The 288,358-nt window shown below is 35.9% G+C and overlaps 1 protein-coding gene and 1 long non-coding RNA gene across 3 annotated transcripts; one reads left to right on the forward strand and one right to left on the reverse strand.

Annotated features, from left to right (window-relative positions):
* The first annotated feature begins 20,338 nt into the window (after nucleotides 1-20,338).
* LOC147655843 (uncharacterized) lies at nucleotides 20,339-35,958 on the forward strand. The gene is made up of 3 exons (XR_015276780.1): nucleotides 20,339-20,623; nucleotides 32,764-32,993; nucleotides 35,889-35,958. It is a non-coding gene; the product is annotated as an uncharacterized LOC147655843 (long non-coding RNA).
* On the reverse strand, nucleotides 22,438-197,702 carry KCNH8 (potassium voltage-gated channel subfamily H member 8). 2 transcript variants are annotated; one of them, XM_086852005.1, is made up of 17 exons: nucleotides 166,470-166,597; nucleotides 140,912-141,145; nucleotides 126,110-126,241; nucleotides 111,257-111,384; nucleotides 108,734-108,974; nucleotides 94,652-94,809; nucleotides 89,282-89,489; nucleotides 67,951-68,148; nucleotides 63,050-63,249; nucleotides 61,011-61,260; nucleotides 56,429-56,643; nucleotides 41,960-41,998; nucleotides 39,907-40,262; nucleotides 35,900-36,006; nucleotides 34,741-34,817; nucleotides 23,618-23,995; nucleotides 22,438-23,542 (listed from the first exon to the last, which is right to left on the reverse strand). In XM_086852005.1, the coding sequence occupies exons 2-17, from the start codon at nucleotides 141,039-141,041 to the stop codon at nucleotides 23,285-23,287; spliced, it is 3,075 nt and encodes a 1,024-aa protein (XP_086708131.1). In that variant the 5' UTR covers nucleotides 141,042-141,145; nucleotides 166,470-166,597; the 3' UTR covers nucleotides 22,438-23,284. The 2 variants fall into 2 exon arrangements, with proteins under 2 accessions (XP_086708131.1, XP_086708121.1); XM_086851995.1 differs by lacking the exon at nucleotides 166,470-166,597 and adding an exon at nucleotides 197,539-197,702 and having other exon boundaries at nucleotides 22,438-23,995.
* Between the last annotated feature and the right edge of the window lie 90,656 nt (nucleotides 197,703-288,358).

The following is a 288,358-nucleotide window of genomic DNA, read 5'->3' on the forward strand; positions in this document are numbered from 1 at the left end:
TGTACCAAAAATAAAAAGAATCCAGACCTAAGATATTTTGTCAAAAAATCATGACCAAAGCAATCTGACACCGTTTGTGCTTGGGAACTGATATGTACAAACATTGATTCCACGTCACTGATCTGTTTGAGAGCTGGCTCAACATCTGTTACTGTTTGGCAGAGGGGCACAGAATATACAGATTTTTAAAGCCTTGTAAAATGCTTTCATAATTATTTAATGATTGATATTTTACTGCAGTTAATAATCTGATAAAGTTCTTCACCAGAGGTAGGAGGATTAGAGAAGTTAACAGACAAGCACATCTGCCAGTCTTTTGGAGATCCAACAAACTTTTAAATGAGATTCAGACTTGGAACTCCTTTCGAGTTTATTTTCACCCTGAAATCCAGAGAGGATAGTAATGGGCTGAAAGGAAGCACATTGTATTGCCGTGAAATGTGTCCCAGAGGAGCCTTTACAATTGTTCTATCACCAGTTTCATTAGTCAAATGTTTTCACTGGAGAAATAATGGGAAGCTGTCTGTTTTCCTAGCAAGTGAATACCACCATCTCTGACACTGCTATGCTTTAAAATATTCCATCTCACAAATGATAGTAATCATGTAGTCATAATCAGAGTGGAGAAAGACTTCTGAAAATACTGTTTAGAAATTCTGTGAACAAGAAAGACATTAAATATATATTTATATAATTCATTAAATGGCAGAAAAGTGAAATTTTCAAATGAAGAAAGATAATAGTAGCCATCTTAAATGTTCAAGTGTTCTATTCAAGATATTTTTGTTTACATTTATAGTACATTGCCTTTAAATCAGATATTCAAACTTCAGTGTAATTAGATGTTATCCTCAACAAGTTTCATAGTATTAAAATGTTCTGCAAGATGATAAGTAGATATACCCAAGCTGATGTTAAAAGAACTTGAAAAGTACATGTGAAGGTAAAAAGAAACTGTTTTTATGATTAAGTTTTAGAAAAAACTTCACTATAGTATAATGGTGTGCAATTTAAGTTGACAAATTAAGCAGTGAAAATTGGAAAAGGCCAAGATTTAGGTTGCATGTGAGCTCTCATGAATATGCATCATGGCACAATATTTGCTCTCCACAAGTTCTCTCAGTCTCTATTACTTCCAGTGTATTCTGTAGTGGTTTTGAGCTTGAATCATTGAGCAAGCAGCGCAGAGTGGGTTCTTCATGTTTAATTTCTTTCACAGAACAAATGCAGGGAAAACTGTAAAAGTCTGCACTAGAACAAGTCCTGTATAAAGAGAAATTATTGAGAACACAAACACACAACAGCCTCTGCTGATCATATGAGGTTGATCATTTTTCTAGGTTGATCAATTTTTCTAGATTGCTTATAGTACCTGTTTTAGTCTGTTTAACTATTATGTGCCTTACTCCTGCTTTAAATAATAGAAGTTTTATTCAGTTATGATACAAAGCTTTCCAGTCTGACAAAGCCACAGAAACATGGCTTCCCAATCTTGCTCTGGGAAAGCACAGAACTTGTTTCATGGTATTATCTTAAGTTAGCAAATGTGTTTTGTTTGAAACACAAACAAGGCTTTGAAAATTTTGGCACAAATTTTTATTAGATCAGAGAAGGAAAATGGGGTTGGATCCTATTAACAAATGATTAAGTAGAACCTTTTCCATTAATGATATTCCCACTATTTCAGCCCTTGAGTAAATTTGCTAGTAGAAAAGCTATTTAATCTGTCATTCCCTTCCACAATAAAATTCTTTAGTAGAAGAAAAATGAATGTTTACTAGATATTTGCAGTCCATAATGAAAGAAAATAAAATTAAATTGGAATATTTTGATTCCAAAAGCACAAACAGTTGATGCTAAAAAATAAAAATCGTCTTCCCCAAACATGGCACACATCAATTTAAGTTTAATTAAAAGTAACGACATCAATGCCATCTTGATGCTTGTCAGAATATTGAAGAGTTGATGGCAGATGCTGGCAATACAGCAGTAAATATGAATCTTTCCCTGTTGTATAATTCAATTTTTTACTAAAATCACACCACTTATAGGCTCTTCAGGTACATTCAGGCCCACAGGGTATTGTGTACAGACAGCACAGCATAAGCCAACCTGTTTTCTTAGGTGAAATCTATGCAAGTCTAAAAATAACTCTATGAACATATGTGCTAGAATATTTTGAGATAACCTTTGTTTTCTCACAACTTAATATAATAAATCAAAACCGTAGAGCCAAGCACATGCTGTTTCAGCTCCTCTTGCACATCCATACATCACTTCCCTGTGCAAGAAAGAAACCTCTGATTTCTGTATAATCTAAAATGTGTAGAAAGTACTTATGGTAGGGTTTTAAAAAGAAATAGAAGTATTTGTAAAGAACTTACCTCTTTAAGTTCCACATGCTAACAAAAAAGATGCCTGAGAGGAGAGTAACTTTCTGTTGAACTTTTTTACCACTTTAAGGGCTCTATATTTATAGGTCACCTGCTGGGTGGTTACTAACTGTTCATTATCTTGTAATTTGTGTTAAATGAGACCAAGGTCTGTTCACCACAAGTCTGCCTCAGAGAAACTTTAATAATACATGGGCCTTTCACGTTCTTGTGGGTTTTCTTCACGGTCCAGTACTTAGCGACTGGAGCTACTCTCATCATCTGAGGAGTAAAGCAAATTGGTATTGAAGCTGAAGAAACATATCTCCATTTTGGCAAGTCTAACACGTGTCTCTTCAGTGGGAAAAAGTTTGTCAGGTTATCACTCACAATTATTAAATTGGCTCAAGCATTTAAAATGTGAAAGCAAATTGCTTGTGGAAAACAAACTAAGCTTACGACTCTGAAGAAACAAACAGCTGTTGTGCTTGACAATGAAGGGCTGTGGCTGCCAAAGAGAGGCTGTTGCTGATCAGCCTGACAGAAGGACTGAAGGGAAGGAGGAAGATAAAAGGAAGCTGATACAATGTCAGCAGTACAGAGAAACTTTAAGGGGGAAAAAGGAAAGGTTGTGTAGGGAAGTGTAATACATATGAAAAGTTGACAAAGGCACCACCCATGCCTTCAAAGACCCACACCTACCTAATTAATGAGTATTAATAGCTCTTAGAACAATAACAACAAATAAGGAAGGGTACTATCAGTTTTCTGGTTTGTGTGTTTTCTATCTTAACATGATAGACCTAAGAAGCAAGGTGGAGTTCAGGTGCTTAGTTGTTTCAGCAGGGTTTTTCCCTTTTGTTTGGAACTGCTATAGGCTCTTGCAATGTTTTTTCTTATGACACCATGCCTTTGTCAATTAAAAAAATCTAAATATGCAATCTAATATTTGTCTGTAGGTGAGTGAAAGAGCAGTCATGTAATTTAGTTATACCTTTTAGATGGTTTTCCTCAAACCAGCTGAATGAGATACTACAAATCCTCTTAAATTTCTTTTTTGACTCTTAAATTTTTTTTCTACTCTTCTCAGTGTATTTTTTTTAAAAATAGGTATTTTTATATTACTGTTACAAATATGAACTGGTGTTAGAAGTATGGCTTATACAGATAAAATACATGTAGCTAAAAATGTATCAAATTCAATTTTGGATAAAATTACTGCAAACAGTCTACAATAAATTTAAATAAAGGCATGACTTTCTTTGTAAAACAATCTGCTTGTAATTTTAAAGTCTGGGTTATGATGCAAAGATTGAGACAATGATATGGAGTCTATATTAGAAGACTGGTTCAGCAGCTCATTGTGCAGGTATTTTTGGCTTGTCTTCTAGCTAAGTTCTTAATTATTTTCAATTTTTCTGCACATTTGGCCTTCAAATATTCCTAATATCTGTGGAATGTGGTCTTTCATATGGTAGCAACCTCCAGCAGCTCCTGTGTGTTGTTTTTCTCTTCCTTAGGGTAGATTCTGAAGTTAATGTGTTCTCTGCAGTGGAGTTTAATGCTAGTCTGAGTTTTGAGGACAGTGCAATGAGGTCAGAACAAAACATGCCCATTTATCCTGGTTTAATAGGTGCAAAAAAGGTAGAATTATTATTTTATGAGGCTGAATTTTTGTCTGTCTTTAGCAGCAACTGAAGAGTGTCAGGAGATCAGTCTTTTTGCCTCACCAAGAACTCTGACTGAAGGCTTCATCTTCTTCAACCAAACTAAAACCCAGCCCTGGGATAATTTTTTTACTAAGTCCTGGTCAGCGAGTAAATATTGAAGTTCATGTTATAATAAGGAATTGGGGAATGGGGGGATTCTTAGCTTTATTGCTCAGCTGTTGGAAGATGAGAACCTTGTGCAGCCCCTTGGACAGCACTGGTGCTGGTCACAGATGAGGAAGACAGGCCATCACTGTGGGGGAGTGCCAAAGTTGGCAGATTTTTTGTCTCCTATCAGAAGGTCACAACGTAGTGGGGTGATGCATTACATACAAGTGCCATATGGCACCTCTGACAATACTGCTGTAGTTAAAAATAACACCTGAACACCATAAGACTACTGTGGGTTTTAGGAACATGGCTTTTTCGATCTATCCCCTATTAGTAAATTTTCCATTGCATTTAATCTGATTACATTCATTGAAAAGAGACAAGCTATGCTTTTTAAAACATGTTTTCTATGGTAAATTGCTATAAATATTTGAATACAGAAGGCAAATAAACAAACACATCTGTTTCAAGACAGCCAGTAATCACTTTACTGTAAATGATGTCAAGTGTAAAAAGAGACAAGGTATTCCACTCAAAGTATTTAATCCCTTTCAAGATAACTTCCTTAGGTTAGGCTTAAATGCAGCATGTACAGTGTTAATGCTTTCGTTGCCTGTGAATTGTTGAGATCTGAGTATCTACTATGTGTAGTCTGCAAGTTCACAGAAATTCTTATCTAACTACTCTGACAGTCAATCATTAGAAGCTTTAAAAAAGTGTAATGTGCTCAAGTACTATAATTCAGCTGATTGCACTAACATAGCTCAAAGAGATATATTTGTACTATAAAGATTATTAAGAAAAAGGTAGTTATGTGTTACGAAGGCAGGTGTTTTCAAACCACAATCACATCCAGTAAAACATTGTCATGCAAAAGTCAGTCTTCTCTAAGTTATAGGTGTCTTTTCCTCCGCTGAAACATATGCCTCTTTTGAATGTTTGGCATTTTTTGCAGCTATAAAAACAAGTCATCAATGAACAGCCCTTTAACAATTCTATAAAAATATCTAGATGCAGCACAAATTGATTAAAAAAGTGTAATGATCCCAGACTTGGGTTGGCATACAAAGAAATAGATGAGTGGAAACAGCAGTGAGGTGGTAGGGGCTGGACCTCTACTGCTCTCCTAGGCAGTGCTTTTCACCTTTCCTGTCCTCCTTTTGTCTGCTTGCCATTTCCCTCATGACAGAGGTGACCTACAACTGCATGCATGCTGTGGTTCATGACATTGCACACAGGGCAGGTGTTAAATCATGTCCCTGCAATATGAAATCATAGAGTACAATGGAGATAATAAGGGTGCTAGGAGGAGATGGTGTCATTCTGGTTTTCTGGGTTTTTTCTTATCTCTTGTAACAGTCTGTTGATTTGTGTTTGTGTAATGTGATGACAAATAGTTTGGCAGGTGGAATGCACATGGGTGGATGGGTTTCTAGGAGAAGGATGTAAAGGGGAAAGAAAACATATACAGAGGGAAATGTAGGAAGTTATAAAAAAGAATGAATACAAAGTCTGTATTTCCCATGGAAGGAAATATGATCCTGAAGTTTTTAAGGAAATTGACTTCAAAGATTTTTCATATCATTACTACTTATTAAAGATGGGAGAGTTGTCAGAGAAAGCAGTAGCAAATTTGGCACAGAATTTGAAAGGCAACAAATGTTTTGATTCACTTCCATGACTAGCATCCTAAGCTTTATTTTGAATGCAGTATTGCACATGGCACATTTATGAATGAGTGTGATCATAATGACTTTTCTCAGAATGGGGAAGAAGATTTTTTGGCAATTTCCAAACATTTACAGGTGTTCAAGGTGGTTTGGCAGTCTGGTTTGGTGCTCCCTTCGTCCCACTCTGCATTCTAGCCTGCTGCAGTAAGCTCCACTATAGCAGAGTTCACCTTAATATGAAGGGCTTTTCTTTTCAGAACAAATGAAGGCCTCAGTCTTTTCAACTGGTATCAAACATTGCAAACAGCTTCATGGCCTGCAACCAAGCCTGCCCCTGGTTCTTGGAACCATTTTCTTGTTTGCTGTATCTAAACACTGAGTTCAGTCAGCTGATTTCTATGTCTCGGGTGTCACCATAAAAAAATCTCTTTATGTATGCAGGCCCAGGTTGTTTTCCTGGTTCTGGTTTCTCTGTACCTGAATGTCTCAGAATAATTTCATATGGCAACAAAAGGGTGAGAGAACATCACAACTCAGTTCCTAGGCTATTTTTTTAATTCACATGCTACCCTGTACATATTTTCTGGATGTTCCAAGAATCAGCTTGGTTGGAAAAGACCTTTGGGATTATCAAGTCCAACTTATGACCAAACACCACCCTGGCAATTACAACATGGCACTAAGTGCCACATCCAGTCTTTCCCTAAACACTTCCAAGCACAGTGACTCTACCACTGCCCTGGCTAGCCCATTCCAAAGCCCAATCACTCTTTCTGTGAAGAAAAACCTTGGTACTCCTTCTACTGTGCCTTTATGGTTCAGGTAGCGATTTTATGTGGTGTTTCTCTTGATAATTGGAATCAATTTTCAGGAGCAGATTAAAAATAAGTAAAATTGTCAGAGGCAATATGAAGTAATTGCTTTGTTCGTCAGAGAGCTTAAGAGAAGTGGCAGACACTCAAATGAGAATTTTCTTATCCAGGGCTTTCTATGAAAGTGAGAGATGATAAATAGGCATGTTCCTTTTGAAAACCACTCAGAAATGCTTCACACACAGTATTATTACAAACCACTATTACAAGTCATTTGCTAGTGATTCATGAGTGAGTTAAAAGTGGCTTTGGATGTGAATTATTCCTCTTGGTAACATCTACTATTCAAATAAACATTAGACAGCATTTGGGCATAAAAAATGTGGAGGAAGAAAAATGAAAACATGTGAAAGAAATATAGAAATATTACTATATAATAAAACTGCAGCAAGGGTGTGGCAAGAAGGAAGGCACTAGAGAGAGGAAAAGTCATAATGAAGATGGTTTTTTTGTTCATTTGTTGAAGCTTATGTGCCTCTCAAGGGATATGACAGAAATGTGCAACTTCTTTGAACCTCAGTATTATTCCTCTAGTACAAAAAAAAGTAAGGGTTTCTTGTGAAAAAAAGAAAAAATAAGTTCAGCTGTGTAAATAAAAGTCAGGTGGATGTGGTTGAGATTACAAATTACTCTAGTAATGCAGTGCATGATGACCTTCAGGGATTGGCAGTCTGGAGGCTGTGAAGAGGGCACAATGCTCAAAACATCAGTCAGGAGAGGAGCTGGAAACTTGTGTTAGGAAGAGTAAACTCCCATCCTAAGCTATGGTATGTGTGCAAGTTGTATTCTGCTGTGCTAGAGAGGCTGTAAAGTGCTACCTGAATTTAACACTGTTATGTCAGCCTGAAAAAGAATTGTCTGTGATGAGTTTATAAATTTATTTGACTTGGTCTTTGTTTACAAACCCCCAAAAAGTTTGAAATTACACTACAAACATGATATCACCTGTTTTCACACTGCAGGTACTCATGTAAATTTCTGCATATGCTTTTGGTCTATGTATATCAGAACTGTATACCTTGTGAAATAGGGTGCTGCCATATTATGAATTATGTGGTATTAAAAAAATCCGAATCTCTAGATATGTTTGACCCTGTTAAATACCTTTATTTTATTTCAGGGTTTCTTACCACTTTGTAGGTTTCTAACATTTCTTCCTGTTATCCATATATTGACAGAGACACATAACTTTTTTTTGTCCTTCTAGGCACATACTTTTGTATTTTAACTGTTTTTGCCTTTTTTAATTTTACCTGCTGCTTTCTCTGTGGCAGGGACTGGGTGTTACTGGCATTCAAAATGACATTCAAGAAATGTGCAAATTGCCTGGAGAGCAGTAGAAAGATGTTGCATCCATTGATTACTGTAATTCAGTAAGTCAAAGAGGTCACAGTTTTCACCCTGAGTGTCAGCAGGAACTCGGGGATGGGGAATGATACAATTTTTATATGCATCATGCAATTCTTGAGCATTTCAATGGCTTGTTCAAGCTGTCAGGGACTGGACTGTTGGTGTTGGTGGCTAGCTTGTTGCTAAGCAAATGCAGGATGTGCACTGGTACCAAGGTGGGCTGCGTGTAAGCTGGCATGTGCAGTGCTTAGCAATGTTTGGGAGGTGGGATGGGCTGTTTGGAAGGGATCTGTCCTGTGAATCCAGAGAGCTCATGCCTGCTTCTGCTTTCCTTGCCAGACTTGCTAGGTATCTCATTGGCAAGTTGCTTTTCCTGTCTGTGCTGTTGCTGCTTTGGCAGTTTATGTACCTTTATTAAAAAGGAAGCTTTTGGTGGTGTGGGTTGTCACAGACTATGCATTGTCACAGACATGCACTATGCATTTGTGTTTTGCTGTCACAAGGCACTGCTGTGAGCTGTCAAAAATCCTGGAGAATTTTCAGCTGTCAAAACTTTTTGCAATTTCCCCAGCAGAATATTTTGCTGTGGCCATTCTGTCTATTCCTGTTTTGGGATTTTTGCTTGCTTCTTGCCATTGCCCACAATTAGCAGCCCCACTGCCATTATTTTTTAACACACACATACAGACATTCACACACACACACCCATCCCAATTTTTTTACTTATTGCTTCTCATGTGGTTTTCTTTGTTCCTCTCCTCTTTGCTGTAGAAGTGCCTCCCTCCCTGGAGGTTTATTGCTGGTGCTTCTCACCAATTGCTGTGATTTTGCTTTAAAAGGATTATCACAATTCACTAAAAATCTTTTGGGTGGGAAGCAAATTAAAATGGCAGCCAAAGAATGCTCAGATGATGAAGTCCTTTACATCCTGGACACTGGAGAACTCAGACCTGGATGACAAGACTTGCTCTGTGGGCAAAGGAGCCATTGAGTCTGAGTTAATTTGATGGAAGCTGATCCAGCTGTTAACAAGCTTCCTTAAGGAAACCTAATTTGGGGGCTGTTTGTTTCCTTCTTATAAAATGGAGTGTGGAGTGAAATGAAGCTGAGGGAAGATATGTAGGAAGAATAAGAAAGTAGGAAGAAATTTCCGCTTCAGATGGGCCACTTGTTTTGATTTTGCTTTGAATTTTGTTTTATTTTTTTCTTAGGTTGGCTTGACTTTCCAGACACAGATTTTAGTCTAATCCTGAATTATTTGTAATATAAATGTATTTTAGTTATCATCAGCTGCAGAAGTACATAGAAGACCAAAAAAAAAAAACCAAACCAACATGCTTTTAGTTCACAGATAATGTAAATTCTGGGTTGGGGACTATCTCACTTTGAACAAGAACAAATTAGTTTTGAAATTCTTGCTGAACTGGAAACTTTCAAATAGTTGACTTTTAAGTAGATGTGCAGTGTTCTGCTTTCAGGCTTTCTGCACTTGCTTTTAAAATGAATGGAAAGAAATGGTTGAAACAGCAAGAAACTTGTCTTAACAGCACAGCTATATGTTTGATACAGCATTGGAGTTTTAGAAGTCCTGTTTCTCTTGCTGGAAACTGTAACTTAGTGATTTTACCTGCAGTGTACCTCAGACAATTTTAATTTTCTGTTATAATGACATTTATTAGCTATACAAGTATCTGTTTTCTCTTTGTGATGCTTAGTGCTTCCTTAGAGAGTTCAGGGACAGAGGTGAGAGGGGTGAAGTTTTTTATTGTTATTTTATGGGTCTGGCCAGGGTGGGATCTGGTTCTTTCCTTTACTATCAAATACTCTGCTGTGACAATTTGGGCTTCTCAGGGAACTGCACCTGATGACAAAAGCATGGTAAAAATAGACAAATGGAAAACTAACTGCAGGCTGGAAATTTGTGTTCTGACCCCTAAAGCACATCACTTTAGAAGTGAAAGGCAAGGAATTATCAAAGGAAAGGAAATTGTTAATAACACATAAAGTATTAGAAATTTATCTAAAAACAGTTATAGAGAATCATACGAAAAAGCTTTTTCTGGCAGCATGCTGATTGTGTATGTAGCAGAGAAAGAGCGAGAGATTGATTACATATTATAAAACCTTAATTGGCAGCCATCTGAGTGAAGTATTCTCTTTGGACCTAAGGGCTATAAAAAACATCCCTCCCTAGACAATGGGTTAATATAACTTTTCAGGTGTCCTCAGAAAGCTGCTGCTTAGAGAGTGAGCTGCTTCTGACTCCTGTAATAGATGAAAAGTGCATGCTCCTGCTTGGACCAGAAGATAATAGGAAAGTGGTATCTGTGGTTTGCAGACTGGCTCTGCTTGCAGAGAGAGCGCAGCCATCCTTGACCTTCATACACCCAGCTAGCTGAAAGCACTGGCAGAAGGAAAATGGTCTCTTCACAATAGATCAAGCAAGGATGGTAGGGACTTCTCAGTATTCTATAGTAGCTACTAATGGAAAAATAAGAGCTCAAAACAATTTTCTGAAATGTTTGGATAGAATGAGCATAACAAAGAAGTATACTTATTTATTGAGGCAGCATCAACAAAGTACACCTTAGTGAGCTACCTGAGATGTGGTCCAAAGCTGAAATTTCTGTTCAGTGAGAAATATCAGCAGCTGGTGTCTTAGCTATATCTGAAGCAAACAGGAGATTTTTTTTAAGGCTTTTTAAAATATTTTCTTATGTAGTTGAAATGGAACTATAGACTAGGGTGTATATGACATAGTTTCTGAAATTTCAAAGCTGAGTTCTCAAAGTCCTTGAGATTAGAAATTAGGTTTTAGGTTTCTTTAGTATACATGATCTAAATTTCCAGTGCCAAACCCACAGTTTGGTATCACAGAGGTGAAAACCTCTGGTGTTGTGTATAGCAGGGGCTACCCTGGAAAAGCAGACTTGGAAAGCCCAAAGACTATCAGGATAATTCTCTGGACCTGTCTTGGTTTTGTTAAACATCAGTGGCAACCTAGATATTTTTTAGAAAGCATTTCAGGCTCAGTGATTCTAAATTTTCCAGTTAAATTTGTTTCACCTGAAAATTCTGAGTGTAGCAAGTGTTTTTGACAGACCTTCATCATTTATAAGTATATAAAATACATTGCTGTATGTGTTTTTAAGTTATTAGTCTACAGGTTTTGGCTCACTAGTTTGAGAAGACATCTAATTCTGGTGGTTTTGAGAGTAGCATTTGATTGCTATTGAGTCACATCAGTGCCAATGCTAGCTCAGCCTTACACCCTAAAGAGTAAAAAGTAGAAAGTGCAAGAAAGATATCAATTTTTCTCATTATCTGAAGCAGAGACTACGTCATCTTTAATATGGAAACCATAAAGCCTGCTGCTGGATAGGGATGTTCCTTCTTTGATTAGCTGGAGAATATATAATAAAAAAACCCAATTTTTTCTTAGGGGCAACGACCAGCATGAAAGGTAAATATGCCTTGAAGGTAAAACAATGGAGTAACCAAACATATAGAGAAAAAATAGAAAACCCACAGAAATGTTTTTATGAAAACATAAGCTAACAAACTGGAATGTAAATTAAGAACCTGTGAGGAAAAATAAAATGAGGACTCAAGATTAAGAAAACAATGACCAGTGGGAAAAAGTCTTTCTGGAGTAGTTGCAGTTTGATGTACCCTAAAAAACCAGACAACTTAAGGCAGCTCCTGGGTTTCTGTTATTGCCTTCCTGTGGGTCTTTAGCTGAAAACAAGGGCATCAGAATTTTTGTCTGATTTTTCTTATTGACACTAAAAAGAGAAGACTTCAGCACTAAAAACTTAATTCCTGAGGTTCCTCATTTATTTCAGACAGCTCTTGTATCCATTCCAACTTCAGGATAATGCCACAGATTGCTTGTGAACCCCACATTTATAGGCTTTTGCAATCCCATTCCTGTGTGCTGGTGATTCTTTCCCCTCCCTTGCGGTTAGTCTGTCTTTGGTTGTTGTTTTACAGGTTTTCCTTGTTAAATGTTTTCCAGCTGGCAGTGAATCATTATGTGCTACTTTATCTGCTTTCCACCACTCTGAGGGTTTCTTTATTTATTAATAAGAACAATAGCAAACTGAAACACATGTCCTTTTCATAGTCATTATTTGCAAAGTACATTGTTCCAGGCCCCCTTGCACCTCTGTCATAAATAAAGCCTGTAACAGCCACTTAACATACATACAATGAATATTAAAACCAACATTAATTTGGCACCAATTTAAAAGAATAGATTTACACTCTGTGTGGATCAGCAGTTTTAATATTTGGCTGAATCTGAATAGGACAATAATTTCCTTTTATCTTGCAATTAAGCCATTTATTTTATACCAATGTTGCTCACATGACAGAGTTTACACAAGATAAAATAAGCTCAGGAGCTCTCCCTGTGGAGAGGAAAAATTTTATTTCTAAGTCACCACATTCTGGTTTAAACCAAACAATAGTGGGAAAGCAGAAAGTTAGAATGGATTCACATCAATATTAAGAGTTCACTCAGGAAAAGCTCAGGCTGTATGAAAGTATACCCTGGCTGAAGAAATTCAATAATGCTCTAGTTAAGAAAAAAAAAAAAAAAAAAGATTAATTTCTGCCACTGGTATTTATGACTGAAAAAAACCTTATATGTTTTTCCACCCTGCAGAACTCAGAGCTGGCAAGGGACCCTAGAAATACTAGGAACTTGTCATAAACTCTCTAGGCTAGACTTGTATGTGTCTGGAAAGTTCAGGGCTGTTATCTGTGTGAGAGAAAGAGAACTGGGAACTGTTTCTCTGTTGGAAACTTTCACTTCTCAAATATAGTTTGGAGAACAAATGCCACTAACAGTGGTAGGCAAAAAACACGTTGGAGAGACAACAGCTTGCAGATTTAATCACCAAATGGTCACTGAAGAAAAACAAGAGGAAGGTCCTGTACCTAGGTCTATTTTGGACTTCTAACCGGGGCATTGCAGAAGGTAACCTTGGACCAACAGACCACATGTAGAGAATTTAAATTAAATGGAAAATAAAAGTCTGAAACAGTATGCATATGACAATCTGAAGTTAGTTGAACCTAATTGCTTAAGGATATGAATGGAGGCTTTGCTTTTCTTCGAATCAAAGATACAAACAACAAAATGTCCAAACTCCCTGTTCCTACAAAAAGAACAATAATTTTAGAGGCAGATTCCAGTTTTAACATCTTCATCCACACAAGAATTTGTGTCTAAATCAGTCTACTCAGCATCACCTGGAAAATTAGTTCAACATTGAATTATGCAACTCTATTGCAATACAACTCTAACAATATGGAATTTAATAAAATTTTAAATTTGAAGCTTGGGTGTAAAGGACTGTAAAGGACCTAATTGTTGCTGATGTGGGGAGAGCTTGTTCCCATTCCCAAAGCTTCCAACCTTTTCCTCAACTTGTTGAGTGTCTCAGCAGACATTTTGTCATACAAAGGCTATACTGAGAGGTAGCATTGAACGTAATTTTTCCTTTTTCCCCCCCCCCGATTGTTTAAATTTTATTACAGTGTTTCCCAAGTTATAGTTTATTTCTCATATCAGATAGAGCCTGGGGTTTTCTGACTACTGCTTGCACAATGATTGGGGTAAAAGGTGTAGAAGAAGAGAAAGCACAGGATGTAAAATGCCTCTCAAGGACTCCACTGCCTGTGGTTGCAAAGTTGACTGTAGCAGCAGTGTGGCTTGCACAGCTGCGCATGCAGAGTCAGCAGATGTGCTGCATGTTGCTGGAACACACTGTCTGCCTTCCTGCCCCTGAAAATACTTGACTGAGGCAAACTTTATCCTTATGGGTAGGTATTTTTCAGATGTTATTTTTATGTCTGATGGCAGGTTAAGGAAAAGACTGCTGTGCTGCTCTTGCTAACCTGGGATTGCAGGTGCAATATAAACCTTACGCAAGGCCTTCAGTGACTTCCTTTTATTCTACCTTGCACACACAAAGAGGCTAATTAATTATCAAACTGGCTGCCATAACTCAAGCACCTGCTCTCAGAAACTTAATAAGTTCAGTTACAGAAACTGCTGTGCTATACAGCCCTCACCACAGACAGCCCTCCCATATGTCTTGTTTGTAGGTACTCTATTTTTGTGCTACAGAGCACAGTCCTGGGAATCCTTTAGCATTTATGCTTGGAAACATTCTGCTCTCCTAGGGCTCTGTTTCCTGGTGCAGCTCACACTGCTCCTCTACTGATGGGCAGTGGGGCAGGCAGGGAGTCCACCCCTGCCTGCTGCCTCCAGGCTGGCAGAGGGACCCATGCTCAGGCAGCCAGCTGTTCTTCTCCTGCCTCCCTGCAAGCCATTGTGGGACCTTAGATAAATTTTTCATGCTCCTTTTTCTCTTTGTGCAACTCCTTTTTGTGTTAGGTAGAAAGCTCTCTGAACTTTGTATTATCTCCATATACTGTGGTGAATACAACAGACCCCTGAACTCTTTTAGGTGCTCCACTTTCTACCACAATGTGAATAATTGCTAAACTCAGCTCCATATGATGCCATTTATTTTCAAATACAATTTTCTTATTGAAGCAAAGGTGACCAATGTTTCAAATAACTCTGTGCTGTGCCATGGCTCTGGTAAGGGTATTGTCAAATGTCCCTGAGGGATTTTATGATTCTCCTGTTTCATTTTTCTGTTAGTAAGTAGCTATATAGACACCAGCTTTTCATAACAGCTGGTTGCTCAAAGACTCTGTTCTTACCAACATTTGAAAGAACACTACATTTACATTTTGGTATGCATCAGGAATAGGCAGCTTATCACCTTGAATGCCCTATACCTGTTACTGCTGAGAATTCTGTCCTGAAGGAGAGTATTAAGGATTGAATTGGGTCTGGCTGAGGCAGAGTTCATTTTACCTCCCCCAGTTACCATCCTTTCCTCAAAACCCTTATGTTCCTGGGTTTCAGACCCAAAAAGTCTAGTGAGGTGACCCTCTATGCCAAACATCCTCCAAAGCTTCTCTATCTCTCCTCTCTGAATCTGGACAGGGGAGAGAAAATATAATGAAGGGCTCATGGATTGAGATAAGGTCTGAGATCACTTAGCAAATACTGTCATGGAAAAAAGAGACTAAATTTTGGGATATTATTTGAATTTCTTACTATCAAAATCAGAGCAGGATAATGAGGAGTAAAAGCAGACTGTAAAACACCTTCCTGACTCCCCTCCCTCCTTCCCAGCTGTACCTCCTCCCCCTCAGCAGTGCAGGGAGGCAGGGAAGCAGGGTTATGGTCAGTTCACCGCATGCTGTTCCTTCTGCTGCTCAGGGAGAGAAGTCTTTCCCCTGCCTCAGCATGCATTTCCTATGGGAGACAGCTCTCCATGAACTTCCCCAAAGTGAGTCCATCTCACAAATAACATTCTCCATGAACTGCTATAATGTGGGTCACTTTTCCATGGGGTGCAGTCCCTCAGGCACAGCTGGGTCCCCCCCCACAGGGTCACAAGTCCTACCAAGAAACCTGCTCCAGTGTGGGCTCCTCTGTCCTTGGCTCTGTGGGTTCCTGCCAGGAGCCTATTCCAGTGTGGGTCTCCCCCACAGCTGCAGCTGGGTCTCTGCATCCCTTTTGACCTCTGTGGGCTACAGGGGTACAGCTGGTCTTCACCACAGGCTTCAGGAGAACCTCAGCTACGGTCCTGGAGCACCTCCCCCAACCCTGATGTCTGCAGAGTTGTTCCTCTCACATACCCTTACTCTGCTTTTCTTTGGCTGCAATTACATCTATTCAAGATTTTTTTTATACCTTGTTTTTAAATCTGTTTTAATACAGAGGTATTCCCACCATTTTTGGTTGGCCCAGCCTTGGCCATTGGCAAGTCCATCCTGGAGCTGGCTGGCACTGTGTCAGCTGGACATGGAGGAAGCTTCTGGCAGCTTCTCACAGAAGCCACCCCTGTAGCCCTTGTTTCCAAAACCTGGCCATCGAAACCCAATACAAGTATAATGTTTTACAAAAGACTAAGCAGCAATTTTCTTTTTTATTAAAAAAAAAAAATAAAAAATCATGTTGTTGGAGAGGTGAGGAATAAGGATTTTTTGCCTTCTCTGTGACTGTGGTACAAGTGCCAGTAACTATTTTTACACTCTATATATACATTCATCAGAGATTCTGTGGCACAATCTGTAATGCAAACTGGTAATTCTGTATGGGAAAAAAATAAGCAGGTGATTGCCTGTCTTTGAATACATTTAAGCAGCTTGACAGTCATGAGTCAGTAACATTTAAAAATGATGTTATGAGGCAGTATAGCATTCAGAGAATGTGTGTGTCGGTGGTGCTCTTCCTGTCCATCCTGTGTCATGTACTTGCCTCCCACAATTTAATTGCAAGCAAAGGCACAGAACAGACTTTCCCTATTTACTTTTGAAAAATAATTTCAGACTACTGTGGGTGAGATGAAAAATATTTTCTATTATGTGGTTATCATTTTCCTTTCCTATAAAGAAATATAATGCAAGAAACCCATTCATTTATTTGCATACTACAGGCTTTAAAATTCTGCTTAGAAGCTATTTGCATGGTTACTGAGATAATGTTGGAATTTTTCTAGTAAGAAATATGAGCTGTGTTTCTGTGGATCACTGCTGTGTAGGGGTGGGAAAATGAAATCCAGCAGCACTAGATATATGTGTTAAATTAAAAAATCATGTAAGGAAACTCAGGAAGTAAATGATTGACAATGCTGGCCTTTGAAAAGGTGTAATTAGTCTGTAACATTACCGCCTGTTGAGGCTTGTGCTTCCAGTTTGTCTCAGGGTGCTGCTGTTTTTGTCCTGTGTCTGATTGCAGAGTCAAAAAGGAGCTGGTGCGTGGGATTTGATTGTTTGCACATAGGGAGGATAACACTGTGTGGGATTTTTTAAAATCTCCTTCTTATTGGAGGAAGTTTTGATTTTTTTTGAACACAAAGCAAAATCTTTAAAGTGCCTTGTGAAGGCAAAACTGCTCCAAATATGTGGATTTTTAGTCCCTACTATGCTAGTTATTTTGTATTGTATTAGGGTGAGCAGAAGAAGAAGATAGTTTATTTAATTCCACAAAGAAGTCAGAGATAGACTACACTAAAAATAAAGAATAGAATAGATACTCTGTAGGCCAAGACAAGGTGAATGCATACATATAACATTACCCACTGCATATGAAATGTGAAATTTAAGTGCAGATAAAGTGCATTTAGGCATTTGGAAATTTGCATTGACCGTCCTAAAAATCCTGAGCATGTGTGGATGTTAAATGTGATGGCCTATGAGCTTTTAACTAAAAAAAAATTTTCTTCTTTATATTTGCACGTTTCCTTGAGACGTCTTCTATTGCTCTTTGATTTACTTAAAACTTCTACCACGGTTTACTAAGACCCTTGGGTTCTTCTGCACAAAGGATCCTGAGGCATCAGAAGAGTTACAAAGAAAATGTTTGGCAACAGGTAAAACTGTGAGTTTATGCAGCTGTTCCTACAGCTGTCATTTATGACAGTGTTAGCTCTTGCACCACTCTACATTTTGAGAGAAATCAATGTAATAGATCAAAGGCATTTAACAAGTGGATGAGTTCAAATAGTTGTCTGAAACTGTAGCTCTTTTAGGGAGCCTATCAGAGAACTTTGAGTATCTGAAGTTGATAATACAGCATCTAGGGCAGTAAAATTTGAAAACTGAGGAAATACTTCTTAGAAGCCTTTCAGTGGAAGCATTTATTGTATGTCATGTTAATTCTGTTGATATTTTATTCTATGATTAAATACATCCTAGCCATTTACAATAGTAATGCATAATTTGTTAAATTCAGTATCACTGAAGAGAAAGGTCTTCCCTATTTTATTCTTTTTCTACCTTTCCATTTCTTAGTCATGTATAAAACCTTTGTATATATACCTTGGTCATGTATAAGACACAACAGCAAAAAATCAGTGGGTTCCAGGAGATCTGTAAGGAGAGAATAAATTCAAGTGTTAATCTCCTGGAAGTAAATTCTCAGACTTAAAACACATCATCAATGCACAAGTGGAAGGATCCATACAAAAACTTAAAATTTGAAACAATTTGAAAGAGGAAGGTACTGCTTTTCCTCTTGCACAACTTTTGTGTTTCCAGGTTCTGACTGAGTCAACTCTTAATTAACTTGCCTCTTTGAGAGATTTCCAAAGACTGGGAAATTTCAGTATCAAGGTACATAGATAAAATTTTCTTTTCATCATCCTTTTTCTCTAAATGAAAGGGTAAGATCTGTGACATTTCTTTGTGGTTTTGAAGTCAGAAATTGCTGTTTCTTGTCATTGTTGCCACTGACAATGTATGATAGGAGAAAGAGGAGACCCTGGGTACAGAATTTTATAAAATACACAGGAGATCAGTGGTTGTTTGCTCTGGGAATGATGATGTGATTTTTATGCTCATCTTGGAAGGGCTAAAACTGATTTTGCATGTGGCATCATCTAACAAACTTGCAGCTGTGAATTATATTTTACTAGTATCTACTATTTTGACAATTTGCAGGTAATGAATGAGATGAGCTTAGATTTCTTTTGATAAGAATCTTGATTTTCTACATGAAACAAAGACTCAGTACCATGTAGGCTGCTTGAATTGATGACAGCTGGGCAGATTCCTGTTACAGAGATAGGGGAGTGATCCAGAAAATCAAGCACCAGCCCTTTTCCTTTTCTTATTTCTTACTCCACTGCTGCCTAGATTACCAGATACAACCTCATTCTTTTAAGGCTGAGGTAAATTGTTAGAAGTGTTTTTCTAGAACATGGGAATGTGACTGTGCACTTTTTGTGGTAGTCCCAGCAGCAGAAAATATCTAAAGCATGCCCCATTGAGAGGCATGTGAGGACCATGTGCTTTTAAGTTAATGAGAATGTTGAGAACAATTTGTTTCATCCCGAATATTTCACTTGTGAAATACAGGATTTTTTACAAGCTACCAGGTAGGTTATTGACACAATAAAATTGCCTCACAAAGGGAAATGTATTGAAATCTCATGTGCAGTTAGCAGATAGACTAATTAGAGTAAACTATTTGTGGTAGATAACCAGCCAAAGGTCAAAGCAAGGTTATCACGAGAGCTGATTATGATTTCTGAAAAAATGATAAGTATTTGCTGTGTTTCTTAAATTGAATCTAGCAGGTACCATGGGCAGAAGACAAATACATACGTTTAATGATGTATCTAAAGAAGTAGACAAATTCCCTACTTTTGGTACTTTTATTTCTTTGTTTTCCAGTGCATCTTTTTCATGTCTTTCATTCTTCCCATTCTCAGTGAAAGCAACTACAGCTTGTGGGAATATAACAGTGAAGGAGATTTTTTTTTAGAGACCAAAAATGAAGTCCTATTGCATGGCTGAGTTCAGTAAGTATTTAGTTTATTAGTGGTAGACTTAGGATGATTCTTAATAGAAAAATTGCCAGGAAATGAAAGACATGGTTGAGTTTGATGAAGTTAGAGAGAAGACATAAGACTGAATAAAATGAGAAAAAAAGATGGGGAAATAAACAGGAAAAAAATAGTTACTGTATAGAAGAAGAAACTGAGAGTGATGTTAAGTGCATGAAAAGACAAAAATTTAGCAAATTTGGGATGTAAACTGATGTTGAATTAGATGAGAAGAACAATCCTTAACAAAAAGCAATTTTATTTTTTACTTTTGTAAAGCTTAGTGTAAAAAAGAATAAATTCAATTGTCTGAGCCGGGTGTTTGGATGTTAGGGTGTGGGATGCTTATATTGATTTTCATACTGAGAGTCTTTTGAAGGTGACATGTAAATATTACAGTGGTTTCTGCTTTAATTCCAGATATCCTAAATGGGCAATCTGTGTTTAGAATTATTATGTCCATGGTAATACTGTTTGAACACTGTTCCATTCCAAAAGTATGTGCCTTCACATTTGCCCCTGTGAAATGGCATTTCACCTTCAAAACTGAATTTTTTTGCACTGGTTGCAGGTACTTTCTAATAAAAGCTGATTGGGGAATGCTTTGCCTGGGGTTTTCATGGTGTCAGGGAGTATAAAATAGTACAACCCTTCAAGACCTACCTCTTTTCTTACTTGATTTTGGCCAGGTGTGCTGGTCTTGGCTGGGATTTTTAATTTGCATCATGCAGCTCTTCATACCAGCTCTTCACAACAGCTGGTATGGGGCTGTGGTCTGATTTTGTGCAGAAACAGGGTGATTAAAGAGTTTTTGTTACTGCTGAGCAAGGCTTACACAGAGCCAAGGCCTTTTCTATTCCTCCCCCCACCCACCAGCAAGGGGCTGGGGGTGCTCAGGAAATTGGAGGGGACACAGCCAGGACAGCTGACCCCAACTTACCCAAGGGACATTCCATACCATGTGGTGCCATGCTGGGCATATTAAAGCTGGAGGAAGAAGAAGGCAGGGAGGGACATTTGGAGTGATGGCGTTTGTCTTCCCAAGTCACAGTTCCGCATGGCTGAGTCCTGCTCTCCTGGAGATGGCTGAACACCTGCTGCCCACGGGAAGCAGTGAGTGCATTCCTTGCTTTGCTTTGCTTGCATACACAGCTTTTGCTTTCCTTGTTAAACTGTCTTTGTCTCAACCCATGAGTTTTCCAGCTTTTACTGTTCCAGTTTTGTCGCTTATTCTGACAGGGAGGAAATGAGTGAGTGGCTGCATGGGGCTGGGTGCTGGCTGGGGTTAAACCACCTGGAATGAACTCTTGCCTTGTCAGGAGTTCCTTGAGCTTTTCCCTGGAAGGCAGTACACTTACCTGTGTAATGCCCATCTCACAGAATCTCTGCAGTTTGGGTGTGTTCCTTGAAACTATGGACAATACAAGCAACACAGTGTTTGCCAGCTTTGTTTGGGATGTGTTTGACTGTTGAAGAAACAAGGAACAGACATCCTGTTGCTATTTCTTCATAATTACCACACATGCATTTTTTTTTTTTTAATTTGAGAATTAAATGTCTAATAGTAAAGCTAAGGCTGTGTATGCAAAGAATTTTTTTTTTGTTTCCACTGAACTTTTTCAGCTTTCATACAAAATTGACACAAAAACTCCAGGACAAAACATCCGGTTTTAATCTCATGATGCCAGTGCTCACACTGGAAAATAAAAAAAAAAAAAAAAGAAAAAGCCAAAATCTTAATGGATATACATAATGGTTTATATGTCATAAAATGAGAAAGCAAATGCTTCTCCCAATTTATATGTGTAATGGAAATTGTTAAATGATATTGAGAACTGGGCATGGTGTGTTTGAACATTCTCAGATTTGGCATATGGCTAAAGGTGAACCAGGACTGTTTGCAGACTTGTACTTGCTACTGTCTATTATTTTATTTTATTTTTTTAAAATTTCTGGGATAGTCTTTATTTAATCAGCACTTCTCTATTTAACCTTAAATTAAGTAAACACTGGAATAGAGGGAAAGTAAGAAACCTTGTGTATAAACAGTCACATTGAGGTGTAGACACACTGGCAAAATTCAGGCAGCCCAAAATGGGAGATGACACTTCATCCCTAATTTGTACCAGTAGGAAAATGTCTGTGGAAGGATGTAGGTTGGGCACAGAATATCAGCTGGAGTTTGTGTTCCCACACACAGCCAAATGTTAAAATTTATGCAGTCTTTGAAGTTTTAATAAAAAACAAACCAAAACAACCTCTTAAGGAAGTTAAACCTAAATCTGTGATCTGTAAAAATTTAAATTTTATAACCACCAGTTTTCATTAATCATTAAATGTAGCTTAGTTTACTTATCCATTTGAGGACATTTATTTTGGTTTGTAAGCATGTGTTTTTTTTTAGAAAGCTTGCTAAAGGATATGCAAAGATGATGCACACTGCACACATCTATATATAAAAATCAAAATTCCAGTGCAAATCTGTAGCTTTGGTTGCACTCTAGCAATATGCTTCTAGTACATTAAGCACCAGAAAAAAATTTTGGGGGACATTAAGTCAGATTCTGGATTAAATAATTTGCCAAATCTATAGTATCTCTTTTTAAAAAAATTCTGACTAAAAATCAAAGCTAGTTTTCAGAGATGAAACAAAAAGATCAGTTAATATATAAGTATTTTTATCTTATTTTTTTGATTTGGACTCACTAAAATTATATTTTTCTCCTTTAATATTCCTCAATTTGCTCATTGGTTTTCATCCCTTTTAATTTTCTTAACCAGATATAAAGCCCCTAAACAGGAATGTATTTTAAAATGTTGACTTGGTCTTACAAGTGACAGTGCAATACTAAGACACAAACCAAGAGTGCTTAATGTTATCAGTATAACAACTCACTTTTTAAGTAGTGATACCTCATTATAGGATACAGCATTCCAGCTCTTTTATTTTTTTTAAATAAAATAATACCTTAATTTATTTGTATTCCACCAGAATGAGTACATTCATTGCAAATTGCATGCAGATAAAAGGGAAGCCATTTGTAAACTACATGATATCTTAACAATAAATAGTATTTGATCTAATACATGATGGTAGTGCATTTCTTGTTAAAACTGCAAGCTTTTACCAAAATGAAACCAAACTCTTATTCTCTTTATAAATATTTCAAATAATTTTTAGGTACATGTTTCATACCAAGTATATAAAAATAGTATTTTTAGATAAAGTAAGAGGTTTCATTTACATGACAAATAACGTGCAACAACTAAGCACTCTCTAGCAGCTCTATTTGGTTGATTGTCTAGATGACATGCAGCGAATATTGTCCCTTTGCCTTCACAGAACTGACAAAAAGACCAGCAGGACCCACGATCACCTGAAGCAAACAGTGCCATAGATATTGTTTGGGAACAACAGTCAGACACTCAGGGAAAACCTTTGCTTCCATGAACAAAAGCCACCCACGACAGTTCTTTGTGCTAGACTTCCAGCTGCTCTGACCCTCAGGGTCTTTGGACTATCACAAAAGTCTGTCAAACAGACAAGTTATATCTGTATTCAAAATGTTTTTTCAACATGCTTCTAGAATCTAGAAATTTGTTTTCCTATAGTATGAACCAAAATTACCTTTTCTTACTTTCTATAAATCTGAATTTTCATGTTTGTAAGTCTCCATGATCGCCAAAACAGAGATCAGATAAAGCAGTCATGCAGTACTCTAAATTTAAAACTGGCAGCTGTGGAACATGCTTTGAGTACCACTTCACTGCTTCTCATACGTCTATGGCTTGGCAATCTTTATCTTTAACATCCCTTGTGCTTGTCACAATGTCTATTGGGAAATCTGGGGTCTGTGCAGAAGTTATCCCGACAGTTCCTTCCAGGTCCCACGATCCTGGCAGGTTCTCCAGGCTCAGTGAACTGATTGCTCCTTGGCTAAAGCTCCCTTCCTCTGATCTGCTGGGCAGCACTAGGTGTAGTGATGTCTCTGATGAAGAGCATACTGAAGGAGAAAGTGTTGCTGAAATAGACTGAAGAGGAGTCAGGGTAGTGTCTGAATGGGGAGAGGTGCATCTTAAAAATTGCAGATTGTCTTTCTGAATTACCTGATACTGGGAAGGGGAATTTTGAAGGCCTGTCGTATAATAAAGTTCACCATCCATAGAATTTTGCAGGTTGGGTTCAGTCCTTTGGGGACTGCTGCCTACAGGAGCCAGATCTGTATTCCAAATGTCACATAATGTGTTTCCACGGCAAAGCTGTGCTTTGGTGCAAGTGAAGCTCCCGGCTTGCATGTGCGAGCAAGGCTGATGTGTAGTCCAAGCCACTCGAGACTGCAGACTATCCAGTGTGGGACTTCGAGATATGCTGTGCACAGCACAGAGTCCTGGAGGCTTCTGGGATGTGAGCAGGTTTTCCAGAAGGTGCACCACATTCTTCATATCCTTACGTAATTGTGAGACTTCTTGACTTAAGGTTGTCATCTGTTACGAAAGGGAAAAATATCACAGTATTTATTCATGCACCATGCCTAAAATATGCACATACATCCCTCTTTTCTTTCTGGCAATAGCAACTTTGATCTTTGGCACAGCGTCTGTACACTAAAGAAATACACTCTGCTACTGTATGGGTAGGAAACAGTCCTTCCAGCTACTTTAATCCACCTGATTTCAAACGATTCTCTGTATATAAAAAATGGTTATATCTCAGAACTGAGATGATTTCCAGATGCAGCAAGACATCAATATTTTCTTGATCGATTGTTAAATATTTTAAACCATAAAACTTTTTTATTTAAACAATTTCATGCTCATAAGTTATGTAAAAATGAGGTCTTGTGAAATCTGGTTTAGAAATGCATGTGAAGATTACCGCTGTCTTCATAGTAAAAGAAATCCATACTCTAAGTAGCTGGATGAAAATAGTAGTTATGTGAAAATCTTGTGGATTACTACTAAAAACAAAAAAAAAAACAAAAAAAAAATGGGAAAAACTGGAAACTCTAAAACCCATTTGTTACCTTTAATTATTTAAAAAAGAGAAAAGAATGCGAAACAGTTTGCTTCCATGCACTTTTGTGTATGCTTGAAAGATACTACATATAAGAGACAGTAATCCATTCCATAGATTTCTCTGGTGCATGTGCAAAAAATTAGATTTTTTGAGACCTTTTCCCTTAAATTCTGAAACTCCTGATAGCATCCATTTGATTTCATAAAGTACATGAAGTCTTTCCTCAACACTGCTTTTTTTGGTGAAGATCAAGTTGTCAAGTTCTGAATTTGTGTTTTAAAGTTGAATGGCATTTGAACATTAATGGGGTCGTTTTTTAGGCCTTTATAAGGATGTTCTGGGCAATCAAAAGTGTAGCTCAAACATGAAAGTAACCCACTCATCATTTCAAAGGGTAGAAATTAAATGTGTCTCTGTGATAGCTATCAATCTATTTTAGGTCAAAGCACCATCATTATCATTAAAAGAGAGTTTCTTATACTGATGCTTCTCTGCTGAAAAAAAAAACGTGACTACACATTCATCTTCAAACCACATGTGAAAAAGTAAAAAAAAACCAAACTAATTCAGGGAGCCTTTCTTTGACTGCAAGTAAAGACACCACTGATTAGATGACCTACACAGATTAATTTTCATTGTTTTGTCAGGATAGTTCTGGAGAAATCTGATGGAAATACATTTCAGACTGAGTTTGATGGTGTTACTACAGGCACAACAATTTTAAAGAAATTTGGAGAAGAAAGTAGGAAGGTCCAATACAGCTCTTGTAGATCTATTAATTTTTCTCTGAGCTTATTGGTCAAACCCAACATGCTGTTTAATAGTTTTGTAATGATCACACTACCTCTGGAGAGAAAATCCTTAAAGGATTTTCTGTCCCTTGAAAGAAGGTAGCAGGATCTGTGTCTCTGCATTTCTCTTTCTTTCTGCCTTGTTGTCTAATTGAGTCACAGTAGATAGAAAATACCATGAGACCCCCTTCTGCCTGCAGACATTAAGCTTTGAATGCATGGTAACTTCAGTTAATGTGTGAAGTTAAAATATGTTGCTAAAGCATTTTGTGAAGAGGCTTCCTGTGGGGTCAGAGCAGCCAGTGGAGGTTCTTGGTACTGTCAGACTGCCAGAAAACACAGTGAGATTTCTAGACAAATCAACTTCACAAAAACTCCTGTGTTCTGTTGGATCCTAGGAGATGATATTGCAAAGCCTCCAGAAGTTTTTTTTGGAAGAATGGGGGAAGACACACAATCAAACTCATGGCTATCTAGATTCAGTGGTTATCAATCCTTTTTAGGATCATCACTGGCCCCTACACCTAGTGGATACAGCAATGATTTTCTGTACAATTTCCCAACTTGCATCGTTTTTTCAGGGCTTTCTACAGATGTGCAAATAGAAATATTGGCACTACCTTATGAGTATGGACCTTACCTAAACTATGAAGGTTGTGTGAAAATATCTGCAGTTTAAAAATGTCTTGTTTGGTTTGATCCATGTTTTTGTTTTCCATTACTAGTCACTTATGAGCTTTTTAGGAGTTTAATCATCATTTAGCATGTTTCTTTTGCCAATTCATTAAGAAAATACAGCAAAAAATCAATCCCAGCATCAGCACTAGTGACACCCCTGAATATCTGTTCATTACAACTTGCTCTAGTGCCCAGATGCTCTATTTTTGATATATCAGCTATATTTTTGATATATCACTCAAAGAGTGTTGTCCTCTCATAAACTTGGTCTTGCACCAACATAGGAATTTACCTGATTTACCTATAAAGTAGGCTTTAATGGTTTCCAGTAGTATACTAGTCAGAGTAGTTAAGCCAAACTTAATTCACCACTCCTAGTTAGTAAGATCTGTTTGGACCTATTCTGGATGTCACATACACAAAAAAAATTGTAGCTTTCAGAATTTTGCAATTACAAGATGAAACCTCCATATCTATATCACTATTAAATATCATCTGTCTCTATATTATTGTAGTTCTGTACATGCACAGCATACTACTAGTGTTCCTACCAATGCCACACTGTTTATGCTATTATTTTTATACCCTGCAGAGATCCCTGAGCAGATGCAAATAAAAAGGTGTAACGGAGGGGGAAAAAGTGTTATCAGTGCTACTAACAATTTCACAGTGTTTGAGAAAGTGCAAAAGAACAGGGATTAAAAGCCAAAAGAATTTTAAGTCTATGAAAGAGAAATTGAAAGCAGTACAGTTTCCTCCTGAGGAAAAAGGGCTAATTCCTGGCATGCTGGTAAGGCTGAACTCTTTTCAGGAGTTCACTGATTATTGCTAGGCAAAACAGCTACTGGTACAAAAGGTTCCTGCTGTGCTAGGCAGACAGCTTTAAAATTATCTCCGAGATCCCAAATATACATGAAATGCTGCCTTAACACTTCCTAGGACTTGAAAAAATACTGCAATATTTCCGGATGTAGAAACTGGGCTTTATACAGATTTAGTTTCAAGTAGCAAGAGGTGCTTCTCAAACTGGTTGAAAGCAATGTGTTGGTGCCTTTTTAGTAGACTATGTTATCAGGATAGGATACATTCAAAATAGTGGTTAAAATAAAATTTTTAGTAGATGTATTTTGTATTTTCAAATTACTTTGACAGTTTCAGAAGAAAGAGTATTTTTCTTTACTAACAATATTAAACTGTTGAGAAGCTTGAGTATTTTGTTCCATGTAGTTAGGTGGGAATGGTGTGATGTAAGATGATGATACTTATTTCTTTGTTTAAATGCCTAAACAGATTTCTTTGTTTTTCCCTTATATATTCCAATATATAATTTTTTTAAAGTCACATTTTCAACTGGAATGCCTAGCTCTCATCACTATTCCTGGATAAATCTGAAATAAGACTTTTTTTTCTCTGATTAGAAGCTGATTCAGATTTGTACATATTTTTCTCTCTCTGTGTTTACTCCCTTTTGAAATTCAAACTTCAGACTCAGATGTCTTCCTGTTATGACTCTGAATACCCAAAGAAGTGAAGATGAATACTGAGATCTTGAGAAATGGAAGCTGCATTTTAGCAAAGTGGAGGAGCTGCCTGGCTATCACTGCATATGGCAGCTTCTCTATTCCTTTGCTTGGTCTTTCATTGCTTCTTCTGTTCTGCTTTTTCATTAACTCAGAGAGATTTTCAGCTGGAATGAGTTGCCTTTGAAGGCTCAGACTGACTTACTGCTGGTATTCTGCTTCTTGCTGACTGAGTTGTTGAATGAATGAAAAGAGAATTGAGCTCAGGCAGACTCTTCACTGATCATCTATCAGCAAATCTGTGACCATTGGTACTGTGGTGACAGACGTTCCTGATTTAACGGCTTTAGAAACAAAGCTAGTTGCAGAAGGAAAAAAAAAAATCCAGTGCAGCTAATCTGAGTTCAGATTAAATCTATAGGATTTGTGCAATGATATGATGATTCATTTTCAGTGAAATAAATCCAGGAATCTGGAAGGTTGTGCAATTTGCTTTATTGTGCAGGAATAGGAAATTTGGTCGTTAGTTCCAGTGACCAGTTTGTCTGGGTAAATTAGGATGCCAAGATTATTGCTATTAAACATGTAAGGATAAATGAAAGAAATATAAAGGACTAGATTATTTAAATATATTCAAGTTAACAGGGGTCCCATGAAATTCAGTCTAGAAAAGGGGTTCCCAAACTGCAGTTGTAATGATAATTTGCTGCTCTTCATTGAGTGAGTCTGGCAGGAAGGAGAGGGGAGATAGAGGGGTACAAGAGGAAAGTTGATTAGAAGTATGGAGCACCTGTCCTACAAGGAAAGGCTAAGAGAATTGGGATTTTTCAGCCTGGAAAAGAGAAGGCTTTGAAATAACCAAATTGAAGCCTTCCAAGCCAACCTGAAGGGTGGCTACACGACAGATGGGGAGGGATCATTTACAAGAGCATGTAGTGACAGGACAGGGGGGAATGGCTTCAAACTGAAAAGACAGTAGGTTTAGTTTAAATATGAGGAAGAAATTCAGTGAGCATGTTGAGGAACTATAACTGATTGCACAGGGAAGCTGTGGGTGCCCCATCCCTCCAGGTGTTCAAGGCCAGGTTGGATGGGGCTCTGAGCAGCCTGCCTAGTGGCAAGTGTCCCTGCCCATGGCAGGGCAGCTGGAAGTAGGTGATCTTTAAGGACCCTTCCAACACAAGCCATTTCGTGATTCTATGATTGATGGATGTTGGCAAAGAATCAGGACAGTATCAGCATAAGGATGGCAATAAGAAAATCAGGTTTGGAAATTACTGCTTCAAGGAATTAAAAAACTACCAGGAATAAACTGACTGTCTATTGATTCAAAGAAAATGAAGGATTGTGGAAATCCCAGGTGGCTGGGAGAGGAGAAGATGGCAGTATGTACTAATGTAAGGAAACCTGAAGTAGTATATATGATATTGGGCAAAAATATTAAGCAGAGAATTTCTATAAGCATCTAAAGGAAAAATTAAAAGAGAATAGGCAACATTGTGTTTCTTAAGAATAAACCATGACAAAACTCTAATTATGTTCTTTAACTGAAAAGCTGTTTTATAATTTAAGAGGAAATTTTAGATATAATATACATATTGTCAGAAGACTTCTAAGATGCTACTGTCCACCTAACATTCTTCTAGAACTACAAGAAAATATGAAGTGTATATAATCACCATAATCTGGATTCTTACATGATTGGAACAGTTTATGATTGTCATCTATGTCATCTATGGACATTTTAAGATATTGTTTTTAGCACCCTATCCTGATCTGGTTTTATTTCATGTTTATTTTTAATGTCTAAATGGAATTCATGTTCACTTTTAAATATCAGTAATATGAAATTCAAGAAAGATAAATGTTAAAAATTAGATCTGAAAAGAAAATGTCAGAGGCATGAATATAACATTCTGCCTATGCAGAGTATTATAGAAAAATATCTATGGAGTTCTGAATGACACTTTGTCGGCATTAATCATACTCCCAGGATATACAAACAGCATATTTTCTTTAATTGAACTCTAGAAGGGGGTTTTCTTCACAAGGAATTACTAAGGCTGTTTGAAATTGTGTACTTTGTCAGTGACTTCAAAGACGTAACCAAAGACAATTCAAAAGAAAATTATACCAGTGAAGTGTTTTCAGCAAATGTAATGGGCAAGAAAAGTCAAAAGGCATTTGGTTTGCTGAGATCTGCTGGAATAGCATGTTTCCAGAATATATTGACTTTAGAAGGAGAACACCAATCACCTTTTTCTTATGATCTTCTAGGCAAAAAAGAAAAAGCAGTGAACTTATGAACTTGCATACCCATAGGCATTGACATTTAGATATTGGGAAAATAGATCTTATGAGTACAGGAACATTTTGAAATGCCCATTAAAGATTAAATGGACAATCGTCATAGTCTCGTATGGTAATAAAATTTTTTATTTAAATTTGAAGTCAGCTTTTGGTGTCCAGTTGATTTGTACACTACATGGCTGCCTCTTGGTTAATTCCTTTGTATCAGGTGCCTTTCCACCAAGAAAAAGTGCAAAGGACACACCACAGCATATGAGACTTGTGACATGTATGTGCACTGTGTTCTGCTTAAATATAATCAACTCTTTCTGTTACCTTCATCAGCCAATACCTATTAAACTAACATTAAAATAAGAAATATGTTAGCTGGAAAGGCTTTTCTACAGCCATTGAAGTATGAGAATAGAGTAGAGAGACAAAACAACAAGGTTGAAGTTCTTTGGAAACGTCAGTGTGGAAACTTCAAATATCAGTAAGCAAAGTGTGTTTACTCTGTATGTGTTGTTTAGAAAGCTTTTATTTCTTCATACAAATGATATTTGGTTTTATGTCCTGGCTTTAATGTGACATTTACATGGCTAAAATCCAAAACTGATAGTTTAGTTTTAATAGTTTTCATCATCTATAAATTAGTTCACTTTTTGCCACATTTTTCTTGATTGAAAGATGTTTTACAAACCAAATCACTGGGATAGCCTTGCTGCAAAGTAATTTCTCTCATGTGATAATATAGTTATGAACTTGTTAAGAAGAACATGCATTTAATTACTCTAAGTCAAGTGAGTTCATTATATGAACTCTCAAGTCTCAAATTGAACTTTAACAGTATATTCTCTATGTAAAACAGAAAGCCTGATTAGAGTCACAAAGTCACCAGCTCTTTAGTGGCCTTGATTGTGATTTGCCTATATTTTTAATATTAATTTTTTTTTTCTGTACTGAGAGGGGAATGGGATTGATTTTTGGCAGCAGGATTTGAAATGCATTTTAAAATAATATAAGTATAAAATTTATGATTTGGAAAATAAACATATTTGTTTGGGATTGTTCCTTTGTTAGATGAAAGTTAAATATCCCTGTGAATATATTTTCTCTGTTCTGCATAAGTGCCAGATGCTTAGAGTATTTTAAGTACTTGCATTGGAAAAACCTAAAATTAAAAATAGCTGAATTTCCACTAAGTGCTCCAATGTGGAGCTAAATAGAAGGCAATTATCTAGCTCAAAACTTGACCCTATTCATATTTCCTCATGTTTGTTTGTTTTTCAGTTGAATGGGAGAAATGTGAGTACTGTGTTCATTATATTGTTTTGGTACAGTAATTGTGGAATCTACTAATGTGGTAAAGCATGGAATCAGCCCCCAGATTTCTGAAGCTGAGGAAGGCTGCACTGAAGCTGGGCTGCATATGAGGATACCAGGGGACATGACAAAGCAATCTGAGTTTGTATTCAGGGACTGCATGAGATGCCCTTTTTATCTGAGCTCAAAATCATGTACCCATGTTTTTGAATGGAGAACGTGTACATAGAATTAGGGGGAAAAATATGACTAAATATTGAGTATTTTTCATATTTTAACTGGTCTGTTTTAAATAATTCTGGATTGGGTTTTCCCAACTGGATCAAAGTAAAAGTATTTCTTTGCTCTTTTCTTACAGAGGCATTCAAATGATAGAGAGCCAAAAGCCTAACAGGATACAGGCAATGGGACAGTGATAGGCAGGTGCTTTAATCTGGACATCTTGGCTATCTGTATACCTCAGAAAATCTGCTTAGTGGTTTCATATTTTTACTTTGTGGGCTTCTTAGTAGATATCTGTGATTGCATCAGGTAAATGGTGCCTCTGAAAATATGCTCAGTGTTCAGATACACTAATTTGATCAAATGGACTGGAAAGGCCAGGTCAGGTGTACAGATGTCTGCAAAGGAAGGACACAGACTTGTGAGGCAGAATACTCTTACTGAATTATTGCTCTGCCTAGTTTGGAGCAGGTCTTTGAATCAAGCTTTCCCCAGCTCAGCAAATGTACAATGCTGATAGATATTCAGTAACCTAGTCTTGAAAACATTACCTAAATAACTGTGTTTTTACCAGAAAAAGAACCAGAACCTTAGCTCTCACCTGCCATATACTGAAGTTACTGAACTATAATGTCATGCCTGCTTTATTCAGTGATTATTTATTCTAAGTGGAGGGGACAAACATGGCAGCAGATAAAACATATTATATTATATATATATATATATATATATATATATAACATAAAGATATTCCACTCTACCTTGCAATACTGAAATTGAAGGAAATTCCTGTATCAGCTTGAATCTCATTCTGGCTCAATGAGCAGTGAAGTTAGGTGAGGAAGTGGAGAAGGTGGGTAACTGGCTGAGCAGCCAAACCATGGAGGTGTACAACAGCAATTAGGAGTGTGCTCAAGTTTGTCTCACATCGACTCTGCTGACTCTGGAGAGTACTCAGAAGTCTGTGCATCCATTGCTACTAAAGTTAACCAGTCTAAGAAGTGAAACCAAGGCACTGACTTCTGTTACTCTCTTAGGTAAATGAAATAGCCTTTGGATTATGTACTGAATGCCATATACCTAAAATACTGCTAAGAGTTCAGCTGTATTCCCAAACTAGATATAGCCAATTTTGTAGATTTTTCTCTGGGGTAACTTTTTGCTTTGCTTTGCTAACAAGAGACTGTTTTGAAAGTCTGAATGGAAAGACCCATGTCTTTTACCCCCACCTCCATCAACAGCTGAAATGTTTCTAAGCTAACTAGTGAACTGTTGTAATACAATTGCCTTTCATGAAAGCAGTTATTTTTGCATTCATTGATTGATTTCTGATCTCCACTGGAAAATGTATTAATGACAGTGTTTACTGCTGCTGGCTACTTGTGACCTGTTTTCTCATATTTTCTTTTCCAGGAGGAGACTGCATGTCTTTAATAGAGAGCTTTGTTTTCCCTGCTGGTATTTTTACTGCTGCTAGTAGTCTGCTGCAGCATCAGCCATCACTGGTTCCCATCACTGGTCATCATCTAATGATGGAATGATGAAAGCACTGGATCTGTAAATATTCTATAGTTAATACAACACAAAAAAACTCCAAGCAGCAGCTACTGTGAATCAGCAAGGCTACCCAGAGGTTCATTTGGGTAAGCACCAATTCCGTACTATCACTTCAGAAATTCCAGCTGGGGCATGTTTGAGTACATGTAAAATATGCAATTAAACAGCCTTTCAGTCAGGCAGTTTTTCCAATGTAAATTTTGATCCATGGGAGGACTTGGAGGATACCCATTCGTCTCTGGGATTTGAGCCCAGAATATTACCTATGAAATCTAAATCTAGTCTTACTGCTGGTGCTAATGTGAACAAACAAGTTGCGTAACATTTTGTTCAGATAGTATTATTAGGGCAAAATTAAAATTGTATGTGGAGAGAAGTGACCTTGAACATGTGGAGGTTTTTTCTTTTTTTTGATTAACATACTGCCCTGCTCCAAGATTTATTTATTTATCACTTTTCACCAGAAAAGCAATGACAGACCCAGAACTGTTCCAGTTGAAATGTTTGTTTAATACACAAGATGCCTGCCTTGGAACATCTGTCACTGTGATATATTTTCCAATTGCTTCTTGAGGAGAGCCACATAGTGCATCCTCTACTATTTTAAAAATTACAGTCCTCAAAAGGGATGAATCAATATGATTTGTGTGTTTCAAAAGCATTACATAGGAAATATAATTTTCTATCATGATGGTGGTGTCAATGAACATATTGAAGTTTTTCTTTGAGTTCTTTGACCAAGTCCTATAAAAACCCATAGTTTTCATGACCCATAATCAATGGGTCATGACACTTTTGTCTGAACTCTGCAGTGTGACATACAAATGAGGTGATGCATCCATAGTAACAAGCTAGCCATTCATGCAGTCTTAGCTTAGGATATTCAAGTTGTCTAACCAAGTTAAGCTGACTCAGGATGAAAGAGGTTTACAAGCCAAATACTTTGTAAGTGGGAAATAACAACTAGATTGAATGTAAACAAAAAATGAAGGACAAATAAAAATGAAACTTGACATTTCGGTAACCAAAGAGCTCAGGGAAGCAGTGAAACTGTGTGGTGTGACTTATTTAAATGTTTCCTCATGTAGAAGTATAAGGAATTGTCTCCAATCTTTTCAAATTAGAAGAGAGAGTAGGCTGGGAACAGATTTTAGTCTTGCAGTACAACTGTGAAGTTAGTCTGATGCTTTAATCTTGGTAGCTAAAGTACTGCCAGGGCTGAGTAAATGAAACAGTCTAGCCACAGAACATCTCTTAAGTGTTGGATTGATAGTTGGCTACAGGTTTGAAGTTATTAAAAGGGAGGAATAGAAAGTGCCACTGAACACTGCTGGTCCTGCATTCCTCAGGTCACATTGCTTGAGCAGGAAAGAATATTCTCTTTCATCCTAAGTAGAATACAAGTCAGGTGACTTGAATAATTTTTATGTAAATTTGAATGTGAATGAATTTGCATTTCTTTCAAGGAAATTCTCTAAAATCACAACACACATCAAGACAAGAAAATCTGGGAAAAGGAACTTTGGGAAATAATGAGAGGAATGAGACAGATCGAGGCCTACCCAGAAGAGACTAAATCCTAAGAAAATCAGATACACTAACCTCACTGGTTTTAGCCCTAGCATGTGACAAACTTTTACATAGGTTTGTAAAAATATAGAAAATTGATCTGAGAATGAGTTAAAAGCCCCACACTGCCCTACATATAGGAACCTCATCCAGTTTTATAAACTCATTTATAACATATTTATCATATTCCTGAATTTACTGAGTTTTCTCCAGGCTTTCTTGAATTATTGCTAACATACTTCAAGCCCCACAAAATCTTGTTACCTCATTATTAAGCCTGCTGATCTGCTGTTTGGTCTCTTCTGCTTTGATGACAAGCACAGCAGCACCAATTTCAGCCTCTGAAAATAATTCAAATTCATGTAAATGAGAAGAGCATAATCACTTGGAAATGATAATACTATTCTTGCGCTTAACCAATGCTTTAAATTTAAACCTGTTTTTCAGTTGGCTAGAATGAAAATTAAGCCATGTGTTTAATGTTCATTGTATAATGTTTGAGAGAAGTGCAATTAATAAAGTCCATACTGCCCTCTTCACTCTGGACCTGAAAGGAATGAAAATGACAGCCCTGGTGCCATCCACATGACAGCTTGACACTTTTAAAAAATCATAAATATGACTAAACTTTAATTGTTATTTTCCCTTTTGGCTTCAAGAAAAACAGTATATGTCCTTGTTGCCCCCATGATAAATGTACTTAGCTATGTGGGGACTGAAGTTTTTATTTCTAAAAGAGGGGATGTTGGAAACAGTCCCTCTGTCTCTTTCTTTAATCTTTTTTCCCCCCATCTTGACAAGTTCCATTGCTCTGTGGTGTTACTTCATCAACCTTTTCAGGGTTTAGGCCATTTAAGGCTTCTTAAAACTCCTTGTTATTCAAGGTTTTCACTGTTTTAAAAATCTATATACTTCCATGCCCCTCCACTTCTCTAAATAGCTTTGAAAATGTTAATAGCCAGGTTTGCATATGGCTCTTAATGAATAGGGTGGGGGATTTTTTGGTTATTGGTTTTGTTTTGTTTTGTTTTGTTTTTTCCTTATTTATGGCTTGTATTTTTTTTTCAGTTTGGTATTAAAATGTTTTATGTTCAGTTTTGTCCTTGTGTTTAGTACCTTCCCTGACCAAAGGTTTGGGTGCATGAGACAGATTCTACAATTCTTCTTGTAAAGCAAAATGCATGAAAAAACATTTCCCTGGTTTTAAAACTGTTTTATCATGACTGTCTGGTAGCAGGAAAACAGCAAATGACCTGTGGGACCTTGTATTTTTTTACAATTGTGGCAGTGAAATGGTACTGAGAGTACAAATATATGTTTAATCTATTTATGCCGCTTGTGAGGATCAAAACAATAAAGGGGAACAAAAAGCAGTTATGAAAGCTGTTTTCTCTAAAAAGTGATTTTCCCAGGCAACACCTACCTCCGGTCGTGGGAGATAACCTGGATTCCTGCCTGAGCTGATCAGAGCTGAAGTCAAAGGTTTGGCTTTCTTCATTGTGGTTTCCATCCTCAATCCCATCAACAATTCTGTTGAGAAAAATTGGAGTAATGGAGCAGTTTCATAAGCATCATGTTCATAATTATGTTGTAAAAATTACTCCTAAAGGGCACATTTTTAAACAATTGTAATTTTTTCACAACATTAAGTTTAGAGAAAAGCAGAACCTATTATATTGGCATAACTTTTTGTGAGTCACTAAAAATTAAAATTACTGATAATGGAAGAAATGTGAGGTCAAGTATAATTAACTGAAGTTTCAAAATTATCATGACTTTTGCAGCATATTCCGGGTCCAATCCAAAACTATGTGGACTATGGTTTGTTTTTCATATCTACAGTAATCTGTTGCTATTCTTTCTTCTGCACAAATTAAAGAGGCTTCACTATGCTCCTGTGAAGCTAAAATCTCCCTGCACATAATCAAGCTCTTATATTAGATTTACTTAGGCAGAGCCTAGGCCTGAACATAATATATTTATGAAAACATCTCTGTAAACTTCAGTCAAAAGTGCCATTTCCATGCAAATAGTTATTCTAGCTCAGGCAGGGCAATCTTGTTTGCAAATTTCATGTAGGAAGATGTGCAGACCAGTCTGCAGTGTCACAGCAACATTAATATTGGTATTGGATCTGACTACTAGAAAAGGTATTTTTTCCAGTTATTTCTACTCATACATAGCAGTTATCTCTATTTTGCTGTGTCAAGCAAGCCAAAGAGGAAAAAAAAAAAAAAGGAAGCAACATTTTTTACAATAATCAAGTTCTGAATGCAAAGAATAGAAAACAGGTACTGGAGGAATCAATGCACAGTGTTAAAAATATATAATTATGAATATTTACTGTTCTCAGTTAAAATAAATTGTGTTATAAAGAAAAGTATTTTAAAGTCAATGAAAGAGAATCATACAACTTCCACTTGACTGATATGAAGCATGAATTTCTTGTTTTGTCCAGGAACAAGCTTCATATTCTGTCTTACAGTAGATAGATGAATTAAATACTAATCTGGAAGGGCTAAGATAGAAAGTTCTTAGCCTCTCAGTCACTGGGGATTAATTTGTGATGATGGAAATTAGACTTTTCATCTAATAAAGATATTTTCAGGAAAACTTCTTGACTGGAAATGTCTGGAGAAAGAAAGAACAGAGAACTCAGTGAAATCTGTGATGTATTTGGCTTGGAAGACCCACGTAACTCAGACCTGTGTGTGCATACCATGTGTTCTCATCCTTTTTGGCTCTTTGTGTGGGTTTAGATCTCTGTGTCATGTCTGAGTGTTCATGATGCCAGCTGGGTGTTACTAGACTTGACTCTAATCAGCTTCTGGTAGAGGAGACTCAAATGTGGTGCTTGAGTAGCCCTGGCCTATATTGCTATCTGCAGCTGAAGACCAGAATGATTACTTTGTTTGAAATTTGCTATAAAACCTGTTTAATGTCATTTGGCCTCACTGCTTCAAAAAGGCAAATTTTAAACACCAATATCACTTTTGTAGAGGCTTCTAATTATATAAAATGCTAACATTTTAACTGCCTTTAAGGCACACAGGAGAAAGCTTACTCAGATGTGACTTGGAATTTATAGATGCTACATTCTCTATAGTGTTCAAAGATTCAGACTAAAAGGAAATTATATTAGCAAAAATACCTAGTTGTGGAGTGCCAGGCTTCCATGTGGAGAATATGTAATATGCAATATGCTTATTAATGTACAAGGAACTGGCTGGGGAGCCACATAACCTAGTAAATTGAAAACAAGGGGGATAAAGGCAATTGGTAAGCCTCACCCCGCTCTGAAACAGCTATTGTACAGACCTGAATTTTCTCCCAAACACAGAAAATTCCACTCCTAGAAGCCAAAAAAGTCAGAAAAGATTAATGGGTGACCTCTTCTACCTAGTTCCTTAGGGCTAGACTGCACTGCTCTGTGAGGGTCTGAGGCAATTCAATAACACAAATGCCTCCTCCTAGGGCTGCCTTTTTTATCACTTACATTTTCTTCTTTTGGTGCTCTTCCACTTCATAGCCAACCCAAAAAGCAATCAGAAAGACCAGGGCTCTATTCTAGAAACTAAAATTCTACCTTCTGTTCTTTGCACCAAGAGCTCTTTAAACATTTGACCCAGACTCTGGGCTTGGCTGCTTTCACTGTGGGGCACAAAGAACCTGAAGTACCTGTGAAGAATTCTGGTTAGTTTCCTCTAGGAAACATCCACAGCAGAAGTTTCTTAAGAAACTGTGGTTATACACTCAGAGCAGCACTGACTGGATATTTCAACCAGAGACTTGTCTTTCTCTTGCCAGCACCAAATATAAATGAGGATTTTAATTAAGATCTTATTTTCTCCTTTATGCTTACAAGGAAACACTTAAGGCTATTTTTTAAAGTTGTATTAGCTTGTGAGTTTAAATATTCTAAAAATATAAAAATCCATCTAGGACATGAAAATGTTTTGTCAGAAAAAAAAAAAGGGTGAAAAACATACACCTTGGGCCAATTTTCCAGCCTATTAATGGGATTAGTCTTCAGTTATAAAATTACTAATGGAACCAGGAAATAATATATGTAAACATACTTTTTTCATATTTCCTTTTGCTGCCTTGGGTGCCAATGCCATTGGGTGCCTTATGCAGTCTGGCTGCATAAGTTCACAGCAATAATGAGCAAGACTACATTTCAGCAGAAATTATAAAAAGAAGCTTTTCCCTGAAATGCCAGTTATTATGTGAATGATAACGGCCTTTACTCGTAGCTGACTGAACCAAATTCATATGAGATGTAGCAAACAAATGAGAAAATATCACATAGTGCTATGGTTTAGCTGGCATAGTGGTGTTTTGTCAAAGGTTGGAGAGATCTTGGAGGTATTTTCCAACCTAAATGATTCTGTGATTTCTAAAATTCATGATTCTATGATTTCTATGATTTCTAAAAATTGTTTTGTATCCTCCTACTATTTGAAATGTGTCTGTACTCATAAGATATATGATGAGGGGGAAAGAAAATCTTGCATGTCCTTTTTATGATTGCATCTCTAGGTACCGGTGCTTTGACAGAGTTAAACAAAGCTCAAGCTGTGGCTATTTCACATTTGCAATGGCAAGTTCCTGAAACTTCCACTCTGCCTCTAATGAATGAAGGAAGTGCTTGAACATGTAAACCACTTCAATTTATAGAGGACAAATCTTGAACTGGAGGATGAACTATTGCCTCTCCTTGTATGCATGTTTGTGATTTCTCTAAAGAATTGGTCCTAAAACTATGATTGCACTGCAGCAATTTAGAAAAAAGTGACAAAACTCACCTGTAAGTAGTGTACAAATAAAAAATTGAACTATTTTAAACTGTGCACTGGTAATACCTCAATAAACTGTTATAGGATCATTCTTTATATCAAAAGACACTGAAAAACAGATTTTCTAAACACTGTATCTAGTGTCTGTATAACTTCCATTATCAGATTTCCTGTCTCTAATGCAAAAAACCCTCTAAATATTTTTCAGAATTGCTAGGCAATTGTTTTCCGTTATATTTCTCTACTCCAGTAATTTTTTTTTGCATTTTCATGGCTATGCTCTAATTCCATCTACTTGCTTTCTAAATTTTTGTGTCTCTGATGGACTTGGAATGTTTTATAGTGCTATTGTGGGAATGAATATTATAGACAAAATGATATCATAAGGCCAGACTATTTAAATAGCTATTTTTGCAGTTGCTCATTTTTTTTACTGCCCTTTTTATGGGTAAAAATACTTTAGTTTGCAATAAAATTCTTAAGTCATAAAATTCTGCATAGCGTGCAACAGTTCCTACAATAATGGGGATGAACAGAAGTATAAACTATTACAAATAACACCTACAGTGTCAATGCTATTTTTAATAGGAGTTACATGATGGAGAAGAAAATGACCATTCATAACTATTACCTTGGGCTCAGATCTGGTGGGCCACTGGTGGTCAGTGCTGACAGGTACAATTTAAGGTTTTTCTCCTTCCTCCTGGAGTAGTAATGGAGCTCTGTTTCATGTTTGGCTCTTGAGGGGTTTGAACTGCAAGCACGGATGGGGGAATGAAAGGGCACAGTTCCTGAGGCCAACTGCTTCAAGTTTCTCCCTAGGTGGCTTTTACTGCTTGCAGTCTTCTTCTGCTGAGTGCTATTTGTGCTTCGTGTATCAATTGTTGATAGGGTGCTGCCTTCTTCTTCTCCCTCCTCTTCCTCATCCTCATCTTCCACAATTGAAGGGAGTCTCTTCTTTATATTTCCATTTCCCTTGAGTTCTGTCTAAAATAACAAATAATACATACTGCTGTGAAATTCAGAGCCTGATGCTGCAGAAACACATTTTCTCTGGTGCTCATTCTGGAACAAGCCCAGACCTAACACAACTTTCATTTCTCATTAGAGAGAGCTCTTTTGGAACTTATCCATAGCCTCAGTTATGGCTATATGTGCAGATACCAGAAAAATACAAACAAATTAAAAAAGGTTGCTTGTGACAGGGTGAGCAAACTCACTGCAATATGTTTTGTTACCAATCAAGACTACATGACTAGCTTTTACAAGCCATTTGCCATATGTACGCTTGAGAAGATTAATTTTGTTTAGCTGAGGCATTACTTCTTGAATGTTATGCTAACAGAATCTTGGTGGTGCACAGAAAAGATCTGAGGCTGGTAATTCAAGTAATACCACTTTTTCACATGGAACCTTCTATAATGTATAAATGGCATTTAAACCAGCCAGCAGAAACCCAATGGTCTCTGTGCCCTTCTTGATTTTTGTAACTGAAGTCATTGCCAGGATGGTAGCCAGACTTTTCAGCTCACTCTAAGTCCCATTAATGCACCAATAGTGTGACAGTTTTGGCTTCAGAACCGAGTCATCAGAAAGAGGAGCTACATCATTTTGAAAAAAATGCAGTTTATATGATTGATGTTGAATCCATAAAAATTTAGAGGCAAAATAGACTTGGGTCCTGTAATTTGCATACAAATTAAAGTACAGTGTAGGAGATCAATGCTATTTTTTTGTGGTATCAAACCATGTTGATCACGAGTGCTGACACATGCCAACATAGACAGGATCGGACCTTAACTCAGAAATAGTTCCATTTACTCCTGTGCTACAACTTACTGAATTGGTAGTAGGTGAATGGCCTAAGGCAGTTCCAGGCCAATTTAACAAACCATATGAACTTCATGGTTTCCAAGGGTTTTTGTTGTATTTAATTTACTATTTTTTTTACAGGCTACTCCTCTTAATCAAGCTTGATTAAGGCACTATTAGCTTCAGACGGAAAACCTCAGATGACCCTGCATAGTCAGATTTCCCACATTCAGGCCAAGTCAGATTGTCTGGGTGGAAATACAGATTTGGGGAATTTATCCAAATATTCTAAGCCCCTATTAGCATCTGTCTAAATGTTTTGCAGCATAGGTTTAATTTTGCTGTGTGTTACAGCACGATTTCAGTGAATGTATGCTTTTCTCTTGGTATATGTTGACAGATTTAGTGAACTGGGGACTTTTTATCTGAGGTATTTAAGAAAAGGTAAGAATTCTAAGTTGTGACAGAAGGCATGTCTTTATAAAATAGAAAAACCTTGTTGTCAACTGTAGTAGTCACTCAAAGGCTGTCTTGATGATCAAATTGTACAGGACCTGGCACTGATACTGCCTATACTCTATAGAAAATGAGTGTTACCCATATTCAAAATTTTGGCTTGGGTAACCATTTATTTAAAATGTAGCTGCTATAGGAGGATATTCAAATTTAGCATCTGGGAAAAAAGATCATAAGCTGTTACTCATAAAATGGGCAGCGGCAGAACTATTAGCATGATGTTATTTGAATTCTCATTCTGAAAAAAATTGGTCTGTTTTCAAGAAGGAAAGGAAGGGGTTTCAAGCTTTTTCCTGGTTATATTTATGTGAATGTTTAAAGTGAAGCTTTGCATAGTTAAAATGTAATCAACATACCTGGGATAGTGTAGGCTTGTTGGATAATTTTGATATTACCTGAAAAAAAACAAACCAAAAAGGTAGGAAATATGTACATCTTCCCAGTTTGGCTTCCAACAGGATACAAACCTCAAAACCAAAACATTTATGTCAGTACAAGAAAGACACTCATGATAAAATGATCATATTAAATTAAATGGTGACATAAAACTGAACTAAGGATAATCCTTGCAAACAGATGCTGTGAGAGAAATAGAAAAGAAAAAAGAGTTGTTTCATCTTAAGTGAGTTAATGAAAAAGATAATATTTTACTTTAATAAAAAAGTAGATCAAGACTCCAAACCTGTGAATAAGTGTAGATGTGTGAAAGCATGCCTGGTAGGTTTCAGTGCTGGTTGGATGGAAATGCAGGAGCAAGTGCTCTACCTTGTCCCTGCGTAGCTTTAGCCCCTGTGACAGACTAGTCTGCATGTGAGGATGAACTGAGTATCTCCAGCATCTCTGAGGAATTTTTAAAAGCAGGGGTGGGACTGAAGCAAGTAGGAGCAAGATAGTCCTGAAGGAGAGGTGTCTGACCTATTCAAGGCCATAATATTTTCTTTTCTTGAATTACACAGAAAGTAAAACAAAAGGAGGAAGAAAAAAACATTCTTTCAAGTGTAACCATTTCTAAGACAATCCACTGGAACTGCTGAGTAATATGTGTTGTGAAAATTCTGCTGTTTATTTGGATGTCCACATCTTGACCTCTTACAGCCTGTATGTATGAATATATCCTATGAATATATAGGAAGATTTTAGTCTGCCAGGAAAAATTCTGAGATATTATTTTCAGCTTTTCTAAACCCACATATCAAGGCCAAAAGTGCTTAATGCATCAGTCAATTTATTTTTCTCCAAACATAGAAGTTAGGCATTTCTGAAAGTCATTTGAACTTGTTTGACAAAAGCCTTCAAAACTCCTAAATATTTAAATTTTCACACAGATTTGAAAGTAATAGTTGTGTGTGGGTTATTTAATTTTTTTTCTTTTTATGTTCCAGGTCTTTCAGGTTAATCTGAAAACTGTTTTGTAGTGAGGGTACTAGTAGTGGTATAATACAGAATACTTAAGTTTTCGTAAGCAAAAATCCTACTGCACAACAGCCAAGCCAGTAGCAGGTGTATCATTAAATGTAGCAATAACACTCCTACCAACAGAGCAACTGCAATAATTAGGATAGATAAGCAAAATAACTGCCATGTTCTTACTGAGTTAAAGTACTAGATTATATTAGCTGAGAATGAGATGTCAGATACTGAAATCTCACAAGTTGCATTGTAATCTATGCCAACTAAAGAATCAGTATCTTCAAGATTCAGGATGAGAGGAAACTAGAAATATGTTAAATTATTAAAGTCAGAATTAGGAAGTACTACTTTGCATTTATTTTTAAAATATTAGTTTAAAATTAAAAAAAATTAGTTTAAAATTGTGCCCAGAATTTTGGGGCATCACTTTGCTTGGTCTCTAGGCACAGGTACAATAAGAATGTTAAATAGCAGCCTTAATTAAAATTCCAAGCAAATCCCAAACATTAGCAGCCTCACAAAAAACATCTCAGAAAGTACCCATTTTCCTGCTGAAGGCTTTAGAAGCAAGTTGTCATTTGTAATTCGTAACGTGGGTGAAGATTTCCCTCACTTTTTGTTTTGATGTTGGTTGTTTTCCCTCCTGAATACATGTCAATCCTGCCTGTACATCTTGGAAACATAGACAAAGAAATCATTATATGGGTTTCAAGCTGCATGACCAGTTGCTAGCACTGTGCCCTTGTTTCTGGACCTCCCACTGCTCCCCAGCACAGGAGCCCCAGCCACCCATCGATCCCTCTCTGCTCTGTGGTACCCTGGCTTGGTCACTGCAGGGGGAAACTGCCTGCACAGCTAATGGGGTTACTGGCAGCACTTTGCTGCCTTGTGGCCTTCCCAAGAGAAGGGTAAAGGAATTTTTGAAGGCAGTTTGCTTTTTGCAAGGAGGGGAGGGAGTGTTCTCAGGAGGCCGTGTAACAGAAAAGAAGGGTAAGTACAAACATGGAGCACATGATGTGAGAAGCTTCTTTTCAGACTTCTCCTGTTTCCCCAAACTTGCTCCTTTAACCCACTTGGGACAATTTCAGTCTGAAAATACTGATATTTTAAAATAAACTATATTTTCCAAAGCACAAAATTCACAGTAAAGAGCTCCATAATTGCTTCTGTATAAATACATTGCAGCCACACTTTCTGCTTGTAACTTTGAATACCCTGTCCTACGCACACAGCAGGGGCCTGGGCTTTATGGCTTAAGGGTTGAAAGCTGGCAAAAGAAACTAATCTGTGCCCAGAGAGAATTCTCAAGGATTTCCCTACTAAACTTTTTCCAGCACCTCCTCTCTGTCTCTCCCTCCAGTCTCCAAGAGAAAAGATGAACAAGAACTTGGACAAAGCCAGTCAAAATGCAGTAAATTAAAAGTCCTCCTTATGCACATAGCTTTATCTTTGTAAAAATGTAGTATCAGTGTAAATAATTAGGAGTTGTTGCCCTAGTTTCTAGGATGCTAAGACCTTTTATTTGCAGCAACACACTAGTGCACTCTTCTATAAAGTGCTCTATTTTTTCCGTATGCAAAGAAAGTGCCAAGTACCTCATATGCCTGCCTTTTAACAGAAGTACAGCTCTTAAAGGATAAGCACTGCTGAAAGAAAAAACACAGATATTTAACTTACTATGCATTGAGAAAAAGCCAGACCGATTGACGTTAGTATGAATTATGTGAAATACTGTCAGAGTCTAATCACATTTTTTATTTCAGCCCTGGTGTCTCTCTATGTCTTGTAAAACCAGCTATTAAATTTAATTTCACAAGACAAAACAATAATAGATCATGTACCAAAAGCAGACTTATAAAATTCTTCCATTTATGGCATCACAAATCTATAATCTCCCAATTTTTTATTATCTTAATGCACAGATTTTAAAAGTTCAGTAATCCTTAACATTGTTTATTAGAAGCACAAAAAGAATATTTCTCCATCTGAAAACACTAGTGGTTTGCTGTTGAAAGCCAGTGATCTGAAAATTTTTCCTGTGTCAAGAGGTGGTAGTAATTTATAAAGTCCCTACCAGGAGCTGTGGCCAACCCAGGTAATTAGCTGTACAATAATTCAAGATAAATTCCAATGATAAAAGCCTAAAAAGAAAAATATAGAGACACAGGTAAATTGGAACCTTATTGGAGGCTAATTCATTATATGTACAGTTGCATGCTGGGGCTCAATAGAATGTTACCAGTGTTTGCTGGTCTGATTCTTTCTGGTTTCTGGTTCTTTGCCTTCACAAAAAGTAGGAATAAAAATAGAAACATAATTTCACTTAATTTCTTGTAATCTTTGGTACTAAAATACATGAATAATTATTTATATTGAGGAGTCAAAAGGATAAAATACATTTTCAGGAAAGGATTTGAAATCAAACTGGAGTATTAACATTCTTAGCATTTGGAAATGGGAAAAGCCTGTTTAGCAGCACTGGCAGTGTGGGGGGAAAAAAAAACCCCTAAGAATGCATGCCAGATGTCCTATTCTTTGCAAATTTACTGTATGGTAATGGGAAAGATACAAGTACATAACAAGAGATTATTGTACCACTGCAAAACTTAATGCCTCACATGTGCTCAGGCCTCAGTTTTCTGTAATCAGGAAATTTTTAATGAAATATCACAAGTCCTCTAAATCACAAAAGACTCAATCACTCACAAAGAGCTTGTTAGATATAATTGCTTTATACTGAGCAATTTGCCATCCCACCCCCTTTGTGTTTTTTCTTGTTTTGTTTTTCTTTTTAAGACTTTCTATTGTTCTTTGGCTTGTTCCTATATTTTCTCAAGGTTATTCTTATCTCTCGTCCTTGCTTACTGGACAGATAGAGTATTTTGTGGAGGCAGATGTTTTCATCCTTCTCTCATCCTTCTTACAATATAGAGTACATTGAGTTAGCAGCAAAAGTTGAACACCAGATCTGTCACCAGAATTTTGTCCTAGGGAGGTGGTAATTGTGAATTGCCGTGAGCTCTGCAATCTCCTGTTAAGTTGTTGTCCTGAATGTTTTGTTTCTTTGTAATTAACTTGTGAAGTTGGTGAAAATGTTCTGTAACTGGCTGCTTGTGGTTAGCTTTGGATAGGTGGTTGTTTTGGTTTTTTTTTCCAAATGAACATTTTATTCGATGCAAAATTTTCACTTGAGGTTTATATACTTATATATATTAAATCTATATTAGAGATATAAGATATTCAAATAAATAATAAATAAAAATTTTAAATATATTATTACATTATTTATATAATTATATAATATATATATATCAATAATAATATTTTGTGTTAAAAGTTTACCTTTTATATTTTTTAAAAACCTGAATGTTAACCTCACTGCATTTATTATTTTTTTAAAAAAATTATACTTTGTTTCATTAGTAATACAAGATTTATTACATTTCTTGGTAAAAAGATGCTACAGAAACAAAAAAACTAACAACTCTTGTCACTTGTGTCATGTTAGGAAGAAATAAATGGGAAACAGGGATGGTATAATTAGTAATTTTTACTTCTATATGCTTGCATCCCTCTGCCCCACCCCAAAACAAGAGAAGAAATTCAAGTCTCAACTGCTCTGAAAATGCATCTTTCATAAGAAATCTGTACCAGTAAGAATTAAAAAAAATAATAAAAAAAGAATTTAAAGAACAGTCTATCAATAAGATGAAAAGAAGACAAAAGAAGGAATTATTAAAACAGACAATAGACCTGGCACTGACTGTACTGTCTGGCAGGTTGTATTTTTGGAAAAGCTTTCAGATTACTGCAGAAAAAAGATACAGTTGAGAAAGCTTTTTAATACTCTTACAGTTTGATTACAGTCAAGTAAAGATTTATGTAATAGTAACTACAATAAAGGCTAACACCTTTCAAAGCAATAAAACTTATATGCTTAACTCCAAGCAGCTCTATTAAATATTTGTATGATTTGTCCTGGCTTGATATTCACTTAAACTCCTCAGTTTGAGGCTGTAGATACTGTGAAGGAGTTGTGTTTGTATTGTTGGCTTTATCTTTAAATGGAACTTCATACTAATATTTATGTAAATATGTATATCTAACTTCAGAGAGTCTCCTGCAAAGAAAAGAGGGGGACGATCATGTGGATTTTGAAGAATATTCTCCAGTTAATTTTATTACTGCCAATTGTCTAGTTCTACATATTCCCAATGTTAGCCAGGTGTTTTGATAGCACTCACAGGACAAATAAGTGGGATGAGTCCTAGTAGGTGACTCCCTGAAGACAGCAATATATCTGTAGAGAATTTTTAAGAAAATTGTTTGATTTCTATGAAGTAGCATGATATAGAACCAAACACGGTCATAGAAATCCAGTATCGATTTTGGACAATGATGGAACAAACACTGAACATGGTGTGATTAGCAATGGAATCTGTCTCTGAACACTTACTATCTAGGCAGTATTGGACTGTATATACAGCATATATGCATAAAATGCATGTATATATTTATTATTACAATCATGCTATTATTTACCACATCATAAAAAAAATTTTCACTGGTCTGGTAAATAATGACACGATTATAATAATATAATGTAATATATGTCTTTGGTATCAAATCTATTTTCAGCATAACTGTATTTGCACTTATGTAGGCAGGTTTTATAGCTCTAGTTTTACTGGGTGAAAGTATAGATGATTAAAAAGAACTATATGCAGATATATTATTTTTCATATCACGAAAAACTTTGCATTTGTACATAAATAGTTTTTGTTTTTACATGCTTTCATATCTTTGAGCAGAGTGGTGGGTCTTCAGAGGTCCTTTCCAAGCTCTGCTACTCTACTGCTATATGAGTAAAGAAAAAGTTGCACTAAAAGCATTACCAGCTCAATAAAATTGAGAACACACATTTGTCTCAATGTAAAATACCAGTTTGATGCACAGCTTGCACAGATTATAGACAGTTTTCTCAGAGACTCCACTACATTTAGTTTCTCACATTTCATCAAGTATCCTGAGGTTATAATGACTCTGCAAGTCATGTAGGAACTTTACCACATAACCCATTCTGACATGAACATTATATATCAAGGTAGTCTATGCCCTCAGAAATAAAGTTTTATAGAAGACATTGTGGTACTATCATTTCCTTCATTAATTAGTCCTACATTACCCAGAATAATAAAAGGACAAGTTATTGTAAAAGTGTTTCTAAATTTAGGGTCCCAAATGGATCAGTGCTATATTAGTACAAAATAAAAGGAATAATGAAAAAAAAAAATAAAAATCAATCCACTCTTCAAATTGACATAATTTTAAAATTTAGCTATATTAGGATTAATTCTATTTTCCATTTTTTACAGTGCAGAGACAAAGATAACATTAATATTGTAAAAGTTATATTACCATGTTCCCTAAGGCACATTGAGACATATTGGAAAAAAGTTATCCTCCAGCATGCCTGTCTAATTAAAATAGAAATATGGTTAGATTCCAAGGCAATACTCTGAAAGCCAGGAGTTTTTCCTGTCTAAAATTCTGTTTGACACAGTGTTTTATGCCCTCCTCGTACAACAGTCTAAAAACATCAATAAGCTGCTTTGCTAGCCTGGATTTTTTTTCAACATGTTACCCTCGGGTTAAGCTTTATAATCTGATGCAGAATGTAATAATCCCAGGAAGTGAAATGAATGGGAATGGAGAGTGTTCAAAAAGACTCAAAATCTAAAATTAGAAGTAAAATTTTGTCGCTTGTTTAAACATGTTAATTCCAGTTACAATGATTTTTTTTTTTTAATATTTGTCAAGAAAGTGATAAGGTCTACTTTTGAAAATCTTCTAATAAAAAATGTAAAGCTCATAATTCCTGTTTCTTAATCCATTCACAAAAGTAAAAGGGTCAGAATTTGGGGATGGGTCACATGTACCTAACATAGTCCCAGACTAATGTAATATAAATTGGTCCATTTCCTCTCCTCCTCTTTGTCCTTTTCCATATCTTTTGTGATTCACCCTTACAGTGAATTGTCCACTTGTTTTAGGTGAAAAATGAGAAAGATTTATAAAAGTACAAAAACAATTAAAAAAAAATTAATGGAAAAAATTACATAATTTCTCAAATAAGTTGTGTTGCGATGAATCTTCTAACTGGAAAATGACCACAAATCATAAAACCACAAAAGAAGACTAAATTTCTAGAGACAAAACCAGACAGTGTAGGTGTCTGTGATATTATTTTCAAAAATATTAGAGTAACTGAAGGCTACAGAAATGAAACAGATTATTAGTGAAAAAAGATTCTTGGGGTAAAGATACTAGGAAAGAAAATAAAAAGGCAAATCAGTCTATCTTATTTGAATTACATGTTTTCTTGCTGCATTATTTCTCAGCAGTGTACCATATTGAAGAATATATTAGAAACATGATAGTGAGGTGATTATTTTGAGGGGAACTGGGGGGAGGAGATGGCTCAGGGGCACCATGCATCAGGCTCAGCAGTAACTGCTGCTAAACAAGCTTTATGAGCTGCTAGACTACAAAAAAAGGAGTCAGACCTGGCCTACACTATAGCTCCAGGTCAGCCTTGCTCCCACAGCAAGTGAAGCAGTTAATTGTCAGGCTGAGGGTCTGGAGGAGGCACTGACTGTAACCCTGCACAGGCAGGAGGCTGTCGCAGCAGATTTCCTTGTTTGAAGCTAGTATCCAATTTAATAACCAAAGATCCACCAAAACGTGCTTACTGTCACAAATACGGGTAGGACATGTGTGAAGTAACTTGCAGAGATCTGTTGGAAAGAGCTCATTCCCAAAATACGTCTCATCCATTTAATATCAAATATGAAGTGTAAAACAGGTGAATTAACTGCTCTGATTTGGTTTGTTTTTGTGAGTGCATGACTTGTTCCATAGGAATACAGAGGTTGAGCTGTGTAAATGACATTGTGCCAGTGTCAGCAATAGAGTAATGTATTTTATGAGGAGGGGGAGAGAGAGAGAGAGGGAAGAATATAAAAAACATATTTCAGAAAGTTCTAGAAGTATAAATGAAAAATCTGAGTAGCTTGTAAAATGTGAGAGTCCTGAGTTATATTTGACAGCAACACTAATTGGAGAGTAGTCCATGCACAGAGGCAGGTAAGAGACCTACTCCAATGAACATATCAAGAATCTAAGTTAATTACATATTACCAGTTTTAAAATTAGCTTAGTTTTTGACAGTATGAGAAGAACCTTCATTCCTACACTATAATCACTGAGAGGTTGAGAAGTTTATAACTCTGCTTCATATCAAGAGGTATAAAGGAAAAATTAATATATAGTGTTTTTTGGGCAGAAGCAGTGACTTCTGTCATCAGTCACTTAGCCATCAGTCACTTAGGGCTATTACCAGAACAATTAGAACAAAAGGAACCACATGCACATGGAGTAGAGAAAAAGATCATAAACAGTTGGTTCACAGTTTGAAAATTATTTCAGTTGTTGGGTTTTGTTTTGAATAATCATAAGGGTAAAGTACCAGACTTCCATTTTTTAGGTGATTTATTCTACTGTTGTAATAATTCTTGTATAGAGACACAAAATCTGCCATTGTTTGGTCTCTTATTCTGCAAGCTTTATACTTGCTGACAATGAACACCAGTGAGTTACACCTGCAATAATGATTCATGATCCTCTGCCAGACAAGCTACTGACAGAGATGGGTGCTTAATATGCTGTAAGCATATTTCAAAATTACAAGTTTTCCTCCAAGTTATTCAGCTTTACTGTTAAAGTAGGACTGATTAACTTTTTAAGGTAAACCACTTCATTTTACACAGCTGCTGGGTGGCGTGATGAAACCATCTCCTCTATTAAAGAGTTTGTTGGAATTGTTTGGGAAATGTTCTATGAAAATTATTATTAAAAATATTTTGCAACCTGTGATTGTCCTACAGTGTGCAGGATGAACTGTGATCCAGGCTGGAGTAGAGGAATAGTGATTTAAGTATGGCAGTGTAGTAAGAGCTGATTTAGTAGTTACTTTTTTCAATGCATGACTTTTATTATAAACACATAGGTAATACCTGTGAAATAAGATTTTTTTTTTCCTTTGGAAGTTAAATAATAATTAATAAGTAATTATGTGACTGAAATTTCTATCAGGTTTCCTTATATTACAAAACTTGCCAAGATTAAAAGCAACTTTAAAAAAACCAAACCTACAATTATTGTTTTTTCCTTAATATTTATGGAGTAGCAAAAGTTATTTTCTTTTTTAAAGTGAAATACTATTTATTATGCAGATAATAAATGCATTAAAAAAATCAGAAATTTTACACTATCTTTGCTGATTCATAATAGATAATCAAATATGTAATAGAAAGTGTTACTGCTATATTGGAAAGGAACATTCATAAATTCAGATGACTTACAGTAGAAATCTCAATCTAGAAAAAGCATAAATAAAGAGACAAGAAAGTATTCATGTCAAATATGTAATCTGCTAGCTGAAAACCAAACAGTGGCAAGGCAGGATTTAATCTGAATTTTGTGCTTGCATTCAAAATATTTTTTTCTGTTCATATTCTGACTACAAGAGCAATACCAACAGAACAAAGAAAGATAAAAGTCTTCAAATAAGCAGTTAAAATTACATGAAGAAGAATCACTTATATGCTTTTAAAATAATTAAGGCTTAGCTGGAACAAACCAGAAAGCTCAGTATATTTTAGATTAGAATTTGTAGAAATTTTTCTTCACAAGCTGTGCCCTCCATTGCATGCTCCAGAGCTTAGAGCTACTTTCACCTTTACAAGCAATTGATTTGGTCAGTTGTCAGATTTTCCAATAGAAAATGAGGAGCATCCCTTGTAATTTCTTAGATACTGCTAATCACAACCTGAGCTTTATTACAGTAAAAATTCCTCACAACTCAGTCATTAATATTTAATAAATTCTAAACACCAGCCTCTCCAAAGGACAAGAATTAATCCCCAAATTGTCAGACAATGCCTTTCAGAGGGAAGATGGGGGAGATCCTTTGGTTTTATTGCTTCTTGGTTGTTAGATTACCTTTTAAAATGTATTTGTCTACTTATTTATTTTATTAGCAAGTAGCCTGGCTAAGGTGCAATAAAACTCCATGTTCCCAAATGGAGAGGGAATCTACCACATTTTCATGAAACCTTGTCATTATGTTTCATTTACACTGTGATACATTGATGGAATAAATCTTTGTGGTCCACAAACTGAGTAATTTCATTTTAGAGAACTGCCTCTTGGGGAGAGGGAAGGAAAGCTTTTGTAGGCACCAGAACACTACTTTTAAGTCCACAAAAAGAAAACTAGATTTTTTTTAGTTGCAAGACCCATCTACAAAGAACAAGTTTTGACTCTTTGGGAACATAACCTCTTCTTTTTGAAAATGACTTACACTGATAGAGCTTTAGTGAGACAAAGATTGTGCCTGCATGTGCCTTGTCTTCCTTTGGGACTTAATTATAGCTCAAGGGACAGTATAGGTGTCAAGGAGGCTTCTTGTTCACAGTGTGACTCTAACCAGCCTTTGGTTTAATTTTTGGCTGGTTTCTGTGGTTTGTTTTGTTTTTTGTTTGTTTTGCTTTTTTTGTTATTAAAAATCTGAATAATGTTGTCTACACTGTAAATTCTTCTGCGTGGACAAGAGAAATAATCAGAAACAATAACCTCTCACAAAGCCTACAAAGATATTGTCCAAACATTTACTTATTCTGAGTCCTTTATAGGATAAATCAGAGTTATGAACAGCTGCTGCAACACTCTAAATGCATCAAATAACACATTTTTCCAGGGCTGGTGGATTTCTTTCAGTTTCTTTCATATTAATGTATGTGTATAGATGCATCCACGTATGTTTTAAGACCCTTCTTCTGAGTGCTTAGTTTCATTAAATCAGATATGGGGCACTCTCACTGCCTAATACATATGTAATTTGTAATTCATAGTGAAAAATTATACAGGTAGGGTGAGGTACATGTCAAAATCTGTCACTCAGCAAACTATTTCCTTACTATGACAACATAGTCACAGACCTAAAAAAAATTGGTTGAAATGGCTGAATTGTTTTAATGTCACAACTCCGGCTACCAGAAAAATTAGTGTTTTCTAACTGTCCTTAAATATTTGAATACACTTACAAACAGTTATTGGTTTATTGATCAAAAGGGAGCAAGGAAAGCAAGGAGCAGAATATGCAAAATCAACAAAAAGCTTTTTATAAAGTTTATATCTTGCTGTGGTGAAAATGTATACATAGATGGCAAAGTAGCACTGCCAGTGTGGCTGAACACTCATTAATGGTTTTAATAAGAAATCACTTAGCAATTCCTGGCTTAAGACTTATCACAAGGAAACCTTCAAACTCTCTCTGATTTTGTGTCTGTTTCTCTAACTTTTACACATTAGAGTCTGAAATAATTGTCTGCTCCTGTACTTAAAATCTGGGCTTTTCCTCCAATATTGCTTAACAATGCTTTCAATCAGTCTATAACCAGGCACCTGCAGTTTCTACTTGTTAGAAATTTGTCTGCTGGGAAGCCTGGTTACATCTCCTGGTTTTACTGAAAAGAGACAAAACTATGGAAGCCCTTGAGCCTTTTCCACAGTTATACCTTACTTGGAGTTCAGTGCAGATGAAGCACATCATTATATATCCTCTTAGACTTGCAAATGAACCAAGAAAACAAATTTAAAATTTGCTTTTTTTTTGTGTGTGTGTGTGTATGTAATCCAGTGCAAAGTATCCAATTTTGACACTTCAGGAGAAGGACACTGCAGGTGACTTCTGATCCCTTTTTGTCCACATGCCTCTAATTCAGTTCAAATCTCTGATTCAACTTTAATCAGCACAACAAAGGTAGAAAGGGGATAATGAACCACCAGGACTAAATTCTTATTAATTCCATGCTTTTTAATGCTGGTGTAAAGTTTTAATAAATCTTCAACCTACAGTAGATTTTGTGAACTTTAGCTGAAAATGCAATATTATTTTAGGTCAAGACTGAAAGACACTTCACAAGTCACAGTGGGGAAATTCATGTTATTTCACCCTGCAGTTCATATGACCTCTAAGGTCACGTTTTCACCCTGAGCTTATGTGACCCTAAATACTGCTGGTGATTCATTTTAAGAAGTATTAAATTCACATTCAGGTACAGAATTACAGTTACTTAAAACATCCATGAAAAACAGAGAGAGAAACAGACTTATTCTAATGAATAGATCTACTGTTTAACTATGGAAAAGTTCTGTAAATCCAAAAATTCCATAAAGCTGCAGAAGTCACAGATACTCTCAAAAGTAAAATCTCCTTATGTTAGGGAGGGGGAATCCAGATACAGTGGCCTAGCTGACAAACTCTCCCATGACACCATTCCCAAGTGCTGTATTTAAAAAAAAAAAACAACAACAACAAAAAGAAGCAAGAAGTCATATTAACAAACCCACAAACCATACATCTGAAAACTTCCTTCTTATCTCTGAGAGTAGCCACCAGATAACTCCAATTATTTCTGTTTGCAAGTATTTTCCTGCTGAAGCAAATTGAGAGGTTGACCAGGCACATCTTGCTACTGACACGTATCTATTCTTATTTGTCAAACCCTGTTTTTGTGGTGGTACAATTTTTGACTGCCTTATTATGCTGTTTATCTTTATTAATTAGAAAAATTATTGGAAAATAAATGAGATACTCTACTGCAAGAGAAAGAGTAGTGGAGGGCATAGTTAAGCAGAGCATGTAGGCAAAAGTGACACTCATAATCTGTCTTGTAATCTTTTTATCTGTGTATGACACTGGATGCTACTTCATGTCAGGATATTTTTCCTTTAATTTTAAGGTAATAGATTATACCATGAAAATAGAGTATACATTCAAAAATGCTCTAAATATTTTCTTTTTTAAAGCAGAAAAGTTACTTGGATGTGTCCCACATTACTTTAAATGCCATTCTCCTCCAAGAGCCTGAGAAACACTCACCTTCAAGGCTGCTGTAGGCTTGCTCTCAGCAGAGTCTGTACATCACCCAGCTGACATTAATTGGGAAGAGTTATCCCTGAATTTATAAAACTGAATGCAGCCAAGAGGGTGATCCCCAGATTTATCACCACAAAGAAAAGCATGAAGCAACACATTGTGGGGATCCAAGTTCCATGACAAAACTGTAGTGGGGAATGCAATAATCTTCAAACTCTATATTTACACGGAGTTTTACTCCTTTTCAACTCAAACCAGGGGAAGTGTGTTATACAAAATAATCACCAGGCTCTCAGAACAGCTGTGTACTCTCAGCTGCTGTTTTCAGCAGCAGGGAGTTTGGAGACATTTCAAGAGACAAACAAATGAGATATCCTGGTTATTTTCCTCTCCTGAAGTACGCACTTATACATGGACTATTTCTGCTGCAATGGTTTAATAGGGTGTTGCTGTGGAAATACTGGCACCAAAGTACACCTAATAGGAAGCTATGTAGAAAATCAGCCCATAATCAAACTCATTGGGGTTTTGCACTGAAAAGTACTTTGGTGTACTCTTCTTTGGCATTATATTTGTCCCCTGTCTTGAGAGTATCTTAGTGAAAATTCATGTTTTTCCAATGTTACTTCTCTCTGTGTTAGGAGAAACACAAAACAAAGACAAACACCTTAACTGTTAAAACACCAACTTGAAAGTTTGGCTATAACTGTCTTTGAGCATTCACATGATAAAGTCAGAAAAAGAGAGATGTCATGAAAGATTTTCACTATTAAAATCTGAATATACATATTTTCTATATAATGTCAGTGAAAGTACTTTGGTGAGTCTGCCCTGAAGACTTTCAGGAGTGCTTTATCTGGAATTTCTTCTTGTTTTGTTTTTGTTTGGGGTTTTTGTTTCTTTTTTTTTTTTTTCAAAATAAAGTGTTAATTTAAGTGGAAAAATGCATTTTAATTGCAGTGTATGAGAAACAACTGTTTTTCATTTTCAGTGCGTGTGATGACATTCTTAACTAAAAATGATAACAAATGTATGAAATAAATGCTCATTAGGCTGGCACATGAGCTTCTAGAAAAGGTATGCCTAAAAACCTTTATTTGGACACATAGTTTATATAACTATGAATTATTTTTAGACATAAATAAAAAATATTAAAAAAATAAATAAATTTTCTCTCATGGATGATGTTTGTTATGGAAAATGAGAAGCAGATTGTTCAATGTTTGTGATCTTACCAACTGATAAAAAAATTCATGTAGGTAATATCTGAATTATCAAACAAATGGAATCAGAAGTTCCTTTAACATAATTTGCCTATTTTTTCTTTATTGTGACAAAATTATAAGGAATGACCAAGGTATGAGAAACCATTGAAAGATTATAACTGAAAGAGACCTTTAAAGATACTTACATCACTTTCATGGCCTTCTCTTAGATTGTAAGTGAGATCATGCTGGATGTCTTCAACAAACTTGTGAGCATACTCTGGATAAAGGTCGAGCACTTCAAAGAGACCTTTGAGTATAATACATTGGAGGTCACAGTATGTTAGAGCTTTAACATCTGCGTTTGTTTTAATAACTTGATCCCTAATGGAAAGGTTTGCTCCAATTAAATCTCCTTTACCTAAAAGGGAATACAAAAATAATTATCTTCAAACCATAAATTCTTTACTTATTTCTTGAATCATAAACCTGTTTAATATAATTGCTACTCCTGAACCTGAAATCCCATTGTTACTAATGCCTTGTTTAATTAATAACATGCTGAAGGATCACTACTTTTTTTTTCCTTTTTTTGCAGGTGCAAACTTAGACACAATTAATTGGAGGTACAAAAACTAATTTCCAGACAGGTAACTGGCTGATTTAAGGGAGCAATAAAGTAAATATGTATAAAATGAAGATTTAAACTAGTAACTCATAAAAGGTGCAATTATTTTTTTAAAAAGCTGTTGTCAGGCATTTATGTACAAGTCTTAAAACATGCAGGTGTTAAGGTAGCATTTTAACATTTCTGTTCAGAAGAAAAAAGATCTTAAAAATAATTCTTACGCTGTTTTTTTTTTTCATTTATGGGCAAGACTGCCTTAGAACAACAGTCTTATGAAAAGCTTCAGTTGACCATGTATTGAGGAGCAGAAAAATTTTATAAAAACTTTTTAAAAAATTTCCATAACATCTGATCTGAGGTAGAGATTCCAAAGTGGAGTCATTGAACCAGAGGTTTTGCCCAAAAGTTAAGGCTGATGGTCTTTGTTAAAGACCTGGACAGTGTGATGGAGTGCATTCTCAGCAAGTCACAGGCAACACCAAAGGACAAAGCTGCCCTCAATGAAAGGGGGACCTCAATGAAAGACAAAACAGCTGTTAGGAGTATCATAAAGTTCAACAAAACCAAATGCCAAGTCCTGTACCTGGGATGAGGACCCTCCCTACAGCAGTATGGACTGGGAACTGACCAGCTGGACAGCAGCCCTGCAGGAAAGGCCCTGGGGGTCACTGTGGACATGCTGAGCATGAGCCAACAATGTGTCCTTGCAGCAAAGAAGTTCAAGGACCACCTGTGCAGCATTAGCAAGAGTGGAACCAGCGAGTCAGGAAATTACTCTTTCCCTCTATGTTTGTCATGCTTCTTCTGGAGCACTGTGTCCAGTTTTGGGCTTCTCAGTACAAGAAAGAATATTGAAAAATTAGAATGAGTCCAAAAGAGGCTACTAAGAATCAGGGACTAAAGAATACAATTTATGAGAAAAGGCTGAAGAAATGGGGCATTGCTCTATCTTACAAAGAGAGGGCAAAGGAAGGATATTATTACTGTCTTCAAAAGCCCAGCAGAATATTGTAGAGAAAACAGCCAAACTTCTCTTCAGAGTGTACAGATATACTGGGCACAGGGTGTAACAAATGGAATTCTTATAAATCAGGAAATGAATGTCAAGCAATGGTGGAACAGCCTGTCCAAAGAGGTTGTGGAATTGTGAGCATCCTTGGAGATGTTCAAAACTTGCCTGGACATAGCCCTGAGGAATCTGAGATAAATTTTCCCTCTTCTAAGAAAGTTTAGGTTGGGTAGCTTCTGAAGGTCTGAAGGTCCCTTCAATCTTAAACTATTCTGTGATTAATAAATAATAAATTGAGACTTTTACACTGGAAAATCCACCCAGCATGTGATTCCAGCTGTATATTACACAGGAAATTTCCAGCTTGCAGGATAATTTAAATTAAGCAGTCAACTGTTCCTGAACCTTCTTAAATGGGATAGTTTTACACTGTAACTTTTTAAACTTTTTAGTACCTTGAAATTATTTTTTTCTTATTTACGTGGAGCTTGAACAACTTTCTCAAAAGTACTTATCATAAACTCAGGGTAGAGAAGGATTTTCTCTTGCTAGGAATATACATACATTAATGCTACCTTGGGGTCTCTTAAAAATCTCAGTATAAATGAGAACTGGTACGAGCTTAGGTCAATCTGGGAAAGAGAAATTTGATAGGTAACAATAACATCTGTCATTGCTCATCACAGCATGTATTGCTACTTATTATTTACTAATTTATTGGTGCATAATAAAATATAGCATAAAGCTAAGCAAGAATACACTTTTAAATTTTACAGTGAATATCAATAATTCCTTAGATTTCTTCCATTATATTAAGCAAAGGGCTGGCAGTGTTAGCTTATTGTTGGCTGTTAATGTGGACAAGAGAAAGAATATTCTTTATACTAAAACTGATCCTTAAACATCTTAATTAGAAACTTTTTAGATATATGAACAATATTAGTATCAATACTGCATAACCATTTTGGAAAAAAATGTTAGATTTTTGATTGTAGTTATAATTTTGAAGTAATTTCATACTTAAAGACACTATTGATCTGGTAGTGCTAATATATGTCTTCTTTTAAATGAAAATCATGCAGCAAAGGCTGTAGGTAGTAACCTGAAGTTTCATGCAGAATTAATGAAGTGATTGAACAATTCTACCTTTAATGTAAACATTTGTTACATAACAGAATCATTTCAGCTATTCTTAGTAGTTACGTTTTTTTTAATTGGATAACAAGCTTATATATACATGTTTCCCACAGTCACATCTGTTTTTCAATAAATTAGGGACATGCAAAGTTATAAATGTTCTCATTATGGATATTTTAAAAATAACTTATGGCTAATATTTTTAACAAATTAAAGAAATATGCTCAAACAGTACATAACTCATATTCAAACATATTTTCCCATTATTAGAGATAAAGTAATAGTCTCTAGAGGAAGAAAAGTTGTATTTAATGAGAGCATTTCACTGAGTTGTTGCTGTACTGCTTGTTATTGAGAATGGTTTGGTAAACAAAAACTAATCCACTAGAATTAGAATCAGGACAGAATTATAAAATATTCTGGGAACTGCAAGCAACTCAGCATTGTCAGGGAAAAAACTGTTGTCTTGGATTTTTACATGACATCAGTAACACAATTTCTCATAGGGCTTTACATATTTGATGCATTCACCTTCTGCTAGTGTTAATTAGGTTTAAACGATGAAGCTCCCATTCACTGTAACAAAGCATTATTTCATGTTTTTATGTGTTATGTGTTATGTGTTATGTTTATGTTTTTTGTATTATGATTTCATTAACTGCTCCCAGAAATCCATCAATCTCTTTATTACTGTTTTGATTGTCACCATTGTACAATGATGTTTTAATTAACATTTTAAGGACTGCTTGAAGATAGAATCATTAATGAGATCATAGTTCAAATGGAAGTACCTCTTGAACATTTGCTGGCTTTTAGGTTATGTTTTATTATAAGTCATATTTTTTATCTTTTATCTATGTGATCCAATGAAATCAAGAGATTCTTAAACTTCCTAAAAGCAAACAAGTGATGGAGTGATGTGGACTGTCAATCTAATAGAATTAAAGGGTTCTGAAAAAAGTAAGACCTGTATCACATTTATATTCTGAAAAAAGACCAATCAAATGTTTTCTAGTAAAATAAAGGAAATTCAATTACAGAAGACCAGAAGCTTCTATTCTCAACAGTCTAGTGTAATCCCATGAAAGAGGAAGGAAAGCAAAAAGGGAAATGTTCTTTTTAACTCAGTTTTATAAGAATATTAAAAGTTATTAGAAAGAAGAAAACATTTAAGTCTAAATAGATATTAAAATTATAATAAATAAATTCTCTACTTTTAGAGCAAAAGTTTATATTTTATTTTGCCAAAAAACTTCATAAACATTAGCTGAGACAGGCCTATTCATCCTTTAGCTGAAGATAATTTCTTTAGTAGGCCTTAGATTGAAGCAAATCCCAGAAATTTATAGGCAGAGATGGTTAAACCTCAATGAGATCAAAAACAGTAATCATGCAAACAACAAAAGTTTATTAGAACAGAATTTCTGGCCTTTCTCAGTTCTAGCATTCAGATGACTGCAGACAGCATCAGTTACCATGAAGTAGCTTGGGGGAGCAGAGCCAACAATGCCTGTTTTTCACCACATGGCTTTTCTGCAAGAGGTGTTCGTAGGCAAGTGCCAAAGAACCAGAGTAGGCTCATATTGCTGTCTTTCATTTGGGAGCATTAGTGGGAGCACTGCCCAACCACTAATTATCATGAAAGATTTAGGAACTGATGACCCATGTTCTTTGAGCTGTCAATACCATCACCTAATATAGCAGAAAGCAGCAATTTTTGTCAAAAGCTTGAAAGTACCTTTTCACATGAAAAGAAGGGAGAATAAATATAAGGAAACCAGAAGTGAAATATTGCACAGCCAGCAATATGGCAATTGAAAGCTCCTTAGGTTAAAATATAAGGAAGTTTAAACTACAAAATACAAAAAATGGGAGTGTACCTAGAATAGGTATTACAGGTTAAAATGAAACAAATTCTTTCTCATCAGACAATTAGGACACTCTAAGCCACCAGTTAGTAGAGAAGGTTCTGGGGGATTATTCTTCCTCTTAGAGTCTATGATTGTGAACGTACCAAGGATTGCCAGCACAGTGCTGTCCTTCAGGACTTCCATGGAACCTGAGCACACAAAGTAGATCGCTTGCAGGGCATCTCCCTGCCGGAGGAGGTATTCCCCAGGAGCACAGAAGGAGGTTTTGATGTGCAGAGACAGAGACCTGAGGCAACCACGACTGGCACACTCGAAAAGGGAGAGCTGCAAAATCTCCTTGTTCAAGTGCATGGTGATATCTGAACGCAGCTCGTCTGGAAAGTCTTTTAAAAGCTGTCCAAAAGAAGGAAAAAAATGATGGAAAAGAAAAAAATTGTAAAATTATTTGCTTCCACTTTTGCAGAAATGGTTTAGTGATTTAGTGGTGCTGCACATGTCACACTATTGCAAATATTTCCCTTTGATTTTTCTTATCCCCTTGATGAGATGTGGTATTTTAAGAAATTTTAACACCGATAAATTCCAGGAAAAACATGAATAAACATATGCTGTTTTACTACCAAGAAAAACCAAACAAAAAAACCTCACCAAAACAAACAAACAAACAATCCCCCCATTCCCGCCCCCCCCCCCCCCCCAAAAAAAAAAAACAACAGACCAGGAAAGAAAGATCAACAACACTATACAAATTCCCTCTAATGAACAATTTAACTTTGTCCAAGTTCTTCTCTGTGGTAGAACACAGTAGGCTGCTCAGGTATACCACTGTACACAGTGACATACACAATGAAAAGAGAGAATTCTATAAGATCCATCAATATGCAATATTACTTCTTCCGTAGTAAAACCACTGGAAGAGGAATAACTAGAAAAACCTGCCTTGAATGTGTTTTTGTTCTTGTTGTTATTTTCATTTTTAATAATGTAACTGGCCACTGAAGGAGGGGTGGGAAAGAAACAGAGACAGGGTGTACGTCCAGTGGAAGAACCTATGGAAACTAAAAAACTATGAGGTCTCACTTTTTCCTTTCAAGCTGCAAGCCCACAAATATAGGTTTGTTTGCAGTTTGAGGGGATGTTTGTCTGAACAAAGCAATCAGCCAATGCTTGACCAGGTGGGCTCAGACAAGGCGTTTTATCCATAGGAGGGAAATAATGAAAGACTGATGGTCTCTCCAGGAGCTGCAGTTGCACTACAGCAGTCACTCACTTTCAGTGTGACTAAAAGTACAGAAGGTACAAAAGCTGAAGGTGATCATTAACCACATCTAGGAAAGCTTTGACATCTAAGTAATTTTTTTTACCTTTGGAAATCTTACTAAGCTCCTTCTGTTGCTAAGATGCTGTTGAAAATCCCATTCTTTGTGCTGTGCACAGCACAAAAAGAATTTATCAGGAAAAGAATGTTCCAAACCCCAAATCTTTCTTCTTATTTCTACTTATTTCTGCTTATTATCTTCAGAGACCACTGAGTTTTATAACACAGATAACAAGAAACCTGAAGGGAGTGCTCCATTCAAATAACACTCCAGCAGGGAGAAGCCATTATTTCTCCTGCAGTACAGTAACACATAACCAGGATAAGTAATTTAAAACAAGCAAGCACAGACACCACCAGAAATCTGTCTTTTGACTTCACTCTCAAGTTGCACTTTGCAATATTTAAAAATGCAGTGATATAAATAACATAAAAATTCAGGCTAAATCACTTGTTTACAGTATTGCAATAAATAAGATGAATGAGGAAGAAAAGAGCATCATAGTCCCTACTTTAAAAAGGACCTAAAATCCCCATGTAGATATTTTATTTAGTGAAAGACAGAACTATTCATTATATTGTTTCTGCTGGCATCACCTAAAAGGTTTCTGATGAATGCTTATTCAGCATTTGAGAATCATGGACAACTGAATTTTACTACATTATTTGATGTTTTAAACCTGCTTTTTTAATTATGTACCCTCTTCCTGGGATAATGAAAGTTTATTTTTAGGCATGGTTTTCTTTGGTATGCAACTTCACACCAAACACTGCATCACAAAAGAAAATTTACCCCCCTCCTTGACTCATAGTCATAGTTCATAGTCAAAACAATCAAACACAAATCCCCCTTCATTTGGTTACCTCGTTGGAATCGATTCCATTATTGACAGACCATGTGGTTTGGAAATATTCAAGCATCCTTTGCTTTAGCTGCTGTGGCAGGTGATGGACCCGTATAAAGTCCTTCAAATCCTTGGTTCTTGTGTGATAAAGGGACCATCTGGAGTACATCCTCTGAATTATGGCAGTCACATTGCCAAACACCAAGGCGTGCATCAGAGCTAGGAAGTATAGAAATTACATACAATCTGGAGTGATTTGTTCATCAATAAAACTTAACACAGAAAATATACAACTTCTTCACAGAGAGAAACTTTCCAGGTTTAGAGATATAAGAAAGCTTTTGAATATAAGACTCCTTGAGTAATGGCATATTAATACGGTGATATTAATGTAATTATTAATTTCTGGTGTTTGAGATGCTACAAGTCACTGTCATAGGACAGGGTAGAACAACTACTTACTCTATCTTTTCAGGATATCTAACAAAAGAATCAAATCAAGTCCATTGTCTAAGAGAAAAGGAAAACAGAACATGGAATCATAGAATCATAAAATGGTTTGGGAGGAACCTTAAGGATTATCTAGTTCCAACCAGCCTGCCATGGGCAAGGATGCCTTTCATTAGACCAGGTTGGTCAAAGCCTCTTCCAACCTGACCTTGAACACTTCCAGGGATGGGGCATCCTCAACTTCCCTGAGCAACATCTTCCTGTGCCTCACCACCCTCACAGTAAAGAATTTCTCCCCATATCTAATCCAAACCTATTCTCTTTTGGTTTGAACCATTCTCACTTGTCCTGTCACTACAGGCCTTTGTAAAAAGCACAGGAAGGAGCACATGTAGGCAGGTATGCTCAGAAAATAATGAGATACTAATAATCAGTATGAAAACTAGACTCAAATGGTCAATTGGAAACTACACAACATGTAACAGATTTCAGAGAACTCATATAAATAAACACAATTACTAATGGAGACCATGTGTAGTGGAATGAGGCTGTAAATAACATTTAAAAATGTATCGTATTCTGGGGGAGAAATTTTAAAAAAAAGCCAGGAAAAAAAAATTTAAAGCAGAAATTCAGGTTAAAAGAAACATTCAAAGAGACAATCTGATTTATTACGTTGCTTGACAGGATCAAATATGGTTAAAATTGTTCTGACATCCTGGAGTTTGTCTGCAATTAGTTATTGGCTTGGGAATAAAAAGACCAGAAGGAAAATTAAAGAAATATTTACAGACAGAGGTCATCTGGGTTTGTCTGTGCAGAAATGTATTTGCTTATTTGGGTTGTAAAAATCCCAGCTAAATTGTCTGTCATGTGGTATTGGTCTGATGTATAGAATGTACACATCTACAAATTGCTTATTAAAATATTACTAAAATCTTTATTATTTCTCTAAAGGGACATCTGTCTTTATAGTGTTTGAAAGAAAGCAGAAGGACTTCTCAGAGTGACAAAGGAATTGGTTTATAAGCAAGACAAACGAGTTGTTGACCTTGTATGTCACTTTTCGCAAGTCCAGTGTGAGTGAGAAGAGACAAGGGGAAAGGAGGAGAAAAGGATACCATTTTTATCTGGTAGAAAGAGATGGAAAATTCTGTAGTTTGGAGTTAGAAAACTTCTACAGGCTGAGAAAAATACAAAGGAGCTAGTAACAATATCTATGTCTTTCATGTGAAGGGAGTGGAAAAAAACCAGATAAAGAACTGCAGTATAGAAATAGCAAAAAGAAAAGGATTATGGATGTAGTAAGAATAATAAGCCTAACTGGAAATTTATTTCTAAAAATAATCAGCTATTTCAACGAGGTGTTCATGATAGTGCAGAGAATTGCTAAGTCATTAATGTCAGAAACTAGAGCAACAAAATGTGAGGGACTGGTGTAATCCAAGACACAGGATATTATATTAGAAATATGGCAGCTAGGTCTGAAACAATTCAGGCAGACACAGATAAATAGGTTACAGAAATAGTGTAACCTCTTAAAGCATGCAGTAATCAGTTTAAAGAGGGGGAGAGGGATAAAGCATTAGGTGGTGTATGACTGCAAGTGTAAGACTCACATGTGAGGTAAGTCCCTCATCAGACTCCAAGGTTAGGAGTGGACAGTGGAGAGATCTCAGTGATGTTATTATAGGCACAAATATCATCTAGAATTTTATTATTCAGATAGAATCTGTCTTTGCCTATATACATTGGAAGGCAACTGCTTCTCATCATGACAAGCTATTCTTGGCTGTGACAGGCATTAGAATTCGCTATCAAATAATCATACACTTACCCTACTTTCTGTAAGAAACCTATTACGCCTCTGTCTAAACTCAAGTAGCACAGGTTCAAAACTTCTAGGAACTGTATTTCATAAAGTGGCCTTTATTTTAATAGATACTTTAAATCACATTTTAGTTGCTTGGGGAACAGAGGAACACCTCTGATCCCAGATAGGACTGGAGCTACTAGAGTGGGCTTTCAATCTCTTAAATACAAAAACAGACATTATTTGCTGAAGGAACATGGAGAGTACAAGACAGAACTTGTGGTATGATCATCTTCTGGAGGGCAGATCTGATTAATATTTTACAGATCCTGGGTATCCTAGGGATTCTGGTTACATTTTAATAAGTAAATTTTCTTCCCAACTTTAAGAAGACATATTGTATTGAAAAAGATTTTTTATCTTCAGAATATGACTTGTTAAAAATTTAAATTTCACATTTATGCAAAATAAAAACTAATGCAAAGAGGCCAGTAAATATTAAAAAGGTATTCCATATGCTATTTATTTGTTAAGTTTACACTGTTTTTATTCTGTCTTCAACTTTTTCAAGGTTTAAGTAAATTTACTTCATTTTCTTCAGTTTGTAGTGTCATGCATTAAAGAGATACAGAAAAACTACCGATAAACTAAAATCCCATCCATTACACCTGAAATTTCATTAACTAATGGCTTGGTCAAAAAGTCTGAAAAACTTATACCAATTTTTCTCAGAATAACACTTTCCATTAGGGAAATTTTAAAATTAAATATTAGCCAAAATGATACACTAAAACAGGTTTTAAGAAATGAAGATTTATGTTCCTAATCATGGAAATTATCACTTTATTCCTAACTAAGTTTTCTAAGGCATGCTCACCAGTCTTCACAGTATCATTCTAACCCCATCAAGTTTCCTTGATTTTCCTCAGTAGTACCTAAAATATAATTCCTCAAGAAAATACCTTCAGATCAGCCTTCACTGCTTTTTTTACCTGGACATATCTTGTTCACTGGGCTCTCACAGATATAAATCCATTCTCCTACCTGCTTGCCTATGAGCAACTTCACCTTTCAGTCGTCAGTCCCCTCTTACTCCACTCAGCTGACTAGTCCTTCACAATTTATTCAATGTACAAGCATATTACAAGAAATAAAAGTGAAATTGTTATAAATGGACTAAATAAATAAATAATAGGATAATAAATAGGATAAAAAATAGCATAATAAATAGGATACTTCTATATTCTATTATATTTATGAAAGCTCTGCCATATTAAAGTGAATTAAATATTCATCACTGCCTTACACAGATCTTTTGATTTCTTGATAGAAATGAAAACCTCTTCTTTCATTCCAACAGATTTTATGTAGCGAAAGCCCCAAAGAACAGTGACCACGGTGTATTTTAAAACTATAGTTTTATGCAACTACCAAAAGAAATTTATGACCTGCTTGTGGTTTTGTGACATTGTCAAAAGCAAAATTATATCATTCTTGGATGATTCGTTATATTATTGCCTCTCATTTTCAAGACTGAGGAAAATGAAAATAATTCACTGAACAATTCTTTTACCACTTAATGCTGCAAATATATAGTTACAGGTAATTCATCATATTCCCTGGCTTTCAAATGTCAAATTTCCAATTTATTGTTGCCCAGGAGAATCTATCCTGCAAAGCTGACACCCAGGGCTTTGCTGACTAGCCCTGGAGAAATACCTACTAGTATTTCTAGAACAACTAAGCCAGCAGAAAGAAAAAGGGAGGACAGAGTACTCTAGAAGTGACTTGCTTTAATCCTTCATGTCCAATGTGGCATCTTTGAGCTGTATTATGCACATATTGTGAAATAGCACAGCTGATTTTTTGTGGAAGATGAACATAAAGACATGAACATAAAGCTTCTGGTGCTTTCTCTAAAGGTCTTGGCTTACAAATCTCTGCTGCTTGTACTCAGGTGCCTCAGCAGAAGGAATGGGACCATGAATGAGCATGTGGCTTACTTTGACTGTACACCTAGGTAACCAGCATAAATGCTACTAAGAGCTCCAAATATGACAAAAAAATTTGCATTCTGATTCAAATCTGAATTAAATTTTTATCAATGATAATTTAAATGGGTTTTTTTATTATTTTTATGCTAAGGTTCATTTAACAGTCTCCTGGCTCTGTCCTGTCTCTCTTTCTCTCTGGTCTGGTCCTTCAGAGAAGGATACACACCAGCTCACAGACACTTTGTCCTGTGGGATGGCCTCCTCCCCTCATCAGCATTCCCAGGACTGCTGCAGGGATGGAACTGCAGCTGATGTGCACTTCAGACCTGGCTGTCTGGAAAAGAGTCTGCCACAAGTGACTGAAATCCCAGCACATGGCTGGGCCACTCCCACTGTTAATAATGTGAACTTGCATTTCAGTGGGTGACACTTGTCTTTCGTCACAAGTGTGCAAAAGGTTAGAAATATGTCTGCCTAAGAGAGTTTATCTAGTGCAAAACAAACAAAGTTGTTTCCTTCTTTTGCCATTTTAAATTAAATTTAAATCAGTTTTCTGCTGTGTTTGTTTGGGGTTTCTTTTAAGAAACTTATCAAAATTTCAGCTTTTATTTGACTTTTTCTTACTCCTTGGAGATGTTTTAAATGACACTTAATTGTACCTACCCCCAATCAGCATTGTGCAAATGGAGAAGATCTTTTCAGCATCGGTATTGGCTGAAACATTTCCAAAGCCAACACTGGTGAGGCTGCTGAGAGTGAAATACAGGGCAGCTATATAGGCACTTCTGATTGATGGGCCTCCTAGTGTATTATTCTCATAATAAGGAGATTCAATTCGTTTTCCTAGCTCATGAAGCCAACCTGAAAAAACAAAACATAAAAAGATTAATTTTTAAGTAATACTGACATTACCGTGAAAACTATACATTAGACTAAAAAAACAGTTCTAGAAACCCCACAAATCTACCTAAAAGACATTATATTCTTCACACAATTCCAAGAATAGAAAGACCATTAAGCTGTGGGAATTTATGCAGCACATTAAGTATTGTGTCTCTGGGATATTTATTTTTATGTACAATTTTTATGATAAGAATTGCATTTCTCCATTTAAACCAAGTGGTTTTGAATTGCATATTACAGGTCTAATTAGATAATTTATAAAATCCATTAAGTCACTGAAAAGAAAAAAATCTTCACCTAATAACATGGCAGCAACAATGCAACATCATTTTATTCTTTCAATTAATTAATGCTTAGAAAGCTTCTTGACATTCTAAGACTAAATCATTATAATAGTAATTACATATTCAGAGCTTTTCACATGTTTCTTTTTGCAGTAGAAAAGATTCAAAGAACTAAACATAACTTTTCAAAACACGCTTCAGTAAGTATTTTCTAAATTGTTCATTCAATTTTTCCTTTCATTTTGATAAACAAGTCTATGTGTGCCAGAGAAAGCAGAATTAGCTACTGCCTCAGATATTTGAAAAAAACAACAAAACAACTCCAAAGCAACAACGCAGGAAAAAAATATGCAGCTGGAAAACACAACCTGAATTAATTACATAAACACAATGCTTCACAAAAATCAAGACTGGGGAAAAAAGAAGGATAAAAATCTATTTGAGTTTCCAGTTTTGCCTGTTAAACAGCTTGCTTGGGAGATTGGAAATCTTTCAGGAGTATACAGGGAGAGCTGCCAAAAGAAAATAATCCTGAGAGACATAGTTTTATTTTTAGAAAAATTGTTTGGGGGTTCCCCTTTTGTAAGCTGGGACCTGACAGACTGAATCATCTCCTCTCCACTTCAGTCAGCATCCCTTTCAATGAATCCAAATATGAACTGGGGGAAATCTCATTGCATAGTATTTCTGCAAAAGCAGGAGGTAGATTTAAACTATCTGTCCCAGCACTTCCAGTTGAGTTGGGGGAAGAGTCAGTAGGAATTTAGCAGCTAGAGTAGACCTGCTGAACCATGGTTGCTCCCATGCTCAGCTCTGTGCTTTCTGGCCTGCTGTCCACCAGAGAGAAAGTTCAGCCAGAAGGGCTGGGTAATGGCAGAACAATGTCTGGCCATGACCCTGCTGATCCCTCTGGTGCAGGACAGGGAACTTGGTCAAAAGCATAAATGAAAGCAGTCTGCATTGTCATAAAATGGCAGTGCTGAGCAGGATGTTTTACCTAGCCAGCTGACAAGAAAGCATATGAAAATCTCTTTGGTTTTACCTGGATTGATAGTATTAATCAAATACAATATTTTATTTGTGGCTCCCAATTATTTAAAATGAAAATAGAGGAAAATGGGGGGGAAAAAAAAAAAAAGAAGCCTAGCTGAGTCAATACTAGACCTCTGTGCACTATTGTTTTTCTGAGATTACTCTACATTTCCCCAACAGCAGCATGGTCCTTTGTATGGCAGATTTAATTCCTATATTTCTATAGTAAGGAATGTAATCATAAACATTAAAGATAGAATAAAAACGAAAGAAAATCTCTGGCAGAGAGGAGACAAAGTTAAAAAAAAGGGTTTTTTTAAACCTGATGTTAAGTAATACAATCATAAAGTCCAAGATCAGCTCAAGATTCGTTCAGTTGAAAAACTGAAACAAATATATTATTTTTAAGAACTGTAACTGATATGCCTTTCAGGAGAAAATCTCCTGCCTCAGAGTGTTCTAAAAGCCACTGATTCACAGTGTGTAATACACAGCCTGTGTATTTCCATTTTTCTTACTTTTCATGCATTTCCAGCACTATCCAGGAAAGGTGGATGGATGACTGCATTCTTTAACTGTGAGATATATGTGTATTGGTTTCTCCTTTACAACTCACTTTATGTTCAAGGTTTTCATCCAACCCTACTGAAACATCATTGTTCCTAAAGGATTTGTACTGCTAGTAAAAGCAAGGTTCAAAAATAAGTGTCTACATTGTGTCAACCAGTAGAAGTCTCTACAATAGTTCTACACAAATTATACTACCAAAATACCAATATAACCATTTTACAATTTCTAGCAAACACCTCTGGCCAAGATACCAGTATTTGAGATGAGTTAACTGTTCAGTGTCTACTGTGGTATAACAGAAAGTCAGACAAATCATCCCCTCAGTAGGATATATGGCTTATCACTGAGCTAAAACAGCAGCAGTTAGCAATGATTAACAATTCTTAACAATTGCTAAAATAATGCCCACAATGTAAAGAAAAGCTATGAAGTAAATTTATTTAGAGATTTAGACATGGAAAAGAAAATGCATGTCTGAAAGGGAAAACCCAAAAGATATATTCCTCTGACTTGTAGATAAGACCATGTTTACAGCTTCTCATTTCTATTTTGGCTAGCAGAGATTATCCTAATCAGGAACTTCTGAAAAAATTATATAAAGTGGTGTTTCAGCAAGAGTATATAAAATGCTGCATTATCTTCCAGATCAACTATACTTCTCATATTTGTTGATAGTACTGCATTTTTTTTTTCCCAGTTTCAGGGTAGAGGCAAGATACAGTTGTGTGTAAATACTTTCGTCAGCCAATGGAAATAGTCATGAGGTAGCATCACTGGCTAATGCCTTTTCCTTTTCAGTTCCTGTAGGTAACAGCTCTCAGCAGATTCTCTGGCAAGCTTGAGTAATTAATTTCTGCCCTCAGGGAAGAAGAGAAAAATAAATATACCTTGTAGTCAGAGCGAGCTTCCTAGAATTTAGCATTATGAATCTTGCCTGGTTCAGAATTAGCATTGTCTAGGTACAGCTCTCTGCCTTTGAAAACATTTTAAAGTTCCAATTAGCATAATTAAGAGGAAGGCCTTTCAAAGGGAAAAAGAGCTCTTAAGTAATCAAGTCCCATTGGAAAAGTCAATAGGAATTGGATATCTAGCTCCATTAGGCTACTTTGAAAATTGCTGTAAGAATCTGTATTGAGTTTCATTTACTTATATCTGGGAAGTGCTCAAATGTCAGCAGAAGCCTAAAAAAGCATTTAAACCTCTGTAGATGACATAATTTTTAACTGGATGTAAACCACATTATTTCATTTACTAGACATCCAGAAAATTAGTCCTTCCCCTGACTTGGTGCTTTCTCTGCATTGAGTATGTTCAATACTCCCTATGACTTACAGCTTCATTCTATACTACTACTTAGATTTTCCTTTTGTGCCAGACACTTAACATACCAAAATACTTTTTGGTACTTCAAAAACTTAGAAATTAGATGCATTTTCCAATGCATTAATTAACTACAGCACTTGTTTTAAAAATAAGAGGAACTTTTCCTTTTCCAGTTAAAAAAAAAGGCCAGAAGTCTCTGGTTTATTCTGCACTACAGTGTCAGGGAGAATAAAGAGGTGTGGATAAGGAGTGCCTCTTAGAGCATCCCTGAAAGCAATAGCAGTGATGATGCTAAAAGAGAAAAGTGTGAGACAAAGGCTGAGCTCTCAGCTATGATTCCACATCAAATTTAGGGACTTCAAGTATTCCCAGGGGAAATGTGAAGGTAGAAAAGCCTATCTGCTTTCATATAATCACTTTTGTTTGATGTTTAAACATCATTTAAACCTCATTCAGGGCCAGACCATACTTGGCTTTTTCTAGTGAGTAGAGTAAGCAATGCTGTGCTGATAGAGAAAGAGAATGTGTAGTGAGAAATGCTGGAGTAAACTAAAAGACACTCTGGATTGTCTTTAGCTAGGATTATCATTAAGGAATATGTCTGAGGCCAAGGTTTGTTTTTCTGACTCAACTGAAAAGAAATATTAATAGAAAATATCCTGAACTGGAGGACATGCAGCCTTCTGATATAAATAGATTATAAGTTTCAACACAGAAGTCGTTATCATATGTCTACTAATGTGTGTTGCAGTGAACAGTTTAGGGTCATTAAGGAGAAGATAAAACTATACAAGAGAAATTAGATCCTTCATCACTGGAATGAATTTTTAAATTAAAATCACTGTGTAACCTGAGAGCTGTGTTGGTTCTCACTGCAGTAGTCCCTGATCACTGCTGATAGCTCCTAATTTCAGATCTAGAGCCAGGCAGCCAGGAGCTGTAGGTTTGCACAGCAAAGTACACCAGCCTTACATCACATAGCAGCACCCTGTGATCTGCAAATAAACATCTCATATTTCCATTTTAAATGGGGGAAATATATTCTAAGTTTCTCTTAGTCTCAATGAGCCAAGATTTTCAGTTTTATCCATCTCTATGTTTCTTTGTATTAACCTCCACAAATAAGCCTTAAGGCAGAACAGTTGCTAAGAGAGAGAAAGTAGGTGAATTTCCTTCTTTTTAGGTAAAAGCACCTGTGATTACAGTTTCTGTGATTTTAGATGTCCAAATCACTTCCCTCAACTGTGTGGCTTCTTCAGAATGTATCAAAGTTCATTTGAGAGGCCAGAACTAATATTGTATTTGAGATTTTTTTATAACAGCATAATGAATACATTTTAGCATATCAAACCCTAATTATCATTCATTAGACTTTAAAACATTAGCTTCACTTTTAAGAATTAATTAAGAGTGCTTCCAAAGAATTTTGCACAGGTACTCTCTAGATGTAGCTGACTGATATAATACATTCAAAATCTGAAGGTGTATAAGAAGATGAAATAATTTTACTTCTTGTGTGTATGATTACATTATTGAATAGTCATTGCCTCTGTTCTCATGGTGATTACTCAGGCTCCTCACAAGAGCTTCCAAAGCCTTTTTTATCCCTGTCTAGCCAAAATGTTTTTGACATGTGCAACCTTTCCTTGCTAAAACATTTGTAGTTTTCCCCCAGACTATTAACAGACCAAACAGCACCATTCCTACTATTTCACCCTGTGGAATATTGCTGTTACTCTTTCATTGTCACAAAGCCTGATCATTTGTTTACAGGTCTGATTTGTGGTGGAGCTTTGCCTGTCATGTTAGGGGAGGCTCCCAGGTACCAGAACAGATGGTTTTAGGATTAAAGAACCCCAGAGATGACAAGAGCAATCATACTTTCAACCACTGTTTCTGGAGGACTGTAAATGTGCCAGATCTTATTGCTCTGGGTCAATAAGTAGAACAGGAATCAGGCTTTTCTTTCATACAAATTAGAAAAAAAAAAATAGGTACTAACCTTTCTTCCTCCCCTCCAAAACAAAAAAAAAAAGAACAAGACACACTCCTGAGCCTGTGGCACAGTTGCAGGCTCTGAGAGTGTGAAAACACAGCTCCAGCACATGTGCTCAAATGGCAAAATTGCACAGTAGTAAAATACAGGACATGAATTTGTGCTCTTTGCAAAACAAAGACAATAAATAAGCTTTATCTGTGTAAGAGGAAACCAGAGGTGTGTCTATATGATATGTTAACAAGTACAGGGTACAAAGGAACAGCTCTGGCCAAGAGGCTTATATTTGAAGAAAATTAGCTGGTATTTGAGATAAGTAAGAAATAATTAGCAATGCATGAAATTTAAACGAGAATGATTTCAATATTAGTACAACATACATAACCATAATGGCTGCAGGACAATCAGGAACAATTAGCATTAATCTAGTTCCCTTCATCTTTATTCTGCTAACACACTTTCCTGCAAAGAGTGGACACCTAAAATGAGAAAGAAAACAAATATGATAGAGACAAAAACATATTTCTCAAGTTCTGAGACTTCTTAAAAATGTTAAAGTAAGTCTCAAAACAATTTATTCAAAATACCTCTAATTTTAGCTTTGTAAAATATGGTTCTTATCAGAGTATATTCTTTATTATGATGATTTCAATGTGTTTTTTCCTTAAACTAGAAAGACAACATGGGTATGAATAAGACTGGTATTGTTACAGGAGTAAAGGAACACTTACTGCAGTATTCAAATCTTGTGGAGGGAAATTTTTGACATGATGTAGGAAAGAAACAGGTTTAACTTGGACTATATGAAACAGCTTGATCTCAACAAACTATGATGAGACATCTAAAAATTTTTGATGAGGATCCACCTGTAGCAACTTTGAGGATCACTGTCATACTAGAATTCAGGTGAACACTAGGAATGGATAGATTCAATAAATATTGCATTTGATTTCCATTGAAGAGAAACTGGATAGAATTTTATTACATCTCTTCCAAATTTAGCACATGAAATGAGAGTGGTCATGAGCCAAAATCAAAGGCACAAACACACTCCTAATAAAGCTGAATTCAGATCCTTACATGTACTTTTTTTTTTTTTTTTTTTTTTTTTTTTGTACTATGGATCTAATTAAAAAATCAGGGTTTGAACATATATCAGATGAAACGGTAATCTTCTGCCAGACACTGGGAATTTTACCACTGATTTTTGAGCATCTGTGACATCATCCAGAGAAAGTTTGAACTTGGACATAATGCAACCAGAAGAGAAAAACAAAGGTAAAAATTAAGGTTCCTGTATTGCTCATGAGGCTTGGACATTCAAGATGCACAAACCTCTGTAGTCAAAGGGAGGTAGGTGACATGAATACCTTCATATCTGGTTCTTTACCTTAATCTTATCTGGTTTCCTGCCTGCCTTACCCTTCCCAGGTACAATAATCTGGAGGAAACTGTGTCTTCCCCAAGATCCTTAGGGAAAGGTTTTAACTATCTAGAGACATACGTTGAGACAGATGTTTTGAAAATAATTTCAAAAGCCATAGAGCTTTCCAAAATAAACGTGTACTCATTCTTGGATTAGAGCATTTTTAGGTACAAGCTTAACCTCTGTCAGGTGTACCAAAAGTTAATTTTAGTTGAAAGGTGAATTCTTTTTTAAATCTAACTAATACTCTTTGTAAATAAAATGTCTGCTGTATTTCTAATTGAATGTTTTCTTAGAAAGTAGCATAAAAAAATTATATTTTGCAGAGCTATAACTCATCTAACTTGACAAAGTCATAACAAGATATTGACTCATTGTTTTCATTGAAAATGAAGATTTCATAGTGAAATAAATGAACTAAGTAGTTTCAGTAGGAAGAGGAGCTCAATCAAGGAATTAAAAAACAAACAAACAAAAAATCTAATATCTAATTGCAATGTTCCTTATAACAAGAGAAACATAGATGAGCTCACAGAAGTGCTGAAAACCTGAAAATTTGGCCCCAATTATCTGATAAAATTCAACTCTAAATTCCAAATCTCACTACTTAGAATAAAAAAGTAGCATTTCTCTTTTCTCACTGCAAAATTGATGCCACCTTTGAGATTTGGGGAAAACTTCCTTGTAGGAAGTAATTTCTTGTCATCACCAAGGTGTGGTCTATTAAATAATTTACATTTTTCTTTGGGAAGCCATAAGTGCAAGGAGAGATACTTTCTAAGGGAAACTTGCAATCTACCCCAGAGAAGGCACCATAAGAATTATAATGCAATATCCAAATCTTCTGGTTGATAACTCCTGGGCACATTCATGGCTTAAAAATAGTAGAGCAAAAGGCCTGATATTAAATATTTTAAATTATTGCATTTTATTAGAAAACAATTTTGGAAAGCTATGTTTTAAAATATTTAGTTAGCAACAAGTTAGAATAGTCTGGAGTTCAACATATCTTCCACCTAATGCAAAATGCTAGATAAACACTCAAAGAAACACAGTGTACATGAATTTCCAACATTTTCACATATTTCAAGCCCTGCACATTTCTAGCCTGAATCTAACTGGCTAGATATAATTACAATCTAATTATAATTAAATTTAGTTGATACATTAAATCTTAAAATTTCTAGATGTCTATCTTTTGTCTGCAAAATAAAGTTTTGTGCTTTTACATTTTCTCCTACTGTAAGAAATCCCTGAGGAGCAGCCCAGATAAAGATTCACAGTCAGAGCCTTAGATGCTTCTTAAAGCTGGTAGATAATTCATGTGAATTAGCTATTTACATTTCTTCTCCACCATGTGGCAAAATATTTCCTTTCCAGGGAATTTACTTCATGCCTACCAGTAGAGTCTATTCTGGTGGGAGAAGAAAGAAAGGAGTGGTACTGGGGGGAGATATCCCTTTGGGAAGAGCTCCAAGACAGTCTCCAAAAGCCAGCTAATGCTCTGCAGGAACACAGGGGTTATCACCTCCAGAAGGCTCTGCATGAGTTGTCCCTCCCACCCCTATGCTGCACTGCTGCCTTCATGAGGCTGCAGATTGCATCTCTGGGACATTCTGGTATTCTGTGGATGACTAAAAAAATCAGACAGATCTGTTCCTCATATTTATGAGGAAGACTCTAATATACATCCATACCAGTCTCACATTATAATGCAATAAAGGTTCCCCTTATAGTAGAGATACATTTATTCCTAGGCAGAGAACTGTCTACATTACATATATAAGAGCTATGTATAAGGATTTTTAGAGCTGACTCAGCAGGCCTGCAAGGAATTCATTCCTCTTGATATTTTATGATAGTTCTCTAAACATTTAGACTTGTTTTTGCAAAGGGGCTCCAGTGTACATGGTCAGTGCACCTGCATTCCTGTCATAACTTCTTTCAGCCTCATTTATCAAAGAGTCAGTAAATTTAGAAAAGGAATGTTCTTGAAACTCTTCTCTGTGATAAGCTAGTACAGCTCTTCTCAACAGTAATTTGTCAGATGGCTGTGTTTGAATATGTGTGAGATTTAAATCCCTCTTGCTTTTGCAAGTCAGCAGTTTACTCTCTCTTCCCTGCACCACTGAATCACAGAATCACAGAATCAACTTGGAAAAGGTTGGAAAAGACCTTGGAGATCATCAGGTCCAAAGAAAGGACAAGATGGGGAAATTTTCAATATCAACTCTCTGCGGCAGTAGCAGACAATACATGCAAAGCATTTAATACAGCTAACTATTTTTATTCAGATTTTTATTTTTACTAGGAATAGTCTACTAACAGCTCTAATGACTTTAACATATTTGAAGAAAAACACCTTTTCATTTCTTAAGAAATTATCTTGATTTGTTCTCCCCAGTATATTTTCCTAGGGTTCTTACACTAAAAAAAATTAGCAGTGTAAGTAAATTAACTACTTTTCTTGTAATATAGTATGATGTTAATTTAATTTTTAGATTAAAGGTAAAACACAAGTCTAAATTTATAGGTTTATTTGAGAAATAAAATTGTAAGGCCATAATCAGAGTTACATAAATCATGCAAATATCATCTTTAAGGAAATGCTCACAGTGTCACTGCAGAAAGAGTTTCAGTATTTAACATTACTGCTCCTTATACAAACTGGCTGTTACTGTCCTTTTCCAGGCTATTAAATGCCTTGCAGCTAAGTTTGGAATTAGACACGTTTGTGCTGGTCGTCCACTCAGTGCGAAGAGCACGTCCATCTATGCCCTCTTTGCTTCCCTGTGCTCCATCAGCCTGTACCCATCTGTTAGAGCTTCTCTTATCTTATATTTAGACTGTAATATCCTCCTGGGCAAGAGCAGCCTTTTTATCCTGTGTTAATTCAGCAATGGAGACAAGAGGGCCTTGACCCATAAGTAGCATCCCAGGTGTTCCTGCAATAAAATTTATGGTAATGAGGGGTTTTTTTATGGTGTCAGCTAAAGAGTTAGGAATCTGTTCTGCAGCTTTATCTGTTGGAATCCAAGTCATGCCAAAAAGGTTTTGAGCTACTACAGGCAAGCTATTTGTGTCTTTTTAAAGAAATGAGCACTCTCCTCCTTAAGCAATACAGATGAATTTAAAATTAAGCCTTTATTATCAAAGTATGCCAAAATCTTCCACACAACAAAGCCTTGCAGAGTGTAAGTTTCAAAGTTGCTAGCAAAACTTTGTGTCTAAATGTGTGCGGCATGGCATAATTAATCTCACCTCTACCCTGCTAGTCTCACCTGCTCAGGTTTTACCACCAAAGAAATCCATAATAAAGTCTTCCAGTCCTTATGACAATTTCTCATTCCTAAGAATTAATATATTAAAGTTGTGACTCAGAATCTGTAAATAAATTTTTATGGAGGCAATGACAGTGGCAATAAATATCGAAAAATCTTTTAAAAGAAGTATTGTTTTTTTGTAAGGACTATATTTTTTAGAAAAGCAGTGCAATATGCTACACAGATTTTATATTTTCATTCTGTCTAACTGTGAATAGTCTGCAAGAGTAGAGCTATTTACTTCCAGACTCTGCTTTTTAAATCTGAGTAATGCAAGAAGTGGTCCCTGACAGGTGGTACTTTCCCCTCTCCTGCCATCATCCCCACTCCAGAAACTGAATCAACTTTCAGCACCTACTACCTGTTCAAATGCAGCCCCCCAACTTGGCAAAACAGGGGCAGAAGCCTTAAAGCAGGGGCGGAAACCTCAGCACAGAAACTCTTTCCTTTTGTAGGTCTAACTGCAAATGAAAGGTTAATTGCAGAATTGCAATAAAACCGTGCTGATTTCCATCTGACTGGCCTGCATAATCGCACAGGAGATGAAAATGACAGTATGGAGTTCAGTTTGGGTCAGTATAGGCTGCTGCAGCCTACATGACATCCATTTCTCCTTGTCTTCTATATTAATAACATCCATGCTTGGTTAGATAACAGCTAAGTGTGTTAACCTTTGCTACAATCCTCTCCTTACTTGTCCCATAGATTTTACAGCATTGTCTAAATACTCTCCTCTGTATTCTTATCTAAGAAGCCACTGTGCTGTACAGGAACCTGCCTCTGACAGGCAGCTGTATGATAAATGGTATTAGCACTTTATTTGTTCTTGCTTTGTCTTAGTTTTTTTTTTCCTTGATTATACAACATAAGTAACATTTTTCAATTCCTTTTTTTATTATGTGCCACTTGAATCAAGGAAATTTAGATCCAAGCATATTTGGCTTTTATATGGGGGAGATCAGCAGCAGGGGATATTTTACTCTAGATTATATTAAAAATAACAAAAATTTGCAGTGTAATAAGGGATTGATATAAAGAAAGAGTAAAAAGTAAAGAGGAAAGGCGGTGTCTTGATGGAAAAGCACGCTATGTTTTTAAAGTTGATGCAGTTCTGAAAGAATACATCTGTGTCTGCAGACATGACAGGCCTTTTTGAAGTGTGTGACATAAGGGAATCCTAAGCATTAGCATTTTTATCTCCAGCTCTCTTAACCTGACAATGAAAAACAGTTTTAAAATAATTAGGTATAATTACTTCTACAGCATGTGGCTTGTGTAAAACTTTACATGCTGCAGAATTCATTGACACACTCTCACTGCTTCACATTGGCTTCTTTGGCTGAAGGCAGTCAGTAGGTAACTTTAAGCACTGTCACCTGAAGGTACAAAAGGAACAGAAATATTTTCCAGGGTACAGGAAAATGGAAGAGAGACTGGAAAGAAAAGACTTTTGAATAATTTCCTTTTTTCTGTACAGAAACTATTTTCTATTCTGGCAGCAGAAAACCCTTCTTTTATCAAGCACCTGCACTGGTAAAGGGCAGAGAAAAAAGGATAAATAAATAGAAACTGCGAATATATGCAAAGGACATCTCTAGATTAAATATTTAAGGCATGCTTATGCTACAAAAGAAAAGAAAAGCTATTTTAGTCGTTATGGGATGTCTTTGGAAAGCAGCATGACATTCTAGCATCCTAGGATCTCTACCTACATGATGGGGCTGAGAGACATTCCAATCACCTGTTGAAGCAGCTGCTGGAAAGATTTCAAAATACACAGCAAAGGCTTTGTGGGTTTAAACTGGATTGAAAAGTTGTTTAAACAGCCAAGCCAGAGCTTTAAAACAGAAGTAGAAATTTCTAAGAAGTCCTAACAGAACTTCCTATTACACCAATGTGTAAGAGACACTAATGTTTTAGCAAACTGTACAAAGCTCTCAGGGGAGGGTAGTGTAACCCTAGAACAAGCTACCCAACCAAGGTTTTCGGGACTCGGATGGAGCAAGCTGTGTTTGACCAGATTTCCTGCATGTGATGGTCCTGGTTCATCTCTTGACTGGTATAAAGAAACCCCAGAAGCTCTTTGCAGCCAACAGTGCTACAGTCCCAAGTACAGCACTTGAGGATTAAAGATTCTGATGTAACTTCAAATTTATTGGACAGAGCTTCTATGCACAATATTTTCAGCTTGTAATAAATTATGCTCTCTGGTGTTCCCGTTACATTTGGAAAGATCCTGGCATTATTTTACCTCTTGGGAATACCCTCTCTTCTGGGGTGTTTGCTAGGCAGATTTTTCCTCTAAGTGTTGCACTGATAATTTCTATTATGGTTGCAAAAACTAATCCAGATACAGCTTTTCCACTGAGATAAAAACTGCTTTGTAGAATTAATAAATGATAACCTAGGTAATCTGTGGTTCAATGCATCAAGACACTTTGTCAAATCTCAGGGGCTTCGTCCACGCTCCAGATTTTTTACCTTTGACTTAAAAAACTGCCCAAAACTTTTTTTGCTAGTTACAAAATTTTGGAAATATATTAATAATGATGTAAAATATTCACACCCTATTTAATAAGGTACTTTCATGCCTGGTGTTTTTTCTGTTCTTCAAATCCAATAAGCTGTCTCAGTCCTGGGGTATTCTGTGATTGCCTAAGATGGTTCAATCAGAAGACAAAGTACGGTGTGTAAAGGAAAATACAGTTTAATCAAGGAACTGAGCCTGTAGGAAAGAACAGCAGGGAAGACTTACCAAGGCCCAGAGCAGCTAAAATACAAATTGATGTTAATCTAAATGCAAAGGGAATGTTTCAGTTCAGCTCAATTAATGATATTTTAGTTTCACACACCTGCAACTCAAAAATACTGTTTTGGGTTTACAAATAGAAAATAGAATCATTTCCACAAATTTAATTTCTGTGAATATTTTAAAATATAAATTTATGTTTAAAATCCTGACAAGGACTAGTATACACTGGTCTGAAATGAGGGATTTTAATAAAGAAAACCTGCTGTAGAAAGTGTATTGATATATGGTTTATATTTAGTTACATAATATGTATGTTAAAACATACAAATCAGGAAAAAAGAAGGGCCAGGGTTTCAGATAAGCCTTCCAAGACTTTAATTTGTAAGTGTAGGTCTTTACCATGTGCTGACAGGTTTCCACACATACTTCCCACGTGTTCTGGTGATTACAGTTTTGCACATGAAACTCCCTTACAGCAGTTGAATTTCTCTGTGTCCAATCTAACAGACTGACAGACACAGAAAATACTGTGTGCCTCTGCTATTATTGTACTAAAATAATGAATACCTATGTTTATCTGCAAATAGGATTTCTTCAAAAGCCAGATCAACTTTCTCTCATTTCTACCTTATTCAAAAGTCTAACCCAATTAGAGTAAAAAATTTCTTTCATTCATATTTCACACCACAAGCTTCTCCAAGTTTGGCCTGTATTTTACACCAGAATTATTTTCATCATTCAGATAAGATATCCAGCAGACTTTAAATAAAGCCTTTTTGGTTGTTTTGGAATACATAGTACATTAATTCTAATTTCTTCATGATTTTAATGATTTTGTCTATATTTGTTCTAGCAAGGCTAGATATTGTGAACCTCAAGCAAATAATGGAAAATTTACACATTGGGTGTACAATAAAAACATTACTTTCACAGAGGAGTAAAACTTTAAAGGATCAAAAAAAGCAATAAAATTGTTTAAAAGCATTCCAATGTTAGATATTCTCCTGAGATCAAAATTTTCTGTTTGAACTGCTTTAGAGTGTTTCATCACTGCGTAATACTTCAGAATTTTGGTATATCCTTGTCTTTTTCAAAGTATGTGCAATGTAATAAGTACTGTTTATAGTCATTCATAGGATGAGTACTTTAAAAACTTTCATAGCTTCAAAGTGATCATCTTGTTTTGGCTGTCTAGTTTATTCCTATTTATTATTTCTAAAAGACACTCCAGGGGCTAATTATTTCATATAGCGCTGCAAGAAACCACCCAAAATACTTCACAAGAGTGGTAACCATCAACCATATCCTTCAAAGATTAATTAGAAGTAAATTTTCAGCCCTGCTTCCACAAAAAAAACCCACAAAAAAACTAGACAGGTGAGTATACAGGTATTTCTAGTCCACACAACAATGGACCTTCAATACAGGTATCCCAGGTCAAGAGAAAAATGAAATTTATTTTACTGAATTGAAGATACCAGCACTCATGCATGACATAAGTATATTTTAAAAATTCCTTTTCTTAAAGATGCCTCTTCAAAGCCAGAAAGGACCATAGTTCCAGAGGAACTGGTCCTGTTATTACTAATGACAAAAAATGAAGAAAGCCTATAATCAAGAACACAATGAAGCAGACTGGAAGAGAAATTAAAATCAAACATTCAGGTAGAGAGATGACAGACTGAAGTGAACAGTTGATCACTGCTAGAGAAGGATGTGCTGTGCAGTGTAGTCAGCATAATGTTCTTTCTTGTTCTGCACAAGGATCCATAAATCTACACGTGTCAGTTCTAACCTGATGGATGTGTGTTTGGAGCAGTGAAACCAGACCAATATTTTACAGTAGAACACAGTTCCCTTGGCTGAGATCCTTGGAAATTTCCAAGTGAGGAGGATTCACTTAGTTCTTACAGTGCCACGGAACAAACCGAGCTGCTGTTCCCACTAAAGCAGACCAGGGCGTGCTGGGCACCTGCGCCGAACCTTGCCATCTGCCAGACAGCACGAGAGCAGGTGCCAGCTGCAGCCCTTCCCAAGACTCCAGTTGGAATTCATTAGTACCAGCTCCTCATAAGCTGAACATTTGTTGAAATCACTGTAAGCTGTTTTGATGTAGGTCCAGGCTCAAACTCCAGAAGGTAGGTCTGGAATACAGAAGTAGGTACACGTACCTGCATGCACCAAACATTTCCATTATCTGCATCCAAAACCTGATCATTCCTTAGCACTACAGTTTTACCTTGTGTTCTTTGTTAGCTGATTTTCCTGGCAGCCCCACTACCTGGAGATTTGTGATCACACAAATCTCAGGTTTCTTTTTTTTTTCTTAAACTAAGTTCCTAGTTACCAGTGTTGCTAAGAATATGTTGTGAACATGAGTCTCAGAGGGTTCAGGAGCAGACTGATAAGCACACATTTAAAAATCATCATTATTTCTCATATTTTTAAAATGTATTTTGAATGCTTAGATTTAGTAAAAAGTGCTCATGTCACATTCAAACCCAAGCTTTTAATCCTTTAGCAGAAGGAAATGTTGTACATACAAATGGGACAAAACTGGAATGATGTAAGATCACTAATACAGAAAATAATTTTTATATAAAAAAAGGAGAATAAACACCAAACTTCTATCTCAAATTTCATACCAAGTATTCTGTCATGTCTATCCATTTAAGTAATTTTGCTTTGCAAAAATACATTAATATTTACTTGCTTCTACAGCACATTCTGAGACTTAGTATAATATGAAAACACTAGGAGTCAAAAGTTATTTATTGCACTGACAAATTATGTATTGTACTGATCTAGAGTAGAAGTAATGGCACTGATTTTTCTGATAGGATTTCTGCTGTTATTTATCCAATGGTTATGCTGGGTCTAACAGCACCAGAAACTTGTTAGTTTGCTAACAAGGTGCACACATACCTAAAAATAGTCTTTCTTCTGAAAAGTTGATAGGCTGAGTTTTAACCTGAATAAATATACCAATGCCAAAAGTATCTATTGTCAAGGATATGCTTAAATCTGTACCTTTAGAATTCCCTGCAAAATTGCTCAAGACCTTGTGAAAACTAAGACCAGCTGTCTCTGGTTTCTTAGCATAAACTAGGAAAAACTTCCTGGCACTAAAACTTCCCAGGCTGTTGAAGCTCAAGAGAATTACAGGTAAATGTCTCAATGGATATTCCAGCTTGCTGCTGAGTTACAAAACTTTGACAAGAATGAAGCTAGCTGGGGACCACAAAGGACTCAGGCAGAATTTAGGGATCTACGCTCAAGATTTTAACCTAAAGTTTGCATCTAAGATGTAGGACGCCTGCATTTGGAAAACCCACTTCAGCCAACTTCTGCATCAGGCCAGAAGCACCACAGTCTTTGCATGATTAAGACACTTGGAGATTCTCTCCTATCTGCACCAGGTGGGGATCTTCCACTCACTTTGTCCATACATCTAAATTTACTGAAGAACTCAGTGGGGAAGGTAGTTTTGTGAATTCAGGCTGTTCACTTCAGTCCAGCATGGGACATATAACACCTGAGTGAAAGGCCCTGAAGGCACAGTCTTATTTTCAGCATTTCCTACTGCACCACTCAGGTGCTGAGCACCTCTTTCTGTACCTAACTCTGCCACTGACAGCTAATTGTGGGCATTCACTGGGACTCAGCATCCAAGTCCTTTCAAAGGCTCTGACTGCAAGAGTGTGATGAAGTGCATGGGGGAAGTTTTATATTTCAGAATATGTGGTTCAGTCACAATTGAGTTCTTGTTTTCCAAAGAGCTGTATATTAAAAGACTAATAGAAAATGAGTAAAAACCTGAGACGAAACTTGAAGTATTCAACTGAAATAAAGATTTAAATAGCTGAAGAACCATGCCCTTTACAGGCTTGATTTTTAAGCTTATTCCAAAGAAAACATTTATTAACTATAAAAACACTGGTTATTTTTTTTACAGTATTTTACATTGATAACAACCCCTCCATAGCCAGAATGTTGTGTTATTGCAGCACTAACAAAAAATTGCAGCTAAATTTCTGGTGGACAGGAAGGAATATTTTTTTTTGAGACAGTGTCACAAATTATACCTGACAGTTTTGATTATCTAAGGAAGCAGCATCCTGACTCTTGGCCCTCTCCTAATCTCCTCACTACACTCAAGACAGCTGGGTTTCAACAGCTCACATGGTTCTCACAGAATAAATGCCCTCAGCAACAGGAAATATTTTCAATATTATCTGTTTCCTGTAGAGACAGGTAAAAAAATAATTTCCTCATATTTAATAAGATCTTTAAGGGGATTAGCTCAGTATATATTAATACAAAACAGCAATCAAATTAATCAAATAAAGAGCCCATGTCTAAATCTGATGTCAGTTAAACTACAGAAATGGGAGCCCATGGAACTGGAGTGTTAGGATCAGTCAGGAGCCCAAACACAGTCTAGCCCCTACTCCATGTCAGCCAACAGAAAATTAATCTTATTTTTACAGGCTGGTGAAGTTCATGCCATGTCTCAGGGAGACATCTGTTTCACCAATGAAAACAAATGAGGGGAACAAGGTAAAATGCAACAGAGAGGGACCTGAAAATGCTCAAAGGGAAAAGCAGGACAAGAACTGTACCGCTGTCTCCAGTACGTGGGAATGATGTGTCCAGGAGCTGTGGTTTTAGCAGACATTAGAGTCAAAATGCTGCACATGGAACAGCTCTTTCCTAAAATGGGAGAACCTGCTGAGGTAAAGGTTTCCAGCATCTAAAAGCAGTGCCCATGCTGTGTGTCTACCAAATCATATAATCAGTTAAATCTAGCAATACTAGAGCTAAGCAAGAGATCCAGTTTTTAACATTATGTCCCAATGTCCCCATGACATGACAGGTCATCAGTAATAGACCCAGACTCTTCACCTTTCTTACTGTGCAACCACGTGGCTAAATTTGTGAATGTAACCATATTTTTAAATGATTTGCAATGGGAATGTTTCCTGAATAAGGACAAAAGTGAAATAAAGTCTTACAAGTAGGTCCAGTAAGAACAAAGCAAAAGCCATTTTCAGTTCTGGGTATTTTCATAGGAACAATGTTATCACTCCCATTGCCCCAATTCAAATGCAAATTGAGCACCACATTTGTTTAAATTGGCTAGAGAAATAGATACACAGAAGCAAATGCTGCTAGATCTGGGCTATGGTGCATATCTGATGGCACAGCAAGGTTCAAAGTATTATGCTAACAGTACTGCAGTTTTAAAATGTTTGCTTTAAGTGTTGGCAAACCTCAGTCTTGAGATCTGTGCTACAGGCTTTCTGAGGAAGCACAGAATGGAGTAAGTAAAAGCTAATAGCTTGTTTTCTCCCTCTGCCTCTCCCCCCAAAACTAGCAGCAAACATAAAAAAACAAATTAATACTATTTCCATTCCAGACATAATTTTCCTTTCTTAGAACAAACCAATTCCTATGTTTCAGCTATTTCATACATTGCAGCTTTCATACTCATGATGCTGTACTCAGTTTTCAAGGAATACCACCCGAGACATTCTAGTGAAGAATAAAATGCAGAATCTCCAAGGGAGAGGTACATTTCCTTTAATTAAAAAAAAAATGTATAGAAATTATAATTTTTGCATGGTATTTTCAATGTTTTCCATTCAAAAGCCTCTTAATGGCTGGTATAAACTTTGTGTATGATGCATAGATGGAAACTTGAGTCTCCAGTTCTGGTATTAATATATCAAAATTAGTAAGGATCATGTTCTGCTGCTTTGCCTGCAGTAAGAAATCACTTTTACATGCTCTCCAGAACAGCACCAATTTTTCAGTTGATGAGATCTTCCTTTAGGAGAACAGAATATCCTCAGTGTCTTACAGTAATACTACCTTAATTATACTCCAAGCAAGATTTCTCCTGTGTGTATTATTTGCTTATGATTTATTATGATTTCCAGACCTCATTTTACTTTGCTTAATCACTCATACTCTAAATTACACCCACCATTCTCCCCTCAAAATATCCCTAGTGTGGATGCTATGAGGTGTAGTGAACTTGTCATTTGAAGTTTTCTTAAATGACAAAGAAAGGCTGGCTACAGATAATCACCAGAATGGCAAAAGATACACAGAGGACCAAGACTTAATTTCATTGTGTTTCATCAGCAAGTAGTTTGCATGTGGAGAGCAATAGAGTTTGTACTGATTGAAAAAAATTACATAATCCAAATTTTTCTGCTCATACATGTGACACATAGCCAGAAATTAGGTAATGTTGGAGTGGTCCTTGCAAAAAAACAGCTTCATGACAGATATCTGGAATTTTCTCGGCTCCTGTCTTTATACCATTATATAATACTTTAACGTTTTGAAACCATTTCACTTAAAAAAAACCCCAAACAAAAAAATCCAAACAAATCCCCAAAGCTATAAATTATTTAACTTAGCTCTAGAATTAATACCTGTAGGAACATTACAGGAGTCATTGCAGTGTAATTTTTATTATAAATTTATAGCATCTAAATATTTTAGAGACCATCCATGAAGGTGGTAGGACAGCCTTCCAGGCAAAAATGCAAACTCACACCTTTAGGAAAGAAAATCCCTAAAAAGTTGTCTGTCTCTAAGCCCATAGAAAAGTCCTTTTTCCATGTAGAAGGTGAAAGTCTGAGAGCACACACCATTTAGTGCTTTGGCCCATTCCATGTGGAAATGCACTACCTGCAGCTGTCCAGGGAACATCCCTGATTGTCACAGGTTGAGCTAAATTAGTGGTGAGGGGCTGTTAAGGAACAGTTCCAGCCTAGGAAGCCCACTGGGAGATGATCAGTGTGTGATAACCCAGACACAACCCTCTTCACTGAGCCACAAATGGGACCTCTTGGAAACGTCTCCATGCCAATTAAAATGGGATTGGTTCTAATGAGGTTGTTGAGACATTTGGTTATTACTGCTGTTGCCCAGGACAGGACTAAACTCATGGGTGAAGGTTAATGTTTCCATAGTGATAAATGCCAAGAGCCCCAGGGTATATGTGGGGAGTTTTCTGAATGTGGCCTTGCCTCAGGGAAAAGGGAGCATGGGGAGCATTACCAACAGCCCTACCCAGGGAGCAAGGATGCAGCCCATCATCATCATTTGGTCTGCAATGAATGCTTTGAAAGCAGCTATTGTTTGTGGCCTACATAAGCTGACAAAGTGCCTTCAGAGCTACTTCCCACCAGAGAGACATTATTGTCATTATTATTATTATTATCTGGATTTGTTTCTCTGTTAGCGGTATTTGACCAATTTTTGCACAGTGGGCTTTCTTTGTATATTCTCCCCTAGAGCTACAGGCTTTTCTGTCAGAAGTTTGTCTCTATAAGGAGTTCAACAGCAGGTCACAGACTTGGTTTACAAATGAAAAGACAAACTGACAATCAACTTAGAAGAATAAGAAGACTCCACAAATCTTTAAGTAACTTGCTGAAAAACTAGAAACACACATTTCTTGGACTTTCTTCTTTTTCTCTTCCTGACCCAGCATCCTCATTTCTCTGAGGTCAAACATCTTTATGATTGTAATTTTTCCCTTAGATTTATCTTAATTAGGTGATATTTAGAGAGATAATAGCAGGGGTAAGAGAAAAGAAAGAAATTAAAGCAGATAAGGATAGGGCAATCTGCAGTTTGAATGCATCTACTGAGCCTTTGGTCACAGGTGTTTGCATTATTTCCCTCACACCAAGTATTTTTTCTCTTGGGAAACTGTCTCACTTTTAGATAAACTATGTTTATGGAAGATGTTTCATTACAGAAAAATGAAAAGCTAAAAATTTGAAGAGTTAATGTGAAGCAGTGAGATCAGAATGAAGGCTGGGGTAAAAACTAAAGATTGGAGCAAAACTAAGCATTCCATTGATAAATACTTTAGCTGCTCTGCAAAACCAAAGCCTGCAGATCCTCTAAACAATAATTCCAAAGGGAGTTTTTAACTGGAAGACATTTCAGGGCTATCTGTTTCAATGTATAGGAAGAAATAATCAGCACACTTGAGGGAATGTTTTTGTTGATGAATTTTCCTAATTTGCAAAACCAGGATGAGTTGTCTAAAATGTTCTTCTACACAGTCTCTCTAGCCATTTCCTATAGAGCTCCTGAATTTTCCAAACTTCAAATCACTCTTAAAAATCTAAAATTATTTCCAGCTGATTTTTATTTTAACCCTCCTTTTCAGATTGACCTGAAATTCAGAGAGTGCTGGTCTCTTAATTTTCTCTACAAACAGCACTAAATAATGGTATAAGGTTGAATCAAACCTGAAGTAGTGAGTGACTTATACATGCACTTTTATATATTTACGTGAATTTATGGATAAATACACGTGTGTGTATGTACATGTGGGAAGGAGGAACTTACCTATGTCCCAAGTAAGGGGGTTATTCTGTTCCATCTCCCTTTTCCCTATGACATACCAGATGCAGGCCATCCAGTGAGCAAGCAAGGCAAACATGGACATGAGAAGCGTGAGAACGATTGTGCTGTGCTGGGAGTAACGATCCAGCTTCTGGAGGAGACGCAAGAGGCGCAGAAGCCTCACGGTTTTCAGAAGGTGGACAAGGGAAACCTGGGAGAACAGGGAGAGAAAACCACTTGTCAGCACCTAAACAGCTTCTCAGCAGCTTCCTTCAATCACACAGTTCTTGTTTCAAGAGAGGAAATTCTAAAACTCTATGAAATGTTGCCCACTCTTCATTCAGCTGCATGGCTGACTATACTAAATCTTAACACAGCAGAGGACAACAAAGAAGACACTTAAAAAAACAGGGAGAAATTTTGATGTGTAAATACATAATTACAATTTCTGATATAAACCAAACAAACTTGAAATACTAGGAGATCTTTCATGTTATACTTTTTTATGCAATCTTCTTTTAGATTTAGCTTAAAAAAATTTTGTTTGTGAAAAATGGATTCTTCTTCCCAGTTCTAGAAGGGAAACACAACTGTCAAACTGTCCAAAGATCATTTCATTGCAATATGAAACCACAAAATAAGTATCTCCAAGTACACAATGATTTTCAGCTTCAGCTAACAGCAGACCTAATTTAGCTGTGTATGAGATGAAACCAGCATATAATTTAGCATGGGAGAGGCAATAAGAAATAACAGATATTTTGCAGAACAATAAAGCAGAGAAGTTAGAAAAGGCTCATATTTGCCCTTGAGATTTAACCCTGTGTTCAGAGACCTGGGTTTTTTACCGCTCTGCACTAAGTAGTAGTCCAAAAAAGCTTTCATTAAAACTTTTAATACTGCTTCTTAAATTTCTTAACTAAAATATTATTGCCTTTCAATTTCATGAGGCAAAAGCAGCACCTAATCTGCTCAGGATCCTAAGTATACATCAGTTTATGAAGTACATGGCTCTGGCCTTAGATGAGTTCCAGCATAAAGCAAGCAGTCTCTGCATGACCCCAACCCTTCCAGAGCATCCTTCAAGCTGCATCCATATCATATTGTGCACAGCCCACTCTTGTGCAGGGAATGTACTTTGCTTGTATTTCACCTGCTGGGCAGAGCTAGCAAACAATATACACATTTGGATCCAAATAGTTTTAATGTATTTATCTAAGATTAAATAACCATTATTTTCTTTAACAAACACCTTTTTTATCCCTTCCTCCGTTAATGAGACAGTAGGATTAAGGCCTGGTTGATACAGGATGCCCACATCAGCTGGGAAAGTTACATCAGACTTGAGGTGTCTAGCCACAGCACTCCCAGAGCACAGTAAAGAGCTCTCTCAAAATCAAGTCTAAAAACTCAGCTCAATCAATATCCTTTTGCTTTTGCTAATCCAGAATATCCTGAAGCTCAACCTTTCTGTTACCAAAGCTAATAATCTGAAATTTAAATTTTATAGGTGAGCATTCACCAACAGCTGGATCTGAGGTGACTGATATATTCTATAACACCAGGTGTTGTTGATTTGTTCAAAGACTTAACAACTCATTGATTATATTCCACTCTCAGGAATTAAGTATGTGGGAAACCTGTAAAGAAGAAAATAAGAAATCTACAAGCTTTTTTTTTTTTTTTGTCAATACAGTTGTGGTAGTGCATAAGTAATTCTCCCATGAGCCTCTTCAAAGGGCAGTATTTGCAGCCCCTTATTTAATGTGGTTTTTTTTTCTCAAGAACCTTTACATTTTTTTGTCATGTACATAGTAAGGAAAAAAAGAAAATCAACAAAAAATGACATTTTTTCAAAATACATTGTTAAAATAAGATCTGACATTTGAGCTCACAAACATTTACAAGGTCATATCTTGCATTTCATTTCCTCATCTTATGTCATTCTCCATCTGCAGTGCCAGAGAATTAGTTATGTCTGTGGCCTTAAGCCCAAGAATATCTGCAAATCTAGGGCAGAAGGCTGAAAAATATTTGAAATAATTGCCATGTTTATATCACTACAATCATATAACTTTAATTTATAGTTATTCTTTAACTGGCATGAATCTGTACCAACTGCCTCTGTTTCAGCAGTAACTCATTTCCCAAAGACTCCTTTTCTTTTCTCCCATCAGCTTGTTTGGAACAAACATGGTTCTGTTGCACTTTTTACGTAAATGGGTCCCTATTCATGATTGACTCTTCAAGGTGTAGCAGTAACATACATTTGTATGATGATTTGTATATAATGGTTGTATATGTGCTATGGCTGACACATTAAAGCCTTCACCTTTCCATGGGTGCCTATGTTTTCAAACATCACAATTAAATAATGATAGCTTTGGTGAAATTATTGTTTATTTTTTTTTTAATTCCTATCAACAAGAAATTGTAAAAAGACTGTTACAATTATATGTGTCCCCTGCCATTTATCAGTCTTGTCTAAATTCTGATTATTTTTGTTAAGCTGCAGCTATAAAGACAGTGAATCATATATCATAAAATTCTTTTTAATGTGGAAGCAGGTTCTATTTTAAGGTGTAAGGACTGCCCCATTTCAAAATAATTTCTTCATAAAATTGAACATAGATGTAACTAATCATGTGTTATTGCACTGAATTTTCTCATTAGTCACGCCAAACACTCTTCTGGTATCGTGCCCAGTATGTCATTGGAAGATCTGAAATGCCATCAGGCAGCTTCTTTTTCTATGTCACAAATTTAGGAAGACAAAATAAGGAGTCAGCACTCATGTTTGTGCCTGCAAAGATTTTCCTTTGCCCAGAGATATAAAATTTTCCATTTTGTTAATCATTTTAGACTAGCTGGGTTAACCTTTTTTCTGTCAAAAGGACAGGGACAAAATTTTATCTGAGACTAACAAAAACTCAATCAGCATAGTCCTGAGAAGTACTGACAAAAATTAAAGCTGCTACAAACAAGTGATGAAATTCTCTTCCTGGAACAATCATCTCCTACATAAAAAATGAATGAATGAAGAAACGGGCTGCATTTTAAAAAATGACTAGTGGAAGAGATTTTTAATAATTTTTCATCCACCTGGTTAGTTGCCTTTCCTCAAAAAATTATATTCTTTCTCTATAACCATTGATAGCTACTCAAAAAGGAGCAATTCAGTCATTATAACCAGTGCTAAATGGCCAGGTTTTTATGGCAATATTTGAAACCAAATTTCCCTGAATTAAGGGATCCTTTCTGTCAGATCAACACAAGAATGGAAGGAGCTGGGGTCTTGGCATGCTCTAGGATAAGCAGGAATGTGTCTGTGCTCTCAGGCCTCCAAAGAGTCCCTGATTTTAACGGTAGGGCAGAATCCAGGTAGGGTGTAAAGGCAGTAGAGCCAACTCATACAGTTTCACTTTTGTTTCTTTCAAAACATATTCAAAGATAGCAAGAGACTCCACAGCATTTACGTGCACTCTGTCTCCACCAATTTCCAGCTGGGGCATGACATATATGTGCCATGCATGCACAGGTATGTCTGGCACTATACCTATAGCTTGCAGAATTTAGAGCCTCCCCAATGGTTTGGCCTTTGTGAGATGCTCCCTGGTGCCCCTTCTCACCGTTCTGTTGAGGCAACATCTGAAAGTTGCTGAAGTGAAAATCTGAGAACAGACATGAGGAAATGACTTACTAAATCATCAAGCCTGCAAACAGTGTAATGTGATTAACACCTCCCCTCGTTCTTGAAACAGTTGATAAGTCACTTTTGTCTTGAGATTTATATTAACAGTTGAGAAGTGTTGTCACGAGAGGCAATATGATATAGTAAGTATAATGATATGATATAAATATGATATTTTATTCCCATCAAGGAATCATACAGTGATCTTATTAAGAGAAAAAATGTAAAAGTATGACAGGAGATGTGTATTAATAAAATTATGGCAGCATTTTTAACATTGCACCATTTTAACTGCTAAAAAATGATCATTGGATAGTACTTTCTTTCCTGCAATTAAGTATGGAAAGCTTATCTGTTCTTCCAGTGAGGCCAAAAAATGTTGTTTTCAGTTTTTTTAATTTTCTCTTTGACAGGAAAATTAAACATGGTTAATTTAATGAAAATTATTAATAGCAATTAAACCAACAGCATTATGCTGGCTGTTTGGTTTGAGTGTAAGGGATAAACCGAGATAGTAATGTATTTGAATAGGTCACCCACCATTTATAAAGAAACAGTGAACAATGTGAAACTATCAGATTTTAAAAAGCATCTACAATAGCATGAGATTGATGGTTCTTTACGTAATAATGACATGAAAAGGGAGTTCATTGAAGGAAATTGAATTAAATGATAAAATCAAACATGGTACCTTACATGGGACCCTTCCTGACTAGTCTTTTTCTATGTTTTTGGTTTGGTTTTGCTTTTTTTTCCTGAAATGTGTTTATCTTATCATCTCTGTACTTGTCTGTAACCCACTTTTAATGAAACTGAGATTGAGTGCATCTGTTTATGACAGATCCAAAATCTAGGAATTAGAATGCGGACAGCTGAAAACCTCAGTCTTTTCTGGCAAATATCCACAAAATTAAGAAACCACTTGCCAATGTCCTTTTTTTCAAGAACTTAACCTTCTGATTCAGAAGGGCAGGAGGTGTTTGCCGTCTTGGGAGGGAATTGTTTGCTTCTTTGCTTATTGCAATTTTGCTTAGTAGATCCTTACTCTACAAAATCCAAAAGTCTAGCAGAATAAAAACCTTTGTCTTAGCATAAGTAAACCAACACAAATGTAACCCATCATGATCATGACATCACCTAATTTTAGAACAAACATTTTCAAAGCTGATTATAAAGCTTTTGTCATTACATTCCTAAAAAGAAAAAGATGAGTTGAATACAAAGTCAACGACAGTTGCAAGCAATACATGATAGAACACACAAAAAATTATTAATCATTAATGCTGTAATTTTTTCACAAAAATTCCCAGAAGTAAAGAGAAAGAGGATTCCTGGCTAAACAAACCTGCTGTCCGTAACAATTATTTACTTTACTACAGTAAAAATGTATGAGTCTTGAAAAATTAAGGACTGAATTTATGCGCCATAAGAGATCAAAAGCCATAGAAAACTTTATTTGAGTAATTAGATATGAAGCTAACATAGATGCAACTGTTTACAAAACAAAGAAAATTGAATTAAAAAATTGGTACATCCAGGGGTGAAAATACACCACAAAGCTGTAAAAGACACCTAAGTATTTTTGTTAATTTAGTTTCAGTCTCCAGATCCAGAAAAACAAACCCACATCAACAAACCCCTCTTGAAAAAAGAGAACAATTCAGAAAAAGGTTAATACTTACCACAGTGACGTTGAAAGCATAAAGAAGATCAAAAGGAAGTGCAGCAATTAAGTCAATGATAAACCATGTAGTCACATAGTGGATACAAATAGATCTTGCTTCAAATATCACTTGGCCAGACTTGCTGACATATGTTGTTCGGAAATTTAAAATAATATCTGCTTGACAAAGAATGAACAGAATCAGAGACAGTGATTTCTTAATTCCTGGGCATAATACCAAGAATCCAGTGTAATGCTGATTGGTTTTCTTCTCTACCATAAATACCAGATGAATAATCTAATACAGAAACAAAAAGAAACTATAGTTGTAAGATATGCATATACATGGAGTTAAAGCTATGAATGCATTATTCTTTTCAAGGAGTAAACAGAATATCTAAAACATTTATCTCTCATTGATTTAAAAGGGGGTTTGAATTCAAAAACAACATCCACACACATTGATCTTTAAACTGTACAAATATTGGTATTTTTCTGAATGAAAAAATAAGGGTATTGTTTCTGTCCATAAAATTTATTAATACTTATTTTGAAATAAAAAAATAATTATTTTATTAAAAATATGTGATTTAAGCTCTTTTAGTGATAACAACTTAGCACAGATGACCGATGTCATCCTCAAGGATAACCATGTTTTTTATCGACTGAAAAATGCTGAACACACTTGAACAAAAGGCTTTTTGGGCTATGGTGGAGATCACAAAAGTGATATGAATTGCTTGGTGACTTGTGTATTTTCTGTGTTCCCATCTAACATTCCAGGATGCGTGTCTTTCAGTATGAGATATACTTTTGACGTGTCTTGCCAAAACACATTAGCACTTGAAGAAAAACTCAGGTCTTGACAACAGTCTCAATTATTTTCATGTTCTACAAGACAAAGACTATAATCTGTCCTCAAGCTATGCACCCTGTTTCTACTAACATTAGTGGGAGCCACTTGTGTAACTTTTACAGTCTAAGAAAAGAGTGCAGCCAACCATTAAGGCTGGTGTTTTACTGCAAGATAGCTTCAGGGGAAAAAAAGAGATTGATTTGCATTTCTCCCTAGAAGTTCTTTAGGTAGGCTACACTGAGACTGCATAAAGTACGACCTTTTCTTCAAGCCTGCTAAGCATAAATTGCAAGAAGACAAGAAACAATCTCTTTTTGCCCCACTAGGGGCAAAGAGAAGAGAGAGGTTCAGCGCACAGAGAAAATCATGTTGGATCTTTCCTTCGGGGTATCAGAAAAGATTCCTTAAGGATAAATTTTGGTCAAATCCCAAGTTCTAATGATCTGGGTCTGAAAAATAATAATTTGCCAGGTCTCACTAGCAGAAAAATTTTGTGCTGTCTTCTGCAGCTTGAAGCTAGACAGCCTGCTATGATCATTTGTCATACTGGTTAACCCATACTACAAAAATGTTATGAACTTTTCAATAATACAATTAAGATGGGAATATAGCATAATTTCATATGGTTCATAATGAGCAAGAGGGCAGGTTTAACTCCACAGGTGCTTTCTAGAGACAATTGGTTACTAGCCACATTTCCAGATCAGTAAGGCAGCACTGGTCAGATACAGAACACCTTCATGAAGATTTGTTTCAGAGATATAAGAAAGATAAAGATATTTGCATCACTAGTATTTTGAAACTTCTTGTTCTCACTTGTCTCACAAAGTGTAGTTATCAAAGTCAGAAAAAGTATTTGCTTATTTAAAAAGTATTTGCTTATTTATTTCCCATTAGCATCTGTGAAACAGCTAAAGATTTAACAGAAAAGGAGATAAATTCTTGCTTTAAGTCTAAGTACACTCACTACACCCAAGGCTTATCAATCTGCATATGCAATTCACTGTTCAAGATCGAAGAGATTAGAGGTTTTTCTACACTGCACCCTTTTCTGTGTTCCTATCAAAGCAATTTAGGACAACAGCCACAGATAACAGCTATATACAAAAAAAAAAAAAAAAGAAAATAGGAAAGGCTAAGTGCTTCTTTCTGCATCCAGTTTATTAGATAAAAATCCAGAGGTAAGTGTCATCCATCTTGCATTTCTTGACAACTTTCTGAGCAATACTTGGGTGTAAACAGTTTCTTCATCTGGGCAATTTACAGTTTATTTACAACTTATTTACAGCCTAACTGCTGTGTTAAAGTACTTACTGAGAAATATGTAAGGGAAAAAACAAAAAAGAACCCTTGAGTCAAAAAACTTCTAAGAGCACAACAAAATCTTTAACACAAGTTTAGAAATGACCATTTCTTCTGAGAGATTGTATTATTTCTAAGAATTATATATTCCATAGTTTTTTTTTTTGATTTCTGTTAAAAAAGTGGAAGATTTACTTTTTCTTTTTTATAAATATTTTCTTATCACTAATAGTATCTTCCGAAAATACTGATGAATTATTTAATGTTTTAGAAATTGTATGTAATCTTATTGTGCACTAGCTTCTACAAACTGACAATTGAAAGAAAAATCTGGAATTCAACACAAGAATCAATAATGTAAAGCTTCAAAGAGTCCAGACAACTCGAGAGCTCCAAAACTAATGACCTTCTCTGGAGCTGAGTTATTTCCAAATGCTCTGAGGTGAGTTTTAATCATTTCCTTCAACACGAAGGGCAACAATTGTAAGTTTACCTCTGTAAACCAGGCAAGAGGGATGTTTAATCTCTGAGCTGATTCTTAAATCATATATGAGGTAACTCCAATATATTTGGATAATTAGTGGGTTAAATTTTTTCCACAAAATATACATTTGAATGTACTATCTTTAAGTATGCTCTAACAAAAACTTCAGCCCGTGCAAACTTCATATTTAAAGCTGTGTTTGATATGTTTGTTTCAGGCTGGGACAAAGACTGCAATCTCTCTTCTTTAGGACATCTCATAACACAAAAACTGAGCATTAATAACAAAGATTATTACTAAAGAAAAACATCTGAATTTACTTTATTGCAATTTTTTTTATGTGAGATAGGAAAGCATCACTTTAACTGGTCTTGTGAGACACAAATATCATGTGCTCAGGAAAGCAGAATAGAGCATTTAAATAATGTCTCTGACTTGAGAAATGTCATTACAGTTACCTAAAACTAAGCAGAATAACAGAAAAAATCAAACTGCTTAACTCATTATGCCTGTCTTGAAGCACAGCACACACGTATCTAAATTACCATGTATTTCTTGATGTGGTGAGGGAAAAAAGAGTGAAATATCTTTATTCTTGTCTTCATTAGGAAAAATTTGGGTTCTTATTTTGTTACATAATTCAATTTCCGTTCAAATTAGACAAGAAAAGTCAGGATTCAAGCAAATTAAAGCTCAATATAAAGTCTAGACTGTCCTATTAACTTTAAGGAGGATCCTTAAATAATTCTTAACTACATGGCCTTTTCCACGAGACTTATACTGTGTTTAACACAGATACACATTGTGTTAACACCAGTGTGTCTTCAGCCAGTCGTGATCTCCTCCTTCCCCACTCATTTCTGTACGCACTGCTGTGTGTGAACCTTGAGCAAAGAGTGTCAGTCTTCCAAGCACTGAGTTATTTTTTTTTCTGTTGAACACAAAGGTAAACTTGACCTGAAAGCACCCAACAGGGAGAACCCAATATGTCCAATTTCAAGAGGCCTGGAACTAGGAATCACATCACCCTTGCACACTGTGTAGGAAAATGGGCTTCTGCTCCACACACCCTCTGATCACAGCTCCCTGCTGATGCAATTACTTTCTGCTTTTTGAGTCCTGCTCCTCTGAGTTCCCCTTCTCTCTACCCTGCAGACTGATCACCTTACCCTACCAGCCCAACACAACACAGACCAGAAACCCCTTTAGGCACTAAGTCCTTAAGATGCATGCAGGGATAATAAACAGTGAATCTGTGAAACCACGACTGTGATTTTTCTCCTGGTTGGATCCCATGGCTAATTAGCTCCATCTGCATGGATTCTATGTCTGCTATTTCCACTACTGATAAAGCATGGGCACATATCCTTTTAAAAAAAAATCTTGTAAGAAATGTGATATTTCCAAACTCATGCAAAGATACAATGAAAGATTATAGAAAAAGCATTTTTATATAAAAAACCCCATTTTTTTCAGCCATTAAATGAATTTAAAATTGTTATCTATAGACAGCTGCAGTTCCTAACTTATTTGTGTATTTTGCTCCCGTTAAGCTCTTACTCAGTATTCACAGCAGTAAACACCAGAACACTGGGACCATTATCAACCAAATGTCTTCCAAGTTTGTAATTATCATGGCTACATGGGTCTGTGATATTTTCATTCCAAAAACCTGTAGCCAATAACATGATATAACTGGAAAGCTGTAAGCAATTACTTTCCTAATCTGAGTGTTCTGATGGCTTTTGCTCACCTATTGGTGACTATTTTTCACAAGTTTCCAGTGTGAAATCCACATCTTAGCAATTCTTGATTCCAAAGAAAAGGCAGCTTATTTCATAGCTGGGCATGAAAGAGCTGGGAAATCTAAGCAAGTTCATAAGGTTTTGAAACTGGTGGCCTCTCTTGGAATAAAGCTCTGTATGACATGCTACATCCTTGACCATGTTGCTTCTTTCTAAATTTCTATTATGCAACACATTCACACACAGACACATTCACATAGTGAATGGTATGAAAACACCAATTGAAATTGGTGCTGAACAAAGGGGGAAAAAAAAGTTGAAAAAATGGAGGTTCTACTTAGTGCATAATGCAGATTGGTCTCCTAAATGATATAAAAGGAACAAAAGCCAAAAATTGATAGTCATCAAGCTAACCTATAAATCACTAAGATGTTTTCCAATATAATACCCCTTGTAATGTTTTAAAAGCTTAATATGTGTTTAGTGTAATCTCAATTTCTAATCCCTTTTTTTTAAAAAAAAAAATTATGTCTGGAGTCCAGGTGAGCCACTTTACCCATAAACAGGATTATTTTACCTGAAGCAGCTGTTTTTCCTGTGACATTTTTTTGCTGTCTTTAGGCTCGATTGTTTAAAAACTAAATCCCTCTGGGATTAAACATGTGACCAAGTTATAGCAGGATAGCAATTCAGGAGTAGTCAGGTGATTCAATAACTGCCCATGTCATAGTCTAAAATTTCAGAAAATGCAATGTAATATACCTCAGTTTAACTGTCTTTCACTGGGGACTAAATGAAATTGAAGAACTCTGTGCCTTTAGGGCAAGTGGCATACGTATAAGCAGTGATGTTTTATTGGACTGCAGTCACTCAAACCTATGCCTAAGAACCAGATGATTTAGGTATGTTAACCCCATTGATTTTCAGAGAAGACAGTTTTCTACAATCTCCCCCTCTTCTAGATAGTATGACAGACTCATCTCTAATTTCTTATATATTTTTTTCACTTTCCTTTATGTGACTTTACATTGGTTTTCCTTAGCTAGTAATACTTTCCCTGAAGTCCAAGCTCTTTCACCTATCTGATTGTTTTAGCAAATTTTATTTAATGATACAAAGATAATGATACTAGAATCTGGCCAGAGAGCTTTTAGGAAAGTTTTCAAGAAATATTAGTGCCATATTGTTTGAAGAACAATTTATCTGTCCCTATATAAACTCTTATTTTTTCTATTCTCCTGCTGAGATAAACATAGATGTTCCTAGTAAATTGCCTAGGAACAATTTATTCAAATGGAAGTGATTTTTCAGTTCAGCATCTTCCTTCCAGACATCTATAACCACAATTAGTTTGATGATTTTCTTTCAGAATCTGACATGATCAGGTGAGGGAGATGAAATTGGGTTTATGTAGGAAAAAAAAGTAATGTTCATCTTTTAACATTGCATAAGAACTTGAGCCAGTATGAGATCAAATAAAGCTTACAAGAAAAAAAAAAAAGCACAGCAGAGGTTAAGTACCAATAAACTAAGTACTAAAATGTAGGAATTTTATGTAATATATATGTAAAATATAATAAAATACACACTATATAAATAACATAATCAAAATTATGTCTTAATAAAAGCCTATTGCAGCTGCTGGAGGAACAGCATTTTTTTTTTTTTTTTAAAAAAAGTTATATCAAACAGTGAAGAGATATTAAGTAAGAACCAATACAAACTACAGAAAAATTGTAATGGAAAACTAGACCTGTTTGAGAAAGAAAACACTGGTGTCCATTATGAAGGAAAATTGCAGTTTTAGGAAAGAAACTTTAGTTCCTTTGTAGTAAACAGTGTCATGTCATTACAAGAGAAGCTAATAATAATCTCATAGAAAATCCACCTGTGTTCAATATATACTTCTTATCTAATTTGGGAATGAAGCAGCAAAACAAGGTTGTGTCATATCAGATGTTAAATTGCAATTCAGCATGCCCAAAAATAAGACTCAGGAAGTAGTAACATTTTAAAAACCAAACACTTAACGACATATCACTTCTGCAGGTTGATGAAAAAAATCTCCAAAATAGAAATGTGTATCTTACAAGCTCTAAAAAAATAGAGTTGTGGATTCTTTAAGGTCTTTGAAAAACAGTTGCTGTCCTTCAGGAATACATGCTTTAGCTAAATACAGTTTCTTTAATACATGAGTTAAATATGACATCTTCTATTTAAGACTCAACTAGACGGTAAACCTTTCTAATTCTTGTCAGAATCTTTGAGAACTGAAAGATCATACAAAACTACATGTAACTGAAGTCTCAGGTGTATTATGCTGATGTAAGTAATAGTAAGAAGGAAGAAGTTGGGCCAAAATATATACTGTTACAACTGAAAGAAATTGAGTATCTCAAGATATGATGTCTAGATCCTAATGGACTTGATATCTAAAATGGAATATCAAGACCCATCATTGTACTACAGGATGGTGTTTTGTTAAGTAGGAAATTTTTTTCTCTTCTACTGCCTAAACAGAAAATAAAAAATAATCTAATGGAGAAGCATTATCATGAAATAAAATTGTGGAAAAGGAATAGAATTAGCCCTTAAGCAAGTATATATTTAGAAACATGAAATATAGCTATCAAGTACACCTCTCCCTCCTATTTTCCTTTGGGTGCAACCCGAAATATTTTCTCCTGGTTACTAGTGCTTCAGAATATTGTGCAAACAATCCCATTTAGTTTTTGTGGGCAGTCATAGAGTCTGGAAAACACATTTTAGAGCCACATAACACCTCCATTGAAAGAAACTCTTTTTAGAAGTCTTGTGGCTTTAGCTGGATGACTAGAATGGTCAGGAACATGGTTAAAAACTACAAATATTTAAAATCTTTACCACAATTTACATGACATTATGTAACATGATGGACTTCTGAATAAGATTTCTATTAGCATGGAGTAACTGTAATTCAGAATCTTTTTGCTATTAAAGTCACGACTGAGCTGTTTTACCAGTCAAACTTCTCCCATGAGAAGAGTTTATTTACCATTTGACACCAAGTTGCTTATCACTGCACAGTACATGAGGAGTGGCATGGTCAGTCTCCTAGGCAGTGATATGATGTATGTTCTCAGCCCTGATCCATCCAAGTTTGTCAAATAAACAACTTTTTCAGTGATTTTAGTGGAAGAAAATCCATTTTTGGGTGTGATGGATCATGGCAGAATAGACTCCCAAAATCAATTTGTAGCTGACAGTCTGATTTGATCTTCCTTACTATTTGCTCTTACACTGGAAAGTTATGTGATATTGAAATTGGCATCCAAGTGGAAATACTGTTTTACTTGGGTAACTTATCCATTAATATATATTAAAAAAAAATAAAATCTGAAGGCATCTTTTGAATGGATGTTTTTATAATGAAAGTGACTCCCTCCAGAAAGACATGGTCAGTGATAATGCACTAACATGATATGTTCTATCAAACACCATTCTTTGGCTGCTGTAGATATGAATGACTAGCACCCCAGTGTCAAGACAGGGGGTTATCTCTTCTACCTGCTTCTTTGATTTTTAGCCTTTGGAGTCTGTCCTTTTGGAGTCTTTGACTATGAGGGTGTTAATCTGTGATTAGCTAATCTCAGTCCCATAGCAACCAGAAAAGCTCCACATATCTTGAACATTATAATAACATACTAAACAGGAAAGACTTTTTTTCTTATAAACTATGCTGTGTCTTTTGAAAACAGACTCAATCCCTGAATATATTGAATAGCCAAATTTATTGACTTTTCTACAAAGTAAGATAAAGACTTTGGAGCCTTGAAAGAAAAGCAAAGAATTTGAAATATTTCTGAAAAATGAACTGGTAGCTCTGCTTTGAAAAGAAGCTAGGATGTGTGACTGCAGAAGTTTGAAAATTTCTACATGGGCAATTTTCTTAATAAAACCTGCAGAAATATGGGAGAAAGAAGTAATTCCAAAGAGTGGAGAAACATAGTCATATAATGTAACTTTTCACTAAATTCAATCTGTGTGAAGCTGACATAGTTGTTAGGTATTTCATGAACAGATTTTACTTCACACAAATTTTTCAGAAAACAAAGCAAAGATCAAATCAGTAAAACATTCAGTGGCCAGTGGCACAACTGCTTCATTCATGTCCAATTTTTTACCAGATCCAAGGGAAAACCGGAAATATTTTTCTCAGAACTTACCCCTTGCAGTGTGACAGCAATTCACATACAAAATATCCATAAATCATACAAAAAAAAAAGGAAAAAACAACCACGTGCTAATTCATAAGAAGTGTGGTAAACTATTAAGCATCAGATAATTTCCTTGGAAATTACCTGGATAGTTAATTTGGAGACTTTAAAGTTATTAAAAAATACAAAATTGTATTATCATTGTATTACAGGATAGTAAATGAAAAATACAACTTCTGTAGCTCTAATGAAGAGGAGTTAGTAGAGGCAATACAAATAAATTTTCAGGGTGCCTCCATTACCGTAACACTTTTCTGCATCTACCTGAAGATACAGAAATAATCACTTGTGGCTTGCACTTTTCTCCTTTAGTTGATGTTTTTGTGCTTGCAAACAGCACCTTGTGTATGGACAAGCATCTCTTCTCCTTACAAGTATGCAAGGAAGGTTATTGGAAAAATTTTTAGCATTATAGTGGTCTTGCTCACGTGAATTCAATGTTTTGAGGGAGAATCATTAGGAAACATGTTACTGATTTTCAGCATAAATATTTTGCACTGTTTTCTCACATTACTTGATAATCCATAGACATGAACATTTTCTTATGACCTTCTCTTTCAAATATTAGGTGTAATCAACAATGTGATCCTGTTTGCATGGTCTGTTTATATGCATTCACACCTGACACCATTTGTTGCTTAGAAATAAATTCCCAAAGTTAATTTCAAAGCACTCACTTGGTCCTTCCCTGGATTTTAGAATATTGCAGCCTGAAACCACATTTTCAAAAATTCATAACACTGTCATTTTCTTTCAAGATGCAGAAATTTTCTTAGATGTGAGGTCCTCCAGACACAGAAATTATTTTAAATGATTTCTGTGTACTTGCAAAGATAGAAGATGATAATCATTATAATAATAAATTAGATCAAAGAAAAAATAAAAAATCCTTACATTTTTAAGCAATCTAATAACATTTATAGCATTTAATACTTCCTCATCTCTTTCCAACAAATTTCATTCAACATATATTATTTTCTGTACAATAAAATGTATCCTTTAATTACTGTGTAAGTCATGAATAATTATATGAATTTCTACAAGGTTTATACCATAGTTTTAATCTCTACATATTAAACATGTTAGACACAAGGACTTCATATGATTTAAAACAGTTTATGAAAGATTTTGAGTCATTTATATTTGTGATAGATACCATTGGCCACACAAGTCCCCTTAGTCTACAGTGCTGTGACACAAAAATCAGAGCTTTAGTGCTTTTAAACATACTGCTTTAAAAACCAGAAATTGCTGATAAAACATTTTTGATATGTTTATGATATGAAATATTATGATTTGATATGAATATGATATATTTTAAAATAATATTTAATGGGGGAGAGATATATAAATATACATACAAAGAGAGGAAATATTAGTGAAAATCAAGATCAATTTTCTCTCTTGAAAGTGTAAGCCATAGATCAAGTCTTCAGGTGCCAGTGTGTGTGTGGAGAGTGGAAAAAGGAATGGGTATGGGTTTTTTACCCCCACAGGTGGAAAAGTAGTATACTGCAGGAAAACACTTAAAATAACTCTCCAGTCTGTTTATAAAAAGTATAATTTTATAGCCATAATTAGTATCCAGTGTTTGTCTTCCACTGAAAACTAGATGATCCAGAAATATTAAATTAAGCTCTTCTCTCTGTAGTTTTTCCTGGCCACCTTAGATACAAGATACTCAGACCCTTTTGATCTTATTCAGCAAATAATGCATTACCATTACCCTGAAAGCCTGTGCATATTTTCACTGAACCACTGCATTGATCTCAACTCCTGTTGAAGGCCTCCTATTCAAATAGCCCTGTGAGCAGACAATAAAGTACTGATAATTTTTCAGATATTATTGCTTTCTTCAATCAAGATGTTCAATAAATTTTTAAAAAAATACCCAAAACAGATAAAGAAAGGCAATATCTGAAAACTGGAATGAAAGTGTTTTAGAAATAAAAATACTGCACTGGATAGTTATGGAAGAGTAAAAGTTCAGCAATTGGAAAGTTATTACTAATGAAATTTAGTCACTTTGGTGAGAGGTTCTCCTGTCTATTTTTTTTCCCCGGAAGTGAGAAAACTTTAAAAATATTATTTAAAAGTAAACAAGATCCATCCAACTGCTTCTTAGACATAGTCAGGCTCCCAGACATACCAATCCAGAAATGAAGAACTTGTCTACTGTCTATGCAAATACAGGGATATAAACTTTGAAGCAAATAGTGCAATAAAGCAGGTAATAATTCTCACCAGATAAAACACTTTTTAGGATATTTTTGATGAGTTTTTAAAAAATACATTAAGGCTAACAAGCATTTTTCTTCACCTCCTTATGGTTTTTGAATATATAAGACAATAAAAAAATTCTAAAACTCAATTAATTCTGGTTAAAACTGTCTCTAGTTAGAGGAAGCAAAATATTTCTTTACAGGGAGTGTTAGAGAAGCACAAATAACAAAGGGAAACAGATAATGAAAGTACACTCAAATACATCACACAAGTTATCACAGGGAACATCAAGTGAAAAATTTAGTTTCGTATGAGAAGACCTAATTATGTTCTCCCTACAGCCTCTTCCCTGAAGATGTCACAAAATGGGCTGTTATTATCATTTGCCTCCTGTCTGTGTTTTAGAGAACTTTAAAGGCTAAAGCAGTTAAACTTCTAGCTAGATACTTTTCTCATAAATAATTAATTCATTTCAGTGCTCTTATTTGTAAGAAGTCAGAAGAACACTTCCATATGTATTTTTATTATGCTTAAGCATAGGTTGACACATGAATCATAGAATAAGCTGAGTTAGAAGGGACCTGCTATGATCATCAGGTCCAGTTCTTGGCCATCCACAGAACCATCCCCAAGAGTCACACCATACACCTGAGAATATTGTCAGTCTTGGATAACACAGCTAAAAACAAATGTCCACATGAATATTTATGCAAACTATATTCATAAAAGGAAATTACTCCATGTTCTCAGAAATAGGAATAAAATCAAAGTAGATAGACTCTATTTCTCCAATCCATGACTACTTTTGTGATACCTCAGTCTGTGACTACAGAGCTGTAATACAACTGAAGATCCCATATCAGACAGATCTCCCCACTGTGTTTCTGAGGCAGCAGCATCATAAGAAGAATTTTTCTCAGCATTTCTCATTGGCTTTTCTCAGAGCACATAGATCATCCATCAAAGATGTGCTTGTCAGAGCCACAGCGCAACAAATGCCCTGAAACTTATGCTTAAATCTAAGTAAGCTGTCAAGCTTACTACTTTCAATATAGTTATACATGTTCTGAGACATATTAATTCAAGATTTTAATGGACAAGGAACCCTGGAGAGATGACCAGATCATAAACACACTATTTTCTTTAAATTCACTGCAGGGATTTAAATGCAATATGACAATGTCCTGAAAATACTCCATAAACCTTACCTCAGAGCTGGAGATTTAAATCAGATAATAACTCTAGAAAAAAATTATTCTTGGGAAAATTGAGCAATTATTCAAACTCTGAGAGAGGAATATTGGTATTCTGCAGTAGAGTGTTTGCAGGTACTAGTAACATGATTGGTCAAAGTCTCTTCTAGTGCTCCATGCACATTTCTTTGGATGCACTTAGCTACAGCCATAGTTTGATTTCCTGGACTACAGACCTAAAAATCTAACTGGAAAATATGAAGCAAAATTTACAGAAAACCTTCTTTGCTTTATTTTTCTTACTCAGCTATTCTATTGATCATAGAGATGTCTTTGTTTTTGACTTACTGATCTAAAGACTCCATATTTTGGGCATAGTATATAAAAAAAGGAAAACTGAGCAGTTCACCATCTGTCTTGTTTCAAATACTGCAGGACATAAATCAGTTAGATACAGATTATACTCTCTTGTGCTCATATTCAAATAAACACATTTATAACACAAACCAGTTATTTACACCATTATCAAAATATTGTAACTTTGAGTCCACTATTTTTATAAAGTCACTCAGGTACATCAAGTGGGATTATTTAATTTTGTACTCTTAATGTAACATTAATTTAAGACTGACTTGAGTCATAACCTCATTCTTTTTACACAAGACACAGGATGATCCTTGATTACTTTCATTGCAGAATGCAAGTTTGTTACTGCCAGGGCTTGAGAATCTTTGAATGTGAATTATTTGCACTAACGTGAAAGAGTCCACCACAATCTGATAGTGGCCATAAAATGGACATTTAGACCTTAAGTCTAATGTCAAAACAATGACCAATAGAGGAATCAAATATTTATTCATCATAACATCTGATTCTTCCATCAGCCATATCACCTACCAGTCTCACTGTCTACAATAAAGCTGACAGAGAAGTGGAATAAACTTTTCAAAACTTTTATAAGAGAATCTTCTCAGTTATTCTTTAGTATTTATGGTGTTTCAATTTTCTTAAGTTCTCCTAGAGAAGATTGTAATGTTGCTATTAATGTTTGAGCTAAGCTATGTTTTTTCATGAAAAAATAGGGAGGAATAAAGTGGAAAAGAAGTTTCAAACCTGAAAATTCTTTTATTGTTTTTTTTTTTTTTGTTCACTCTCTCTCTCAGAACCCATCAGAACCCTTTTCATGTTCAAGAAAGACATACCCAGCTTGGCTTATCTCTTAAAAATAATAGCTTCTTCACCTCCAAGTAGGAACAGATCTGTGCTCTTGTTTGTGACTGTGACAGCACTGAGTGGTATTACAACAGTAAAATCTTGGGGAACAATCTGTTTGGCTCTATTCAGGGATTCTTTTCGATATTCAGAAATACATTGGAAAAAAAAAAAGATACTACAAAAATTAGAAATTTTTTTTGCACAAAGCCATTATTAGATATGACCTTGTCTCCTTTTTGATTCTTAAGAGATATAAGAATTAAATGGATAATGGAAAAAGTTTAGAGAATGGATAAGATGTCAAACTCGAATCTCTCAAATTCTATCTATTTGTCAATATAACATATTGATAGTGTACATGTGTGTTACTGCAGTGTGAGTTTTAATCTTACATAGATATTTTAAAAAGTCTATTCAGCTTGTGGTCTGTGGTTCTTCTAAGTGTGAAATAAAAAAAACAACCCCATAGATTGGGAACACAACTTTAGCAATTCCAGGGCACACCCCTATACTGGGAAGGTTTTAGGCATCCCCAGGGTGAAAAAATGGGTTTCAATCTTCCTTGAAAACAAAAGTCCCTTTAGAGTAACAGCAGAACTGTCCGAATCAATTTAAAGTAAAAAAAAAAAAAAAAAAGAAAAAGAAAGAAAAAAGTGATAACAAAAAGTGATTTAAAGTCCAGATAAAATATCAAGCCATGCAGCTAAAATTGATTTTCTTTTAAGTCATGAAAGGGAGGATTATTTCCTTTTCTAAAGTATTATTTATTCTGTGAAAATCCTAAATGCCAGAAAAGAGATCCCAAACAACCCCCAAACATATCTTACCGATGATAAAGAGAATTTCCACTGCAATGTCACTGACAGTTGTGCTTCGAGTTGTAGACAGCTCATCATGGCCAATAAAGGAAACATTGTAAGGTACAGTCACAGCAACATAAAACGTTGCCAGTAAAATAAGCCAGTCCCAGCCAGCTTTAAAAGTGCTAAAATGCAGCAATATGAATTTGGATTTTTTTGCATCTGAAACTTTGTATTCAGGAAATGCTGGTTTATCTACAAAAACATTCTGAAAAAGAGAGAAAAAAAATTTAAATGAGACAAAACAATAATTTGATGACACAGAAGTATTTCTTGCAATGCAGCCCTTAAATGGTTGATATTTCTTTTAAAAAAAAATTGTTGTAATGTATGACGTGCCCATATGCAGGCAAGAACAAATGCTACTTTTTTGTCTAACCTAGACCTCACATTTATTTGTACAGATGATCCTGTTCATGGAATAACTTTTGTGAATGTTGAGGCAGGAAGAAGACTAATAAGTTACAAATTAAATGGAGTAAGAGGGGACTGCATCTGGCAAAATATTTCTTCCTCTGTTGTGTTAATTCTCACTGCAGAGCAATATTCTACCGGACAGATAGGTGAGAGCTTTGTATATACATAGTACTATAAGTAGAAACATATAGAAAGAAGTAGCTGGTATTGAAGAAAAACATCCTATACACAGAGTTGTGAGGAGGTTCTTTCAGACTATCTCTAGCCTGGTCCTATGAACTGGACAGCTCCAGTACTTGGAGTACCTCTCCTGGTTTAGTTTCATCTGCAGAAATACAGTTAATGTGAATGAAAGCACAATTAGTAGGAATAACCTTTTGATTTTCTTTAAAATTGCACTCCTGTTCTAAATCAAGCTATTAATCTACCATAACATGGCTTCAGAATTGACTACCTTTGTCACTAGACTAAGCTTTGTCTTGAGTCTCTCCTACCACTGTTTTATGCAACCAAGATTTCAGTGTTAAACTGCAGAAATTCTTAGCTTTCACCTTTCAGAGCTTTAACAAAGAACACCTACCCTCCCAAAAAGCAGCATGTGGGACACAACCTGTCTTGCACTACTCACAAACAAAATTCTTGCTCACTGTTACTGCGCTCCTGGTTAATGGTGTTCCAGTAACAAAGAGCCTCCCAAAACAATATTGTGCATTCAGCAATATAAGATTACTTCTAATCTTGAAGTTATTCACTATGAAATTAAAAAGACAAAACCTGCATAACCATTGGCTTAACTACACTTGCCTTGTCTGTCACAGCCTTTCTCTTTGTGTTTCCTTTGAAATACTGATGTCATTGCCTTCTCTATTCTTGGTTCTTATTCATGAATTTAAGCAGCTGAATTCTCACTGTTCTTAGAGTCAACCCAATTTTTAATCATGGGAAAGAAAGCATTCCTCATATTATTTCCAGTCCATAGCTCCAAAAATCTATGTACTAAAGCTAGTAATTTAGTCCCAGAATAAATATTTTAACATGATAAAATAACACCTGCACTAGCGTTTTGACAGTACAGATAAGTCATCAGAAATTATTTAAGCCATGTTCCTAAAAAATATTATCATATTAAGATACAATGAAAATATCCCTGGAAGACCTGGTCATATTTTGCAGGGAATTTTTTATTTTTATGCTTCTTCAACATAAAACATTTGTAACTTTAAAAAAATAATAATTTTTTTTAACATTTAATCTTTTTTCAACACTTAATATTTAAATTCAATGGAAGTGGCTGTATGCCCTATGACATATATATTCAAATTGTGTATTTTCATGTCCTTAATCTATACTAAGATTTTTTAATTTGTACTGCACAAAGCAGGAGAGCTATTTTTTCTCATTAACATTTCTTTAGAAGTTGTTCTATTGCTATATTGTTGGTTTGTCTATGGTTTGATTTAGTGTTAGCAACATTCACAGCATGTTTTGTTAACTTACTCATTAGTTATAGTTACTGGGGGAATACAGAATTCATTTGAAGTCAGAAACATTATTACTTCAATTAGGAAAATAAAATATAAATATCACAACATAAAGTTGGAGAAATTCATATGAAAACTTGCCTAAACAAAATGTTACTTTTCGGATCTTAACAGCATTAAGAGTTTAGAGTAAGACCTTGAGTCTTTTTTTTTTTTGGCAAATAGTAATAATTGAGATAAAATAATTGAGATGACAAGGTAAAGGGGAACCTAAAATTCTGAGAACCTGTGGAATTTAAGTTCTGAAAAATTTTATAATAAGGCTTTCATGGCATCAAATGTCTTTTTACAGTATCATTAAATGCACTATCTTGCTACATGGTAACAAACACCACAGTAGACAGAAATGTACTTCAGTGAGAAACATTCTAATCCTTGTTACTGTAAAATGTGACCAGGATATTTCTCAAGTACTCACTGACCTTTTAGAGCACTTGAATTTTTTTTTAAAGACAGTGCAAAGAGTTTGTTGTTTTTGTTTTTTTTTTTTGGAGGTGAGGGGGGTGGATGGGAAGAAAAGAATTTCACCTACATTATTAATTTTTAATTTGTTCTTCTCTCTTCTTTGCAGATGTCCAGAGATATGATAAAGGACAGCTCTACTCCGTCTACGTGCCGACTCAAAATGAGATCCTGCTCTTCCTCTTCCTTTCCATTTTTCTGCAGAACACAAGTGAGAGCCCATTAAAGATCAGGAAATACCACTTTAACCTTTGGGACCTGAACTACTGACATTTCAGATGTTGGTAGAAATGTAAATATTATGCACACCTTCTCTTTTGCTTAATCTTTTGCAGCAAAGAAACAACAGCCCCCACCCCTGCTCCTGAAGGGCAAATAAAAACCACTGTGAAGTTTTGTCAAATGCCTTCATACAATTCAAAAGCAAGTATTTGCAACATCTGATTTCACAGATAAGATCAATGTACTTTCTACTGTTTCAGAAAGTAGAGATCACTGACCAGAAGGAAGGATGTCTAGAAGAAAGCACTGAAAATATCCTTGGGATGATACTAATCTTTCTCTCACTTCCCAGGAAGAAAAAAAAATAAAAAAATCCCCAGTGGTGCACTTTTTAAAAACAGAGTCTGACTTGTACTAGGCTTCCATTATGTCAGAATATGTTAATTTGTAAGCTTGCTCATTAGTAATAAGCAATTCTTACATTCATGAGCTTAGATTTCTTTTCCCACCACATGGCCACTGGCAAAATCACTTGACATATTCCTTGGTGACATGAAACCCATTAAGAGTAAAGACTGAACATTATTTTGGAAAGGTTTGTGGTTTTTACCTCCATTCAGATGTCTGTAATTGTCAATCATGGGAACAAATTTTGTTCTTGCTTGTAAAGCAAGTAAATTCAAAGTAATTCCAGTCACTCTGATGGAATTACAGTGAATTGATTCCAGAGTAAATGAAAGCAGACTTTTTGCGATGTGTCAGGATTAAGAAAAAAGAAATTACGGGACTAAAGGAAGAAGCCGTCTGTCAAGGAGGTTTAATTAAAGTCAATTGAATGCATACAAATTAAGGGGAAAAAAAATTAAAAACCACAAAACTAATTAACAGAGCCAGAATTTAGAAGCAATCAAAATAGCTACATCTTGAAACCTGCCTAGAAAAGCAAGAAAGATTTGTATTATAGGAGATTGATGTACTTTTGGCTTAACAGCACAAAACCATACATAACAAAATGTGTAGGAGGAAAAATTTTCCAAACTTCTCACTAAAGAAGTTTTCGTGTAATTCATGCAAGAGCACTTTCTAGTTGAGATTTTTTTTAACTTGTCAGTAAAGAGAAGGGGGAAAAGAAAAGTGAAAAATAAGAAGGGAAAACCTTTGTACTGCAAAGCCAAATAGCTACTCAAAAGTCGAAGGAGGCAGATGGAGAAGCTGCATACTTTCCCATCTCCAACACATATTGGTGTCAGCTACAATGAAGAAAGAACAAAAAAGCATTATTTCAAAAAGGACACAAATAAGTTAATGTTTTTTTTAAAAAAGTTTTGTTGTTTTTTTTTTAAAATAATCTCTCAATCATCAAACCACTTAAAACTCAAACTAAATTTTAAGTTTTCTTAAATTCTGGGTAAGAACAAAGTGCTTAATTCTTTCTCTGAGGAAAAATTAATTTAAGTCAATTGAATTGGGTCTCCACTGTAGAATTTTTCAGGTATGGTAGCCTGGTTTTATCATATGACTTTGAAATTCTCTTTAAAGCTATTTACAGGCCTCTCTTTTTTTCCATTCTCAAGCTAAACTGCTATATTATATGAGGCTACTCAGTTTACTGTGTCCAAAAGTATTCAATGAAATAGACTTCAGATCTGCCATGAGACAGGCTGGGAAAACACTTTTCTTGAGCTTCTGGCCAGCAATGCTTTTGAGACGCTTTAGCCAAAGGCTTCATCCTCAAGCTGTACCATATCTGTATTTGTCTTTAGCCTGTTGAGCCCAAGGTAGTGCATCCTGACAGATGGCAGATAAAATGTGAGACCCACACTGGTGGAGTTTCCTTGAGTATTTTCAACTTTGAGTACCCAGCAATATGAGGACCTTCCAGCGTGGAAGTTTATCTCTCTACCTCTGGTCAACCTTGGAAGCCTTTTCTTTACCATGGCTAAATCACCCATGACATATGACATGACAATATATTTAAAATATATTCTTTAAATGTATCCTTCCAGTAGCTATTTGAAGAATAACATGAAGCTTTCAAGATATGGATACATGATTGCCTGGTACAAGGGTGTAATACTGCTTTCAGGTTTTTTCTTTACAGCTCCTAAAGATGTGCCTTTCTCTCATATGCTGAGCACTGAGCTGAAAGCTGTCCACAATTCCATCTCTTTCCAGAATGCCATGAGACTATGGAAAGAGTAGATATACACATATTCAGTTATTCTTTCTTCCCATATATTTACTGACACAGAGTCAGTTCACCTTTTATCCACTCTTTAAATGAGGAGAAATTCCTTGCAAGGTTTTAAATTTTATGTGCCAGCAGCCTGATAATTTTTGGCTTTACACAGGTTCCATCTCTCCTACCTAGGTTCAGCGTTTCAGTCACAAAGGATGTTGTACTCACTAACCTGCTCAGGCTGTGGGACTTGATATGGCACGTAGAATCATACCAATTGCATATTTCCACAGCAAGTGACTTCCACCACATGCTGATTACATTATTTGCAAAGGATTAATGCTACCTCTGTGTTAATACTGGGAGTCACTCAACTCCTAGAGACAGAAAAGCATGCACCAATAAGGAAAGCATTACATTAATTATGAAGAAACAATTTTCTTCCTAAGCAGAAGTGGGAAAAAAGTTTTTATGGTCGTTATTAAAAGCAAAAAAAAAAGAGTTTATTGTGAAGATGAGATGCCATCAGAGCACATGTCAGTAGCTAATGACATAAATAAGTGAATGATGTTTGTGAATTCTCTTGCATTCTGGTCTCCCAGTGCCTTCAGGAAAGGAAGCAATCCGGAGCCTTAGAAAGCTACATTGTTCACCAGGTGTGCCTCTACATGTGTGTGATTATTTTCCGTAACCTTTCTTCTTTTCTTGTCATACTCCGTTTACAGCTCACTATTCTGGAAGAGACAGCTCATTTTTTATAAACTCCCATCTGTTTCTGGTTCTTCAAAAATTTAGGTACCTGACAGACTTGATTTTTTATTTTTTTTTCCATGGCTGATCTTAGAAAAAAAAGATTCAAGAATAAAATCAAGCATAAGCAGAAAGCCACTTTAATGCAACTGGCTTAATTTTGCCCTGTGCTTAAAAAACCAAAAGGATTTTTCATCTCCCCAAATACAGTGAGAAATCTTGTTCTAGAAAAATCCCAGATTTCAGGGTCTGTTTCCTGGTGTTTCTACACACGCTTCTTGTGTAATGTGTAAAAAAATCCCCTCCCCTAGATAGCTCTTAAAAAGGATGCTTGCAATTTAGTCTTATCTCCCCTTTTTCTGAAAAGTGGTAATACATTTTTTAACTCTTACTGCTGTCCTTCTGGTTGTTTTACTTTCAAATGAATATAGGTATAATACCACAACCATCAGGCATGACAATTACAAAAGATTTTCTAAGAAAAGAAAATAATGCAACACCTCATTGCTAAGCTCAGTATGAGCCTCCTAACAGCTTAAGACTTCTTACAATCTTGTGAGGGAAGGTTGCAGTAAAAGAAAGCACAATCAGACACAAATGTTTTTGTAACTTTCGTCTTTTCCATTGTGTTTTTATAAGAACATGAAGCTTCAATCATCCACTTAAGCTTAACAGAAAGTGGAAGCATAACTCTTTTCTTGTCTCTTTGGAAAAGAAAACAAACTACTTCTTAGGTATAAATCAGAAATATAAACCCTGGCAACTTCTGACAAACTTTCATAGGTATATGGTGCCCTAGCAATGCAGAAGAACTGGAAAATCAGCTTTACTGACTGAATTGGCACCAAACATATGTCTGCTCTCCTTCAAAGCAGTTCATCAAATCCTAGAAAAATTTAGGTTGGAAAAGACCCTTAAGATCATCCACCACTAAACCATGTCCCCAAGTTCTACTCTGACACATCTTTCAAATACTTTCAGAGGTGGTGACTCAACCTCTTCCCTGGGCATCCTCTTCTGAGCTTGATAACATTTTTGGTGAAGAATTATTTCCTAAAATCAAATAGTCAGATCATAGCATTAGATACAGTCCAGAATAACTTATGGTTTATAATAATCTCATTCTCTGGGTAAAGTCTGACATGTTTATAGAGTCATAGAATCATGAAATAGTTTGGGTTGGAAGCGACCTTAAAGATTATTTAAGTTCCAACCTTCCTGCCATGTGCAGGGATACTTCCTACTAGACCTGGTAGCTCAAAGCCCTATAAAACCTAGCCTTGGAAACTTCCAGGGATGGAACATTCACCACTCCTCTGTTCCAGTTCTCAGCTGTTCCTGTGCCTCCCCACTCCCTTAGTGAAGGCTGAGTAACCCTAATATGACCCAGAAGCACTGTGCTCACTCCATAGCAGACAACCTGTGGCATGAGAGACTTTGAAATGCATTTTTTCCAAAAACCAAAATGAACTAACTTGCTCTGGCCAGAAAGTTTGCACTTTATTTACAAAAATTATCTCAGCCTTGGTAATTCTTCTTGGTTCTTCATAGCACTAATTTTTATCCCTTCAAAAGAACTGCTTTCACTTTTCTCATTCATGCATTAATTAAAACCAGTACCTACAGTTCCCTCTGGTGTGATACATACCCAACATACTCTTGTATGGAAATGTCTCCCAGTCTGATCATGGGTCATTATCATTAAAAATTTTCAATAAAGGTATGCATGGACACAAAATAGAAAATTAAGATCTAGCATTTCATTAATATGACACAGGAGGATCCAAGAGTTTTGCCTATGTTCACCTAGAATATAGAGAATGAATAAAAGCAATCTGCACCTCTCAAATTTAACCCAGAACACAATACACTGGCAGTGTGTGAATGAAATAGAGAGGGATGATGTAAAGTAGCCTGGGAGTTTAGTTATGGAAACACAGGCACAACTGAGTAACCTTGTCTAGAGGTGATAGTTCTACCAACAAGCAATGCGGCAGAGTTATCCTAAAGGCTGTGAGGCTGCAGAGCTGGATCTCTAAGCAGTAATTCTGCAGAACAGTAGCCAAGGAAGGACAGGTTCACCATTAGGGACAGGACCATGACTCTTCACTGCTTTTTTATATTGTCACAAGAATTTTAGCTCCATGCTCAAAATTATGTTCCAGCCACAACTACTTGATTGCCATGGCTATCCTGTTTGCTTGGCAGGTGGGGTTGTTAGGTTTAGGGTAAGATTGATTCAGACACATCGCCTATCCTCTTCAAAGAGTGCAAATATGACCATCTCAGGCCATGATGGGCAATAACCCTGACTGGGCAAAAGTAGGAAAAGCGTAGATGTAGACCTCTTTAAACACTTGTCAAGGAAGAGTTCTGAAGAAAAACAGTGAATTCCAGATTTACATGGACTCTGTAGTGGGTTTTGTCTGGGAAAATTCTAAATTTTTGGTTTATTTAATAGTGTAGTGTACATTTCTATAAATATATTCCAGAAAATAATGAGATTACTTTAGTTATTTTGAGAGCTAAGACAGGAGCAAGTATGAGGAATAAAAAGGTAAAATTTTTGTTCTACTAGATTTTTACTCAAAGGACTAGAAAAATTGGCAGAGTAGGAAAGAACTTTCCATTTATTCCATTGTTTACAAAATTAAAGTCAATTATGAGATGACAAGTAATGCCAACTCCCACCTAAGAAAATTTATCATAGCAATAACATAATTTTGAATGTATAAACTAGATTTCCTTTCAAGTAATAACAGCACCAACAACAGAACATGACAAATGGACTCCATTGCTAAAAGGTGTCCAGATGCAGACAGACTTGAAGAAAACCATAATCCTGCTCCATGCACATAGTAGAAGGAACACTGTGAAAATGCATGGTAACCAGGTTAATGCTCTGATTTTTAATGCTGGTTGGACCCTTCTGTGCTCAAAATACAGAATATTGTCATATATTGTCATACCTGTGTGATCTCTCCTGCTGCTCTATTCTGAAATCAGGCAGGGAAATAAACCTCTCCCATTGCCTTTCCTGTGTACATCTTTATGCTGTCACAACCACACAGCCCAATCACACAGTGATGTTTTTACCCTGGAACACCTTACACATACTGAATTGTTCCTTTTTGAACCCAGGCTCAGTGAATGTTTTGTTAAAGAATTTGTCCATCATTTATTCATCTTATAACCCTATTTTTAAAAGGTTTCCTGTAAGAAATGCAATAAAGTTTTTTGTCCTTTTAATACATGTCTTGAGAAACCCTCGTCACTTGCATCAGAAGGTAAGGGATACCACAACAGAAAGTGTGATCTTTAAACAGGTCCCCACCAATATCCCATGTGGAATAAAATAAATACAATGATGTCTACAGGAAACACAATGGTTTTAAATCATATCCAGTGTCATTGACACGAAACATGTGTCCTCAAGAAAAACAAACCACCAAGGAAATTATGGAGACAACTGGGGGAAAGCAACTCTGAACATAAAAAACCCTCTAAAAAGGAGTTAATCTAAAAAAAGATTATATGGAAAATTGGTAGTTTTTTTCTAGGCTTTAAAAATTTCTGTCAAATTTCAGTTATTATTCAGGGGACAGCACACCAGCAGTTGCCAAAAAAGAGAAAACTGATAAAAGTCTTCTTTGGTATTAATGACAGAATAAAATCACTACCATGGGCAAGAGGCTGCAGGAGTTCTGTTGGTTGTATGACACATTCTTCCTGTCAACAACAACCAACAAGTCACAAAAATGTTTGCTGTACAATGGATCCAGGCTAGCCTCTAGCTGTCTTCTTAATTCTGTTAATTGATTAATTGATTCAATAAGAAGATGTACCTAACACACATATCAGCTATACACTGTAAGCATTATTACAGAACATTTTTTAAAGGACAAAATTTTACACAGAATCAACGGTATGATTATCATAATTTTAGTATTATGCCTTCAGAGAAAATTCAGCTTTGAACAGAAAGAGAAAAGAAGCAACATTATACATTACTATTAATGTTTTTATGGATATGAAAGACCTTTAAACAGCTTATGAGATAAAAATCCTTAAACACATTTTGGTCTGCTGATCCTTACACTATGAAATAAAAAAGTGATTGAGCAAAGAGACACACAAAGCCAAAACAAGGGTTCTTTCTCCTCTTCCATTTTGGTTGTTAATGGGAGTACACCCTAAATAAAAAAATAAATAAATTTTCCTTTTTAGATGCTTTTTTCCTTTTTAGATGCTTGTGTTTGGGTTTATCTCATAAAACTCAGAACTGGGAAAAAAATTTTAAAAATACGTACCTTTCTTCAACTATTTCCAATAGGCTGAGTTTTGGCAGAAGAACTCTGAAAGTGAATTACTTTAAACTATTTTCTCATTTATTAATACTACTGCCAAAAATTATAGAAGTCTTATAATGAAGTAAAATATTCAAACTCAAAACCAGCTATTTCATAATTGTGTAAAAATAGTTTATTTGCCAGCTTTCTGTTGTTACTACTCTAGAATTGTCTCACAAATGGGAAAATTGCCATTTTTATTATGTCATCGAATTTGAGACATTTCTACTTATTCACCTGAAGTGAGTGGTCATATGTTGTTTTTACAGAATAAAATGTAATGTTGAATTTACAGCTGGGTCATCACTCACTTCCAGCTGTTTTTAAAGTGACTGTTTTTTCCTGGAATAGTTTGCATTTCCCACAGCAAATTCCCACAAGGCTCATGAGACAGTGATATGCTCATATATCACTATGAACAAAAACATAACTCTAATTATAAAGAGAATATTTGAAATATTTTTCAAGAACCCCTAGAACTTAAATAATGCCAACTATAAGTCACCAAGAAACTTCTCATTATCTTCAGCAAGTGTTAATATCTAGCTGTTTGTAAGTGTGTAATATTTAAGGACATGATATCACAGAACCCAAGGGTTTTATTTTTTCCTTTAATTCCGTAAATTTAATCATGTATTTTATTTATTGTTATTTTTTCCTCCTTTTTATATTCAGAAAAAGATCATATTTTCAAAGTTATTAATTGCAAGAAAATATTCTTTTTGAAATTTGCACAGATGATGATGTTAAACCTTGCTCACTCAAGTGAAAATAGTAATATATGTGCCTGAATAATTGCTATCTTGTAATGAAAGCATATCTTTTGAGATTTATGTATGATACAGAAGCAGATAAGTCACCCATAAGAAAGTTTTGTGGTCAATGTAATTTGCCCCGAGTTAAAACAGCAGGGGGAGGGGGAAATAGATGTTTTAAAAAATAGTTTTTAAAATTAAGAAATATATAAGTTCAAAACCCTGTGATGTGTATCTGTTTCATGTGAAAACCAAGAAATTATCTCTGATTATCCCTCAAGGAATGAGATTCTTAGACTCTGAGAGTGACTGGTCCTAAACTCAACTTGTTTTACAATTTTAATTATATAATTTAGGACAGATAAACCCACCTCTTCTACAGCTGTGCAAAACCCACTTGTAATAAATCTTACTTGCTGTGTCTTTACAGGATCTCAGAATTGCTCTAAGGAGCTACAGCATGAACATGCCCCAAAACTGCAATTACAGTTAAATTCTGCCAATGGCCCAAGGCCTCCTAAATATGTTTCTGAACACAAAATACACATGAAATATGCATTCTAGTCCTCATGGTCTCTTAATAAAATGTAAGATACCAGGTTGTGTCTAGGCCAGTAAGTCTTTAAATATAATTCTCCCTTTTCAGACTTTTTTCCAAAAGAAATATGAAAAATTGTAAATTATATAGGAAGGTTTCAAACCATCTGATTCATTAAAAAATCACCTGCCACACACACACAGCTCTGAAAAGTTCTTCAGCAACATATGTACTGAACATATTCCCTGTTTCTTCTATGCTTTCTCTTGTCTCTCTTACATGGCTGAGTTTTCAAACTTTAAAAAGAATGTCTGAAGATACTTTCCAATAATCTGCCAGCAAAATGAAAAACAAAACAAAACATGAAACCCAAACAAACAACTTCTCCCTTCTCCCCTCACCTTGATAACTTTGTTTTCTAAGGAAAATCTGGAAGCAATGGCATAAATGTATCTAGGAACTGGTGAGTATGAACTTTATAGTTGCTAATGTATATATTCTCTCAACCTGCCAGGATATCCCAGAATACAACCTGTTGCTCTGCATTTGCTCAAGAATCAGACCTTGCTTTTCTTTTTTTCTCATTTTCATTCTACACGCATCACAAAGAACACTTTTCCCTCAGCTCCAGAACATGCCCTGTGCCTCTCTGAGAGCTGCTGGAATGGAAATGCCACATGCATTTAAAAGTCAGTGCAAAAGCAAGAGCTACAAAGATTGATATGTCTCCAAAGATTCAAGGCTCAAATACAACTTATTTGCTTGGATAAGAAGGTGAAAAGGTGAGAGGGAGAGCATCTACGTGCTCACAAATGCTAAAAGGAACAGGGAGAGAAGGCCAGCTCTATTTTTGTTCCCTAAATATTTAATTGTCCACAGACTAGGAGCAAAGGAGTTTCTCTCTAATGATGGCACATGAGTTTCGGACCCTTCTTGTTTTGGTGGTGAGCAAGGAACAAACTCATCCTAGGGAGGATGTAACTGAGTCATTGCAGAATAAAGGCTTCCTCAATATGTTTTTCTTTTGGGCAGCGGGAATATTGGAGTAAAACTCTGCTTCTGTCCCACCTTCTCCATTGAAAGAACTGCATGGTGCCTGTGCATCCTGAAACAATTTTAACTGCTTTGGTTATTGTAAGACCAGGTGACTGTATGGTTGTGTTCCCCATCCCAACACACTGCCTCCCAACAGGTATAAGAGGCTTTAAAATGAAAAACTGTCTCCTGAATATTCACTGCAGTAGCTTGAGCAATCATGAAGTAGCTGAGACAGTAATTAAGCAGAACAAATCAAAGTGCACATTGCAGAATTTCTTGCAAGAGACCAGTGCTGCTCCAAATAGACATTTTCAACATAAAAAATCTGGAATGTAAAATGTTGGCACATAATATTTCTCTTCTGGCACACTGAAAAGAACAACTCCTCCCTTCAACAAATGATGCATAATCAAAATAAATCTGTCTCTTTAGAAATTCATATGGACCTAAGGATAACTAAGAAGCCAGAAAAAGCCAGACAGTTGAACCATAACATGTGTCTCAGTTTAATCTGTGGTGGCAGAAGGTATAGTCCAACATTTAATTCACATTATTTCAAGAGCGAAGGCATCTTTGCCAACAGGCAGACCAACCTAAAACATTAAATTCTGTTTAAAAAAAACCTCTTTTTTGGCTTTGTGAGGAGTCAAACACTGGAACAGTCTTCCCAGAGAAGCTGTGCAGTCTCCATCCTTCATCCTCTTGAGCACATATCTGCATGTGTTCCTGGGAAATTCATTCAATCTGACCCTGCTTTGAAAAGGGGGCATTGGACCAGATAATCTCCAGAAATTCCCACCTAAAATACTGTGTGATTCTGTGGTTACTATATATTGCACACATTTTTATAATAATTCTGGAATAAAATCTGTCCTAAAATCATTGCTTTCAAACAAAGAGTTCAAAACTTTCCCAATGAAATAAACCAAAACAAAAGAAAGTAGATTACAAATAAAGACTAAAGGAAGATTTGTGGAATGAGTCCAATTAATCAGGAGAGTTTTAGCAGTGACTACAGGAGTGGAACTCTACTTGTATGTAACCTAAATTATTCCATGTTAGCACACAGATTAGAGGTCTAAAAGTATAAAATCACAGAATAATTTAATTTCTTATTTTCCTACCTGGATTCCTGTATTCCCACTAAATTCTGGCATATGTTCTAATGCCATATGCAGAAATGAAAAAGCACTGACTCATCCATGCCACACTGGAGTCCAGATTTGGAGAATAGAATTTTCAGTTCAATCACTTTTCTTCCAATAAGACAATGGAAATTTGAACTAGTTGATCAAAAATTAGCTCATTGTAAGTTAGGATGCCAAAATAAAACTCCCATCAAACTAATTAAGAAACAGTTTATTAAAAAAACCCAAAAAATCAAACAAACCTTTTCCTGTATATTGAAAAGACCACCAATTTGCTTAACGTGCACAGTTTTATAAGAAAAGGTAGTGAGTAGCTTTCCACAACAGCAAAAGATTGCAGATATTATTAAGGAGAGGGAAAGCAGAGGGTATTTCTACAGTAAACTTACAGGTTTAACATGGAAGGACAAACATGTATTGTTGAAAGCAAATTAGCATTACTGAAGCTTTTAAGGATATTGTCAAATTGACTTAAAAACCAAACCCAAACCAAAGAAGTTTGAAAGTTGCCAACTGTCATAGCACTCCTTAAAGACTGTCAAACTTCTCAGGCACTTGTTTTTCCATTTTTCTTATATGAAAGTATTAGAACAAAGTCTGCTTCCCTCATTGGTTGATAGGGCTCTTTTCACTGGAAAGTTTTATACAGAAGTAGAAAAAAAAAACCCCTTTTAAATTTGTATTTCGAATGACACATTCAAAAGAAAAGGTCACAGACGACATCTGACATTTGGGCTGGGTAAAGGAAAATACGGTAAAAAAGTGGACTTTTGCAAGGCACATTGGCACAAAGGACCAACTGAAGTTGTGTGAATAGATGAGATAAAACAGATAAGAAAATGTCTGCAGAAAATCAAAGGCAGTATTGTGTCCTGAGATTTGCAAATGTAAATATACAATGCACAAGAAGAAAGAGGCCATAAAATCAGAAGATAAAGTTCAGGAAGGTGTCATTGTAAAAGTACAAGGAGAACAAGATTTTAGAGAAGAAACAGGTGATATCAAAAGTAGGAAAGACCCGAGGAAATAGGAGTCTGCAGAAGGCTTTTGAGGCACAACCAGTGACTGTGCTACCATAAAGTGCTGGTGGAATGTCAAGGGGGCAAACCAGAGAAAAGGAACATGAAAGAATTTTGTTAGATAAGTTTTCCAAGGAGTTTAGAAATTAACGTGAGACAGAATATAACTATTAATGACCCATACAGATTATTAAAGTCAGTTCTGTGCAGAAAACAGGAGAGAGACTGAAACAAAAACATTGATGAAGGGGCCTGGCATGGGCAGAGCAGTTTCACACTGAGGATGTTTGTATCTAGGTTTTCCTTCCATACACAGTCTAACCTCAAGAGATACATTTAAAAGGTAATAGAAAACTATGCATAATGGCAATTAACTTGTAGAAATAGCTCAGTTTCAAGTCTAAAGATTATTTGAAGTTTGAAAGGACAAATGAATCCTTGAAGAAGCAAATGTATCTCTGAACATTAAAAAAGTTTTTTCATACATTCAAACAAAACACCAGCTCAAGTCTTTTGTTAATACAAGGTGCATTGTACATTCCTGATAGTAGCTGTGGTCTAAGTAAAGAAGCACCAATAACTTCTACGAGTTAAATAGTCTGGAATTTCAGATACTGAATGACTTGCATAGATTGTGCTGGGAATTCTTTTCTGGAAATAATGAAATGATATTCACCACTGGAGGAATAGTAAATCACTCTGCATAGAAACAATTTTAATGTTGTTAAAAAAGAGCTGGTATACCACTACATTTTTTTATGTAGTCAGATAGATGTACACAAAATTAAAACACTGAATTTAAAAAAAAAAAAGAATAAATTATTAAATCCTGCTTGCTATCTCACTCTGTTTTATAAAATGTATAATTGTCAAAGCCCCACACTAACTGCTAATTTCTGCTTCCATGATGATAATAGCATAAGGTGATTGTCATGGTCTGAAAATTAGTATGAGGGGATGGAACAACCAAGTTTCAGGATGGTGCTCCAAAGAATACCAAGGAGAAAAGCTTTGGAAGAAATCTGGGTGTTGATATTCATTGCTTGTAGCAATTGAATGGGCATTTGCTGGTGTATTGAAGCCCTGAGTGTGTTCCTGTGTCAGCACACAGCAGAGTTAAATCTGCTTAGATTTATAATTTGACATGAAACCACGTCAAAAGACCATCTTAATCCATCCTAAAATAACCATGCAGCTACAAAATGTTTATCAGGTAAACAGTAGCTGTCATTTTGCAAGTAATCAGCAACATACCTATTTCAAGTCATCACTGGCATAATGTGACTTCTCACTGAGTGTATCCTGAAAATTTGCATCACTTGTAAGTAAATCGTTAGCCTTTAGAACACAGATGTTCTGACAATCTCTTTCCTACATGGTTCCACAAAATTACTTTCCTAAAACTTTTACAGAAGTAAGGTTTTCTGAGGCTTAAGGAGAAACAAGGTAAAATATTTTTCATGCTTTTATTTTTTTACTTCAAGAGGTAGCAACTGGTTGAAATTGAATGTAGCAGCAAAATGTACTTGTGTACTACTTCAAGTGGATTTGAAAAGCAGAAAAATGTACTCATGGACTACTTTTCAGTCTTCCAGCTTAGAAATTTTGAAATACATTCAGTGCAAAAGTGAAGGATAAAAAATTCCCCCCCAACTTTCTAATATTCAGGACTTGAAAATTAAGTAAAAGGTGAAATTATTTGTTCAAATATACACAAGAGGCAGACATAAGTTTTGATTTATAAATATTAATCAGCACAAGAAAGCATAAAATTTTATGGTTTAAAGTACTAAAATTTCATAAAAGAACACTGAATGACACACCTCTGTAACTAAAATATCTTTTTTGTTGAAAAACCATTTAAAACCAGAAAAAGTTGAATATTGATTGTTCTCCTACTTTAGAACCTCATGAGGAGTAAATGTGTCCTAAAGGCCATAACAATGGCCCTTTTAAGATATACAGAGATCAATGGTTATCACAGGGTGAAACATTTAAATAGACCCCAGGGCAGTAACAGGTTGGAAAATTCAACAACAATGACATTTTAAAGAATGCTGAGCGCTACTCTTGGTGTCTACAGATAAACTCTTTCTAAACAGTTCATTTCAGACCAAAAAATTACAAAATTAAACTGTTGGTTCACTACACCTTTACAAAATACAAATCTGAAACAACTTCACTGCCTTTGATACACAAGTCGATGTTCACTGCCTTCATAGCCTTCATCCCCCTACACTGACTTTTCTTTGTGTTGGAAATATTTAGCAAACTCATACTATACAGTCAAAATTATTTTATGGCACTTGTGAACCATTACCATAAGACACTTTTCCAAGTTTTTGGAACATAATCTTTGCAGTGTTTCCTTTCAGAAACAAATAAAAGAGAGAATGTATTTATTATACTATTGGATAATTTTGATGACATAATAAGTCTTAAGTTTTATAGCTTAAAGTGTAAAGTGAGATGATACAAGGAAATATATGTTTATCAATATGAAAAATAATTTTTAAAGCCATTCTAAATTCTGTTCATTGGAAAACATGAAAAATACATTAATTTACTCTCTGCCATGCTGAAATCAGATTCATAGGTGGAACTTTGGAAAAGGTCTTGCTTTTCCAAAATACACCTCTGTAAATCCAGATAGTAAATAAATTAAATCATAGTACATAAAAATAATTTTTTAGGACAAAATACTCTGTCTCCTAAATTCCATCTTTACAGAACCAGCAGCAATATGTAAATAATAAAAACCACAAACGGAGTATTTATTATTCCATGTCATATATTAATTTCTTCTTCAGAAAATTAGGAGGTCTCTGTATTGAGCAGTGTACATGCAAGAGAATGCTCATGCAGGTGCAATTCTTAAAAACATAAATGTTGGTTCTTATCAATATTTTTGCAATTCACACAAACCTTCCTTTTTGTCTTCTGCAGCAATCTTCACTTTTGTGTCTGTTATATCTTTGAAAGAGGCCAGAAATAGTACTACATCTCCTTTTTCATTCTTTATAGGAACAATATCCAGTAAGCACCAGAATGAAGACCCTGCAAGGATAAAGAATGAATTTAATTCAAACAGCTGTCTTTTAGTAGAGAGAGGGAAAAAAAAAAGGTGAACTGCTTATTTAGGAGGTCAGTAGTCAGGGAATCACAGATGTTCAGCTCACGTAAAATCACTTTGCATCATTGGTTGAAGCTCTGTAATACTGCTTTCTCCAGACACAAGACATAAATTTAAATGCAAAATTTATCTACAGAGATCATTAATAGAGTTTAATGAAGCTGCTTACTCCTCTGAAACTATGCTTTCCTTTGAACTCTCAACTGGAGTTGCTTATTTCCTGGAATAGCTTTCGCTTTGTTAACTTGACATTTGAAGTATTCATGTCTGCTATCGAATCATTCTACCTTAATCGTCTGACTTGATACTCATTAAAACCTCTTGACCTGGTATAGTCAGAGCATCATTCCACTAATTCAAAGATATTTAAACTAATAAGATATCAGACTTAGAATAGAAATAAACTTGTTGCACAAACAGTGAGAGATATAATATCACATCATCTCTAAAATTAATATCAGCTACCTTCTTTACTTTCTTTAATGTTCACCTTTTTAAGACTAAAAAGGACAAAACTGAGTTTGACAATATTTGTAATTCTTGTCAACCTTTTTCTGTCCACACCTGCTACATAATGATGCAATTTATAAGATATTCTTATTGTTTGCATCACATGCCCTGTTTGCAAGATATGCAATGACATAATTCATGAGTTTCCTATCAACACCACTTGGAAGAAGGAAGTATATAAGAAGGAAGAAATAATAGGATGAAAACATCCTTGATCCCATTCCCATCCATTCTGGGGTAACTCAGCCTAATACCAGACTTTTGTCTCTTTCAGGTTTTTGGTATCAATGCCAACTGCTTCTATTCTCCATCAGCCTACTAATATTATTTATAAGACACAGAAGTCCACTAGAGACTTTAAAATTTATTTTTTGTACATGTCTTTACACTTCCACAATCTGCTGCTTCACAATATACTATCTTTAGCATTCTTTTACAAACAAAAGTCTACTTAAATTCATGAAAATAAATGACACTAGTTCCCTGGACCACTACTGCCCCAGCTGTAAATGATCAGCTGAGTTGTGGAGGGCTCCTTAGAAACAGCAAGCAGATTAGCCACTTCCCGCTGCCTTGTCTTCTGAAGTTTCTAGTTTTCAAAAAACTGGGCACAGGAAGGTCACAATTAAGTTTTATAACTTAGATTTTCAAGTGGAAGTTCCCTGGCTACCTTTTGAACACTGTAGATGAGCATGATAGGTGAAAGAGCAGCTTTTCTTTTCAGGGACCACGACAGTTAAAGGTACAAAATTTTGCTGCAAAGGAAATTCATCTGGCCGTCTCTGTCCCAGTCAAACTTCCCAAGAGTCACACAGGCATTACTAGGTCAGCAATCTGGTAGCACTTCCACTTAAAGTATTTGAAGAAAGGACAGGGAGAAATTGGAACACAGAAGGAAAGAAAACTGGAGGACAGAAAAACCTATGGAAAGAAGCAGACTGTCTTGGTATCGGGTTTAAATATTCTCATCTTGAGGTTTGAAGACAAAGAAGGAAAAGATGCTCTTTTAAAGGAAGGTAAAAATTATGTCAAGAAGCAAGACATTTATATTGTCCCTTCTCTCACTTTGATTCTTCTTTCTTCTTTTTTTTTTTCTTCTTTACAGATTTGACTCTATTAAAGATTCTGGGAAAAACTGCTCAGTAGCATTACTGTCAGAAATGTTTTAGAGAGTTATCACCCTCCCAATCTGAAGTGGTCCATTCAAAGAGAAGAAGCATTAAGAAACTTTACTATCTAAAAATGGAAACATAAGTCTTTTCAAAATACGATCATAACTTCTAAACTAGCCAAACTCCTACTGGCAAAATTCTATCAAATTTCTACCCGGCTGCATTCTGGCAGTAGTTTCAGTGGGCAAGAAGTCTCTCTCAGCTCCTTCTTCTAAACACCACCAAGAGGGCCAATGTTAAGATGTTTCTATCTCTTCCAGAAGTGGAAGAATAGCTTACTCTTTTCAGTTGTTACATGTCTTTTCTACACACACACACACGCACATTAGCCGTTAAGGCCTGGAAGAAAGTTGCAGGCATCAGCCATTTCAAGCAAACCTAACTCAGTTACAGTAATATTGTCTGAAATGACAGCTTTGTAGGTTTAAGGGAGTTATTACAACGTGGTCAATCATTAGAGAAAAATCAATTTAATATTTAATGTTTTGATGAATTGGTTCTTTTGTATAATCAAAGTGCATTTGAATTTTTACAGGTGAACATTTGTCACTGAACACTGGTCACTGAAATTGTTCCACATCCCGTCATCATTTAGTTTCTTTCAATCATATTTTTCTTTCATTTTCTTTTCTCATTCTCTTTCTCTGTAGATATATCTGAAAATATTTTGACTAAGCAAAGCAAACAGGCATAAAATATGGTGTGTGCCACTAAAGAAAACACACATCAAATACATGCACAGGCTACTTTTCTCCTGAGATGTTCCAGGCTAATGCCCTCTGTGGTGGGCTGTAAGTCCTGCAGTACTTGTATACTGAATCTTTAGAAGTTCTAAATCTAAGCTGTTTGGTTTGATGGGGGGGGGGGGGGGGGTTGGTGTTTTTGTTTTGGGGTTTTTTCTGCTTTTTCTCTGAAAGGAGCAAAGGAATATGAAGTTTTCAGACTAGGTGAGATGATCAGTTTTAGGTCAGGGCTAGGTCAATATAAGGCTGCATTCTGTCAAGAAGAGAAGAGCTTTCTCTTCCACCATTGAGGAACATTCTCGGAGAAATGAACTGCAATGCAATCTGTTACATAGCTTTTACTGAAAGCCAGCATCACATAATTCTATAAACCAGAAGCAGAACTTTCTCCTCATCAAAAAAAGTAGTGCCCTATTTTGTTACAGTTCTTTTGAATGCACTCATCTGTGAGACAGAAATTCCTTCCTTGCTTCAGATGGTGCATACAAAGGTTTCCTGCATTGTCAAGAGTCGTCTATCAAAGAAATTTCTTTTGGAGGTTTATTTATATACAGAATCTTTTTATTGCTTCAAGCCACCACTCTTGGAGAAAGAGTCTAATCTCTCTTGCATTATGAAGTGAAGGGTCAAAATATATTTTAATATCCTCAAGGCTTATATAAGCACATCACAGGGAAGGAGAAAAGAAACCAAATGAAGCATAATCTTATCACAAGGCAATTTGGCTACAGTCCACCTTTTATATGTACAAAAAAAGAAGATTGCTTTATGGTCACTCTCTCAACCACCCTTTCTACCTTTCCTCGTTTTGACAGCTAGAAGTCTGTCCTCAGACTGAAATCAAAACAAGGGTCAACAGACCACAGCATTTAAAAGGGAGTTTTTATACAAAACCCTGCCATTAGAATGCCAGTAGTCTTGAAAACCAAACACTCTTTTCACTAGAAAATAAGGCCTGCTGAAACCATGGGACAGACTGAGACCATTAGCTCTGTTGATGAGTTGTGTGCACTCACCGTATAATAGGTAATCTGCAGTCATGCCCACTCCAGACAGAGCCCTACTAAATACTCAGAATGGAAATATCTTTGGTGAATACTTGGGTATTGTAGAGGTTTCATAACAGAGGTATGACACGGGATGATGGTCTGCAAACTTTATGTAATTCTTTAACAACATAAACTCTGCACCCATCTTGTTAAAATCTTACTTAATACTTTTATAGTCATACATATATCTAAGAGATACTTGGAATGAATGCTACTCATGCCAAGCTATGGCTTCCTTTTGTTCTTGACAGTCTGAGACTAGTTTTGTCCAGGAAGAAAAGCTTAAGGATCCTTTTTGACTTGTGTAGTTATATCCACTTCCAGACCTTCAATTCCTCTGGACTTTTCTTGCCACACTGCTCTCCAGAGGGACACTGATCCAGTTTATACTGTCCCATCCACCACTGAGGGGCTAGAAATAACACAAAAATTTCTGTGATCTATCTCCACTCCTCTGTGGTGCAAGTAAGAGGGATCAAGCACTTTTGTGAAGCTCTGAATCTGCGCATAACATATCTAATTAACCAAATGTAATGATCATAGGCTTAGAGCCCAAGTATCCCAAGAAAGAAAGAAAGTTTAAATGATTTTCATACTAGATATGAAAGTCTTTGGCAGAAAACAATAGCTCTTCAAGCAATAATTATATATATGCATAACAGGGCAGAATTAGGCTTCACAAGCCATCCTAAATCTGGAATATTTCTTTTAGTTTAAGTAGGTGACTTAGTAAACTAAACACTCTTGTAGGGAGATGCAAATCAATCCTTAAAGAAAACTATTAAAACACACCAACCTATTTCCAAGGATTTGTGTAGAAGGCAAAGATAAAAATATTTTCATGTAGATAGTTGTAATAACTTGTCAACAAGATTGATGCTAAATCCTCAGCATTACAACAGTGTGTCATTGGCAGTTACCTAATTACTAGCAAAATAAATCTGCTGCTGGATACATCAAAACACCAGGGGTATTTGAGTCTGCTCATTTCTACTTTTCCATCACAGAAAGTGTGCACTTCAAGACTGACAGACCAGGTTGTCTATGACTTTGTCTAAGGAAACCAAACTCCCTTTCATCAGTTTATCCAAAAAATCCCGGCCTCACTGATAACACATCATTTTGAAAGTTATGTGGTTTTGACAAGATGTCAACATTTTGTTGAGGAAAAAAAGTGTAAAGAAAACAATGCTTAAAAAATTGCAAATGGACTAAACAGGAAAGGAGCTGCAAGAAAACTATTGCTATAAATTCAAGTACTTTCTCTTTTGCAAATCTTTTTGTAAATTTTGACAACGATAAATTAATACAGCTAATGGAAAGTTCCGCTGCTTTAAACAAATGATCACCTCATTCTTCTCCATCATCTCTGCAAAAATTAAAGTTATGAGTTAAAAAATCAATAATTTATTTTTCTTGATTCTGCTATTTCAGGTGCCAATTTATCTGCTACACCCTAGTGAAACTCTTTGGTCAGAAAAAATTGCAAAACTAAGAACTCATGTGGGCTGTGATGAAACTGACCTATATGGGAACAGAAGATTTTGTTAACATTTTCACACGAGTGGTAAAGAAGACTCAAGAACTTGTTTCCCCTACTTCTGTGTTACAACCAGATCATGTTTGTATCCAGGAAGTAAGTCCCCTTACAAGTTTTAACAATCAATGTAAATCTATTCCAAAATGGATTTGTAACTATTAATGCATCCAAAGTGGATCCATTCCAAAACTTATTTCCATCTCAAAGCAGAATACAGTTGTGTCCTAAGGATTTGGTAGATGAAACATGATTGTAAGATACTTTAATAACAAAGCAAAAATCATATTTCAGTACGAATAAGTAGGGAACTATTAATCCTGTGGAGCTGATTTGAAACTTGTTAAAAATAACTCTCCAGTCGTAATGAGACTCCCTACAGAGTACCATGTGCACTTATTAAAATCTATTACATCTCATCAGAGATACACAAATCCATCCCTCCAAGTCTTCCAACCCTTTTCTGTGCCCAGCTTCAATCTATGCCCTGTTCTTTTTGCTGCAGGTAATTCAGTGCCTCATATGTCAAACTCATATTGCCCGGCATGTCTGACTTTTTCTGCCATCTCTGCCATGATGGGGAGATGAAAAGAGAGAAAGGATGTCCTAAGAGAAGACCCTTCTCAACACAGCAAACTCTTATCCTTGCCTCTCCTGCAAACTGCCAATTAAGCAAAGCATAATTCACAACCCCAAAGTTTCTGTTTGTCACTTTATGGACACAGACTGTTGGTGTTATGGCAGCTCCTAGATTGAGAGCATGTCTTTTCCAGCCTGTGTGGAACAGTCTCTGTATGCAACAGCTAGTACAGTCTGCAGTGACTGTTTTATACAAACTAATTTATGAGCTCCAGCGTATCTACATTTCAGCTTTGCTTATTCAGCTTCCTGGTGTCTCCTTGTATAGCTCCACTACCTTCCCTACTTAATGAAATCATTTCAAAATCCTTTAGTTACCCTGAGTTTTCCTTGAACAAAAGCAGAGAACTAAGCTGAATGCCCTTTGATGTCATGTGAGATACATTATCCTTAAGTGTACCAATGTCTTTTTGTCTGCCCTAATTTCCTTTTCTTATCTCCATCCATATTAGAAAAGAAAATGACATTTAGGGAGATAAGTACTTCCCTGATGTAATACATTCACTAGGTTGCAGTTATGACAATTAGCAAAACACACAGGTTTATCTAAAAACTCAAGTCAATGAGATGCATTCTGTTTAAATGCAAAAAGCTTCAGGGCAGACTCATAAACATCATCAGTCTGCAACTTACTTTCCCTTCCCCTGCAATGATAATTACTTTGTCACAGTTATATTAGTGCAGGGCATTCAGCATTTGTCAACTAACTCCTGGGACTAATTGAGACAATCTGTTTATATAAACAAATATACAATATCTATTGCTAAAATGAAAAAGAACCCAACCAAACCAAACAAAAGCAACAGAAAACAAAACAAAATACAGTTTCTTCAATATCTTTATACAGACTGCTTCAGAAATAGTCAGTTTAGTCCTTCCTGGTCAGTTTAGTCCTTACTTCATTGCGGTCACTCAAGCAATTTCCAAATAAGCCAAATTTTCTTTCCATTTGAAATTTATCATTAAAACTGTGTTTATAACGTATGGTTCTTATTCCTTTTGGACTTTCAGAGTCAACATGTAGATATAATCACAGCAGTAAATATGATTTCTCAGCCTACTGACTTCTGAAAAGAAGGCAAAAATTTTTTTAAAACAGGATGGTCTCATATACATTATGTATGTCTGGGATATATATATATTAATGTATATTTGTATATACATATGAATAAAAATGTATTTATTATTTTGAATTTTTATCTTGTATTTTCACATCTGAAGGATTTAAAGCACACATTCACCTAAACATAGCCATATTTTCAAATTACATTCTTTTGCTTTTAAGCTCATTATTTTATTATCTGAAAAGAGAGACTTCAAAGATGATGTGAAATTTACTGTAAGGAAAAAACCCAGCAATCTCCAAATAGACCACTATACCTATAAAGAAAAATCTCATGTTTTCAGTTTCAAAAAAACAAGTGATGATTATAAACTGAAATAACTGCTAAATATTTTTGTGACCCTCACTCTGGTGTCTCTGGCAGTGGTAGCCCCTAGAAACAGAAGACCTGGAGTGTGCAGAATGGGAGATCTCCTAGCATTGGAAGAGGTGTTGGCAGCAACCTTGTGCTTATTCATAAAGTTTTCCAAAGACCTGACATGGAGAAAAAGGGGATTCTGTTGGTTTAATTTAATTTAAATTGAAAGGAAACATTTTAGAAACTGATCCATTTATTTTATACTGCTTTTCCCACAGTTTTATCTATTAATATTATTTGTAAAATTTCAGCAAGAATTTCTGTAATTCTGTACAGGATTTCTGAGGCTGTGATTCAAGAACTTGAAGCTGTACTTCATATGCAGTCCATGGGCATCTTTCTGGAAGGAGGGGGCTAAAGCTGGGACCTGAGATGGAGTTGAGTCATGGATCTGAACTGATAATTCCATCCTGGCAGGTTTGAGGATTTTTGTACAGAAGGGTTTTGAAACACACACTGAGTAATTATGCAACATGGTAGAAGAGGATTAATCTTCCCAATTCACCACTCCAGTCCATGTGAGCACATGATGTAAATAGTCTCTGAGCCTGTCCTATGAAACAAACGATAGTAACCCCACCAGCTGGAAATCAGCAGGTTTTAACCCTCTAGTTATTGAACTGCTCCATAAAATCAATCTGCTACAAAATCAGCAAGAGGGTTCAGTAGGCAGTGCTAACATCAGCCTCCTACCACCTTCCAAAAAACTTTGGAGATAAAGCAAGAACCTATGACACTGTCAGCACAGGAGGTGGCAAATAGTCTGCATCATAGTCCAGAACGTGGATTTAAGGGTCAGGGATGAAATAAGGAAATGTCAGCAGAAGAGAGTCATATGGTCATCTGGAGAAATGATACTTTGAACTTTCTTCATCCAAAGAACAACCTAACTCATGGTGAAGCACAGGCACCCAAGTCAGCTCTTAACCAAAGTTTGATTTAAATTTCATAAAAATAAGAAGACAGCAAATTCGATGTGGCCATAAAATTGTGAGAAAAGGGTAACTAGTCTGATGTCTTATGAACATCCTTCTGCAAAATAAGTGCTGATATCCCTCAATAAAAATGGGTGTATAAAAAGTAGCACAATGAAATATTATTTAAAAACTTTTAAAAAAAAAGCATCCAGCAGTACCAACAACCATTCATACCAGGTGCAGCTGGAAGCCCAAGGTGCCTGTGTGGAAACACTAATTGCATCTGTTAGCAGTGAAGGGCATCAAGTAGTAGCAATATTACAACAGGAAAAATTCCCACAGATTTATTTACATATCAATGTGGTTCTAGAAGAACAAGTCTTTTCTCGGTGATTTATGCTTTTAATACATCATGTCTCTACTGAAAGAAGCTATTAGCCAATATCACTGTGAACGCCATCGCGTGAAGTATCAGCACTGTCACTAAGCTGCAGTCTTGTTGATTTCTCATTAAATTCTAGAAAAAGATCTCAGATGGTTTAGATCACATTGCACAAGGGATTTTGCTGCCTTTTTTTTCCCCTTCTAACTGAGATTCATCTCCTTATTTTGTCTTCTTTCAGGCTTTTGCTTCCACTTCACCCAGGCTTTTGTGGAGTTTAAGCCAGGGCACTGCAGAGGAGCACAAGCCTGCTCTGTCTTCCTCCTCTGCTGCAGAAGCTGGGACTGTCTCTAAAACATCAAAACACTTCAGAGGTACACATTACCTTTAATCAGAAGCCATGGGTCAAGCAAATGAAGGGTTGGGAGAGAAAAGGAGACAAAAATTCCCTCTTCTGTGAAACAGAGGGTAGTAAAGACATTTCTTCTGTCTATATTCTATACTGCTTTTTAAGGAAGACTTCCCAAAAACCAGTGAAACTTCCTAATAATTAATGAGTTATATGAAAGGGGGAAATGAAAAAAATTAAAAAAGGAAAGAAAGGAAAGAAAAAAGAAAAAAAAAAGAAACAAAAATAAAGAAGAAAAAAATTATTTTATAAAATTATAGATTATTTTATATGGTTCAGGTAATTACAATTAGATATTAACTTCAGATTTATATTTCAGTGTTGCTTTCTTTTTTATTTCCCCCCTCCTGTATTTTGTATTATAATTTAGTAAATGTGGTCAAGCCTACCATAAAAGCTTTCTAGTTTTCTTATTTTTAGGTGATGTTTTTAAGGCAGAGAAGCAGTGAAGCAGCAGTGAGGCCACATTGCTACAAACTTCTCTGTCAAACAACTTGTCCAGGGTCTTTCTCTACATTGCTAAGTAGAAGATTGTTACTAGAAAATGGTAGAAAGTAGTCACAAGGAAATTGAGATTGCTGTACAATTTATTTTTTTTTTTTTACATTCAGAAAATTCTTATAAATGCCCATTTTCTTACTGATGGGTTTAACTTCCAAATGCCATGGTGGATTTCAGGAGATTGTTAAAGAAGGCAGCCAGTTAATGTTAAACTGGTACCATACAACTCCCATGTTTCAGAGTGCTATAGGATATTTTTGGACAACCATTAAAAGTATGTGTTTAAATTTCTTGTTGGAAAGAACAAATATCATTTCTGAAATAAGAAAAATACTTGCTGTAGAGAAGTTTGTGGAAAATCCAATTTTCTTTCATTTTAAAATAAATTAATTTCTCCTCAATTTCTTCTTAATTAATTCTTCTACAATTTTGAAATAACATTGAACTCTTTGCCTAAAAAGAGATTTCTGTTTTCTTAACATTAGAAATGCAATAAATATAAATATAAAAAGTATAAATATAAAAAATATAAATATAAAAATAAATATAAAATATAAAAATAAAAATAAAAATAAATATAAATATAAAAATATAAATAAATATAAATTATGTTGTGTAGCCTTTGCTATTCTCTAGCCACTTTATTTAAGCACAAACACGTCAGAGGCAATGGATGATGTCTCATGGCCTGAGCCCTATTTCATTTACCTGTGACTGTCACTGCTGTTCATGTGAGAACACTGTTACAGCCAGACTTCAAACAGCCTGGTGAATCCAGTAGCTCGGTAAGAGGGTCTGACTTTCACCCTTTCTCTATTCATATTCTGCCCATCTGAAAAATACCTTAATCCCATTCCATTATCCATGGATACAGCCTTCTCAAAACACATATTCTCATGCAGTGATGAGAAGAGATAAAATACCTTGATTTAATCTTACTGACTTGTAATAAATGAAGAAATAAATACAGAATTAAACACATCATATCTTCCTGACCTTACAATTTACTTACCAAATCTTTAGGGACCAAGAAGTACAAGACATACACCTAAGACTTAACCCAGAAAGTGTTTAAATCAGTGTACACATAGAAGGTGACAAAGTATCCCTTGAGTCCTGGTTAACTGTCATAGACAAAGCAAACTCTGCTTGCACCCATGTCCTAAGGCACCTTGTAAAGACAGTCTCAGCAACACCCACTTGCTGCAGTCCTCTTACAGTGGGGATTTTTAACTATGCACAAAGGCTTGTGCAAACTGCCCTTTATCTGGGGTGCACAGAAATGATGGTCACCACAGTGAAGTCTCTCAAATGCCCATAAATTACAAGTGGCCACTGCTGAGTACATTGTGTCTCACACAACATATACATACCCAGAAAGAGGCCAATTTCCTTTCAGCGAAGGGAGGCTGTGGAACTACTGCATGGTTTAAGCACAGACCTCTTCTCAAACACTACAAACCTAGTTTTGAGACAAAGGAAATAAACCTGATGGGTTTGTAGGGGACCCAAGGTGTGACCTCCTCAGCAACTGAGGATGGAGAGCTTGGGCTGTCACTGATTATAGGGCTTATTGTAGCATTATCTTAGGCTGTAACACAAAAGGAAAAACATCTACACAGCTGCTTAACTGTACTTCAGTTTGAGTTTGAGGGAATGTGAAGATCTCATTTAACTACCTGTACTTGCTATTGAGAAATTTCAGAAGAGGTCTGACAGGGAGAAAAAGAAGGATTTATTTAAATATAGCTCCTCAGCATAGTGTCCAACTGCTTTTAGATTGTTCTAAACAAGGGATCCAGGAGTGAGAGTTTTTCTCACATCACTTGAATTCCAAAAGGCTAATTTGCATTTCCATTATCATAATTGACAACTTAATTTGTTGCAGATGTTTTAAAGAAAATGTAGATATAGTAACAAAAAAAATATTAAAAAATAAGCTCCTAAGCAATGTAATTTTAAAACTTTCTGAAGAAGGCAACAGTCATAAAATTCCTTGTCTTTTAATAGTCTCCTCTTCTGATTGTCAAGAACTTAATAACGCTCTGTCAAAAAAAAGCAAAAAGCTGACTGAGGAACCAAGATAAATACTGAAACTATGATGAAGAGTATATTTTGAGTTGAATTTTCAAAAGACATCTCTCTCTGAAGCTGCTGTATCTACTGCCATGGTTCTAATGCTCTGTTTCTTACATGGCTGAAAATGTTCAGGGTGAGGACTTGCAACCAGTTTCTCCTATTCTAAGAATACATCAAAATTCCAAAATGAGAACACACATAGAAAAAAGTTCTTATCCCCTTCCAGTGGTTTCAAAATTGGTCAGAGCACAACTGCTTAAGATCATTCTTCTCTTGCAATCCAAACCAAAATGACAAAGACAATGAAATACTGCAGTTCTTCCAACACAGACAGATAATCCACTTTACTCTGTTTCCTACCCAGTTCCTTGCACACCACTCTTGCTGCAGCATCAGCTCAAAGCAGTCTGGAATTTCCATGACATTGCATGTGGATTCCTGAGGTTGCCTCAGCTATAGCAATCATTCCTTTAACTAACAATTACTGAGCAGAGGTGGTATGTGAATTGTTTAATGGTGGTTAAATAACCATAAAAGGTCCATATTCAAGTTTAATAAATTCAGATCAAAGCCACTTGTTTAGAATAAATGGTCTAATTTAATGATGAAAACTGAATCAGCTTTGAAATAAATTTAAGTCAAACTTAAAATATTGAAAAATGTGGCATTTAAGGAATAGATGCATGTTCAGTTTTGCAATTTTGAATGTCTGCCCCAAAAAACAGGATACATATGATCTACATTTTAGACCAAATCCAGGAGAACAAACAAAGAGTAAATTATTGTATTCACGCATCCACGTTCCTCATAGTAATTTTTATCATAATGTTGTACTAACTATCAAGATTTCAAGTATTCAGGGGCACATCAGTCTACTCCTTGAGCTCAGAATTACCCCTGAGGTTTCAAAGTGCTCTTTTTGTCTCATAGTTAGGCCTACAGAACAAGGCTGTGCTAAATATCAGATTAAAGTCACGTGGGGCTTCCCCTCTGACACCCTAAAGCCCTAACAGGAGATTGAAATGTGGCCTTGTGATAAATAGGCATTGCTACCTACTTGTCTCCCACTGACTTGTGTTCCTGGCATTATACCAGCCCAAATAACAATGGTTTTCCATATTGGATATGCTGGAATCTATCCATACAATCATTTCAGGGATATTATTCCCAAAGTTCTTATGTCTTAAAGTATTTTTAAAACCTTTTTCTGGACAAAGCTGAACAAGCTTAACAGCTTCAGAAACTCAATTCTTCCTCTGAAAAAAAAGCCCCAAACCCAACCCAAATGCAAAAACATTTAGCTAAAATGATTGATTTAACAAATTTGGAGCTGGCACTTTGCAGCTCTGTTGAAAACCAAGATTATTTTTTAGGATAAATGTAGCTTTTATACAGGAAATTCTCATGTTATTTTAATATCTATTCATTTCTGTTTCCCAGTGGTACAGAAATACATGGAAATGAAAAATATAATGGGCAGTCGGGGAAATATATTCCTGCTCAGAAAATGTACTGGAGAGGCTTCACATCAGATTATACAGAGGAATGCATGTAGGAGGGATAGTGGGAATCCTTTTAGTCTCAACAATTTCTCTTTATCTGTTTATCTGTGATTCAGCTACTTCTCTGATAATTGACCTGCAATCTCCTTCTGCCTGTATTAATCATATCTATTATAGATTTGAAACACCTCTTCATAATTTAAAGAAATCACAATTTATCATTCAGGACAAAGACAATGAAATTAATGTCTTTGTTTTAGTTCTTTTACTTAAATACTTTGAAATATCTTCTTACCACGCCCAGTTATCACTACTGAATACTGGAAAAAAAACAGGTCTTATCCTTCCAGGTTAAAACAATTTTTCCACTATATTCAGACATGTTTTACAATTTGGAACTACTTTATTTGAATAACCTTCCTGAAACAATTTCAAGAAACTGTGTTAGTCTCTTCTATATGCTAAAAAACCAAACCAAAACCCCTCATATACTCCCAAGCGTCCCCAAAAACACAAGGCAAGGAAGCATTTAGCAGAGTCTTCCAGATTCACTTCATACTTTCATTCCACGAAGAGCAGCAACCATGAACACAAGCCAATTTAGGAACATTCTTCCTTTTTTTTTTTTGTTAGTGAAACTGAAGCTGCCTTCTCCTAACACTCCAAATCACTTTGTTGTCATTATGCAGTTACCACTTTTAGAAAATAACTTTTTAAAGTATATAATAACAGTAATATTATTTAAAAGGAAAAGGTTTCATTAATGAAGACAGAAGAAAAGATATCTATGAGAAAAATGTGGTCTAGATACCTATAAACTCCAGCCATGTAACAAAAGACAAAGTGAAACTCAACACCCATGGATCCATTGAGTCCATGGATCACTCAGCTCCTGTTACCGTGGCTGAAATCCTGTAGTTATCTCAAACTTAGTGTCACCTTCTTGAAGATCACATGAATGTGGCAATAGGAATATATGGAATAAGTACGCTGCAGGAGCCTGACAGAAATGAGAGTTGGGAAGTGTGCATCATGGGCTGCTGTCCTCTGTGCCTCGTGCATCTTGACTATGAGATTGTCCTTATAAATGCCTTGTCATAGGAGTCAAAGCTTTGCTAGTGAAACTTGAAATTTCCTATAGTCTATGGGGTTGCTTAATGAACAGAAGGCTTTTTTTATGTGGCAATACATACCTGAACATAATTTTTTTGAAAATCATTATTATTGTTTTTATGTATAGTAGCTGTTGAGGAAAAAAATCACTTGGCTCATTCAGACATCCAAGCATTTTACTGATGGGAGTGAAAAATTTATGTAGCTTATCATGTAGTGAATATGAATATTTTTATTGCAGCTTCAGCAATAAGTGGTAAAAATTTCAGCATAAGAAAAAGCAGAAAAAACAGTGTCATACTGAGTGCAAATAACAGTCTCACAATGTAATTTATTACTCTGAATTTCTCCTATGTTGCTCTGTAACATATTTATATAAAATCAAAACCACCAATATAAACATGGTTTCAATGTGTACCATACTTTCATTATTCAAATCTATTCTTATTGGCTTGATGATATACACACTACATTTTTACTTAGAAATGAACACTATACATTACATGCATTTATGCTAAGTTTCATTCTTTTTGACTAACAGAACAGGGAAAAAGACTTACCATTCTTCTTATAGAACATGATTTCTCCTTTGAATTCTATCTTTTCCTCCAACGATTTCTCAATTTGAAGAATCATCTGCTCATTTGTTTCAGCACCAAGTAAAAATTTACAGCTGCAGCTCTTCTGCATGACTTCAGTCCGTGCAAATCCAGCAAGCTCACAGAAGCCATCAGAGCAGTAAACAATGGGAAATCCCTTAGCCACCTGAGCATTTGCAAGGATAAAGTTACTATCTGCAGAAGAACACAAAAGTAAAATATGAATTAAAGTCTAAATTCTACACCACTTTACATAGCACTTTCCTTAGCATCATAAGAAGGTACAACTGGACAGACATTTAAAACCAAAGCCCCAAATGCCTACAAACAAGAATATAACTTCTGGTTTCAGAATATTAATCTGAAATTAAGTCATAGATCTAGTCCAAGGATCATATTCAATAGTTCTTCATGGCTTTGTACAATTTGCCTCATTATCTCCTCAAGGAATACTTTATGATAGTTGTGTCGTAGATAGATGCAACACATTAAAACAACCACCTGAACAATGACTGGTGATAAATATCAAAATTTTGGAAAAAATTCAAATGTTTTGTTATGCTGCCACTCAGACTACTCTGCAGTCTGAACAGGCACAGCTACATCACAAAAAAGTCAAAAACTCCATGGTCTCAATAAGATAATGTTGTCCTATATCAGCAAACTAATTTATACTAGATAATTTTGCAGGGGAATCCTTAAAAGCACAGTTGAGTGACACACCAGGCTACGTAAAATTAGGGACATTCTAAACTACAGGGAATTATTTGTCCTTTATAGGGGGTGTGATTGATTTTTCTGGGGGATTTTGTGTTCATATGTTTCTTTTTATTTTGTTTTCTTTGCTTTTGTTTCTGAGGAAAAAAGATTTCATCAAAAATCAGTCACCTGTCTATTGGAGCCCCAACGTACCATGTGAAACAGGCACATCAAAGATTCACCATTCCATTACACCTAATGCTCTTTATAATTTTTCAGTGTGTTTAAGCTGCAGCTATCGTGTATGACACACTCAAGAGTAGCACATTTACATGGATGTCAATCAGCCAAATGTGGTGTCCTAATCTTTGGCAAATCAAAGAGCTGAACCTATTGGCAGTCTAATAGCTCATTCCCATCCCTCTCTGAAATGTTTTTGAAGACTTTGTACCTCAGAACTTCAGTTTATGTCAACAACTCTGACCCTTTACAGTCTTTTTCAGTTATCAAGGAGACCTTTTCCAGAGAACCTATGAACTTTTCGTACAAGTTTTTTCCTGTGTTTCGTTATCTTGAAAAAAAAAAAAAAAAAATTTTATGGGCAGAATCTGTCTACATTTCACATTGAGGGAGGAAAGACTATTTTTTGCCCACTGCTTGTTAAGGAATGTTTACCTTACAGCTTGCTAGCAGGAGCTTAGGAGCAGTCTAGTCCCAAGACAGTTACCTCTCATTTTCAGACTTATGTGCAAGTGAATTCATGTGTATGTATTAAGGGGAAATACTATTAACCAACCCATAATCCCTTGATAAATATTCATAAATTTAAAGAGAAAGAAATGCATTATTTTAATGGAAAACTCAGGTTGATATACCTAATCCCCATACAGGGATATATTATTTATGACTGGGAAGGCAGGGACAGAATTCATACACTAAAGTAGAGAAAAAATAAGTCTGTTTTTCAGTCTGAAATGTCACAAGAGTTCCATATCTGTGAAATCCCAACTTCAGCTATGTTACTTTTTAATTACCCAAGGGATAAAATACTATGTTTTATACTGCTTTCAGTATTTTAAAGACAATGGAGACAAAATTAAATGATCAATTTTTTCTCAAGACTTTCCTTCAGTTACCCACATTTTGCAGAAATTTAATTAATTTATTTCAATAAATGATTGTTATGTTAAAACAGCCTTTTCCCATTTACCAAATAATGTGTTTTTAAAATGTATTCTGGTTCAGTGCAGCGCTTGACTTAGCCTGTTATTTTTATTTGCCTAACTGGGGAATAAGTATCATTACCATTCATGCACTAACATGCTGCTCCTCCTGTCAACACAAAACCAAATCCCCACACTGCCAAAAGAATTAAAATCATATGCTTGCAGTGCATAATGGAAGTGTGACAGTGCAAGACCATTCATTCCAATCAGGCAGATCATTCATACCCAATATATTTGTAGCTAGTAAATTAATTTACTTCTGTTTCTTCTTGTTGAAGATACAATTATGTGATGCAAAGACTGCTGTGGGGTTTTGTTTTTCTTTTTAATTCTAATTGTATGAAGCAGAATATGGAACACCAAAATGAAAGAAAAGGCAGAGATGATGTGCAGTAGTGAATGAATGTCATTATGAACAGGAATACACTGAAGCTTACCAAACACAATATGATTTTATGAAAAACATAAGGTGGCCAAATTCTAGTGTAATTCACGCCAAAATTTACACCAGAATAATTGTGGTTACTTTATCATTCATGGAATAAACCAGTTTACTTATAAATGCCAATCCAGTACCAGCTAGAATAACAATCAATCTTTCTTTTAATATCAGCAGGTATCTGATAAGGCTTGTACCCCTAATTTTACTGAACTTCTTGAATATCACAGCAAAGCATCAGGTAAATACAATCAGAATTGTATTTGTTGTTCTTATTGAGCTTGAATTTCAAATAAAATAATGAGAGATGCATCTAAAATCCCACACTAAGGGATGTATCTAAATAATTTGTTGAAAAATTTCTTGTCATACTAAAAGGACTAAGAAATATTATGCCCAGTTCATGTATCATCTAATTCTTCAGTAACATTTATAAAGTGATTAATATTTACCTATCACATAAAACAGATAAAAAACAACCAACCAACCAAAAAAAATCAAATTTCAAAAAATATCAAAAAATAACAAATACAATATAAAAAAATAAGAAATAAACAAGCCAAACAAACCCATACCTTAAAATATTCCGGTTAAAAGTTTGTTTAGTTCTATAATCTGTTTTTCTATTTTTATAGCTTCAAATCTTTAATCACTTGCTGTTAGTTGTGTATCCAAAACACCATAAAATATTTCAAAAAACAAAACAAAAACTATATTGAAGGTGAAATTTCTATCATTCAGTCTTTGTTGCATCACAAGTAACAAATCCAGAATTTAATTTCATGATCTTCAATGATAATTAGCTGGATTTTAAAATCTTGGGTAAGAAAAATGCCATTTTCTTTAGAATGCTTTATTAGAAACTTATGGACTGGTAGTTAACACATTTTTGAACTTGCAATAGGAAAGTTGTAGTGAGTGAAACAAGCCTATTGGTCTATGTATTTTGGTGTATGTTAGTGTGTAGGTTGCAACACTTCCATAATAATATAGAAGTTGTTGAATTTCATATTATGCTTCCAGCACATTGGCTGGAATATTAAGTTATTTTATTGAACAGGTTGGTTGATCAGGAGACAATATTAGATTACTGGTGCATGTTTCTCTTTAATTTTGTTTTTAGATAAGAAAATACATCCAAGCGAAACATTTGATCTATTGAGAAAGATGTAACCCTGAGCCTTTGGAACAACCAAGTAGAGCTGCTGAAAATGCTGTAAAAGAAAGAACAGATCTGGACTTTTGAGGAATAAATCTGGTGCAGGTAGCTCAGTTTGCCAACTGCACTCTGTGATGCAGATTGAGTTCTGGGTGGGAGCCCCAGACAAGAGACCGAGAGCTGCCAACCCTTTGGTTAACAAAGGGCATGAAGATGGGTGGTGCCAGCTGGGTGGATGGACTCTGGGAGACACAGCAGGAGCACAGGACTCAGGAGAAAGAGAGAGACTTGTGTGAGGAGAGATTGTGAGGGTATAAAATCCTTGGGTTTCCTTTGCTGAGGGCCCTCCCTGGAGTCACCAGCTCGGGCAGTTTCTGTGTTGCTGCACCAAGAATAAATGGCTTTATGGAAAGAGTCATCTGAGGCTCTGCTCTGGGAAAGCTGGGCTGGATCAGGGAGGGAAACCTGGTCTGACTGTGTGAGTGTGGGGTGTGAGGGAGTCAAGTGGGCACCTGTTGGGTCACTGGAGACACCCACAGGGAAGGGGCCTCTGTCCAAGCAGTGAAAGTCTCTGAGTTTGGAAGCGTGACAGCCACAGAGAATGCAAAGACTGGATGTTTGTTTAACCACTTGACTCTACATTTCAGCTCATAAATTAAGTAGTGTAAGTCTCTGCAAAATAAAATAAAATAAAATTGGATATTTGTATATTAGCTTTGGATAAAAATACTTGATTGTTTGTCCAAGCCTGTGAGAGTTGTGTGAAGGATGATTTAAAAGTGCTTCTGCTAAGATGGGAAAAGAGGCCTAAACACAAAATATCCAACATTCACAAACCAACATTTTCCTTTAGCAGCAAGTCAGCAGAGATGGATGAATATGAGAGACATCCCTAGCTTGTCAGCGCAATTTAAAAGCAAATTTCTTTCAATTGTGATTCTTTTACTTTAAGCTCATTTTCCATGAAGGTCAAGTTACTTTTTCACATGAAAGTTTGAAGGAAGACTATTAGGAGATTGCATGCCTGCCTTCATTTCAGAAGTAGAACATACTGGAAAGTGTAGGACATTGATCAATGGATGACTCATGTCATTTTCAGAAATCTCTGCCAGAAACACAGCATAAAGCCAGAGATAATCAAATAGGATGAACTAAAACCATGATAACTATACCTTCAATCACAGGCTTAGACAACATTGCCCTGTTTCAATGACATGATACCCAAAAAAATCATAACTGGAGCAACAGAAATTCACTTCTCATGCTTTCTGATCCAGAGAATCTTATTCAGCAAACACCCCATGATAAGTTTTAGAGTTGAGATAATTAGAGGAAAAGTCCTTATGCAATACACTTCCTCCTAATTAATGCCCACAATTTATCTGACTGTTTGTAATGATACTGTGTGACATTTATGCTCTGCACTCCCTTCATGAAGCCTACTGTTATATCTAGTAAAAAATGACAAAAGGATTTTTGCTTTAATACTGTGGCTATGTCTGCTATAAATCTCATCACTGTGCATCCCCAGCTTTTTTAACAGTTTTTTTCAAAGTCCAGAAGTTTTCATGAAGAGAACACCTGACTTCTTTTGCAACCAAGAAAAGCCAACAACCATTAATTTTTAATGTTAAATTATTTAAGAATTAAAGTGGAAGAAAATCCTACGAAAGAAAAAAATATTTAGTATTAAAAGCTGCATTAAAAAAGCAGGGTCCTCACATTGTTACTCTACAGATTATAGAACAGTTCACAATTCTTCTGGATGAAAGGATGTACTACACTTTGATTTGATTCCACAGTTTGTACACATATTTAAGGCAACTTAACAAGGGAAATCTCATTCCAGGTTCATGTAAATTACCGTGACAGAGAACATGACCACGTTAACAGTTAAAATTACTGATTAATTGAATGCTTAAAGCAGTATATGAAAACATTTAGCTTTATGTCAGCACATTAAGATGCAAGTGAATTTAATTAGAGCTCAAAAGCATTTGCCAGCTAGTGTCCTTTGAATCTGATTGAGACCAAGATGATTTCTATAATGCATACACTTCCAGACGTTAAAATTCCTCATGAAAAATCTCAGTGCAGTTGACTGTGTCACTAATGTGAGGAGAAGATTTATCTAGATCTAAGCAAGTCAGAAAAAAAGCTGATTATACTGATACTTCCTCCCACTCTTCTCTAAAAATGAATTCATATTCCAATGAATTTATAGTAGTACACTGAAAGGTAAAACTATTGCATTATAAAGTACAAGTATGGACTGATGAACAAAAGACCTATCACTGTAACTCACTTTATAATTTATGTAATTTATATAATTTATAATTGATTTAACTGGCCTACTCATTTCATTACAAGGATTCATAAAATTGAGTAGCACCTACAAATTTAGACTTAGGAATCAGTATTTGAAGTACCCAGACCTATGGACTCAGCTGAAGGGGTGAACTTCCATAGCTCCCACTTGACCTGAACCAACAGGAATAATTTACAGTAAGCAGAAAAGCTCAGAATTCAGCAGCTAAGAATTAAACCTTTCACTTTCTATTTACAATAATATTTAGTCTGACAGTGAAAATGCTTTACTGTATACAATATTTATAGCTACAAGGAGAGTTAATCTGCAATGCAGCTCAACATGGAGATATCAAAGCAAAATTTGGACATCTGGTTGCTAAATAATTTCCCAGTCGTATTGATAAACACCAGACCATAAGCCACTTAAGAGACTTGGTGTTTAACGATCTTGAACCCAGCTTTCATTGCCATTAGTGCATCAGGTCAATACTGGAATAATGACTGCAGCTTTCTGCATGACCAGTAAAATTACTTAGTCCTCTAAGAAAGCAGACCAAAAATCCAGAGTGTATCAGAGAGAAGCAAAGTGAAAAACAAAAGCAATTGTGAATCTCATGGTGAAATGGGCTTCTGGCATCTTAGTGAGGAAAAAAAAATCATTTGTTCCTCCTTTAGAAATCTTTGTGCATGTTCCTATTGCTTTTCCAATCTCAGTAACATTTGAATCTACCTAGACTCTAAAATATAAGACTGAGAAGGACTTTGTTGAAATAGTAGCACTGCTGTGCCTACCCATTTATCATCACAGAGCACCATTCAAGTAAACAATCAGTGCAATTGTAAAGGGTGAACTATGGAAAAGGAGAAAAACTCTCAGTAGAGATGACTTTTAAATTCTTCAAAATTAAGCTCCACTAGCAGAAGTAAATAGATACATCTTTTCCTCAGAAAAAAATATTAATTAGTCTAAAATATATCTTTGCTTTTGCTTTTACATTTACCTGGAATTACAAATTTGCACATGTCGGTTGAATCAAGGTTTCAACATAATATTTATTTTCCCACCCTTAAGAAATTTTGATATTAATAAAATTCTATTTTTCAGTAAAAAAATACCTACTACATTCTATTTGATGAGCTTTGTCTTATTGATTGTGCAGTGGCTGCCAATGCACAGCACAAATGTAACTAAAAAAGCTATATTGCAGCTGTCAAATATTTACATGCCAGTTGTATAGTCATTGAAGTGCAGCAAGTAAAACAGCACATGGCACTGGGGAAAAAAAAAATCAGAAAAACAAAGACATTAACAATCAAGAGACACTGTAACTCATGAGTCACCAGCATGTTGAGACAATGTGCAGTGTCATGCAGAAGTTATACACTGGGCACTTGTTTTTCTGACAGAACTGAACCCTATATCCCTCACGAGGGAGTTCAGCTGCTGTTGAGTGTATTCTGTGAGTGCCCACTGCATAGAAGGGTGCACGGGTTCACATTTCCAAGGGAAGCATGTTTTGCAATTTCTCCAATAAAATACATGGACATTTTAAGTTCATCCACCAGGCAGAAGAATCATTTGTGTAACCCAGAGATATTTGATTTGTTGTTTGGGGTTTTTTCCCAGCTGTTCCATTGATTTAAAATTCACCTGAAATTTAGGAATGGAATTGCTATAAATCCAACAAACACAAAGAGTTCTCATAAGCGCAAATCATATAGCAATTGATTTAAGAGCCTGGGACCATGACTTGCTTTCAAGTGTTCAACTGAGAAACAGGTTTGCAGAAAACACTCTTCCAGAACAGAAATATTTTCAAAGACAAGGGCCACATCATCGACAAATATTTATTAACATGATCTTGTCCATACCTTCCTTCATTAATTGTCTGAAGCAGAAATGAAATAAGAAGTTGAAAGCTGTTTTGTTTATAGCTGTATTAAGCACTATGTCTCCTACTCACAATTGGTGCTCGGTTTACAGGCATACTAAATTTTCACAATTTCATAATATTTTTTGGGTTTAGTATTTACACTTGCCTTTACTATATAGATGCCTGATGAACCTATTTATAATGCTATTACAGTGGTTAACCCTTTGAATATTTGCACTCATTGTATGCACTGCTAATGACAGTGCAATATATGAGCAGCCATGTGTTACAGATTCTGCTAAGAGAGCTAGTGGAAGTACAGTGAAAAAGATCTACCAGGCATTATTCTTGCACAACTGAGAGGAAGAACATAAGCTAGACATTTTGAAGGCAGTGTGAAATGGCTTTGAAAGATCATGTTCCTGGCTCTCTGAAATTTAATGCTCCTTTCTTATGAGACTGTGTTAATTACAGAGTGGTAGCTCAGGGGCTTGGAAAGTATCTTGATACCATCTATACTGGAAACAAGAAACTGAATTTCTTTATAATGTGATGATGTGTAGTTCAATGACTATTTACTTATTATTGGGAAAGTTTCATCTTATCACTTGAAGTGGATATGGTCTGGAATACTCAAAATATCTGGAACTTCTTGCAGTAAAGGACCAGATATATGAATATACGGCAAAATTGCCAAGATTTTGAAATGAGTAGGTTTCATGGAAATTTGATTCCCCATTGAAGTGACCATGTTAAAAAAACAATTTGTGGATTCTATATAACCTATATAAAAGAATGTTACCTGGAAGTGCATAAAGCAAATATTTTCAACACAGAAATATAAAAAGTGTAAAGAGAATGGAAAATCTTAACAGTCCTTCCACTTGCTTCTGCCATGCAAGGCCAGAAGGTATTTACTTTCCACATGCTGAGAAAAAGGAACTTTCAGCCCCCATTCCCAAGAACAAAAGAGGAAAACTCTACTTTCAGCTCTGGAATTGACCATGGAAGAAACAGACCAAGCTATGCCCTGGGGAGAGACCCCAGTGAGGCATGAATCAAACATACTAATTCTCCTCTGGTGATTGTGGGGCATTTCATACCAAGGTTTCTCACCTAAACAAGATTATGTATCCTCAGAACAAAACCAGACCCATGCTGGGTTTTAAATTGAAGGCAAAAGGGACAATGGTCATCTTTCCTCAGCACCATCTGCCTAATGCAGCACTTGAGCCCCTCAGAGGGTGATGCAGCATCCTTAGTGTGGTATATGATTTTCATTTTCACAGGTGAGATACCCAAATTATAATGCCAAAACCACTATCTGTTCAGATACCACATTTTGCTGTTATATTCTCTGAATAAGAAACTTTTTCCATTTTATACCCTGAAGTTGTTACTCAAAGAGGTTCAAAGTTGATTTTCATGTATGCTAGCCCATATACATAATTTCTGGGCTTTTCACTGTCACTTTTACAGTCCCCTATGACTCCCACGACTATTTCATGACAGCTGGTGGTGAGTTTTATGGTATTGATTTTCCCCTATAATTATTGTACTTTAATATTAAGGTGTCAGAACTTTAAGAGTAACCATTTTGAACCTTTATAGTTTATATACTCATCTCTAAATTCCTGAAATTAAAGAATAATCTTGAATTAATTTTAATGGTGAGAAACAGCAGACTCCCTTGTGCCTATTCCAGTGAAATGAGCTCTCTGTAAACAGCAAGAATTTCTGCAAGCAGTTTTCTCAGAGAGGCAACACTAATCTGGAATAATGCATTGGAAAAGAAAGTCTGTTCCAAGAAAGCTCTTCTGAAAAATTGACACAAATCACATTAAAAATGGTTCATAAAATAATGAACACTTTCCAAGAAATGCCATTTCCAGAGGGGAAAGTTGTATACAGCACTGTTTGCCATAACAAAGAATTACACAGAATATCCCAAACTCTCACTTTCTGAATAAAAGTATCCTAAGGATTTCAATATAATGATCACTGACATTGTCATGAGCAAGACCTGTAAATAAACAATATTTTGAGAGTGGACAAAGATGAGAGGAAGGTTACAGCTGAGAATGTAATTAAGTTATCATATTCAAAAGAAAATTAATAAATCTTGTAGTGGATTTCTCCATTAAGAATGATCTCATAAAAAATCCAGGGGAAAAATGCTAAAAATATGTGGAAGGATGAGTTTTGCTGTAGAATAAACAAGTAGAATAACCTTAATGAAAAAGCAGATGTGTGAAGTAGAAATGGGCTATTATTTCTTATAATAAAATTTCTATGGACCTCCTGAAGGACTGGCATAACTTACAACAGGAGTATCTGAGCTTGGACTTCCTGATTTATGCAAGATACACACATAATTTTGGAAGAAGCTGCTTGGGGAACCAGAAAGGCTTGCAATGAACACTGCCAGAAGTTGGTCTTTGGAGAAAGACCCAGATTTTGGATGAAGAAATGAATATGATCTGAAGATATAAAATATCTGTGACTTCTTCACAGTAAAGCAGTACATATATAAATACACAGTGAAATTGCCAGGGTTTTGATTACCTTAGAAGAAGAAAAAATTACTTTGGACTAAGTATTGTTTTAGTGAAAGAAATCAGGCACAGGAAGAGATTGCTATAAAAATATTCACTGAACTGAAACCCTAAGGGCTTAAACAGTGCAGATATAAGAAGAAATGCACTAAAATAATTACAGGAATGAAGACAGTCAACCAAATCTAGATCTTTTTGTGTCTGCTTGCTTTGGTCTATTTCTAGTTCTTTTTTACAGGAAATAAAGAGACTAAATATCACAGAACCACCTTTGGCATTTCAAAATCAAAAGTTTTATTTTGCCATGGACTAAAACCAATACCCCTTCCCACCTCTTTTTCCCAAAGCGCTACTCTAAACATAAAAAACCCAAACCTAACTTCAGAAGGAGACTCTTAGGAGAACAATAGGCCAATGCTCAATAATTAATGCAAGACCCATACCTCCAAAATCCTAGGAAAATGTTAGCTATGAACTGTACTGCAGTGAATCAGTATCATTAGGGAATCAGGTAATGTTTCCCAGAATTCAGTCAAAACATAAGAATTCCACTAGAGTTTTTAACTAAATTCTTCTAACTGGTCCAAAATATTTTAAAGTAAAAAACCCCAGTTTCTGGCACTATACTTGCTAGACAAAAGCAACACAACTTTTTTGTTCCACAGAAAAAAGGTATAAGATTGCTGCAGTCTAATTCCAGTATTGTTATGGGAGGTAGTTCAAAGTCTTGCTTAGTTTTTCTGGAGCCAAATCTGAAGAAAGTGGTGAAAAATATCTTGACAAATGGCAGCAGGTGCTTGTATCTGGTTGCAAAGTTTTCATGCTAGAGAGAATCATCTTTTTAATTCTGAGAGTTTAGAAATAATTTGTAAAAAAACAGATATTTATATCTTTATCTCATCAAGTAAAAGTGGCATTGAGCAGAGAAAAATACCAAAAAATACAGAAATAAGGCTCCATAAATTACACTTACTGAAAACACCAAAAGTAGAAGAAAGCTATAAATTACAACATGATTATACTGCCACATTTCCTGTGCAATCTGACGCTATAAATGTGGAAATTCATTGCTGCTCTAAATACTGTTTTGAAAGTAAAAAAATAATTCAGAGTCTAAAAATCAGTTGCAGAATTTAACCGATAGCATCATATACCCCAGAAAAAATGCTACTTGCTAAACAGGTGGGTAAACCACCAAAGCACTGTAAAACCTTTCCTTTAACCTACTCAACCTCAGTACTGGGGTCAGGAGGTTCAGCTCCACTGGAATGGTAGGTAGTGACATATTCAAGAGGTTACTCAGAATAAGGACTTATATTTATGTGGAGGGTGTGGTGACCAAAATCCTTCAGGTCTAGCATCATCCCAAAGCACAGGATGTGGGTAACATAAGCATCAATCCAGGACAGAAATCAGAACACTTCTGTACTACATTTATACAGCCAGGCTCTAAATGTTGAGTAAATGCACCTGACTGTGCCCACATCTTTCTTTCTTGCAAATAAAGGTCAAATAACATCTGTAGGTGAGATACTGTAGAACTAATTTCTTAATTTGGAATTACTCTCAGGAAAGAAAAAAGAGGTACTTTTTTTTTTGTTGTTGCTTTTTTGGGTGGTTTTCTTTTTATACTAATTGAATAAGGTGCATGAATTAAGAGCTAGAACTTGTGGATTGTACTGTGATGTAGGAAAATTATTCCATTTCAGACCACTCTACATGTGTAAATATAAGTAAGCAGGGTAATTACACAGACTGTGCAAAACAGCATAAATTATCTTTCTTAAGTTACAATAGCAACAATAAAAACTCTGGGCAAAACTTCACAAAATCTACAACTCTTAGTCAAAAATAACAAACAAAAGGTACGAAGCATGACCTTAAAATTCAAATAACCTCACACAAGCATAGAAAACATGATACAGCAGATTTGCATCAGAAACAATTACAAATGTTTTGTGGTGTCTTAGGTACCATAGTAGTAGCCTTGGCAATTTATGGCTTTGAAGCCTCTACCTGCGTTATTGAGGCAGTTTTCAGTCTCTGTAGTATTATTTTTCCTTTGTTCTCCACATACTCAAGTTCTTATATCACACTTCTCCCAGCCTTACACCTGCAAGGCTGAACAGTGATGGCCTCTCACAGTAATCACCTAACACTGGTTTAAGAATGTTAAACCTCCATTCTGCTGCCTCCTTATCTCACTCCATAAGATATTAGTTTATCAGACGGAACCAAAACACTGTGCACATGCAAGTAATCAATCCTGATTTATGTATCAATAAATGTTAACCTGTAAAAGGTGTGTGCACAAACTTAACAAGTAAAAAATACACATCTCTACTGGCTAATTCATCAATTAGCATTAATACCATCATTTAATGATAACAGCCAGTGGTGAAGAGGGGAGCGGTTAAATGAGGTTCTGATAAAAGTGAATAACAATAGAGAAAAAACAAGTAACAAATCACCTGCCTCACTGCCACTCACTGCACTAGAGAACTGCCTAGAGCTCTTCAATGAATCCTGTCTCTGCTTTCAAAGGTGGCTGCTTCTGGAGAGTTTTACTTTTCCCATTGCACTCCCTATCCCTATTTATGAGCATATACACACAAAAATTTAAAAAGTCCTCTAAGCTGATTAATGATAAACCAAAATTTAAATTAAGAGACACTATAAGAAGGGAACAGAGAGGAAATAATCAGAAATAGGGGAAAAAAAAATGATTAAAAAATGGGGGTGAATTCAAGGAATTTGTTATTGTCATAATTGGCTTGCCACTTCTAGAGGACACTGTGGGATACAGATGTCTGCACAGGTCAGATTGTTAACCTCTTGGTTTCACCTCCTCTCTCCACTTCATTAAAGGTATTCCAATGAGAAAAGTGCATAAACAGCAAGTTTTAGATATTATTAAGATATTTTTATTATCTAAGCAGTCATAAGAGGTAATTTTTTACAATAATACCTTGAAGTTTATTTTTCCCTATATGAAAATGTGTGATGGATTGGAATCCTTCAAAATTAATTGGAATATTGTCACAGAATTAAGTTTTGGCCTTGTCCCAGAGCAATGTTTCCAGCCCATGAAATAATTGACTATATTTCAAAGGGCTCTTCAGAAGCAGGAAGTGTATTAGATATTTCTCTTGAAGTACTACTAACTAGCTTTTAATTAACATTCAAATTTTCTTTTAAAAATACCTTGTCATATAATCTCTACATTGTAAGAGCATGACTTAAGAAATTATTCAGATACATGCATGTATTTTAAACTAAGACTAAAATGAAATAAAAATTTAATCAAAGTTTCAAGTAAATGAATTTTCATTATGAAAAATGATCTTATAAAAAAACAAAACAAAACCAAAGGTAATAAGGATAAGCTCTTTTTTTACCATTTCATGCACCATGGTAATTAAAATATAAAACAGCACACAGGGAAAAAAAAAATCAATTAATAAAAAGAAATAAAGAAAACCATTTCCCAAAACTTTTGTTCTTCTCAGGATATAGCCTCAATAATGCATTAATCAACAGTTTTGTAACACGCAAGAAAAGTAAATATGCTTGGAGCTCTGGAAAGTAATACATTGGTGATATTTCAGTGCAGGATTTTCAGTTTGGCTTTTTATCCCCACATTTTACTGAATGATAAAATTGGTAATGTATGAATGGCATTTAGAGGACCAAATTCCATGCTGCACACACTAAATTTTATTCTTCAGAGGTACTCCCAGCAGTTTCTTTCAGCTGTAGAGCTCATCCAGGCCCTCTGCTTTAAACAACAGTCAAACTCATTTCTCATCTACTTCCCCACCGGTTCTGGCTCCACCACCACTGCAATTCCCAGAACAATTACTATTTCTTTGGGTGGTCTGAATCCCTAGGAAAGGGGCTTTATGTTGATTATTATGGTATCCATCTCTGACTGGGTTTAGGAGATAGGAAATAACGAGAGTAGAACAGAAATAGCATTTGCCTCAAACTTGAATTAAGCAAGAATCTGAGAACCACAAATTCTTGATCTTCAATCTACAGTATTAGAAGGTTATAACACAAAGGTTAGTCACATGGACGTTTGCCTTTGCAGCATTTAACAACTTATCTTCTTCCTGAATATCTTTCTCTTCCATTTTGTCTTTCCTAGAGGAGAATGAATAGCCTCATTCAGAGTTTGAGTCCATTGATCTTATCCCAGCCCTCAAGAGATAAAATTAAACCAGATTATTCTATCAGCCATATGCCCTCAGTAGAAAAGTGAATAACCTAACAGCCTTTTATACATATTTCAGTTTCCACAAGAAGGAAACTATAAAAGTTACATTCAATGTCTTCCTTTGTAAAGAGAGACAATGTTAGGGATTTCACCTTACAAGTATATTCCTGTACCATGTTACCATATTTTCAATTAAATCCAGTGACATTCACATTTTTCAATATATTTGTTTGCAATTATTTGAATATTTAATTTCTGATTATTAGTTTCTTATCCATTTCTTACTGGCATGCCAGACATTTTCGAGTACTGCTCTTGGTATGGTGAAGTAGTGGGAGCTGATGGTAATTGACCCAGACCTATTCAGCTGTTGAAACTGATGAGTAAGTTTTCACTTTCTGTTACTCCAACCAAACGAGAAGAGACAAATGGCCCATTTATTTCATTTCACTTCCAAACCTGGTATGAGTTGTTTCTAAAAAAAACTTAGAGGAAAATTAAAATCCATATCTAGCCAAACACTTATGTTGCTACATGGACATGTAAGCAAGTTTTGTATTGATCGTGACAACCTATTTTTGTAACTGAGGTGTTTCATTTCCAAAAGGATTTTTTTCTCTGCAAAGTCACAAGTAAACAGAGACAACATTCATAACAAGGTTAATATGCAATCTATGGAACTTTCAGGAACTTGATCATTCACAGGAAGCCTGTTTCTCAGCTGTGAGGCAGATGTGCCCCACTGGTACTCCACTGCATTTGGCATCTCACCTCAGAACGCAGAATTACTAATGGCTGACTGGCACCATTAGTGATGCTTTCACCCAAACAATGTCCAGGCCAGCTTTGTTTTGAAAGGAAAATGAGGTGCATGCAAAGTTTCACTTGTGTTTCCTAGAGTTGATTTCAAATTTCAGGAATATTTGTGAAGAAAAGAAAGTCCTAAGAAGGTCTTTCACAATAGAGTTAGAGCAAGTGAGTTATTGACATTCCATAATCATTGGTTGTGAAAAAAAAAAAAAAGTTTTTTTTAATGGGATGTATAGTAATAAAATCATAGAATTATTTAAATTGGAAATGACCCTAGGCTCATCAGATATATGGATATGCAGCTCCTAGCCACTGACATTGTAACTGCAGCCTACTATGAAAAGAGCATCTTCATAATTCCTTTCCTTATGCCATGGTACTTAAATCCTCTTCTTTCTCTATCGCAGATTTCCTTACATGATCCCCTCATGATTCCCCCAGTTCCTCCCTTTCTTCTTGAGGTTCCTATCTCAAGATGAGTAAGCCAAGTCAAACTTCTCAGGTGCTGAGAGCCAAACAAATGGTTCAAAATATTTTCTATGGCTTCTGATTATTTCTTCTGCAGGCCAGTTGCACAAACAATATTTTTCAGTTCATACAGCAAGTTCCCAAGTTTACTTTCTGGGAAAAGAGAACTGACAGAGAGTAAAACAGCACACACCTTGTTTTCTTGGAATCAAGACAAAGTGTTTGCATTATTATATTAATTCTAATACTCAGAATTTTAAGATGCAACAGTATTGCATGATGAAAATTATGAAAGTGAAAATCTTTAAACAAAATTGTTTTCTTGATATAGATTTAGATCAATTCAGATTCAGTAAAGTCATTGATAAGGAGTATGTTTACTTTTGTTTGGAATTGTTAAAATACACTGGTTCTGGTCATCCAAAGGTGATAGCTTTAGGTCATTGCTGTACTGTGTTTTGCATAATATAATGATCCAGTGTATATACTTTTTCTAATTTTACTGGGCAGAAGAACCCAAATCAGATGTGACTCTCCTCTATTTTTTTTAGCAAAAAAAAACCCCGCTTTTTTGCATTGTTTCTTGGTTTTGCTTTGTTGTTTGATTATGGGGTTTAGATTTTTTTTGGTTTTTTTTAGTTGTTTTGAACTAATTCATCCTTTGGATTGTTAATCTGTTCAAAATTAAACACCATTGATCATAGTTCAAAGACACCACATCCATAACTAAAACATAGTACCTAGAATAGAAACTCTCAAGCTTGTTATTGACTGTATATGTAAATTGTGGTTACAACTGTTCATAAGATTCCTACAGGAGTTGTGAGACCAGTGGCACTGAAGTCCCCTTTATTTCCTATTATTATTATTATTTCTCCCTCATTTTTTTCTTTTTTTTTCACTTTGATTCCAAATGTATGCAAAACCTGCCTCATATCATCTTGTTTTTCTGTCAAAATATACATTAAAAAAGGTTATTCTTGTAAGTATAATATCAGCAACTCAAGGTTAAATCCTATACTTTTGCTTCCCACAGTTATTCTCCATTTAATAGATTCTGAATCTATCTGAAAATATTCAGATGAATGGATCCTGATAAAAGCTTGCTCAAGTGCAACCTCTTTGGTTTTCCATGGTGTCTCTTTGGAGTCATGAGTGTGCAGAGCAAAACCATGTTATCATAAGAAGAATAAAGCAAACTTGCAGATGACACCAAGCTGTGCAGTTGGCATACCTGAGGAGTGGGATGCCATCCAGAGAGAGCTGGACTGGCTCAAGAGGTGGGCCCTTGACAGGACCAAGAGCAAGGCGCTGCACCTGGGTGAGGACAATGCTTGGTACCAACACAGGCTGGAGCATGAACAGATTGAAAGCAGCCCTGTCCAGAAGGACTTGGGGTGCTGCTGGATGAGAGGACATGATCCAGCAAGGTGCACTTGTGGCCCAGAAAGCCAACTGTATCCTGGGCCAGCAGGGCTAGGCAGGTAATTATCCCCCTCTGCTCTGGTGAGACCCTACCTGGAGCACTGCATCCAGATCTAGGGTCCCCAGCGTAGCAAGGACATCATTCTGTTGAGGAAGGCCACCAAGATGATTAGAGGAATGGAACACTTCTCCTATAAGTAAAGGCTGAAAGAATTGGGACTGTCCAACCTGGAAAAAGAAGGATCCAAGGTGACCTAATTTTGTTCTTCCAGAACCTGCCGGGAGCCCACAGAGCGATGGAGAGAGACTTTTCACAAGGGCATGTAGTGACAGGACAAGTGGGGCTGGCTCCAATCTGAAAGAACATAGGTTTCTATTAGATATTAGCAAGAAATTCTTTACTATGGGGGTGGTGAGATACTGGAACAGGTTGCCAAGAGAAGCTGTAGATGCCTCATTCCTGGATGTGCTTCAAGACCAGGTTGGATGGGACTCTGAGAACCCGGCCTTATGAAAGATGACCCTGCCCATGGCAAGGGGGTTAAAACTAAATGAACTTTAAGGTCTCACCCAACTCAAGCCATTTAGGATCCTGTGATTCCATGGTTCTGAGTACTACTCAAATGTAATTTACTTCTTAATGTAAAGATAAGAAGCAAAGTGGGAGGGGAGAACCAAATAAAATCCCTCTCCTGATAAGTACCATAATTTCCTCTTCTTGATTCCCTAAAGAAACAGTTCATAATGAGAAGGAATTAATGCCATTTTAATCAATATATGTTTTTTCCACTTTGAAATCTTCATCTTTAGATATATATATATATATATATTTAAAATCTCATTCTCCATGTTCTCAGTTACTCTGGTACATCTCCAGGGCAACTCATTTAACAGTAATAAATTTATCTTTTTCTAGAAGAGATGGAAATCTAAAAACTTGGATTAAGTTTTAGTACTTTTGAAAACATTTCATTTAAATCCAGCACTTTTACCCTGGCAGCTGGAAAATTAGATTCTGATTTCAATAATATTCATTTGCATTTTGTACAAAATATTTTCTCTGCATACTGAAGAAGAAACAATGATTTGAGGATCACAATCTAGCAATTAACCAATTTTATTGAATTGCAATATTATTATAAAAGAGAGCCAGTGAAACAGCAGCTAAGGCAATAATCATTTTAGCCTACTGCTTTAGTGTCAATGAATAGAATTTGTTTCTAAACTTCCACGTTCTCTCTTTTATAAACTGTTTTATTCTACTTTACAACAGATGTTACATTATTTATTCTCCTGCTATTTTTAGTTTGTTGTTTCATTTTTAAAATCCTTTCTCCTTGTAAAACAAGGGTGCCAAACAGCATTCAGCTGTCAATCTGAAAATATGTGACAAACTTGAATCATGTATTGATAGGCTTTTCATCTTTATCTGTTTAAGAGATGAAATTACAATAGTCTCAAAAGGACTAATTGCTTGATAAGTTAATATTTTTAGAATATTTATAAACAATAAAAGAAAAGCAACGCCTATGACATCTCTCTAAAAGTGCAGTTCAAAAGATTTTTCATAGAAAAGACATACCAAAGAAATTAAAAGTGTTCTGCAAATTGCGTGATTTAATTTATAATATGATTTTCACACTCATTAATGCACAGAGCATTATGTAAAGTTTAGAATGGAGTTTTTGTGTCTTCTGATATCTCCCCTGCAACTGCACACTGAGTATCTAATCCCTTGATTCAATCCCTTTAAAATCCCCATTTTTTTCTCTATAAAAACTGTAACAAAATCAGTGTTTTCCCTGACACCAGATCAGAACTTAATTCAAGATTCATTCATGTCAAAGCTCTGCAATATTGCATCTATCTTCAAATCTCTAACAGCAGAAATATGAAGAGACTTCAGAGAGCAAAACCATACCTTCATTATTACTTTTAAAAGAAAAGAGAACTTTTGATGGATTCTGTTATGTCACCTGCCTCTGCATTAAACTGCTGAGCTGATCCAACTCCAGCATACAGGGCCTGCTGGAGGAAACTGTTGTTTAGTACTCATTCTTCAAGTCTGATTATTAAAGATTATTTTGCAATTTTAGCATCTGATCTTTCGCCAGAAGTTAGGTAAAACAAAACTGAATAAACATGAAATTAAAAACTAATCAAAACAAAGAAACAATTACAGTAGATTTGTGCATGAGAATCAGTGCCCAGACTGAGTTATAGAAAAGTGGGTTTCACTCTTCTCCAAAAAAACCCACTGGATTCAGATGAATTATTATATTGAGGACAGGGATAGTTCTGGGTTTTTGTCACATGGGATAGACTGATACTTCTTTCCCTATCTTGTTTATTTTACTTCTCTGATTTTTAGTATTTTCTTTTTCCTCACTTCCTAATTTTTCTCATTTATGTTTTTCTGACTAATTTCTCTAGCTCAGTACAAGCCATTTCTAGTCCCACACTCCAGTCAGAAGATTACTGAAAAAGGATGCAAAGGTGCTCCCTGCAACTGAGATGAAAGATTAAAGCAGTGAATTAGTTTTCATGCATTATTTTTGAGCTTGGAAATTAATTGCTTGTGACCTATTCATGCAGCCAGTTATAATGTGTAATGTAACAATTCCAGAGAGCAAAGGGCAGGTGACCTTCCTGACTGCCAGCTGCATAATCCACTAATATATTTCAACAGATCTGTGATATAGACACAGGACCTGTGGCAGATTTCCTTGCCAATAGTAACCTCCTTCTTGGACTTGCAAGAAGATTGTCATCTTGAAGAGATTTATCAAGACTGGGAAAAGCTGAATGAAGTTTATAGATTGCTTTAAGCTGAGACATTTTGCTCAACCACAAGATTAAAAACACAGTATGTAGAATAAATGGAGCTGGCTTAAACTGAAAATGTGTGCTTGTATTTCTTCAAGTGCACAGACAGAAATAAGTTTTAATTAAGCAATCCTTATGTCACTTGCAACAATTTATCAATTATTTAACAATATTTTCCAAGTCAAATAAAAACTTAGAATCATAGAACTGTTTAGGTTGGAAAAGTCCTCTAAAATCAAGTTCAACCATGAGCCCATTACTGCCAAGTCCACCACAAAACCAAATCCCTGTGTGCCACATCTACGTGTTTTTTTAATACCTCCAGGGATACTAACACTTCCCTGTCCAGCACATTCAAATGCTTGTCAATCCTTTTGGTGAAGACATTTTTCCTGATATCCAATCCAAGTCTCCCTTGTTGCAGTTTCAGTTCCTTTCTGGTTGCTCTGTCACTTTTTACCTGGGAAGAGAGGCTGACCCCCACCTGGCTACTCCCTCCTTTCAGTCAGGAGTAGGCACTTGTAGAGAGTGATAAGGTCCCCACTCCTTTTCTCCAGGCTAAACAAATTCTGGATCTTTCACTAGTGCCCAAGACCCTTTTCTAGCTTTACTGGCCTTCCTTGGACCCACTTTAGATATATGTAAGAATGCAACGATAATCTGAATTAAAGCAAGTGATATAAGCAGAATTATCAATAATCTGAGTCTGACATGGCTCAGTATTTCTAAATTATTAGAATTCCCATTGTGGATAAAGAGCTGTAGCTGACAAAAAGGACTTCCCTCCATTAAAACTGACATTTATTTTTTTCTGGATTTCATTCTATGAGTGAATGAAATTAGAGTTTTCCCATCAACTATGCATACACTTATTATGTATTCTACGTTGCCAGTTCAAATTCAAAAGCAATGTTTATGGAAGGGCTGCATTTATTAAGCTTGCTTTGACAGTGGTCTCCAGATACAGTGATTCAAGTTTATTACACTGCAGGAGGATAAACTTGAGTGGCAACATGAGGCACACATAGAAGAGTCACAGCAGAGTTTGTCAATTATAACTTCAGCTAGCTTGCAACAAGATCTAGACATTAAACTCACAGCCCCATGAACTGAGTACTCTGAGAGAACAAATTTCATCATAAATGCTGTAGTCTGGAAATACAGATTTTGTTCAACATGAGGTGCCTCCTCTTCCTACTAGAAAAGGAGATTTGCATGCATCTTTGTTCGTGTTGCCTTCCTTCTTTTTTACCAGTAATCAGAAATTAAGGAGACTGGACACTTATCCAGCATACAGGATTTGATCCCAAATGGGTTGAATCTGTAAACACCTTGATTATTGAAGTATGTATTCAATTTCTGTTTCTCAGTCCTTTCTACTCCACATGAAAAATAACATTCACTGAATCAGAGAGTGACTGAGCTGACCACAGCTACCAATATCCCAGGATATTACACATTTTGGGTTTGAGTCACCCCTAGCATTTCTTTCTCCAGAAATTTTGTCTAGATGCTAATAGAATGACTGAAATTTTTAAAGAGTGCACAAGAAAAAGCTGCCTTGTTAAGACTGACACCACCATAGTTTCAAATGTACTATTAATTGGAACAAAGGAAAATTTTAGCCATCTTTCTTTTAAATTTTGTCCTTCTGTGACATGGCTGCCACTGTAGTCTCCTGTTTATCCTTCATAGGTCTGACACTTAAATGCAATGGCAGGAAGCACCATAAAATCTATTGCAAGATCTAAGACAGAAACAGAAAATATTTAAAAGCCTATTAGTTTTGATATGAATTGCTTGCAATTCTTGTATTATGAAATAAGTATTATAAACAGAGACTTCAGGATTCCATGCCCTTGCCACCCACATTACAGTATGTTCTGACATATTTGTGTAGCAGAAACTTTGAAACTATTTTTTCCCCAGAGATACCTAGACAACAGATGCCAAGCCACATACATGAATGAAAAGGTAGACTGATATATATATATATTTACTGTACTTTTTAAAAAATCCATTCCTTAAACCTTGGTAAAATCTCACCTGACTAGATATACTTCAAATCTGAGCTAGACATCTGGTCTCCCTCTATAAATAGAGGGTGTTTCCTAGTCACCATTCATCTGTTTTAATGTAGATGTCACAGAGAGGTCAAATGAATCATGCCCTGAAGTTGTCTATTTCTGTCCACTAATTATAAAGGGACAGTGGCTTTGACTTAAGGTGGATATTTAGGTAAGAGGACCAGCATATTTAATACAGTACAAAAAGTCATGGAATAGCAGAGGTCAGCTGCCATTTATTATTTCACTCTACTACTCTTTTAGAAGGTAAACCATGGCCTATGAAAATCTGGATAACAAATTTTAAAAGGGCGAAATGTTTTAAAAACTGTTGACACTGAAAACCGATTTAAATTCAATCCTTTGAAAGGTTAAGCTCCATTTTGTGCCTGCTTTTGTTTACAGAGGACACCTGCACAAACATTTCAGGATTCCTCTACTCCACTATAAATGCAAAAGTGGTTCAAACATCCTCTGACTTGAAGCCACCTGTGACTTTGTCCTGGAACAAGCCTTCAATGCAGTCTATAGAGAAGCATCAACTAGCATGCATGGTCAAGCTTGTTGGTTCATAGTAATTTCCTGATATGTTTGGGAAGGAAAATACCTGTCTGGCCTGGATACCTGATTCCTCTTGTCCAGGAGACTCCACACTGGCATTGCACACAGCTTCACATTGCCAAAGAAGCACACAAATAGTCTATAAGTTAGGTTTTTTTTCTTGAGCAAGAAGCTGCAGCCTAACCTTACCCAGTACAATCCCACTCTTCTACGTGCAGTTATTCTCATGAGTCATCTTGTATGATTCATGTTTTTTATAAATAGGGGGAGAAATTCTGAATGTGCCCTTGTGTAAAACTGTTTGTAGAACAGGTCCTACATAAAATGTCTTCTTACAGGCAGTATGAGATCTGACAAGGTAATGGACTCCATTTTAGCTGTATACGGCCTTGTTTGATACGTACTGTGATTTATCTTGATCAAGTTCTCTGAAAAGAATTTAAAAGACTGACTCTAAAGAACCTAGGGCTTTGGTATATAAATTAAGGAAATTGTTCTATATAGAAAAACAAAATACATATAAGAAGGATGAGCACAAAAAGTTATGTTGATAGACCAGCTAGATATGGCAAAAAGAAGACAGGAGAACAAAGAAAATATGCCTTAAATTTCTTTAGCATCAGTATGTTCCACTAGGAACACAAGACCAGGTTTGTGCCTTGTGGCTTCCCATTGTCACCTACTGTCACCCTGAGAACTCAGTTTTTTGATCTCGTTGACACAGTTTCTAAAGACTTTCCCAGGACAGTAACTGTAAACATAGATATGTGTACATTCTCCCTGATACACATCTTTTGATAGACATCTCTCACTGCCAGTGGGGTTAGGAAGGTGTTAAACTGACTGTCCAGCCTCTGGCTGTGGTCAGAAACCTATAAATCCTGAGAGAAAAAATAAAATTCTCTCCTTTCTCCATCACACCTCGAGCTGTGTCCGTGTGACTCATTTCGTGTCCAGCAGCAACAACCTACAACATGCAATAAACTTCAGGTTGTGCTCATTGATAATATCTTGTCTTTCCCAACAGTCTAGAGAGTATATTAGCTATTGAGAACACACTTGAAACACGTCTCCTTCTGGCCTCAAATACTTGTAGCATGCAAGGCTATTTGTGAGATACACCAGCATCCTGAATTGAGACCTGTCTTCTCTAGCAGTAGATTCTCTGCACCATTGAGCCAAAGAGGAGGGAGAGCTTGGATGAATCACACACTGTAAACAGTTAGCTCAGGACTGTATGTACCATCCTCTGAAACCTCTCATTTTTCGCTAATGACTGAACATTACACCTTTCAAGGATTTTAGTGAAATAAATTATACCTTAAAATCCTAATGAACAGTAAAACTTTCAGTCTGACTAGAATATAGGCAGGTTTGTTTAGAGTGTTTTTTGCTTGTTTGGGTTTGGTTTTGTTGGATTTTTTTAAAAAAAAATTAAAATAAACTGAGAATGAAAAATCAGTGAATTAATGATTCATATACATTTTCTTAGGCATAATACTTTACATCCATGAAATTAATATAGGAAAATCTCAATGCAGTTCTGGTAGCTAATGATATCACTTTGAAAGATTGCAATGAAAAAAAAAATCTCAAATCTTACTTATTATACATTACTGTTTTTTTAATGTCATCATAAGTCTTGATTTATAGGGAGGAAATTAATTCCACACTTGCTGACAATTCTTTTTTCAATGTAAGAGTACAATAGCAATAATGATTTTAGTGAAAGACTATAAAGAATCCTCTAAAATTAAATTAAATACCAGTGTAAGTTATATTACTGCTCAAAAATGAAAAGGAAATTAAAGAAAATAAAATCTATGTAAAGCTTATTACTAGGATTTACAGGCATATCTGCATATATGTTCTGTTCCTATTTTTCTGGTTATATATTGCAAAGCGTAAGTTGATGATAAACTTAAGGAATATACATATACAAACTGAGCAGAAAGCTTCTACCTCAGCCTTCTGATTGGGGACTGCACCCTTTCACAGGTTTGTTATAGCCTGTGTTGTTTAACAATGTCACTTCTTAGATCAACTGAGTTAGAAAGACTCCAGTGTTAAAAGAAAATCACTGAGAAAGCATTTTCTGGTTTATGACTGAGCATAAGTGCAAATAGCTTTCAAAAATTAATTTCTCAACTAAAATATTTATGGAAGATCATCATCTGTTTGTGTTTGAATGCGATTCTCTTTCTGTTTACTTAGCATACAGTCTACAACAAGATGCCAGATTTTGGCTGCTGCTGGCCAGGCAAATTTTCCTCTCTTGACTCCCAAGCAAATATTAACAGGACCGGTAGTGACAGGCTACAGGTTTCAACCCCAGACAGAAAAGGTGTTTGAAGGGAGCACAAAGTGAAAGATTGCAGCTATGTGATGTTAATTTTCAGCAGGTGTTGAAAGGTTCTCATAATCATCCTTGAAACTGCTTTAGTTTACATCAAGGCCACAACGACAGCATATTCAGAATGAGAAGGTTGCACATGGCTTTTCAATTGTGATTGCTCCATCTTCAGAACCAAATCACTCCCAGTGAAACAGACAAAAAATGTGATAATTTATCTTCCTAATTATCTGCAAAAGATTCTGTAATTGAATATGTCTGATATCTTCACCTCTGTTTCTAGTTTATATTTACTTTGAATATATTCTTACATCATTGTAGTAATTTCATATGATTTCTGCTGACATAAAAGGCCAATGCATTACTTTTAGAAAAATGGCAGATCTGTACAAAACGTTGTTATCTGTTTCTCCCCACAAGCACATCATAAATAAAGACATTCTAGGAAGTAGTCTGAGGTGCTCAATAAAAAGTGTCCTGCTTTCTACAACCAGAAAAAGAGCTAATCCAAGTATCTATAGGGTCTTACCTGCCCCTGATGAACTTGATCAAGAGTAACCCAGCAGAAGTTGAATGGACCACAGCAGCAACAGAGGAGAAGAGAGCAGATACCTCAGCATCCTGATGTAACACTCTGACTCACTAATGGGTCACACCTGCCTTGAGCTCCTGCCCCACATCTGGATGCAATGCAGTGATCACCTGGCACTGCTTTCCTCTGACAGGTGTGTGATAGCTCTGCATATGCAGGCCCACATAACTTCCATGTATTGTTTCAAAATAAGGAAGATCCACTATAATTAAAACACTGAAAATTAATTGTAACAATGTAAATGAACTTGGGAAGTCAGCAGCATCCTATAAGATTCTCCAGTCTATGGCAGTTGTGATATGCATGTGGAAAACATAAATTTCACATAAAAAAATAAACATCACTAGAAAAATACAAGGAATTTTAAGGTGATTTATTTTAATAACACTTGATTTCTTTTCAGTTCTTTGCCTGGTAAGTAAACTCCAATTGTATTTGAGATGATGCTGTATTGAATGTGTTGAGTGGGAACTGGACCTTAAGCTTCAGTGGGACAATACTATATGCTATCATTTTAAATTAAGACATTTACAGTGAACTTGACTATGAAAGAAGGCTGCATGTAGCTTTCCTTAAACAATTACCTTGGTTCTGAACTCAGGTAGTAGCCACAAGACCTAAAAGCTCAAAAAAGCAGTGGCACGTCTGTGGCACCACAGAGCAACCCTTAAAGACATGGGGACTTGATCTTAAAAAGAAAAATGTCAAAAAAAATTATAATGAAAGAGTAACTTAGTAAAAACACTAATGCATTCAAATGGATATGTTCAGACATTTTACTTCTTACCCTTATGTTTCAAGAAAATTCAGATTTAAATGAGTGAAATATTTTTTTTCAAAATTATATTTTCCTTCAGGACACTACATGATAATCAGGAAAATAGTAAGTGCACATAAAGGGACAAATCAAAAATAAAATAATCCTCAGTGGAGTCATGGTATAATTCTTGTAAGAGCAGATGTAGATAAGATTCTGTAAGCAAGTACCTCCAGACCTGTGTTCCATTTCCTTGGCAGAAAATGGTCTGGAAACAAGAGCAGCAGCATTAAAATCTTATGCTGAAAACTGAACATGGAACCTGTCAGGTGCTAAGAACTCAGAATTATCCTGCAGAATTTTCCGCTCTATGGCACATGAGGTACAAAGGAGGGGTGGTAGTGTGCTCACTTCATATAAATACAATGCAGAATTCTTGACAGCAAATGTTATAACACTTACATGAAATACTGAGTGCAAAAGAACATTGAAGAGGATTTCTACTTAATTTTTAAAGGTTTCTAATAATGTTTCAGAATTATTTTTAGAGACCGTTTTGATGAACACAGCCAAACTGGCCAACCAAGACGAGCGTCCACTGTTCCATTCTGATAATTATGGACAAATATTTTTTGTGATGAAAAACATAAGTGATTTCATCTTTTTATAATATTGTCTATTTTTTCTTTCAGTTCCTTAAACTACAAGTTTCACAGAGGAATGCCAGTCCCCTTTAAATATGCTTGGATTGTATTTACCGCAATGGATCTTTCCCATTTTCTTGTACTGCACTACTGAAATATATGGTTGGTATTTCTGTCCTGGAGACTCATTTGAAAATAGAGCTGTGTCAGAGCTTCCTGAGTCTCCTATTTCAGAATACCAATGCAATTTTATTTCTCTCAAGAGTTGGGAAAAACTCTAACAGTAATATACTTTTAGAAATACCTCTCTAGTGACAAATTATCACCTAATAAGTATAGTTACTTACAAGCACATAAATACTTCATTGAAATGCAATGTAATTTCATATTTATGAATTGACTTGTCTGCATAGCTGTCATTAATGTTAAAATAATTGTATGTAATGTTCTTCACCTATGACAAACCCTTACTTGCTACTAAGGACACATGAGCATGAAAATTCATTGTACTTACAATACTTAGAAAAAATTAAATCATTTGGAGAGGAGTTTGATTTAGGGATGGAAGGTGAAAATTCCAAGCTCTAATTCAAAGTATCCTAATTAAATATAATTCTTTTTTAAAGAAGAATTAGACAAATCTTAACTACCTAGAAACAGAAAGTAATTTAGCAAATGTATAAATCACAGTTTATACCAAGAGTCACAGGTAGTATTGCAGCTTAGTGATTCCAACTCAATATTTTATCAAAACCACTCTTTGTATCACTGTAAGACACATTAATATTTCATATGTATAGACAGAAGGAATTTTTTCATCTACTCTAAACAAAAAAAAAAAATTGCTTCTAATATTTGTAATCTGACATTGACTTTCATACTTATATTTTCATTTTCACCCTCTTGACAAAAAGACAGGCCCATTCCTATACTGAGTTTGCATAAAATCTCCTTATTCCTCTTAAGGGGAGTGATTCTCTCTATCTCTGTGGTTCCCAGATTGGTATTGTCCAACGTGACACAGAGGCTCATTTCTCTCACATACATGTACAGTCACAAGTCAATACTCAGCAGCTACACCACAGCCCCTTACCTTATACTTTGTAACATGATCATCATCATCAAAAGCCAAAGTGGAAAGAAGAAAAAAGTCTTTTAGCTGTGCAATTTAGTAGTATGCTTATTTCATTTGCAGATTATTTTACTTAAAACAATTACAAAAGATACCTTAAACTTTGTCTATTTAATCTGGCACACACTATAAAGAAGTTGCTCATAACAGAGGAAGAAATGTGGGGGTTTGACAGACACCAGAAGATTAAACTGAATGTTTTCCTTATTGAATTTTTGCTTATGAGAGAGGTATGGATTCAGAAGAAATCTCGTTTTATATCTTCAAGGAAAGAACCTCCAAGACATGACTTGAGATTTCTGTTGCAAATCTTTTGCCCAAACCCAGACCAAATTCTATTGCATATGATTGAAAAATCCATTACTAATAAGTGAAGCACAGTGAAAGCTTTGCCTGGAATGAACAAATTAATGAAAGATCTAATTAGGCAGCAATTTCCTGCAGATTTCTTCCCTCATGAGCTGGAACATTTTTCTGACTGGAACAGGACTGGAACATTCAGTTAGCATGATCCAATCCTGTTCTCCATGTTTATTAAACACATACATCAGGATTGTGCTCAGACATTTATCTCCCATATATATTCCTCAAATACACAGAGGAATAAACACAAAATGCTTTTAGCAAGTTGCCTATTCAATCAGCTGGACTGGTGGAGTATTGCTCTTGGTTCACAGCCTAACCCTCTCTGTGATAAGCAATGTTTGCTACAGGCTGAATCATCAGTCACAAGAGTTTTCAGAAGTAGTGTAATCTTGGACAGTCAAGCTAGTCACTTTTCTTTTAAGCCTCCAAATAAGGTTCCAAATAGGTTTGCTATCCTAACAGAAAGACATTAGGGAAATGATTGACACTTAAAATTTGATGTAGATCTGTTACTGTAGGGCTTTCTGTCTTTCTACTCAAACCTCCCCAAGAATATTTGCATTCACTTAATCACAGTTATCATAGCAGTTCAGAGTTTTCAAGCCTTTATGTAAAATGCATATTTTCCTGATAAACAGCTAAAATTGATCAGTCTGTCAACACCTAGACTTTCTTGGAAAATGTCATTGGATCAAAGCCCCCACTTCTTCATATTTCATTGGAAAGTACTTTACTACACGTGTCATTAAATTACAAGGAGGTGAGAGGCAGAAACTGTTGTTTTCTAAATATTTCTCCTCCTTACAAAGGGGAAAATCTTCCATCATCTGTAATCCATGTAATATTTTCTTTCTTTTGTGTGATGCAATCCATCCAAGTCATTCATGATTTTTTCAAAGAAAAAGCACCTTCTCAAAGTCAAACCCAAGATATTTTTATACAATGTGAAAATATTTCAAGGGATTTTTCCTCTTAGATATACTAAATCTTTCGAGACATTAGTTAATAAGAAAGGTATAATTGTTAATTTCTCAAAGGGCTCACTAGAATTCAAAGATACTTTTAAAAATGGGTATATGAAGTGGGAACAGGATAGCCTCTCATAAATACATGTTTTAGAGACTGGCAGCAGAACTTACATCTGCAAGACTCTTCATTCTCTGTATGGTTATTGTTTTGTCTCTTGTCTGTACAGCATTTTGTTATGTTAATTTAAGTAGTCAATGCAAAAAAAAAAAAAAAGCAAAAAAGACCTGGCGTAAGAGCTGTAATGGAGTGATCATTAATGCTTGCATAACTGGAAATGCAATGCTTGAGTCTACAGAACTTCTGAAAGGACCTCTATAAACAAAACCCAGCTCAGCCTTGACTGTTGCTCTCTTTGGAGCACAAGATCTCCTAGTGACAGACACCATCACAAATACGTATCTCACACTATGATGTAAGTTTCATCAAAAGGACGTATAGCATGTCTATTCACTATCTCTCATATCTCATCTGCTAGGAAAGACTATCCCTAAGAGCAAATATTATTAATCAATTTTACTTCTTTCTCTTCACCTGTTCTAATCACATTGTAGGAGATGTAGTAACTCTAATCTATCTGTTCAGTGTTCCTTGCAACAGTACAACATATTTCTCATATTAAACTATGTAATGTTCTTGTGCCTCAGAAGCAGCTCTGCAGGAATTGGCTGATGATATTGTTGGTTGAAGGAAGGAGTGTACAGATTTATATCTATATATTTATATATATATATATATAAAATTCACATATATATAATATATACACATATTTAGATATATATATGTATATATCTTTAATCTTGAATGCTTTAGGAAGATGACAAATATGTGAACTTAACAATTTCTGCTAAATAAAACCTACTAAAATCTTTTGAACGCAATTCTGTTATCTATTAAAACTTCCTAAAATTCAGCTAAAATGTAAACCTTGTAGTTTTTTTAAAAAAATCTCAAAATAGCACCTTAAAAAGTCTTTAAATCCAGTGTCCTATCTGAAAATCTCAAGGCACCATAGTGGTATTACTTCAGGCACCTCATGATGTTGTTTTGTGCATTTACCAAGGCAGTTTCCAGTATCTCTTTCATCTCCTTGCCAGCATATGACCATTTCAGCTTCTGCTCATTTCCTCTACTTATACCAGGAGGACATGGTTTAACATTTGAAAATTGAAGAGAAGCAGAGACTGATGTCACTGCCAACAAGAAATTAAATGAAATCTGAACAGGCTAAATCCTGCTGATAACAGCAGACAGATTTCCCATTTTCTTCAATGGAACTATGAATATCTGTGCTTTGTGTAGTACTTGCATTCATTATATTTGTAACCATAGCTGCATACGCTGTAAACTTAAGAATATGTGTAGAGTTGTTTACTTAGAAGCACAAAATCTTGTTTGCATGAACATCTTACATGCCAGTTTGCAGATTTAAGCATTTTACTCACAGAGAATTTTAAAATAAATTTTATTCTAATACTGTGTAAACAAGTTCTACTGAAAAATAATTAAGTTGTTCCAAAATAAAGCTGACATGAAAGATTAATGAAAAGCCAGTAATTCCTAATGTATTTTTCCATTGTTCCTCCTTCATCTTTTGCATCTACATCATTGCTGACTGACTGCTGTTCAGCATAGTAGATATGCCAGTCCTTATTCTTACCTTTTTTAAGTCAGTAATTTTAGGACAGGTATGGAAGAACCTGTGCCTTAAATTTAGATTGTGTACTTCTCTGATAAAAATCTGTTTGGGATGAAATGGAGAAGGAGCTAAAGGAGGTAATAGAGGCAGTGGAAGAAAATATAGTTTCAGCATCACAATGTCTACATTATGCAAAATAATTCTTTTCCCTTTTTAAAATAGCATTTTAGTCAGCTGAAAATGACATAACTAGTTTTGTTTTGCCCAACAGAATAATTTTCAGCAATACTATTTTAATGCTGAACATGTCTTCAAGTTACAAAAACAAGCAAAAAAGGGTGCTAAGGTTTTTAAATACCTTGTAGACTCTAAATAGGAAGAGTTCAGATGACTGTACCATTCTAGAGACAGATTCTTCTCTGTGATGAAACATTCAAACATTTGAAGGGAAAATGAGTAATTCCCTTATTTATCCTTTTTAAATACATGTGTAACCAATATGTCTTTCATTTCACATTTTCAGCTTTCTTTAAAGAAAGCTCTTACAAGTTCAGCTCAGTGTGCTAGGACTACTCTACGCAGAAACTGTTTCTTAACTACACTCTTCAGTTATTAGTGATCATAACAACAGGTCACAGATTCATAACCTTCCTGCTCAAAACTGAAAAAGACAGAATGAGATATTTTATGTACTTTCCTGTGACTTACAAGCGTGATATGGAAAATTAATATCAAGTTCATAGATTAATGTTTACCCATACATCACTCCTGGGACCACAACACTTCAGTTTTAGGCAACATATTATAGTGAGAAAATTAATACTGCATTCCATCTATTTTATGATCATTTTACATAGATCTTGTCAGATAATCAGGATGATTATTTTAATTTATACTGAATATGCAAAAGATCTGGCAACAACTACATTTGAAGTGTTCTGTGTTGTAATTAGAGCAGGGTGAAAACCAAAACAAATTTACTTTAATTATTTCCTCAAACTTAAAATTATGTGGGCCATATTCTGCATTTTCCCTTCTAAACCAAATGACTACACCAAATAGGTCAGAGAACACAGTGTTCCTTCCAGTATATAAAACCTGGTTTCCATCCCCTCTTGTCTTTGGGATTTAGGGAAGGAAATAGAGGATAGGAAAGAAAGATGAGTCAACCCTTTTCTTTTTTTTTTTTCCCCTCAGCTACAGTTGGTGATGTATGATAGAGAATGGAGCTCTCAAGGCTTCAGTTGCTCCTTACTATTTTTCTCTAACTACCTGCCTGCCTCTGCTGAGGAAGAGCAGCACCAGAGAAACAGCTGCTTTTCTTCCTCCAGGATTCTACTGAGAATAATGGAAGAGACTACAATGGGTAGAAACCGAGCCCCATATAGATAATTTACTACCATTGCCCATCCTCATAATTTCCATCTTAGGGTATATCTGCCCTGAAAATGGCTCCACGGAAATTAAAGGAGTTCTTAGTGGCATAAGGTAGAAAACAGAGTTATTATAAGATGATCAGTACTGAGTTTCTGCCTTCCTCTTTGAATCTGTCTTCACCTGGTGAAACCATGATCTCTTGTCTCAGTTGCCATATATTTCTCCTGAGTGTTCCTCACCAATTCTGTACAAAGTAGGCAGAAATTAGATTAATCTATGTTGACTGATTCTGCACAAAAACATATCAAGAACACTAATAATATCCATTACACTAGCTGCACTGTGAAGATACTAATCACCCCCGAGAGAATACAAACGTTGTAAATCAACATGGCTGTTTGTGAAATAATCATTAGACCATGGCTGAAGGGAATGATTACATACTCTGGCCCTGTTGTTATTATTAGTAAAACTGGAATTAATTTAAAACCATTCTCCAGCAGAGTCAGCTTGCTGGGATTGTACATGAAGTGCAGACTTGACCTAAAGAGGAGGTTTTGTCCTTTTCTACAGAAATGCCATGCATGCCTCAAGCTGAACTTGCAACCAGCAGTGCACTGAGATAGCCCCTTTCACCACATATTGACAGTTCTGTGAAGAGGCTTTAAAGAGCTAGCTTGAGTGCTAAGGTAAATGACTAATGCAGTGGATAGTATATGGCTCAAAATCACAACTGTATGGAAAGGGAATGAAAGAGAAAAAAACCAAACAAAAATAATTTAGAGTAAACTTTGTTCCAAATAGAGAAAATTTCATATATTCAGACAAAAATCACAGCAAAGAAAAGAAAATCATATTAATCTTTATCAGCATTTAGAACCTACTTAAAAATACAAATTTACTACCATTATTTTTACTTATATTTTTTAAAGTCTGTTTGCACAGACTTTTCACCTCCTATTATATTATACCAAATCATAATATTTGTGACAGATTACTGTCTATTAAATATGTGTTTTAAAGCAGATTTATAATATTATTGTCTAATCCAAGTTATAAATTCATAAGTACACATGTTCATTTTCCAAACAAATCTTTGTACCTATATCTAAATGAAACAAATAATCGTGCATCATGGACTAATACCAATCCAAATATTTCTTCCTGTTGAAGGAGTCTTTTGTCATTTAGGACTCTTTAGTTTTATATCTATTTAACAAATCTGAAGCAGAAAACAACCATTGTGTTATTGATTTATCTCCACTTCGACAGACTTTCTTAAACTTTATATAATTACTTGCATTTATTATGATCTGTCTACCATCTATGTAGCTCTCATAGAAATGCTAAAACATCATGCTGGGCTGCTGTGTTGACGGCAGGTTGCCTCCAATTTCCACCTGTTATACTGTATTAAAATAGATAAGAGAGTATTAAATACAGCGGCAACACTACTTAGTGTAATTGCTGTGGGGATGTTATTCCATCATTACCGAGACACACCGCAGCGCAGAAGATAACCCTAGGATGCAGCATATGCCAGGAAACTGATTCTGACATGTTCTGTAACTGAAACCAAGCCCAAGAAAAAATAAACTACAAACAAGTATGTAAGTTAAGTAACAAGTTCCCCCTGAGCCACGTTTTCATAGATTTGAGCTACCACCACTGGTTGAATTTGGTGGTTGGTTTCATCCCAGAGAATGTGACTGAAAAGGGAAAAATTGTTCAAAATATTGTGAAAGCATTTAAGATAGCTACAGCTCTTAAAGATTTTTCACAAAAGCTCAAAAATTCTTTTTTTTTTTGTTTCATTTTTAAACTTTATTAGGCTCCCCAAATTAAAAAATCTATTATTCACACAGGCTAATTTCTAGTGTTTCATATAAATTCCTTTGTATGAAATGAAGTTATTAAAAGTACATATGTACTTATACATACATACACAATAAATATCTAATCATCAAATTGTGATTGTGGTCAAGGCGATACAAACCCTGACTTACTGAGAAACACCCAAATTTTTTGAGTTAAATAATACAGAAAAGTTAAAAAAAGAAAAATCAGGGCGATATTAGGAGGACCATCTATGTTGTGAGGTAAAAAATAGAGAGTGAATGGCCAAAAAAGTAATATATATAATTTTCTTGATGAAATAAAAGGATATGTTACCTTTATTATGAATGTAAAAAAGCTGAGTAGACATAATCTAGTAAACCAAAATCTTGAGTCACAATCAGAAGAAAAAAAGCACATCACTTAATGTAATGACCTTCCTTTTCCACTCAAGCAGAAATTAAAGAAAAAAGAAATAAAGAGAAAAGAAAAAATAAAGACACTAGATTTGAACACACATTTCCTCCCAAGTTTTTGCTTCAGTCCTTTCCTTAATCAGGGTTTTGGTAAGCAATTTAAGCAAAAGAATGTGATTTATCGTCCCTGTTCCCCTTGAGATCTGATGTATGTACAGAAACCTATTCTTAATCTCCCTACAGACAGAAGACTGGAAGATACTTGATGTGATAAAGCATAAAGAACAAAAAGAAAAACAGCTTTGAGAGAGAAGTCAGTGTGATAACAAGGCCACTTATCAAAGGAACCAAATCGCTGAGCAGAATTTGACACCAGCCATTGGGACACAGAACACAGGCAAAGGATTTGTCCTCTGACAATATAATCAGAGCCTCACTTTTTGTTTTGTTTTTTCTAAAAATGCAGGATTTCACTGTGCTTTTCATTGTAATCAATTCCAGATGAGTGTTCCCCACCCCCTGCTCCCTCATTTTGCACACAAAACACTGGTAGAAAAATACTGTTATATTCAAGAGCCACATGTACCTCTGCAACTTTTGGAAACACTTAGAAGGGTAATTTCACTTTTTGCTGGTTCTTGTTACTCCTTTCAGCATTTAAAAACTATTAATAAGCATAATATCTTTGTAGGCTTTTTATTTTTTTCACTATAATTAAACTAAATGGATAATCTGACTGTACAGGAATATAGAAGGTGCCTAATGATACTTCACTTTTCAAAAGCACATCTGACCTACCATTTCTAAATCACACACAAGAAAGGAATGATCCTGTAGTAATAAACAATTGGAGCATTTGGGGCCATGCATGTAATTAAAGTATGTCATGATCATAGTTTCTCTCAGTATTATACCTGAAGTTAGACATGACATCATTTGTTGGTAACTACAATTGATTAAATAAAAGTGTCATAAATTCCTACTTAATGACACATGTAATTCAAGATATTTAAATGTTTCTTTTTCTCTACTAAAATTAGTTATCTACATGTCATTTAATGGGGCTGAAAGACTCTAAGACATAATCATATGTGATATTTAGGAAAACCTAACTTACAACTCTCTTTATAATAAACTGCCCACATATTTTCTCCATCTGCATCTAGTTTGAAATTGTGTATTTTTCCAAAGCAAAAATGAAAACATGAAGATTAGCTATTAAAATTATCAAAGGGTTTCAGGAGGAAAGTGCTACAGCCTACAGAATTTCAGAAGTGAATGGAACATATCGTCACTGGAAGAGATAGCAGGGAAAGGAATGGTTTTCAGCAAGAAATTCTACATATTTTATATGCTTAAGAAATTAAAGTAGTTAATTACAAAGAAGTGCTCAGGATTCAAATTCACACACACACAAAGAAGAAAATTATGTTCTGTGATAAATGAATAACAGTAGGAAAAAAATGAATTCACGTTTTTAACCAGTAGTTGTGCAGAATTCTTTAGATGATTATTTTTCACTTTGATAGGGTTATCCTCTGATGGCAATACACTCAAAAAAGTTTTCATAGACTATTGCACAGAACACCATTATTTAACATCATGATTTTTGGAAGTGGGGTATATATATATATATCAGCTTTTTTCCTTAGTTAGTTTATTAATAGTGTAGTAATATTCTCATCTAGCACTGCAATAGATGAAAAGAAAATTATAGTCTGTATTTACAACTAACAGTGTCTGCAAATACTTTTTTTTCCACGTGTTAACCATTTCCTTTGTCTCATTATATCAGTGTGTAGCTGTTACAATTTGGGAATAAATGTTACAAATTTTTGTTGCATATATTTATCAATGTTTCAAAAGGTTGCCTTAGAAGTTATGCTTGCTCATTCTTTTCACAGCCATACAATATTTATGAAATGTCTGTATAATGATAGATTATTTATACTCTGATATTTATGGCACATCCTGATCTGAAAGTCTGTATGAAATTGTTCAAGAAGCAGCACAAACTGTAGCACATAACATGAAAAACTATTATTAAAAATGTATGGCAAACAAGACTCATAATATTGTTTTTTTAAAAAAGGTATTTTCTCCTATCATCTTGCAAATAAAAATCTGCTTTAAGGTTCACCATTCATCATTTATTATAGATATATTTTTGGCTGCACATAGGCATAGAAGTTTTTTAAATATTTCAATCTGAACAGTAAGCTATTGCTGAGCTGTAATGTCCTGTAGATATTTTCCTTCCCCCAAGGGTTTAAAGGTTAAGATTTAAATAAATGTGAACTTCTGGAATTTATCCCCACAAAATAATTATTTACTTTACAATTCAGAGGATATTTTTCTTGCTAAGATTACATAAGGCCTTGTTTTTATATATTTCAATATATTAATATATTAAGACAAAGAATATATTAATATATATTCTTTGAGTATATTAAGACAAAGCGCCACCACTCCCGTGATTTATACACAAAGAGGTAAAGAGTGGTCCAGGAAAAACTCTTATAGCACAAAAATGGAGAAGAGACTAAGCCCTGGCCCATGACAAGTTGGGTGGCAGCAGGGTTGAGTATACTTTTTAGTTAGCACAATTAAGTTTTTCCTAAACAAGAGTAGTGGATGTGATAACTGAACAACAGCTGGAGTGACATCCAGCTGTGCAGCTGGAAAGGATGAGGGCCATAGAGGAGGTCATTTGTGATCATGTTCTTCACTCCCCATGTATACCCAGTCTCTATGGGAGAGCAAAAAAGTCATTATGAGAATGTAAAAATACATTGAACAATATGAAATAGACGTAAAAAACCCCTAAAAAGTAACAAACCCCAAACAAACCAAAACAAGAGATTTTCAGAAGTCAAGGAATGGAAGAAAATGGAAATTCCAGGAACTGACATTCTAATAGGTCCATGATAGTAGAATTTCTTTACAATGGGTCTCTGAAAGAGTAACATTCATGCTTTTTTGGCTTAAGATTCAACAGTCTTTAGAAAATAGAAGGTCTGGTCTTCCAGCTATTAATTTCCCTGATCTGCCCCACCTATGTGTCACTCTGACTCCTAGAAAATCGGCGTGGAGCATTCACACATAGAAAGGAAGAAAATGTAAGTACTGCAACTTTAAAATGATCATGAAGTACCTAGAAGAAAAAAGGAAATAAATAAAAGAAGGATAATTTGTTTCTTATTGTGATGTTTTCAAAAAAATTACATTGCATTAAGAAAGGATGGACAACTCCAGCTGAACAAAATGTACAAGGAAACAAGAAAAAGGTATTTGAGGCACAGAATAATAAGGAGTTATAGCAATGTTATATATTAACTTTGAAAATACTGTGGAAATAAACCCATTTCTGTTTCAATAATTTTGGGAATGATATATGGATAATATGAAACTACACAGATACCATAACAAAACAAAAACTGGCATCACAATTGAGAAATGAAATATTTTGGTTAAACTGGAGTTAAACAATATTATAACGTCAGCATTGCTCTCTGGGTGACATATCACAGCAGCAGCTGGAACTTTGCACAATCTTACTGTTCTGACAAACGGGGTGGGACATTGATGGAATTGGCCACTCACCCCAAAGGAGATTTAGTCTGGACCAGAGTAAAAATAATTTTCTTTTTTAAGTTTAATTGGTATAATATTTTTTGAAAAAAAATTCTTTCAGAGCAGTAACCAAAACATAAAATAATAACAGTGTTAATGGATTTTGAATGGAAATTAATAATTTCTTAATAATTAAGGAATGATAGTCAATATTTGTAGATCATTGCACATTGTCAAGATGTTTTAAAAGCATTAAATATTCTTCAAAGCTCCCTCACAAGTTAGGTGTACATGATGTCTTATTTCAAGGATGGAAGAAAATTGATTTAGGGAATTTTGTTATTTACTCAGCCTTGTAACTGCCTCAAGAGCCAGAATGTAGGCATAAGTTAAATAATCCAAAATTATATCTTTCTACTCAACCCTAAGACTATCTTAATTTCCCCTCAGATTTGCCCTCATACTACACTCAGTCTTCCTACCTGGAAAGAATTTAATTTCCTATGTTTCTGTCCAATAGGCACCCATGGACTTACTCCTGAAGGTACAAGATAGAAAGCATGACCATGGGACATCCAGAGATAGTGTCCCTTTACTGAGGGACAGACTACCAATGAAACATGTGGATCATTACCTTCAAAAAACTGCAGAAATGCACATTACTGTGGTCTCACTGCATCTGGCATGTTGCTACAGGACATCATGCACAATGTCAGTGGTGCTTCCTGCCATTCCAGACCAGGAATGAACCAGGTCTCGATGCCCACTCCACCTGTCTTGCAGATTGCATGGAATTAGCAGGTCACTTTGGCTGGTGCAATGCATCCAGCAAACATGAAACACACCACAGATACCATATAGGGATCACACATACAGGTTTGAACTAAATTAAAGGACATATAGGACATCTATTCTTACAATCATAGAATGATTACGGTTCAAAAGCACCTTAAAGTTCCAACCCACTGTTATGAGTTGTTCAGAGCACACCTCATTTTTAAGTCAAATTCATTAACAAGAGGCAAGGATTAGTTTGAATTAAAGTAATAATAATGTTACAAAGCACAGACTTCAAATAGTTCCTGTGAACTTACTGCCTGTGTATTTTCCCATTATGCCTTGAAACACCTTGCACAGCTGCAAGCAGAATCAAGAGAGATGAGGATAACATTCCCATGGAAAATATTATATCTGTGAAAGATCTGATCTGTCGAGTGACATTTTCAGCCCTCTTTCCTTTTTGAAGTCTGGGCTTGCAAGTTCCTGAGGAACAGTGGAGAGCATAGAGTGGCAAGCAGCCAGCATTTCCAGCCTGAGAGGGCTTACTCTGAAAAGGCTTATGGTTTGGTGGGGGCACAGAGTTCCTTCTGTTTACTGGGAAAGAGGTTTTTCCTGATTATTACTGTGTGAAGCATTGTTATAGGACTGCTCTGCTCCACAGTAATCTCCCAAAGGCCTACAGGATTATGAACTAACATGAGGTAAGTAGCAAACAACAACCCAGTCGCTCCTGACCCACCTGTGTTTTCTTGTAACCTACAGTGGGCAGCTTTTAACGTTCATCTGTTTCTACACCCACCCTATTTACCTCTGCATTTCAAGCCAGGGGTAATACAGGGGTTTTAGTTTGAAATTTAGCTTCATTAAAGTCAGAATTAAGTTCAGACTTAGAGTAAAATCAGAGCAACCCTGTGAAATACCATTCCCAGCTTTAATTTGGCACACAGCTTCCAATACATTGCAGATGTAACCGACTATTGATGAGAAATATAAACAATAGATTTAAATTCAAATATCAGTACTAACTTGGTTTGTCAGAAAGAAATTTTATCTCTGAACTGGTTTTGAATTCCGTCACTGCAGCAATTAGAACGTGCTGTACTACATAGACACAAATATATTTTAAATTTATTTAAATAATCAATACTCTTCAATGACTGAACTTTGTAACTGTGACCTGTATTTAAACACAGGGAGAAAAGACCACTAGTGGTCTCTTTTTGCTTGTCAAATTTCAGGTATTTGTTCTTCTGTATTCTAATCAGTGGAGAGAAGGACACTTTTCAGATGGTGAAAACACCATCTGGACCAGCCTATCCCTTTCCTATGTCAGGCAGTCCATTTAGTAAGTGTGTTCCTAATAAAGACACTGAAACATTTGGTCTTCCAGAAGTTTCAAATTTTAGTTTAAAACTTATTTAATTCCTTGGACTTATCTGAAAAATTATATTTCTAAGAATGAAGCCACTTATAAAAAATAATGCACTGCAAGTTATATATAACATGCTGACTCATCAGACCTGGATGATTATGTATAGTATAATTTTGTATCTGTATTTTGAGATCTGTCAGGGGGACTTGTTCCTTATTACCCCATTTCTGCACATGGACATATGAATGCAGGCCAAGGCAACCAAGCTCTCCTATTTTTCATTGTTAATGATAAAGCTCTGGCATCTTAAAATCATTGCTTCTGAAGGAATATTTAAATGTATTTACGTTCTGCTAATTTTTGTGTTATAAATGCATAACTTCATAACTCTTCCTAACAGTGGATGAAACTATTTTGAAATACTTAATGGCATAAAATGTTATAAATCAATGTTTCCATTTATATGGAAACTACTTTGACATAATTTTTGCCATTGCATAGAACAACAGAGAATATAGTAAGTACATGATGTTCAGACATTGCATGCCAGATAGTGTTGTTATTTTAGGAAGAAATTGTTTTCATGGGGAAAACCACAAAAGGCTGCAAGAAAGTTTAGGAGTTTCTTGCAATGTATGATTCATTGGTCATTATTTTAGTATCTTAAAAAACTCAAACAAGCAGCAACTAGACTTTGATTCTAATAACAAAACCAGCTAAGTTCATACTCCTCAAGTATATTTTTAGGCAAAAGCAAAACTGTATTCAGCAATATTAAAGATATTAAGTAACTGAATATACGCTGAAATAATGGTTTGATTATCAGAAAATACATTATGTACATATTAAGACTGCTACCGATATCACACATATCTAAAAAAATATTCTTCATACTCAGATGAGTTACATTTTTGGCTATAAATTCGGGTCTTTTCTCAAGTGTCAGAACTATCTCCAGCTGCTTCATTTTGTGCACTACTATACAATTTAGCTGAAGCAGTGTAAAAATGAATGTTGTTAGAAAACTCATTTAAGTGTCATTTATTTCTAAATAGTTTCAAGGAAATAAATTATTCCACTTAAGAAGTAATTTCTATTGATGAAATTAGCTCAAGTTCATCTGCAAGGAAAAAAAATGCAAGACAAAAAACTAGGTGGTTCTGCTTTTGACTACTCTTTCTTCATCAGTTCTCTTAAGAGGTGTGATTCTCAGGGTGTTATGCAAGATCCTTCCATAAAAGCAGAAAAAGACAACTCAAAGATAATTGGTTTCACTATTTCCAGATGTGAGAGATTTGAGAGGAGCTATTACAAGACTCTTATAAGTTTTATGCAGTTATGAAGGGGAGTTATACAGTCTATTTTAGACCTCTAATTAGAGTGCATCCAAGAAGCAGTAAAGATTAGGAATGCAAGATTCCCTCTGCAGACAAAAGAAAGAAAAGCACTTTCCTCTACTCCGTTCTGCAAATAACTTGAACCAGTTAAGGAAAGAAAAGTTGTGCCACATTCACCATACCTTCCAGAGGTATTCAGTGCTAAAAAACCCTCCTGTCTAAAATAGCAAGAAGGACAAATAGCATATATGACTATCTTCTGAGCATTTCAACTGATTTATTTCCTCCCTCACAGCAATAGGCTCAGAATTAATGTATCACATTTATTTTACATTACTAAAGCCAAGAAAGCCTTAAATTGGAAAGTTTCAATACAGAATCAGTTAGGTATCTATTTCAGTGTTATAAAGGTGAATATTTGAACTGTTAGGATTGCCAATGCTTGTTGAATCTCTCAAGAAAGTTTTAATGTTCTTCTACTTCTTGTAATAAAGCAAATAGGACTTAAGTGACTGTGTTTCCCATACACAGATTCCTTTCTCCCCATCTTCTCTCTTCTCAACACTAAATCCCCTGCCTATTTTCAGCAATATTTATCAGGGAAGAAGAGATACAATAAGCTTTATAAAACAGCCAGGAGAGAAATTACTCATGCCCCATTTTCACAAAATTTCAGTGTCAGCTTGACTGTATTGGATTATAGAGTATTCATACATCATCTCAAAGGCAAGGGTAAACGGGGATTCTTTGGCACACAGAAAAATTTTTTACACCTTCCATACATTTGCAAGAGCTGAAGAGATTTTTTTATCTGGTACTTTAGCAAATAATAAATGTTAGAATTTCAGCACTTTGTGAAATTAGGAAACAAAAATTAATAATTAAAAAAAAAAAAAAGAGAAAATGATTATCCAAAGAAATTTGCTAGATGCCCATTTGAATTGGTACTGTGTGTTTAACACTATGTGTTAAAGCTGACCAGTCCAGGGCTAGGGTCTAAAGGGTTTCATTTCTCATCACTGATTTTTTATTTCTGTTATAGGGAAGAACTTGAGCTTATGCTCTTGTTCTCACAAAACATTATGGAACCAATGTATTATTTATGGAAATAAAAACTCCCAGTACTTTTACAGTTAGTCTGGTGAACAAGGAAGCAACTGAACGTCCCCACACTTTAAGGACAGCTCTCTCATACATGGCAAAATAAATTTTTCCAACTGATCTGAGCTGGGTCAAGAACTGTCTTGGGAGAAAGTCAGGTTGGGTCACTGGTATCCAGCTGGAATGGAAGGAACAGGAAAAGGCACTACATTGAAGAAACAGATAAGTGCATTTGGTTGAAGTTCCAGGAGGTTCTGGTCTTGATGATTTGGAAAGCAGGAAAACACACCATGACACCTTAGAGTATTCATAGTAGTTCTATTTTTATTTTCAGTAGATTGAAAACAAATTCAGCTGTTCCTCAGAAAATGTAGCTAATACCAGTAAAAGCTACTCTGTTTTTGATGTTTCCCAAAGTGTTGTAGATAAAATAGTGGAATCCTGAATTCTGAAATAAAAATATTTCAAAGTGATAAAATACATAAATTTATTATTGCCACATTTTCACCAATGTAAGTTTGTTTGGGTTCCTCCTTTAGTCTTTTTTTTAAAACATTTATGAAATTTGCTTTCTTATTTCGGTCTGAAAGCTATGTGAAAGCTGTGTCATTAGAACAACTTTTTGGAAAGTAGAGTATATTTTTAGAGGAACATTTTTTCCTCCTGGACATTTAAAACCACATTTATATGAAAAGTTTTTTTCTTGCTGACAGAGCATTAATGTTCTGAAAGATATGCATTGGAAGTAAAGATAGAATTGCTCTTTATAGACATGCTGTTTCATCATAGTGTAGGTTGTTACAAATCCCGTGTCGTGAAAAATCCTCTTCATTTCTTCAAAGTCTGTGATTGAGACCATTACGAGATTAGAAAAAGTGAGATATTTTCTCTTTCTAATGCCAGATGACTTCCTGTGGCCTGGACTAATCTAGTTCCATGCTTTGTTCCTTCCTGTTTGTCATCAGTATAGTTTAAGCCAAGTTTAACACTCCCAGCTAGTCTGGTCTTGTCAGGATATCATTTTATAAGAGTAATTTTGGAAACACAAAGTAAGGATGGAAATGTGCTTCTCATGTGCAACAATCCATTCATATAAAGGATTAAAGAAGGAAGGATTAGGGGTATGAAACATGTCCATTTCATGGTATGAACAGAATAGATAAGGTGAAAGTCTTCTATCCGTAACTCTCATAGTAATTTGTACATATGAAAATAAGTTACAGCCTTCACTTTTCTTACTTCTCTATTTTTTCTTCTGCTGTAGCTGTTATATTCTCTAGCACTATATTTTAACAAGAGAGCTACCTAGGTGCTACAAGAGACCTTGAAATTATTTTCATCATGACATATCTTGAGTAACAAAATGTAAAAATGATTTCTAAAGCTTAAAACCTGATAAAATTTCAGTATTGATACAAAATTTCAGATAATTGAAAACTGCAGAAAATTTTTTTGCATCAGAATTATGTTTTGGTTTGTTTTCTGCAATAGCATCACATGTTTGATTTTAAGTGCAAGTATAAATTCATGTAGGAACTACTGAGAATTTAACAAGTGCACAAGCATATCCCTTAGTGTGGAGCAGCAGTGCTACCATAAAGAAATCAAATTTCTCTAGAAAATTTGATTTATTTCTGGGAATATTTTACTTTCTTGATAATACAGAGCACAGCTCTTGACTCTTGTCTCATAATCTCAGCACACAGGTCTGTGAGCATCAGAAAGTGCCATAATTCAGACCCTTTCCTGTCAGGTGTCCACACTGTTTATGTACATGCCAGCTCTGATACTTGATTTGTTATTCAAGGACTTATCTGGAAAAAAGGTTCCCAGAACAAGAGTATTGATGGTTCCCTGCAGCAGAACAACAAGCCCTGCAGTTGGACTGAGCCTGGCTGGAAGACATATCCAAATTTTCATTACCAGCCCCAGAGATATTCCATGTCATTTGGCCCAAGATAACATTGTATTATGTGCCAAAGAAAACACTGGCCTATCAAAAAGGAAGGATTCAGGGTTTTTTTCACAGCCAAACTATTAGAACACTCACTGCATTATTTTACAGCCAAGCCTGGAAAACCTATCAGGAAGCACCTGCTTTCAAAAGCAAACTATTCTGTTATTACATTTAGTTTATTGTGCCATTCACAGACTCTCCCTGGAAGCCATGAATTAGCCATGATAGATGAACACCAAAATATTCAAGTGCTGTGTAAAAAACTACAATACGCTAAGCATTAAAACAGATGAAATAAAATCACTGTTCTCAGCTCAGCAATATGTCAAAATTTAATAGCTAGAAAAACAGCTACTATCAGACTAAGAAACACCATTGCAAGCATTCTTTCTCATTAACTTCACTTCAGAAAAATAGTTCATTGAATAAATGGTTATGTACATCTTAATTAAACACAATCAATTTTATAGACTTCTGAGAATCAAAAAGGTTAGAAGCCAGTGCCTTCATTCTATAAATGTAAGAAAAGTTCCTCCTTCTTCATTCTTGTTTCTCTTAGAAAGTCATACCAGCATAAAACAGAATATGTGAAGGTGGCAGAAGACGTCTCATAACCTTTAATAGAGCACCTGGAAGCATTGTTTTCAATGACAGTTCATGCAAACTGACATATCAACCATATCAGAGTGGGGAAAATCCTAATAATACTCTTCCAATTAATTCTAACCTCTTATCTTTTCTTGTAATTATTTCTCTCAGCTCCTAAAACTCAGCTTGTTAAATCCCTCCATCACTGTGTGGGTCACACAGTAGTTCTACTGTTGGGCTTTCTGGCCTTTGCCTTCCTTTCAGTGAGAGAACATTGCCTATACTGAATTCATAAAAGGGAAACTTGTTTCAAGATGAAGAATAAAGCTAAACTGCAAAATAATTACTACAATCCCAGATTATTTATTTTAATTATTAATTTAGAAGACTTATTTCCCTGAACTTAGTCTGCTGCTTCCCTGGAAGAGACACTCCTCATGCTTGTCACTTGTGAGTCTGCCAGTTGAACTATTTACCTGTACTTCACATCTGACTTATTGATGTATAGAGCAGCTGTTTTTATTTCCACCTCTTTCTTTGAGTGATCATACCTATTTATATAAAGTTATTGCTTCAGTAATTTGATATATTACAGGTGAGATTCGTACGATATTAGGTTGTGATTATTTATGTTTAAAAAGCATATCCCAAAAAAACTCAGCAGAAATTAGCAACATTACAATTATTCATCACAAAAGACACAAACAGAAGGTCTGCAGCTCCCCTGACAGTTCAAGCAATCATTCCCAGGAGACACACGTCAGCAGAAAAATTAATAAATGAACTATTTATCGTATCTGAAGCATGATTTCCTCTGTAATTAAACCAGGTTATCACCTGCAAATATGTTTCTCTATTTATAAACATATTTGAAATACGAAGTGTTGAAATGTCCAGACAGATAACTGCTTTTCTGAAGATACTGTTGGTGTCAAAAGGAAGAACATTTTTGATACATAATTGTCTTATTTAATCAGGACAAAAGCAGGGGGGAAAAACTGCAATTCAGATATCTCCAACTGGATGTAGGCAGCAAAATCTCTGCATTTCTCCAAGAGTTACTGCTCCCACTATCTAATTTCATGATTAGCACTGAGTTGTAATTGGAACCAAAATCCCAAATCCCCATCTGGATCCTGCTCACAGCAGTATGAACACAGCTCAACACCTGCCTGCTTTATTTATATAAGAATTGTGACTGATGTGTTTAAATGTCTGCAGTAATTTCCACCTGTCCATCCTGACTGTTGTTGATCACTGCCTCTGCTGCAGGGATCGATCAGCAGTGTGGGGGAGCATTTGGTTCATTCCAAAGCAATACCTGCTGCTCACTCAGCAATCCCATCAGTCAATCCATCTCTGCTTCTTCACAGCTGCTCCCTCCTCTTTTCTTTCTTGGCCAAACATCACTTGTACACTTTACCACCCAGGACTATCCCTTACCCCTAAAAATCAATCACCAGTCCAGTTCATTCTGTAAGTAAACTTAAAAAAAATTAATCAATTTTGTGTTTAAGGTTGATTATAATCTGTGTTTTTTTAAATGTTCTTAATACATCTTAAAGGATAAAGAACTACAGGTATAAAAATAAGTTAATTAATAATTAACTGTAATTTCTAATGAATTTGAAAAGAAAGAGGAGGAAATGGCAAGCTTTTACAGAGAATTGAAAATAGTTGGATGCAAACCTCCACCTGATCAGAAGAAAATCTGGAAGTATGCCTTAACCATCACAAGCTTTGGCATACCTGTAAGCGTGTAAAGGATGAATCCTGTGGTCTCACACTGCACTGCAGTGAGTTCATGTGACTGATGTGGGTAGCCCATCCCTTTCCTTAGGGAAAGTACTCAGTGTAGGACAAGGGAAGAGCATCACCTGCCGAATTCCAGGCAGGAAGCTGTTTGCAACAGATCCATGGACCGTTCCTTGCTCTAACCACTCTGGCACAAGCTCTGCAAGGCAGTGTCAGCAGAGTCACTCTCCTGGTAAACACTAAATAATACATCAACTAAAAAAACCCAAACAAACCAACAGCTCTGGGTAAATATTCCTGTAAAAATACAGAGGTAGTAAAGACAGTCAGGATTTCTGAAACATCCTGGTTTATGTTTCCAGTGCAGAAGCAACTCTTGAGCATGACTAAGAAGATAACTTAGTCATAGTTCTGCTTCTGAGAGGGCCATTAAAACCATGCTTTAAAAATCCCAGACACTAATTTACAGTAAGACCTTTCAAAGGTCCCCAAAATATAGTGCATAATCACACTATTCTCTCACTCTTTTCCTCCCAAGCTTTCACCCAACTATTACAGCACTGAAGCAGACACAACTTACAGCTATATATATATTCCTGTGTAAATCAGTGATCCTGTTAATTTTCCATAATCTTGGCAAATGTGTAGCTCAAGACCTTTCATTAATATTTATTAACTATTCTTTTCTACATTGAACATTTAATTATTTAAATCCCTAACATATAATTCTATAACTACAGGTTTTATCAGGTGCATTCTTCTTCCCACTTCTTCGGGAAGAAAAAAAAAGTAAAATGTTAAGTCCAAATTCCAAATCTCAAGAGCTTTCAAAGTAATAAAGAAATAATCTAGTTTAATAAATGCAGTTAATGTCTTATCATTTCACAAACATAATCCATATATTAAAAAGAAATATGTGGATTAAAATATTGTGTACTTTTTAATTCAATCATTAAAAAAAATCACCAGAAAAGAAGAGAAAACAGCTTGTCACTGATACACTGTGATTGTTATTGACTTTTAAAGGTTTTTACTCTTCAGAGTCCTTTTCATCTTCCACAAAGAAGGTTGCTTTTTATGCAAAAATATTTTCCTCTAAAACAATTTGCTTTCCCTATTTTTTTTCATATCACTTTAAATTCCTAAACATAATTGTGAGAAATTCCTAACTAAAGTGTGAGAAAAGGCAGTCTCTATACAAAAACACACTCATCACTTGTCCAGGAGTTATCTGTCATTTAGGGAGAAAAAAAGAATCAAGTTATTTATCTGAGGACAATTTTCTCATTGTAAACATCAAATAAATGACGAAAGGACCAGCTCAGAGTTCTCTTGCATAGCTTTGGAATAAGATGCATAGTCACATATCATAACTAGCTATTGAGTGAGATGGAAGGCAAAAAAGAAAAGGCCATCAAAAAAAAAGTTGTAAGAGTGAATTTCAGGTATATTCTGGTCAGACGAATCCTTCTGTATTTCTATAGGTTTAAAAAAGAGAAAAAAGCAAAATAATCCTAGACTCCTAGTTATCAGAAGTGAGGCCTGAGGAGAAGGTAAATTGTGTACTGGCACACTTGAAGCTGTTTTCTATTCAAAAGATCAACAGGGAAGACAACAAATTTCTCCATAACACAATTGTCTTCAGCTGTCCCTGAAATGATTGACAGCCAGCATTAAGCTTTAAGGATGCTCAGACGATATTTAATGTCAAGTTCAATGTTGAATGCACTAGTATTTTAAGAACAACACCTGTTCTAAAGTCTTTGAATACTACTATCAGTCCCAGAAAACAGAAGGAGGCAGAAGCTCTTGGCAAGATAAAGTCCAAAAGAAGGCTTTTTTTTTAACTGTTAAGCAAGTCTCTCTCCTCTCTGAGATTTGAGAATGTTTTGTTTGCTTCTTTATCTTGCTGTGCCTCCCCTTCCCCCACCCACTTTCCTTTGCCACCTTTTTTTTTTCCTTATTTATTTATTTTTAGATTGAGTGGGTAAGAAACATTACTCTGTGAGCAGGTTGTTCCTTACCTGCTTTTTTCTTGTAGTCACTTTAACACAAGGTAAGATGAGCTTGCTTGTGATAAAGCAAAACTGCTGTAGCAACTGCCTTTATTAACCTTTTCCATGCTACAGCATATGCAATGCCTGCACCTTGTTTTTCTTTCAAAAATTCATCTCCTCAGAATAGTAGTAAGAGCAGTGAATGCTCTGTAAACCCATATCTTGCCTGATTTATTTTAATATGTTCATGTACATCTATTTGCTTACACTTCCATGTGTGCTAGAAGCAGTGCTTTTGTTGTATTTCTATTCTTTATTGCCCTGAGAAATACTCTGAGCATCTTTTCTTTATATCCAAAATGACTGGCAATGTGTATGGAATTGGTACCTGCCCAAATAAAATAAAAAAATGAAAAAATAGAAGTTGAATGTACAAATGTAATGATAACAATAAGAGAAATCTGTTTTCAGGATAAACCTATTTGATCATAGAAATACATAAGTAGTATATGTTTGAGGAAGGAAAAAAGAGGACATTTGCAGAAACTCTGTAGTGGGAATTCAGATAATGATCTAAGGTTTAGAAACACTAAAAAATTTCTTGTGCTCACACAAAATACCTGTTCATTCATACATATGTAACTTCAAATAACCAGATTTGTTTTGATCACTGCACTCTCTGTCAGGTTTCTACCCAAAAGCAATACAGAAGATAATATTCTTTTGTTACTCAGGAAAGAAAACATACCTTATTTAATGACTATTTTCACTCCTAAATCTCAAATGCTTGCCTTGAATTAAAATACAGGGTTTATTTCTGAAGTAATGATGTGTGCTATTAGTCCAACTTTATATTTATAATACTAATCTAAGATTAGTGTGATTACTGAATTATACAGTCTCAGAATGGAAAAACTGCAGAATTATCATCCTGTCTTATTTCTGTCTAGCAAAAAATAAGAGAACATCACTCAATAATTTGAATACATCAGTATTTTCTCTATCAATAACATGGACTCTGAATAAAACATACAGTAATGACCATTTTTCATGATTTTAAAGTGATTGCACATTAAAATTAATGTCTAAATACTTTTTTTTTCCTTGAATCAGATTCTTAGGACCAGAATTCAAAAATCAAGAAACATGGTCTTAAGATGCCTTGAAACCCTTCCAATTCTATCTTTCAGATCAAATTTCAGCTCAAGGTAGAATCAGAAGTTACTATAGCTGCTGAAAGCAAAGATAAGCAGATAAACTGACCTTAAATTATGAAATTCTACACTCCCAAAACTTGTGCCAAAAGAAGAGGAAAAGATTTTCCAGTTAGCTGCCTCATCTAACCACTTGGTTGCTTCCATCAAAGAGCAACAACACAACAGAGGTTCCAATATCCAATCCCTGGTTTATATTAAAAATCATATTTGCCTTTTTTAGTAATGGAGCTACAACAAGGTGCAGTGCTGGTCACGTCTTACAGAGAAAAGCAGAGAGAGGCAAGGTCTGCTTTTTTGGGGCTCTGAGTTGAGAACTGGCAATATTCTTTCCAGTGTTTACTGTATATTTTTCCAGTGACAAATTATTAATTCACAACACTATGTTATTTACTTGTTCAAGGAAATGAGTAAAAACACTAAACAATTCTGCATTAACACAGGAACAACAATAGAAGTATCTCTGGAAATTTCCCTCGAGCCAACTCACTTCATCTCTATGACAAAGAACTAGACCAGCTTCCCTGATCTTATTCCTTCAGAGAGACAGTTTGACAGACCACCAGATTTTCCACTGTTGCTGCTTTGAAGTCTCTTTGACTTTGATCAGTCCTTATCACCGTTTGAGTCACCCTTCCTTGGCCACAGGATTTCACAGAGTCACAGAATCAACTCAGTTGGAAAAGACCTCTGAGATCATTGAGTCCAACCTCCCACCATGTTTACCCCAAGTGCCATGTCCTGTCTTTCCTTACACACCTCCAGGGACAATGAAGAATTTCTTTCTAATGTCCAACCTAAACCTCTCCCAGGACAGCTTGAGGCTGTGTCCTCTCGTCCTGTCACTGGTTGCTTGGGAGAAGTGACCAATCCCCACCTGGCTACACCCTCCTTTCAGGTAGCTGTAGAGAAGGATAAGGTCTCCCCTGAGCCTCCTTTTCTTCAGGCTAAACAACCCCAGCTCTCTCATAGGAAATTCTCTCCAGACTGTTCACCAGCTTCATTGTCCTGCTCTGTGCCGACTCCAACACCTCAATGTCCTTCGTGAATTGAGGGGCCCAGAACTGGACACTGTACTCAAGGTGCAGCCTCACCAGTGCCCTGTATGGGACTATGATCATTGCCCTGGTCCTGCTGGCCCCACGATTCCTGACACAGGCCAGGATGCCAGTGGCCTTCTTGGCCACCTGGGAATACACTGGTTCATGGTCAGCCAGCTGTCACCCAGAACCCCAAGGTACCTTTCTGCTGGACAGCTTTCCAGCCACTCTGCTCCCAGTCTGTAATTGGGGCATATTTTATCTTTGTGAAGTGGACCATTCTGATCCTGGAGTCTGATCAGCTGGAAGCTTGGTTGTTGATTCCCTATGTCTGACCCTACTGCAATTCCTTGAGCCTGTTTGAGGGAGAACCCCCAGGCAGCCAAGAGGCTGCTTTTGAAGTTTCTGTGATACTATTAAGCAGCACATTGACTGGTGTGGAGAGGATAGGATTCACCTTGAATGAGAGAGAATTTGACAACAAAGTTGCAGAAAGTGTTAGTTCATTGGCTCAACTTAGCAGACATCACCAGTTTGTTTATGAGACAGAAAAGCAAGTGCTGGGGGTAGCTGGGAAATAGTGGAGGAGGAATCTGACCCTGCAATCTGGAAAGATCACAGTATACAAAGGCTTTTAGCTCCGTACCAGCTGACAATGATGCACAAGACACAACCTGGTTCTACCCACAGTGCCAGCAGAAGCACGCTGACATCACACTTGGTATGCTTAAATCTGTATGTTCTCATCAGGTACCTTTCAATCACAGCTTAAGGGTAACTAAAACAATCAGAAAACTGATTCCATTTTATCAGGGAGGGAAAAAAACCAAAACAGTTATGAAAATTGCTGCTTAGGTGCTAAGATCCTTTTGTTGGTACTTGAGCACGATTTTAATTGGAAAATATATTTGAATGTCGAAGTAGTTCAGTAAATAGAGAATTAACAAATTATCACCATTGGCACAAGGCAAGAAGGAATTTACTCAGCTGAGCTTCAGGTTAGATGGATAGTGCAAAATTGTCAATAAGAATGTGAAGTGCACACTTAATCTGGAATCTGATCACATATGACAGGAGATAATTATAGAACTTCAGCTGTCATAACCATAGTATAAAAATACACAAAATTGTTCTTTTTTAAATAGGAATTAATAAGGCTTTTTGCTCAGTTTCTGTTAACTTTGTTTCCTGAGAAAGTCTCACAAATTTTCAGAAACAAGCACCTTGGTGTTATTCTATTTAAATAAATAAATAGTACATGCAGAATATTTATGTGTATATATATATATAAAGAAAAGAACATGATTTCCTACCATGCAACTATTTCTGAATGACTTACCTAATCTAAATAGGGTTAAGAAGCAACAATATGCAAACTTTCCATTCAAAAGCTTGAAGTGAAATAACTCACATCAGACATTCAGTTTCATAATATTTGGTGGTTGGGTTAATTATAGGTTTATATTTGAAATATTTTCACACTTGAAAATGCAATTTTGTCTCAAAAATCTAAGAAGCAAAACAAAACTAAACCAACCAAAACCCCTAAACCACAAAGCACTCATTTGAAAATTCTTATGTTTGTTTTCCATATAGGTAATAAACACATTGTTAGCAGAGAGGGTAAAAAGTCTTTGGATAACTTTGTGCTTACATTTTGGATGGTAGGGAAAACATTGTTAGAAACCATTAACTTAAATTACGATGTAAGGAACACAAAATATATTTTTGAGTTGGAAGAAGGTGTCGGTATAGCAACATGTAGGCAGAGCCAAGAGCTCTGCTGTGGAAATCCAGAGGAACAAACCTCTAATGCTGCGCTTCCACATGTGCAACACAGGTAGTGGGAAATTTGCAGGAGACCTCTGCAATCTCCTGGACAGCTAATAGTAACCCCAAAATTAATCTAATTTCTTTCTTTAGCACATATTATAGGTTTTATATGTAAGGAATACTTATGTGTAACATACTGCAAAAAAAAAACCCATCTACTGGGAGAATTCTGAGCAGCTGAAGACCCTGCCAAGAACTTGTTTTGTACATTTTTTGAGATATGCAGTATTTCATAGTGTAGTTTACAACTGCTAATTATACATAAATCACTGCAATGGAATAGTTTAAAAAGTTCTGACTATGAAATTGTGAAAATTCCGTGCAAAGCAAAGCATATTTTCTGATATTATCTGGAATCCCTTCTTGCACTTTTGCCCGGAATTAGAATTATCCCTCTTCTGGATTAAAGATGCATTGGTGGATTAGTCTATCACTGATGACAACATAATATATCCTTCCCAGAGGCTTAAACTGAAAAGAGGTCTGTTAACTACAGACTATATTAAAACAACAGGAAAAAAAAAATAAAAAAAGAAAAAAAAGGACATTGGATACGAGACAGTATTTTAACATTTAAATATCATCATGGGGGAGGTCAAAGTTTGTGAAACATAACCTCAGGTTCAGTGCCATGTATCAGTCCTACTCTTTCCACAGACTGTATCACCTGTAAAACTAGTAAGACATGGGACTGATTCCTGCAAGGATTAGCCATGGGTACTATTTCTATCTTTAGCCACCTGAACAAGCTCAGGAATACCAGCCACACAGGCAATTTAAATGAAAAATAAATTCGTTTAAATTTTTCTACATGATGGTCAGATATGTATATACAATTTGAAAAACTGTACTTCTTTATTTGATTTTTTTTTTGGCTTGATAAAGTATTAATTTTATATTTAAATTTAACATTTCCAAAGCAACAAAGCAGATGAGCTGCTTCTGAGCTGGAATACTTTCTCTTTCTGAAACTTTGTTTCAATGAGATGAAGTTGATTCATCGCTTTTCTCTAACACTCTAAAGGAAATGTAACACTATTCTGTATATTAAGAGACATGCCTGCAGTTTTCCATAGAATAGTATCATCCTGCAAAGTTTTTCTAGATGTAAGACCACGTAGTTCATAAAACATCTTTCCGTGTGAATGTCCTGGAATATTTCACATGCCAATAATTGTACAATGACAACTTCTTCAATACACCTGTTCAATATTTAACCCGAATTCTGGAAAAAATAATTAAAAATAAATAATTCACTGACTATAATAAATAGATAATGTGCTGTATTTTCTGGTGAACTTAAACATGTAATTACATTCTTTTTCAATTATATCCCAGGAAAATGTAGATTTGTTAGCACTAAATTTCAATGTAAGATGGTGGGGTCTGTTTTTTGTTTAAGAAAAGGGCTGTCCTTCACTTCATGAAGGTCAGTAAAATCATTGGCTTAAAAGGGTAGCTCAGTTTGGGTATGAAATCCAGCTAAGAAATAAGCTTTCAACCACACTTGCCTGTTGGTGTCACTGAGAAGATGGGGATTAGACATTTTTCTGGTGTTTTATTTAATAAGAGACCTGAATATCATCACTAATGTTGCTTGCTAAACTGAATCTTCGAAGAACAGTATAGAATACATGAAGAGTTTGTGCATACATGTCACAGGTTGTGTGCTGCTTTGAAAGGAAATCATTGTGAAGGGGGAGGGTCCTGGGCACAAAGAAGGGAAGAACTGCTCTTCTGGCAAATGGCAGTATCAGCAACAAAACTCTAATAACAGCTGCATGCTTCAATATGAACTAAATAATACCCATACACTTTGTAGAAATGAAAAGTTGGAGGATGGGGGGAAAGGACTTTGAGTTCTGCAGTCAAAGGAATTTAAAGGTACACCTAAGTAGTCTTATGAGAGATTGCTTTATAGTGAAGTATCAGTTACACACAACCCTGGATCATAATTATCTGTGTATCCTCAGACTAGCAGAGCAGTTATAATGCAGTTCTGTGCTTCTCTGCAATTGATCTCTGTAACTGTATCATTTTCCTGACATTTTACAACTTACTGATTCAGTAATCACAATTCAGTTTTCTTAATCTCACAGTAATTGAACCATAGAGGAAATGCCAATACTCAATCAAGAAGATATCAAACCAATTAGACAGCAATGTTTTCAGTCAAGAAACAGCTAACAGCAACTCAAATCGGAGTTTTTTATCCTCCACTATCAATGTCTAGATTTCTTAAAAGGGAATTAAAGGGAAGGCAGTCCATTTTGGCCCAAATCTTCTACCTTTCCATGCTCCTTTTATTTGCTTCAGTATGCTCGAGCCCCATTGAAGAGGAAACAAAAGTCAAGATAGAGGCGGGTGCTCCCCCACGCCGGAGGGGCAGCACGCCAGCCGTGCCGGGGAGGGCAGCGCCGGGCCGGGGGAGCTGCCCTGCGGGGCCGGCCGGGAGGAGCGGAGCCGGGACCTGCCCGTGGTCCTGCAGCCGGGACCTGTCCGTGGTCCTGCAGCCGGGACCTGCCCGTGGTCCTGCAGCCGGGACCTGTCCGTGGTCCTGCAGCCGGGACCTGTCCGTGGTCCTGCAGCCGGGACCTGGCCGTGGTCCTGCAGCCGGGACCCGTCCGTGGTCCTGCAGCCGGGACCCGTCCGTGGTCCCGCAGCCGGGACCTGGCCGTGGTCCCGCAGCCGGGACCTGGCCGTGGTCCTGCAGCCGAGCCGCCACCGCCGCCGCCGAGGGGCTCTCGGTCCCTTCCTGCCCGCCTGCCTCCACCAACGCCCTGCAGCAGCTGCGGTCGTGCTGAGCCCGATTTACAGAAATCCAGCTTTTAGGGAGATTTCGTAGCCCCCCAAGGCTGGGGGTACTTAAGAAAACAAATTTCCCCAAACCTCCTGCCAAAGCCCTGCCCAGGCGCTGAGCGTGCCTCTCCCCGGCGGTCTGCCGGCTGCCCGGGGCGCGGGGGAAGCCCCAGCCCAGCGCAGAACTTTCCTGCAGGGAGCCGGGCTCCAGCGCCCTCGGAGCCTCCGCTCAGGGCATCGAAGACGGAGGGGACCTGGCGCCCTCCTAGCCTGCAAAGCTATGGAGAAGCCAGGCAGGGGAAGGGGAGAGGCTGGGAGCTCCCTCGCCTCCCCCTCCTCATTGCCGGCTTCTGGTACCAGGGAAGCCCCGGGAGGCGGAGGGGAGGGAAGAGGAAGCTCCCCCTGTCCGCGCAATGCCCCCCGTGCATCCCCTTCTCCGGGAGCCCGGAGCCCCGGCCCGGACTCACGTGTGCCGTCAAACCGGGTGGCGATGGTGTCGAGGAAGGTGTTCTGGGGTGCCAGTAATCCCTTCATAACCGGCATTTTTCCAGCGCGGTGCGAGGTTCCCCATCAAAGTTTGTCTACGAGGGTGGTTCGAGAAGAAAGTGCAGAGGGCGCCCGGGGGAAGGTAGGGAGGGAGGAGGCGGAGGGATAGGGAGGAGAAGGAGGATGGGGATGCCGCCGCGCCGCCTCCGGCGCCGGGAGCCCCCCGCTCGTCAGCCCCGGCCCGCAGCGCTCCCGCCCCGGTGCGGAGCCGCGGCCGGCAGCGCCCGCTGCCCCTCCTCGCACCCCTCCAAAGGCAAGGGGGAGGGGGCGCCTGTGGAGAGCCGCCGTGAGGGAGGAGAGCGGGGAGCTGGGCAAGAAGAGCCACCTTTATCCACCTGTAGCGGAGCCGGGCGGGGCGGGGCAGCGCAGGGACCGGCGGCCCCCGGGGGCTGCGGAGCCTCCTCCGCCCCCGGCAGGCTCAGACACATTTCGGCTCTAGCACCTGAGGAGGGTCCCGGGCACCTCAGCTCACAGGGACCCTCCTTTATGAGTAACAATATCGCAGGGGCTCTTTGCTGAAAGGAGAAACACCCCTGATGGATGGCAAATCCCTCTGGAGGTGTTCATTGGAGAGTGAGACCGGGACATGGATAGCGCTCCACCAGTTGTGTGGCCTCAGGCTATTTATATGTTGATTCTATTTCCTTTATTTAAGGAGTAGACATTTTTCCTGTAATTATTTATACATCCTATAACATTCTTTCAGCATTCTTCCCCAAAAAATTCCTGAATTTTCTTTTTTTTCCTGAAAGGCAATGAGAGAATTAATACATATCCTAGCCCAGAAGGTCTAATGTGTAAATTCAAATAAATAAATATGTAACAATAGTAATAAAGAAGTGATATTCCACATTCAGATGAGTAACCTGTTCAGACTGGTACCATGGCTCTTTAAATGTTGCCAGATAACTCTCCATAGTACAGTCATTTCACTTACTGTAGCAGCAATAGCAAAACTTCCCCATGTTCTTTCAAGATTAAGAGACCCTAGAGAAAAGAAGTGGGAGTACACTCCCTAATCTACAAAGTCACTGTGCAGAGGAAGCCTGTTGGGTTCTTGCTATTTTACAGTACTGCTATTTGTATTTTTTGCTATTCCTGTTTATTTAGGATTCTCTCTTTCTCCAGATGGTTAGAAGAATTTGATTTCCACTTTTAAGCACAAGCAGCACTGAGAGGTTACAAAAAGAGATGAAAGGGTCTTTGTTTACATCAGATAAAGAAATGTAAAATACCCCCAGAAACTCAGAAAATGCTGATACATAGGGTTTCTAGCACAATATAAAACCTGCCCATGGTAACCTCACCTTGGCTCTGAAGAATGAAGCAGTATTTTTCTGAGATCATGAATCTGTCCAGTTGCCCTTGTACTAGAAGCCTTTTTACAAACTCGTTGATATAGAGATGCCAAACTAGTTTTCAGAAGTAGCACATGAACAGAGAGACTGCCTGTACAGTACTTTGAAAATCTCCAAGATCTCAAAGTACTATCAGTTTCTTGCTACCTGATAATCTTTAAATTCCTGTCAGCCTTGTCCTTAAAGTATATAAGCAAGAGCCTCGTTCTTAAAATATACAATTTTTAATACTGAATGCCAGCAATTTTTAATTTTCGTAATTATTCTCATATCTTCCAGTCCAACATAAGTAGAGTCACAAAATTAATTCCTATTGATAGTTTTCTATTTAGTCTCTCTGGGTAGTTGGGTTTGATGGTATATGTATTCACTAGTGAAATAAAGAAAATCCTATTTCTATACCTCAAAAGCATGATGAGGTTTTCACTTCTGACAAAGTGTTCAGCACCAGAGGTTGTTAAGATAAATCCAAACCTTTGAAACCTGACAAAAGACTTGCCTATGTTGTAGCCTTTGTGCTGCAATTGTGTTTCAGTTTGCATTTTTTTGTTCCATGGCCTGCCCGAACACCGTGTAAGTAGGGATACAGTGAAGGAGAAAGGTATGTGTTCTTAGTCCTACTACAGGCAGTCAGGAGAAGTAAAGCCATATATACATTTAATGATATAAATGTATTTCTCAATTTTGGTCATCACAGAAGGGAAAAGAGACAATTTTCCAGGGGAGGCAAGTTGTTGTCTATGTCTGCAAGCCCATAAATGGCCACACCAAGTCTGAGCTGTAATCATAGTGTTCTGAGGGCTGTATGACATAACAGCTTCAGTAAGTTTAGAGCTTTGTTAAGAGCTCAGGGAAATGTCTTAATCATGAGACAAAAAATGTTTTAATAAAGCCTTAGGACTTGGACAAAGAATGCCAAACAATTATGCAAACACACACCTCAGAAAGGATGGATAAGTGCCAGAGGAGTCACATGGCACATTCCATGCTGACAAGGGTGAACGCAAATTAGTTATTTAAATTCACCACTAGCCAGGGGGATGTGATAGCAACAGCAGTGGAAGCTCTACCAACAAGGAAATTCTGCACAAGAAGGAAGAATGCCAGGAGGATACCAGACTCTTTCTGAGGAGAACATGCTGAAAGCCTCTTCATTTCTGAGATCTTCAGGAAAGAGGGAGTTTGCTGTTCTTCACAAGTACCCACAATCATGCCATACTCTTATGAATAGGTTGTAGAAATGGCTACATATTATGAACAAGTAGTAACAATTAAGCTCTTAAAAATTATATTTGTGTTCTATGTATCACAAAGTAACCTCCCAAATGCCTCTGAAGAAGCACCAATGAAAAATATTACAAAAATAATGTATGTAAAAAGCCTCAAACTACAAAAGATGAGAAATTGAAGTTCAGTATCCTATTTTGCACTTGTATTTAGCATATTCTAGAGACTTTTACTCATAAGAGTAATCTTCCTTAATAGAAACTGGTACTTCAGAGAGTTAACTGCAAAACACAGAAGCTTAAAGTTGCTCAAAGCAGACAAATTTAACAGGCTGTAATTCCAGTGAGCAAAGAAGAAATAGTTAAGAAGAACAGATGAGAACTGACCATATGTAAAAGGGAGGTAAAAGGAGCAGCTGAAACTTTGCAGCCAAGTCCTGGGAAATTATTTTTAGGCTTTAAATGAAAAGCAAACTAAGGACTCTGAAGAGTCACAGATTTTTATTTTTTTTTTAATGTTTAAGGAAAATTAAAATATAGACCCAGGTGATTTTTATCTTTCAATTAAAGATATACAGCTTTTTTTATTAATACTTTCAGTTTTGCTGTATTAATTTCTAATTTCTAATATCTGGGATATCTGGACATAGTACCTAATAAAATACTTATTTTTTTCTGGCAAGGACAGGTAAGCAAGAGTTGGACTCTAACTGATTTTTGTATATAAATCTATATACAGTTTAAGTAAATAGCCCACTCCACACATTCCTGTCTTTTTCGCTGCAGAACATTTTGCTGAATTCAAAAGCATAAATATATGTAAAAATATATAGATAAGTACCAAAGCTGAGAAATTAAGGACTAACAGTGCTGCTGTTGCTCTTCAGGATGCCATAGCATCCAGAGATTACAAATGAAGTTTACAGTTTAGACCAGAAGAACTATCTAAGAAAATAAGGTTTGTCACTTCAATTTACTCAACAGTATATAAATAAAATCTCAGCCATACATTTCTCCCTACTTATCCACAGCTACTTGGGCACTCAACATAGGAAATTACATTGTGAGGCATGGCGTAATCTATTTTGTTGCTTTTTACCCAGAAATGTGGGCACTTGCAGTTTTGCACAGAATATATGCAAGGAGCAGCATGTTGTAGCATTTTTGCTCATAACTTTTCTTAGTTTAGAATTTAAGCAACAGAACTCTTCTCAAATTTTATTATTAATATTCTACAATATCATTAACTACCTGATGAAGCAAGGAGTTGCTTCCCTGGCATAGCCATTTGAACTCAACTCACCTGCTACAATTATGCAAATGAAAGCAGCTAGTGAAAATCAAATTAACAAGGACTGCCTGCAGCTTACTTTTGTGCTTGAAATTGCCACCCACTTATTTGTTTGTTAACCTTAGCATCTTCTAGTGGCAAAAAAGAAATTATGAAAAAGCCTGAAAATACTAGGAAATGGCAAAGAATGGCAACCTGCCGTTCATCTGCCACGAACAGGCTAATTTAGTCTGAAGTAGTGTGTGTTAAGAATATTATCCTGATAAATGATTGTTGTGCTTCAAGAAGCGCTGGCCCCTGTCTTTTGCTGTGCATAAACAAAGAACAGAACTTTTCAGGAGTAGAGCTGCATAATTAAAACTCTGAAAAACAAGGGACAGTTTGGGTTGAAGTTTAAATGCAGAGCCAGCACCTCTGGCTCAGGAGGAGACCAAATTCCTATAAACTGGAAGAAGTTGCAAGCAAAGAGAAGAATCCATACATGATGGTACCTTGAATGAAGTTAAAGATTCAAACCTCACTTTTCCTCTGCTCCTGGCCGATACCAATGAAACATTTTGGCAAAAGCCTCATTTCTTTTTAGTACTGGTGTTAAAGGATGCAAACCTAATGTTCAGAGACATGCCATTCACTAATGCATAGTGGTAGATGCACAAGGTTCTAATTATATTGATATCACCATCATATTAGGCTGCCATTTATGCTTTTGTTTCCTTTTGAAATATACAGGTAATAATAGATAAGGTTTAATTTAATTATACATATTTCTCAAATAAATAGATTAATGATTTATATAATATTGATTCGTGTTTCCTATGGTTAGAAAGCTCTTCATGCATTCACAGACCCAGGTTTCATGTGTCCATTGGATTTAAAAAGAGAGAAGATGCTATCTCTTGTTCTCTACAAAGCACAAAATGAAATAAGACCTAAAGGTAACTCTGTTGTCAAACAAAAAAAAAAAAAAAAACAAAAGTTTCAATTGTGAATAGACTATCAGATATCAAAATTAATAAGATTATAAAATTTCTGTTTTCCACTTTCCTATCTATAAAAGTAGATCATAATTTTCACCTCCAATGGTTGTGTGGATGTGGTTAATGTTCACATAACAAAATTTCACACAGACCTCTGATAAAGCTAGAAAGAAATTAGCAGTTGTTATTGAAGAGATTGGATAGCATTCAGAAAGTTATTGAACTACATTTTAAACAACAAAGAATTAAGAAGACACTCAATTGCTCTAGCATTAATTGAGCACCATCATGTGGGGAAAAAATAATCACTGTTTACTGGAAAAAGATAATGCATAAAAGAGAACTGTACCTCCATGAACAGAATAAGCATGCAAAGCTGAATAAAAAATATCTGTTTTGACTGGAGTGTGGTTTTCGTCAGAAAACAAAACCAAAACCCACAGCAAACTACCCTCAAAAGTAGTACTACTAATATTAAATATAAAGTAAAATAAAATAGCTACACTACAATTCTGGTGACAAACCTTATAGTTAACTAAATAGGAATAAAATTTTCTTCTTAAAATTGTTGCAGTAAAATAAAGATGAAAAGAAAGCTGAATTCAGAAGAGACTGAGACATTGTAATGGCTTATTTTGTATTTCCTGGGTATGAAAGACATCGTAAGTCTTTTACCCTCACTGTGGCATTAGAGGCAATTCTGATGTTAAAGGATGTTGTAGATTATTCTACATCTCAAAAAAAGTGGCCAATTCAATTCACCTGTTAATGAAGAGTGTTAATTTTGTTCCAAATTCTATAGAAAATGAACTCACTTAGTGAATATCAAAATATCTGTTGAGAATTTTCTTTATAGTAATATCAGACTTTCACTTATTTATGACTTGAAGTTTAAAATAATTTCATTATAAAATGTAATCCATTCCAATTTATCTGCTTTAATTCAAAGAGTACAATACCAGAATTATTTACAAGGCAAGATTATTCTCAGAGAAAACAAAGAAGAATTCAGTCCAAAAATTTAAGAGGTGATACTGATTGTATAAGAGACATAGAAGGATGCTTTGAATACAGAATAATCACAAGCACAGCTCTAGATATGGGATTTTATCTAAAGCCTTAAACATCATCTTCCTACATGCAGATGTAAAAAGTGATTCCTCCCACAGATCCCTCCAAGTTAATTAGAAATTGTGCTACCATACTTCCACACAGGTATCCCCTGAACACTGGGAAATAGCTATTTAGATTTCGTGATCACATTCTAAATACCATTACTGAAAAGCATCTCCAACGACAGAACAAATTCCTTCATAAGTACACCTATTTTAAAATCCTTAAACCAGATCAGTCTAAAAGATTTTCTTCTGTTCCTTACCCCAAATTTTTGAGCACAATTTATATTGTGCTTAAGCTTCTTCTACATCACCAAAATAACTCGCATGACTCAGCCATATTTTTCCTGACTTGCACCAGAGCAACAAAGAGGAGGATGAGACACGTCAGCTGATTTTACTTTATTAATATTTCTGACTTGCAAAGCACCACAGATAATTCTTAAAGAATTAAGCAGTACAGATATGCTGGTCCCTAGCAGTGTTGTGGTGCTGATGTGAATTAAGATTTTGGTAACCATGCATGAAGTGACAAGAGAGCAGGAAGTGACAGCAGCATTGTTTATTATAAACCACTGCAAGTTATGAAAGACTACCAAGACACAGAAAACTCAAAAGGAAACAGGATAGTACTTCACTAGATGTCATCTTCAGTTTTTTCAGTGCAATTGTCTTGACAGAGGATTCATTAATAAAAAGCCTGGGTGACATTACTGGGTCTTATTCCTTCTTTTCTCTTAGATTTTACTGCATTTTAAAAAGTGAAATTCTCATATTAAAATATAAGATTAATATCTAAAACAAGTTAAAAGCATAGGAAAATTCCAACCTCGTAATGTACAAGTGTTTCTAATAATTTCATATCATAAAGACAGAGAAATTAGTGCTGTGATGTATGTAATTTTAATAGACCTTTATAATATATAAATTAGACCTGACATCTAATTTATCTACCAAAAACATCCTCCTACAGAGACATAGGTGAAAATTCTCTGACATTTTGGGATTTTGATGGTAAATTTGAATACTACTCATTAATATGTCTTGTTTGGGTGTTAACAGTAACAGCATATTTTCTCTAAGGTGCAATTGGCAGGCTTTGCAGAAGTCAACAGCAATAACTCGAAGTCAGATATTAAGTTTTGCTTTAGAAAACTCTCAGCAGGGAAAACTGATGTTCTCTCCATTACATAAGTATAATCAACATATTTTGTAGTACCTTTCATAATACCTAAGCAATAATTGGAGGATGTGAACTTAATTCTTTTAACATTGTTTTACACAGAAATGATTCAGGATTAGTACTTATGGCAGGTCAAATGTACCTTCTACTTCAATACACATAGTGAGTGACCTTAATTAACGTGTAATTTAAAGGTATCTCAAGGTCTTTAATCTTTGTCATAGAAGATTGAAAATACAATGATCAAAGACATAAAAATCTTTATTTGATGTATCATTAAAATGTCAAAATCAGTAGCTTAAGAAAATTCCCAAATGGTTAGAGAAAAATATGTTTAGCTCTAAAATATATTACTATAGTTCCAAAATACCTGTCTATAAAATGTAAATACTCTTTAAAAAACCCAAGATGATTTATTAGTATAAGTACGGACTCAGCAAGATCAAGCTCGTTGCCAAGAGTTAGTTGAAGCAATAATAAATTGTCAGACCACTGAATGTAATAATACCTTTTCCTAATTGGAGAAGAAGTGAAGGGGAAAAAAAAAAAAAAAAGAAGTACTGATTTAAAAAATACTTAAAGTGAGTTGGACATTTTTTCAAGAATCCGTGCATCAACTTGACTAGGTAAAATTGGTAAAGTTACTGCAACCTTTCAGAAATATAAGAAAGGTGCCATTTCCCACAGATTTTAGATAAAACTTTTGTTAACTACAGTTCAGGTTGCATGACTTTTCTGTTATACCAGTGATAACTAAATTTTCTTCTCACTTAAGTCAATTGCATGATTGTTTAAAAATAAATTGAAAACCCCTAAAACACAAGAAATTCTCCACAACCTTTTGTTTTGCAGTAAATCCTATTTCTACATAATAAGTTCTGCAGAAGACAAGTTAAACTGCAAGTAATTAAGGAACAAGAGTCTAACTTGATCCATCAAGGCTGTAACAGATCAGCCTTAATACTGATTGATTTGCTTTTTAATCTTCTTCAACTCATCAACTTCTTTTCCATCTTAATAAGAGTTTCATTAGTTGTTCTTCTCATGAGGCCATTTAAACAGAAGAACCAGTAGATACTTCAGTAGTCAGAAGTAACGCTTCTCTTTCTAGAAGATACTCCAAATCTTCACAAATAAATTAAACAAACTATCTTGTTTTCACCCTTATTAGAAAAACATTTATCTTACTCCTTCATTTTGGAGAGATTTTCACAAATGTGTCTTCCCTGAATGTATACTTTGAGTTAGACATTTGCAAAGAGAAACACTGCAAAGGGTCAGAGAAAGAAGACTGCAGGAAAGAAGTTTCACTGTTCAGAGAAAAAGAGTCTCAATGACTAAGTTGAAGAATTGGCAAAGAAATCCTACAGAGGTAAACAGATAAGGAAACATCTAATAGGTGGAAGTTACCATGTTTGGCACAGGACTGAGCTTTAGACTAAATCTGTTGTACAACACACGTGACAACAGGCAAAACAGGGTTTAAGTAGGAGGAGATGAAATCAAGAGAGAAGAATGGGCATCACACCAGGTCTAAGAATGAACAGCAAGATTCAAACAATGTTTAATGGTGCAGAGCTCAGGAAAAAAGAAAGAAATTAAAAAGAAAAAGACAGCATTTTTGTCTGTAACTGAAACAGTTGTGAGAACGTGGACATCAGGGTTAAGGGGTGTTTCATGCTGCAATCACATCCATCTAATTTTTGTGAGCTCTTCTTCTAGCAAAGCCTCAACAGGGCAGAAACAGGTTATTTTTGGACTTTGTCTGAAGAAATGAATCTTGAACTCCAGACAGCTCCAAAATTCTCTGCTACTTAGTCTGCTTAACACTTTGAACCTGTAGAATTTCCATTTTTATTTAGATTTTGTTTTGTCCCAATTTTTTTCAATATTTCAAAGAATTTGGGATTTCATGTGTGTCAATCCTCTATTAGCTAACTTTCTATATAAAATATATTTCCATATACTTTATTATGTTTCGTCTATCAGCAGTGCTCTGATCCCACAATGGATCCAAGCAAGTAAAGCCTGAGGTATGCAGAGCCCTCTGCACAGGAAAATTAGTATGGCATAATAGGTAGGTGTAAGGATTAGGCTGAGGATCATATTACAGGATTAGGGCAAATATACATGCAATGGATTTTGTAGGAAATGACCAGCCTTGCAGTAGAGTCCTATTTATAGCATAATCTACTCCCTAGTCAGGTTGAATTAATATCTTTATCCTTTTTGCATAGGCTAGTTGGTATATTCTTGGTACAATTTTCAAGACTAATCTTTTATCTGGGATGGCATTTGCTGTTACAGTGCAGTTTAAAGCTCAGTAAGGAATTTGTGTCAGCACTTTTTGTCCCATGAAGAGTTGAAATTAAAACATTTAAATAGATAATGTAGTCATTGTCTGAAAAAATGTTCACGGTTTCTTCCAAGCTCATAATAACTGAACAATATAAAATCCATGGGCACTTTATGAGTATTTTTTTGAGATTTCTCAGCCATGGAAAAGGTTTCCCAGGTGTTTTTCTGAAGCATATTTATTTTCCAAGAAATAACATCTTATTCTGCTGCTTGGACTAAAAATCTCCTCAGTTTAAGGTTTAAACAAAATTAATTTGTTCAATACTAAGGAAGAGAAACCTGTGATCACTTTCATGTATTTGATCTAGTGTCAAACAGCAGAAGTGGTAATTATTCCATCTGGTGATTTATTTGGATCAAGTAATGTGGAATGAAATTCAGGATGAGCTAAACATTAAGTTTGGAATTAAAGATTTGGACAGAATTCATTTTCCCCCCTTTAGCACCATTTTTCTAGCTAAGTTGTTCTACAAGGTTATCTGCAGGAAGCAAATGAAAACCTCTCAAAAGTAAACATCACAACTTCACTCAAGTGAACTAAGAAATATATGAACATTATAAACTGGCCCTTATGTATATCTCCACTATCTGATCATCTGTCAGAAGATGAACATGGAAAATTAAGGGCTGGGTATTTCCAACCTCTCTCATCCAATTTGTTTGAAGCTATATATACACAGGTAAACATGTAGATGCAGTTTATGTTGTTATCTCATTGGTATTAGCTTAGAGTTTTCCTAAATAAATTTAATATTGCTAAAATATACTTTCCAAATAAACTTCTAGGCTCCTGCAATGTAAACAGCTGGGTTTTTTGTCACTAGAAATTTAGGTCAGATATTTGCTAGGGTTAGGAAACAGTTATTATCTATGCTCTGCAAATTGTTGGAATGATAAATGTACAGCTGGAACATTCTAGGGTTTACAGCCCTGGGCAGAGAATAATCACTCACAGTAGTTTTAGTTCATTATATTCTTTTAGCAGTTGAGAGAAGCATTTTACTATTTTCTCCCTAATTGTCAAACTGTATAGTTTTTGTTTATATTTTATGATAAAGTATGCACAAAATGAACACTTGAGTAACTTTTAAGGAACTGAAATGTGATTGTAACTATTGCAGAAACCAGGGTTTAAAAGGATTGTTTCAGTTGTAAGACAAAAAGAATTATTATAAAAAGTATTAAATGAACAGTCCATGAAAATACCTCCTGAAAAATCCTAGGATTGTAGTGATATGACTAATAGAACGTATGGTAAAGAAGAAAAACAAGCATTTGGCAATAGTAGGTTATTAGACAAGTAAAAGGAAAGTCCTATTGACTTATTCTATAATTTTCATTTAGAAATAATTTTTTCTTGTACAGAACTGAGAAAAGTAGAATGCAAAGTCCAAATCATCACCTAATAACTGCCAACCTGCCTTTGGAATTAATTCTGTCCTCTTTGACAAGACACGCAAAGTTTATGAATTTATACTGTGGTTCTCAGATTTATTGTAAAAACTTTTGACTAATCCTGTTGTTCTCCATAAAGATTTAATTTCAAAACTCTGAATGTGTCTTCCAAATTTGGAATATTTGCATATTTGAGTAAACTTCCACACTCTGGAATGAATATTCTAGATTTGTCATTGCTGCTAAATATTGATGTCCTTATCTTTAAAAGCTCATCTCATTCAATTTCACATAGTAATAAGCTTATTCTAACACCTCTGATATTTGGGGCTCTTATCCTACCTAAAAAAGCACAAAACGCAAGATTGAATTTGGATTTTCATATTCTTTAAACCAAAACATGGACAACCATTGCTTATCACATTACGTATTACCACATTTTCTTAGTCTGAAGAAGACATTAAATAATTGCAATTTACTTTTTGTATATCTTTGGAGTATTTGTACCTTTACTAAAGAATTTTGTGACTAATAGATGAGAATTACAAGAATTACAGTAGAGCATGTTCTCATATCGCAGCTGAGATCACAAAACTATATTGACTAAAATAAAGGGCAAGGATCAGCTTCAGCCTGTTCAAACTTCAATTAAGGTCAGGTAAAACACTGAGTTCAAGGCACTAACAACTGAAGATCAATTTTTTAGTCGTTTGTCGGTGCTTAAAGAGGAAAGTGGGAAAGGTTTAGGATATTTTTTTACAAAAATGTTTTCTTTGTGTAATTTCACCTCCTTTGCTTTTTTTCTATAAGTTCCAACGGAGGCATGAGAAGTTGTTCTCATTTTCTTCTCTGCTGTGCACGAAGTGAATTATTTATAGCCATCAGGGCTCCCAGTCTCCTCAGCCTTAATATCTCCCTATAGTCATTCCCTCACCTTTGCTAATCAAGCCTGTTTTGATAAATATGAGCAAGGCTCCAAGAACCACCATCTCAGGCAACGCTGGACAAGTCAGCACACAGCAGGGATGAGTGATTAGGGGCAGGAGCCTCTTCAGCCATCCAGCAGCAGCTGCTGAAGGAGGATGCAGTCAGACCCTAAACACTTTGGAAGTCTGGCCTTTGCATCATATGTGATCTGGGCCCTTATCCCCCAGTGTAGTTACATCAGTGAAAGAGCAGCCTTACCACAAGTAACATGTTTTATTCTCATTTTACTGAGAATAAAAGAAGCATGTGAAAGATTCTGGAAAGAACTAACTTTAAAAAATATGCTTGAAATATAAATTTGGACCAACTGCTTCCTCAGGTGAAAATACAAGCTAACAACCTGCTGATTAATAACTGGTTCCATCCTTCAGGTGGGTTTTGGTTATAGAAATGTGGTAGAAGAGGTTGGAAATTATTTTCCAACACAGCTAGATGTGTCTTCATTTCAGTAGTTTAATTGGGCAATATGTTACTTTGAATATTAGTACTAGCATAAATTTGTTCAAATTAATATTTTTACTAACTACAAGTTGAATTACAGGAAAGGGGCTTGTATGATGTTTTGGCCCATTTCAATTCAGTAATATACACAAGCATTACAAATATTTTGAATACTACTTGTCCTTAAGTACTTGCTTTTTTTTTCTAAACTTATATTTCTGAGAAAGAGCTTGGAACCAATGCTCTAGTACTGTAATCATAAGCTTAATGTTCTCCAGAGCTAATCCAGCAAAACACTTAAAACATATACTAATATAGGACCGGTAATATGCTTAACATTAAGCTCTAGTTAGTTGGATACCTTTAGCCCTTGCTGCAGTGTATTTTGTAAGATAAGCATACTCAAGTATTAAACTCTCAACATGCATTTTTCCAGGACTGTGGTCAATGTTTGCCTCCAGCCACAGCATGACCTGATTACTTATATGTTTTAAAGCTCCTGAATAGACAAAAAGCCTAGGTCTCTGCTGGTGTAATTATACTGATGGCGCTGGAGATACAAAACATCTTCTAGTCCTTGGCTTTAAACATTATACAACATATATATTTATGAGTTCCCACTGGATCTATTGCTGTCACTGCAGGTGTCATGGACACAGATCAGATGAACATCTTTAAAAAAAAACCTAAAAAATGAAATAATACTACCCAGACTTGATTAGTTAATTCACTTGACTGTATTTGATGTTGCTTTAAAAAGTAAGTTTTAGATGTGCACAGAAGTACTTTTAGCAAATAAAGATATTTTTTAGAAGTTTTATTTAGATGTTGTTAAGCCAACAATCTCTTTCCTTAAAAACCTAAAGAAAGTGTTTCAATAACTGCTATGTAACAATTGAAATTAGCAAGAGAGATGGATAGATATAGACTAGATAAAAGACAATATTTCCAGCTATGATCTAAACATAAAATTGACACTAAAATTGGGGGTTTTTTCTCCCTTATGTGCTTTGCACGTGTTGTGTCACAGCAACTCATTCTATATTTCCTTCATTGTTATTCTCCCTTCTTGTACATCCTACACATACTGAAATTGCCATGTCCCATTTCTAGCTATATTTGCCTATTTTGTAATTAGATTATGGGTGGTAAATTAGTGAGAACTAAAGATAAACAGGAAGATGTTATTTTATTCAAGGAGTACTGCTCCCATTCACCAAACACTGTGTAACATTAGCAACACTTCATCTGCAATACAGAACAGCATGTAACTCAGTGTTATTGTTTATTATTGAATGTGCAAGTGATATATTTCACAAAGACAGTGAAATTCAGTAATGAAGCAGGCTGTAGAGACAGCAATACCCAAGGTGCATTGGCCCAAGACCTATCATGTTACTGTAACATTTTCCTTTCAGAAATATAAATATTGAGATGAAAGAGTGTGCTATAAAAATTCTTTCATAAACCTGTCTCTCTGCAGCTCCACATTCAGGTGGTTACATAAGTACATGAATGATGTTAAGCAAATGAGTTATTATAATGAGTTTAAATACACAATTCCTATCAAACCAATGTTTAAACACCTTTTATGTCTTTGTACATTTTCATGGAACATTTAACAAGGCTTAAATCTTTTACTACTTATTAAAACAGAGCTGCTCTCTTATGCAAAATCTAAATGATCAGCTTAAAGAGAAAAGATTATACAATAAATATTTTTTTTTTATGTTGAGCACCCATGTGATTTTGAATATTACAAAAGCTGCTTATTTGCATCACCAGGGCCAGATACACAAAAACATTTAAGCACTGAGTATTCTTCTTTTTCAGCATGATACAATTATATTAGAAAGAGAATGAGCAGCTGTTAGGTAATTCTGTCCTGGCTCAAATCCACTCAAATAAATAAATACATACTAAAATAAAAGAGGTACCTCACCCAGTTCAGGACATTGAGTCTCAAATGTTTCCTACTCTTGGTAGTTCCCATTCAAACTTGAGTGAGCACAAAGAATACTCTCAGGGATACCTTAGCGATCTATACTTCTACTGAAAGTGTATTTCTATACACAAAAACCTCAGAGGGGGACTGGGAGGAAGGAAAAGGAAGTTAGGAGCGTTTTTAGAGGCTGCTAAAGCAGTTCTGACAGCCTTTATTGAGTCAGAAAACAGAATAGCTAGTCCAAGTCACAGGTATTCTGCTGAAGCATATTAAGACCTCACAAAACCAGCTCCAGTTACTGATTGATTTCCCTGTCCTACAATCCCCAATTTCCTTCTGCATTATCACTTAGAGCCATCACTAACTCTTTTCCTCTCAAAACTTTGTTTTAGATTTTTTCTATTAAACACATCTGAGTTACATTTTTCTCACTAGCTTCTACCTAAGCACATAATCTGACACTTTGTGATATTGAGTGAGATGACTTAAGGATAGTGTATCAATACTAGCAATTAATTTCCTTCCTTTTATTGCTTTGAACAGCCGTTCAATCTAATTTTCAGGATTAATTATTTTCACTTCCCACTGGTACTGCAGACAGAACACAATGAACATCCGAGAAAGCTGAAACCAATCCAGCTTCTCAGAAAAGCCTTTAATAATTTGATTTTGCTCATCTCTCCTGAGTTAAAAAGGTCTGCTTCGAGTCTTGCAAAGCAAATTCCAAATTCAATTTCAACCAGGACTTTCACTGCATGGAACTAGCAAGACTTCAGTATACAGTACTCACATCAGAACTCGTACACATATCTGTTTAAGACAAAAAAAGTCTTGGTGATACTGCACACGAGTACAAATAAATTCTGAGAACTTTCTAGACTGAGTGACAACACATGCTAGGAAGTCTACAGCTCACTCTAAACTTAAAGTAGGATGCCACCTACTGCTAAATAGCCTGAATTAAAAATAAGAGAAACCCATTTTCTAATGGCATAAAGTAACCTGGAAGCAATCATGACTAATGTTTCATATTTCTGATGCACAAGTCCAGTTTTCAGAGAAGAGCTTCATAACCAGCTTATCATGTAAAAATTGGTGCTGTACTGCTGGAGGAGCAGAGTTCTTTACAGTTAATTGAAAGAGCACATGCATTCAAAAGGTAAGTTTATACTTAGGGAAAGCAGCATTATTTTGTGACATAAATTTATTTTTTGCCTGCCAAATTTGCTCTCCAGTTCACTGAAACAAGCAGAGGACATCTTTGGATCAAAATATCTGGATTGTTTGCTCAGTGGGAAACTCAGTGATACTTGTTTTGATATCTAAGAGTTTGTTACAGTTTGGGGGGAAAAAAAGGATGTAAGAAATAAAAATAATCTATTTACTCAGCCTAAGCAGTTTACTTTAAGCCTCAAACTTGACTAGCAATGTATCTAGAAATGTATATAAGTATTTCCAGTGTTCCTACCTGCAGAGTATTCTGTGTCTTTGCCTTCTCTCATATAATCTAAGAAAAAAATTCCATTACTACTGCAACCAACAAACAAACAAAAAAAAAAAGCAGCCTAAAGCAAACAAAACCAGCTTAAGAAGCTCCTGCCTTGATTCTCCTAACTTTTTCCTGAAAGAGTTTCAGCCTCCTTACTTTTGGCAGTAGAAGTAGTAGCTGCTCAATGAATCAAATCAGCATATTCTTCTAGATTCAGCGTAACCCTCAAGAATTAAATTTCTTTTCTAGCCTGTTTTTCCTCTGATTCAGGTTATATTGTAGCCCTGCCAAAATCTGTGTCAGCACAATGTGTGGAACGAGGTTCCCTAGCGTGAGGTCTGGTGACAGGAATTTCTGAAGCTACCTCTGCTGCCAGAGTGCACAGTGAAGTTTCTTAAAGTTGTCCTCTGCTCACAAATTGAAATAAAACAGACATTTCTATCTTATTTTAACTACATGTGACCTCTTCAACTCAGGAAAGACCCGCAGTAATTGGACAAATGATTTGTATTTTTCACACAAGAGAGAAGTATTGAACAGGGATCACAAAAAGCACAGACACCCTCCACTTCCATTTGTGGTTCTGCATGCAACTCCTCAGTGCAGCATTTGTATTTTCCAGAGATGATGGCTTATAAAGGAAAAATATACTAATTTAGATGATGGAGAATGAAATTAAGGGTTTTTCTAGGGTGTTCAGACCATTTTGGGTTTCCTGCATGCCGTAAGACCAACCAGCAGGAAAGTACTTTGCCACTAATTTTAAACCTCAACTAGTTTAAAACCAGGTTTGTGCTACCTCTGTAACAGAATCGGACAACTAATTTTATTTGATTAAAACACCACAGCCAAAAAACAATGGATCTTGAAATAATGGCTTTAATACATCTAAAAGTTCTATCACTCACTGCACAAACTAAGTTATTATGAGATACAACAGGGTGAAGTTTTATTAACATACCATATATTAACATAACCAGTTGTTTTGTGTGATTAATCAAGACCTTAAAAAAAGAATTCAAAGCCTCTTTTGGGGGAAGAAAGGCACATATTACAGCCTGGCTGTAATACTGAGTACTTCCTAGCCATCCAACAACATGGTTCAGAAAATCCATATAACGTCTTATCTCCTACACTCTATATAATCAGTTTATTAAACATATGTCATAATCTTCCATCTATTACATACATTAATCACCAGGAAATCACACAAGCTTCAAAAGCATGCAGCCAATTGTGTGAAGATTAAGCTGTGTCTAAGCATACCACAACTTGTAAATGCAACAACAAACACAGAGCCTTTCACTTTGAAATTACTAGCTCTCTAAGGAGCCAAGGCATCACCATGATTAGTCTAGCATCTAATCATCTACCACACCAAACCCCCAATCCCCAAGGTCATTTAGAGAACTTTTTGTTTCAGGTGTGTAATTGCAATAATTAAGCTTCATATTTCTGGATCTTTACAGAATTATTTTAGCCTACAGTGGTTTCCTTCAGAGATAAACAGGGAACACTTGCATAATTCCATCTCTTACTCAGACCCAGACTGCTCATTTTTGTGTGAAATGGGGCTGGCCACGTGTGTTTCCTCAAAATCTACCCAAAAATGTGACTTCTGATGATGCTATCAAGAAAACACCACTATAAGAACATGCATAAAGGGACAAGAAGTGACCTACAGGAAAACACTGTGTGAAACTGTTCAGTGAAACAGCTTTAACACTCTGATGTGTGACAGAAAGAGTTGGCCCAAAAGGCACATTCTGTGAGTATGAGAGTACAAAAACTCAGCACAGGCCTCCTGTGCTTCACTCACTTTTATGGGTAGTTATCTGTATCGGTTTTGCACAGCCTGGTTTTTGGGAGTGGGGAGGCTACAGGGCAGCTCCTGTGAGAAGCTGCTAGAAGCTTCTTCCATGGACAGCAGTGGCAATTGCTGGTGGCTCCAAAGGTGGCCAGGCTGCTGGCCAAGGCTGGGCCAATTAGAAATGGTGGCAATGCCTCTGTGATAAAAGATTTGAGAAGAAATCAAAATAAAAGTTGTGGTACAGTTTCAGCTGTGGCTAGAGAAGAGCAGAGAGAAAACAACTCTGCAGACACCAAGGTCAGTGGAGAAGGAGGGGCAGGAGGTGCTACAGGGGTGAGGGCCAAAGGTATTTTTAAGAGCTTGCTTCAGTTCTCACTATCTTGCTCTGATTTTGCTAGTAATTAATCCATTTCATATCTCTAAGTTGAGCCTGTTCTGCCCATGTTGGTACTTGATGAGCGGTCTCTCCTGGTTCTTATGTCAACTCATGAACACTTTGTTAAATTTTCTCGGTGTCCAGCTGCAGAGGGGAGTGGATGAGTGACTTTCCTGGGTGCCTGGCATTTGGCCAGGGTCAAACCACAACTTATGTCTACCCAAGGACCTTTTTGAGATTGCAAGTGGAAGAATTCTGAATATTGACCATCAGATTGAAGACTGAGAGAAGAAATCTAGTAAAAAGCTTAATCTCACTATCCTAATTAATAGAATTAACAGCAATTATGACAATCAATTGATGAATTTACTTCCAATGGACATTACAAAATGAGCAAAGCCTCTGGAATGTGATTTTCTGAGGGAAAACCCCAAAGATTTCATACTTTTCCTTATTACCTCAAAACCAATTTTGTCCCTTAAAAACTATTTTGTTTCAAAACTGAAAATTTTAGATTTATTTAGTGTTAGATGTTTTTCCTTGTCAAAATTAGGTGTTTTGAACACTGAAATACTCCATAACAAAATTTTCTAAGGCTTAAAAGAAGATTTTCAACTTTCAAATTTCAATTTGTTGCTCTTCAGAGACAGAATATTTCACTAGTATTTATACTTTAAATCCTTCATTCATAACCTCTTTTGAAGGAGAACTCAGAGGATTTTTTTTTTTTTAATGGCTATTTAGTAATTCCTTCCCTGGCTTATTTTCTTTCACATCTACCTACCTTACCTTTTACTTAGCATGGCCTTTCATATATTCTACAAACAAAAAGAATGAGCCCAAACCAAAACTATTTCTTCAAAAATGAAGAAATTCATATTTGAACTTAACCTCTGGAAACAACATTCGAGCACTTTAAGAAATACTTTGACCCATTTCGGGCATAAGGTTAACGCTCTTCAAAGGTACAGCAATGTTGATTTTTAAGTCAAAGGAACAGGTGGTTTAATTGGTTTTATTGAATAATTCTGTGTATCATTTGCTCAAGCCTTATTTATTAATCGAGAACTGACAAACAGGCTCCTCAGCAGTGAACTAGTGAGCTTAACACATATTCAGGTGTCCCACTCAGAAATCTCGGGTTACAAACTGCACCCCAAAACTATTAGATTCCTGCTGCACACACCTAAAATATCGTCTCAGATAATTTGCTGCAATACTTCTGGTTAACGCAGGGTCGATGGGGTCCAGGAGTAAAAAGAGCAACCACACAGGGATTCTTATTATAACACTTCTGTGGGTGCTCTCCGGCAGTTCCCCGCCCTCGGGGGTGGCCCCGGGGAAGGCTCTATCCCGGGTTCCCCATGGACGGCTCTATCCCGGGTTCCCCATGGACGGCTCTATCCCGGGTTCCCAGGGACGGCTCTATCCCGGGTTCCCCGTGGATGGCTCTATCCCGGTTCCCCGTGGATGGCTCTATCCCGGGTTCCCCACGGACCGCTCTATCCCGGGTTCCCCGTGGATGGCTCTATCCCGGGTTCCCCGTGGATGGCTCTATCCCGGTTCCCCGTGGATGGCTCTATCCCGGGTTCCCCGTGGATGGCTCTATCCCGGGTTCCCCACGGACGGCTCTATCCCGGTTCCCCGTGGACGGCTCTATCCCGGGTTCCCCGTGGATGGCTCTATCCCGGTTCCCCGTGGATGGCTCTATCCCGGGTTCCCCACGGACGGCTCTATCCCGGGTTCCCCGTGGACGGCTCCATCCCGGGCTCCCCGTGGACGGCTCTATCCCGGGCTCCCCGTGGATGGCTCTATCCCGGGTTCCCCGTGGATGGCTCTATCCCGGTTCCCCGTGGACGGCTCTATCCCGGGTTCCCCGTGGACGGCTCCATCCCGGGTTCCCACGGACGGCTCTATCCCGGGTTCCCCGTGGACGGCTCTATCCCGGGTTCCCCGTGGATGGCTCTATCCCGGTTCCCCGTGGACGGCTCTATCCCGGGTTCCCCGTGGATGGCTCTATCCCGGTTCCCCGTGGATGGCTCTATCCCGGGTTCCCCGTGGACGGCTCTATCCCGGGTTCCCAGGGACGGCTCTGTCCCGGGTTCCCCGTGGACGGCTCTATCCCGGGTTCCCCGTGGATGGCTCTATCCCGGTTCCTCGTGGATGGCTCTATCCCGGTTCCCCGTGGATGGCTCCATCCCGGGTTCCCCACGGACGGCTCTATCCCGGGTTCCCCGTGGATGGCTCTATCCCGGGTTCCCCGTGGATGGCTCTATCCCGGGCTCCCCGTGGATGGCTCTATCCCGGGTTCCCCGTGGATGGCTCTATCCCGGGTTCCCCGTGGATGGCTCTGTCCCGGGTTCCCCGTGGACGGCTCTATCCCGGGTTCCCCGTGGATGGCTCTATCCCGGGTTCCCAGGGACGGCTCTGTCCCGGGTTCCCCGTGGACGGCTCTATCCCGGGTTCCCCGTGGAAGCCTCTATCCCGGTTCCCCGTGGATGGCTCCATCCCGGGTTCCCCGTGGATGGCTCTATCCCGGTTCCCCGTGGATGGCTCCCGCGGCCGGGACTGGCGTGGCACGGCCGCCCCCTCGTGTCCCCTCGCCCGCACTGCGCCCGGGACCCCGCGCCTGGGAGCTCCAAACCCGGGAGCTCGTTTGGGACAGGACAAGGGAGGCAGACGGAAATTCAGCGCAGTCTGACCATTTAAACGTCATTACTACTAAATAAAAATAAGCAGACATAAACTGATCTTTTTTTTTTTTTTTTTATTTTGAAGTGGCTTAGAAACTTATAGAAAAATAAAGCAGCTTATAGTGTGAACGATAACGTGTCAGATAACTGTGTTCATCCGTGTGAGTATCAGAAACTGGAGCCTTGAACTCTCAGGAACAAGCTTAATTTTAAGATTAGCAGTGAAGCCCCTAGAATATCTAAATTTCACCCTCAAAACAACACCCAATTAACAGAGTTCCCTCTGTCAGCCTCCCACAGGCAGTATGGGAGGCATTTGCCATATACACTGCATTAACCTTTATTTACGAATTCTACTTCTATTTTGTTACCTAAAAATTACCTAAAATACTCCCTTACAAGTCTTTCTCCTCTGCAACCCACATTTTTTTCCTGTCTTACAATATTTCCTGTACTGTGCAAGCACAGAGGCACACATTTTCAACTCCACTAATGGCCTTGGCCTTGACTGCTCCAATTCCAGCTTCTCCAGCATTTCCAAATTTTAATTCTGCATTTAGTCGCTATTGTAAAACACTTTCCAAATTGACAACAAAACTATTTGCTTGAAGGCTGACCCCTCTAATCATTATGACAAAGGGAGGTCCAACAGTAAAGCCCAGAACACTTAAATTGGTATGTTTGTGCAGTTGGAAATAACAGATTTTATTTATCCCTTAGTATCTGACAACTTCAGAATGAAGCAAAAATATCATCAGAAAGCAGCAGGATCCCATTTATGTTATCTATAATCTCCTGTGTGTTCTCTTTTTTGCTTCTCGTAATTACTTGTGCCTTGTTCTGTATTAGACTGCTTTCCTTGGAACGTGAATGTTACTCTCCTAAGTACTTATTAAATACTTAGACATTCAAATTAGAATTTTTTTGTGTGCATAGAAAAACAGCAGATGATAATGAAAACAAAAGGTAACAGGTTATGGACTTGTGGTGAACTCAAATTTGTGGCCCATGTTTTCTATTTAGATTAATGAGTGCCATAAAGAATTATATAAACTTTATAACTTGTGTGGGGGTTTTTTTGGCAGACTGATCAATTAAGGTTTTTATAAGTCTTGAGTCCTGATACTTCATTCATTGTGGACTTTTGTCTCCTATAACATTAATTATCAATCTTTCAGTGTAGAGACTCTATTATTGGAAAAGATTACCTCAGGATGTGTACATACCAATCCTACCAATTAAGGAAAGGTACTGCAAACAGCGTTTACATGTTTGGGGCACAAAGTAGCTTTTGCAATCTCAGCCCTACTAGTGGAGTGGTTACTATGGCTACTTCAGGATTGATTTTAAGCATGAGTCCAACCTTATGCTTGAGTTCATACTTATCTGATACAAGTTTTGTGGTCATAAGCCCAGACTGTGGGGAGGAACAAACCCTGTTTCCATGGCACCCATTAGCACAGGTCCAAGCAGGCATTTGTCTGTTGTGAGGAGCGGTGCACAGGAACAGTGGTTCTTTCTCACTCCACGTCTCCCATGCCATCTCCAAAAGTGTCAATACATGATTGAGGTAGGGAAACAGGCCCAGAAACAACACAATGTTGAGGTAGTAGTGGCAAACTTGCTCTGCCTTCTCAATAGAAGCATGTGCCATCAGGTCTTTGCAAAATGTCACTCCACATTACCTATGCCACCAAGACCTGGCCCCCTGTGGCTGCAGGTCCCAGAGCAAGCCATACTTCTGCCATTCTTGTGCCTGTGCTTTGGCAAGTGGTCATAATGATTTACCCAAATGGAGTTGCTCAACATGTGCCTGAAAAGTGGGGGAACTGCCAAGGACAGATTTCTGGAATGTGTACAATATAAAACTAAAATGAGGTGGTAAAGTATTGAACATATACTTAAATCCAAGAAAGTATTATTAAATATATACAGAAGAAATGCTTGCCCTGAGAGAAGTGGTTAATTAAACCCAATAAGAATTAGTGGGGGTAGAAGCAAGAAGAAAAGCTACACTTGTGCTGGAGCACATTTAAAACTGTAAAATGAGGCTTTGTAGGTCTAAAGAATAAACAGAAAACTCTGCTGTTGTTCACTTCTGTTAAAAGCTTATCAGCCTTTCCTTCTAAAGACATGCAGCACAGCTTTGGCACACCTAAAATACCATACATATGTGTGGGAAAAGTCTATGTGCATTTTTCATTCTAGGGAGATAAAGACATGCTAGTAGTGGCATGTGGCCTGATAGGAATCATATTGTTCATGACTGGAAGGTGTTCAGAAACAGGTGCAGTGTGAAAATAAATATATTGTTTCATCATTTCACAGCTAAGGTAAAAAGGTAAATTTCACTGCTGTTTTGGAAATAGTGGATTTTTTTAAACTTCAGCAGCCATGCATGTGGTGGGGTTTTTAGCTCCATCCTGACTCTGTCAAGTGTAGAGTTTGATTCAAATGAGAGAAATCCAAACCAAAGCTTGCTACCTGTAATCTCCTTGATTAAGCCATGCCAGTACACTGTATCACCTTCTTCTCCCCAACAGCTACCTGAAGGAATTTGGAAGAACTACCTCGAAAACAAGTAATTTTTTGTCACAAGCCAGAAGTAAAAGCACCAGAGGAATCAATATAAATTGCACCACAAACAAAGAGTTTTCAATCCAGATCCAGCAGCTCCTGCAGACTTTCTGCACACATGCAGAAAGACATCCTTGTGCTGCATTATAACATCCAAGTCAAGCATTTATCACTGTAGCCTGGTAAACTGACAAAAGCTGTCCTCACCTTTATTTGCCTTCATGATGTTAAAATATTAAAAGCTGCTGTCTGCCTGCCTCCATAATGCTCCCTGCACACTCCCAGGCAGATCTGCAGCTGATGGAAGTGAATCCAGCTCCACCAAGGTAAGTGGAGCCATTGTGGCCAGGGGAGCCACACTGGCCAACTCCACTGGGAAGCCATCCCCACTGTTACAGAGTGGCCACAAACAAGAAACTTGTGCAAACACATTCTCAGGCCTCTCGTGGACTCAAAAGACTTTAGTTCCCAAAGGTCAATCAGATAATGACAGTGGTGGTTTTGCTTTGCCTGAAAAGAAGTTTTCTGAAAAACAGATTTTTGTTACTTCATACCTTCTCAAAATTGAGTTTTACTTAATCCTTAAGATCTTTCTAAAGGCCTGACATAACCACAATATGTAGAGTGAAAAAGCATAAAATACTGTAAACACAAAGAAAAGATCATTAACAAGCATAATTTCTGAGCAAAATTCCATCTAGGAGCACACTGAGCTTTTAAGTAGTATTTAGTATTACTTAACACATTTTTAAACATCTCAACACAAACTGTAAATGCAGTCTGAATGTTTTCCATGGAGAAGAGACCTGCTACTGCATGATAGTCAATTTAAGTGTCTGTCTGTGGCTTTTTTTCTTTCATTAAGTGGCAATTCAGCTCTTCATCTTTTCCGATTTTCTTTACTCACTTTCAGGCAATTACTGCTGGGGGCTCTGATGTTAATGAGTTATACACAGCATATTTAGAAATGAAATACGCTTTTAGAGTATGAAGTTAAGTTAATGGAAGCATCAACCTGAATAGATGCAAAAGCCAGACATCTTTGATATCAGTGCTTGATTGATTTTATAAGTCAGGTGTTCACATGAATAAGTAACCCTTACTTAGCTCAAGGAGCATTTTGACAAGAAATTTGCACTGATGAGCTATAAAGGCAGCCTTTTTGTAAGACTCTACTTTGCATTGTCCCTCATATTTTTGATCTTCTTTGGTTTCTCTCTTTAGTAATCTAAATCCTTATCAACATTGCAGATCTTTATATTATCATAAATCTCTGTATTATCATAAAAGCTGTCATACAGCTACATATGAAAATCTCTACATATTAAGAAATATGAAATGAAAAGCATGGTCCTACTTCTGCAAGTAATGCACTTTTTCTATGAAGGGTCCTTTATTTAATTCTCTCAATTTTTGGAGTGGAAGGCGGCTTATCAATGTCAAACAAGTTTTTTTCCCATGGAGTTCAAAACAGCTGACATTTAAAGTCATCTAATTTTTAAATACTCTTCTATCCGTTGTTTATTCATGTTGAGTAAAATCTATAGAAAATTTCAATAATAAAATCCAAGAGATATTTTAAGCACCTTAACACTTAAGAGCACAGAAACTTAATCCGTTTTACCAACCACAGAAGTTGTCAGACTTTTAACCACAAAGACCAAGTTAACCAGATTTTGTAACTTATTCCCTTGGTTTTGAGCTTCATTTTCTTTTACTTAAACTAAATCCCTAATCTAAAATGCAATTGATTAATTGATTAATTGATTAATTGACTAATGATACTGACTTGACCTACTAGGAATAGTTGCTTTGCTCCTAGTGAATATCCATGCATCACAGGAAAGTGATACTTAGATCTGCTTCAAATGTACAGCCATGGAGACCAAATGAAAACAGGGAAACCCCCAAAATTGCATTTTATTATTAAATCCTTCCTTCTATTTCAAGCAGAAGGAATTCTAGTCTTCACTGAAAACATTTAGGAAGTCCTCCTTCTCTGCAGCACCCCACCACCTCTTCACCCAAGGCTCTTTAGAAGAAACAATATCATCTGAAAAACTCACATGATCATATCTATGCTCCAGAATTATTAGCCAAAACTAACAAATTTGAGGAAAGAGAAAACAAACCAACAAGATACATTAATTTGTTAATCACAAAGTTATACAAATAACAAAAGAACTTACCCATTAAAATTGTAGGCTTTCTACGCCTTAGTAGCTTTAATCTAACAAAATCACAACAAACAATACAGAAAAGCAGAGACCAGAAAAGTTACCTAGATCATTAGCCACCCTGGGCCAAGAGCACATTAATTCAATTAATATCCTTTTACAGAAGCACTTTAACATGTTGAAGTATTCAATGTGTTTCCAGGCGATGAATGGCACTGTTTCACTAGGGTTATGTTAGACCAGAGTCACCTGAGGAAATGATGAGACCTCTGCTAATTTCCAGGTGGCTCACATTGATAGAATCCTGGTTTGAAAATCTGTTAATCTATCACAATGTGAGTTGCAAAGACGATCTTCTATGCAGCCATCAGGTGTCACCCTGTGTAATCAAACACTAAAAATGAAAATTAAATCTCTGCCTCTTAGGTTTCAGTTTATAATTGTTCTTTAAACAAACAAACAAATAAATAAATAACTGATTTGAGCCTAGCTTTTGTGAAGGACAAATTACAGTTTTTATATAATAGCATGAACACTTGAATGTTTATGGTATACACATGAAGACCTGACTTATGGTAATGGTGACTTACACAGCCAAGACTGGCTCATTGTCAGAGGCAGTGAAGAGGGGCTGAATTTCTAGATTATGGCTTTGTCTTTATTTACCCTAATTTACTTATGTGGTATAGTAAATCGGGTTTCAGAGCACTACAAAGTAGAGCAGAAGCACCACAGCCACAGTATGAAGTCCAAAACTAGAATATGCTTTTCATATTCATATTTGTACTAAACACTGTGGAAGTATGTCTTCCAGGCAGATATCATTCCTAGGCTAGGTATCTCCAACCTACACTGCTCCACTGTTATGCTAAATATGATTTTTTTTCTCACAACCAAAATTTACATTGATTTATGTACTCTGGACAATTTAACCCTAACTTTGGTTATGTGTATACTGTGAAGTAATCCAGCTCCTCACAGACCCCAGTCTGTCACCACACAACTACAGCTGTAAAACATGTATAGATCCTGGGTAAGGCAAAGTGAAAAAAACAATATTTGATCTAATTCAATGGGAGAGCATCCAATAATTTGCAGATAAACAGCTAGGATTTCTGCAGCTGTGTCATAAAGACCAGAAAATGGCTTCAAGTGCTCATGCCATTTCAATTCCATCTCATGAAACAAAGAAAGGTTTGTCTCCAAGATGCAAATTAAAAATACTTCAATACTTCATATTAATTTGCTGATAATCTTATCTAGTTATTGAGGTATAATGCTCAGTTCCAAGGTGTTTCATTTGTTGGTTTTGCATCAACCAACCTGAAGGTTTCAGATAAGCAGCATTCACACATTGGCTCTGCTATGGAAACCATTACACCCAGCAGTCCAGCTCTTATGGGTTTTCATCAGTTCTGGACCAAACAGCACAGATAGTGGCAGATCCTATCAACTCCTCACCTGTCAACAACCCCATTGCATCTCTGTCTTTCTGCAACTTCAGATTAACAATTTGGAGGACCTTACTTGGCAGGAAAAAAAAAGGATAAATGGCAAATTTTCAGAGTGCAGGCACAGGGACATGTGAATTCAAATATATCCTCTGATGAGGAAAGTCTATGCAGTATCTGCTATGCAACCCCAACATGAGGGAACAAAAGGGCAGCTGAGCATTACAAAGAGAGATTGTTCTCCATCTGCACTGCCTAGCAGCAGCAGCACCTGATGTAGTCTCTAGAGCAGCAACATTGCCACAATTCCGAACTGCAAACGAGGGTGAGATGCTGGCACATCTGAGTCTAGTGGAGCTCTGACTTCAGCAAGACCAGAATTCAGCCCAGGTTCTTGTTGCCTCGAGAGACAGGAAAGTGTGCTCACAGATATGAAGTAGGGACATTTATACTACCACAAGCTGTAGTTCGTATTTTTATTTTGAAGGCAGAGTCTTATGGAGACCTATTGGATGCTCATGCATTATTAATTTTCTTCAGCTATAAAAATATAAAATGGAGCATACACTAACATGTTGTTTATTGCTTATGCCAGTATGAGGCTCAGAAACTCGGATCTCCTGCCAGACACTTACAAGCAGAACTGTTCCACTTCATGCTGATGACACTGCTCCATCAAACAGCACTAATCAAATTGCCCAGGGCCTTCCAAACAAACTGTTAAACTGCATTATCAAAAAATAGTCCAATAATACTGCCCATCTTAGTCTTATACTGAAACTGTGGCTTGGAAAGCCTCCAAATATGTTACAAAAATATAATAGGTTCTGCAGATTTGCTTCTGAAATTCCAGCCATTTTACATCACTGTCCTTAAATGAATGGCAGCTGATAGCTATCACAATATTTAGAGGTTTATAAAGAAAAATGTTCCACTTTAAAGGTAGCAATGTGTTTGCATCAAATTTTAACATGCTTAATGACAAAGATTCCTGTTTATCTGGAAAAGTTGCTAATACCGGTCTGCTGGTTTCTCTAAACATTTCACAGTAATTAAAAACATTATTTCATTCCAAAGAAAAAATGCATTCTAGTTTTCTCAGTTCTGTACCACAGAAAAACTAGATTTTGTACTATCAGGAGGTCACCTTCATACCATTAATTTCTGGGCTTGTTTGATTTTCTTTCAAGCAAGCACTTCAGTGAACACCATTGAAATAGTAAAGCTGCCCTTTTTTCAGTGATGAAAAAAGGGAGGGTCCTTCTTTTAGTTAGTTGAGCATCTTCCTCTTGGTAGTTGTAAGTCTTGCCCATGTCTTCTGCTTTTTCTTAAAGCTTTAGCAGTGTTTTCAAGATGAAGGAGGAGCAGCTGGTAGGACCAAGTCATCAGAAGCAGGCTGCTTTCAGACTGGTGAAAGGCTCTGGAAACATCATGAGTTTTATGTTCTAGAAACTGGGAGATGTTGAATGTTGTCCACGTTGTCTTGTCAAGGATCACCAATCCCCTTGGAAAACAGCAGAAGGTTAAGAGCCTTTCTGTAATACAAATTTCCCCCTTGGGTTGAGTGGCAAGCCCTTGTGCGCATGATATTCTTCTTTCCCACAATCTGTGTATCCAGTTAGCTGGCAGATCTTCTGAGCTATACAGCTGACCAAGTCTTTACTGGCAAATTGTGTCATATATCAGGAATGGATCTGTGAAACAAAACTAGAGCTCCTGAGCATCTGATGTGGACACTCTTGGTGATTTTTCCAATATGCATTGGGGAATGCAGCTTTCACTTCAGTTTCATCTCAAAGTTTGAACCATTTCAAAGTGCAAACATCATGGTAATGGGGATTACTGGATGATTCCACTGCAAAAGGATGATCCTGATCTCAAGAAAAATGCCTTTGAAAGCTTCTTCATGCTTTAGCCTCCCAGATTCTACAAGCTCTTAAGAGACAAACTGATGTCTCAAAAATTGAACAAAAAACCAGTTTCTTTCAGATTCATCAATGCCAGAAGACTCCCCAGGCCTGAACTTACTTGTCTCTATCTAACACACAGTTGAGGGGCTCTTTTGAGTGTGGTCAGTAAAGTAAATAAATATAGCAATATTTAGATGGTAGAGTTGGCTTATATGATGTAAAATGCTAGAAAGAGCATCTGTAATTTTTGCCATTTTATTTTCACCTATATTCCTAGATGAATTTGATGAATACAACAGAAGAAGCAGCAGCAGAGAGGCCTAGATAGGTCCTAGCACACTGTGAGCACTGTGAGTGTGCTTCTGCAGGTAGTTTTGCCAATGTCCCTTGATGCCTGTTTGCAGAGCTTCTGTTCTTCTAGGGATGGACACCTCTGTGCAGAGGCTGCCACCTAAGCTATTGTGGTATCACAGTGTGGGCACGTGAGAAGGGCTGGGAATCATGTCCTGACAGCAGATACTGATGTATAGACTATCAGTTTTAACACAGAAAAATAAGACCTTTGTTTATTTATTTATTTATTTGTTTGTTTATTTCTACTTGCAGGAAATAATTGTAATTATTAAAAAGAACCCCACAAAACAACAAACAAAGCCAAGGATAGCAGAATAATAAACCACTGAAGTTATTTGCCTTCTGAGTCATGGGCACCTGGGCTAGCTTGGAAACTCCACTAACATATCTCTAGTACCTCAGATATTTTTAATGAAGTACATGCAATAATTATCTTTGTTACACTTGCAGGTAGATTCTTAAAAATTATCTATGCCTTTAGAGAGCCTTTTATCTGAAAATAAGAACAAGCTGAATAACTAAGAGGTTAAATAGAAAACTTGGCACTTCTTTCATTACCAGTGTATCAGCAGCTCAGCAGAGTCATTGGGAAATGGAGAAGAAAAAAAATTGTTAATTGCAGTATATTTGAAAACATATCTCACGTAGAATTAATTAATTCCCCAGGTCACATCTAGATTTGTTTTGAGTATTCTAAAAATGTCATGTGTTTTCTATTTACAGGCCAGTATGATCAGATTCCCACAGAATGCAATGAGGTTTCATTAGTTTTAAGAGTCCAGCAAGGAGATTCTCTTTCTATCATTAGATGTGAAATACTAAATCATACAATACAATGTCCTTTCCTATAGTGACAATTAATTCCCCCTTTTAAGGAAATATGGCCAAAAGATGTTGAAAATGAAATTATTTTCTCATTCCACAGACATAGGTAAAGGCTAATTAAGAATGTCCTACATTACAATTCTATGAAGCTCCTCTGTTTCCTACATGCATACAGTGTCTTACAGACTAGATGCAAAGACCTGCCACTGCACTTACACATCTCTCTGATCAACTCATTCCATCAATATGCACAGAATTACAATACTGTTACAAAGGTAAGTATTTATAGTGAAATTATCTTTTCATTCTGGTTATTATTTTTTATCATTCCTCAATCTTGCTTAACAAAAAACCTCATATGTTCTCTTTAACAGCTGTACCACTCTAGGATGTGATTTAGCTGATACTAAAAAAAGACATATAATCAGAAAAAAATGCACTAAGAAAATCTAAGATACAAATTTGTTTGCTATTTATACTTTAAATACTTATAGAATGAATATAGCATGCAATACTTATAGCATGTATATATAGATATATAGCATATATTTGATATACAGATACCTATGTATATCAAGATATACTTGTAAACAGTTAAGAAGCAGAAGGAAAATTGAATTTGCATTTTTTATGATTGTAAGTCTGTGATTAATAGAGTAAATACTAACTACTCTTAACAGAGAAAATAACAATCTATAACAGGCAGTATTTCAGAACAGTCAAATAAAAATAATCCAGACAAGCCCCGTGTATTCATAGGGACAATTCTTTTACGAAAACATCACAGGAAAAGGTTGTAATTAATGCAAAAATAAAGCAGACAATCTATTAACATAATCTGAATAAAATCCTTCCACTGTTAAATGCAGACACTAAGTGCTAGTATAATACTTTATTAATTAACAAAGTATTTATCCACTGGGAAATGAGGATAAAAGACCGTACACTTTGTCAGACTGCAGAAAAATGTGTTAGCTCTTCATAAGAAATGCATAAAACTCAAACAAAAGAATGATTATTTCTTTAAACCAATTACATTTAATCTCAGAAGAAAGAATGAATAAATCTGCTCCTTCATGTTACTGTGATACACCACCAAAATTATGGAGATCAGAGTTCTTATAAATTTCAAGGCTAGTATCCAGCTCTTCTCTTGAACTGCTAAAATTATTAGTATAACACATGGAATTTTAAGTTACATGATTTATTTATGAGGAGGAATAGTTTTATAAATGCAGTACTTTAAATGTAGCTAGTTTTTAGGTAAATGAAAAATATGGTGTTTTCTAAATGAACAGTCTGTCACACGGCATAATCATTCTGGACAGTCACCTTTATACAGTATATTCTTACTCTTGTCATGTGCTCTATAATTCTTACTTTTCCTTCACTTAAATTTTTCAACTGTTGTTTTTAGATAATCATACTTATCAACTAATTATAAACAATTTCTTACCCATTTCCTGTTAAAAACAGTCAAACCACCAAGACCATTACATGAAAAACAGGCTTTCCAAATTAAAAAGAATTTACAGATCAAAACAAACACAAAGGAACATTCTACTCAGAAGAGAAAATATTTTGCATTAAGCAAGGGAAATTAGAATAGTAAGGACAGAAGAGTATTGTGCAATGGAAGACAATGCTCATTGAAACCTGGTAAGTATATGGAATAAACTGGTTTAAAATTACCAGCAGATAACTAAAAAAATTCTAACTTGATGACTTACCAATGCAATTAATTTTCAAAAATTAAAAGTTTTGACTCCCATAAGGCATAACTCATCCATTATATTTTCTGCTACTGATTCTGAACTTGATCATTAAGATGCTTTCTAGTTAGTTTAAATATCAGTTTTCATCCTTTAATTCATGGGAGAACTTTGGAGACTCACAAATACAGAATTCTCCAAAAAGCTCAATCACTTCCTATACACCTTTGTCCAAGGTCTTATATTATCCTAGGAATAAGGAATGGAGAACACCAAAATCTATTCCTATGCAAATAACCACCACATCATTTCAATCTTCCAGAAGATTTTATTCACACTACGTTCTTTTGCATTTATACATATCACATTCTTTTAGTAAGAAATTCAAGTCAATTAGCACCAGATTATCCTTTGAATTTTTTTTTTAAAAAAGGGTGGTAAAATTAATAATAAAAAAAAATTTCTCTTTTATTGTAGAAACTGGCAAGTGGTTATTTGAAGAGCATATTAAGCTTTCCTGTTAGGAGTTCTAGTTACAATCCTTTGTTCTTCCAGGCTTTTTGTGGACTTGAGACTCAGATAGACTGCTTCTTCCTTATTGAAATGAAACATCATAGGTTTTTGTTGCAAAATGCAAAGTCTGCTCACAGAACATAAGTTCATCATCAATTTATGAACTTTGAAGTGTTCAGAAAGTCTTGATGTGGAGACCATTCCATCCTGAGTATGTGTTGTGAGAAAATTTCATTTGTCCCTTCAAGGCAGTTCTTTCTACCTGGTGGGGTGCTACGAATACCACTTACTGTGGCAAGATGCAAAGCATTCCTAATCAATAAGAGAGAACTAATTTATTCACTGTTCATGGGTATGCATTGACTTCAGATTATTATCACTTCCCCTTTATTGGATAACATTCTAGAAACAAAAGGACGAAAATTAACCACATTCAGATAAGAGAGATGAAACTTTTATTGCAATGAATAATTTTTTTTTTTACATCAACATTCTAGTAAACCAAAGCTTACATTTATAAGGGCTCAGTGTAAAACTAAAATATTAAGCAGCAAATAATTCAAGTTTCTAAAACGGAATAAATTTCTATGAAATTCAAGATTGTCTGAAATTTCCTCTCACATGTATTCATAAAGAATGCACATATTCAAAATGATCTAATAGATAACTTGATTTTTTTCTGCTTTTTGTTCGTCCCTTATTATTACCATTAATCCATCTCACAGAATAAGAAACTTTCTCAGAGTTGCAGAATGTCTTGCTCAGAACCAGGATTAAAAGTCAGAAGTTCCTTCCTGATATCTGCACTTCACATACAAATCATTCTGTAGCAGAATCAATAAATTAAAAAATACATTCTTAGAGGCTCAGATCCTTATAGAATGACTTTCTTTACCTGAAGCCTTAATATAGAATGAAAAGTTCTGCCTATCAGTGCTTGTTTCGTGTGGCACAGTCAGAGGCATGTGCTACTGTCTTTCTCCTAATGTCTTTGCATTTTCAATATCCTTCTGATACACTCTTGTTACATATTTAATGTTGTTACAGGTGCAAAATTGTAATTTCAATCTTGAATGCTGTTGCACATGTGCCTGAAAAACACTGAAGGCCAAAACTCTATGCTGCTAACACAGATTGTGGGTCAACAACATTTTCCTTTGCTTGCTAATGCTTTATTGTCTCTTAGTATACATTGAAATAATAATGGTAATTTATGCAGATATTTTGTATGCATAGCAAATAATGAGAAACACCTGCAGAAATTTCCCTCCTTCTCTGAGTTCAGCAACTAATTATATTTTTAAATAATGGCTACCATTGAACACAATTATCCAAATCACTTTAAGTAATGGAATCTTTTAAAGGTGTTTTTGAAAATTTTCACACAGTTTTTAAACAGTCTTTTTATATAGCAGATAGGAGACAAAGAACGTGGTAAGCAGCTTAGTAACCCAAAAAAATGTTTTGGCAGCTATAAATCACACTGTGCTTTTTCTTCTGCAGCTAATACTTTGCTGATTTAAATTAAGGCTAGGATTTCCCCAATACTTTCCCATCCTGATTAACATTCGTGGGTGCTATAAAGAAAAAGAACTACAGGGAAAAGTAAAATACCACCCCAGTTAAGGCTGCTGACTCAGCAAAACTCACCTTTTCAAAGTTGAGATTTGAAAGCATAAGCGGGGATGGAAAATGGCAATCTTATGAATAAGGAATGAGAGTCTAATTTAAGGAAAAGAGTAGACCCAAGGTCTCTGAAGACTGAAGTAACATCCACTCATTTGAGAGATACTCGTATCTTAGTAGCCTGCACTTTGAGCATTCCTTCCAAACCCCTAACTAAATAGGACAGAGATGCTGTTTTCCTGCTATACTCTCCTTTGCAAGTAAATAAGTGAAAAAGTGTCAAAGAAAATCACATGAAAACTACAGCAATCAGTTCATCACATGGACTTAATTCTTTATATCTGCTTGTAAAGGAGAGAAATGGATCAGTTTTATTTCAGTATCTCTCCTGTTTCTATTTCCAAACTTTCCTGAATGATACAATAAAGTACAAAACTGTTTTAAGTACATATGAAAATAAAACATATAAATACCCCAAAGCAATAAATGAAATCAAAATATTACCTGAAATCTCTATAGCATTTTCTGTCTTATATTCCAATGTTTAACTAAAAGTTTCCTGCATTTCCCTGTGCCTGGATAAGTATGTAGCTGTAATTGTCATGCCATTCATACCAGACCCACTACCAGGCATCTCAGAGTGAGTTAAAACCAATTTTTGCAAACCAAAGATGACATATCAATATTAGCTCAAAGTCAGGATGCTCAGCTATGGAAAAATTAACCCACAGATGAAGGCGAAGGTGGTCCAAAGATGATAGTGAGAGCCCTGTGCAATCAAATCTGCAAATTCACTATTCCTATGGCATAGAGTAAGTTCCTATGGAAAAGTCCACCCTACAGCCATAAGTCCTTATCTAATCCACCGTAAAAACACAAGAGCAGCACAGTTTTCTAGGGTACTACTGCTCCTTTTGGGGATCTGTGACCTGGGTCTACTTTGCTCGAGGCTTGGTAGCCAGTCCCTGTCTGTACAGGTCACACCTGGCTGGCTGGTCACACCAGTCTTTTGACTCCAGAATTGATGGATTTATGTTTTGTTGCAAATTCAGCTTACCTTTCAACAACATTGCATTGCACATGAAAAGTCTCACCTGAGAAAACACACAGATTCCTGGCATCTAACATAGAAAAGTTAAGGAAAACACAGAAACATCCTAAATTTGAATTATATCAGACAAGTGCTGAATTTTAGAACTCGCTGGGGTCACTCCAGCTTGGTCACTTGGACAAGATTATGCCTACACAAGGCATGGCTGCATCAGATATGCTATTTATCTTTTGCATCTTCTGTTGCTAGTGGAAACAGACATCTTCTGTTGCTCCTTGAAGTGGACAGAGATGACAAAAATTACCATTACAGCCTCAAAGAAGCCTATTTATCTCTAGTACTACAGGTGCATAGCACAGTGAAATGGGGCAATTAGAGTTAAAAAGGAGGGAAATTAGGATTCAGTTATATGCATGATACTTCTATGTGAGATGAGCTGTTATTCTAACTCATCTCCCTGAAGCCAGGCATCCACATCCTATAAATGTGGGAACTGATACTTAGAGCTCACCTTCTGAAAAGAAGCCAAGAATTAACTTCTAATTTTGAGTTAATCAGAACAAGGATAAAGCAGTTTGAAAAAGCATTGACACACCTTCTTACATGTTTTATAAACACAGTAGAAATTATTCCTCAAGCCTTGGTGCCAATATCTTCTGCCTGTACACAGCCCTTGATGTGACTTTCAGAAACATGTCTTTTTCACTATTATTTTCTTATTTCGTACAACCAATGTATTTTTACAGACATTACATAGATTCAGTAATGGCATTATATTACAAATGTCAAAAGCATTTGAGTTACTGATTTTAATATTATGTCCATTACTTCAGTTTTGAAATTCACATTAAATAATCTTATTTTTTCCCTGAAAATTTCTAACACTTTGGAAAATTATCAAAAATATTCTCGCATATGCCACAATAGAATCCCCCCTTTACAAACTGTTCATTTTGACAGCTGTGCTGGATTTTTACAAAATCTTTACAAAACATTTTAAGACGCTAGAATAAATCAGTAGACAAATAGTTTCCATCCTAATTCTAAAAATTTCGTTATGTCTTGTTGCAATTCTGAAATTAAGTGTATTTTTTGTTAACAGCTGCAAGAATGTCTTGTACCAAGATAAATTTGGAACGTAAGGAGTAGCATATCCTGGTTGTCTTGATGTAGGTCAAATACTGAGAATTGTATCCAGGAAAAATGTCACTTGTCATCTGTCCTCAGCATTTTGTATGTGCATTTGCTAAACTAGTGGATCAAGCTATGCTTTCTGAAAGAGAGATAACACAGGGATTTTGAAACACATCTCTGCAAGAGTGTCGTTTCAAGATGGTCTTGATTTCCAAAATAAAGCTGGAGAATGCTAGCATTCAAAGCCCAAATAGATCTGCTGAGGATTAAAAAGCATATCGTTAGGACACGTAGATACAGACAATAAACTAATAAATTATTTTCTGCTTTCTTTGTGATGTTCTGTGTGGTACTTAACTGGAAAGGGAAAAATCAACCTAATGTTACAGAAGCAGACAGCACAAGAATTAAATAACACCAATTTAGGGAAAAGTAAATAACTTTTTCTTGAAATATCACAGTGGGTGTTCAAGAGAGAAGGAAAGTGCTGTGGGAATGGAATTCTCACATCCATGCAGATTATTTTAGCAGGGGTTACTTTACATTTTCAAATTCCAAAAGGAGACCCAGCCTTTACTATCTTGCAGGATCAAACCAAATATCAAGATTACAAAGACTGATCTTAAGTATAACTACAAGATACATGATCTATTACAGTCTCGTTTGACCAAGTTATTTACTCTAACTTGTACTTTATTGAGATGAAATGCTAAGATTTTCTATTATGGTGAGGACTGAATAAACAATACATAATATTACTATAAACTTCCAGGTGAGTATTCTCCCAGTTAAAATGCCTTACTGAAAAAAAATAAACAAAAAAAGAAAAAGTGCATCCCTTTGAAAAGTGTTGTAAAAAAGACCTTGCATTCCCACCTGCATTTGCCATAGGCTAGGGTAATGGTGAGTGTTGTAGGGACCATTTCTCCTCCCTTCTGTAAGCAAATATCTTGTGTTTGGCACGTGGAAGAAGCAAAATATATATAAATATATATATATTTATTTTTTTTAAATGCTGCCACTTTCCAGCCACATTTTGCAAACTGTGGTAGCTTCCATCGTCCATGAGAGGGAACTCTTGTTTAACAGTTGAAGATTCATATCCCCGCTTCATTCAGCGCAATTTCCCTCTGCTTATCTGAACCCTGCCAAATGGGACGTTCAGAACGCAAAAGGACAATCCCGATCCTCATTAGAATGCTATTTTTGAAAGCTAAACTGTTTTAACTTTTAACAAGAAGGGTACTAAAGATGGTGCTGCTAATGGGATTTGCTGTGCTATGCAGATGGAAACAAGTGACAGGCGCCTGATACCAGAAACCAGAGGCATGATAGCAAAAGACATCACAACAAGAACACATTTGCTACATTCAGTGCTTTCTAGAGAAAAAGAAAACTTTTCCTAGGGATGTATTAATTTAAAAAAGTGTCATTGTAAAACAAAAAGAATAGCTCAGTATTCATCAGATTCCTGCTTGACAAGTAAAAATAATGATCCATAACTGGTACAATGTAAACATATGCTATGAAGTACTCATTTTTACAATCTCCCAGGCCATTTCAACTGGCAAAATCCAGACTACTGCACCAGAAGATACATGGAGTGGACTCTTGGAGATTACACCATCTCCTCCTGTTCTGCTTAACTCCTACAGTGGCAGAACTACAAAACAAATTAGAAAATATATGCTTCTTTAGGGTTTGGTGTTTTTGTGGTAGTTTTTTTTTTTAAATTTTTTGGAGCAAAGGAGAAGACAAATATATTCATTCATCTTGACAGTCTCCTGATTTATCAGAGCATTGACATCCATTCTCTTTGTACAATTTGGCAAATGATCAATAGAATTATTCTTTGTGCAAGCAGTCTCAGATTGACTGCAGCAGCAGGTACAAAAGGCATCATACCAGATTAGGCTTTGGGATGAATCGAAAGTGTAAAGGGACTTCAGTTTTATAGACTAGGTTGAAAAGCAGTAAGTGGATTGATAATGTGGCTGAAATTTATGGAAGCAAAGCCTTTTTTGTGAAATTCATACTGGTATTTTTGTTGTTGTTTTTGTGAAATAAATTTTACAGAGACATTTAAAATATTTACTTATTTTCTAATAAAGATTTGAGAACTGCTAAGCCAAAAAGAGCAAACACTATTATAGACTCTGCAATTTCCTACCTTCCTAACTTTGTATAACTGAGTAGCCCATCTGAATTTAATGGGGGTAGCTTGAATTATTTTGCCTGTAAAGTTAAGAAAAGCTTTTCAGGTTTAAGTAGGATTTTTTTTTTGTTAATTTTGGTTATGTAGCTATTTTTCTGGTGTGTAAAATGATTGTGAAATAAACAGAATACCTCCAGAATTATTTAAATATATGTTGATTTAAAGTGTTACACATTTCCTGGCCTTAATTTTGCCCTTTGTTTGAAACTAATAGTCATCAAAATTGTAGTGGTTTAACCGCTGTCTTTAAACAAGAAAACATTCCACATTTGATTAACAGAGAAACCTGCTCATCAAGATTTTTCTTTAATATTCTATTTTTTATTCCTTCATTAAAAAAATACTATGAAATGAGATGTCTTTTAAGTAAAAAAACTATTACAGTTAAGCCCATTCTCAAATTAATTAAATAGCAATGTCCTCCAAACATTTTGTTCAAAAATGCAAAATCCCTCAACTTAAAATGCTCTGAATTAACATTTATTTTTTCTATTAAAAAGACTCAGCTTCTCTCTGCGCTTCAAAACTGACATATTGTGCAATAAACAGCAATCAGCCTAAAGATGCTATATTAAACAAACCAAGTTTTGTTTTGCTAAACTAAGCAAAATTAGTTGAATGCCCTAAGTAATAGTTGCTGGTATTTTTTTGTAAATTATTTCTCCACTTGTTTTTGTGTCTATGCATAAATTAAAAATCTGCTGAAATTTATTATTCATCTGAGATGTAATTAATATGCAAAAATATGCAAATTAAGATGCAATTAGGCTTCAATTCTCTAGTGGAATTTTCCATTATAATTTAATACAAAGTAATAGAGTAATTGGTGTCACGTGTAATTACGGTTACTCACGTGTACTTGCAGACGTGAAAATGGTGTGGTATATGTTAGTTATCCTATGCAAATGCACCGTACTGGCTCTTAACACTTGGGGACTAGGTAAACAAAGATTGTCTTAAAAAAGAAGTGAGCAATAGTGACCCTTCTTACTTGTCATGTACTGTCATTTTCAAGAACATGAATAATTGTAATTAATTTTTTGTTGTGTTTATTCCTTAGAATTTATAAATAGGTGGCATGATGCAATACTAGGCTTTCTGGTTTTAATGTCTTCTCTAGGAAATCATGTTTACCAAAACAAAAAATGGTCATCAGAAAGACAAGGAGCTGGAGGATTAGAAATATGCATAACATCAACTTGTCAAGTTCTAAACACAAAATATATTTTCTATCATGATGTGATATATATTCAGTTTCATTGTTTGAATATTTTCATTCAATTGAATGTTTCAATTGTTCTATAATTCACTACATCTTACTGTATAGCTTTGCTCTACAACCTAAAATGCAAAATCAGATTCATACACTTTGTCTGGAGGGAGACCCCCAAACACTCATGGATATAAGCACATGTACTGGGTGAGCAAATCACACTGAATTCAAGTTTTCTGAAGTGTTAACAGCTGCAGGATTAGCCTCTGAGTTTATATGAACTTTCAATATAAGTAGCTACCTGTGGTACTGCAAAATAAGTCACAAGATTTTTTAAGTCTCTTTCCTGTCATGAAGCATAGTTCTTGCTTTGTGCTTACAGAATTTTGGATTTAGCAATAAATAGTTCAAATCACCAAAGTAGTCAAAATTTCATAATTTGGCTGATAACTACAAATCCAGTTGGATCAAAGGGACAGATTGCCATGCACTCGAATTCACAAAATTAATAAAGAAAAAAGGATGGGAAAAACCCCCAAGAAAACCAGAAAAATGCTTTGCAAATTTTATTGTAACAAAAGATGAAAACTGAATAAACATAATTTTGTTCTTAGCTCTGACTCCGAACTCATCATTCCTGCACAGCAGCATACACCTCTCATTTTTAACACCCTAACAGCAACACACATAAACCAGTAGTATGTGTGAAAAAGAATGATTCCATTCCAGGCTGGTTATTTTTGGGGGTCTTTTGGCTGGTTTTTTTTAGAGTTCTAAGGTATATTGTACAACCATGCTTTTGCTTTAACGCTATCACATTCTCAAAACCTTTTCTTTTTCCCCATGCAGGCTGGAACTTGTTACAAGTTTAATGCGTATGGATCAATGTCTAGGTAGGTGGGGTGAAGAGAGGGAAATTGGAATGATTTAATGTAATGAGTATAGAGCTTCAGTGTGCCAAACTAGTCTCCTTCTCTTTCTCTTCATTTGCTTCTACTGCCGCTGGCTAATTATTTAAAGGAAAAGCCATCTATGTGAGAAAATAAAATCTACCATTAGTCTCTCGTGCTGCGCCCTTCCCTAGCCCCACCCATTCATCCATATGTAGCTTTTCCATTCACTCCCATAATACCACCAATTACTATGCAGTCAGGACCATTCATATTCATATTCACATCTCACTGTGGACATTTAAGCTACACTCTGAGCAACACTCATACCTTAAACTACACCTATTATACAGCTGTTGTACAATTACTGTAAATGAAGTATACAATATGGGGCTCAGCTTGTATAATAATTTGTAATCAGTGATAGGGGAAGAGGGTTTTGTGTACTTCTGCCCTGCGTACCTTTTGGTCTCCTTCTTTCCATCATTCTTCTCTCCCTTTCTCCCCTTGGGCTTGGTTCAATAAAGGCTTATTCTGAGAGACACAATAAAGAGATTCTCAACTAGGGTAAAATAACCTAGGCCTCCTGCAACTGCACCAGTTTATGCCAGCTGAGACAGTCAGCCTGTCTGTCTCAGCACATAGCACTTACCTCTTTTGTATCATTCTTCCCTGAAACGGACTTAAGTTTGATTTATATCAGGGACCAGAAAAAAATGCATAACCTATGTGTAATGAGATGATCAGAAGAAAGGCTAAAGAGAAACACTACAGGAAGCATTGCTAACCAAATTAATGGCCTTTGGTTATTTTTATAACCAAATTTATTATATTTATATATAATAACCTATGTGGTTATTTTTAATTGTTTATAGTGTATTAGTTGCTCCAACAGGCAAAAGATTACAGCTTTGATGGATCCAGTGGTGAATCCCAGGTTGATAACAGAGTGAAGGATATTCAATAGAATATGATTTATGTAGGCTAGCTATTTCACTGGTGGGCTAAAGTTTCCACAATCTTCTCATCTTTGTGATTTTGTCACTTGAAGTGGGGATGGACTTATCACTAATAGCTTCAAAGCCATATCTTGAAACAATATCTTGAAACAAAAATATCTGTCCCACTGCTACCCAGTGTATGGTCAACATGAACTGTATTTTACATAAAACATAAAACAAGAATTATTATGGATGGTTTAACATAATTTTTTCAGATTTTTTCCTGTTTCTAAATATGTTTATAAAAATACAGTCATACAAACAAAATGTTTATAAAAATACTCTCATACAAACAGAATTTAACAGTTGTGGAGTCTTTATTTGCCTAGAAATGTTCTTCAATAACATGGAAGTCCATTTCAGTATTGGTAAATATTTTAAAGTCATAAAAACGATTAAAGATTTTCTAATTTTTTTCTATATATTCTATATTCTATTACATAGAATATAGCCCTCATACTCTATCCTATACTTTGAAAAATACATATGTGTGCTTCTTCTTCATTACATCATCTTGTCCTCCTTCTATATTTTTCCGATCTACAAATTCCATGTGATTTGTACTTGTGTCTGTCTTCTCAAGACTGTACGGGGACTAGTCACATATATTCTCCTCAGTAATTTTTTGCAAGACCATAGCCCTACAATAAGTAGTCTTAGCAATGTTTTAGAAGTCCTGCCATCTAATGTGCTGTGTTCCCAAATAGAATTGCAATGCTAATAAAATTTAATAGCATTTTAATAGACATTACTGTTCCAATTACAGCAGGCTTTCTTATTTTCTCCCTTAAAGCAGAAGGCCACAGTCAATATCATTGATGCCACCCCATTGGATAACCTTTAACTGAGGTCTTGTTGTGGGTTTTCAGCTGAATAATTGCTGGTACTTATGCTTCTTGACCAAGTGGATTTCCTGATGAGAGGTGTGGTATGTCTTTCCTCCTTGTATGCCATGTTACAAGGAAGGTACATGTCACTGCTCTTCCCTCAACATTTTGTTTATAGACAGCATTTTCTCCCCTCCTTTCTCTCTCAAGACTCCTGCTGTCCTCTCTCCTTGGTGGAAACAACTGTTTTCCATCAGAGACTATTAAAAAGGTCAGTCTTTCCATTTGTTCCTATCTCTCAAGATATTTATTGTAGTTCCTTGGGAAGGTAGTTTTTACCACAAAATTAAGGACCAAACAGTGGTTATTTGTTTGTTGCTGCTGTGGTACTTCTTCACTGATTCACATAGTGACTTTCATTCCTACATTTGTGCAGCAATACCAAGACTTTACACTTTTATCACAAACTTGCATGTTTCTGCAGTGAGGTAGGTTAGTTCAAACAGTTGTCAGCAAGACAGAAAACATTGTCTTTTATGGGAAACAAGTACACATACCTTTCAAGTGGTTAATGGTTCAGAGTTGTTGCATTTGCCAGGTATATCAAAAGATATAGCATGAAAAGAGAAAAAACCTCATTCTCAGATAGCCTTGAGGAAGGCAGATGTTCCAAACACAAGATGCACCCACGACATCTGCTACAGTTCAGCTGTCTCAGAACATGAGAATTAGAACCTCACATTCAGGTAGACACCTGACTGCTTCTTTTTACGTCTGTAGTAAGGTCCTCTAGCCCAGGTTTGAGACACAGCTTTGCAGAAGACTTTCTCATTCTGTAGTTTAAGAAAGGGCTTCAGAAAAATAAAATATCACTTTTGGTTAAGATAATCTTTCTCCAAACAACAACTGAAACATTAATATATAGTTTGTATTAGGAACTTCTGATAACCTTCCAAAGACCTTCAGTAAAACAGTAAGAAAAATGTCCTTAACTGGAGAGGTATTTTGGACCCTAAGTTCTCATCAAGTGACTTATCCACTCCAAATTTATCTTTCATCTCTCTGTGTAGGTGCAGAGAAGGAATTGGTTTCAGCTGTTTGTTGATGGAAAGAAATGTGGACTGCATCACAGCATGCAGACAAGTTATAGTCTGATGAGGAGTGGTCTTGATAAGAGCACCATTTAAAAAAGCCTAGCTCTTCCCTCTCATCCTTCTGGTCCCTGGCTTAATGTTCTCACACCCTTTATACTCTTCAGCTGTACACCCAGTAGAAAGGGAATGTGATGAACTGACAAGGATTAAAAATAACCTGTTAAAACCAATTTGTTTTAACCTGACTGTGTTAGTCATACCACTGCTAAAAAGAATTTCTCAATTTGCATTCCTGTTTCCCCAGGCTCTTCCCCTTTCTACTGTGTCCTCTAAAGTAACATAGGTAGTAGACTTAATTCATTGTCATTTCCAAGGAATCCTGATCGTGATCCAGATCACAATTGCTTCTTTCATCTTTCCTCAACAGCACTACATTTTTCTGCTCTTTATGTCTCTGACAAATATCAGGTGCCAAAATGGGTTATTTGAAATACTCCATTTTTACTTTAATGATCTCCTACTCTTTCCTTCTGTTTAGGAAGCACTGTCTGTCTTCTTAGTAAAATCCCTCCCTTCATCTTTCCCAGCTTTTGCAATACTCTACAACAGTAGAGTTGTAATCTCAGCTTCCAATGACAGTAATGGCCTCACTGACTTGCTTTATATTACCTTATTTTTTATCATGGGTTTCCCTGGTTTGGCCTCCCATGAAATGTCCACAGCTCAGAACTAGAATTAGGGAAGACTCTAGTCTGTAAGAGGTTAAAATTTCCTGGAAGTTCCTGTGCATTTTTAGTATGGGAAGTGCTGAGAGAAAGAGAGAGTGACAAAGAAGGAAGAGACCTCAATTACCAACAGAGCAGCCAGCGACCCACATTTGCAATGCTGAAATAGGATAAGAGGCTGAACTTCAAGTGCAGCTTCAATCAATATTTAGTTACTAATATACAGTGGAACAAGGTTCAACAAGAAACACAACAAATATCTACTAGCTGAGTGCAGCTGCCCCACGGAGAGAAGCCCAAGCCGTGTCTGGTGTCAATCTGTGGGGGATTTAATATTGATTGACTGGGTGACCTTCTGCTCTGGTTTGTAACTCTCCATGACAGAGAAGCACTGTAGAGCAACACCTCTTCTTAGAAGAGAAGTCCATCCTTGCCAAAACTGAAGCTTGCATTTCAAGTGCAGGAGGGACATTAAGAATTTTAAAAGCAAACAAAAAAAAGAGACAAAGAGCTCCCAAAAGCTCTCTCAATTAGTTGGGAAATCTCTAGTCTGTTTTACATAACACCTTTCTTTTCCTCTCCACCAATAACTAAATAGTGTTTAACTTCTATCTGAAGCCATTTTATTTATTTATTCTGCTGAAAATCTGTATTTTACTACATGCTCAAGACTATTTCCTCCTCCCCAACTGCTGATCACCACTACTATTCTAAGAAAGATGCCATATAACAATTAATTGCTTTGCTTTGTATTATAGCTCATCAACTTGTTGGGAGCTAGGAAAAATGAAATAATGGGGGTCAGTTCTGGAAAATGAGTTTATTTTCATGCCAGCTGCAGAAAATGAGCAAGGCTGGCTTCATGCCAGTTAAAGGGACACTGTAAGAGGTTTCTTTTTGTTTGCCTGGAAAACAAATGCCGATCTAAAGAGTTATACATGCTAATACACACATGCATGTTACATACGTGCAGTTTAAAAAAATCATTGTTGCACAAAATAGGCTAAATTTCACATCTTACTATATTTTGCCTTAACTTTCCTCCGTTGTATTTTTAACTTACAACCAAAACTCCTTTTTTTGTGCATTTATCGTTTTGAAAATGGTTTATTAATTTAACATAAATACCAGCCAACAGTGATTTTGCAGATACATGACCTGGAAACAAAATATTACTGAACTACTTTAGAGTTTGCTTAGAGTTTTTAGCCTTTTAAAAGCAAGTCTGATCACCTGCTTCATCTATTTGTAAAACATTAAATGATTAAAAGTTTTATATAAATGGAAGGAACCACATAGATATTTTCAAGCACTCAGCACCTGTGTACTGATATTTTGACTAATGTGTCTTAAATCCCCAAGAAAGCTGAGCTCTATAGACTTAGCAGATTACTTAATGGCAGCATTTGTTAAGGCACTGCCATAAGTCAGTTTTGGAAGTAACTGATGACTAGGCTCATCACTGAGCAGAGAGAGGATACAGCTTCTTTCTAACAACAGCACATTGCTGAAAATAATTTCTTCACTGGGACACAAATCCCTGTGTGGCACTTAACTTGAACACCCCACATGGCAGTACCCTTAACTTCCGTATTTCTGTCATGTATGAAATGTCTGTTTCTTGTTATAAATTCCAGAAATTTGAATCTAGAAAAGAAATTATGAAAAGAGAAGAAAAACCTTTTTAATATTGGAATGTGTGAGCCTTAATAGCAAAGAAAAAAAAAAGGAGAGTGTAACTGATAAATAAATGAAACAAGGTGTAAAGAAGTATTAATGTTTTCATTATTTCATACCATTTCTACTCTGTTGCAACTGATTTCCATAGTAATATAGTTAGCTCAAAATCTGTCTTTGCATATAAGGTCTCCATAGAAAAAGCAAATGTGAAAATGGCAATATTTTCAACACTTCTTTCTTTAATAAAACTAACATTTTCAAATCTGCTTTTATTAAAACACAATAAATACCATCAATTTTTGACATGAAATCTCATTACACGCTGTAAATATTTATCACTTTGCAGAAAGAAGATTATACATTAGTTCTATTCATTCAATTCAAATCTGAGTAAGAATGAATTCATGTTTTATATTTCTTCCTCTATTTAAAAAGGCCCAGTTGCTGTAAGAAAATGAAAGAAATTCTCCTTGTTGCTGCTAACAGATAGGCAGAGAGAAATATCTCAGAGGTAAGTGCTCTGACACACTGTTCCTTGACCCTGCAATTACTCCCTGCCAATGCCATTTATGATTCTCACAAACTCCCATTGATTTCAAAGAAGTCAGTCCATGAAGACCTCTGTAAAATGAAGATACTAACCTTTCTCTTTCTGGAATTTAGCTTCAAACATGGAGGAAAAAAGAAAATCTGATTATTTTATTCTCCTTTTACCTTTATAATGGAATCACTGTTATATTAACCAGCAGAGCTCAGAACATGGATATGCCTCTGTTCACAAAGCTCAAAATTGAAATAGCAGTGGTGTAACAGCAGGACAAGGTGAATAGATGAAATAAATTTTGGAAGCCTATGTTATGCCTGTCTGTACTAACCAACAGGAGGACTCTTTATTATTCTTTTCATTAAATCTAACCCCAAGTATTTGAAATCAATGTTTTAGCTTCAAATGTCTAGCTTGCATAAGTAGCATGTTTTCTGAGAGAAACATTCTTGCAGATCTGTTGCTCTTTGCGTTTATGGTTTTACTTAGATAACAATATAAACCATATCCTGTTGCACAGCCTTTGAAGAATTCTTCAGGTATCATAATTTAGTTGCATATGTTCCACAAGTCTCACTTAAATCCTTTGAAGAATGTTTTTGCTAACCTACATACATTTAAGAACAAAAAACAGTGGGCTTCCTCTCTTTTTGGGGGGCACAGTCTTTGCAGAATAAAATAATTTCATCACATGCAAAGAGAATTTGACACATTTCTTCAAGAATTTGAAATTCTACAACAGACATTCAATCACTCTTGATAACAAACAAGAAAACAAATAAATAAAATTGAGGAGCTTTCAACCACAATTAATTCTGACGCCAGGTTTAAGTATAAATTTTCCTGTACAAGCTGGGAGATGTGGCTGAAGAGCATTCCCACAGAAAGGCATCTGGGAGTCCTGGTCAGCAGTGAGCCCTGTCAGCCCAGCAGCAAAGCCCAGCCTGGGCTGCATCAGACACAGCATCCCCAGTCAGTCAGAGGTGACCATCCCACTGCACTCAGCATTGGTGTGGCCTCACCACAGACACTGCCTGCTGTCCTGGGCCACACAGTTTCAGTAGGATGTGGAGGTCCGTGAATGTGTCCAGAGGAGGGCAACAAAGCTGGTGATAAGCCCTGAGGAATGCCCTGTAGAGTGGCTGAGAACACTGTGTCTAGTTTGGAGACATTAAGGCTCTTGGTACTCTGCTGAGGAGGGGAAGTGGAGAGAGGTGCTTTTCTCTTGTGTCCAGTTATAGGATGCATGGGAATGGCTCAAAGGTGCAACATGAGAGGTTCAGACTAAACATTAGGAAATATTTCTTTACAGAGGGAATGGTCAGATTCTGGAACAGGCTTACTAGAGAGGTAGTTGACAGCTGCAATGCTTAAGAGGTATTTGAACAAAGGCCTTAAATGCATTAACTTGGTCAGCCATGAATGGGTCAGGCTGTTGGACTAGGTTGCCATTGTAGACGCCTTCCAAATAAAATATTCTATTTTATTCTACTAAAATATCTATAATTGCAAGGCAAATGTGAAAAAAAAAATATTTCTGAATGCGTGGTTGAACATAAAACACTACTAAGTATAATATTTTTATTTGTAGCCATGTGAGAATCAAAATGAACTATGAATTAATTCAGTCAGAAGGATCCCAAAATATTTTAGCCCATGATTCACAGACTCACAGAATTGTTAGGTTTGGAAGAGACCTCTGGTGATCATCTAGTCAAACCTCTCTGCCACCTAGAGCAGGCAACACAGGAATGTATCTGGGTGGGTTTTGTGTCTCCAGAGAGGAAGAGTTCATGATCTCCCTGGGCAACCTGTTCAAGTATTTTGCTAACCTTAATGTAAAGAAGTTCAACATGTTGAGGTGGAATTTCTTGTGGTTTGTTTCATGGCCTTGTTGCTCCCTGGCCTGCCTCTGGGCACCACTGGAAAGAATGTACCAGCTCTTTCCAGCTTCTTGGCACCTGCCTTAGGGATATTTATATGCATTAATGGCATCCCTTATCAGTCTTCTCTTCTCTTGATTAACAGGCCCAGATCCCACAGTATCTGATAAGAGAGATGCTCCAGATCCCTAATCATATTTGTGGCATGCCATTCAATCCTTTCCTTGGCTTTCTTGTACTGAGGAGCCCAGAATTGCATGCAGAGCCAGATCTGGCCTCACTGGGGCTGAGTAGAGGGGGAGGATGACCTCCCTTGACCTGCTGGCCACACTCTTCCCAATGAAGCCCAGGATACCACTGGTCCTTCTGGCTGCAAGAGAACAGTCAGCACATGGCCAGCTTGTCATTCACCAAGACTCCCAGGTCCTTCTCCACACAGCTGCTCTCAGCTGTGTGGTGAAGTAGGTCAAGTAGCAATCTGTGCTGGTACTTGGGGTTATTGCTCCCCTGGGGCAGGCCCCTGCACTTCCCTTGTTGAACTTCATCAGGTTCCTCTCCAGCCAACCCTACCAGCCTGTCAGGGTCCTGGTGAATGGCCACACAGCCTTCAGGTGTATCAGCCACCCCCCCAGGTTTGTATCATCAGCAAAATTGCTGAGGGTCCAGGTCATTGCTAAACAATTTAAATAAGACTGAACCCAGTATTGATTCCTGGGGAATGCCACTGACTACAGGCCTCAAACTGGTGTCTACTCCACTGATCATGATCCTCTGTGCTCAACCAGTGCTTGAGCCACCTCACTGTCTATTCATCTAATCCACATTTCCCAAACTTACCCATGAAGTATGTTATAGAAGACAGTGTCAAAAGCCTTGGTGAAGTAAAAGTAGACAACCTCTGCTGCTCTGCCCTTATCAATCCACGCTGTCACACCATCATGGAAGGCCATCAGATTGGCCAAGTGTGATTGCACCTTATTGAATCCATGCTGACTATCCTGATGAACTTTTCTACATACTTGGTGATGACCTCCAAGATGATCTGTTCCATCTCTTTTCAAGGGATGAAAGGGAGGTGAGGCTGACAAGCCAGAAGTTTCCCCAGTCTTCCCTCTTGCCCTTTTTGAAGACAGGAGTAACATTGTTTTTCCTCCATTCATTGGCCACTTCTCCCATTGTCTATCATTTTTCAGACATGATGGAGAGTGGTTTAGCAACTCTATTTGCCAGCTACCTCAGCACTGATGAGTGCATCCCCTCAGGCCCATGGGTTTATGGTATTAAGTCTCTAACCCAGCCCAACTACGGGGAAGTCTTCCTTTCTTCAGCCTTCTGCTACCTCCAAGGTCTGGGACTCCAAGGGTCAACCTCAGCAGTAAAGACTGAGACAATAAAGGCATTCAACAAATCCACCTTCACTGTGTCTTCCATTATCAGGGCACCCATCTGATTCAACTGTGGCCCCACATTTTCCCTAATCTTTTTGCTACTGATGTTCTTGTAGATGCTTTTCTTGCTGCCTTTGATATCCCTTGCCAGACTCAATTCCAAGCGAGCCTTTGGCCTTCCTCATCAGAGGAGATGATCCAAAGAAATGAAGTGCTTTTTTATAGAGATAAAGGATTATTTTTCACTCATGATTTTCAGTTGTCTGTCTGGCTATTTAGTCTATTTGTCCATATCTGTCTCTGATTTTAAGGTCTTCTTTATTCTGTTGCCAAAAGTTGCTCTTTGGAAGAAATTCAAATAACAGAATTATTCCTGTCTTTTAAGAAAAAGTTGAAATGAGCAAAGGAAGAAAAAAAGATAATTTAAAACCTAATGCAGTGAGTATTGTGATATTCCCAAGCTCCGCTTTTGGGCTAATAAAAAATGAAAAATATTAATCATAGTTTTACCTCCATTTTCCTTTTTCTTAACAAACTCAGTGTCAATTACATAAAGCATGACACTACGTTCCTAGACCCAAAACAGCTGAAGATATTTTCCAAATCAGGTGGAAAATTTTAAAATTATACATGACCAGTCTTAATACAAAGTTTTTCTTCACTGAAGGTATCCTAAATAATTTTTCTCTTGCAGTTATAGTTGTCAAAAATGTAAAATCTTGCTATTTCTATGACTTCTGTTGTCATCAATAAGATATTGAACATTATGGATGAAATGCAGACTTTTGCAATTCCCCTCTCAAACAATAGGAAGACTGAAAGAATCTTTGAAAGATTCTGAATATATGTAAATTCAAAATTCATTTTTCTCTTCTGATGTGTGTTCCAAAGTTAGAAGGTAATTCAACTGAATAATTGAACTTTGTTCAATAAATGAATATTGTTTGTGGATTTGTTTTTTTTTTTAATCCAGTGCCCAGTGTTTCACTATATTTAAAAATTATACTCAACTTATGCAGATAATCAAATTTCCCATTCCTATATGAGTGTTTCTTAGAGATGGTGATTTTTTTCATGGAATGATGACTTTATTAAGACTTATGTAAGTCTTAGCAGTGCAAAAATAAATGAATCTAATTAAAAATAGTAATTATAATTTTAAAAATTTACCCAGAAATTAGAATATTAGTAGTTTACAATATAAGTTTGATTTTTTAAAAAAATCAATGAATAGTTATCTGTGGATTGATGAGTTTGGATTCCATCTGAACAAGTCTGTCCATCCTTATTTCTTTCAGTCTTAGAGGAAATTCACCTTCATTATTCATATACCTAAACAACTATGCTAACAAGTACTTCTAATTGCCATATGGAACCAGAGCTCTGCAAGAGATATTTATATGAAACAGAAACTCTAGAAAAGGATATTCTCTTCTTTATTAATCTGATGCCAACATTTTGCTAATTAAACCACCACATGTCTCATGTCACTTCCTACGTAGGTCACTGGAAGAGGAGATACATTTGGGCAACCTTAAGGATGAATCCCAGGGGAGCATCCCACAAAAGCATGGTATTTAAGCTTGCAAGTTTATTAAACAAATCACAGAATATATTGCAGTCTAAATCACAGACATGGCATGACACAATTAGAAGATTTATTGATTCTTTGGGCTAGAGATCTCACAGCTTGCACTGGGGGCTCTACACCCACCAGAACCAACAGATTTGCTTCATCACAAGTAATATTTCTAAACTAGTGCAAGGAAGTTTATAAAGTTGAAACTGCCTGACTTCAACTTTGCTTGTTTTCAACTTTGCTGCTATTTTAGCCCAACTATAAACTGAACACATTTTGTATTAGTCCCATGTCTCACCACCCCAAATTATTGGCACCCAGCCTGCAATAGCAGAATCACTGTATGAAGCAAAGGCAAAAAAAATTAATAAGCAATATTTTCTATGGTATAACTACCATCTGCCTTTATTAGAAGTTCTCTTTATGTAGTTCTTTACTTACTGAGTAATGGTGATCAGAATAGCGGTTAGAACCTCTACTCAAATAGAAGATGGTATAAACAATTGGCTATATCATCTACATTGTATTTCCAATAAAAGATGGATGAATATGACTGAATTATGTTTCCCAGAACTCAGTTCAGGTGTGAAATGGTTCTTTCCAATCATGCCTTGGAGTTCACTCCTTTACAGCAAAGCACGAAGACATTTCTTTTGAAAGTCTACATCTTTTTCTCCTTTGTGGCATGTAAAAGGTCCAATTTTTCTATCAACAGAAACTCTGTTCAGCATTCTATGAAGTTCAATGAAAGGTCACAACGATGATTAAGGGACTAGAACACCTCACAAATAAGGAAGACTGAGAGAACTAGAACCATTAAGCCTTGTAAAGAGAAGAGTCATAGGGCATCTTAAAAATATGTGTAAATACCTGAAGAGGACACACACAAGACAAATCTACTCTTTTCAGTGTCAGCACTAGCGGCTCCATAAACATAAGGAAGCGCTTTTTTGCTGTGAGGGTGACTGAACTCTGCAACAAGTTTTACAGAGATGTTGTGCAGCTTCCTTCCTAGAAGATTTTAAAAAATCCATCTAGACATGTTCCTGGGTAACTGGCTCTATGTGACCCACTTTGAGCAGGGTCTTAGACAATGACCTTCAGAGGTGCCTGCCAATTTCAACCATTCTGTGATTCTGTGAGTGCATGCAAAAATCTGTAGTGGAACAAATTATGTTCCTTAGGTTCTTTGGATCAAGAAATCCCTGTCAGTTCTTCACAAGCAAACAAGTAACATTGTCATCAACATTTTAGCTGAACCACTAACGTAAAAGGCTTGCACTAAATCTGCATATTGGTGCAGGCTTACCCACCATGATCTCAATAATACCAATCAGTGGCCCATGAATCACTCTTTAACTCTTAACTAAGAGATTAGTCCCTGTCATGGCTATAATTTAACTGAAAGGAATCAATCTTTCCCACCTTTCTTCTCTAATGCAAAGAATGAAAATCATCATAGAATCATAGACTCACAGAATCATAGAATCATAGACTCATAGAATCACAGAATCATCACAGAACCATAGAATGATAGAATGGCTTGGGTTGGAAGGCACCTTAAAGATCGCCCAGGTCCAACCCCACTGCCATGGGCAGGAAATCTTCCACTTGACCAGATTGCTCCAAGACCCATTCAATGATGGCCTTTTCATAATCATTTAGGTACTCTACATTGATAAGCTAGGTGAACTAAGGACACTTAAATGATAAAAGATTTTGTCTTTAAGCTGGTGCCTGTCAAATATTTTTGTGATGGCAACTGATATCAGATATGACTAGAGTCCTTGGGCTAAGGTCTCATTCTCTTTCCACTGAGAAGTGCACTATGTAAAAAAGGTCACTGACAAAGAAAAATCAAAAATGCCAAGGGCAACAAGAAAAGAACTAAGTTAAAAACATCCTTACTTTTACATTCTACAGGTGTTTAAAATTGAGACCCTAGAATCTGTGGTAGTTCTAGGCAATTTGGAATGCAGGACTACCTCATTCATTCACATCAGCTTTTGACCTCAGTATCCACATCCAGAATACTAGGATACTAATAAAAGGTATATCATCTTAATTTTAACCATAAGAGACTCTTTTGATTTCATTAGGGAGGAAGGGATGCTGCTCTGGATGGAACAAGTACTTGTGAATGCGCTTAACTTTAAGCATGCAAGTAATTCTATTACTTTCATTGGCTTTCAAAATTAAGAACAGGCTTGAGTGCTTTACTAAAATGGAATTCAACATAGAATTTCTGATGGTTGCCTGAAGTCATCATAATGGAAATTATTATGACTTCATATGACTTATAAGAGGGTGAAGAAAAATAGAAGGTTTATCAGTTTTATCATACATTAAGTTGATGTTTACTTTGCATAAACTGTTTTCTGAAATAATTACGCCAGTGTTCTCCAGTGTTATTTTTTTCTTTCTTTCCTTTTTTAGAAATATCACATATCTGCAGTAGATCATATGTTGTCATTACGTCAGAAAAAAAAATCTGCATATGTGTTTAGAAGGAAAGCCTTAACAGATTATTGATTTTTTTTATAATAATAGGGTTTTTACATTACATTTCTTTTTTTGTCAGTCCCAATCTTCTGAAAATGTGAAGTGGCCATCTCAAAACTCATTCAAGCCTTTCCCTTTTTTAAAGAGCTTAATCTATGCAACAAATATCTTGCTTTCTCCTGGGAAGCTTTTCCTTTTAATATGTCAAATTACATGTGAAGGGCTAATTTCCATCTGGAGACATCAGTGAGGATCTTTCTTCTCCACAACCTTGGGAGGGAAGCATTTTCCTCCTGAATAAATTTTTTTTTTCTTTTTTTTTCTTTTTTTTTTTTAATCTGGGGCATCTCTAGAGCTGTAGGGAAGTGTCTGATCCAGAGTGCAAAAGCACTTCAATTCAGTTTAGGTTCCAATTTAGAGAAAATCTGCAAAAGTGTTTTGTTTATGTTCTCTAAATACTGGACAATTCCATCAGGGTGTTTCTGAGTTTTCAGTACACAGTTTTATGTGGGAAAATTACCAACTTTTTTTTTTAATGGCATATAGAATATAAATGGTTAAACAATTTTTGTCCCAAAATACTAGTTAAATCATGTCAGAAGTCATATCTTCTCTACCCTCAAATATTTAAGACATGATATATCATCCCAAGTCAGAGAAAAGATTATGGTTCATCAGGAACAGAAACTAGATTTTAGTGTAATTTTCTAATTTTAGTTCAATTCTATAATCTGAATTTGTAAAAAAAAAAAAAAAGAAATTTGCTTCCTTTTAGCCCCTATGTCTACTTGATTAGATCATGTTATAAAGGTGTCTTAACAACTAATTTTACTTTCTGAATTGACAGCTAAGATACATTGCCTTCTAGAAGTCATCTATTTAATATTTTAAAATCAACACATCTTTTGCCCCATTTGTAGTACAGCCCACTCAGCCTCACCATTTCCTCCTCTCATATCTCTGTATATTGCTGGGGCAATAGCCCCCAGCTTGGCTCCCTGCTCAGCAATAAAACTAAGCCAAATTAATTCACAACAAACAATCTTTCTAGAGTCGCAGCAATATTCAGAAACAAACATAACACATGACATCTCTCGCAGTTTATGTACTGGTCATAATGTTAATTCTGGACTGCTTTGAAGGTGCACCTAAATATGCAACTTGAAACTTGTAGTTTTTGACAACTAAACTATACTTGTACAAATTTTAAAGTGACTGAGGAGGGGGGGGAGCCCAAGAATTTCTATTCTTGTAGGTTGTTTTCACTCTCAGTAGAATGTTCCAGTTTGAATTTTTTATTTTGGTCCAAATGTAAATTTCCTATTAATGTTCTACAATGTATGCTTTTCAATTTTCAGCTACTACCCTTGGTATTTCTAATAAATACGTGAGAAAAGTTATAAGGTAACTTCTTTTAGCTATTTTCAGTACTGGATTCACATTCTTATACAAAAAATTATAAAAATAAATAGTTTTTTTATTATATATATTGGTAACATGTAGCCAGAAATTTTGAGGTTATTTTAGAACAGTCATATTTTATGGCATTATTTTATTTTTTCATATTAAAGTATTTACGAAATATCTTAGATGAGAAAATAAACAATCATAGGTTTTTCTGTAACACAATTTCCATCTTATAGCTTCTAAAAGTAGCTAATCAAACAATGACCTTATTTTTTAATAGAGGGGGCAATTGAAAATCATTGAACAGCCCTACCCCTTAATGATTTTTTTCTCAGACATAATTATAATAATTAGCATTATAAAGTGCTAATTATCTTTGGACACGAAGGACTTACACACCAGAGACAGAGGTCCACATTAAGTAAAGAGGATTTTGCTTTCTTCTGTCACCATTTTTTCTGCCTTTTGTAAAGAGGTAGGGGACACTCAGCCCATCAGACTTCCTTTCTGAATGTTCACATTTTATTATTGCTGGATGATTGACCCCAGTACAGGAACAGGTATGTTCTTAAAAGCCATGTGGACTGATCCTGTACTCCACACGTCAGTCTGTAAATTTGAGATTATCTTCTGCTTTTATTGGATTCATATTGTCCAGTAGTATTGCAAAGACCTTGGATTATTGTTAAGGATTGCTTGAGCCCTAGTCAGTCCTGAAGGGATTGGATTAATTTTGTTGGCAGGGAGTATAATTTGCTCCTAAATTCTCTCTTATTGACACTGCAGAAGGAAGGTTTCAGTCCCCTCAAGAAATACCAGAGTGACGTTTTTAAGGACTGTAATGTACACCGCATATGTTTGAAAATCAGGAATGGGAACATCATAAGCATTGATTGGAAGTATTTTTCTTGACTTCCTCTACTGATCCTTACACCTGTCCCTGGCTAAGTAATCCTTCTCCTATCCCTCACACTGAATATCATTCCTTGAAGCAGGAATCATTTGCCTCACCAAAATTTTTACTCTTGTTTGCTCTTACAGGCTGTGAATATTGTTTTATATGGCTCTTCTCCTGCATGTTCACAGAGCTTTTGCACCAAGCACTGCTATTTCATTCAGGTGTTACGCTCAGTCTTTCATCTGTCTTCCACAGACTTCTTTCCAGTGTCTCAAAAACAGATTTTCATCTCCCTCATTCTCTCTCAGAAGATGAGTCTCACAGGTATCACACCAAAAGATGATGTCCACATATGTATATTTCCTACTGTCATTTTGCTGTTTCGCTCAATCACCACAGCTGTATATAAAAGGTTATTCCTGTGTGTGTATCTGAGCTGTCTTCACTGATGACCTTCTACGTTAAATATATATAGAATATCTTCTCCTTTAACATAAGATTATGAGTTCCAAAGAAATTGGCATCTGCTTATGGCATGCATGGCATGGATAGATTGTTCTGGGTATTCAAGTTAACAAATAATAGAATGACTGCAAGAGCTTGCCCTTGAGAAATATATTCTCTTTCTTCTAGAGAATACCTACTAGCCACCTCTTATAATATTATTTGGGCTATCAGCAAGGACTCAACCTTCCTCTAGCTAGGATAGTATGAAAATGTCTCTAAACACCAGCTGAAACCATTTCCAACAGTATTCCTCAGCTAATTTCCACTAAATTCCTCCAGAAAAGATTACTTATTTTTCTGATTGCGATGTTTTTCCCTGGGTCTGAGCCAATAAATCCAAATTTTTTTTTGGAATGTTGAAAGTCCTATCTGAGCTCAGAAGAGGATGTCTTTCTCTGGGGCTCTGGCTTTTCTTTCATCTCATTTTTTTTAATCACAAATCACTGGTCAACTGTGATCACTTTTGAAGATAGAACTAATGATGAGTATAATTACCTGTGAAACTGATGTAAAAAAATATTCTCATATTCTCCTGCAACAGGACTGGCAGAATAGTTTTGCATGCTGTCATAGAACTACTTTGGTTGTAGTGCCTTTGAAGTTTATCTTCCAATCAGCTGCACAGATCATTTAAAATCATAGATACTATTATAGCTTTTGATTGAATGACTATGTAAGTATTTTTGGTATATGTATGTATGTATGTATCTCTATCTATCTATCTATCTATCTATCTATCTATCTATCCATCTATCTATATTTCCTTGACTCTTCTGTGTGAGAAACTGCTTTGGGGAAAATAAATGGAACAGTGAATGGAATATAGCCAAATAGGATTTGTTAAAAAAGGTCTATAAAATCTCTGCTTAAAATGTATTACAGTATGCTCAGATTCTGTTTAGCATTTGCATCCACTTTTAAGTTTCTTACTCTGAATGTCTGGCTAGCAAAGGAACTTCATTTCAGTTATTACAAACTTGGAGTACTGATTGTGTGTTGGATCAAGACAATATCACTCATTAGAACAAAAAAGGCATCTTCTAATAACTAAGACTCCCTTTCTTCATATTTGTGTCAAATTTAAATATTTTTTTCCTATTTGGAAGGTTTTTCCTTTAAATAAAAATATAAAAATACAAACTTAGGGATAAGAAGGAATTAAAGTAATATGATATGAATAGAATGCATCACACTAAGCATCTCAAACTATATACACTCACAGGAGTAATGAAAATCAAATATAACATCATCATCTACTTCCCATATGAACAATCAAGGGAGTCAAAATCTAGCTAAACCAGCAAGAGTAAATAGTTTAGTGATGAAAAATTGATATAAAAAGTTCACTGAAAATATAAATATCCTCTGGGCTGTCAAAAGCAATTGGTTCAGCTCAACCTGGTAAATCTACTTTTAATGATAATGGAAACAACTTTTCCTTTTTATTACACTTTACATAAATTTATGAGCTTTATCACTTCAAACCAAAAAGAATATATTTTTCTCTGTATCAGGTTTTAAAGTTATCGTATGTCTTGGAAGCCTACCTAGAAATACAAGAATATAATCCTGCTTGTAAGCCACATTTTAGGATGGAAATAGAATTCTTGTATCATACAACTGCCACTAATTAAAAGGAAAGGGATGAACATAAAAAAGACTGCAGCAATTTAACTCTTTTTCAGTTTTCTTAAATAGCTAAAAAAACCTCATTTATCACAATTAGTGGTCATGGAAAAAACCAGCAGTTTAGAACTGAGATTTTTTTCCTTAATAATGCCTTTTATACTAAACTATATATTTACAGATGACCTCTGAAAAATTGAATGGGACCATGTCTGTTCAATCTATAAACAATCAGATTTTCAAGGCCCCTCCAGTAGATGCAGAAAGATGATTTGTGGTTATTAAATTCCAAATATCAGATAATTTTTTTTCCCCAAGAAAACTACTTAAGTCAATAATATGTATACAAAAAGTGGGGACTTATAAATCAATAGCCATATATAATACTACTAGGAACATTACTAAAGATATTTGGTTTCAGTAAAACACAATGTAAAATGTTGGTCAATGTTATACACCAATAACAAGTCAATACTACTTAATAACCAAGTGTACTACTTAATTCAAGTCAGGTCACATATTTTTGTTATTATTTATCTTTTAACAGTGACATATTGTGAGGACTTGAATTAAAAGATAATCTCTCCATGAGATTATTAATTACCATTGCATCATGTCCTGCCCTGCTTTTCTTTTTGTCTTGCATTTTACCAGAGAAGTTTTACGGGCTGATGTTAAAAAAGTTACTGTTTTGTTCTTCATGATGTTTCTACTCACAAAGTAAGATTACTCTGGTTTACTTATCCTCTGAAAGAATGAGAGTATGCTTTCCTATTACATTTCTGTCGCTGCTTCTAGAAATTACAGGCGCATCACACATGCATTATATTTCATAAAGTCTTAGTTTGTGAGAAACAGCTTCATGGTTTTTGCTTCTGAATAGTTTCCAGACATTAATTCAAATCCAAGTGTCCTTAATCAGAAACCTACCTTGCCTTACTGTGCAAAATCTGTGATCACCATTCATCTCTCAGTTTCATAATTAAACAGCCAGTAGGTTTTCCACTGCTTGTTTTCACTGTATCCAGAAATCTCCTTTGAAATAAGAAAACCCTTATTTTCAGTTACATATTTGCATAATTTCTCTGAATAGACTTTTGGCTTTCCTTTATATCCAGAAAATTTACAATTAATTCCAACTCTTGCGATAGGAACATCTTTCCCTTGCTTGCCTATCACAAAAATCCTTGCTCTGTTTCTAGATCTCTGAAATTAATCATTATTGCCCAAAGTATATTGTATTTCTAGCTTTTAATTTATATGACCTATGAATTTTTTCAGCTTCAAAATTGCTTTTTAAAAAATCTCTACTGAGATAACCTTACAAAGTTGCAGTTCTGACACAAACTGTAAGGACAGATATATGTGCAGAGAGGACAAAAAGTATGGCCATGGTCACACTTAACATAGTGAAGCTGGTAAATTTTTGTTCCAGGTAAATATATGAGAAAGAATCCTCATTCAGGAAGGAATGGGAAGAAGATTTCTCCCTGCCTTCACTCTCTGAAGCTTATCTAAAGCTTGTGCCTGAGTGCAGGCTTGCATCAACACAGTTTGACTCACAGCCAGGGTGCTCAGTTGCATGTTCAGATTCAGTCGCCTCAGTCAGTTGTTCAGGAAAACGTGCATTTATGAAATAACAAGGTGCTTGTTGTTGTAGGGAACTTAAGAGCTTGATGCTTTGAATTATTTACTCATAGCTCTGTAGAAGGAAAAAAAAATTAAAATACCATGTGGAAGGACTTTCCAAAACCACAGTCCAGGGGCAATGACTGCCTTCAAGAAACACTCAAGAACCTTGGCATTAGGATAGATTGAAGTGTCTTTCTAAATGTATTACCATTAGGCAATAATTCACTTTCCACATACTGTAATGTAGAGATTGCAGTGGGGTGCTTCAAAGTTTGTCTATAAGCAAATTTTAAATATTATACTCAAGATTAACTGGAAATTAAGAAAAAAGGGAAAATAAGGTCTTGAAGCAACTACAGTCTTCTCAAGTAGTAGTCTGATAATAAATAAACACACATATGTTGTCTGTGCAGAGTCCTTATATTTAGAAAATACAAAATATTATACATAAAATTTGCAAGTATCAGTACTGTAACCAACACAAGACACAAATTCAGAATTTGTAGGACTTTTACTGCTGCAAATCAATACTATGCCCTTACTAATTTTCTGTAACTTCTTTACAGTGGGATTACAAAAGTTGCTCTAAAAATATCAAGGACAAGCCATTTTGATAGTTCCTTTTTCAGTATTTGTGGAAGAGTGGAGGAGTTGGTGACTGGAAATTAATGTTTCTATTTTTTCTGGAATTGGTATTATTTGACCTCAGCTGTTTTTCTCATGGACTGAAAATAAATTTTCCTATTATAGATCTCATATGTACAAAGGCAGCCTGAATAGTTATTTCAACACAGCATGGCAAAATACCTCAAACGCCTATAGAACTTCAGCATTATATTTACCAATTAAGGATTTAGCAAGCAAAAGCCAAGTAGGAAGTGCCACATACAATTATTCTACATAGCACAGAAACCATTATGCAATATGGCCAGCCTAGAATTGCTCGTGGGATTTTTGAGAGAGAAGGTTGTTTTCTAAATACAGATAAAAATGTGCTACACTTAGCCAATAACTCATGACAGAGAGGTAACATATGCTATCATAATGCAGTGGGAGCTGCATGACACAAAGAAAATATGAGCAATACCACCTTCTAGAGTTACAGCCTCTTATTGCCATTATAAAACATCTTTATTGGAAGAGCAAATGCAATATTTTGGTAGAAAGAGGAGATGAAGTACTAGGACAAGTGAAATTTTTCATGGAGAACATTCAAATTTACAGCTCTATATGTCTCCTGCTGTGCTCAGGGTCCACCAGAAGACAGATGTCTAAGGGTCTCCTGTTTGATATAAAAGGCAATGACAGAGTGACATTTTTGACCTCTAAACAAGAAGGAGTTTTAAATTAAAAAAACACTTCAGTGCACAACAAGCACAGAAATTCCTGTTCCTTTCTCATCTCTCCCTTTCTTTGAAAGATATTTTTATGAGTGTTTCATCAGGAAGTATAATTCTACTGTCTATCATATTTCATTCCAAATAATATAAACTGCAAAAATAGACTGTAGGGCCCAAACTCCCACTGATTTTAAAAGGGGGGGACTAGGCCCAAGCTGTTATTCTTTTTGTTTGTTTAGCAGGAAACTGAAAATTCATGCCTGGAAATGTTCTTTTGATATAACATATGCATTCACTTTTAAGCTCTTTGGTTATTATCTGACTCAAGACAACTGTAGTCCTGGTCCCAACTCCACTAAAGCCCATGATAAAAATCAAAGTTATAATGTGAACCTGAGTACACCATGAGAATTCATTGGTATTCAAGATCAGACTCAGGGGAAAAAACTGAAATATTCTGTATTTTCACTTTTAATCAGCACACCTGAAAGAATACTAGCTGAAATATTTTCAAGGCCATCAATGGGTAGAGTTTACTTTGGTAATTCCTACCTTTATTTCCTATACATATGTCCCTGCACAATTTTGAATGAAGGCTACGTTGAACAAGTATTTTTTTGTTCTTTGCATTTTGGACTCTGAGACAAATTCAAATGACAGAACACACAGATTGCCTGAGAGTGAGTGTGGTGAGACAGGTTTAACAAAAAATAATTTTTGCTCCTAGAAAGAAGTTTTTTACATTCTTTAGGCTTTTTCATAATCTATTGCCTAGTGTGCCCACTCAGGCTATGGGAGTCAAAGGCAGACCTAGTGTCAACATTTACACAGGCACTAAAGAGCCCTTCTGAAAACAGAGAGGTTTATGAAATATTAAAAGAACTAATAAAATGCTTATGATTTTAACAACTAGCTATATGAAAGAAATTATTTTAAAAAATGAGATTCAAAAACCACTTTGAGCTGTGATCTGGAGTTATTTTCAAAGAAACTCCAGCACTGAATTTCTCATCTCTGTATTTAAATTATTAAAAGAAGTAGTATGAAAAAATCTTTTTTGGCAGCAATTATCAGCCCTTAATTTTGTTTAAAAACAATTAAGGCATGCCACTACACCATCAGCAACTGGTACCTTCGCAACTTCCATATAAAATAGTGGACTACAAAATATTAATTTTTGCAAATTTATAAAGACATTTTACATCAAGATTTCTGAACTAAGTCAGAAAAAACCAAAAGCTTTGTTGAAAAAAAGCCCTATATTAAGTAGTGCAGAAACACCTGCAGCTTGACACATGTAATTTAAAGCAACTTATGTGAGGATTTATGTAGGTCATTGCTAGTTATGTAGGTGTGTGTGGGAGATACTGGTCTTGATGCAAATGATAAAAACATCTCACAGTTTCATGCACATGTTGGTCATCCAATATGTAGAACAGCAAAAAAGGTCTACAGAAGCAGAGTTAAAAGTGCCTGAGAAAACGTGCAAAAACCCCAGGTGCTACACATTTAGATTCCTGTGCCATCAGCTCAGATTTCTATGATCTCTCTAAGTGTGGGTAAGTTGTAGGTGTGCGTAGGCTGCAGTCTTCGTAAATCATGGGTAAGGCTCCAAGGCTCTTCACAAACTCGGTGTGAACCAGGATTCAGCACTCTGAGATGTATAATCTCAGAAAGTAAATACTGAATCCTCTACAAAACTCTTGTTACCACATACGAACAGTAGGAGAAATGCATGTTCTACCGCAGATGTGAGATAGTGCCCACAGCGTGCAGTCAACAGAGACACCGTATATAGAATGCAATGTGGGATGAGTGGTAGGGCAGAGAAGCGTCAACTCTGACATTCCAGATAAGGTGCTGTGCCATCTTCCCCTTTACCACTAAACAAACTCAAATCACATTTCGTACTATCCTCTCTATCTGCGAGGTGAAGCTAAAGCTAAAAGATCCTTTTTTAGAAACATCTCAAACTACAGGTTAAACATAGGCACCTTCTTCTCACAGCCATGCTCTATCTTGCATAATGAGAATTTTTAGGTTTGTACCCTTTCACCAGCTGACATTGCAGTAGATTTCTTTTTGTCCAGTTGTGATATTCTCACATTCAGGACTTCCTTCCGCCCGCAGAATTGTGCTCTTAAGTTCCCAGATAGATCAGATGGAATTACAGATGTTTATCACAGGGATAAGAGCTGAAAGATTGTTAAATGTACATTTTGCTTCTTTAATAAACATTGTTACTACTGTTACATGCTATGAGCCAAACACTGTAGACATTATTCACTTTTTAGCTCATCTTTCTGGAAAATAATGAAGAAAAGAGTTAATAGTTCTACTGAAATGAGAATAAATAGCTTTTTACTAAATACTAATTTCAGGACATGATATTGTTTTATGTAGGTATGTATGAAAAAATATTTTATTTGTATTTTTATGTGTGATTTATAAAAAACCATACTTAATACACTGGATTCAATTTTGCTGAATTAAAAACATCTCTATGTAACCTGTATGAAAGTGTTAACTATACTAAATCCAAAAGTCCTTACATCCTATTCCCGATTTAGAAACACTCTGTATGCCAGTCAATAGATTCAAAACAAATATAGTATCTTATACTAAGCCACAGATGAGGGGACTTTTTTTTCTGATGGGAAAGAGAAGCACAAGGAAAACAGTACATTTATGGTCTGTAAAAAATAATATTTCTTTTCTCCTCAACCCTTACAACTATAAAATAATAAACTTGAAGGCCTTTTGTTTTTAACAAGTGGGAAGGGAAAAAACTTAATAAATAGAGTGGTTAGAGAACTTTCTCATAGGACTCATCATAATGGCATGATGGTTATCAACAGAAAATGTCAGATGGGATCTTTAAATGGCAATTGGTTCATGAACACAGATGTCAGCAAAGAAATAACAGATCAGTTCTTAAAAGTTGCTGGACTGATGTTATTAATGGCCTTAAACTGCAGTGATTTCATTGTCAGAGTTCCAAGGTAGTGATACCTAGTACCTAAGTGCTCTGCAGCAATAAGATTGCAGTAGCTCAGACTAATGAGAAAAAGTACTGAGCAAGAGAAAAGGTACAATGATACCTCATGCATGAAGCATTCCAGTAAGTAAACTTAGGAACCATGATGGGATTTATTGCTCTTCCAGGTTCAGCCTGGATAACCAAGGATGTATCTCCAGGTTACTGCATCACAAAAGAGAGGTTATCCATGCAGAAACACTGTCAAGAATGATATTAAAATGGGTATCAGTACAAAGATGGTCAAACTTTTACTGGATAAACCAGACCATGTTTCTCTGCAGCATGTTGTCAATGATGCCAAGACTACACCACTTTCAGTGTTGAGTTTCACAGTCTGTGCACAATTCCAGTTCCAAAGTTAGTTTGTTCATGTGTGTCCAGCTAGAATTCAGCACCCCACACAGTAGACACATAATAAACCAACTTTGCAAATTTGCAAATTTTCTGCTAGAGATAGGAACTGTAAGATCCAAGTCAGTTGCTCCAAATTTTAGCTGTTTTTAAAACATCTTTAAGCATTTCTTTCAGAAAATTTTCTTAATATTTACAATAGTTGTCACTAATTTGTATTTACAATTTCCACATCTAGAGGAAAGTAGCCTAGTTCTCCAATACATTATTTTTCCCAAGATGTCTGAATATTAGTTTATTCTGGCTAATGCTGGTAGCTAAATCAGAACAGATATGAACAGACTATACTGTATGACAGTAGAATATCTGTCATCCTGTCAAGTATATGTTGTTCATATATTTACTAATAATAAACAAAATTAACAACATCCCAAACAGAAACACTCAAAAGTAATATTTGTCAGTACTCTCAATTCTCATATCAGAGAAAAAATTATTCTAGTATTTGGATTTATTCCATGTGTTTGTGTTTTCAAAACAAGATTGAAAATAAAACAAAGAAACATTTGAAAGGTTCCCACTGGTTCCTGGTTTGGTCACTCAGTGTGAGACAGATTTCAGTCTTCCACGCACATTGCAAGAACAGTTTTAATCACCATTGTTCCTGCTTCTAATATCCCAAAAGATTGTGTACAATTGAGATGAAATTGGTGTACCCCAAACCTCCTCTCCTTTAGCTAACTATATCAAATGGCCTAATTTGATATAAAAAGTGTCATCAAAGCAGCCCTGCCATCTTCATACAGTTTCTGTAATTTTTGGCTTCTCAGAAATTTGGTAAACCAAATCCTTAAACAAGGATTAGTATTAGATAAAGGGAAAAAATACTCCTGTTTTTAACAGAACCAACACTGTGAAGTAATATCTCTCACACTTTACAAATGATAGCTCTTATCAGAAAAAAACCTTGGCTCTAAATATCCTGACAAATATTGATAAGGCAGTGCTAGGACCTAAAATAAATATTTGTACTGCTATTGTGGAAAGAATAGAAAATGTGGGTGTCTAATAGAAAAATAGAAGGGAAAAATTTTCCAGACCCAGATAACTCATGGAGTCTGTGCTCCAAAGGTAATGTTTTCTCATATACTTTCCACCACCAGAGATCCTGTGCCATGTTTCATCCTCATGCAAACGTTACTTGGTCTGTATGAAGCCAATGAGACGGGTATTCTTGGAAGTGAGCATGATCTTTTGTTCTCAAATAAGTCTCTCAGTTCATATATAAAGGATTTAATAAACTACCTCTTTATTAACAATTCAAGAAAACAGCTGTCATTTTCTTTTACTATTCAAGCAAGTAACAATTTAAATGTATATTAAGAAGGAAAGGATTAATTTTCACCGAAGGTGCAAGTGGTTTTGCTTAAATGTTTATGGTGTCTCAAGGCTTTAATACGCTTCTGTGTTTTCTGTACAGTGATAAGATGAAGAAAAAAGAGACTTTAAGCACTGTTTTGAGTCTATTTGCTTTTATATTGCTGTAAGGAAAAAATAAAGTAAATTGTGACATTTGATAAACCTAATCTTCTTCGGTTTTTGTTCTTGACAAATTTTGTTAGAGTATCACAAGTTTTTCAATAGCAGACTCATACTTTTTAATAAATATGACATTGATGAAAATGGAGGGTTAATGCAAAGATCACTGGGCTCATCCCTTTTTAAATCAAAATTTACTGACAGTTCTACTGAAATAGATAAGATGATCCTTTTTAACTGGGGCTAATTCAGTAGGAAAAATTATAATGAAACAGTTAAACACCAAATAAAAGGGTCAGGTTCTTGCAAGATTAAGCACAAACTGATTTTTGTTTTACTTCTCCACAATGGAAATGTACAGCAATATTTAGAATCAGGTGCCATAAAAACTGTGGGCCAAATTCACTCCACATGTATTCCATTGACTTAATAAGACTGTATCAAGGATAAATTTGGCCCAAAGGTTTTTTTAATATCATCTGAACCACCAACTGACAATAATACAGTGCCACTTAGTGGCAAGGAAAAAGTTTTCTGTATGTGAGATATGAAAAGAGACATTCAGACATACAATACCTGGTGCTATTTGTATTTGAAATTTTGATACAATCTTATCTGATAGCTTCCAGTTACATTAAGCTCATTATTGCCACAATATTATATGCATCTTTTCATACAAAAATGTCTGCAAAGAGGGAATGAAAGTGAGCCCTTGTAATTAATGTAGCATTAAGAACACTCCCTTCACATTATATCTTCAAATTATAGCCATTTTCTAAAAAGGTTAGAATGCCTGTAAAAAGCATAAATATCTAAAAGCTATTTGTATTTCTTATGCTTCAGTAATGTATGTGTCATCTTCCTGAAAAATTATCCCTCAAAAGGTCTTGAGTATTTCTTTTGTTTAAGTACCTATAGAATTACAGTTTTGGGGAGCGACAACTGTACTTAATATCATTTTAAATGGCAGTATGTAACTCATTATTCAATGCAATACTATTCTATTTCTAAGAAAGAATGAGATAAAGATATTTCACTAGAAATAATGAAAAATAAGTCCAAAAGGCTCCACAATATATCATGGGGTCCATCAACGTGTTGCAAAGAGAATGATCTTTATATGTCTGCAGGAAGAACCAACGCAAAGTAATGAATATTTTGATAATTTCATAAAATCATAGAATGGTTTGGATTGGAAGGGACCTTAAAGATCACCAAGTTCCAACCCTCTTGTCATGGACACAGGGACATCTTCCACTAGATCAGGTTGCTGAAAGCCACATCCTGCCTGGGCTTCCTGTGATGCTGCATTCACAACTTGTTCCATTGCCTCAACATCATCACAGTAAATTGTTTCTTCCTAATATCTAACATAACCCTACCCTGGAATGGAATGTGTTTGCATTCCCCTTATCACTTCGTGCTGTTACAAGAATTCCACCTCCAGTTCTTCTGCAAGTCCCCCTTAGGTACTGCTCTAAGGTCCTCGTGGATCCTTTTCATCTCTGTGCCTGGGATAGCCCTGACTCACATGCATTTTAATTTAAAATTTTATTGGCAATAATAATAATTCTTCCTACTTTACTTGCTTTTTTTATGTAATTTATTTATTGAAAATAAATTTCTTGATGTTTATTTCTTCTGCAGTTTATTTTAATTGGTAAATAAGTGAAAAAGCAAGTAAAATTTCCAAATGTTGAGGCACCAGTGAATGGTTTTGTTATGTTGTGTGCTTTGATCTATGGGGGACAAGAACTTTTCTGCACTCAATAATAATTGCTTATTTTCAATTAATAGTCTGAGCTATGTAAACTTTAATATTTAGCTTAAAGTACTGTCTACTTAAAATGGTCTTACAATTGTCTTTCTCTGTTCAATTGTCGTGTCTGAATCCAAAGTGAATGACCCACTCATTTGTTCTTAGAGCTAAACTATTCCTGTTTATAGGCTAATCATAAAGGATTGAGTAAATCTCCTTCATCTCCAATACTCATGTGAGACTCAGTTTTATTCGGTCCTGTGCCAATCTGACAAAAAGATTAATTTTATAGATATTTTATCTTTAAAAAAAGAATCATGATAATATACTAGGCATTCAATCAGAGACAGGGAAGTGATACTAATTGATTTTTTTATTTGTCAGGACATAAAACATGGAATCCTGGCCATTACTAAGACACAAAATTCTTTTAGAATTCTTTTCACTCTCAAAATTCTTGAGGATTTAGATCTTCTTAAATGTGTTCTATAAACACTGGACTTGAGCAATTTTCCAGTGTCAAAAGGTCTTCTGGTCTTGCTTTATGTTATGAGGCAGACTGACTGATTTAAATAGATTTGGAATTACTTATCTCTATGCAATACATCCATATCACCTTAAGATAAGTGCTTTTCAATTTAAGAACCTGTTTTCTATGATCTACATGTAACAACACTCCGAAAAAAATATAAATATGCTTTAAAAGAAGGTATTAATCTGAGTAAATTTATGTACATCTGTGCCGTTTGAAACATCTTTTATCTCTTAATCCCAGTTTATCACACTGTTTCTCTTTCTTTCAAATGTATAGGATATAAGAAAAGTACATGAGAACTGCATGAAAACAGTCCAAAGTGGTTTGAGAAGTACACACACAAATGTTCCCTTGGATCTTGAGTTGGTATAACCCAGATCTCCAAACTCCACATCCCCATTAAACTGAACAATTTCCAACTTTCCAACCTTCAATCAATTTCAACCTCACAGACTATACAACTCCAAGAACTGAAATTTTGCCCTCCATACCTCCTCAGCACACTGGAGAATTCTGAAAAGTGTTTCAAAACAATGTCTGTTATTCAATTCCTTAATTGATATCTTTGAATGACAGTTTCCAGCCGGAAAAGATTATTAGACTTAAAAACAGCTCAGAAATCTTTCACAACATGAGCTGTTGATAAAATAACCTGTTCTACAGCTATACACTCAAAATACAGACTAAAATTAGAAAGAGAGTGTGTACTCTCTAAAAAATGTATTTGCAACAGCCATCTCAGGGGGAAAAAAAGACGAAAAGGCGTACAAGTGATAGTGGGATGAGAGAAAAGACTCAGAACTGGTTTAACTCAGCTGCAAGTAAAGCTATTGATCATGGTGTAAAAAAAAAGCAGAGTCAACATAAGTGTTTGAAAAGTCCTGCCCTAGTGCCTAAATGTATCATTAATCTTTCAGTCCTTGAGACAGTGAACATCTAATACAGATAATCAGCGATGTTCTGCCACACCTCAGTCAGAAGACCAGACTCACACAAACTCTTTAATTTGAAGGGTCTCTTTATCTAGAGAAAGTGTCTGGTAAATTAGATAGAAAAAAATGTAAGACTTTTAGCTCTTCTTTCAATAAACAGAACATGTAATTTCAGCAGCATAATTACAGAGAAGCTGAACAGGTGTCATGATACCAGGACAGGTCATCTGAAACATCTTTAAATACTATCCAAAGCAAAGCAGAGAGAAGATCAAGGCTTAGCTTCCAAGTTACAATTATAAACACAAAATGAGTTCTTCTTAATTTAGGAGATACCGGGTCTGCATACAGCATTAGCCATTTTCCAGTACATTTCCATTAGTAATGTCTTTGCTGATTAGTTTTTTTCTAAATTAGCATGTTTATCCATTAGCATATCAATATTGCTGCCAACCATCCTCTTAATTTTTAGTTTTCTTGTTGCAACAAAAAAATTGCCAATAAAAGCAAGCTTTACTTGAAGCTTTAATTAAGTCTAGTACAATTCTTTTCTCTTTCTTTTTTAAGCTTGTTTAATAATACTGTGTAATATTTATTCAGATTATAGATTTGTTTTGCTCAATAACACCACTTGTTTGATTAATCAAAAACTTTGTATTTTTGTTAGGCTGCAACAAAAGCTATAGTATTCTGCATAGTTTGGAGACATTCTAATGAAAGCCTGCCTTAAAAATCAGAAAATCAACAACATCATAGTCAAAATAATTTTGCATAATTTCTGAAACTCCTATTAAGGAAAGGTAGAGACTCTTACACATGACCATCTTACTCTGATCTCTTTTATAAAATCATACCATATTGCTCCCACATTAAGGTGTTTACGATCAATGTCTTGCAGGTAAGAGAAAGGCCAACCCCAATTCTTTCAAAAGTTTCTTTTTGTTCATATTCATCTCTTTTTTATCATCCATATTTTTTTCGTTGTTTTGATATGTTCTATTACATTAGTTTGAAGTCAGTCACAGCAGAATAGTAAGACTTTGTTTAACAGAAGTGTACAGAGAGCTGGCTTGAGCATATAGCAATGCCAGCTTCTACTGTCGACACTGTTATTCAGGACAGATACTCTTGTCTGACATAATTAAATCTTGACAGTAATTATTTCTGCTGATTCCTGGTAGACTGCTGTTAAAGATATGCTTATCCACTTTCAAACACACTATCTTATTAAACTAAATACATGCTAGTAATTACAAAGCTGTACTTTTTAAATTTGGGCCTTTCTGAAAGTCTTTTTAAAATAAGATGATAGAGCTTTCCCTAAAAGGATCCCCTGTGTTTTAAAACCAAGAGATCTCAAATAGTGCTTGATATTCCAATACCTGATATGAGAGAGAGACAGAGAGAGAGAAAGAGAGAGAGGCAGGGGGAGAGAGAGAGAGAGAGAGGGGGAGAGAGGGAGAGAGACAGGGAGAGAGGGAGACAAGGCATGTTTGCATGTACACAGAGCAGGTTATTAAGAAATTCTTGGTTTATAACTCAGCAGGTCAATTTGTATTAAAATTCTATGGAAATGTTAATTCTCACTGTTAGTTGTCACCTTCTTCAAATAAGAAGTTCTCCTGAGCCATCATGTTAATATATTTCAAATAAAACAAGTATTTCCTATTTATTTCCCTGTTTGACAGGGGAAGATGAGGAGATTTTAGATAATGGTTGTGCTGAACCATTAATATTACTTTTTTACCTCATAAGGCTATCAAAACATGACAAAGGATAGGTAAGGAATGAAGTTTAGAACAAAATTGGATGATAAAAGTAAGATCAGATCTGCCCCAAATGTCTGAATATTATTATTAAATATTACCTTTAAACTTCTCCAGTATTCATATCTAAGAACATAAAATATTTTCACAATACAAGTACATTTAGCATAAGCAAATGTTTAAACAAAAGAACGAGGAATTTTAATGAAGCACCCTCAGGAAAATGTTTAAACTTTGCCCTTAAGTTTACTTTGTTCACTAATAGGCTTCTATTTCTAGTACTGAGTAGGAAGGATAGGTTCAATGTGTTAATAAGAAAAAAGTAATACTATTTAATTAATTCTGGCTGAACACACATGGTTTAATATACTTGGCAATATCATTCTATCACATGATATGATAATTTAATGGAACTTTTTTATTTAAATTGCTGGCAAGTTTATGAAATTATAAAGCAAATAGGCCATGCACTTGGGTGTAATTGACTGTATAAATGTGTTTTATACTATACTGTTGGCAAATTAGCCAATCCCTGTCACAGAATCAATTATTATCTAGCTGTATTCTGCAAACACAATAGCAGAAATAGAGCATTTGCAGAAAAAAACCCAAAAAACAACAAAAACCCACTATAATTGTTAATCTTACATTGTGCATCTTTAAGTCAGGCAATAAACATTCATACACTGTATAATCATCTTACAATAAGGCTGCTGCCAAATGAGTGCACATTTAAAAATTCCTTGTTGAAGAAATTCCTTAACTGGAGGTGCTGGTTTTGTGTTTATTTGTCTTTTCTTCTTCAGATCAGTGAAGTGAGTAATATATATATCAGTGACTCCAAAGATATAAGGTTTGACTGCATGACTGAAATTTCCAAAGCTTCTTAAAGGGACTTGGACACTCAGTTTCTCTTGGAACTGTTTCCACTCCAACCCGCACATAATGATATTTCTGATAATCTGAGTGCTGTACCAAAAATTACAGGATGTAGTCGTCATGTTTTTCATGCATGCTGTTGTTAGACATCAGTTGGGGATTCTGAGTAAATTAGACATTTCAAATATTTTCTTCCCGTTCCACTAATAAGAGAAAGTTTCTTGACTCTTTTATATGTCTCCTTCCAAGCAGGCCGTATTTAATTTGGTTATGTAACATAACTTCTTGGTGGTATAAACATAGAAACAAAATATACCTGCACTGTTACAAAACTCAAAAACTGCTGTTCTTGTAGAATGCAGGAAATCAAAGTGGTTCTGAGCAAGTAAGAGTCAAGACGTCTAGATTACCATGTCACCAGTGTTCCTCCCTGTTTCTACATCTCTGTTGTGAAAGAAGTGGGATAAGCGGTTTTATGTATTTATGAACTGAGCAGCCATTCAGCAGCTACAATGGGTTTCACAAGGCAGATGTAATAGTGCTTCTGTTCAATGGAAAGAAACAGTGCAAACTTGTATGCAGATGGTATAGTTCTACGTATGAATGTTACCCTGTAGCCATATGCCAGGTTTTATACTGTGATCTGCACTGCAGCCACAAAGTGAAGGATGTTCACTGCCATCCAGGTGCATAGAGTTGCATCTAATGTGGGCATCCTTCAACTAGCTCGTGTTCCAAAACAGTTCAGGAGTTATAGCAGGCAGCACAGGCCCAGCAGAAGACTGACAGGTTCTTGGAAGGTGAAGTTCACACTGCTATGACTTCAAGACTTCAGAGTCACAGGCTATAGGATACAGAGCTTTCTCAGGGAAGCCTGTGCATACCTGTGAACAGATGCATGGTAGATATCCCCAGCACCCTTAATGACATGCAGAAAGCAAGTTGTTTAGAGCTCTGAAAGGCTCTGCAATTCTTTCATGTATCTTTACAGCACTTATGTGGGAAAATACCACCATCCAGCTGAGAGTCATCAGAAATATTCTGTTGTTCTAGGGCTCCAAACTCAGCACTCCCAGTCTCAGCTCCATTATTTACCTAGACATTATTCTTTCCATGGAACCAAATTACTGATACCAATTTGAAAACAAATCTGCCAAAAGGGAAGGTATCAACCATGTGCTTCTGTTTGAGAATCAGCCCCACTGAGGACAGTCATGAATATACTGTACATATTTCTTATGAAAATGAACCATGATCCAGCTACTAGTCCTCTCAGAATTGTACCACTTCCTGTAGTTTTTAGGTAAAGTGCTCATTTACTGTCTGTTCCTGCATTCCTCATATTAAAGGTTTAGATCAAGAACTTTCCTGACTTCAAGGTCTCTTGACTGCAATCTTCCCATTCAAACTGTGTTGGCTTCTAATTTTCAGGCTCTGATCTGAACTCAGATCTTAAGTTAGGACACAGTGTTTTTTTTCTGGATCTTACTCTCCTGTAAATGTTAAAGTCACTAGTCTGAAGTGAGATTCTGTCCTGAGCTTCTCAAGCAAACCCATGGAAATTTTATGTTTTGTATTACCGAAAAACAAAGCTCTATAACAAAAGGATGAGAGAAATTAGAGAGGATAAGTAGAAAGGTGCAAAAAAGCAGAAGGTTTCTGTCATTATCAGACTTTGTCAGATTTGTTCTCAGTCTTGTTCCACTTCCTTAATCTGCTTAATTCCCTCTGATTCCTCCTGGTACAATTTTATCATCTCTATTTTATCCAGCTTTAGTGATCTCACTTGCTAGTGAATTTTGAATTCCTGTGCCTGAAAATATAACTTTAATTGCATGTAAAGGAAGAAATATATCAAGTTTGGGGACCAGAAGCTATTAGTCATATTAAATGTACAGTTGAAATTTTAGAAAGACTTGTGCCAGTCATCATTACTAAAATATAAATCTTTGGTTGTGTGATTCATTCTGTACTAGGAATCTTAGGGATAATGACAGCAACCCGAACTATAATTTTTAAATTACAATATGAGTGGGACATCTTACAGAATAACTTGAAAGAGGGTTATAAAGACACACTGAATGCATTGTCAGGAAATAAAAACAAGTTTTTATTAGGGCAAAATAAATGCCTGCAAATGGAACATCTATATTTCAGGATTTTTTCTGGGACACAGACATTAGGTTTGTTTTAACAAATAAATGAATTTTAAAATTGTATTATCCAAAGTTGCACCGCATGTTGAAACAGTTTTAAAGAAGAAACAAATCCTTCCCCCCAAAACCCCAAATCTAAGCCCTCCACATAATAATCACTGTTTCCTTGGATAGGAAAGTGAAGAAGTTCACCTGAGGACTCCATGGCAGTTACTGAGCCTGGACAAGAAATGTTTCAAATAAATTAAATGGGAATAATAAAATAACAAGGAAGGTCAACAACCTCTTTAGAACATGTTGTGGGAATTACATAATAGTGCTACCTTGTTAGCCAAGTGCTAGCCAGTGCCTGGGTCTCTGTCCTCTGGGAGTGAAACCGACACCAGGTGTATCCATCAGAGCAGTCTTGAAACAGCAGGGGTTGAGCTCAATACTTGTGAGTTCCTTCTATCTCAGAATATGCTATGATTCTATGATTTCTAAAAAACTGTGATAAAATCCTGTTTCTCTGAGTGCAGCAGGGGAAAAAAATTAAGAACCCAACACAACAGAGAATATCCACTTATAAGTGTTCCTCTCCAGCAACATCTCTGTTCAAGTAGCTCTCTGTGCTCAACCCCAAGGCCATTCAAATAATTCACTGATGGAAAGACTCAGAGACATACAGATACATTCTGTAATACTTTATTTGATAGATGGTACAGCCTAACTGGAAAGCTGAGATGCTCTCATTGATTCATTATTTCTATTATTTATTAACTGCATTAACCCAGTCCTAAGCAAGTCCTAAACAAGGACTCTGGTCATGATAATTTACATAGAATTGTCCTGCTTATCTATAGAGAAGCATTATTTTCTTGGAAAGAACAACGTATAATAATCCAGAAGGAACATTGCAACATTTTTTCAAGCATAGAATTGATATTTCATACTTCATTAAATACTTTTATGACTCTTAGTTTCATGTATACTGTGGTACTCTCCTTCTGTGACATGGTGATCTATTTACCGGGTGAGAGAAGGGCACTGTCTACCTCGACTTTAGTAAAGCCTTTGCCACTGTTTCCCTCAGCATTCTTCTGGAGAAGCTGCCTGCTCCTGGCTTGGACAGATGTATTCTTCACTGTGTAAAGAGCTGCCCAGGTGGCCAGGCCCAGAGAGTGGTGGTGAATGGAGTTACATCCAGCTGACAGCTGGTCACAAGTGGTGTCTTCCAGAGCTCAGCGCTGGGGCCAGTCCCCTTTCATATCTTTATCAATGATCTGGATGAGGGGATGGAGTGCACCCTCGGTAAGTTTGCAGCTGACACCATGTTGGGCAGGAATGTTGATCTGCTGGAGGGTAGGAAGCCTGCACAGAGGGATCTGGACAGGCTGGATTGATGGGCTGAGGCCATTTGTCAGTGGTTCAACAAATCCAAGTGCCAGGTCCTGCAAGCCAGCCAGAACAACCCCAGGCAGTGTCACAGCATGGACAGAGTGCCTGGAAAACTGCCTGGAAGAAAAGGACCTGGAAATGCTGGTCAACGGTGGCTGAAAAAGTCAGCATGTGCACAGGTGGTCAAGAAGGCTGAGGACATCCTGCCCTGTATCAAAAATAGTATGGAAAGACAGGAAAGACATTGAGATGCTGGAGCATATCCAGGGAATGACAACAGAGGTAGTAAAGGTTCTGGAGCACAAGTCCTGTGAGGAGCAGCTGAGGAAGTTGGGTTTGGTTAGGCTGGAGAAAAGGAGGCTCGGGGAAAACTTCATTGCTCTCTGCAACTGCCTGAAGGAAGGGTGTAGTGGAGGCTGATCTCTTTCACCAAGTAAGAAGAAGGCCTCAAGTTGCACCAGGTAAAGTTTAGATTTGATATTAGGAAAAATTTTTTCACTGAAAGGGTTGTCCAGCATGTGAACAGACTTCCCAGGTAACTAGTGGTGATACCACCCCTAGACATATTTAAAAGGTATGTAAATTAGCACATAGGGACATGGTTTAGTGGTGGACTCAGCAGTGTAAGCTTTATGGTTAGACTTGATGATCTCAAAGTCTTTTCCAACCTAAAGTCTTCATGATTCTGTAACTTTCAACAAGAAGATTGTGAAAAATTTAAAAAATAAGGGAACATAGGTAATTTTGGGTTGCATTTTCCAAATATGGTGCATATTTGAAAGATTTCTACCAGGAATGAAAGAGTGTTTCTCTTACATACTGAGATATAAAAAGTTATCTTTCTTTGAAAGACGGAAAGGAAAAAGAATGTAACTCAATGTGGACATACTATACATGTGAAGGTTCAAGTTCAAATAGTTCAAGTTGTGTTTATGTTTCAATGATAAAGCAACCATCTACAAAATTCCACTTTATTTTTTTTTGTCTTTGAATGAGTGGGAGAGTTATAAATAAAATGTTGTTGTTCAAGGAGGTGTATAAATAAACTGGTATAATTAGGTGTCATAATTAAGGTGCCCATTGCTGTTCCAGACACATTTACATAATTGTCAGTGCTAAAATGAAAATAATTGTTTGTCAGAATTGCTTCTGTTAAGACTTAGTTTGAATAGTTTTCTATAAGTATTTGTTTAGAAAATAATCTAAACTCTGAGCATAAAATGACTACATACAAGTCAAAATCTTCATAAGTGAAAAAGTGTACAAAATTTACCACCTTGGAACTCAGACAAAATGTCTTGCTTGGTATCTTGTTACACATCTTCTGCATAAAGGCCAAACTATGCTTTCAATATTTTCTCTGAGATTTGCGCAAAGTGTGCAAGTAACTGCTTTGCAAAATGGAGAGGAAAAAAATTCTTGCTTTGTGAGAAATTACTAGCAAAGAAAAAGCCCTCTAGACTGGTTTATTTGGTGGGGTTTTTTTCAGTTTGTTTTTCTGTGTTGTATTAGTTGTTAGAGTACACTTACAAAAGTATCAGTAAGCAGAGGATTGAGTCTTGTGCCAGTTCATGTAATGCAGCTTTTAGATTACTGCCTTAGCAAAACAACTCAGATTTAGGCTTAACCAGACTATGACAATTTAGTTTTATTGAATATCAAGCTAACCAGATATGTTAAGTGCAAATGTTTTTATCCAAAGAAGAAATATCTGAGGAAAATTATATTTCTCAGAGCTAAACAATTTTGTATTAGTATAAAGATGTACTTGAGCACAGCTGCTGTAATTTAAGATATTGTCAGATGTGTATAGAAATGACAGATTTTATAAACTCTCTAAGATTCTTTAGAAACAATGAAAAAATTACTTGTACACTTGTTATGAATTTTATTGTCTTTAATGTTTTTCCTTCTTCCCTACTCTTAACCCTTGAAATTTCTCTTTTTCTCAAATTAGAATTTTAAATTCTCTGGGACAGTTTTGATCTATTAAGCAGGGGTCCTAAGCCACAAACAAATAAAAATGAAATAATATCCCAGTAGCGGATACAGTTTTATAAGGGAAGATGGGATGGGGAATATATAGAGCGTCCCTTTAATTTTAATATCATCTTCTCTTAATTTGGTACAAGACCATCAATATCAGAGTTAGAATCACACTCAGTGCATCACTAAAGATTTATTTTTAAGTAGTTTTCTGATAAAAAAATGTGAGAAATTAATGAGAATGGAAGATTTTTCACTTACATTCTATACTCATTATTTATACACGTGTATATATTCATGTGTGGTTATTATTAGTGTATGTATATATTTGAAGAGATGGAGGTATATTTCTTCTTTTGAATGGTTTTCTCCTAAAAACCCTGTTTTTCCTCTTCTTCTGAAATGCAAGAATGAGTTTAAAATGGGCAGTATCAAAAGAGAAATTCTGCAAGTCTCTATTTCTTGCACAATAGTGAGAAGGAGGGTCTTACTGAAGAAATATGCATCCATTCTTTGTGAGAATATCAGTACATTTACATCACTGAGAGGAGTGAATAAACAATTAAAACCTTTTGATTTAATTTGGCAAACTTCTCACATGACAGTAACATAAATGCAAGCTATTTACCTCACAGGAAAAAATATCTTAATATATATATCTAAGTAAATACACCAAATTATGACTAAATTCTTTTGTGATTTGATTTTTCAATTAAACAATATAATTTCAAATTTTTCTTGTAATATTGACCTTTTTTCCCCTATTTTTTAACTCAACTACATATAATATGAAAAGACATTAAAACTAATCTTGATTGACTAAGAATAGGACTGACATCAAGGTCTTGGCTATCCAGCATCCTCCTACAGCCCTCTAGCTTTAGTAACATTAAGCTTTCTGTGCACTAGAACATTATTGTAATTTTAAACACACAGACTAAACCAAATGGAAATTTTCTCAATAAGTAAGGATCTTTTTAAGAAAAGAGATGGCGTAGAGAAAAATAAGTTCCAGATACTCATAAGAACCATGCTTGCTAGGCCTTTCAGGCTGGTTTTACACAAAGTTCTACCAATCCTTCCAAACTACTTCTGCTACAGATCTAGGCCTAGCTGGACCTACAGTTTTTACTGTGGAAATACATCATGTCTCCAGTTTTACAGGCACAGCACTACAAAAAACTTGTCAGCAAAAAGCATCCTTCAATATCCTTCTAGTGAGCTTTCTACCCTGAGAACCCTCTAGAGAGATTTTCCTTCTACCTTTTTCATGCTCAAAGTAGGCTTTCATCAGCAATTGGAAACAATCTTTTCCCATGAGGGAAGGGGAAAATGAGAAAGAATGTTTTTAAGACAAATAGAGTTTAACCTGTGTGGTAGGTCTTAAAGGTAAGGAACAATCATGCAGGTTTAATTCAATCTTGGACAAGAGGAAACCTTGAAAGGGTACTGTCACATTGTCACAGTAAAAAATTTTAAAATGAGAGAAAATTAATCTCTAGGGGAAAAACACGACAAAAATCCAGCTGAAAACTGGAGGATTATATTTCAGTCATCATCTAAATGCTTTCTGAAAGCACCTGGATGTCATCTAGTACAATGTCCCTTTCAGAGCAGGATTCTTGCCAACACATGATCAGGTCAGCCATGCCTTTACCTTTCTGCCTCGAAAACCTCCAAGGATGAAGATCCCATGGTCTTTGGGAAAACATTATACATCCATAGCACTCACTGGGACATTTTCCTAATGTTCAGGTGGACCTTTCCAAACTGCAACATAAGACTCTTCTTGCCATATTATTAGTCAGTACCAAGAACAGCTCCATGTTTACCTTTTTATTCAAGAAGCAGTATGCTTCAGCTGGATCTGCGCTTCACAACCACCCCACCAGAATAAATAAAACTGAATGCCTCAGCCTTCCCCAGTAGGTCATATACATGAGAACCCAAACCATATTAAGAAGCTTCTTCTGACTCCTTTGCAATTTCTCAAAATCCTTCCTGAACCATGGAGTTATGACTAGACAGAACCTTTAAGATGTAGGGGGTTTAACTTGCTTGTTTAAAACATAAATCCATTTGGGGTACCTTGGCAATGTGAAAGGCACTTTCAGTGGGTAATAAAAAATACACAACCTTGCTGTCTTATCCCTTCATTTATGACAGAATGACTTCCAACTCTACCTGTTTTGTTTATCTGTTCTATAGATAAGAGGCTACTTTAAACAGTCACTGGGACAGAAAGAAGACAGTGTTTCCAGAGATATCATGTACGGAGTTAGTATCATCAGAAGCCTTTGGTGCAGAATAGCAGAAGATATGATGGTGTCTTTCTTCATTACTCTCATGGCTGCCAACATGGCCAGAAAAATAGAAGAGCTTCCACCAGAATGTGAGTAGAAAAATCACACTGACAGTGCAGCCACTTGTAATAGCCATTACCATCATCAGAGAAGAAATAGGAAAAGATTTGGGAATATCTTACATAATTTTAAACCTGGCAATAGCAGTGAACTTGATACATACATTTAATTATCAGCTTTCCCAATAATCAGGTTGATGAGTGAGCTCTTTGGCCACCATGCCAAGCTCTGACCCACTGCAGCCAGTGATGAACCTGCCCTCATGTCCTTGTGGCGGCTCAACCCTCGGCTAAGGGCTTTCTATGCCATGGAAAAAGCTGTCCTTTGCAGCATCTTCACTCACAGGAAATCCTCCAAATTTTTGCACAGGATTAAAAGCAGGTCTAAAATCTTTCCAGATGAGATAGTAGTACTGTCTAAACTAGCAAGGATCTACACTCTCTTCCCAACAGGAAGGTTATAAGAGTTTTGCTGTGGAAAGTGTAAAGCCATGTTAGCGTGAGGATGGTAATATCAATTTTGCTCCAAAGTCTCTTCCTTACTTCTGTTGTGATATATGAAATCACTCTTTCTTAAACTAGGCAAAAAAGGAAAAATTAAAGACACAGAACAGAACCTTTTCAAAAATGTAGTTCTGCCTTCCTTGTCCTTGTTTACCCAGGAAAATATCATGCTTTTAATTCTTTCTAAATATATAATGGTAAAACTGTGAGTTCCCTGGGACAGAAACACTCTTTCATGATGCTTTTGTATAGCACCTTGCAAAATGGGACCACATTCCCATGTGGTCTTCAGGGAGTTCTGTAACAAATAACTAATGTTTCCAGGAAACACATCAAGCATGAACTACAATGCATCACCTATTGCACAGAACATTATTACATCACCTATTGCACAGAAAGTGCTAAGAATATCAACAGAATAAACTTACATGATGCCTAACATGGAAGCAAGCAGTTCATTTTGCAACACAAAAAGAGTGTTATAAATGTTTGCTCTAAAGCAGTGAAAATGGTATGTGTTGTTTAGGTGTAATAAAAAGTAAGGTATGTTTTTTCAGTACTCCATTATTAAATGAGTATTCAAGAAAAAGTAATATCTATGCATATGTAATTATTACAGGTATCAATTGATATCTATATCTTCTAAATGTACTCCCATAAAAACTTAATTTGAATGAGAATGTTATCTGTTTGTAGGCACTTAGGAATGTTCTCTAAATTATATCAATATTTCTTTAATTATGTTTAAGAAAGAGGTTACTCCAAAAATGTAGTCTGCAATAGCAAGTAGTCCATCTTGGTCAATTATTCCCATATGAGTAATAAATCTTCCCTATTTGCCAACTCAGCCAACAGATATGCTTGACTGAGTCAGGAGAATTGATAACCTCTTTGTAAAAAATCTATTACGCACCAGATCAGCATGTCCATAATCTCAGGGTTCTGCATCAACTCCTTTTCTTCCTCTGAAATGACCTCACTAGTGAAGGAATCAGGCATTTTATGAGATTGGTAAACAGAATTTACAGCAATACTTGTTTGGCTGTTTTTTCTGCAAATGACTAATAACTTCAGCAAACTGCAGGACAACTCTCACCCCAAGAAAAGGCCAGTGTGAGGATTTTTAAATTGCCATCAATCTCTTTTATGGAAGCACTAAACACCAGTCATTCAAACCTAGACTGTCTAGAACAGAAAGTCACTATCAGCACAACCCACGTAATGAGCAACATGTTGTCGGAAGCACTGAATAGTATCATAAATTATGTGCAGCTCATCCACTGTCACCCAAAAGCCCTCCCCAAGTGAAGCTTATACTTCAGTTCTCTCTTGCCAGCCCCACCTCTGTTTTATTGAGATGAGGTTGCTCCCCAAACTAAGTGTTGAGAGTTATGAGAAAGGGTAACTGATTTACAAAAATAAGCAAGCCAAGGTACCAAAAAAGAATAGCAAAAGAAAATTAATAGAGTCTGCTATTAGCAATATTCTTTAACTAGGAAAGCACGAAGTCCTATGCTATCCTGAAAGGGCAACCTCTGATGACAGGAACTTATTGGCATTTTCAGCTGCGTAGGCTTTATCACATCTACTCTACTTAGTAAGTGTGACGGACACTTCATGTCAGGGACTTCGATGTCATTCAGGCTGATGGGGGTTTAGAGATGATATATCTTTCTTGCTCTGGTTAGGAACAAAATGTACAAAGAAATTGTGTGGTCACACTGTTCAAAGTTAAATGCAGACCAGAGGAAAAAAGTTAATGTGCCTGACTGCAGTATTTGCTCTTAGCATGCAGTTGCAAGCTTTGAAAGTCCCGTTTAAGTATCTCTTTTTTAAGATAAATACCTATTAAGTAATGTATATGCACAAGCTGAAGTGTTAAATGGTTTGTTGAAACCTATTAGAGTACACAAGATGATAAACATAAATTATAGCTAATATACTGCACCAGTGATTTTTAAACATAAAAATTACTGACACTGTAAAAACACACTTGAGTCATCGTAGCAGCATAATAGCACTAATCCATGTTTATCCAACCGTGCACTTTTCAAAAACAACACAAACCTCTAATAAATGCTTTGGCTTCACCTTGACAACTTATATGGGTTATTGCCTCGTTCATGCCTGGATAACCATGTGTTATGACTTAAATGTTCTTTAATATCAATTTATGCCTTGAAGAAAAAGGATTGAATAACATAGTGTACATATGGTTCAATTTATTACAGCAAAACAATCATTTTAGTTTGAAGATATTTTCTCATGGTGCATATCATAGAAATCTTATTCAATAGAGCTCTCAATAAACCAGATTTTTTATGTCACAATAAATGAAACTAAGGCAGCTAATTGTTGCTAAGATTCTAAATAGATGAGTCTATTTGGCTTTCTTGTCAATCAAGAAATAAATTCCTTAACACTTGTATTTCTGGATTCTAATGTCTCTAATTGGATTTTACACTATCTGATTAACGATGTAGTTTACAGACTACTGTAAAAAAATGTGATACTTAAAAAGTGGAAGAGGAAATTGTGGGCTGTCAGCATTTATGGAAAAGGCCAAGACAACATTGAGTAATTTAGCATTTTTGCAAAATGGCAAGGAAAAGCATAAAACCTGGTCAATGATGCCTCATTTGTGGTACTCTTGTTGTGTGTCTGTGATGCAAAAGAAGACCCTGGAGTGCTATTCTGAAGAATATTAAAATATGTAATAGTCTGTACTGAAAATGGATTGCAGCTTCAGGAAATTACAAAATAAAAAAGAAATCCAAATTTTAATTTAGAACCAAAAGCAAAGTATAACCTTAAAATTCAGCCACAGACTCATGATGAGAAAAAATTACAGAAAGTAAAATCACAAGGTAGAAAAGAATGTCACAAAATAGCCTTGTTACTTCTGCAGTACCAATTTTTACTGAAAATCTTGTTTTCATGAACTCGCCACATTTTCCAAAAATGTTTCTGGCAGTCCTTCAGACAAAAAGATCTTCTCATATATGAAGAGAAAGCAATCTTAAAAGAGTTATGGCTGCAGACATGCAAGTCTTTCTTTTGCCATGTAATTACTATTGGAAGCTGAAGACTGTCTGGAAGCTAATTTAAAACCATGAAGACAGTAGAACCAGAAATGGCTGTGAGCACTACAGCTCTTCTTAAAATGAAGATTTTCATAATATTCAGGTCTTAGAATCATAGAACCATAGAATTGATTAGTTTAGAAAAAGCCTTGAAGATTATCAAGTCCAGCCTCTGAAACAAACCAATGCACGGTGAAATATTCAACTTTTTTCAAAAGCTCTTGTATAATATCTATGCAGATGTGGATTTAGAAATTTTGGAAGAAAAAGTTAGTTCAGCTATAGGGAGGACTCTAAACTCTTCATCTTTCCTACTGCAGAAAAAATCTCAGCACCCAAGTTTGAATTGGTCACTTATCAATATGGGTAAGATAACAAAACTGCAATTTAAAGATGGAGCTTATTCTGTAAAGGAGCATGTTTAATTTCCAAAAATTATGAACACTGGAAAACCATATTCAAAAATAAAACACTGTACTATGCAGCTGTCAGTAATTAAGAGAATCACCTACTGCAGTACAGCTATTTTACTATTTAAATTATTATTTTATTAATATGTTGTTTTGTTCCTCTGCTGTACCGAGTGTGACCACTTGTCAGGCCTCCTCTGGTCCATTTTGGCTAAGTTCCTGCCTGCTGCCCATGTCCTACAAAGACAGCCTCTCATTCCATGTAGCCAGGGGTGGGGAAGGCCTTTTCCCCCAGGGTGAATCAACAAAAAAATCTTAAAAAAGTAAAATAAAGTTAAAATAAAAAGTGACAAGTAAAATGAATTAAAATCTAATTTTTTAAAAATAAAATGAGAAGTAAAATTTTAAAAAGTTATTTTTTAGGTAGATAAAAATAAAGTAAAATCAACCAAAGTAAATTAAAAATTAAAAATTAAAAATAACGTGGAACAAAAAAGCCAAAACAACTACCTGAAAGTCAATATACCCTGCACAGGAAACTAAAGTAAAACCAAAATAAACAAAGGAAAACCAAAGTAAACAAACACAACAATAAAGAAAACCAAAACCCTAAATCCAAAACCCTAATACAAGACTGTAACATAAAGAGAAATAATGCAAAAACTAAGGCATAACAAAAAAAGAAAAACCCAAAATAAAAAAAAGTTTAAAACCCTCACCAAACTTCAATGTAAAACAATGTATAAAATTTTAAAAAGAAGAAAAATTAATAAAAAAGTAAACCGAATGAATAAAAATTTAAAAAACCCAAAAGTAACCCCCCAACATAAAATCCAATGTAAAACATAAAACCCTAATAAATAAAACTGAAACAGAAAGCAAATGTAAAAAGGTAAGCCAAAGTAAAATGAACAAATAAACACCAAAGTCAACCAAAGAAATCCAAAGTAACTTAAATTTAGAAAAAGACAAATGAAATGTGAAACGCAATGGAAAACAAAGAAAAATAAAACCAACCTAAAAGGAAAACAAAAAATAAAAATACCCAAACAGTAAACCAAACAAATCAAAAACCTCCCCCAATAAAATCCCAACATAAAACCACAATGTAAAATCTCAATATTAAAACATAATAAAAACCCCAGAGGAAGCCAAAAGAATAAATAACCCAAAGTAAAAAAATTAGCAAATCAAAAGGTAAACTCATTATGGAAAACAAACAAAGAAACCCCAAACAAACAAACAAAAAAATAATCCCACAAGTAAAACAACACAAAAATCTCCAAAGTATAAAGAGCAAACTAAACTAAAGCAAATCAAGGTAAACAACAATAAATTAAACAAAACAAACAAAAAGTAGAACTCTAACATAGAAAACCAAAGTAGAATCTTAACATAAAACTCCAAAATATATCCCAAATGTTAAGCAAAAATAAAAAAAAAAGAAGGAAAACAAATAATAAAAATACCAGAATAAAACCAAGATAAAAAAAGGTGAACAAAAGTAAACAAAAAATAGGTAAACTTGCAAAGACCCAACATACAACAACAACAATAAAAAATTAATTATGAACTGAAAGTTAAAGCAAAATATAAAACCCAAATATGTAAAACAAAACAAAACAAGCAAAAAGTAAAATTCCAAAAGAAAACTCTATTAAACCCCATCAGAAAATGAAAGGTAAACAAAAAAAAAACCAAAAAGCCTAACATAAATAAAACACCAAAGTATGCAAAGAAAATGAACAAAAAAAAGCCCCCAGTATAAAGCAAAGAAATTAATCAAAATGAAATAAGATAACATAAAAAAACCCCAAACATAAACCAAAGTAAAAGGAAAGAACTAACCTAATACCTCAATAGAAAGCCCTGATGTAAACCCCAAAAGGAAATAAAATCAATGGAAAACTGAAAACTTAAAAACTATAAGTAAACAAACAAAAACAGCCCACGAAATTTAACCAAAGTAAACTCAAGATAAATTAACAAAACTCCAAACATAAAACCCCAACATAAAACATTATAAACCCTATAATAAAGTAGAATAAAAAAGAAAAACATACCTAAATAAACAAAAATAAACTGAAATGAAATGTAAAACATAAAACAATAAAAATCTCGGAACTAAAATGAAGTAAAATAAAGAAAAGCCAACAAAGTAAACCAAAATGAACAACAAAATCCCTCCCAAAAATTATAAGTCAAATTTAAAAACACAAAATCCCCAGTGTAAGAACTCAACATACACCCCAATGTAAAACCTCAGCATAAAACTCATCACAAAACAAACTATAATATAAAACTAAATACAATATAAAAACATGCCAAAAAATTCACAAAGTATTCCAAAGTAAACAACAAAATACAAATAATAAAAAGTGAAATCCCAATCTAAAACCCCAGTAAGTAAATGTAAGGGAACCAAATAAAAAAATTGACAAAAAGCTCCAAACAAGAAGCCCTGATAAAATTTTTAAAAAACCAAAAAAATCAAACTAAATTAAACTAAAAAATATAAAGCAAAACACAATACAGTAAAAAATATTTTAAAAGTAAAGTAAAAAGTTTAAAAAGTAAAATTCTTAAAAAATTAAATAAAATTTAAGTAAATAGTAAAAATAAAGTAAGATGCATTTTAAAAATAAATCCATAGAGTGGGTAAGGTTGGAAGGCATCATAGTGGGTGATCTGGTCCAACCTTCCTGCTCAAGAAGAGTCATCTGACAGCATGTGGCATGGGATCATGTCTACAATGTTCCTGAAAATCTGCAGTGAGGGAGACTTCACAATCTCTCTGAGCAATCTGTTCCAGGGCCCAGTCACTGGCACAATAAAAAAGTTCTTCCTTATGTTCAGGTGGAACTTCCTGTGAATCGGCTTCTGCCCACTGCCTCTTGTCCTAGTGGTTGCCACCACAAAGAGGAGTCTTACTCCATCCGCTTGACATCCACCTTTCAGATACTTATATGTGTTGACAAAGTCCACTCTCAGCCTTCTCCAGGCTAAACAGGCCCAGCTCAGACTTTCCCAAGAGAGGTGCTCCGGTCCCCTCCACATCACAGCCCCCTGCCCCAGGAACTCCATGTCTCTCTTGTACTGAGTAGCCCAGAACTGGACACAACACTCCAGATGTGCCTCACTAGGAGGCCACATAGTAGACCGGCAGGATCATCTCCCTTGAGTTGCTGACAATGATTTTCCTAATGTACCCCAGGATTCCCTTGGCCTTCTTAGCCCCCAGGGAACACTGCTGGCTCATGGACAGCTTGTTGTCCTCCAGGACCTCCAGGTCCTTTACAGCAGGTTGGCCCTCAGATTGTATTGGTACCTGAGGTGATTCTTCCCCAGCTGAAGAACATTTGTTTGCTGTTTTTGAATTTCAGAAGGTCCTTCTCTGCCCATCTCTTCAACATGTTGAGGTCTCTCCTAAGAGAGATTTTTCTGAGATATCAGCCACTTCCCCCACTTTTGTACCATCAGTGATCTTACTGAGGAGGCATCTGGTCCTTCATCCAAGTCATTGATGAACAAGTTAAACAGCACTGGGCCCAGTATTGAACCTTGGGAACATCAGTAGTGTCAGGCCTCCAATCAGACCCTGTCCCACTGACTATGACCCTCTGGTTCAGCCAGTTCTCAATTGCCATCACTGTTGACTTGTCCAGTCCACACTTCCTGAGTTTGCCTGAGGATATTGTGAGAAACAGTGTCAAAAGCCTTGCTGAAGTCAAGGTAGACAACACCCACTGCTCTCCCCTCATCCACCCAGGTGGTTGTTTCTCTATAGAAGACAGTCAGGTTGGTCAAGCATGATTTACCTTCAGTGAATCCATACTGACTATTCCTGATCAGCTTCTTGTCATCCATGTGGATAGAGATGGCCTCCAAAATGAGGCTCCATCACTTTCCCAGGGACTGAGGTGAAGCTGACTGGCCGGTAGTTCCCTGGGTCCTCCTTCTTGTCCTTTTTGAATACCACAGTGACATTTGTTTTCTTCTGGCCTTCAGACACCTCTCCTGATGGTCATGACCTTTCAGAGATGAGTGACCTAACTATGATTTCCACCAATTCTCTCAGCCCTGGTAGATGAGTGCCATCAGGGCCCATGGAGTTGCAGATGTCAAGTTCCTTCTGGTGTTCTCTGACCAAATCATCTTTGACCACGGGAAGGTCTTTCTCCCAACATTCATACATCCCGGACTTCTGGGTCAGAGATCCCTTGGGGCTGGTCTTATCAGTAAAGACTGATAAATTCCACATTACATAATCTAGCTGAGTAGATGTGTGAGCCTAAGAATGCAATCTACAGCAACCGACAGAGTGAATGAGGAAAGAGCTAAGACAGGCTGTAAAAATCTTCACAGCTGAAGTCCTACAAGTATATTCCATCTGCACTTGAGATAAAACTACAAAAAAGCAACCTCTAAAAGTAACCTAATATATGAGTCAATTTATTTTTTTCTATTTCTCAGAAATTAATTCAGCTTCTCTTATAGGAGATAGTATCAGGGTATTTCACAATTTTCAGTGCATTTATCTTCATGGTATCCTTGAGCTATAGTAGAAGCATAATTACTGACATTGTAACAGAGAAATTAAAGAAATAGCCACAGTCATTGAAGAAGACTAGGAAAATGTAATAAACTGGTTGGTTCTAAGAGCCTTGACAAGAATCTGAACCAAATGATTGCATTTTTACTGCTCCTTTTTCACATTCCATACTTCAGTCTGTCTTCTTTTGGTAAAAGATAGAAGGGCAATCAGGAGTTCAGTCAGGGAGATCAATAGCAATGCATAGAAGAAAAGAACACAACTAAACAAGTTGTGTAATTTGAAAGGAACTTAAGTGAAATGAAAAATTTGATTTCCTTATTTTAAAGAAAATATCAGATACAACACCAGGTAGGAAAGACAACAAAGCAAGACAGAGTGCTTATGGATGTAGTTTTATTTATAGGGAATCTACCTGTTGTCTGTCCTGGCTTGCTACATGACTGACAAAAGAGAAATGAAATCAAAGAGCATCATTAGCTCAGTCATGAGCCAGACACATCCACAACCATGGGGCAGTGCATTCGCTGTCAAATAATATTCTTCTCTTCCCCCTCTTAATCCTGGGTTTCTAAGAACTAGGATAATTCAATGACAGCTTCTGCTTTATATGTTTTGCAATGTATATGAACTTTGCTTAAATATTTTATTTAACTACAGCTTGCCAGCTATAGTTTCACACTTTTTAAAGTTCCTGACATATTTTCTGTTAGTCCCACATTTTGCTGAGATCATTTTATGTCTTTGCATAAAACCCCCTATATTTTTAGTGAGTCATTTTGTACATTACAGTATACACAAATGTGGCTGACTTTACAATTTTAAGAGAAATGTTAAAACAATACATAGAAACTCGTAATGAAAATAGAACTTTAAAAAAAAAAAAAGTGTTAAAAAAAAATTAAAAAGTGGGGACTGACAATGTCCCATTTGAACTGTGACATTTGTATAGTCATCCTCTTTTTTTTCTTCAGAAAGACAGAGTTTTAAAACAATTTTAAATTTTTGCAAAACCTAAAATATGAATGCGAATGTTAACAAAACTGATCTTAAGATCTGCGTTACATGTTTAATGAAATTGTTTCATAAGATTAAATTACTGTAAATATTATTTTATATTTGTGTATACATGCATAAGAATTTATTTGCTAGTGTTTCTTGGTATTTTGTTTTTCAAAGAAATCATTATTTCTTTTCTATGTATAACTTTGGCAGGAATTTTCAATATGAGAGCTGCTTACTATTTATTTTAATTTAAGAAATATCTCCAGGGATAGTTCCAGAAGCTGGATTTCACCATAGCATTCTTCAAAACAACCGTTCCCACCCTAGCAGCTAATACTTATACACACCATAGCAGAAAATTATTAATTTTTAAATGTTAAAATTTAAAATGACAGCTATGACCAAGTAGATGATGACAAAAGCATCATCTTGGATTTTTATTTAGGATGGAACAAAAAAAATTTATTTCCTGGAATAAAAATAGCCCAGTAGCAGAAATACTGAAGTCCACATACAACTTCATTTCAGACAAATACTGTAAACAAAATCTTCATACTTTTGATCTCTGATTTTACTCTTGTAACTTCATTGCAACTGCATTTCTCACATGAAAAGTTAAGAAATGTCTCACATAACAAAAAAAATCAAAAGCACGCTTAGTTTTTCCAGTCCAAAACAGGTGTGTTAATCAACTATCTACAGCTGTTGTAGATGACAGAAGGCATAAATAAAAAATAAAATTTAAAACCAAACAAAACAAACCTGAAAAAACCCAAACAACCTGTTTGAATTCTTATGCAGCTGCAGAGGATGTGGGACCAGATTCTGACAAAAAAAAAAAAAAAAAAAAAGTCCAAATTCGAGATGCATCAATTCAGAGGAAATTTTTTTGGTGATTTAGAGAGTATGTGTTACCTTTATACCAACTTTACTTTCAGGTCTCTCTTGCAAGCACCTTAGCTACATAAAAGGCATTTTGAATGTTCTTCTGGAGTAAGTTCAACACAATTATTAAGACTCATATTTTAGGTCTCTGATATTGCCATTATTCAGAAACGGTCATTTCTTACATGAGTTAAACCCATACAGACCCAAACCTCTATCTATTTTTTTTTTTTATTTTTTTTTTTTTGAGTGGTCTACAGGGGTGTCTTCTCACAGGGCCACTGGGAAAAGCTACGCTGCCCAAAGACTGTTCTGGAAACCTCTGCCTTACAGAGGGAAATTGGTTCTCTGCCAGCTGGCGGTAGGTACCTCCAGTAGCAACCTGGTTTTCCATCCGCACTGATAAAACCAGCCACACTGAAGCTAAGAAGATGCACCACAACCAAGCACAATGAAAATGACATCCAGACTAGGAATGTGGATCATTTGCTGGTACTAAAGACAGTTTTATACCACCTCGTGGTACATGACAGTTGTTGCAATATTTTAGAGTACATTTTCTCTTAATTCTTCAGACCATCCATGTTTTAATGCTGCTGAACCTCAGTACAGGTCCTTGACACTTCAACTAGCTGAAGAAAAATATCAAATATAAAAATAATTTCATGTTTCCACAGCTTCCATCTTCATTCTAT

The sequence above is a fragment of the Cyanistes caeruleus genome, chromosome 1 (genome assembly GCF_971803275.1).
Source record: "Cyanistes caeruleus chromosome 1, bCyaCae1.hap1.1, whole genome shotgun sequence".
NCBI lineage: Eukaryota > Metazoa > Chordata > Aves > Passeriformes > Paridae > Cyanistes > Cyanistes caeruleus.

What these genes read in the sequence shown, in the direction of transcription:
- KCNH8 (XM_086851995.1), bottom strand. Translation starts at nt 197,614, where the DNA reads ATGCCGGTTATGAAGGGATTACTGGCACCCCAGAACACCTTCCTCGAC. An exon ending in CATGTTCTATAAGAAGAATG is followed by an intron (nt 126,242 to 140,911) that starts GTAAGTCTTTTT and finishes TTATCCTTGCAG; the next exon opens with GGTCTTCATTCTGGTGCTTA. An exon ending in GAGAAGGCCATGAAAGTGAT is followed by an intron (nt 41,999 to 56,428) that starts GTAAGTATCTTT and finishes GTTTTTTTTCAG; the next exon opens with GTAATATCAAAATTATCCAA.